At 46.1% G+C, this 286,154-nt stretch overlaps 7 protein-coding genes across 12 annotated transcripts; 4 read left to right on the top strand and 3 right to left on the bottom strand.

Moving 5' to 3' along the window:
• The first annotated feature begins 62,719 nt into the window (after positions 1-62,719).
• Positions 62,720-192,142, top strand: LOC134048226 (guanine nucleotide-binding protein G(o) subunit alpha). Of its 4 annotated transcripts, none has more exons than XM_062499869.1 (10): positions 62,720-63,034; positions 63,124-63,166; positions 111,882-112,023; positions 117,978-118,037; positions 151,783-151,789; positions 156,296-156,392; positions 178,613-178,741; positions 179,448-179,577; positions 187,727-187,880; positions 191,955-192,142. In XM_062499869.1, the coding sequence occupies exons 1-10, from the start codon at positions 62,917-62,919 to the stop codon at positions 192,140-192,142; spliced, it is 1,068 nt and encodes a 355-aa protein (XP_062355853.1). In that variant the 5' UTR covers positions 62,720-62,916. The 4 variants fall into 4 exon arrangements, with proteins under 4 accessions (XP_062355853.1, XP_062355850.1, XP_062355852.1 ...); XM_062499866.1 differs by lacking the exons at positions 117,978-118,037; positions 151,783-151,789 and adding exons at positions 116,800-116,809; positions 150,206-150,259; XM_062499868.1 differs by lacking the exons at positions 117,978-118,037; positions 151,783-151,789 and adding an exon at positions 145,848-145,876 and having other exon boundaries at positions 111,882-112,006; positions 156,244-156,392.
• Positions 192,143-193,628: 1,486 nt separating this feature from the next.
• Positions 193,629-204,682, top strand: LOC134048500 (uncharacterized). The gene is made up of 5 exons (XM_062500276.1): positions 193,629-193,689; positions 196,267-196,453; positions 196,981-197,058; positions 200,868-201,061; positions 202,789-204,682. Exons 1-5 carry the CDS (start codon positions 193,629-193,631, stop codon positions 202,974-202,976), a joined length of 708 nt encoding a protein of 235 aa, XP_062356260.1. The 3' UTR covers positions 202,977-204,682.
• Positions 204,683-205,918: 1,236 nt separating this feature from the next.
• Positions 205,919-236,140, bottom strand: AMFR (autocrine motility factor receptor). 3 transcript variants are annotated; one of them, XM_062500318.1, is made up of 14 exons: positions 236,029-236,140; positions 232,445-232,537; positions 230,476-230,640; positions 228,528-228,680; positions 225,216-225,256; positions 223,405-223,537; positions 222,714-222,847; positions 220,939-221,049; positions 217,893-218,077; positions 216,141-216,244; positions 214,066-214,200; positions 213,331-213,414; positions 208,779-208,963; positions 205,919-207,316 (listed from the first exon to the last, which is right to left on the bottom strand). In XM_062500318.1, exons 1-14 carry the CDS (start codon positions 236,029-236,031, stop codon positions 207,172-207,174), a joined length of 1,671 nt encoding a protein of 556 aa, XP_062356302.1. In that variant the 5' UTR covers positions 236,032-236,140; the 3' UTR covers positions 205,919-207,171. The 3 variants fall into 3 exon arrangements, with proteins under 3 accessions (XP_062356302.1, XP_062356300.1, XP_062356301.1); XM_062500316.1 differs by lacking the exon at positions 236,029-236,140 and adding an exon at positions 234,003-234,282 and having other exon boundaries at positions 216,141-216,317; positions 217,882-218,077; XM_062500317.1 differs by lacking the exon at positions 236,029-236,140 and adding an exon at positions 234,003-234,279.
• NUDT21 (nudix hydrolase 21) lies at positions 235,893-243,218 on the bottom strand. Its single transcript, XM_062500319.1, has 7 exons — positions 243,033-243,218; positions 240,667-240,867; positions 239,412-239,475; positions 238,656-238,745; positions 237,926-238,001; positions 237,449-237,563; positions 235,893-236,181 (listed from the first exon to the last, which is right to left on the bottom strand). Exons 1-7 carry the CDS (start codon positions 243,146-243,148, stop codon positions 236,160-236,162), a joined length of 684 nt encoding a protein of 227 aa, XP_062356303.1. The 5' UTR covers positions 243,149-243,218; the 3' UTR covers positions 235,893-236,159.
• Positions 243,219-243,394: 176 nt separating this feature from the next.
• On the top strand, positions 243,395-251,904 carry OGFOD1 (2-oxoglutarate and iron dependent oxygenase domain containing 1). The gene is made up of 13 exons (XM_062499728.1): positions 243,395-243,545; positions 243,637-243,782; positions 243,875-243,921; positions 244,376-244,476; positions 244,873-244,989; positions 245,786-245,877; positions 246,926-247,051; positions 247,393-247,506; positions 247,825-247,904; positions 248,021-248,310; positions 249,219-249,341; positions 250,175-250,233; positions 250,774-251,904. The coding sequence occupies exons 1-13, from the start codon at positions 243,395-243,397 to the stop codon at positions 250,933-250,935; spliced, it is 1,608 nt and encodes a 535-aa protein (XP_062355712.1). The 3' UTR covers positions 250,936-251,904.
• A 2,252-nt stretch (positions 251,905-254,156) lies between these two features.
• Positions 254,157-273,212, bottom strand: BBS2 (Bardet-Biedl syndrome 2). Its single transcript, XM_062499931.1, has 17 exons — positions 273,096-273,212; positions 271,515-271,742; positions 271,004-271,129; positions 270,677-270,739; positions 268,127-268,204; positions 265,897-266,001; positions 264,947-265,033; positions 263,548-263,683; positions 261,531-261,670; positions 260,637-260,781; positions 259,893-260,064; positions 258,732-258,861; positions 257,999-258,130; positions 257,411-257,548; positions 256,864-256,976; positions 256,001-256,149; positions 254,157-255,339 (listed from the first exon to the last, which is right to left on the bottom strand). Exons 1-17 carry the CDS (start codon positions 273,210-273,212, stop codon positions 255,233-255,235), a joined length of 2,166 nt encoding a protein of 721 aa, XP_062355915.1. The 3' UTR covers positions 254,157-255,232.
• An 8,535-nt stretch (positions 273,213-281,747) lies between these two features.
• Positions 281,748-282,876, top strand: LOC134048499 (metallothionein-1). Its single transcript, XM_062500275.1, has 3 exons — positions 281,748-281,778; positions 282,124-282,189; positions 282,782-282,876. The coding sequence occupies exons 1-3, from the start codon at positions 281,748-281,750 to the stop codon at positions 282,874-282,876; spliced, it is 192 nt and encodes a 63-aa protein (XP_062356259.1).
• The last annotated feature ends 3,278 nt before the right edge of the window (positions 282,877-286,154 follow it).

Raw genomic sequence — 286,154 nt, 5'->3', positions numbered from 1 at the left:
CCCTGCTTTCATTGGCCATTCTTCAATCCCTTTTCCCCCCACACTAATGTCTACTTCCACAAAGCCTCAGCTTGTCCTTGAAACTCCCTGCAGAAGCACTGCTGTCCTTTCCTACAGGCAAGGGTCCAAAGCACCACGCAGAGAGATTTCCCCCATTGAGATGAGCACCACACTGGGAGGTTTCCCATGGCCCACACAGCAAACAGACCACCCCACAGAGCCCTATCATTCCCATCTCCTCCCAGGTCACCCTGACCCCGAGGCTCATCCTTGCCTGCTCCTGTGTGCTGAAGAGAAACGCCTTTGCTGCAGTGGCTTTGGCAACGACTTTTATCCCGACGACTTTTCCAGGAGAGCTGGTGAATGAGATGTTTGTCTCCTGGTTCTTCACAGTTTATCCAGCCAGGTTTATTCTCAGGGAGTGGCTGGGGTTTGTGCCGCCCCAGCCCGGGAGCTAGCTCGAAGGGATCCAGTTCCCAGGGACAAAATAAATCCATTAATTGAACATGATCCCTGTGTAATGCAGCACCCTTGGACTCAACCCAGCACAGAATTTTCCTCCAGTTTGGGGCTTTATTGCAAATCTCTGACAAAGCCTGGATTTGTCAGATGATTAATTTTGACTCCAGTATCAAACGTAACCCAAACACAGAACCCACCCCAAACTGACCTACCAGGAGATCTCCAGGCCCTGCCACACCAGGCACATGTTGATTTAATGAGGGGGCCACAGTGGTTTTGCATGACCTGCTCACGCATTTTGTGGAGGGGGATAAATAAATGCAGGGCACTCACTGGCTGTCACCAGGTGACTGCTGTAAGACCTCAGGGTCAAGGCATCCTTCCAGACCTCCTGAAAGCCTCATGGAGCTTCTCTGTTAAACACTGGAAAATAGCAAAAGTACTGTCCCTTGTTCCTTTCTGCTGATAGGGACACATCCTGCTGTCCCTTTTGGCAGGCATGTTTCTGGGAGTGCTGATGGCCTTAGTTTGCCCTCAGTGGGTCTCATAGCTTTCAGAAAGGTCTCCCAGAACTTGCCTTGTGCTACAGACCAAACTTGAGCATATTCTGCCTTTGGTTTCATTTTTAAATCAAAACAAATCTTCAGAGGCCTTCAGACCCTGGAGTTGGGGATGGCAACTCACCACAATGCTCAGAAGCTCAACCGGCCATCAAGTCCAGAGAATTCCTACAGAGCTGTGTCCACCCACAGCCAGGACATCTCTGCATCCAGCACCCCTGCTGCCAGCAAGGAGGGAAATTTGGTTGGTTGTCACTGAGGAGCTCAAAACAAATGGATTTGTATAAAATGCACTCACTCCATTCACTGCCTCAGCAGCAGCCGGCCTGGGAGGGAATATGTTGTAATAACCTCATTTTTCAGCTTGGATTTAAACCAAACGGTCACCTGCACATAGAAATAATGGTTATAGGACAATCTGGTGCTCCTTAAAAAACTCCCAGCTCAAATCCAAGCCCAGGAGAGCCTGGTGTGCAGACGTGACCCAAGGGGCAGCCGGGCGTGCTGACGGCAGCCGTGCCGGAGGCTGACGGCTGAGCCCTGCAGCGATAAAACCCGACTTGCTGGCGGTTTCTTGGCTGGGCTTCTCTTGAGCAAGCAGTGTCTGAAGTGGGGTTTCTCACTGTGCTATTGTCCCTTGAAAGCCACCATCCAGCTTTAGACACTGCCACAGACACTGCCTCGCCGAGGCAGGCAGCCCTGGCATGCAGCCCGCAGAGGTCTCTGAGCCCTGCCAGCCCAGCCTTGCCTGCTGCCCGCTCCTGCACAAGGATGGGGTGAGGGACATCTTCTGCAGCAGCACTGAAATCTATCTGACATTCAAAACAACGTCTGGAATTCATTAGAGCAGCAATCCGCAGATTGGGCATCAGGCACTTCTGAGGGATCACACAAAGGCGCTTCACGGGGGTGTGAGCTCACGTCGGCGCGTTTTCTTCACGGCCCAAATTATTACAGGATCCAGATGTGCTCAAAGGCACATCTGCACTGTGCATAGGCCTGTAGGCTCCCCAGTTGTTTCCTAACCCTGCTGAGGCCATCCCTGACTGCTGTGCTGCCCAGCACACAAATCTTCCCCTCCATGAGCCCTGCAGAAAAGCAACAGGACCTGAGGACATGTTACCTCAGGGGTGAACACTTTTATAAGCAGAGATAATCCTCAAACCAGGCTTAAAGTTAAACCTGTGCTTGAATGTCTTGTGGCTATGTAGCAGCCCTGGGCTCATTGCAGATGGGCTGGTTTCCTGCCTGGCTGCACCCATTGCAGGGCTTAATTGAATTACAGCAATTAAGGGACATCAGTGTTGCTGCTTTCTATAGTTCCAAGCTCAGTCCTTCAGCTGGATAATGGCAACACCAGTTCCTCCCCAGAAAAACCCCACAGTCTGGTTTGCAGAAGCACCAGTGCTGCAGAAGCAGTCAATGCAGAATTCCTGCAAGCTGCTGAGCAACCCTGAAGTCGCCTTCAATAGAAAGGTGGGACAGCTTCCCCTCCATGCAGGGATCCACTTTTCCTGCCATTGTCAGCAGAATCCCCTGACCACTCCATCTGCTCACAGGCTAGAGTCCTTGTGCACCTAATGATGCTTGTGTAACGTGGGCCGAACGCATCCCGTCCTTGTCAACAGGTTAAGCCTTGAGAAATGTAGTGATGTTGGAAAAGAGCTGCTTGTGAACGCAGACCTGTTGGATTAGTCCAAACAAAACACATGTGATGGATTAAAAATAAAAATGCTATTAAATTCTTTCAGGATGTGAAATTTAACAAAAAGCCTGTTGTGCACAGGATGGAGGGGAAACGCCAGAGTCGGGACCAGGAACTCATTTAGCCAGGCAGTTCTGGAAGGACCACCTTGGATTTATTTTGCCCCACTATAACTGGATTTTACATGTAGGTTTTGTTCGTAGAATGATCTGTTAATGCCTCTGTCTTGTCTCCCCAGGTTCCTCCTGCCCCAGACTTCCTCAGCAGGCACTCCAGGGCAGGCTGGGCATGAAGGGCTATGCCAGAAAGCAGAGCTCTGCCTCCCTGCCCGGGAAGCCATGACCTTTCCCAGCAAGCAGAAACAAAACCCGACAAATTCCAGAAAGTTTCAAAATCACAACAGCAAAACCCCAGAGCATCGCCTGAGAGCGGAAAAGCCCTTTTCAGATCGACACTGGTAGATTTTCGTCTCTGATTCCCAAAAGCTTCAGTCCAAAAATCACTGTATTTTTCCTTTTTTTCTTCCCCAGGGGGAAATCTGTGACTCCACCAAAGCCACATGTGACACTAGGGTATTGTCAGCCATCACGGCTCGGAAAGCAGGATAAAGATAACCTATCTCTGCCCTGGCAGCACTTCTTGCTCCCCCGGACTGCTTTCTGCCCCTCTCGCTCTGTGCCCAGTTCACATAATCCCTGCTTCTTCTGCTGGCTGGCTGAGAGGAGCCTGCCAAGCTGGAAAAGGGCCCGGAGCCCTGGCCCACCGCAGCTAATGCAATATTTACTGCTGTGGAGCAGTGCTGGAAGCTGTGAGAATGGGCTGCTTTGTGCGGGCAGCTGTGGGAGGGTGGGGGTTCCCGGGGGTCCCCCCACCACCCTCCTGCTCAGGGCATCTGGGGTGAAACCAAAGCTTCCCAGGGCACAGTGGAGCTCAGACATGAGCTGGACATGGGCTGTAGGACGTGCACATGAGAATGTCAGTGTGTCCAAAGGCCTCTCCACAGGGCTCCAGGGCCATCTGGGGACATGAGGACAGTCTTGTGGTGTGGGCAGCTGGGTTATTCTCCTGCCAGGATGGCTGCTCAGATCCTTTCTTCTTGGAAAGATGGCAATAAAAAGTGGAAAGTGGCCTGAATTTTCAGGATCTTGATTTGCAGGAGTGAGAAACCATGGTGTGTGCCCTGCTGGGGGTTGCTGGTAGGGAGATGCCTCCACTGCATGCCAAGAGCCCTGTATGGGGACTCTTTTAGTTAATAAAGTGCTGCTTTTGTGCAGCCTCCTGCTTTTTCATCAGAAAGAAAAAAAGCATTTTCTAACAGCAGCAGGCAGAAACCTGCAAACTGCACTCTTCTTCTCCTGTCGCTGTCTTTTATTTACCAGTTTTACTGAGAAATTGTCCACAGGACCAAACTGGATCTGCTCCAGTGACTTTTGAGGGTCACTACCAAGGATACCTTTGGCCCCAAGGGCAAAAGCATTGCAGTTTCATCAAGGATTCAGTTGCCATGACTTTAAATTGGGGAAGGTGCTGGGCCGAGCTCCTGGGAAAACCCAGGCTGGGGGAGCTACAGTGCCTTGGGAAAACCTGCCTAGAATATGTGCTATCTTTCCAAACCTGGCATGGTGCCCTTCTGAAAATCTTGCTCCGGGATGGATTTGAGGTCAGCCAGGGAGGCAATTGCAACACAGGAAAGGCCATTCCCCCACAGTTTCTCTGGGGTGGGAAATGTGTGTGATACAGGGGGCTGGACCCCTGAAGTGAGCTGCTCATGTGAGAGCTTTGAAAGTGATGGGATCATCTGCATTCTCACTGTGGAATGGCTGTACGAGTCAGACAGCCTGTATTTAACCACTTCACCAGCTGGTTAGTGCTGAAGAGTTAAACTGAGCTAGGAAATATAGCTGGGTGGTAGGGGTTGCTCAGCCTCCATTTATGTTCCTCTGTAGTCAGTAGCTATTTTTCCTCCTACAACAGCCAGAGTAAGGCACCGGGCAGGGTAGTGGTCTGCAAGGTGATTACCAGTGTGTCAATAGCTTAATTCTACGTCTGTGTCCCAGGTTTGCAGCTGTGTTTGCCACCAGGGCAGGCTGGCTGCTCCAGCCTTTCTTCTTACTCCTGCTACAGGTGGAAGGGAATGACTTCTCCAGCACGAGTCCATTTGGTGCTAAAATCAGGAAATCAGTTTTCTATCGATTGGCATTTCTCTTAACGTATTCTCGCAAGTGCTCATTAAATTTTCATTCAATTATCCTGGGCCACGTTGTATTTCCCCCCCCCCCCCATCCTTTTCAGAAGGAATAGGCGATAATGGAGGCATCCATCCCTCGGAGGAAGAAGCCGTTCAAGCTAATTTAATCAAGGAAAGGCAAATCTTAATAAAGGAGGAGGGAAGAGCAGTCCTTGTACCAGGGTGGTTGATGGTATAATGACCTGTCTTCTGAAGAAGCAGCGTAGCCAAAGCTCTCCTGGTGCCATTAACCTTCGATATGTCAGAGCTGAAGGTACCAGTGAGAGGAAAACAACATCATTAAGCAGGACACTCTCATGCTGGAAGGGAAGGCACATTTATATTCTGACAGGGGATTATCTAGGCAGCAATAATAATAGCAGGAGTAATAACAATAATAATAAATCATTATCACTTGGCATTGCTGGCTGTAGTGGGACCCAGGGGTGTGAAATGGCTCTGGCAGAGTTAAAAGGGCGAGTGGTAGACAGGAGCATCACAGGAGAAGACACGTTTTCAAGGTGATCTGGGACAAGTCCTTGTCTGCTCCTGCCTCAGTTTACCCAGCTGCAAAGCCAGTCTGGATTTTCTTCTACTCTGCCCAGATGAGGTTTTCCCTGCAGGAACACCACATTTGGTGCAGAGCCCCCAGGGACAGCCCAGCTTTTGATTGGCCTGTTGCACGGGAACAAGAGGCATGGTGCCAAATCTAGACCTTGTCCAATCTTGAAGGTGAGCTTGTTCTTGGAGCCTTTTCATATTTTCACATAAAACCTCAGGAGAACATTTGTCCTAAGGCTTGTGACAACAGCTCATCCATCTGCAACGCTGATAAGCCCAGCCACTAGCCAAAATGCATTCCAGATTTGGCTTCAAATGGCACATGTTTGGCCTGCCTCTGAGGATCACACATTTCAGACAGACGCGTTGTTCCTCTGTGCAGCACCCTACCAGGGCAATGTCTGTGTGGCACCGCTGTGCACATCACTGCTCAGTGCGTGAGCGAGTGCTCAGTCTTGGGGAGATACACTCATTGCTATCGCTGCCTTGGGCAGGTCTGGCTCTTGGCAGAGATGGGGACCAGGGGAGAGCTGGGCTCTGGCTAATCTCCACAGCATGTCTGAGTGGTTACATGTGAGGGTGGGAGCCTCCCTGCATACGCCACCCTTTATCTGGGTTTCAAGGCAGCCTTTGATAAAGAACCACAAGGCAGACAGCAGCGGCAGCTGAAAGGGTTTGGGGATCAAGGTAACGAAGGAAGACCTGGCTCCAAATCAAAAGGACCTTGGTGGCTGTGCCAAAGGGTCAGCTCCTGCTTGAGGTTGGATGGGGATGATCCCTCCTCTTGAGAGCAGGGGAGTGGAAGGAGAGAGAGGAAGTGAGGCTGCAGTTTTGCTGTGCATCCTCCTTGCACGTATTTTGCTGCACTCGTTCCCTTTGCTCTGCCTCCTGCAAAAACCTAATTTATCCCCAGCAATGGTTTGTTCTGTCCAGCTGGGGCATGGAGAGAGGAATGCCATACATCCCATAGGCATGTGGTGCTGTCCCACAGCATGTCCAAACCCCTGCAGCTCACCCATCCTCTTTGCTATTGCTATTGCCCCAGGTGTGCTCTTGGCAAATGTGAGCCTTTAAAGGAGGGAAGAGATTCAGAAGGTCAGGATGTGTTCAAAGCAAATAAGTGTTTTAGCTGAAGTGCTGAGAGCTCTTTCCCTGAGTGCTTGTGGTAAGCTCCATTACTGCCAGGGCTCAGGACCTTCAGTGATGTGCAGGCAGGAGAACGGCCCTTAACGCCAGATTGGAGCTGTCTTTCCTAATGCAATTATTCCTCAATGATATTGAAATGGAGTACAATTAGGAAAGGAAGAGGGGGGAGAGAATGCAATGGCAGTCGGGATCTGTAATGCAGGGGCTGTGCTGGCACTGTGGGGACATGGGATGCAGCCCTTGGCCAGGGCCAGAGGATGTGGGGCATCTTCTCCACATGGAGCTGGATGAAGCCCTTACCTTAACAGTGAGGAGTAAAGAGGAGGGTTTGGGGTTCTTCTTTTCCCTTTCATCTTGAAAAATAATTAGGCTAAAAAATGTTTCGGAAGAGGCTTGCAAGCTTTAAATCAAGCTTCTGAAGAGCCTTATCAAAGCAGCAGCAACTCCATCTGCAGAGTTCCCCAGGGTTACAGAGATGTGCCATCATCCCTGGATAACCCTTCCTGGTCAGAGGGATCTGAGACCAGGATGCAAGGATCATCAAACCACAGAACAGTTTGGGTTGGAAGGTTATCTTGTTCTACCCCCCTGCCACAGACAAGGACATCTTCTATTAAAAGCATGGAGAATCCATCCATGGGTGGAGGGACCCAAAAATCCAAAAAAGAGGATTCCTAGGATTCCTATTCCTAGGATTGATTATGAAACCCCTGACGGTCTATATTGTCCCTATCTTGCACCCATGGAGATAAAATATTTTTTTAAAGTGATTATTAAATGCAGCCAATGTTGGGGGCTGAAGGATGGAGGAGAGTCTGTGGGGATTGGGGGGCTCGACATCTCTGAGTATGGATGTAGAGAGCATCCCCAGACCCCTCTCTGATCCTCAAGCCTTAGGACTGCCACTGGCAGGGGGGATCCATGGAGCTTCTAGACCATGGCTGGCTTTGCTTCTCCCATCCCTGGAGAGACACTCCCCCAACTCCCAGACAGACACCCCCCCAGACAGACAGCTCACCAGTTTCTGGGAAATCTTAGCCATGGAAAAAAAAAATTCCCAGTCCTGAGTGACTCATGGGGGAGATAATTGCCTACACTGCTTGTTTTTCTTCTTACTTCTGCCTGAAGAAACCATCATCTCCAGTGCCTGATACTGGGACACCACAACTTTCACCATTTCCCTTTGTTTTGTCTGAATTATTCACTTTGGGAGGATGGGGTGTGTGTAGGGGGGGTTGTCTCTCCTGCTGCCAGAGCCCCCTGGCAGCAGAACAGAGCTGGGGATGTGCCTGGTCCCCACTGGAGTCACCCCACTGTGTGGATGCTTTGGTGGCTGGAAAGGGCTGTGCTGGCAGACAAAATCTCTCCCTTCACCCCACCCAGTGATTTCATGAAACCTGGGGGAGCATGATCACCCCTGGGGCTGATTATGGATCCCACCGGGCCTATAACTTGTGCTGAAGTCAGGGCAAGAGCCACAAATACTGCCACATCCCTCCCCCAGGACGGTACCAGCTTTCTTTTTCTCCAGGATTGAGGCTGGAGAAAGAAAACCAAAGTTTTGCAGGCAGCCCCGAGCTCACACGCCCACCTTTCCTACCTCAGGGATCCCAATGGAGGGCCCAGCCTCAGCACCCTGGCCAGACAGGGACTGTGGTACCCCAGCACCCACCACAGCCACGGGTCCTCTGAACATCCCCCACACCGTTATAAAAGCTTTGCTGAATCAGATCTAAACCAGGCCTGGAAATTCCTTTGGCATGAGCTGAGCTGGGGATTTCAAACCACATATAGCTATTTCATTGCAATGCCTGTGCTTTTTTTAAAAATATATATATATGTATTTTGATTTGGGGAGAGTGGGGGCTCTGCTGCTTTCCCAGCCTGTGGGGTTTGTAGAGTTCCTATCCCAATGCTGCTCTGCATTCCAGGGCTGCCCCACTCCCATACTAAAAGCTTTTTCCTTCTGTCTGCTGGCTCATTAATACACCTCAATTAATGCTTACTGCCCTGGTGCCCAAAGATATTGGAATCCCAGTCCCTTCTCACCCTGCTCCATTGTGGGCACAGTCCTACTGAGTACCAGGGCTGTTACCCCTCTCTGGTGTAAAGAGGATTTTTGTGGAGATTTTTCCCTTTCTGGCTTGAAGAGTGGGGATTTCTTATGTGTCACTGGAACAACACTGCTGCAGAATAGAGATATATAACTTTTGTCTTGTCATTACCTCATGACTTACACATTTAAACACATATCTTGGCTAAGTGAGGGACATGGGGTTGGTCACCCCACAACCACCACCCTATTTCCCAGGGGGAGATCCTCCTAGTGCTGCCACAGGGGCATGAACCAGCTCTGAAACCACGAGAGACAGAAACTGGGCAGGCAGGAGAGTTTTTTCCAGGGTGGAATTAAGATGTAATCACTTCCACTACAGCCCCTGCCTACCATGGCTGGACAAGGTTCCTGTCCCACAGCCCTCTAGTCCCCTTCCCCTGCCCACCTCCATGGAAAACACCTTCCCAGGAGATGCTGGGAACTTTTAATAGAAAATCAGAAGTTTAAATTGGCGCAGCAGCAGCTGAGGCAGTGCTTGGGGCCTTGCTGTGCTGGCAGTGTATTTAAGAGAAAAGAAAAGAAAAAAAATGAAGAAAAGTAATAATAATAATAATAATAATAATAATAATAATAATAATAATAATAATGAACACACAAAGCAGAGTGAGGGAGAAGAAGGCTGTTCTAGCAATGCTTCTCACTTCTGTTTGGAGAGACTAAGGAAACATTACTCCCAGCCTCAGAGCAATGGGACATTTAAAGTTTAAATTGCATTGCTTTGCTGTTGGACTGGCAGAGAAAGTTTGGCTCTGGGGACTGGGCATGGCTTTATGGGAGGCATTGCTGCCTGAGCTGGTGGCCCAGAGAACACCCAGCAAGATCCAAAACCCAGGGGCTTCTCTTGGGATACTCTGCCACAGCTCCCCAGGGCAATGACTTAAAATATTTCCCTTCCTTCACAGGGAAAGGTCCAGTAAGTCCCCAGAAGCTCACATGGGCAGAACTTATCCCATTCCCTAATTTCTAGACTACCAGGCAGACTTCTGGTAGCAGAGGGCTCCTTTTGAGCAATTTCTCATTGCAACAACCACAAAAGAGAAGTGAGGAGGAGAAAAAATGGGCTGAACTGCTCCATTTGCTTTGCCAGCATGAGGGTTCCCTGGTTGGGGCAGGTTGGAGGCTGGAGAAGCAGCAGGGAGGAATGGGGCTGAGTATTGGGTGGGCTGGGCAGAGTGTCAAGCATCTGGAGGATGCTTCCATGGAGGGAAAAATCTTTCCTAAAGGGATTTTCTTTTGGAAAGGGTTCTATAATTACCTGGTTATAATTATTTCCTATGGTCCCTAGAAGCACTGACCCAGCTCAGCATTCCCCCACTATGGACCTGGACATCTCCACCTTAAATATTTAACATCCAGCTTGCTACCACTTTTCTGGTAGCAAATTCTTTCCCCAATCTCCCCTGCAATTTGTGGCAGGCAAACCTTGTTTGAGTTTGAGGATTTAGCACATTTCTGCTGCACTGTTTTTTGCAGGGAGGGCTTGGGGCTCTCTGGACTGCATTTTGTGTGGTCTGGCCACCCCCGAGCACAGCATCCCACACCCCACCTCACCAGGGGCACCCCAGCATCCATTCTGCACAGCCCCAGCAGCAGGAAGGACAGGACACTCACACTCAAGGACCATCCCTGCACCCTGTTCCCTCTGCTTGTGCCCCTGCACATCTGGGGCTGCCACTGAAGCTCAAGGTCGTTGGGCTTTTATGTTGTTCTTTCTTTTTCCATTTCATGTGGTTTGTGGGCATATAATGGAAGGTGGATTCTGGATGGGTTTGTTCTCTTGCCAGCCTGAATTATTAATCCAGTCGAGGCTTTTTTTCTTTTTTCTTTTTTTTCTTTTCTTTTTTTTTCCCCTTTTTTTCCCTGTGGATTTTATTTTAGGCAATGGCAAAGTCACTGGCTGGCAAGGCTGGCCCTTGCACCGGCCTCTGATTGCATCGCTCACCGAAGCAGAGCCGCACCCTGGCCCACGGCAGCAAGAAGCTGCCAGCCCTGGGAAGCATCCAGGGGCTAATCTGCCGGTGGTGGTGGCCCTGGCTCGGCACAGACGGCAGGGAGCAGCCCGGGAGTCCCCCGCACTTCTGTCCTGCCGTAATCTGTAGTGTTTTGCTGGAAGAGGGGGTTTAAGGGTGAATTAAAGCCTTCTCCTGCGAGGGGAGATGAGCACGCAGGGCTAGACAGCCATCCTCACCAAAAGGCACGGCGCTGGGCGATGAGGGGTTAAAAGCTCGGCCAAGGCGGAGCAGGGCCAGAGCTGATCCAGTTCCCCACAGCAGTTTCATCAGCAGCCTGAGCCATTCCCAGCTCCCTCAGGCAGGTGCCTATGGGGTAGCCGAGCCCAGGGTGTCCCCATCTCCCCAAGCCGAGATGCGCTCGCTCCCCACCAGTCCCGGTGCAAACAGTCCAAGTCCAAAGGGGCAGGGACGCCCCACCTTCGTGTCCCAGGGTGGAGGGGCAGCCCTAGACATAGTCCTCCTCGGCCAGCATCGTGGGGCCTCCCCAAGCCCCCAAAAGCCCTGGCCGGGAGGCGATGGGCGGCGGGAGGCCGGCAGGGAGGCGGAGATGCGGCTCTGCTCCCCGGGGAGCTGGCAGCCTGGGCACACGCTGCCCTGCCGTGGTTCTGGGAGGCCCTGGCCCACCCAGCCGCACCAGGAGCCTCCTCGGCTGAGCGGCCGCGGTTTGTTATGGCTGTATCTGCTTGTCCCCCTGCGCAGCCTGCGTGCCCCCTCCGCTTCCTCGTGGGGACCAGGGCGCTGGGACTACAGTGGGGACCCAACCCTTCGCACACACCAGAGAATCCACATCAGAGAGAATGGGTGGGAGCACCCCCGCACGCAGGAGCAATGCCAGGGAGCTGAGGATGCCCGGCTTTGCCAGGTCTCTGCTGGAGGGCTGCTTGTACTGCCGCTCCTCTTGAAGGATGCTTACTTTGACACTGTCGGAGGGGCGGCGGGCGCGTCCCGGTTTGCCCCTCTCTGTCCCCTCCTGCTGCCCCCTCCATGGGCAGGCATCGAGGCATCACGCAGCCGGCTTGGGTCTGGGAGCATTCATTTATACTGGCAAGACTGGGAGAGCGTAATTAAACAGAGCATGGCCAAACGGGCACGGCGGAGGGGCGGACGCTCCCTGCCATCGCGGGGCTGACATTGCTATTCCCATCGCACGGCGATGGGCGAGCAGCCTCCGCCTTCGGACGGAGAACGCGGCTTCCCGTGCGCACGGTGCTAACGAAGCCCCCGGGAGCCCAGGCAGCAAGAGAGCCTGCGGTGAAGAGACAAAAGCACTTGTTGGAAGGGGCAGCCAGGCGGGAGCAGCTCCGGCACCTCTCCGGCCATCACCGCACGGCAGCAGAGCGCTCGGCTCTGCACCGCCGCCGGCACTTTGCCTCTTAATTGGTGACCCCCGGCTGGAAGCAGCAATTAGAGCCCCTGCCCTGCCCTCCCCCGGGACACTCATTAACCACCTCTGGCTTTATCCCGCCGGGAGCTGCGGCGCGGGAGGCTGCTGATAGTGATAAGGTGCCGGCCATGTGCTGACCACTGCCCACCCTGGCTGGAGCGGGGTGACAATTTGTAGCTGCACTAATTGGCCCTGTCGCTACCAAGTTGTGTTGACTGGAGAGCGGGGAGGTCAGCAGATACAGCCATCGTCCTCCTTAGGGCAGAGGCTGCCCGTCCCCAGGGACTTCTGATGTGCCTCTACTGTCTTGCCCGAAGCAGGTTCTGTAGCAACTAAGCTACCAAGGTGATAGTTTCCGGCTCCGGAGAGGGGAAGGATTCAGCAGCCAGATGGGAAAAAAGTTCCTCTCACTGAGCATTTGAGGCCAGATACTCACAGTTTTGGTTATACTGGAGCCTATTTTATCCCTGTCCGGTTTAATGTAATTTTCCATAACTTCTAGCTAAGCAAAATCAGGACACAACCCACTAAATCACCTTCTGAACTTGCCATTTCACAAGACCTGAAAAAGGGGAAAATCTGTAAAAACTACAAGTGTGAACCCATCCCTGCACTCCAGGCTGGGCAGCACGAAACAACCTCATTTACTGCCTGTGGAAAGTTGAGGCTTTGCTGAAAAATAAAGGCATTGGTTTAGAAACCTGGGCCTCCAGGTGGGCCAGAAGGGTCCAGCCGTGAAATTACGGCACTGATGCAGCAGGCTGGGAAAGCCTGGTGAAACACAGCACTCGTCTTTCCCCTCCATCCAGACATCAGATGACTCCCCTCTCTGAGATGAGATACCCCGCTCTCCGCGGGAAGCCATTGGCTGTCAAGGACAGATCCTGGTGGCAAACAGCATCTTTGATCTCGCCGTGGCTGTTACTGACAAGGCTGCCCTGTGGGGTTGGCTGCGAACGTGGCGCAGCAGGCTCCCTGCTCCCAGCCTCAAATATCTGTCTGTTCCGCTCCGGCCACAAACCCTCCCCCGGACTAGAAAGAGGGAAAATTACATGCTACGATTTGCAGATTTGGCAGAGATAAATCCCCACGGAAGGCGCGGCTGGAGATGCCAAGGCTGATAGCGCCAGGCTGAGCGTGTCGTGGGAGCGCCCTGTCCCCCGCCGAGCCCACTGCGCTGACACCGGGGCTGTCCTGCTCCCGGGGAGAAGCTGGGAAACTCCCTCCTGCCCCCCCTTTGGGGGTGGCAAAGGGCCAGGCCGATCCCGTAAAACCCTGAGGGCGGCTCAGTCCACAGGCAAAATCATCCTGGGTTAAACGTGGGAGAAAAAGCAGAGTAGTTATGCAAAAAGGGTGGCCAGTCATGTAGTGAGAGAGCTTGGCCTCAACTGCTGGGAAGGGCAGCCAGGCTCAGCAGCATCTTGCAGGAGCAGAAGGGAGGGAAAGGACAGCCAGCTCTCAGCAGACCATCAGCAGGGAGCGATGGGGTGGGTACCAGCCCTTCCAGGACGATGCTGAGCGGGATGCTGGGCGGAAGGGCTGCTGGCTCTCGCAGGCTGTCAGCTGAAAGACGAGAGGAGCCCAGGAAGGGGGGAAAAAATCCTGACGTGTGCCATATTTCATAACATGAGATGTGAAACTTTAATGGGCTCTGCGATATCAAGAAGAACAGGAAGCCCAAACCTGTACGTGGTGCATGAAACCCAACAGCAACACGCGATACCATCACACGCTCCCTCGCCCGCGGCGTCTGCCGGCGGCCCCCGAGGCCAGTCCCCCCCGCCTGCACAGCACCAGCTCTCTGCTTAGCTCCAAGACGTGAGATACTGACCCGAAGAGCTGCGACAAAGCGGCAAACAGAGTCCTAAATAAAAAGTGATGATGCCCGAGGCCAGGCTCTGGCGGAGGGCGAGCTGGGAAAGCACCGCAGCACTCGGGGCTGGCAGGTGCGGCACCGTGAGTTGTGGCCAGGGCTGTATTTCTCCTTGGCAAAGTTGAGTAGTAAATCCTGGATAGAGGATCTCACGGAGGCACCAAAGGACAGTCACTGACAAAATTTATGGAACAAAGGCAGTAGAGACATGCCATAAATACAGGAGGTGTACAGGAGAGCTGGCCCCTGCACTTCCCAACGGGAGGCTTATCCCCTTGCCTGTCCTTTTCTCTCATTTTGGTTTGGCAATCAGTGTTCATTGTTGCTAAAATGCCTCACACTCTGACAGGAGCTGGTACCTGTCCCTGGCAGCACTGGGGATGGTTACAGGGGGTAACAACGGCCTTGACCCACACCAGCAGCATTAGGAATAAAAGAGACATGAGATTTGGGGTAGTGACACCTGCAAGCCCTCTCTCTGTCACCACCATCCATGGTTGGCCTCTCCTGGGGTTTACCCCCATTTGCATCCCACAGGTTTACTCATCATTGACCTCCACCAAAACCAAACTTTGTGGCTGTTCCCACACCCTAAGGCCAGAAAAGATGATTTCAGCTATGTCAGCACTTACCCTAGTGAATAAATCTGCAGCAGTCACAATCTCTTTGCCAAGTGACACCAGCAGTGTCCAGTCAGGCTGGGACAGAGGGTAACGTGAGAGCTGAATGTGCCAGCCCTTGATGGGTGGCACTGGGATGGCACTGGGATGCAGGCTGACACACAGGCTGCAAGCACACTAGGATCTCATTGCAGGTAGGGTAGGGGAAAATGAGCATCTGTACTTCTGAATACAACCAAGGAATTGGAGAACATTATCAGTGGGCTGCAGAAAGAACAGGAAAGGTCTCCTGGGAGGATTAACCTGACATTTGATCCCACTGCAGTGATTACACCCCAGGTATCTATGTGCTTGGGAAGAGAATTCAAAAATGGGTTCAAAGGGACGAGATGGAAAATCCTGTCAGAAATGTGAAGGAATAAAAGCAGCTGAGAAGGGAACTAAGCAACATTTATCCATTAATCAAAAATAACCATGAAGAAATAAAGTTCTTCTGTTGACTTCACTTTGGGACTTTGCCTGATTCAGGATTTATAGGCCACATATCTTTCTCATTGGGGAAGGACTTGCAGACCTGTGCCCTAATCCATTGCACGAGCCAGCTGTGGGTACCACACATCTGCTTTCCTGGGCACAGCTGATGCTTCTGCCTGGAAACCGCATCGGGAGCAGAATCTGAGCCTGGCATGAGAAGTGATCCCATCTACCGGTGACAGTCACCACATTATGATGGGGCAGCTACAGCCGTGACCTTGGGCCAACAGCCTGTTGATAGGAAATCGCAATTCCAAAAAGGAACATGCTCCTCTAGCCCAGAATTCTGATGACGACCGCAGAGCCTTAGTGAGCTCATCCCGGCAAAGACGTTTCAGTCCAAAGGTGGAGGTTAGTTTCCAAAGGTCTCCATGTTCGCAAGTCACAGTGAGGAAGAATAAAGCCACGAAAGAGATTCCAGGCGGGAATGCAGACCCAGCAGATAGGCTGAGAGAGGCACAGCGCTCCGGGGCTGGAATCCATCAGCGCTGGGAGAGCAACAGAGCTCAGGTTCCAAAAACCCTAATGTCCGGCAAGTGAGAAAACCGCGGACAGCCCCACGCATGCAGCACCTCCGGAGCACAGCCCTCGGGGCAAGGGGTGTAATTACACATTAATTACACCCCTCCAAAATTAATTAACCCACTCCGCCCCGTCGCTGCCTCGCCGCGACCCCTGGCGGCCGCGCGGGGAATGGCCCCGGGTCCGTGCCCGGCGGTTCCGAACCCGGTCCAGAGAGCCCCGGGCGGCTCCGAACCCGGTCCAGAGAGCCCCGGGCGGCTCCGAATCTCCGAACCCGGTCCAGAGAGCCCCGGGCGGCTCCGAACCCGGTCCAGAGAGCCCCGGGCCGCTCCGAATCTCCGAACCCGGTCCAGAGAGCCCCGAGCGCCTCCAGCGCTCCTGCTGGACTCTTAGGAAAGGTCTTCCACCACGTCCATCAGCATTTGACAGCTCTTTAATGTCTGGGCTACACCCTGCTGAGTTGTAAATAATTTTTTTCCAGCGCTGAATATTGTTTACTAACATGTTATTGGGGCCTTTTTTTCCAAAGAGGGATGTGTCTTGGACACGGATGGTGACAGCTTAGCCGGGGCTCTGGACCTCATTCAATGACTGATCAGACACTCTTTGTAATTCATTTACCATATTCAGAGTGAAACTTTGCACTTTAGAAACAAAACATTGTCTCCCCTTGGTCTCAATATTTTCTTCACCATTTCCGTATGTTCCATCCCGATTTCAACCCCTAATCAGAACAGGGGTTTGGATCTGGGTTTAATACATTCAGTGTTAGAGCTCAGCATCTGCTGGGATAGCCCCAGACAGCTCAGGAGAGGGAGACTCACCCCTGCTCTGCTGAGACCCCACCTGCAGTGCTGTGCCCAGCTCTGTGATCCCAGCATAAGAGCACATGGATTCTGCTGGAGTGAGTCCAGAGGAAGCCACAAAGATCCTCTGAGGGATGGAGCACCTCTTTTTCTAGACACAGGCTGAGAGGGCTGCAGATGTTCAGCCTGGAGGAGAGAAGACTCTGGGGAGAGCTCAGAACCTCTTCCAGTACCTAAAGGGGCTCCAGGAGAGCTGGAGAGGGACTTTTGACGGGACATGGAGTGACAGGACAAGGGAGAATGGCTTCAAACTGACACAGGGTAGGATTAGATTGGGTACTAGGAAGAAATTGTGAGGGTGGTGAGGCCCTGGCAATGGTTGCCCAGACAAGCTGTGGCTCTCCCATGCCTAGAAGTGTCCTAGGCCAGGATGGACAAGGCTCAGAGCAATTTGGTCTAGTGAAAGGTGTCCATGTCCATGGCAGGGGGGTGGACTGGATGATTTTTAGGGTCCCTTCCAACCCAAAACATTCTAGAGTTCTATGATTCTATGCCATGCTCCCTCAACCTCCTGGGATCCAGAGAAACCCCAAGGAGACAAGTTGTTTCTTTTGCCTGAAGCAGAGCCCAAATGCCCAAGCACACAAGCACTGGCTGTTGGGGCATCATCGGAGAAGTGGCAGCGCTGCAACGTGACTCTGGGAAATTATACAGTCAACAGAGCTGCTCTAATGAGAAAATGAACCAGACATCATATGGTGTTGATTTAGTGCTCAAGTATGAAAAATAGGGGAAAGGGAGGAAAATAATGCCAAACTAACCTCAACCCCCCAGGAGTTTATAAAGGCGCTTTGTGCAAACACGCTGCTTTTACCCCAAGGAGCAAACAGTGCTGCTCCCCACACCCGTTCTGGGCTGCAATTAATCTGGTTCTGGCAAATCAGACACAAAGTCCCCAGCTCTATTAAGAGCCACCTCTTGTGGCATCTTGAATGTCTGAGGAGCTCAACGCTGCTTTGTAAAAGTCTGGTGAGGATGGGGGGAATGAAAGTGTCGTTCAGCATGATGCCATTCAGCTCTTCCCCACAAGAGCTATAATGATGCTTTTGTCATCTGAGGCACCTGATCAGCTTCCAGAAGTATGGGTTGGCATCTCCCTCAGAAACTTCTGAAATCTTCATACATTTTTCTAAAAATTGTATGTTTGGGATCCAGTGAGAGCTGGTTTTGCTGGGGGATGCTGCAGACCATGACTACCTTTCACCTCCTGTGCTACAAAAACTAAACATCCCTTGTGAGGAGTCCCAGGGCTGGCGTCTAAATATAAAAATGAAGCCTACTTTAGTTTCTTTTAGAAAACTGAGTGCCACCTGTTAGCAAAGCAAGTGCACCCCACAGCCAGGCTCCAGGCTATTAAACTGAGTAGCTTTCCTGAGCAATACAACCCCCGATCTTCCCCATACCAGGTGGATCTGCCTTACCTGAGACTATGACTGTAAGGAGCTGCAGAAGGATCTGGGTTTTAATCAGACACCCAGTTTATATTTTATTTATTTTTGAAATTCACTCTATTAAAAATTTGATAAAATACAAGTCTCTCTTGAAATGGTCTGTGGCCAAGGGTGTCCTGCTGCCCGGTCAGCCAGCCTGGGGAAAAAACATGAGTTCAGCTAAGGCCATCTTGTAAATTGAAGCTGATTTAGAAATCTGAGCCATCTGCAGCATGTTGAGTTTAAATCACCCACACTGAGTCCCCTCAGTGAAGGCAGAGGCAGACCTGTGTTTGGGGAAGACATAATTAGAAGAGATCCCAGATCATTAACTTCATTACTGCAGCTGTGATTAATAGCAGCAGCAGTGTGGAGCATCACTAGGGAGGATGGATGCGGGATCCCAGCTCGCTGGTGATTTCCCAACTCCATGAGCTGCTCTCAGAGGCTGGTAAAGGAATTAAAATTAATTTCCAGCCACAGAGCCCCATGGCTTGGTCCCAGGGTTTTGAAGTCAGTGTTGGGGATATGGCAGCCTTGGGTCTGGAGCTGTTGTGGCTGTGGACGCTGCAAGTCTGTCCCACACCATCACCTGTGCCCTCCTGCTATCATAAAACGCCCTTGATTTGCCCCATGGATAGATATTATGATGCTTGACTAGAATAGAAGATGCTCCATCTAACATAAAATACTCCAGTAATCTGCTGGGGATTTTTTAGAATTCATTCCCTGGCTGTGCTGTGGTTCTCACACACCAACCCTTGGCTCCCGCTATTCCAGCCACTATCAGCTGCTCCCGCTCCCCCTCCCCAGCTCACGTAGCTGAGTCTACATCCAGAGGCGGTTTCTTCTTCACTAACTAAATTAACATGCCTGCAGCAAGTGCTGCTGAGCATCAGAAGAAGCCGGAGAGGCTGCTCCTGCAGCTGGAGGAGAGCGGTGGGGCCGGCGGGGCTCAGGCAGAGCCGGCTCCTCCTGCGAGATGCTGAAGGTGGCAGCATGTACCGGCAAAAGCGACCGGCCAGCAGCAAACCTCTTCTTCCTGCACAAAAACATCGCGACCTCAACATTCATCTTGCTACAGGACAGGAGAAAAAATTAATAAGCGTCTATTCCAGTTTATGAATCCAGAGAACCGCCACGTGTGTGCAGGTGTGTGTGGCTGTGGGGCAGAGTAGGGTTGGTGCAGCTCATGCACACACAAACCACGTGCAGAGCTTGTGTTGATGTTCATCTTCCTAGGAAATACTCTGGATATTCTTTGGATGTACTTGCTTGGAGTGTTTCATTCAGGTGACTTTCAGAGGCTTTGCTGTTCACCACACTGTGGTAGCTCCTGCTCAGCCCAGCTGTTCCCTCCCTTGCACAAGACTTGTGGGCAGAGATTTGGGGTGATGGGAGTCTCCCCAAAAGGGAGAACCAGGGAGAGCATCCTACATCCCAGTGGGCAGGTGGACAGCCACAGAGTCAATGCCACCAGGGAGCTGCTGCTGTCTGGGCTCTGTGGGTGGTAGGGCAACAGAGGGTGACAAGATGTCACCCATAAATCCAAGATGCCCATAAATCCATCTGCAAGGAAACCAGGCACACTGTGAAGTTATGGTTTTATTCCTCCTGCCAGGCCAATGGAAAATGTCCATCCTGCAAAATTTAGGGTGAATATGGCTTGGGCATGGAATTGACTTTTTTTCCCCTTACTGCATTAAGTTCAAACCCAGGAGATTTGCTCTGTCAGATGGGTAGTGTTTTATTTCAGAAAGGATTGTTTTCAGTTCTGAAATGTTTAAAGATGCTTAGAGTTTTAAAGGGGAAGAAAAGTAGAAGTGAAGGCACTTTCAAGAGTTGAAATTAAGAAAACAAAAAATAGTCTCTTCAGAACCTTATTTCTAAATGCTCCAGAGCTGACACGTTCACTTTTCATTCTGTCATTCCCAGAACAAAGTGCTCTTGTTGTTGACCAAATCCTCCAAGGTTCAGGAGCGGGAACGACTCAGAAACCCAATGGAAGTAGCAACAAAACTGTACAGATGCTCAGAATATGGAAAAAATCAAATGTGCCTCACAAAAACATGTGAGGGAGGCACCATTTCTGGTGTGACATGGCTGTGTAAATGCCCAAATCCCAGCTCTTCCAAGTGCTGCACCATCCTCAAAAATCCCAGCTGCACCAGCCCTGAGGCTCCTGGCATTCAGGAGATCTCCTGACCACCACATATACAGGGAGAATATTTGCAGAGATTGAGCCCCAAGAGATTAAACACCAGTCAACAGAAACTCACTCTAAAATCCAACTGCAGAGTGCAAGGATTCAGGAGAAGAAATCAAACCTGACCAGAAGCCATCTCTAACCACCCCATTTGCAGTTTCAAGGTGACTCCAAATGTCTGGACTTCAGGAGCTCATTAGAGATGTTTCACCTGGCTTTCTCCAGGAGCAGGGATGGGATGGGAAGCAAAGCCACCCCAGGCACAGCAAGTGCCATGGGCTGGGGGTTTGGTGCTTGGCACACAGGGCTGCAGCAGCAGGTCAGTGATTTTCCCTGAGGAGAGCCTCTTGCAATGCACAGTGCTGATTTCTTGTCACAGGCAAGGATGCTTCCACATCCCTGAGGATGCAAAACCACAACGGACCATGAGGATGAAAAATCTGGATTCTGTAAAACCAGGGCTCTGGGTAGGGAGAGCCATGGCCCAACAGGAGCTGATGGACAGAAAGGCTCTTAATTGCCAGAAGTTCCATTAGAGCTGATATTCACTGTCCATGTTGGATTAACACTTTCCACCCCTCTGGGGGCCAGCACAACCTGGGCAGTGGTTATGACAGGGGACAGTCCTGGCTGAGACTGGGCAAGCTGGGTCCCACCTACAGTCTGTGCTCACTTACCAAAAATAAGGAAGGCTTTACCATTTTGATTTGGTTATCCGTCTGATTGTAAGTTGGCTGGAAGGGAGTTTTCCTGGGAAGGCACTGCCCCTCCACTGAGATTTCCCAGGGCACTGCTGCTGCCAACACCCCTGCTACTTCACCAGGAGGACCAAAAGCAGATCTGAGGACACACTCATCCCAAATTCATCCATTTCATCTGTAAAAGGGACTGGCACTTCCCAGCCTGGCCCTCCATGAAGAAATGCTCCTTCCACCTGACCTCCCCATTGCAGTGTGGTGTGGTGGAACAAGATGAGCTTTAAGGTCCCTTCTGCCCCAAACCGTTTCAGGATTCTACCATTCCCTTGCTCCCAGGGCAGGTATAGGGCATTTATTTGATGTTACATACGCCTCAGTGATTGTGTGGCACACAATAATGGAGAAAGGGAGGAAGTTGCACTACAGAAACTGGAAGCAAAGCAGTGATTTCCTGAAGAGGGGTAGGACTCTGGCCGGAAGCAGAGGCATGGCCGAGGAAGGAACCTGGGGAGACCACAGCATCCCCTCAGCACCCAAAGGTTCATAACAAACAGGGAAAAGAAAGAAAGAAAAGCAATGCATCTGGTAATTTCCCTGACATTGGCTGAGGATGAAGCCATCCTCCTAATTAATTGCAATTGTTTTTGTACAAAGCAGGAGAGAGGGAGGGAGAGCTGCCTCTGCTCACTGAAGTGGGAAGCAAGAGCCTCTGGGTGGAAATTTGGTTGCTGAAGGAGCTGCAGCTGTGGCTCAGGTGCCACCATACCCTGGGGATGGAGCCTGAACCAGATGCAAGGGCTGGGAAGCACTGGGAAGGAGCTGGCACTTCTCACCTCACCGGATGCGCATGGCCAGGAGATGCCCAGCTCATTGTTCCCAGATCCGGCCAGGGCCACAGGATATCCTGGAGTAATTGCTGAACCCAGCATCTGCAGAGGTGCTGGGGAGGGGCATTGGGACAGTGAGGACCCGCCACCAGTGGGACTCTTGGTTTTATTTCATCTTTTCTCTGAGAAAAATCACATACAGAGGATGCTGGAGTTGTGAGGACATCATAGTAATTCAGAGTGAAGCAGGAAAACCGGTTTAATTTGATCTCATAGATTGGAAAGTTAAATCCCAGGGGGTTGTAGTGACCTGTAACCTTATGTGGGTGTCGGGTGAAGGGTTTGGCTGGAAAAACCGCAGCCAGCAAGCAGCAGGCGGGAGGGAGGGGAAGTTTCCCAAGGTCTGATAAGCCCTGGGGACGCGACGCTCCGGCTCTATCTGCCCGACTGGGTCTGGCTGGCGCCTGCTGTACCTCAGCAAGGCCACCCCTGCCACTGCCACCAGCTCTCAAGCCCCTGGAGAATTTTCTTCAGCCCCCCTGAGCACACGGCAGCACCAGAGCCCTCGGGCTGGAGATGGACCCGACCTCGCCACGTGTTCACCTTGGCTTCTCGCCACTCTCCCAGTATCGCGCTGCTAAAAATAATTCAGAGGCAGCAAAGAGAATGCAATGAGCACCCGAGCTTTCACAGCTTTGCTTCACAGTGCTTGGGCATTTTGTCAGATAGGGTTGAATGAGCTGACATGGCCACACTCCTGTCCCAGGGGGCCCTGGAAGATGGTGAGGGATCCGCCTCTCCTTGTCCACCCTGCAATCAGGGAGAGAAAACTCCTCGGAGGTGCCAGACCCAGACTGATTTCCCAGCAATGGGAGACTGTGCACAGTGATTGAGATGATGCTGCCACCAGCTCACCCAGCAGCCTTGGCCACATCCCTGCACCTCCACTGCCCGCACAAGCCAGGGAACCCTTGGCTCATCCTGGCAGGTGAGGATCCCTCCAAGTGCTGCCCCTACTACCTGGCTGGTTTCCTTTGGGGTTTTAAAAATGAATTTTTTTTATCAAGGTGTAGGAAGCAAGTGGGAGGGGGAGCACAGGAACCCCATGTTTGTGCCTTCATGCCAATATCCATACTCTAGGAGCACAGCTCATGCCTGCCCACACCCAGTGTGATCCCACCGGCTCTGGGAGGTGTCACAGCTCTGCTGAAACATGGGATAACATTCCTTGGGTTTTCCTCTGCCTCTAACAGTAGCTGATTGAAACGGCTGAGACATCCCAAGTACTCACAATGTCCAAATGTCCCAGTGAGCACCAGAAATATGAAATATGCTTTTTAATCATATCTGGGTAATTACTTGGCTGTTCATGTATTATATTTGCACCCCAAATATATGAACTGGGGGTTTACAGGAGAGCAGCAACAAGGATGGGTTTCTCCAAACCATAAACCAAGTAAAACCATTAGGAAAGAAGTTTTTTGGGGTACATGGAATTATAAAGTGTTCAATAGAAACTGGTATGAGAAAAGGGCAACTGGATTGGGTAAAATGTTTAATTTTGGATCCTGAATTGCTACTTTAAATTGCACTGGGTTACATTTGGTGAGGAAATGTCAGTACAGAAAAAGCGTAAAATCCTTCTGAGATAACCAGTGTGAAAGAGTCTGACTTGGGAGACAAATTTTAAGGGGTTTTTTTTCCCTCCTAAAAAAATGTGATGAACAAAACAGGAATCCATGGAGTGATTGACTTGACATGACTCTGCTTATTTCTGGATGAGAAAAAAAAAAAATAAAAATAGAAACTCCGTGATGCTGTGACTCAATAAGGCTGCCCGGTACCGGAGCAGCTCCTGTGCCACTTGGCACCAGCTCACCCAGCTCCATCCAGCCCCGAGCATCACCAGCAGCCATGGGACAGGCGAGCAGCTCCCCCTGGGATGCGCGTCCTGCCGCTTGTCCGGCTCAGCCCCTCCTGCAATGGGGCATCAGCCGCGGCTCCTGCCGGCGGTAACGGGGATAATTCCCGGCTTTTAAGGGATGAAGCGCGTTGGGCAGGGGAGCTGGGCCCGGCTGCTGGAGCTATTCCTCGTCAGCATCTGTCAAGGAAGATTAATGCCTAAGTAGGTTGTGGGCTAGCTTCCAGCAGCATTTTTAATAATCAGATGCTGTGCACTGTTCGAGCAACCCGTGGAAATGAAGTTGTCTCATTACCAAAAAGGAATAAATATGTTGATGTGAAGTAGCTCATTTGCTGGGGATGTTCAAGCTGGTGACAACCCCAATTCACTCCTGGGGGGCTGAAACTCCCCAAACCCCGTCCTGGGCTGCAGCATTGCCTGTGCTGGCCCAAGGGCATGAGGAGGGATGGGCAACTAGGACAGCTCCTGCAAAATATGTAAATAAGGCCCCAGGCTAGCACTTGCAAGGTCTTGGAGATTAAAAAAAGAACCCCAGGGAATCTGGCCCCAGGGAGGAGGTCTGGGGTTTGGGTCTGAGAGTCCACGTGCTTGGATCATGCCTCAGAGCATGGCTATGTCTGTGGTAGCACCACCATGGTCCTTGAGTGTCTCCTTGAGCCTCATCAGCAACGTCACCAATTGGCAGCACTTGGCACGTGGTGGAAAATGGCTCTTCTTCATCTGCTGGCACCCAACACCGCGCTGTTGTCTGATGCTGCCACAAAATCCTTGTTGCTCTGGAGTTTGCACTTCATTTTCCACTACCTGCAGAGAAAAGTAGCCAGTTTTGGAGGAAATTACTGATATTTTAACGTGCAGTTCACTCACAGATCATTAATTCTAATCCTATAGGGTGCTGTACTAGTGGCAGTGCCAGTCAGGGAGCCCACAGCAGGACCATGTGCATCTAGCCCTGGGGACAGAGGGGGCTTGGACATGTCCTGAGGCTTCATTGGGGCTGGAGACCCTGAGCAGCTGCCAAACCATACTCACCCTCCTGGAGTCTCACTTGGCACCAGCCCAGCATTTAATGGGAGCTTAACCATGCAGAGAGGCTGGGCAGGATATTAATAGAGGCAAAGCAGAACCATCACTTACAGGTCCCAAAATAGGCTGCCGAGACCTGGGGATGCCCAAATGGGGCTGCTCCTGCCAGGGAGCTCCCCAAAAGGATGGCAATAGAAGGTACCAGCATGTCTGGAGCTGTGATGTATTGGGAACACCCACGGGCATGGGGCAGCATTGGGCCCCATCCCTGTCCTGGGGCAGTGGCAGCCAACAAGCACCAGCCTTTCACTGCTGAAGTGAAAACACATTTCTCCTCCCTGGCATTACACAAAGGATCTGCGGCTGCCCCAGGCTGACCCGCATAAGAGGATTACCAGGCTATTAGTGGATTGGGACAGTGGGGAGGATGTTTGGAAAAATTTGCTCTCCTACCCCTCAGAAAGGAATGCTCACGGAGTTGTGGGTGATCCCAAGACTCCCTGTCTCTGTCCCCAACCCTCTCAGCCAAATGCCACCTGCAGAGATGAGGACAGATGCAGGGCAAATGGTCTGGCTGCAGCTGGCACTCAGAGCCCTCCATGGGCTCATAGAGATGAGTTGCTGGGGCTGGATTTTGCACTGGGCAAGCACAAGCCCTCACATGCCTGTCTTCTGGCCAGTGCTGGCTGCTACCATGGGACATTGCCAACTCACCAGGAGAGTTCCTTCCCCTGGAGCTGGAGAGATCCTAAAGACTTACATTTATTTAACCTGAAAACGTAGCGGGGTGGAAGTAAATCTGGGAGTGGTATCGACAGCAAAATCCCATTATTTGCCATGAAATATGCATGTGCCATAACTATGTGGGAAGGGCAGGGGTGGTGTCCCTGGAGCCTCTGCCACAGGCCCTGGGCAGACACCCTCTCCCCTGGGGCAGCACCAGCCCCATCTTGTGTGCCAGGATACAGAAGGAATCCCTCCTCGTGCTCCTGGGGAGCAGCCCCCCACCAACTCATCCTGTTGTGGTGCTTATCAGGCTGGCAGGAGCCAAGTGTGCCTAAATGCACTCTACAGTGTTTATAATTCAAGGCACATGTTGAAGCCACTCTGCTGCAGCACTTGCAATGTGCAATGCCCTTCACAATTCTTCCCCCATGCAAATCCCATCCAGACCCTTAAATCCCTGCATTGACTTAATATTTGGCATCACTTGGGGATGTTTTCACCCCAGTTCCACAGGGAAAATTCCAGATTAATTTATTTTGGCTCAGTGCTGTTCCTGCCACTGGTTCCCATTGCTTTCTGCCACTCTAAGGAGGCAAAACTGGAGCTGCAAAGCTGGAGAACATGGTGAAAATTTCTTGCTGGTGGTAAGCCCTTGAGAAGGGTAGGGATGCCCCCGAGCAGACCTTAATTATGGCTCCAGTTATTTCTCTGTTGTTGTTGGAGCTGGAGGGGGCTCCAAAGGAGTGACACCTTGGCTGTGAGACCACAGAAATGGGGTACCCACTAACGCAGCCATCTTCTGTCCCAACCTTGGGGTGCTGTGAGGTTTGAGAGGTGCTGCCTGGCCGTGTGTCTTGCTGGGCAATGTTGCTGTCTGTTCTGGTGGCATTTATCACCCCTTTTCTCACCAAGCTGTGCCCCAGCTCCAGGCTCAGATAGCTCTCCTTTCCTCTTCTCAGCCAAGAGGGATGGAGATGTACTGAGCACAATGAGACTCCGTGCTGTCAAAACATCCTTTGGGATGGGTCAATAAGTCCAAAGAGGGGATGTTTCACCCCAAAATCATCTCCATCATCTCAACACATCCTGAGAGCTGCTCCACATGCACATTCATGTGTTTAATCAGCACCCAGCTAATTACCTCCAGCAATAAGGAAACCCTGTGTTTGTAGTGAGTATCTGCTTTAAATGATGTTTTACACAACATAAAAGGATTATTTTATAATTAGCTGTCTTCTAAACCTTGGCCTATTGAAACTAGGATATTAAACCATACACCATTCTCTGCTTTTTAAATATCATCTGGAAGTTGATTAGTTTTGCATTACTAAAGAGGAACCCATTGAAATATTTAATCATCATGAGACCTTTCTCATAGAAATGTTAACATTTGATTTTTAAAATTTTTTTCCCCAGTAATTACTCTAGCTTTGCTTACACCAAAAAAAGATTGTTGAAGCAATTTCCCCACAACGAAAGGATCAAAATAGTGCTGTGCTTAACACCTGGAGCATCCTTCTGTGCTTGCTGCCTGGCACAGCTCCAGACAGGAGTCTGTGCTGCTGCTGCTGCTACTGCTGCAAGCCAAGAGACCACCCTCAGGACAGGGGGAGATTTTCCTTTCCCAAGGGGTTGATCCTGGCTCCCGGAGGAGAAGTTGGGAACAGAGCAGGTGAGATTAGGCAATATGGCCCAGTGGATGTACTAGGAGAGATTTTTAGGGCAGACAGAGCTGAACTGCAAACCTCGACAGACAGCCGGGATGCTCAGAGCCCTGGGGCAGGGACCCGGAGGGTTGGAGCATCAATCTTGGACACACAGAACAGCCTGGGGAGGTGGGGCACCCCTGCCCATATAAAGGGACAATGGGAGCTTCTGGTATGTTAAATACAAAAAGAGAAGCTTTGGAGTGGGGTGGTTTGTTGCCTTTAAACCCACACAGAATTGCACATGGGCATAAAGGGCTCATTACATGCCCAGGTAGAGCTGGGTGCCAAACTGCACCATTCCTATGGTGGGATGGGAGCAGGGGACAAAGGGCCAGACATCCTCACCCCTTAGATCTCAAATCTAAACCCTGAGCCAGGAGGGCCAGGAGCAGGATCTGTCCCACACCAGGTCTGACTCCAGTATGGGGAGCAGCTGCTTTCCCTCAGCTTGACTGGCCACATCCACACCAATGCTGGGAATAAACCAGCTGGATTTAGACACACTTTAAATTCATCTCCTGCTCCATGCCAGTCATTGGAAATGATACATTTGTTGTGAAATGAAGCCAAGAGAGTAGTACTGTGAGCTTTTTTTTTTTAAACACGCCTTAAATAACAAGAACATTTATTTTATAGGCGATAAAATTCTTACGCATTTTGGTCAAATAATGAGGATAATGTTTCTGGCTTAAGGAAAACACTCCTAACATCAGCAAAGGGGAAATGCACATTTCAATTTATAATTTCAAGTCACAAATTTGCATGCAAATGTATATTTAGAAATTTGAAAGAGCTAAATCATACATTTTTGGCAGGCTTTTACTCGCAAAAGAAATTTCCAGCATGGATATTGCTTTGTACTAAATTCCATTATGTTGCTTAGAAGAAAAATATAAAAGATATGGAAAAGGGAGCTCTGCAAAATGCAGCCGGGTGTTTTTCCTGAGACATGTCCTAATCCTGCAGATGCTCCAGTCAGACCAGGGAGTGTTCTCTGCCAGAAAAGTAGTCCCGAGCTGTCATTTATGGATTGACTTTTGCAGCCTGTGCAAGTCGCATTTGCCCCTTGATTTGAGGGCAATTTAATTTTACTTTCAGGCAGTTTAGGGGATAGAGTGGTGCTGGTGAATGTAGTGATTTTGTAGTGAAGTCCATCTCCTCTCCCTGCCCAGTGAGAGATGGGGTTTTGTGTGAATGCCACACTGAAAAGCCCTGAAATACTTTGTGTTTTGTAATATTCCCTTCTAAGCAGTATTGAGAAAATTTTCTGAATGTTTAACCTAAAAGACCCCAAAAACATTTTTCTTCATCAGAGCTTTATTTATTTTCCCCTTAGAAAGCATTGCCAGAGTGATCCAAACCCACAAAGTGTAAAACCTCAATTTTCAGCCAAAAGCCACCTTAAGCAGTAGTGACACATATTCGTACCCCACCACTGGGAGGAAAACTTTCCTCCAAGCAGTGGCTCACTTAAAACTGACTTCAAATATGCCTTTAAAATTATTTCCCTCCTTATTTAAGCACATAATTGTTTCTGTTTGTAGTAATCTCCTCTGAGATGTTCATGGCTGGTTTATTGAAGAACTTCTGTGCACAAGGAAAATCCTCCATTAGTTGTGGAGAGCTGCTCCATTCACCATCATAATTTTGCTGGTATTTCGACTTGACATCAGCACCCAGCACCACAGGACTGGGGAGGACACTGGCAGGAGTCTCCTCGCCCTCACAAATGACATTTATTTTTAAAAATGGAGGATTTGGGTTGCACAAGGAGGGCTGTGGGTCTGGAAACCCATCTCAGTGGGGTTTGTCCCTGAGCCCTTTCTGCCCCTGGCCATGCCATGGATATGCTGGCACTGTCCTCCTGCCTGGATTCTTCCTTGCTCTGGGGATGGAGAGATTTTGTGGCTTAGGGCACACCACGTGAAGGATCCCCCCAAAAGGAAAAATAACCAGGAATTAGAAGGAGGACTGTTGCTAGGGAACCAAACGTGATTGCTCAACTGCTTTTTTCCCTAAAGAAGTCAAAAAGAAATCCCTGAATTCCAGATCATGTGCAAAGATGCACTTGGCTGGTGCCTCTGTGCTGGCTCATTGGGGATGTCAGGATTTGGCAGAGCCACCCACCACATGGATATTGATGAAGGATGGAGAAGGTGATGGAGGATGGGAAGGATGATGATGGGGGATGGAGAAAGTAGCAATGAAGGATAGGAAGGACGATAGTGGAGAATGGAGAAAGAGACAGAGAATGGGAAGGATGATGATGAGGGGTAGAAAAGGCAGTGATGAAGAATGGAGAGGACCTAATCAGAGAGAGCAAAGTTGAGTGGGAAACAACCAAGGGCCATGGTTGGGGCCTCCCACTTGACCCAGAAGGAAGTTGGGTAAGCTTTAACACAGTCTCGAACCAGCGGACATTATTTATGAGGCTCCAGTGTTCCTGTGTCATTAGGCCTGGAAAAGGCATAAAATATAAATTATGGTGATGAGAATCAAAGGGCTGAGAACTCTCCTTGCTACCAGGGAGGGATGTGCTACATTCTCCTGACTGGTGACTGCCCAATTTTCACCCCAACGTCCTGGGATTGCTGCCAGGGCCAGGAGCATCCTGTGCCCCCACTGCAGCCACCCTGGCCCTGGGCTTTGTTGGACTGCCCAGCAGAGATCCCTCATCCAGGTTTCTCTTCCTCACACCCTTCCTCATGGAGCTCAAACATGAATCTTGGTGCATGGCACGTGTGATTTTGCCCTGAAATTACTCTTAACCCACATTGTCTTCCAGCTCAGGACACAACTGGCTTCTGTCACTAAACATAACTCTGAATTTTCCTATTTTTTTTTTTCTGGGAATATTTCAAATATTTTTCAGAGCAAAGATCCAGAGATGCTATTTTCATCTCCCCAGGGGACTGAGGAGTTAGCTTGTTTTCCACCCACCAAAACAGCCATGATATTACATGGATATTTCATTTTTTATAGGTTGCTTCTCACCAGGATCCACAAACAGCCAGGGAAAGGAAGCTCCCTGGCACTGCCCTGTGCCTGGGCTAATGCTTTTCAGACCTTATAAAGCAGCTGATGCACTGATTTTTTCCTTCTTCCCTTCAAAGGATTTGATTTTCTAAAACTTCCTATTTCTTTAGCACTGCCAGTTGCTGAGCTGATGGGCTCATCTTTCCAAGGGACACTGAAGGGAGTGTAAAACACACAGCCAGGATAACAGGATTGTTGCTGGCACTGCAAAATGCCACCTGGATCCTTCTGCGTGCAAAGTCAGACAAGGATTACAGTATTTCCCAGATTAAGCCATTTTAAAGAATTCAACAGTATAGGGGATGCTGGCAACAGCCACGGCTGAGATTCAGTTCCCCATCACCCAGCACTGTCACAAAGACAGAAATTTTGAGTGCTCTGCAAAGACATTTGTTCATGATCCCCATGAGGTTATTGATCTCAGAGAAGGCTTCAGCTCCAGGAAAAGGATGGAGGGCAGAGAAAGAGGATGGGCATGAAAGCGGGAAGCTGATCTGATTTTGGGACAAGAGCCCTGATCAAGCAGATCAGGGCTCCTCCCCCCAACCTTGCACTGTCAGGGATGTGAAGGATGCTCTGTGCTGCCAAGCCAGAGTGACAGTGCACAGAGCCCAGCTCCCAGGCTCCCAGACTCTGCATTAAGCAGGAGCAGATAATTCCCACCAGTTGCTGCGCATCCTTCAGCAAGCTTTAACAATTTAGGGGCCAAATTAAACCCTTAAAATTGAAGGACTTTAATAGGTTTTCAAACAAAAACCCCTCTGCCCTGGGACCTCTCAAGCTGAGTCAGGGGCTACACACAGCTACTGTCTTTTACATTTCTCTGGCATTCAGGGCTCAGCTCATTTGTCCACAGTAAAAGCCATTTTGTTGGAGAGGTGCCTTATCACAGCTGAGCCCCATCGGGTGGATGCTCAGAGGGGAATCTGACATCTGGCTAAGGCCCAAGGACTCTAAAGAAGATTTTAGTCTAAAACTCTACATAATCCTGTGATAACATAACCTGAACTTGTTCTCTGAGTCACCCTTTTGCTACCAAATCAACCCAAACTTCAGTAACGACCTTTGAGCCCCCTTGACCAGCTCAAAGCTGGAAAAACAAGGGAATGTTTGTACATACCCAGAGCTGCAATTTAATCCTGCCTGCCTGGGGGAAGAATGCAAGGGACTGGCTTTTCTCGGGAAAATATAAACCAGTTCCTTCTTCCTTTGGCATTCCTTTTCTAAAGTAGAAATTGGACAAGTTCAGCATCTGGGGACAACAGTGCTGGGAAGGATCTTGTGTCCAGATCCCAGACCTCATACAGTGGCATCCTTCAGGCCTTTCCACCCACCTTCAAACCACCATGGTCTTCCTCAGAATTAGACCTGAGCTTTCCCACATCTCAGCCTCTGCCCCAAAATTTGTGGTCCATGTATAGCTTTTGGCATAAGCAGGGTGGAGAACCCAGATTCCTCTGAGTTATGCCAACTCTTCCTCTCCTTCTCCTGTTACAGCCACTTTGCCTGATATTTCCAGTCCTTCTTTCAGCCCCAGTGCCCATGAGACCCTGCCTCCCTCCCTGTGCCAGGCACCTGCCTATTCCAGTGCTGGCTTAGCCCTGCCAGGGGATTAGGATTACACACACTGTCAGGCAAAAACATGCCTGGGAAGAAAGCACTTAGTGTTGTATTTTTTTTCCTAAGTAGGTAAATATCCCTGTTGAGTGAAATATGAATATCCATCTTCAGGGTCAGGATGGGATTTGGTGCTGTAAATCTCTCTTTGGGCCAGCTTGCTCCATGAGGTTTAACCTGGGGTGACCCAGGCTGGAGCATAACATCTCAGGTGGGCATGAGGCAGATGGACCCATCCATCCCACCCATCCATTCTGTCCATCCCAAAAAGCAAAAGGACTGAAGGGAAAGGAAAACTGTTCTGTGAAATCCAGCTGTTCAGCATCAACAACACACCAGGCCAGTAGCCATGCCAGGAATGGCCTGGGTTGTTGGAGGGTATTCATGGAAACTCGGAAGAGATGGCTCATGGGAGACCTTAAAGCAGATTCCAGTACCTAAAGGGGCTCCAAGAGAGCTGGAAAGGGACTGGACTGACAGGGCATGGACTGACAGGACAAAGGGGAATGGCTTCAAACTGACAGAGGGCAAGGTTAGATGGGATATTAGGATTAAATTCTTCCTTGTGAGGGTGGTGAGGCACTGGCACCGTTTGCCCAGAGAAGCTGTGGATTCCCCATCCCTGTGAGCATTCAGTTCCAGGCTGGATGGGGCTTTGAGCAACTGGTCTAGAAGGAAGGTCTGGCAGGTGTCCCTGTCCAAGGCAGGAGGTTGGAACCAGATGTTCTTTGCTCACTTCCAACCCAAACCATTCTGTCGTTCTATGATTAAATGATTCCTGTCAGGATGATTGCAAAGTCAGTAGCCAGTTCAAGTTTTGTTCACAGGGTATTTAAATGTGCTGATTTTTCAGCATCCCAATGGGAAAAAACAATAAAGCAGTTATGTAGAATAAATAATAGAGTAAAACAATAACAATTATGAATATACTGGCATTGGCCAAGAGCAGGGAACAGCAAGGCTCCATGGCCTCAGCAGGAGACCCCAGCACATCAACCCAACTTGTTTTGTGGGTCCAACTGTAACCTAGCATCAGGCATGAGTCTTCCTTAGAGCCAGCAAAAAGCAATAAACACCCAAATCCCAGCAGAGGTATGGAAAGGGAGGTATATTCTCATGTCATAAAAATACTCAGCAAATAATTGCTTTTCTTCGTTTGCTGACATTCAGTGATAGGAAGACAGAACAAAAATTCATTTCAGGGTGAGACGATGTGACACGGGGCTCTCAGATGTTCCACTAAAGTAAAATTAAAAAATCCCTGTAGGGATCCTGTAGGTGGAGCAAAACAATTCATTCCACACTCAGGACATTTTGTTTGGTTTTAATATTTAATTGAGGCAAGGTAATGTTGTGACCAAAGGTCAACTCAAAGCCAACATTTGCAGTGTTTCACTTGGAAAATGGTGAAACAAAAGGCTTTGACACTTAATAAAGTCTTGTTATGGGTTTTGCTGCCACTCTATGCTAAACCATCAGTGTGAGAACCCCCATGCCTGGACTGCCTCTTCCTGCTCTTTTGAATGTCAGGAGAGGCCAAGGCATCTCCCACTAGAGGTGCCAGCATTGCCTGGATCCATCTGGTACATTAGCTCTCATGTAAAAGCAGGTTTACACCATATTAAGCCCCCCAAATGCAGCTTTGTTCCCCAAAGCCCTTCAGATGCCTTGCTGGCATCTGAGCCCTTCAGCAACATCCACAGGGAGAGTTAACTCCAAACCACAGGGAAAAAATAATTGTAGCCCTTATTTTTGATGTAGTCACCAAAATATCTTCCTCAGTGATTTCTGTAGTTTAATTTGACAGGCTGATGATGTGAAGAACATTTCCACTCACACCATGCTGGCCATTCCCTGCCTCTTGCCCTGCATGCTGAATCAGAGGTGCCCCTTCCCAGTTCAGAGCAGAGCATGATGCTCCATGACACTTTTTTTTTGAACCTACTCTTATTTAGACCCAAAGATTTTCCCCTCAGCAGGTTTTTGTTCTGAACTAAGCTCTCAAGCTGAGTGTGCCCGGCGAGGGACCGAGTCGGGCCACAACCCTAGCAGTGTGTGAGGGCAATGTCCCTGGCTGGCCTGAGCCTTGTTGGGGTGCCCCAGTGCTCCATGCAGCACCCAGCCCTTCAGTGGTGTCCAGCTGCCTCCGCCGTGTCCGTCCTCCCACTGCCTGACACAGTCTCCTTTCCATCATATATCCAGTTGCCTAAAGTACCCACTCACCGGAAAAAGATGACATTTTAGAGGTAATTAATATCCAGGGAATATATATCTCTGCTTCCTATGCTTGTACATTTGTAATCTGAGTCTCTCCACTCACTTTTTCCCTCCTCTGCAATGCCCTCTGGGGAGAGCTGAGCTGTGGGGGGATGTCAGGGTGTCTTCCCCTTCCAAGCCCAGCCCTGTGGCTTAGACCCCATGCGCCCTCCTGGCTCCATCTTTGCTGGGAAAGGACTGACCTCAAAATCAGCTGAAGACCATGGGCAGCACTCTGGGGAGAGCTGCCTTTCACCTCCCTCTGCCTCAGTTTTCCCTGGGGATCTGTGCCCTTGCTTTAAATCTGAAAGGCATTGCAAGGGCTGGGCCAGGATTGGCTAAGAAACCCCAAAATGGTTGGGAGATTGTGTTTCCATTTAATGAGCCACACAGTTCTGCTTTGACAAAACATGGCTCTCCTTTCCTCCACAAGCAATGCTGGGGAGATGCTCAGGCACCACATCACTCACACACCTTTGAATCATGTGCATCTCCCACCACCCATTTCATTACTCCTCATCTGCTCTGAGCAGGGTGATGTTTAGGGCAGAGCGCTCATCCAACATCACCAGTGACACATGCTGTGCATAGCCTAGAATGATTTTTCCATCCTGAACTCAAAGAAACTCACCAGGAGGTAGTAGAGGCAGAGCCAGCACCATCTGCAAACACCTATTTCCTTGCCATATTCCTCAACCCCCTCTCCTATCCAGCTGTCAGACACTCAAGTTTGTGTTTGCAGCTGGTGGAAATCTGGACATGGAAACTACAGTCTAGGAGCAATGGTGTGCTGGGAGTCAGGCCAGCAAAGGCTGAGGTGGTCAAAACCCAAAACCTTGCCAGCATCCCCAGGTGGAGGGCAGGAAAAACACAGAAATTCTGCTGCTCATCTCCATTGAATATGAGAGTTACACTGTGGTCAGTTTTCACAAAACAAGTAAGGCCCATTCCAACAAAGCCAGCAATGGGCAATGAGGGCACTCAGCTGGTGCAGAGGGAAATGGTGTGGAGGTGCTTCAAAGCAGGAAGCAGAGCAGGAAGATGAGCTCCATTCTGCAGCTGAATGCATTGCCAAGCTGGGTCTGGTTATTGGACCTAGCGCTGGACTGGAGGAGATCCCAGGAAAGACAGCACTGCTGAGCAAAGCACCTGGACCTGGACATGGCTTCTCTGTCCCCACACACCCTGGCCAGCCCAGTGCTACGTGACACCAATGCTCCCATCACTCACCTGGTGGAAGTGCTGCCTCTGCACCGACAGGTAATTCAACACTAGCACAGCCCATCTACTCCCTATTACAACCTTGGAGAGCATCCTCAGCTGGCACCCTCCTTCCTTGCACACACTGGCAGTTGTTGGAGCTAGTACCACTCCATGCAGGCAGGTTTTCCACCAGGAATCAGCAATCCTGGGCATTAAGAGGATCAAGTTCCAAGACACAGAGCAAGGGGGAGATAAAGCCTGTGGCGCCAGGAGAAGCCTGGCTTTGGAAGGAAGGGTGGGGAAGCAGAAAGGTCTGCGTGTCACAATACCTGGATCCTCCTCCTTGTGGTTTGTTTTCTGGCTTTAGGATGTGATGCACCCATTGTAGTGAGACCGTGTGCTGCTCTTTGGCCATCCAGGACAGTAATAGGCTCAGCTCAGCTGACTCACAGTGCCTCAAAGTCAGATTTTGACTCCCAAGCGCTACGGTCCCTTGTAAAGTGTGCAGCCAGAAGGAAGCCCCAGGCAGCAAAAGGTACATCAGGCACCCTAGCACACCTCTGCATTTGGATGAGATGATTCACATTGCTTTCCTCCTGGGATGATAAAATAAGCCCAGAGTGACTCATCCCAGCTGTGGCTCCAGATTTCAGCTGTGGGCATGGAGGGACACGGTCCCTTGGACCAAATCCTGCTTCCCTCTATCCTGCACCATTCCAAGCCACCTTCTGTGAGAGCAGCTTGGCCACAACATCTTGCAGCAGAAACGAGGCAGGAGAAATCCCCTCCTCCCTGCTTGGGGCAGAGCAGAGCATTAACTGCTACATCTCTTGGACCACTCTGTCACTGGCAGCTCAGAGTCCAAGGGGTTGGGACAATGTATCTCCAAGAGGTGGATGAACCACCTGCACTGCGGGTGATGGAAACATCCAGGACAGGGTTTTTGCTGTCTGCTCCATACAGGATGAGTCTGGCAGCATCCGACCTGGAGATGCTGCTCTCCATTGGCCATGCAGGGAAAACTGCAATGCGATTTAATGAAATATTAAAACCCAAGCAGACCTTAGAAGATGGCAAAACAAAGGCGCCATAAAAACCCCATCAAGCAGCCTTATTTCTCCTTCTTGGTATTCCAGAGAGGCTGTCTCAGCCCCAGTCCAATATTATCCAGGGCCTGAGAACTCCAGGGATGTGTCAGGGCTTCTCTCCACAGCTCAAAGCATGCCCTCACTGCTCCACTGGAGCCCCGTGGGACACCCCTGCAACTCCCCAGCACACCCCAGGTGAAGAGCACATTGCACTGGCAACCTCCTCCCTCCAGGGCAGCAGCAAAGGCAGCACAGCATCCAGAACACCCCCAGGAGCAGACCCCTGTGCTCCACGGGGGCTCATCCTAAAGCAGATGCACGCATCCCTTCTGCCCTACAACCCCCACTATGCCACCAAAGTGGGGACCAGAGATCACCTGCAGTCCACTCTGCATCACTGGTGACTCCTCTGTGGAAGTAACACCGTGTGTTCCGTTTCCATGGAAACCAGTATAGCACACATGCCAGCGTGGCCGGGCAGCTCCCAACCCTGGGAGATGCTGCTGTCAATCTTTGTGGGTGTCTTTACCTCCCTCCCTGCCTCTGGCATCACTCCTTGTGGTATTTCCTGGCCACTGGTAGCAGTGAGGAGCAGCAGGGCAGGGAGAAACCCCTGTGCTCGGTACTGCAGAGGATCGTGGGGGCACACAGCTCGTGCCCTCAGCATACCTTGCTCTCTGCAGGCTATGGTTGCAGGTGGCACATGAAAATGTCCAGCTCCTGGCCTGGGGTGATGCAAGAGATGCATTCCTGGCAGAGGAATGAGATCCACACACAAGGATTTTCCTTATTGTGGCTTGCTGCCTCTGGGACTCAAATTTCTGGAAAATAATCACAGCCCTGCTATTCTTGCCCAATCCTTCTCTTCCCTATTGACATCTTAAGCAAAGCTCCCTGCTGCTTATCCCAGGCTGCTCTTTAACAGCACCACTGCAGAGTCTCACTGCCTGAGGAGGGATGTGTGCTCCAGCAGTTCAGGGGAGAGGCTGATCTTCCATCCTGCACTGCAGAAAGGATTGGATTCCTCCGTGGAGCCAGGCTGCTGGAGGAGCAAGGGTGTGTTCCCATGGTGCCAGGCTTGTGGCAGTGTGAAGGGCTCTTTTTATCACTGTCCAACTTCTTTCCTCCAGGATCTAGAAGCCCTGTAGTTCCCCAGTACCATTAAACCCTTTATGAAACAGAAATTCTGACAATTACGCAGTTCATCAAAATAATCTTCCCTATGTTTCAAGACACATTGCTCTGGCCACTCTCTTTCACATCTCCTCCACTATTCACAAACACCTCTGCAAATGCTGCATCTGTCCCCTTCCTTGGGCTACGACACCTTCCAGACAAAAACTACCACTGAAAAGAGAATTCTTGGCTTTCCTCCTTGCAAATTCTTGCTTTGCACAGTGATTCAAACCCCACTCACAGCTGTCAGGAGATGCTTATCCAGTTCCCACCAAGGGAGCAACAAGACAAGCACTCTACTGGTAAATACAGCCCCCAAAAGGGAGGAAAGATAACCACAGCCCACAGCCAACAGCCACAGGAGCTGCAGTGATCCTTGGCAGTGATCTGTGGCAGAGTTAGCATCCATATCAATGCTGATTAGGACTTTTAAACCCTCTTGCAAATCACAAAACCACAGAATGGTGGGGGTTGGAAGGAACCTTAAAGTTCATCTCATTCCAAGCCCCTTGATGTGGGCAGGAACAACTTCCCCTGGACCAGGTTGCCCAAAGTCACGTCCAACCTGGCCTTGAACACGTCCAGGGATGGGGCAGCCACAGCTTCTCTACATATCCTGTGGGTATTCCCTGGGTAAGAGTTATGCATACTTACGTGAATTCAGAAAAGGGCATGAAAAAGAAGGCCAGGATGCTTTCAAAAAGGAGATATTGTTTCCAGCTTGATTCAACTGTAGAGCTGATTTCATCTTCAATTTGAATCACAAGGTGATGGTAGGGTTTGCAGAGAAATATCACTCTTAGATTATGTTGAACACATTTACACCTGAGGCAAGGCAGGTAATTTTTATTTGGTTTGCCAATTTCTTGACTGGTGAAAGAATTTGGAGACACCTCTACTCCTGACACATAACATTTCATACCCTGGATGTTCCCACATCACATCCTGACTGATGGACAGTATCACCTGGAACCTGCTGAGGTCAGGAGGACTCACCCTATTGGGCATGGCTGCCCCACAAACCCCAACACCCCACTGGTTAAATCGGTGCCTATCCCTCAGCATGGGGCTAATGCTATTGACTTGAACAAAACCTGGACAAGTCCCCTTATTAAGCACACAGCCAAGTGCTGGTTTCTTCCAACAGCATCTTGAAAATTCCCTGTTTACATAGGCAAAAGTTGACTTTAAATTTTTTAAGGCAGCCTTGAACTTTGCAATCTCTTGAAATCTGGCCCTTCCGCATAGCTTCACTGCTGCCTTTGCTTTCTGGTTGCATATGATGCAGTAAGGATGCCACGTCCTTGTCCCCACAAACACTGAACCTTGTATTTATCGCCCGAAAATTGCTATGCAATGCAAATAACTCCATTTCCGGATGGATGGAGCACATTTTCAGTGCACAGGGCAGAGGATTAGGAACAGCCTTCAACGTTTACAACAGCTCTGCGCCAAGTGGGAATAAAAGTTTCGTACCAAATTAGAAACACGGCTCCCATTCCTGCCTGCAGATCTGTGGTCTGTGAATACAGCTAAAATGAATTTAAAAAAAAAAAAAAAAAAAAAAAAAAAAAAGCTTGGCAAGCACTCACTCCTGTTGAATGAATTTGCTTTGACCAACCTCATGAGGTTTCCACATTTGTAGCCTCGTCAAAATAATGCTCCGTGCATGGTCAGGGAGGCCAGGTCCTGGGGGGCAGCAGGGGAGCCCCTGCATAGCAGGAATGATGCAGCCCTTGGAGAAAAATTGGATGCTGTGATTTGCTGGTCTGTACAAATTGCCTAGGCATGCTCAGCTGGCTGTGGCACTGGGGACCATGCTGCACACCAGTGTTTTCTGGTGCTCCCTGCCTCTCCCTCATGAGTCCATCCATATCTGTCAGCTCTTCTGGTTTATACATGGGTGGCTGACTCAATTTCTGAAGCAGTGGGATGCTAATCTATAATCAATGCTCTGAAAACCCAATGCTCTGGGATCTTATCTTAATGCACTGATTGCAATATACTCCTGAGTGATTCCTCTATTTGAACAGCACTAGTCAAAACACTTCACATCTTGCATTTCATTGGGTAGATATCACTAATGAACTTACTTCTGCATTTTGCATAGTTCAAAAACTGTCAGCTGAAGGGTGAAGGGAATCAGAATGTCTACATTACAACTTGCAGAGAGAGAAAAGGGAAGAGCTCTGCCAAATAAATGATTAATTACTCAGCCTTCTCCCAGCCTAGGTGCTTGTGTTACCATTTGAAGAAGCCATCTCCACATGTGACTTCTCCAGCTTCAAGGTGAAAGCAGTCGGTGATGTCCTGCCAGAGCAGGCAATGTCTTGGGGCTGGCATTGTCCAGCAAGTTGTCCCCTCTTGCTGACACATCAGTGCCACTGGTTTTGAGGGAAGCAGCACCTGTCCTTAACCTTAAGTAAAAATCTTCCCTTCCATTAGATAACCTGAAAGCCAGAAACCCCAATATCACACTAAGTTAAAGAGACAGGGAAGAGAAACAAATAAGCATTATGTCTTTCTGCAGGGTAAATATATATATTATTGACACCAGCAAATTGCCAAAGTCTACTGATGGAATACGTGTGTTGTTGAGAGAGTAATTATCCCATTGAGTTTCCAGCTCTTGATGACGCAGAGGATAAACAGAAGTTTCCTGTTTGGAGCTTCATAAACACCCTGAGCAGATAAACACTCATAAGCGAGGGGTTTGGAATGGGGAGGGGATGGGCAGCAATCCTCTTTTATGAGAAATGAGATTGGAAAATGGTAATCTCCTAAAAGAGCATGGCTGGTGGGCTGATAAACAGAGCTCCTGGTTATTACAGTGATGAGCTCCATAGAAAAAGTGTAATCCCAGCCCAACTGTTCAGGAGATCGCTCTTCCCCCCTCTCCCAAATCATCACATTAGGCTGATAGGAGAAAATAAATGAGATTTCTTTGTGCCAGGTTGTATAACCCCACTGAACAGAAGCATCCAGCTTTGCACTTTTATCTGGGGACATCGGTGACTTCCTGCCCTGGATCAGGGAGCAGAGCCTCAATCTCCCTGCATGCAACTCATGTCCTCTGGTCCCTGCTTTCGCTGAGAGACTCTGCTGGCTCTGGCTCTGACTCCTCTACCAAGCAGCAGTGACCACAGCTCTTTCTTTTTCTGGGGTCCACTTCCAGTCAGGAGCAGAGGATGGGGCAGCTGTACACTCAGGGTTAGAGCACTGCTTCCTTCCTGCCCCCCACCAACAGCACTGCCACCAGACCAGTCTCACCATGAGGACCACCAGCCCTGCTTGCTGCACTGTGCAGAGGGAGATGCATCAGGGAAGCCCAAAACACAGCTCAGGGATGAAAATCTACAGGTTATGTGGTGTTTTTTCCATGGTTCCTTTCCTAGGACTGCAGAGGAAGGCTTTTCATCCTGGCGCATACAGAAACCCTCCCCTCACTGCCAAAAGTGCAGACTGGGGCCAAATTAAAGACAAAGGACAAAATGCCGTTTGATGTATTTTTGTTTTGTTTTAAAATGTTGGGGTTGGGGGGGTGGAGGGGGGAAGGCCACGTAAAAGCTGTCAGCATCATGACAGAGACAGGGTAATGACTACCCAGAAAGCCATAGGAGCATCACAGACCCACAGCACCAGCCACATCAAAGAAATCTAAACAGTCCCAAGTTACATCAGCCAAGCAGCAAATCAAAGCAAAGGGACAAGCTCCCGGTTCTGGGAACATACTTGCAGTTTTTCCTCCAGCTTTTATAAAGAAAGAGCCTTCTGCAGTTGGGAAGCTCACAGGGCTCGTGCTAATACAAGTGGAGTCAGAGGGATGGCAAGAGGAGGGCAGACACAGGCACTTCGGGGAACTAAGTTTTTAGGAAATAGTTTTAAACACAGAGAATAACAAACAGACCTCAAGCATTTGTGGCATTTTTTTTAAAATGTATTTTGCATGAAATGGAAAACTACAACAACAAGCAGTATATACAGTAACAATAAACAGTGCGAGGATACAACAGCAAGAGGATTATAATTTCAAATCGGTGTGCCCTGCATATGCAGTGCTTCCAGTGCTGGGGAGCAGAGCTGCCCTTATTTCTGCTGTCTGCAAGGCTGGGGATAAAAGATGTCAAACTACAGATAAAACTGAGTGTGCAAGGATAATGATAAGGTAAAAAGATGAAAATGAGGTTTCATACGGCTAAACCCATGATTCACATTCGTGCATCAGGATCTAAAAATAATTCTAAAAATCGTGTTTGAAAAAAAAAAATTGCTTTTTCTTTTTTCCCCCTGTACTCCACCTGAAGAACTCTCCACTTTGGAGTTGGCTGTGGGATGGATGTGGGTATTTAGGTTTCTCATTTATATCCAAGCAGAAGGAAAATGGGATGGTTTTGAGGTTCCCTGTGCCAGAATTGGGTCTGGCTGAGCTGGGGCTCCTGGCTGTAAGAGTGTGATGCAGGGCAATCATCTGCTTGGGGGGTAATCAAACACTCAAGAAAGTGGAAGGAGTGGGCAGGACTCACTCTGGACTTCAGAAAAGCTTTTGATGCCCCAGCAGATGAAAGCCTTGCTACAGGGGTAATAGAATAGGATTGGAAAAGAGCAATTCTTGGAAAGATAAAAAAGCTGAAAACAGGAGTGAGGATATCAAAGGCTGTTGAGATCTCACAGGCTTCTGCATGCCAGGAAAACATCTCTGCCGTGGGTCCTGTGGGCTGCAGGACTGTGCAGGCTCCTTTGGAAATCAGCAGGCACAGTAGCACTGAATTTGGCAGCATGGGTTTGTAACCATGGGAAAAACCTCAACAGGGCTCCAAACCCTGAAAAACAGTATCTGAGGGCTTCAGGGATGTTGTGCACCATATAAAAAGCTTCTGCATCCTTTTTTCTCCCCTATCCTGCTTTGCCTGGGAGTATCAATCCTGCTTCCACCACCTCTAGCAGAGTATGACAAGGGGCATCAGGAGATGTCCCTTGCAGGGAGCCAGGAACAGGGAGTGTCCCCCAGAGGACTGCAAAGCATTCTAAGAAAGATCAAGAAGTCTCAACCCACCAGTTTTATGTAACTCAAACGTTGTTTGGCTGGTTGGGGTAGGGGAGGGGGTTGGTATAGACAAAAAAGTAACTTATTCTCCATGCATTATATTGATTGAGAAAAGTAAAATTCCACATTTTCCGCCCTTGTTGATCTTTTCCACAAGCTTTGAGCCTGCCACAAGCCCAACGCAGCACCAGCACGAGCTGGGCCAGAGCCCGTGCACACAGCTGCCCCATGGCCAGTGCCGGGAAGAGCAGCCACAGCTCCCAAAATAAACCTTCCCCATCCTGCCCCTCCCTGAGGCTGGGAAGAGACCTTGATGGCTCTGGTTTGCTCTCTCCCATTCCTGCTCTTCCTCACTTTGAGCCATCTGAGGACACGGGAGGCGATGCTCCTGGATGCTCCATAAGAGCCGGTCAGGGCCGGGCTTGGAGCGCTGTGCCATGGGGTGAGGCTCAGCTGCTGTTCCTCTCCTGCTCCTTCAAAAAGCAAAAAACCTTTTAAAAAGCATCTAACATGAGGAACATTATACTTCAAGGATGCTTCATGCAAAAAAAAAAAAAAAAAGCCCTTGAAAGCTTTCTTAGTATAGGGGATTGTGTTGGAGGCTTTCACACAGATGCTGAAACCTTTCCTCCTGTTTTTGTGGGGATGTACTGCTTTGAGGACAGCTGGGGAGCCTGAGGTAGGTCTGTGTGTTTGCACCACCCTGCACACTGGGCTGTTGTATTATTGTTCTGTCAAATCTGACATGGGAATTGTGCCCTCTTCCACTGGAACATAGTGAGTTCTGGGGAAAACCCCCAGTTTTAACATATTCTGATTTGGGGGAATTTGGACCAAATCCTGGCTGTGCACAGTGCTGTATAAAAATGAAAGGAAGAAGGTGATTTTGCACCTTGCAACTGGGATACAAGATGGAAGCAGAATACAGACAGTAACTGCATGGGACCAAATCTCCTAATTTAAAACAAGAAATAGAGTTTTTGCTCCTGCTGGGATCTGGCAGACAGCAAGCCAGGGCTCAATTCCCCTCATATCCCCTCTTGTCACGCAGGAACTCACAGTTTCAGGGACTGAGAAAAGCCCAGAACAAGCAACAGTTCTTCCTTCACAGGGTGTACCAAAAACAATACCCAGGGCTTCCTTCCCGAGGGAGTTGGGATGCTTCACTAATTGAGAATTTCAAGGATCTTTGAAATCAGCAGCTGGAAGATGCTCTAGAAATACAGAACCATTTTATTTTTAGAATGGATGTACAATAAAATCTCTCCCCTTATTTTCTGAAAAGGGCTTGCAGTCTGGAAAGACCAGCTGGGCTACCTTAGTGAAACTGCACCGCAGCTGGAGGAGAGGAAGAGTTAGGTGAGCAAACACAGAAAAACAAACCCAAAGTGAGAAGAGAAAAGGTGGAATTATTATTTTTTTTTAACCAGAAGGCCATGAGTAAACTTGGATTAGTGGAGAGTTTTTTGCCAGGTGAGTGACAGCAGGAGGAGCTGACCCTCCCTGAGCATCCCTGCACTTCACAGCTCATGCACTGACATTGCTGCAGCAGGGACAGCCACGCTGAGCTATGGCCAAACAGTTTGCCAGCCCTGCCAGAGCCCCCAGAGCCCAGACGCTTGCTGTGAGCAGCTGAGTTAGGAGAGCTTTGCTGAAGTCAGCTCTTGAAATGAGGTAATGTGGTCAGAACAGGAATCTTATGGGGATAAAATGGGCCTCCAAGAGATGCAGCTCTGTCCTGGATGGAGGGGTTATCCCAAGCCTTGCTTGGATCCAGCCTTCATCCATCCTCCACAAGGCCATGTGCTTCCCTGGAAACTGCTACCTCCAAAAGCCTCTAGAAATGAATATTTGTCCAAATAATCCACTTCTGCTCCTCATTTGCACTGACCAATTGCATTCTCTTTCCAGAATATAATTCAGCTCTGGTTTATTCAAAGAGGGCTGAAAGGAAGCAACACAAAGAAGAAACATAAATGGGCTGAACAAATGAAGCACAAATGAGATCTGTTTGGCCTTGGGAAAAGGTACAATTCCTTGTGCAGATGGGACTGAATGACTGTCAGGACATATTTTAATGGGACTAAAATTATTTTCTGTAAATCTGAAGTTAAGCAAAGCTTAGGTGCCCAACAATGTACCAGACTGTGTTCTGCATAAAACCTCCAGCTGGACCAAGCCAGATTTCATCCATCATTCACTCAGCACATTTCAAGTAATTTCTGTTTATCTCTCCATTTTCATAAGACACAACAGCCTTTGAAGAACATTTTCTCCTGAACACCCATTTCTACATGATCATAGCCTAAAAACAGGGAGCTGTCAAGGTGACACACTTTGGTCAGGGCATCCTAGCAGGTTTATCCCAGATGTTTCTACAATTCAGTTTGTCATTTGACGATTAGTTTCAGAAGGCAGTGGTGGATTTTGAGTACCCATTGGATCTAAGAATTGAAGAGGAGAAGCAGGGAGGGAGCGCCTCTCCCCGCCTCTGTAGCCTTACTTCTCCTTGGAAATAATTGCTGTGTCAGGATGGGGAAGGGGGTGTGCTGAAAATGGGGGTGAAGTGACACCTGGGAGCATAATCCTTCATTCCCAGACAGGGGATCCCGCTCCCTCACCAGTGCTGGACCGGGGAGGAAGGAAGCGTGGCCAGACAATGAGCTCCGGGAAGCGGCAGCAGCCAAAAGCGAGGTCCTGAGTCAGCAAACCAAGGGCTGAAACCTGAGCTCGCCTCGTGTTGCTGCGGGGGAGGGTCCCCGTGGGAGATGTGCCCAGCATGACAGGGAAAAGGTCCTGCACATCACCGAGGGACCAGATCCCACCCTCAGCCGTAGGGGCATGTTGTTCGGAGACAGACGGGAAGAAAATGGCTTTTTAATACAGCCAGGGCTGAGCAAGTTGGTACAGTAATAAGTGTCTTCTTGGCTCTTATGTCATTGTTTTCCTCCTGTCCTGATTTTCCATCCATGAAGTCTTCAGTGGTTCACTGAGCTGCACAAACACCATCTACCCCCAGAACTTTGGGGAAGTTCCCTTTCTTTCATGTTCATTCAGTTGCCAGGGCGTGCAGGAGAGCCCTGTGCTGGGACACAGCACTGGGACCTGGTACTCTGCCAAACACAGCACACAGTGCAAATCCCACCCTGAGCCACGTGCTGATGTGGGGACCAACATCAACATAAATAAATAATAATTTACTACTAAACTATCACAGAATCATTCATTTTCCCTCTCTTCTTGTGCTGGCCAGAGCACCCCTGGGTGCTGCTGGAGCACCCATTGCAGGGATAGTAGGGGAGTTGGAGCGTGGGATGATAAGAGAAGATGGTGAGAAAGCCACTTCACATCACTCACGTGCTGCCATTGAGATTCAGTGCAGGGGCAGCCATCCTCTAACAGCTTGCTGGGACAGAAGAAAAGCCAAGCTCATGTGCTGCCAGCCAACACCCTCTTTCCTCTTTGGTAAGGCAGTTTACCAAAGCCATTTGCTATATTAATATGACAGCCCAGTCTCCCTCCAGTGCACCTTTTCTACTCCCCTGCCCCAAAAGGCACAGGCTGGGTCTAAATGAGCTCTGCCTTTGGGGAATTTCCCCTCCCAGCCCTGTCACTGCAGAGCCCTGCTCATCCAGGGGTGAAGTTTATGGGACAGAGCCTATCCTGCTAAGCCCATTTCAGTGTATACCACTGGGCCCCTGAATTGTTTAGCTCCAACAGGCAGAAACAGTCTTCTTATATTCTGTGAATTTTCCAATTAGATTCATGTAGCTAATTCCTCTGCCTTCCTGGACAGGACTTCCAGGAGGAAGGAAGTCTCATTCTCAGTGAGAGTAATCAAACACCTCCCTGGCAGAGGCATGGTGGCCATTCACATGCTGAAGCATCACACCAGCTCCACATCAGCAGAATTGCCTCCCCAGCTCCCTCCAGCCACCCATCCGTGTCCCACATTAAGGGCTTTGGCACAACAGGCCAGGCCCCCACAGAGGCACAACAGCCTTGGTGCCAACCCAGTGATGACCATGCCTGGCTGGGACAGTGTGAAGTTAATGCCAACCCAATGGAGAATTTCCTCACCACCTTCCAACATGAATCCCATCCCCAGCTCACCTCCAATAATGACAGATACAGGGTTGAAATGCAGCATTAATTACAGTGGTGAGCTACGAGGTCCTAAAGCAGCTTCTTCCTTACAGTGATCTAAAAGAGTCAGGGACAGGGGAGGCTGAAAGAAGACACTGCTAAGGAGAAGTGGATTCAGGAGGCCTGCAAGCAAAATACAGCTGCAGCTTAGAGGCTGCAAGAGAAAATGTAGGGCAATGAATTTATAGAGTCAAAGGAAACATTGATCAAAAGTACAGAGAAAGCAGCAGGGAGATGGAGAAATAACAGAAACTTTAACGCAGGATCCTACCTGCCAGTGCAATAAATATTAATGGAATAAGTTGGAGAAGGGGGAGGCCTCTTTGAGAAAGCAATAGCAAAAACACTGAGATTGATTTCCCATTAAACAATGTTTGACAAAGTAAAACAATTCAGGCCTGAGAAACAAAACTTAATTTTAGGAGGGTGATAAGCAGGATAAATGGATTTCCAAAGAACCAACAGTCAAAGCTTTTGAACTCACTTCAAGCCCACCAATGCTGGTTTGAATGCAACCAGCAGGGCACCAGGCTGTGCTCTTCAATCACTCTCTGTCCCAAGGATTTCTCCTGCCATTCCAGAACCAACAAAACATGGTTTTACCCCCAAGGCTTTGTAGGTCCATAAAACTTGGACCCATCTGCAGCAGTCACTTGCACTCCAGGATATAATGAGCCACTTCCACGCATTGATACTACCTCCACCTCCCTACCCACAGTGCCCACATGGGCCACTGGAAACTATTCCTGTTTACCACCATTTCCTCTGGCAGAGGAGGAACCTACAGATGCTGTTTCTTAGCTCAGCACATATCATACACATACTCTCAAGAAAATAATTGCCCCCATCATACAAGCCTGAGGACTGTCACTCTTCCATCTACCTTGGCCAGTTTTTGTCCAATTTAACAAGGAGATATGTACAATTTGGTCTGAAGGCACCACGGAACGTGGCACTGGATGTTTCTCTTTCAAAGAAGCTCATTGCCCATCAAAAATTGCCTCCTGATGATTCTCTGTGAAGCTGAGAGGGGAAACTGGGATGTTTCTGCCTAGCTGTGTGGTTGATGATGCATCCTGTGAGTGACTCCATGGGACTTTTACTGCCATCAGTAACACTGGAAGTGCTGGGTTCATGCAGTGCCCCAGGCCAAAGTTTTACTGCAACAAAGACTAGCTATTGCTTGGTATCTTCAGCTTCCCAAGATCTAGAGATCAACAGTGTTCCACTGCCAAGAGCAGACCCCTCCTCTCTGTACCCTTGGTGGTCCTTCAATGCACCAGAAAGCAAGTCTCCTTCATCACTGCACCGCCCACCCCATCCAAACCTTGCTGAGCAGGCTCTGCTGCACCACACACTGTGAAAGGAGCTCATCAAAGCAGCCTTTTAATTGCTAGACTAACAACCTGGACGTACAAAGATGCCAACGAAATTTGCATGACTAATTAAATAATTAAACACAGCCTGAAAACCAAGGAACACAATCATGCATCCAAAAAACAAAAGCACCTCTTAAGCATTGGAAGAAAGAAGGGATTTACTGTCCTGCACGTCCTGTCAACATGAGTTGCTGATGGATTTTGCCTCTTTGACTACAGACCAAGCAAAAGCAACATCACCCCCATTCTCTGATGAAGTCTTTGATCTCTGTCCAAAGAGTTGCTGAATCCTGGGCTCAAGCAAGTGGCTTCAATGGAAAAGCAGCACTGAATCTGGCCATGCTGCTAATGCAGGTGTAGCAGGGACTGAGTGCTGCAGGCAGCTCTGTGAAGACTCTGGGTAGCCCAGCCTTTCAGCATTGGAGAGGCTGCAAACCACGATGCTGGTCAGCATTGGAGCACTGGAAACCTGGTCAGGGAAAGGTCTCAGCTTACTTTCCTGGTAAGTTACATTTGTGTCCCAGCTCCAATGTGCCTCTCAAATTTAACCCCAGCCTTCAGCAAAACCAATCCAACTCCCTCCAGCCACACGTATCAGACCTAAAGGGTTAAACAGTGCTGCTTTCCAGCAAGGAGAATGCAAACTATCCCTTTCTTTTTCCAGCAAACTTACAAGCCCACTTACAATATGAATACAGAGGTGGTGAGAACTACATGGGCTAAAGGCGAATTTGAAAAGGTTGATTCTCTATTACAATTCAAGCCTTGATTTTGTAACCTTAGAGAGCAGATTCCCTGAGACTGTACTGGGCTGTGGCAGGATGCCTGAGTTGACAACACTGTGACCTGACAGAAGCCAGAACCTGACATACTTTAATTCTTCAAGAAAAAGCAACATCATCACAGGTTTGATGAAGGAGGGAGATGAGATGGGAAATCCAGCCCTAATAGAAAGGCCTGGGATGCTGCCAATATTTTACATTCTTCATGACACAGTTTGCTGCTGGCTCCATTGCCTGATGTGATTAGTCCAAGAAAAAATTGGCCACTGCCTTCCCAGCCCAGAGCTGTCCAGATGGTTCTTGCCTCACTCTCTGCCTACAGCCAGAATCCCTGCAGTCACCAGAAGCTCTGCAAGCCCCCAGAGACCCATCCAGGAAGTGCATTATTCCTTTCCCCTGCATTTGGTGATATTATCTGGAAAGGCAATGGCATGATTTCAGTCCAGATCTTATTGACACAGAGACCAAAGGGGGAAAAGGGAAAAAACATTCCTAGAGGAAATGAAAAGGTCTAACATGTAGTTTAGTTCCAGAATGGACCTGCTAAATGCTTGCACATCACAGCACAGCCTATCTGGCCACTTAAAGAGCAAAGAAATTCGTCCCCATCCCCACCTCCTCACAAACCTGGCACCAGGTTTGTAGAAACTTTTTTCTGAGTCAATGTGGTCCAACAAGTGCAAAACCTCTACACAACCAACCTTGCCTATGTTCCCACCTTGCTTATGTAAAGTGATTAGTGATAAACCCATAAAAATCTGGGGTGTGAACCAATATAGCTGGATGAGACCATCCCAGGGCTCTGCTGGAGCAGCTGTACTGTGCACACCAAAAGTACAGCAGCTCCTTACCACTGAAAGCTGAGAATCAACCCACAGAACCACACTGATTTCTCCCAAATCATCTTCCTTGAGCAGGTGGAGGAATGCCAAGTGCCAGCACTGAGCCCCCTGTACTGCTCTGGGGGCTGGAGTTTGTATGGCCAGGGTGAACCAAAGCAAGAATATATCCTCCAAATGGCAGCGCTGATATAAACAGGGATACTGTCTTGGCTTGCCTCTTTGCTAGCTGTGCAAATAATTTCTGGGCAGCAGAAGCGTAAGTAAATAGATGAGAAGCACATGAGAGGATATATTTCTCTAATTTACTCAAGTCACTGAGAAGCACCAGGGCAATTTTTAAAATCTGCTCGCCACTTGGGAGGTTAAATTCTGTCAGTTTCTAAAAAAAATATTATTTCTGGCTGTAATTACAAATCTGAGTAAGAGACTATCTAGAAAAGCAGATCCATTTAGCCTCCGTAGCGGAAGTGTACTGGGAACTCAGAGCATGTACTGGGGACTCAGAGGAACAGCATTACTGTACTATCCATAATTCAGACCTTCCCCAGATATCCAAGACCACAAGTCAAAAAATGCAAAAAAGCATCCAGAATCTGGCCCAGAGAAACAAGTTTCCTTCTTATGCATAGGACTGGCACAACAATAATTCTTGTTTGCTGAATACTTGTGAAAAACACTGCTCATTTTTCATGTCTCTGAGCAATTTCATAAAGTTGGCCTCAGAAGCCCATGTTGCAAAAGCAGGACCCTTTCAGGCAGAATTCCCTGATGCAGGCTCAAGCAATCCCCTGCCTTCAGCCTTTATTACATCCTTTTGTTGATTTGCAAAGCTGGTAAACACAGACCCATCTTCAGGCTCCTGCATAGCTTAACCATTTGTCACACCAGTGATGTCAGAGCTCGGATGGGCTAAGGGTACAGAGAAGAGTAGAGAAGAGTTACAGCCACAAAGGTGACAACTGTTATGTTAATTATTTGCCTTTGTTGCCATCAGTGCTTGTAAGCAAGGTCGGAGCAGGGAAGAAAATGCTGTGCCAGCATCTCCATTGGGTTTGTGGCTGGTCACTGGGACCCTCTAGCTTCCCACCACCTGGAGGAACTAGTGAAGGCTCTTGGAGCCATAAAAATTTGTGAGTTCAGAGCAGGGCCTGCATGTCTAGCAACAGGAGCTCCTTCTCAAATGAATTTTCCTTGTCAAACGAATCCCAGAGAATTTGCTTAGACCTATTCCACAGATTGGTTTTGGAAAAGAGAGAAAAATACTACACCACAATGAATGGTTCTTACACTGGAATAGCACTTTATTCCTAAAACACAGAGCTAAACACAGCCTGCACAGGCTTCTGAAGAAAACCTCCCTCAGCTGATTCACCAACTTATGTGCACACTTGCCTGTGTGAGAAAAAGCATTTTTCAGGCTGTCACACACTTGTGAGGGATTTCCAGCACTGGAAGTTACTCACCCTGGCTGAGAGATGGACTCCAGGACACAGTTATGCTCCTGCCACTTCATGGAATGATGTTTTTCCCAACACCTTGAAAAATTCTGTTCTGCCACCACATCACACAGTTCAGAAGCTGAGCTGGGCAGAGGCTTTTCCAGGGGTACAGGCACACGCTGGCCACATCCCCCTGCTGTCTGACTAAACAGAGAGGAATACCAGCACTCCTGTCATGGCCCTCTGGTGTTTCAACAAGCACGTAATGAATAGCTCACTGAATCTTGGAAAAAATGCTCTGGAGTCATCTTCACTGACTACAATCTTCTTCCATCTTGGTGGTCTCCTGACAACCAGGATTGCAGATCCAGCTGTGAAGGTGCTGCTACACTGCAGCCAGCCCTGTCCCCAGCACCTCTTCCCTCTGCCATGGGAGCAGCACCAGGCAGGAGGTTTGCAGAGAAACCAGGAGTTCCAAAGCGTAATCCCGAACAGATGGCAGCTGTAGCCGTGCAGCCTCAGAAGGGCACTTTTAAAAGTAAATAGCAACAAATGTTTTGGTGTGTAATGCGTTGAAATCTTGATCTCACACAGAGCTTATTTTCTTTTCTTTTCTCTCGCAGCAGTGGCAAATGGCTGAGGACAAATGCTGCTGAAAAGAATGGAGAAAGAAAAAACCTCAATCAATTAAATGTTTTAGAAACAATTGTGTTTCAAAATCAACAAGAAGAATTCATGAAAATCAATCCTAATTCAAGAGGGCTGTACTGATTTGTTCATCTTTCCCTTTTCCTGCCTAAGCAACCAAAGCAATAAAAATGATAGCTCCATCTCAGGCAAGGAAGCAATTGAAACTTCAAAAACGTTCAACATCAGCTGATGAAGCTTGATGCAGTCTCCATGGCCTGAAAGCTAAATATTCTGCAAGAGAAGCAATGTACCAGGCAGATGAGTGGGAGTTTCAGATAACTCCTACCCCTTCAGCTTGTTTCTCTCAATAAAGCCAAGCAAACCAAGGTAAGAATGTCCTGTCACAAGGGAAAAGCAAATCTTTTTGTATCAGCAAAGGCACTGCACAGACTGGAGCTGCCTCAGTTGCTTTTTGCCAGTAGGAAACAACTGCTCTGCTCTCACATGGTGCCTACCCAGGGCCACCACCACAGGGACATCAACAGGGAAAATCTCCTGGCAAGCAAACTAGGACTTTCAAAGCAGATCCTGATGCACCTTCCTGAAATGCCACAGCCATGGGAACATGGATAGCATTCCACAAACCTGCAGCTCTTCATCTCATCAAGTGGTCCCAGAAGAAACATCTCTTGGAAAACCTAAAGAGGAGGGCTTGGGAACATCCTGCTCCTTAGATCTGGCCCCAGAGCAGTATCACATAAAAAAAACAAAACATTTTTCAGGCTGTCACACTGGCATGGAGAGTGGCTGGGGGATCACTACCAAGTGTGTTGATATTGCTCCAAATAATGTCAGTTTTTCCAGAATCTCCCACTCAAACATAGGGTGGGGGAACACATCCCCCTGCCAGGATCTGCTCTGCTCTAAGTTGAAGTCACATAAGTGTAATTCTTGCAGCACCCAGCCTTATGCAAATAAACCGTGTCCAACCACCTTCAGAGAGCTTCCTGGCAGTGCAGAGAGCAAGCAAAGCCAGAGCAGGGCACCCATATCCACAGGCTCACGTCATCTCACCTTGGCACCACCAACAGCAGCTACTGAGTTTTGTCTTGAGACAAGTAAATGCAGACTCAAGTGTGGGTTTAAAGGTATTTGGAAGATAAAACTTCCTAGTTAGCAAGGACATGCTCCCAAAGGAGGGTTTCTCTTTAACAGACACTGACAGCACCCCGTGTCATTGCATGGCAAGATTTGAAATAGTTACTCACAGTGGAGACTGTTTATCTGTGACTCACAGACATCTTCTCAGCTACCCCCATGCTCTCTAAAAGGGAGCTGGAAGAAAAAAAAAACCTGGGAATAGCAATGTGGAAAGAAATGGGGAAAGGCAGTTAAGGGAGAAGGAGAAAAAATCTGGAGACAAAACATCACAGGAAGAAAAGAAGAAATGTTAAGCCTGGTCTCAAGAAGGCTCTCAGATACGTGAGATTTTTACAGGTTCTGATTTTCTTCAGATAAGGCTTTTTCACTTCTTTCTATAAAGTAATAATTTTGTTACACTTCCATCTTCCTCACACATTCACAAAAATTATTCAGACACCCTTCATAATTTTTTCTATGTGTCTAGTGGAACAAGATGGAGATTTTTGGAGGGAGACAGTATGGACCTACATGTCCTGCTGTGGTCATAACCCAAGAAACTTAGATACCACTTGATAACTCTGTATATACTTAATGATTCAGTGCCCTGTTCTTCTGTTCCCTGCAATGCTCCCTGTTAATGCAACTTGAGCAAACGCTTGAGGACTTGGGATGTATTTATTCATAACACTGTAACAGAAACTGTGAAAATTATTTTCAGGGAACAGCCACTTTCCAGATGGCATCCAGGATTTGGGGTCCTCTCCTCTTTGTGACCCTCCTGATAGTAATGCACAGCCTATTTTCCTTTTTGTCTTATGTTCCACAGGAAAACACACTGCAGTTTCACTGTGGCTAAGCAGAGGCCAGAACCTGAGAGTAAGGCATGGGGCTGAAGTTCTTACATGGAAAGAGAAAAACAGGCAGAGGTTTGTGCTTTTCCATCCCCTGCCTTGGACCAGCCCAGCAACACAAGCATGTGTTTGTGCTGCTGTTCAGTGCTGCCATCACCCAGCAACCAGGGAAGCCACTTGCTCATCAGAGAAGGCTCAGGACAGTGGCCAAGTACCCCAGGGCAAGGTGTTCTCCTGGGCTGCTCCTGGAACGGTGTGATGAAGGGGTGAATCATTGCAGCATGGTTTGGTCATTCCCAAAATCTTCTGGCTCATCTGGGCACACATGAATGGAGGGTGAGCCCAGCAACCCACTCACCCAGCAGCCCAGCCACACTGCAAGAAGATTTTTCTTTCCTCAGGTATATCCATTATATCTCTTCATTTAGCTGAGATTCACTGAGACTGATTTCCTGTAGACTTGGTTAAGAGATTAAAACTGTATTTATTCCCAAGCCAGACAGCCAGCATGACCCATTTGCTACAATGGATAGAGGAAATAAATTACCTACTACTTTTTGATGCCAAAACTGCCCAGGATATATCCTCTGTTCCTTGCTGGACTTTGGTTTGATTATTTTGTAATCACATGCTAAAGTAGACAGAGCTGATATGTGGGGGAGGCACATTTTATTTGCTTGATAACACTTGTGGTGCTGAGCTCCTGAACCATCCTCCTCCTGCCAGGAGTACAGGTGGCATTCCAAAATGTGCTTCTGGTGTTCAGCTCGTGCAGGTCAGGGCTGTCCTGGGACAGAAGAGATCTACGGCTGTCACACAAACCTCCAAACCCTCAACAACCACTGATTATCATTAGGAAGAAAAAATAATTGCTAAGACCCTTACTTTCTTTCTTAGCAAAACCACATTTTAATTCTACTTTGGCACTGCCTTTGAAGGCAGTGGACTCACACACAGCCAGAATTTTCTCTCTTCCAAACAACTTCCAGCTCTGCACACAGGGTAAATCCTACCACATTCATCTTCAGTACTTAAAAACCCCTCCTCATTGACCTATTTTATTCTTCATATCAAGCAAAGAAAAGGAAAGAGGGTAGAAAGAAATACCATCCTTATGTGTATGCTAATGAGTCATCTACCTTTTCCAAAGGTTTAAAAAAAATCAAGAAAATACTAATAACTTATATTTACATATCTGTTCATCCCAAAAAAAGAACACTAAACTATAGGACTACCTATGTCTCATGTCACCTCCTGCTGATAGGTGGAATAGGACAGGTGTTTAATAATTTAGTAAATTATTAAAGCAGCAGTAAAGGAGGTGAAGAAAAGAATACAACATTACACAAATTCGAGAAAGCAAGAGGCAGCCAGCTTAATACTCACACATGAACAATTGATGCAGGTTGCCAGAGATCCCCCCCCCAGCACCCAAACCTCCTGGACACAACTCTGTTAGGAGATCAGGGAACTCATGCAGTATATTTGAAAAACCCTTCTTCAGCCACAGAATAAGCATTTTCAGCCAGTTCTTGGATCTTCTGGTCCAGGCAACAATGAAATATATCTCAGACAAGCTGGACTACTACAGAAATTTAATTCCTCATGCTGTGACAATGCATTTTTCAACATTTTAGTCACTAATGTAGAACTCTCTTGAGCTGGCCAAATGCTCAGTTTCCAACATCACAGAAATCAAGGGGAGTTTCACTGCTGCCCGGTGAAGCCATGAGAAGAAGCCAACAGCAGCTCCCAGGGAAACACCATGCTCTCAGTAAGTTTCATGGCATTTTCTGCCACAGCCAAACTCAGTAGGTAAGGATGGCACACCGTGGCAGACTGATGAGCTGCCCAGCCTCCTTGATTCTCTCCAAGGCCAGTGGAGGCTGCACTAGGAGAGAGAGAAGCACTGCAGCCTCTCCTCCTGGACTCGTGCTCCTGACAGTCTGTCACCTGGGGACAACTTTAGCCAGAGGCAGTAATTTTCTGTATTTAATAACCTTTGATGGATCTTTTCTACAGGACTGTTTCCTTCTGCTTTTTGAACCTGGATCAGGTTTAGCATCCAGCCAATATTTTGATATTGAGTGCACTGATCCTCCAAATACAGTGTTTGCTTCAGGTACTGTTTCATTCTTGCCCGAGATGTCATTTTCCCCAACATGACCTTCTCAGAATACCACTGCGTGTTTAGCATGTGCAGAATTTGTTCTCCCACATCCCCTCCCAGTGAAAGCACGTCCTTGTCTTAGGGCATTGTGAGGGATGCTCATGAAGGTTAGCTTCAGCCAAGGACAGCCAGTCTGCAGGCTCTCCAAAATCAGAGGTGAGAGATGATCCCTGTTATTCACCCTCCAGAGGAGTGTCTCTTTTCCTCCACTGATTACAGCCTCTGTCAGCTAAAGCCAGCCTTTGTGAATCACGTAAGTACTTAGAATCAGGAAGCACTGCATTAACATTGGAACAACACTTGGTAGAGCCAATACTTCTTTTAATATTTTAACAGGCATTTCTGATAGAAAAACAATTATAATTCTGTAAAAAAAAAGAGAGAGGTTTTCACAGAGAAAAAGTTCAGGAGTTGTATGTTGTTAGTGGTATATTTGTACTTGGAGTTAGCTTCTGAGAGCTATGAAACTTACAAGTATACACTGATATTTTCAGGGACTGAATTAGCATTCCTCAATAAGATCACTCATCAGAACTACTTGTGTAAATGAGAGCTGCAAGGTTTTTGGATAGCTTTTATATAAAAACAGGAATGTTCCTGAAGTGCTGTAAATGGAACTGCTTTAATTGTCTATCCAAGTCTTGCATCTGATGACAGTAGCTGAATGAAATGAAACTTGTGTGCAATCAGTTGCATGTCTGAGCTTGAATGCTTAATGCAGAAGGTTAAGCTCAGTTTCACCAAGACCAAGCAATGACTGATTTTCCTACACAGAGTAATCAAGACTTTGCATCTAACCAGCATTCCCGGATTGTGGCTGGAATAATTTAATTACTACTAAATCATCACCCTTGATGTTGTGGAAATAGGAATAGTTAAGGGCTGATGGATCCTTGCTGTCATTAAGTTCCAAGCCAAGGTCAGCTACCCTGTCTCATTTTTGGCACCATTTCACCCTTGCCTGAAGGACAACATTGCATAGCTTCAGTTTTGTGGCTTTTCAAGGTTACTGGTGTACCTGCTGAATCACCCATGCTATCACATATTTCTTACTGTGGAAAGTGGATAAATGTTGGCTTCTTCCCTGCTTTTAGTCCTGTTCCATTGGGTTCTCCCATCACCATCAAAGGATGAATATCTGCCCTACCATACAGGCAGAAATTGGATTGGATGAAGGGGCAGAAAATAGCCCATCATGCTGTAAATCTGTCCTCAACAATAAAAATACCCATGAGGGAATCTCTACTGATTTCCTCTCAATGATCAGCAGCATAAGAGTTAATCATTTTGCTTCTAAGTTTTTTGTAGGCCTACAAGCCTTTTAACCACTATGTATCCCTGAACCAAGAGAAAATGGAAAACATTGACACTGCAAAGAGTCATTGCAGGAAAGAGAGAGGAGCTTACACCACATTAAGGGCTGCTGACAAGTTCTTTCTCATTTTGAGACACCCTGACTTGGGACTCTCTGCAGGTAATGTCCTGTTTCAGGCCACACAATAAATGTTTTTTCACAGTAAGTAGTAAAACATTTAATTTTGTATTTAAAAACACTTTGTTGTGCAGAAACTGATGTGGATTCTCAAGAAATCATTGGTTTGAACCACAGTACTGAGCAGTGCTTTCATTCAGCTGCTGTCTTCTGAGACTGGTAGACAGACCAGCCCCAGGACCTCCTCCAGCCCTGGTACATGCAATTCTCCTCAGCTTCTCCTGCAGATCTTCTCTCTGGCATTCGTTACTTTCCCCAGAACACATCCTGTTCTCCTCTCTGTGGCATGACAGACCTGAACAGAAAACTTTCCAAGGTTAGTTCCGACTACTTTGAAGACAAGCTGGTGTATCTCTCTGCCATGCAAATGTGTTAACCCCACAAGCCCTAGCCCAAAAACTTCACCTAGTTCCAAGACAGGAGCTGCCAGTGATTTCCACGTACTGTAGTTATCATTGTCCACCCAGACAAGCATGAAAAACTGACAACAAAAGTAGGTTTTTCAGCATTTCTCTACACTTATCAGGCTGTTCAACTTACCTCTTAACACCAATTATATAGCAGGTCATATTCTTATCAACAGGTCACTTTTTTTTTTTACTCTTGGTGTCTCATTCTTGTCTTACACCCAACTTCCCACACAATAAATCCACCCCAGACCATCTCTTCCTTTAATACTCATCTCTACTTCTCCAAATGGCTAGCCAAATTCTAAGGTGCTTCTTCATTTGATTTGCTGGAGTAGAACATATTTGTGGGGTATGGAGTGAGTAAGAGTGAAGTAAGGATATTTGCAATTTAACCTAGTATCTGTGCATTTCATTAATCCGTCCTCCATCAACCACTTAACCTTTATGGGTGTTCTTATTGCCTCTCATTGTATTGATTTCTGTCCATTTCTCCAATTTAGTGAGATCATGCAGTATTTTAAACCTGTCTTCCACTGCATAACTAGGTTTAGCTAGGGGGTAATTGACATCAATTTAAAGAATGAAAAATTAGGCTGAATATCCGGGGAAAACTTCCTAATGGTGAAATCTGCTAGAATGCATTGCTATCTCTCCATGGGATTGGTGGCTGTTCCATTAGCATGTACATTAAAACCACACTGAAGGAATATAAGATTATAGATTGGACAGAACAATCCTGAAGTAGGAGGGGAAAGACAAGCTGCAAAGCTCTGCAGCTTTCCTCCCACAGTCACATCATTTTGGGCTTGCCCCACTCCCTCCTCATGCCACCCACCAGTTCTCTGAGGATGGGCTGATCCCTCAATATGGGGATGGAACCAATGTGGTATTCCCTCCAATACTATTGCACCTCAGTTGTGGTGGTGGGAGTGTCGTGGTAGCTACGAGATTCTCAAGGCCCATGGAACAGTTTTCTCACCCCTCTTTACTACCATCCTGACAAGCTGTGGGAACAAATGTTTCAGTAAGATCTGCTGCAATAAGAAAAGGAGTAATGGTTTTACATTAGAAGAGGGTAGATTTAAATTAGATATAAGGAAGAATTGATTTTGAGGGGCGTGAAAGATTACAAGTTCCCAGAGAGGTGATGAATGCTCCATTCCTGGAAACATACATGGCAAGACTGGGGACGGCCCTCAGCAACGTGGTCCAGTTGAAGTTGTCCCTGCTCACTGCAGAGGGGTTGGACTAGATGGCTTTGAAAGGTCCCTTCCACCCCAAACTGTTCTGTGATTCTAGGAAGAAAGCCAGAGCACTCTACAAACCCTTGATCTGGCAGCAGAGCCCAGGATGGTGATGTGTGCAGGAGGGCTCATCTCTCCCCAGTCTGGAAGCGCCCAGGATAAGACAACACATGAGAGATCACAAAGCTGTCCTCTATCCTGCAACATCACTTTGGAACAGTCTTTTTCAATGGCATCCATCAGTTCCGTTACCATCCTTCATTTTTAAAAGAAATTACTATCTGATTAACTTTTCTAGTACCATGTTCGAAAACTGATTGCAGAAAGAAGGTGGGCTTTGCTGAGGCACAGATCAGATACAGGAGAATAAAGGCTCATGCTTAAAATACACTGCTGACTCTTAGGTTTGGAGGACAGCAGTCTGAGAGAAACAAGGAAGTTCTTTATGTACCTTGATGAAACAGTTTAATTGCAGGAATAGACAGAAAGAAAGTTCCTCCTCTCCACCTTTAATGGAGAGGTTCTCTCATTTACACGGAGAAAAAAAAAGAAGACTATTTTCATCTGAAGTTGTTACTACCAGCAACCACTTTTTATTAAGAGGACTTCTGTCAGCTCCTGAAAAAGGGAAACATCTTTTTCAGTAACAAAACCCAATATATTTATCTCAAAAGCCAAGTAGGCTGGAATGCATTTTGTTTGGTGGAGGAGGCAATCTTTTTTCTTTCAGGTTCTTGAAATTCATCTGCCATGAATAAGCAGAATTTTTTAAAAAAATGAAATTTCCCTCCAAGAAAATTTTGAAAGAAACATTTCCACCAGCTCTTCTCAGTAAGCAGCAGCAAAAAAAAAAAAAGGTTCAGAAATGGCTCAATTTCACAGCTGCTCCCCTGAATTTTTCTGAGAACTGAGAGAGCAAGGAGAAGATTTGCCAATTTCTGATTTTCCCTTAAGAAAGAAATTAGCAGATTATTGTGTAGCAATGGGGATGTTCATGGGACAAAAGGCTGACTGCAGACTCCACACTGGTCAAGAAGAAGAGAAATAATTTTCTCCATGGCAGGAGGCTCAGGCTACAAATTCGTCAGATAACGAGTAGCCAGAGGCTGATACAAAAGACTAATTCTTTTAGTAAAACCCTTGGAGAGTTTCCCAATATGAGTGTAAGGCTGGCAAGTTGCTGAAGGAGAAGGGAAGAAAATGCAGCCATCTCATGAGGACACTGCCTCTGGATTTCTTCATTGTGATTTTATATATGGCACTTTCCATAATTCCCTCTGGCTAGAACCATTGAAATGAAACTTATTGATTGAAATTCTGATCCTGTTGATTTTACACGCGATTTGTGTGAATATGAAAGGGCAGGAACTTCTCTGTAACCACACCCATCTCCATTTATTCCCTGATGAACACATGTTGTAGGCTTGCTCAGTCCCCTGAGCTTCCAGAAACACATTACCAAACTACAAATATACTGCACCTATTAGCTCACAAATATGTAGCAAATATTACTGGTCCTTGAATACACTGAGTTACCTTTTGCTTTCTTTTGTCTGCTTTTCTTTCATACCCCCTCTTTACCTTGTTAAACACATCCTGCTTTTCCTTTTTGTTTCAGAGGTGAGGGAAAATGGGAAGAACATGTTCCATGAGGAAGAAGGGATGAGAAACAGCACTGGGAGGAGATGATGGTTGCCTGGAAGGAAAGTGCCTGCAACTTCATGCTTAAAATACTCTAAGTGCTATTAGAAATTATATTTCTACCCCTGAGGAAATTGTCCTGGATATGGGATCTGGTGAACTCAGGACAGCAGGAAAGACAATCCCAGAGGAGGCAGTGATCAGAGGTCCCAAGTGGAAAACCAACACAGTGGGAGCACATGGTCATCCACACCCAACAGCACTAATGGCACCCCCCTGCCTTCCCCGAGCCCCTGTGGGGCAGCCCTGCATTTCCCTCCCACAGCACAGGGACGTTTCTGTCAAGCCTCCTGTAGCTGGCTGCTTTTTGGCAGAGAGGTGGAGTGGCTTTTAGAAGCAAAATCAGCAGCCTCAGTATCCACATCCACTTCTGAACAAACAAACCACCCTTTGCAGATTTCTTGTTTACTGAAATGGTGGGTGTCCTTTCCATGGACCAGGCAGCAATCCTTGATTAGCTTCATTTTAGTTTGATGCATATTTGCCTTGTTGTGCTCAATACTTCTTTCTTTCCTCTCTAGATCTTTTTATAGCTAGATTGTCACATATCAATCAATGTTATGGATTAAAGTTGAGCATATTGTGACTTGTCTCAGCCTGTAGGAAAACATTTTAAACAAAGTTCTATTTATTTTATTTTCCCTGTTGACACCTGTTTTCTTCTCTCTTTTCCAACCTTGTGAAATGGCAAAACCTGCCAGGAAAATTGTGTGACTCTAATTCACTAGAATTCTTAAATCATTGTTAGATGTCATGAAATGGTTGTGAAAAGAAGGCAGGTCATCTGGTGAGGTCTGTGACTGCACTGCGGCACAAAAAAACCCAAACCATCTGTTAATTACCCTGATGGAAAACATAATCCAACATGGTGGTGAAACATGATGCTTTGCATGGAGCATGTAAACGATTCGCGTTGCAAGCATCGATCAAAGTGCCTGAACTGTAAGGAGCTCCCAAAGGGCTCCCTGCAGGTCAGGTCACAAACACGGCATTGTGGGGTGGGGGCAGGAGCTGTGGGGACCCTCAGGGCACACGTGGGGAGCTCAGTGCCCACGGACACACACTGCTGTCCCATCCCCAAGCACTCAGCTCCGAACTGCTGGGCCAGACCACAGAGCCGTGGGATGTCCTGAGATGGAAGCGACCCACAAGGATCACGGAGCCCAAGTCCCCGAACAGGACAACCCCGAGAGTCACACCACGTTGCCTGAGAGCCTTGAGAAAATACTTCTTGAAATCTGCCAGGCTTGGTGCTGTCATCACTGCCGTGGGGAGCCTGTTCAGTGCTCAAACACGCTCTGGGTGAAGAACCTTTTCCTAATATCCAACCTAATTTCCCCCCGGCACAGCTCCAGCCCTTCCCTCGGGTCTCGTCACAGCAAGAAGAGATCGGTGCTGCCCCTCCACTGCCCCTCCTGTGGAAGCTGCAGCCCACGATGAGCTCTGTCCTCAATCTCTTGTCCAGGCTGAACGAGCCAAGTGCCCTCAGCCGCTCCCCGCACGGCGTCCCCTCCAGACCGTGCACCAAGGCAGATCCCAGTTCCGAGTCACGGCGAACGGCGGCACCAGCCCAAGCCGCGGCCTCTCCCGCCCGGCCGGGGCCGCGCCGAGCATGCGCGAGCCGCGCGCGTCACGGGCGAGGCCGGCGGGAGCGCGCAGCCCGGCGCGCCCCCGCGCTCCCTCCTCCCTCCCGCCCGCCCGCCGCCGCTCCCGCGCCTCCATTCGGCTCCGCCGCCGCCCGCCGAGGAGGGGACAGCGACAGCCGGGAGCACGGGAGAGGGACGGACTCTCCCCCCGCCGCCAACCCGCTTCCTCCTCCTTCTCCTCCACCTCCTCCCCCGCCTCCGCCTCCGCCTCCCGGCCGGGAAGAGCTCGCCGTGCCCGCTGCAGCCCCGCTGGATGCACTGAGCGCTCGGGCGCGGGGAGAGAGGGGCAGGAGGGAGCCGGGAGCCCCGCCGCGGAGGCGCTGCGCTACCCGGAGCTTTACGGCCATTTGCTTTAATTCTTTTATTGCCCCCCGGTCGCCCCTTCCTCTCTGCTCGCAGGAGCCAGTCGAGGCGGCGGGGGCTGCATCCCCCCTCCCCCCCTTTTTTTTTTAATTTTTTTTTTTTTTTTTTAATTTTCATCGCCGCCATGGGATGTACCCTGAGTGCTGAGGAAAGAGCCGCCCTGGAGCGGAGCAAGGCCATCGAGAAGAACCTGAAGGAGGACGGGATCAGCGCGGCCAAAGACGTGAAACTCCTCCTGCTCGGTGAGAACCCGCCGGTCGCCCCCCCCATCGCCCCCCTCCTCCTCCTCATTCTCCCCCGCTCTTATCCCACCTCATCTCTCTTCCAACAGGAGCCGGAGAGTCGGGAAAAAGCACCATCGTGAAGCAAATGAAGTAAGTCCCGCGGGGGGAGCGAGTGAGCGGCGGTGCGGGGCGGGAGAGCGGGGCGGGGGCTCGCGGAGGTGAGCGAGGGCCGCGGGCGCCATGTTTACCTGAGGGGACCGCGCAGGCACAGCGCGGCGGGGCCGCCGCCGCTCCCGGCGCTGTCCAGGGCCCGCTGGTGCTGAAGCGTCGCCCCGGGCGGCGGCGGAGGGAGGCCGGCAGCCCACCTTCCCCCTCCGCGCAGATGTCCCCGTGAAGCGAACCTCAGTCAGTTAAGCTTAATGTCGGGGTGTTATCTGACGGCTCTGCGGATTTAAACCAAGGCTACCTATCACTGAAAGCCCCTTTTATTGAGCTCGTACCTTCCTTTAATTAATGAACGACGAGCTTTGGCCACTCATCTCATTCAAACCTCACCTGCTCTGGGATCCGGGTGTCCCTATGGTACTCGCGCTGCTCCTCGCTGGGGCTTCCCACACCCTCTTCCTGTGTTTAATTAGATGTAACCGTGTAATAAACAGCAGTGAAAAGCCCCACCGCAAGGTCCTTTCCAAACATCCCCGTGGCTCGTGTAAATGCACCCCGTAGGAAAGCAGGTGCAAGGAAGGCTAATAAGGGTGGAGGTACACCCGTGATGCTACTGTTCTCCCCCCACCCATTTTCCTTTCAAATTAAAATACAATGAAATACCCCGTCCTCCCACCGCTACAAACATGACGGGCTGGCTGGAGGCGGGCGCCATCACGGAACGAGCCTGGGCGCTGGTTCAGGGTCTGGATTTCATCTGGGAGCGGTTGCCGCTTTGCGATGCTGGTGGTTGCAGAGGGATCCGTGGCTGGGAGGGGCCCCCCCGGGACCGGGGTTGCTTAGCGAGGGGAAGAGGCTCAGAGATGGGTGTGGATGGGACGCGGGGAGCGGGATGCGGGTCCCGGCGCGGGGACCCGGGGCTGCGCGGGCCGACGGGCGGGTCCCGGCGCGGCGTTCAGGCGGTTCGCGCTGGACAGCGCCCGGCGGGGGCTCGGCTGGCGGCGGGGCCCCCCGGCACCGCGCGGCTCCTCCCGGCGGCGGCCGCGCTGCGCTCGGTTGCCCCCGGAGGGGCTGGGGAGATGCCCCAAGGGCTCCGGAGTAACCAAAGGGGCCCGCGACCCTCGCAAGCTGCTGCCCTGAGCTCCCGTATCCGCCCCGGTTGTGCGTGTGAGTGGTGTATGTGTGTGTGAGTGTGTATATGAATGCGGGTGTGAGTGTGTGTGTGTGAATGTGGGTGTGCATGTGCGCGTGCATGTGCGTGCACCATGGGGGTAGATCTGGGCCTTCAGCCCAGCTCCCCTCCAGGCAGGGTGGTTTAGCGGGTGACCCGGATATTTCTGTGTCAACTCTGCGGCCGCTGTGCCCACCCCTCGGGGGTTCAATGAAACCATCATCCCTGCCTGAGGCAGTGCTTTTCCCAAGGCGCTGCGGGGCTGGGAGGTCTCACTGTGAGGAGACTCGCCTTCAGTGCTCAGTGGTGTCCGTGGCTTTCCCCATTTGACGTTTGCGTACCCTACTTCTGTAGAGGCTCCGATTATCCCCTTTCACTGTTCCAAAGGGGGGTTTCCCCCCTTTCACCCCCACAGTTTGATTTGGGTCTGTGGTGGGGTGGGTTTGGTTTGCTCGTTTGTGTGCAAAAGGTGGGTCAGAGACATGTCGCTGCAGATGACCAATAAATTATTTAATCTCTAGGAATTGCTTCTGCAGAAGCATGCTGGAATGGCGGGTGATGGGTTTTTTTTGAAGGGAGAGGCTGTAGGAGCTACAACAGCGGAGTGCACACATAGAGCCCATAGGCAGGAAAACAGGCAGTGATCACACTGGCTACACAATAAATGAACAATCACTCTCGTTTTCCAAAGAGCAGAGCTCTTGTTTTTTGAAGCAAATCACATCACGATAATAGCCTGTTTGCTGGACTGGACTGATATATTGAGGACTGAAATATACCCATTTGTGTGTGTGTATATATATATGAATTTCATTCAAAAGACTCAGAGTAAGTCATGCTAGGATTGCAGCTTTGTACCTGATATGAAAACGTCAAGGAAGCTGCTATGGTGGATGGGCTTATAGTGCTGGAAATTGGGAGGAATCCATGAGTGTGGAAACTCCAGTGAAGTGTGCGGAGGCTGGGGTGGGGACAGCAGTGTTGCTATGAGCACGGCAGCAGCATCTGGGGAGAGGCGTGCAGCCGCGGGCGCCGGGGAGAGCGATGTGCAGGGAACAACGTGGGGAAACTAACATTGCTGAAAATTAATTTAAATATAATGTAGGCATTAGCATTTCACCTGGTCAAGCTCCATTAGACAGGCTTGCTGAGAACCTAATGAATTCTTAATAAAGATTAAATCGCATGTTCATTAGATTTTGATGAAAGACTGCTATCCTTTTTTTAATACTGTATTATTGGTGTGCTTCTAGATAATAAATCTCATCCTCCTGAATGGCTAAAGCAGCTTCACACTTAGATATTGCCTTGTAAACAAGCACAGGAATCTATGGACAGATTGGAGAATGCTAAGACAAAGGAACAGAGAGCAGACATTGTTACGTAGGACTAGAAGAGGTTACACATTGCCCAGTTAATCCTTGAAATTCTAGGTACAGGAGAAGAAGTAGAAATTTTAGTAATTTGAGAGTGTAGCCAGGATGGAGATAAAGATTTGTAAATTTAATTCAGGATTTTTTTGTGTGAAATACTTGGAGATACATTTTAGCTGGTGAGTGGGGGGTTATAGTGCAAAAGAAGAGCTACTGGTGAATAACAGAGAGATGGAACTGGAGTCTGGAATGTACATCTCAAACAGTGGCAGCACAGGCTAGGAATGACACTTTTCTTAGCACCCATGGTTGTTTTGACACCGTTAAGCCTTGCGCTTTGATTACTCCACCTTGGCTGATTAATTTTGCTGTATTTTTTCACAACCAGTCCTGCAGTCCAGATGCTTTTACCCATGCCTCAAAATGAAGGGTCAGAGCCAAGCTAGTCAGAGGAACAGTCCTGAAAGGCATGGTTGTGCCATGCAAGCCAATGAGACTCCAGAGTGTGCCACAGCATTCAGAATCAGGCTGTGACCAGATTCTATTTTCACTCAGCTTAATCTAAAAAGCATCTGTAACCAAGCAAAGCTGGGGCTTTCCTTTAAAACCCAAGCTAGAAGATGAGAGTTACCAGATAAGAGAAATTCATCTTCCACTCACACCACCCCATCTCAGTAAATTCATGATGTAGGAGTGCAATGGATGTTAACATTTTTTAGATCATATATATAAGTAAATGTTAAGCACATGCAGAATTTGGAACTTATAATCTTCTTTCCTGGGATATCTGGATTGTAGCATGAAATCAAGACTGATGTTATTCTAGGATATTTTTGTGGGGACTTAAAACTCTGGTGAATGTGCTTGTTCATCAAAAGCCCCAGCAGAGCAGGACACCGAGCATGTCTCCATCTCTTAGTGCTTAGCAGGACACTTAAATCCCTGCAATGGTCCAGTGGTGAGCAGGGTTGGACTGCTCAGGTGGGGACACCATCCGCTGCCATCAGCACAAGCCTTCCAGGGAATTCAGTGTTTAATTGTGCTTGCACAGAGAGGATAAGTTAGCTGGCATGGCTTCAAAAACAAGGTCCTGCCACCTACTCAGCAGCCACCGTTCTGGATGGTGAGCCAGGGCAGTATTTCAGCTTCCCAAATGAGGGGTTAGTGATAGGTGTGGCATTCCAGAGGATACATGGCTTCACCTGCCCACAGGAAAAATCTTGGAGCTTGGGATTTGATTTTGGATTTTGCTTCTGTAGAAGCAGCAACTTTTGTCCCCTGCTGAGCTGGCTGCAGAGAGCTGGCTCCAGCTTCCTTTCATAAGATTCCCAAGCATCCAGCCCTGCATGTCCCCCAGAGCAGCTATGTGCCACTTCACCAGAAGTGCTGGTAGTAACTCAGTTGATAGGCTTCTCTTCTGTGCCAGTTTTCACAATTTTTTTTTTTGTGTTAAGTATGAGAAGGATGGAAATATACAATCAGGAGAAAAATACACTAGTGTACAGTGCTTATCTTGAAATATCTGCTCTCTTCTCCCCAACAGCCATCAGTCCCAACAGCCAACTGATATATTGTTCTGACCTTTTTCCAAAAGCCCCTCAAAACAGCCCCAGGTTCTACTTGCTCTCTGTATAACCAAATTGCTTATAATCTAATGAACTTCTTCAGTGAGAAGCAATCCCCACCCACTGGTTTTACAGCAATTTGATACCAAATGCCATTGAAATGAAATGATGTGCTGTGAACACCCACTTGAGTGCTCTTTGCTGCATGTCTGTGTCTCAAATCCATAGTGATTTCACACTTGCAGCCCCTTCCCCCAGGAATAATTCACCCCACAGGGGCTAACGGCACAGAGTTGCTTTGCCTCTGCAGCATCTTCTCAGGGACAGGGCTGCAAACTGCATCTTCATGGTCTGTCCCACTCCCCAGCACAGCTCTTCTGTCCTGTGGCACTGGGTGCAGAGCCCCACTCGGCTCTGCTTCCATCTGGGAACTGTTTGATTGTGGTGTGAGCTGGCAACCCAGAGGCACGAACCTCACTCGAGCACCAGATCAGGCTGAGCCATCCTCATCCTGACTTGTCTCCTGCTGTTTTCCAGGATTTCTGTGATTTAAAGCCCAAAGTAGGGCAGCGACAGGCTGCACCTGGGCAGTATTTAAACTGGGTTTCAACAAGCAGGGGAAAGAGCTGCAGCCCTCCCAGTAAAGTTGTGTCATTCTCCCAAGACCTGCCCCAGTGCCCTTTGCCCTGGGTGTGGATTTGGCACAGTGCATACGGTGGCACACAGACCCCAGGAAGGAGGAAATAGGCTCCACTAGGGCTGTTTGGCAGTGAAACCTGCAGTGAAACCAGTAGCAAACTGCCTGCTGGGGCAGCTCTGGGATGTTGGGTTGGCAGCTGGGCAGCAAGGCAGGGTCTCCTGCCAGGTGTCAGAGATCACCCCTGTGGAGGCTGCTGTAGGAGGGGCCTCTCCCCTCACTGCAACTTTTTTCCCCACCTTCCTAGATGCTGTCTTGCATCCCTGGATGCTGTGGGTGTCATGTTCCACACTGCAGTGGCACAGCAGAGCGAGATTGCCCCTGAACCAGGCAAGAAGAATAAGAACTGGGAATGGAGAAAAGTGAGGCTGTTCATTTTGGCTTGTAGTTGCAAAGCGTAACCATGTTTTCAGATTTATTTCCTTCCTCTTGGATTTTTAATTGTGCCAAAACATTAACAACCATAGTTCCTTCTTTTATGTTTAAGGTTCTTGTTATTAGACTGAGAGAGATTTCAGAGAAAAGCAGTAACAATATTAGGAGGCAAGATGGAATACATTTTGGGTATGTGTTTTTTCTTTTTCCTTGACAGTTCTTAATTTGTTTCTTGTTTTAGGGACTCATAAAAGTAAAAATATCTTTCAGTGACAACAGTGAACTGCACAGCTTCTCCTCTTCCAACCCAGTTTTAAAACCTTAAAAGAAATTTGCCTGTCATATTCTGACATGACACATCTAGTCCTGTTGGAAATGTTTTTAGCAATCTAATGAGATGAAAGCAGTTGTTTTAATGAGCTTAGAAGAAAGAGACAAATCTGCTGCACAAATGTAACCAGGAATCTGTTTTGTTTTATGGCTTGGCTAACCCAGAAGTTGTAAGAGACATTAGATTGACAAATGAATTAGATAACAAGTGAAAGAAGGTTGTGGTTTTTCTCTTCAGTCTGCCCTTTCCCATTTGCCTGGCATACAAATTCATACCTGGTGTGAGTTCTCCAGGGTGCTTACCTGGGGAATACAGGGAAGATAATTAAAATGGGTGAAGAGTGAAAAAGAGACAAATAATGGTCAAGGCACTGTTTGGCTCTTCTGTTTGGTCTGGTCAAGAGGAAGAGTGAGATGAAGAAGTGCTTCACTGATGGCCAAGGCAGGAACAGGTTGCTGGAGAGTAAGAGCCAGGCCGTCAGGAATGTCTCACACACTCATCATTGCTAGATTTCTTCAGTCCACTTTCAGAGTTACAGCCTACCTCTGCAAGTATCAAGCCCCCTTGGTTTCTCCTGGATCTGCAGGATACAAAATGACAAATGAGTGTTGAAGCCAGTGGCTATGCAGCCAGAAAGCATGATGCAAGTGCAGGCTCCAAGAGCTCAATTTTGTAAACTCCTGCTCAGGTAGTGAAGAAGGCAAAAAGCTTTTCTGACCAGGCAGCCACTGCACAGCACGCAGATAGACCCATCCTCTACACTCTGAAGTCCGTGGTTACACCCTGAGTGCAGCTGAGTGTGAAAGATGGGATTTGGTCCTTTATTTATTATGTTGCTTTAAAGAGGAGCTCCTGCAGGTAAGAATTGTCAAAACCTCAAATTCAAGTGGCCAGGGTGTTTAAGAGCCTAGTCACTTTTCCTGGTGCTATTGCAAATCTGATATTTGTGGGTTTGTGTAGAGCCTGAAATGACTTCTGTTGAGCCTGGACTGACATGACGACTGGATCAGCTCTGGTTGCAGGTGGTCTTATTCTAGAATAAGAATAGAATTATTATTCTGTTATTCTAGAATTCTAGAATTCTAGAATAGAATACCTTACTCTGTCCTAAGTATTCAAGAATTGAGAGCAAAATAAAAAACGTCCCAGATAATGGTGAGGAAACCAAATGCATCTGATTTCTTGGTTACTTTTGAAGCCTGATACCTTTTAGCAGTGGTGATATTGAAACCAGCAACCTCACTTTTTTCAAATCAATTTGAATGTTACTGACCCCAAATCCTCTCTCTGAGCTCACTGGACTTTGGGCCAAGTTCTTCCTACACTGAAGATGTTATCTGTTCAATCTGTAGGTTTTATGAGATGTGATGAATTTCAAATGTTTGCGTGACACTTGGCGGCATCCTGGATGTTGCTAAGTTTCACTCACAAAACCAAAACCAGGAAACAAAAAGATCTGGAAGGCATTGACGCATTAAACCTACAGCCATTTTTCTTGCCTTATTTTTTTTTTTTTATTCATAGAGGGAAATACTAATGATTTGTGCCACATATTTTCTAATGCTGAAGAAATGCTCTGCCTAATGTAAAAATCCCTCTAAACCATTAATTGAATCATTCTCATTTTATTTTTAAGACCATTCAGGAAAATGACAGATGTAAGGGAGGTTGGAGGATTACAGTTCTGATTATAAGATGCTCTTAGGAATCTGACTAAAATCAGAAAAGTCAAAAGGCTGAAAAATGTTACCAATGGTTTTCTAGTGCTAAGAAATAAAGAGAAAAAAGTATTTTAATCCAAAACTCAATCATTGTGTACTTACTGCGATATTAGAATAGAACTCTTGATGGAGGCATTTCTTAATTTACCAGTAAAAAGGTTTATTCTCCCCAGCTTTCATGTTAGTTGAGAAAGAACTGAGGAGTGCCCTTAGAAGGGAGCCCAGGAAACTGTAATAAACCGACATCATGCCTATTTTACAATTGCTAATCAATAAAGTTTTTGACATTGAAAGGGAAGGACTAGCAGAGCTGAAATTACTTTGTTTTTCTTTATTCTTGGGCATGTCTTGCTTTGCTTGGTCACCAAAAATATTTTCAGTTCATCAGCAAATCTTTTATCTGAGTATAAAATCTGTAAGCTTAAAACAAAGGAGCTGGAATACAGCTTGAGAGAGAGACAAGAGGGATGGGTAACACAGGGTCCTCCTGCAATATAAAGAGTTTAGGCCATGGCTGTTAATAGCCCTCCTCTCCCCATCAGGCCTATCTGTGGGGTCTTGTGTCCTCAGGAGCCAAAGACAATTTATCATCCACTCTATTTGTTATAGGATAACTTTTGCAGTCTTTCAGCAGAAATTATGCTGGTTCATGTGCAGGAATTGCTAATGGGAAATGGTTGGGACAAGCTGATCCTAGTAAGTGCTTGGCGGTGTGATCTTTGCCAAAGCCCAGAGCTCTTGATTGACTGTTTAGGATTGAGGTGCTCCAGGAAAATTTGGAGCAGGTTTCAGCAGAAGCAGGATCCAATGTTGCTAGGAAATACAGGGTTTGATAACAAGGAAAGGGATTTTCTTTTCTTTGGCATTTGTCAGGCTACTTAACGTAGAAATGGGGAGATCCATGTTTCCATTGAGAGGCCATGTCAGTTGAGTGATTCAGCGGCCCTTCACTTGTCCAAGAGAAAATATCCTCTTTAGAGAACTCATGACCCCAGTCCTACACCTTGGCAGGGAGGCTGGCAATGGACATTTCATCTCTGTGCATGTCCCTCCTCTGAAACAGCCCCTCAAGTGCTTAAAACAGCCTGAAAGGCAGAGCAGTGAGTCAGTGTGCTTTGAGATTCCAGTAACTTCAGACTTGTATTAAATGCTCTTGTCTACAAGAGCATAATCAACAGAAACTTGTACACACCATAACAGTCTGGTACAAGACTGGGAGTATTTTGCATCAGCTGGAAATCATTACAGAAGGGAATGAGATGAGAATGGGCCTCTGTTGAGGAAAATATGATTTAAATGATAAAAATGTATACTACCTCACAGCAGAATTTGGTGGTTTATCCTCACTCTCGTAGAGCTGATTGGAATAAGTAGTTCCAGTTTTAAAGCATTAAATAAAAGTGTATAGGAAAGGCTAAGTGCAAAAAAATGCATATTAAGCAGAATTATCTAGGTAACAAATGAGAAGTTATAGCAGTGGATTTCTAAAGCTGTGGTGTGTGCTATCTTGTAGCGACATAGAGATGTTTCCTTGCTGCCAGTACAGTGTTCCTTATTTATTACAGCTGGACCTTGCTATAATCTAGCTCCTGTCTTTACAGCAAAGGAAGGATAATATCTCATTTTGATATCTCTCAATGGAATAGTCCCATGTATATATTTCTGGAGGAATTTTGTGTGGAACTGGTGCAAACCAGCTCTGGATCTCTCCAAAATTCATGGTGAGATCTTAAAATCACTTCCAGGGTAGCACAATGTGGATCTGCATGCCCTAATTTCAGATTGCAATAGCTAAGGCTATGTGAATTTGTCATACTCTCCTGTGCTTCTAAATGGTTGGCATGGCAGGGCGCGTGTTCCTCCACAGCATGAAGGTTTCTGCTCAGCTTCATCCACAGGAGGGAAATACCATCCTCATAATGAGTTTTAAATGTAACACAACCAGCTTGGCTTCTTAAGTAGTGCAGAACTGAGTATTTGATTCAGCATATTTTGGGAATCTGTTTTTATTTACTCACAGCCTCTTTACATCTATAAGCAGTGTGAAAGGGTGTTACAGCAGGGGTGGTTAAAGGGTGGTTTAGCTTGTTGCAAATAAACCAGCTCTTTCCACTGGCCAAAGCAAGCTCTTACTACATGGCCCTTGGGAGAATAAGAAATCAGTCACTCATTGCCAGGCTGGTGCACTGATGCCCAGGTGATAGATTCTCCTTCTCAAGGATAGGTGGGGACCCCATCTCACCTCCTGTAAGTTCCAAAATGGGCAGGTTTTTATCATTGGAATGTCTGTACCCCCACCAGAGACACTGACATTTTGTCAGTAACACTGGCAGAAATCACTGGGATGAAGGAAAATTGTCGTGATGAACATACACCTCAGAAAGTCATCATAGTGTTCGTTAATCACCAGTCACTCTTTGGTGAATAATTATTTAGCCAAATTGGAAGAAATTTTCTACATGAATGAGAAGATGTTTACTTAATAAAGCAGAAAGCTCCTAGAAGCATGCCCTTGTTTTCCTCAATTTAGCAGTACAATAAATTTATATCCTCCTGCTTTTTACAGCTCAGGAAGAAAGCCACGGTGCTGTATCAACTTGTTGCTGTTGGTTTCTGTCCAGACAGTTCTTCAGCAGGAAACCTGATGCTGCTCAATGTGTGCATTTAAAATGTTTAAATGGTAGATACATGAGCTGATGGTCATGGTTTGTTATCTGCATCTCTCTGCGTGCTTTGAGCCCTTGTGAAACACTGGTAAGGAGGAGCAGGAGAGTGCGGTGCCAAATCCCAGCTCCAGGGTTGGCATTTCTCCAGCACTGACTGATGGCATCAGGGTCACATTAGAAAAGAGGAAGGTCCCCCAATACCTTCATCCTGGCAACAGCCTCATGTTTAATAAGAATTCCCCTGGAAGCACATTGCTGGAACCAGCCAGATCTTACCTCTGCAGAGAGGTGGGATGTGCAGGAAAGAGAAAAGCCAGTGTTGGCACTGGGGAATGCAGGTACTGATAGCAAATCAAAATTTTGGTATCTTCTGTGGTGATATTGATGTCTGTTCAGTGTCATTTATCGTAGCTAATTATTAAAAGCATTCAACAACAACAGACATGAAGAGGAAAGAAACACTAATAGAGCCCATAAATGGTAAAAAATTAGTGATTAATAATTTTAATATGGTTTAGTAAATAATTCAGAATCTAGCCTTTGTTTTTCTAAGTTTTTATTTATCTACTACTTCTGTTTGCTGATACTTTCAAGAAATCTCTTTAACACATATTTAGCTGAATAAATTATAAAGTTTTTTCTACATGGCAGAGCATGAAAATTGAATTATTATGCTGGTACATTTAGTTCTGATCAGTGAGATCAAATAGTACTAATTTCCCCATCTGTGATCAAAGAAATAGGTGAGGCCTTCTGGCATAAACCAATATACAGTATACAGGATGAAATTTTAATTTTGATTTTATTCACTGCTCCTTCATGGTCTTTGAAATAGGTTTTTGGAGTTTCCATTAAAAAAATTGGAAAAAAATTCTTATGAAGTATCCAGAACAATGTTACAAACTGAGCTGAAGTGGTGTGTTTAGATTTTAAAGTAACTGGATAAATACACTGAGGTTTTTAAAATAACCAAGATCATGACATTTTTAGTGGCTCCCTCACTAACTTGGATACACACTGGTGCAGCGCAGAGCCTGCCTGAAGCCCTCAGACACATCCTGCTCAGTCTGTTCTCCAGGAGAATCCTCCTCATTCAGCAGAACGTTTGTCTGGATCCTCCTGAAGACTCAGTCTCTGCTTAACTGCTGCCGGTTTTCAGCAGCCCCACAGCTGTGTGACAGCTGTACAGCTCAGCACTGCTGCAGTGGGGCCACAGGACTTACAGGGCTTCCCAATCAAAGCTACAACTCGTCTGTATGTGATTAAGTTGAGGAGGTAGCTCACGTTTCAGTCATGCTCAGACCCCAAACCGCAGAACAACTGAGTTTTCTAATAGTGTGCACATCAAAATCAACGGGCTTGAACAGAACTGGGTTAACACCTGAGCCTTGCTGAAGACCACATCATCTCTGCTTGTGATGATTGCCACCCAGTTTTAGTGTCACTCTATGTATCTAACCATTGTCCAAATACTATTCTTTTTCTTACACCTTTTGAAAAATAAAAGATCAGGGAAAAAAAATGATTCTTGTGTTGTGGGCTTTTTCATGCCACATGCATTTCCTTTTTGCCACAGGAGCTCTCAGGTACCAGCTTTCAGATTTTTTCAGTTACAGTTCTTTTCCAAGTTACTTGCATAAGGAGAAGGAAAAATCACTGGTTTTAGGAAGAGAAGGTTTAATTGTAGCATTTTATATGTATTTAATGACTTCAAGAAATGAGGTCATGTGAAATCATCTGGACCTAAATCTTCCTGTTCCCCCTGCTCTTGGTGCTCACAAAGCAGCATCTGAAATACCTAAATCTGAAACCCCTAAATCAAGGGGTGAATCACAATAAATTGGGCCCTCCAAGGTATTGGGGGAGGTCGAGTAAAGGGGGGCTGAAGGAGCCAAAGAAAGCTGAGGAAGACCTTGCTGCTCCTTTTCACCATCCAAAGAGGGCCAGAGATAAAGTGAAGCCAGACTCTTCTTAGAGATCCAAAGTGAAATGATGAGAGGCAACATAGAAGCATTTCATGGAAATTAAGATGGAATATATATAAGGAAAAAATGTTTCATGGGGAGGTTGATGCAAAAGTGGACCCAGGAAGGGGAAGAGTCATCATCCCTGAAGATTTTCAAAACTCAACAGGACAAGGACCTGTGCAACCTGGCCTACATGAGATGGTAGTTCTGCTCTGGGAAGGGACCTCTACCACAAGTTATTCAATGATTCTATAATAAGAAAACCCAATTTAGTCTCGTTACTCAGTGTTCCTAATGTCAGTGTTGACTAAAGGTCTACCTCTCTAATTCAAAACCAGAGGGACAGTGTTGCACAGCACTAGCAAAATTTTCCCTGCGAGTGCCTAAAAAGCCAGGCTTAGCTGGGACTGTTTGGTTGTTATTCTAATTCCCCTTCACACCATTTTGGTTTGTTTCTTTGCTTCTTAGTGTTTCTTCTTGGATTTATTCCATACAGCATTTTACTGGCAACCTTCTGAAGTCCTAAGCTGGGGTTTGACTAACATTTTATTTTGTTGGTGATGTCTGTCCCTGCCAGCTATGGTGGTATGTTGGCACTTGTATGGTGATGTATGGCAGTGCACTGATATGAGTTAAGTCAAAAAAATTTCCAAAAACTCAGAAATAAATGTCCATCAAATGCTCCCTTAAGGCAGCAATGTACTGAAGGTTGAGATGTGGGCTTGTGTTGAAGAATTCTGTCACTCCTGGCTAGTTTTGTGTGCTAGGGCTAAATTTTTGAGGGTAAATCAGTTGCTTTCAAGATTGAAAAGTATTTTCTAAGTTTTTCTGTAGCTTTAGGCATTTAAACGATGGGTGTTTTTTCCCAAACCAGCCTTATTTTCTATGAGTTCTTGTAAAAGAATGCAAGTCTCTCATGTGCTTTAAATTTTTGTGTTGTTTTAAATGAATTTCCTGTGATATGTAACACAGTGAAAAGGAAAGCGCAGCCATTTGTAGCTGTTTCACTGTATTTAGACTATCTTTTATGCTTTTAGAGGTCAAATCCATTTAATCTGGTTATGCTATTTCAATCACATTTACATTTTTAATGCAAAGCTCAGGTTTGCTTCACACTAGAATGATCGCTCTGGTTTTGTAACAGGCTTTAGTCGTCCCGGGCTTTGGAGACTTCTCTCTTCTATTTTGACTCAGCCTTAGACACAGTCTTTGTCATTTATAAGGTAACTTTCCCTCTTGAGGTGCCAAAATGCTACAGAATCCTGATTACAGGAGTGCTGAACAACATTTAAAAATTCCATGTTATTGGGAGCAAATTTTGAAGCCTGCATTAAAAGCCTGTCATTGATGTGGTTATGCTAACCTTGGTGCTCAAGGTGGTTTGGTCACTGCTGCCTTTTAAAAGGAGATACAGAATTGATCTTCACCCATCTCCCATTCAGTGAGCTATCCCAGTGCTCCCCTGGCCTCACAAGGGCTCAGCAGTTCACAACTTCATTAGGACACCTTTTGTGCATTTACTGTAAATAAAGATAGAAAGTCTTTCTTGTGAAAGATATTTGTCACATTTGTAGCTTCTCAAAAGCTCCAGAAGGAACCTGCCCTATCCCTTTCCTCTGTGAGTTTTGTGTTTCCTCTTTTCCTTAAAAGAAGGTTTCCCACTTCAACACCTTTTTTTTTTTTTTCCCGAAAGAAGATGCTATATGTTAAGGAACTTAGGAAAAACTACAAAAGCCCACCAGGCTGTTGAGTGTTCTTTAGAGCCCCACTTGCTTCTGAATTTGAACAATTCACAGCTCCCATTGCCTTTTGCGGTAGTAACTTTCTGGCTTCAACTGTGTTTCTGCATCATCCCCCAAGGAAATAGAAAATAAGACCCTAAATACTTGTTTTGTTTACTTGTTAGCATCACTTACAAACATGCAGGAGAGAAATGTCCAGCCTGGCAGAGGTTTGACACCACCAGGCAAGACAAGAACTTAATGTAGATAGTGAAAAAGAGGCAAAAAGGGACAGAGCTTGATCTTTTGAAGCAGGAGTCAAACCAGGAATCATGATCAAGTTCAGTTTCTGGATAACAAAATGAGGTTGTTCGCTAAGCAGTCATCCAGAAGACTGACAGCGGCTTGATACAACAATGCATGGACTGGACACTGAGATCTTAATGTGAACCTTGCTCAAAGCAAGTGCCAAGAGTAAGAGGATCAGAGCTGTCAGAGCTGTTAAGAAAGGCAAAAGCTGGCAGCAGAAATGGCAACCCCCCATTGTAGGATGTGACCATAAGAGATTGCCAGCAAGAGAGATTCTAGCAAGCTCTGTTTTCATGGTAAGGCTCAAAGACTAACTTCCTAAATGAGGCCGAAGAAGAAAGACTCAAAACTCTACAACCTAAAAGACATGGTGATACAATGTGCATTTTCCTTTTTAAAATACATCCTTCCATAACCAACATCAAAACACGGGGGAAGGGAGAGAAATTGTTTCAATTCAACTTCGGTTACAGGCAAGCTTTCTTTAATCTCTGATTTATTCTCTACTGGAAGACCTCCTTAATACATATTATGGTGAGTAGTGGTCCTTACTGTAAGTGGAGAGACACTGAACCATTTGCCTGAAGTTCCTGCAGTATATATCCAACAGCAGTGTGATGAGTGTAAAAATAAATGCAAACCTACATAGGTACAAAGGCAGATCTATATCCAATTGCAAACTCACACTTAATTATTAATGACTGAAGTGCTGTAGTTTTTCACTAAGCAGCAAAACATACCCTAAATATCTCTCAGGTTATGTCAGATTGACAGAGCATCAGTGCCAATGTCAACTTTTCAGTGATGGATCAAGTACTGTGTACAAGAGCAAGAAAGGTGAATATTCAAATGAGAATCTGAGTTTCCTCTGATAGCGAGCCAGGAATTTCACATTCAAGAATTCGTTGATGGAAGTTGCCCTTGTCATAGACAAAATGGTAAACAGCTTCAGAGTAATGAATTACAAGCAGAAATTATACTAGTGAGTGATGGAGTAGATCATGGAAAGGTCATTTTGTCCATCTCTGTTCTAATGCAGAATTCTATTAGATTACATATTCCTCAGTGTTCTGCATGGTTTACTTTTAAACAACTTAAGGACATGAGTATTTAAATTGTTATATGAATTGTATATGACTCAGCTGCAGATAGTTTTGCATTAAAGAACTTTCTCAGATGGCCTGATAATTTTGTCTGAAATTTTCTCTTGCTTCTCCTAATCACTTCTCCACACAGAAGTGCTTTGATCATATTCAGCTGGAGTAGTAAGTATGACTGGTTAATCTCTGTAAGGAACTGTATCTTTTCTAGCTTTCGTACCAAAGTTTGGAGGGAGGAGTTGGTGTGTTTTCCTGTACTGGAGATTTCCAGTGCAAGAGAGACTATCTTCAACCACAGACAGGAATTGTTCAGTCCCCACAATGAAAGGAGGTGGTCGGAGGAAGCAATACCAGTTCAAGGTGGGAGAATTCACAGGTTACATCTCAGATCCCTCATAGTGAATTTGTGTCTAATGATGCAGGCTCAAATCTGAAAGAAAGATTATGCTGATGGCAAACTCATTGAAAGTGGAGAGGTTGTGGGTAGGCTGTGGTTGGAATGCTGGCCTGCCAGGAGCTCAGGGCAATTTTTGGGAATGTGGAAGACAAATCTCAAAAGAACTCTTTCTAATGCTACTGCAAAGTCCTGTTTGGCTATGCTGACCCAGCAAAGCAGAGGCTATAAACCTAGACACAGCTTTCTGTCCTTTGCAGTGACAACTACACAGCTCTGCAGCCCTCCATGTCTTACATGTGTCTTCAAGAGGGCAGTGGAGTTAATAAAGAGACTGGCCTTTCTGAAAAGCAAACTTCAAGCTTCACAGAACAAGCACGGGTGTTATTTGGGCTCTTGGTGTTTTTCTAAAAGCAGAAGATGCCTAAGAACTCGTATCTGCAGCTGATGCTTGCCAGAAATACTTGTATGATCTATATGGTTTAGTGGAGAAAAGTGGGGAGAGAGGGGGGAAAGGCCTTGGAGGGGAAACAACTGAGGAGATACAAATGAAAATTCAATTAAACAGAAGAGAACAAAAATTCAAAGTAACACTGACGCCCTGCTCAAGGCTGCTGGTGTGTCTTGATTTCATCTCTAAACCTAGTGAATGAAGGTGACAGTGAAGAAAATAAATCGCCTCCCTGGAAGGACCTGAATTAGATGACCAGGAACATGAAAACATTCAAATACAGATATTCCTCTATGATATGCCAAGGGCTTTTAACAAATTCAACCAGAACAATAGATCTTGGCCTTGTAACCATTCCAAAGCTTGTCCAATGTATGAGGTTTTTTGGGGGGTTTTTTGTTTGTTGGTTTGGTTTGTTTTTTGGGGTTTCTTTTTTAGATTTTTTTAAAGGTCTCTGTTTATTTGCCAACTGAAAGATCTGAAATCTTAGGGAATATAACCCCCTGTTGCCTTCCATCCTTTGCAGCCATCAGAATGATGCTAATTGGACATATTAAATTCAGAATGGTGGCATTTTGCACTCATTTTACCTTCTGCCCTCAGTTATGCTGGTGTGGGATATAGAAAGTGATATATTGTGGTTGTTCTGGTTGCTACTGGTTATTCTGGTTTGTGGGAGAGGTGTCCAAATGCTCAGTGTCATAAGCTGTTTAGCAGAGAAGCGGAATGTTCTTTTCTCTTTTAGGATAAACTGTCATTCCTCCAGAATGTGATCGTCATAAATTTATTTCAGCTTTATTTTGCTCTTTGCCAGCTGTGTGAGGAGCATGTTCAACATAACCAGTCATTCCAATAGCTTAATTTCTCCCCTAAGTATTTTGCTTCTTTTGGGTTGTCACCACAATCCCATTTAAAAGCCTGCTAATAGTAATTGAAAGCCATTTAAAGCTTGCATGTAGTATCAGAGTTTGAGCTGTGTTTCATGTCTGTAAAACAGAAATAATAGTTAGCTATGACAGATACTAGGAAGCTAAACAACAGCCAAGGCTACCACGCTTTTGGAAACCCACATTGCTAAAAGAAACTCATGGATCCAAAATCCAGTGTAATTAACATGAATCTTCCCAAGGACTTCAGTGGGATTCTGATCAGCTTCTGAGTGCAAAGTGTGGTCAGCAGTGGCCAGATCGAGGTTAGGCACAAAATAACCAGGAACTCTGCCTTTGCAAAGAGGGTCCCTTGGACTTCAGCCTGTGTTTAAGATGAAAGTTATTGATCCTTCTACAGAAAGCAAAGGGTAATGCAAAGGGAAGTGAAAGTGTGCTGGCTGGGTTGGACTAAGCAATGTTTAAACCAAGTAGTCCTCTGTACTACTTACAAAAGGATACCAGCTTTGTTGGGAAGGAGGAGTCAGCTGATCCTATCTGTTCAATTCCTCGTTCTTAATTATTTTGGCTGATATCATCTATGTGCTAAATCAATCCCAATGAATGGCATTTGAAACATCCCAATCAAAGTCATTGCATTATCACATTCAGGCCAGGCTTTAAGTACAAGAGATTTGGCTTGTTCTTTATACTGCTTGGCCCCTCTCCCAAATATATGGCCATTATAAGAGAGGATTATCTGCACTGGAGGTTTTCTTCATTTCCATTAGGAAAAAAATTTCATTCAATGCAGCAAGGGCAGCCTGAGATGGCAGGAGGAGATTGGCTCCATGCTGACGCCTTTGTTATCTGCTGAGCAGAGCCTGACACCTCCTGACACTGCCGGGGCCTTGGTCAGGGGCTGTTATTTATTTCAGTGTGTGGAACACATTGTTTTCTGAAAGGGAGGAGAATCAGCCCTTTATGAACAGGAGTCACTGGGCAGCATAGTCACCAAGCTGCAGGAGCTGGGGTTTGTTGATATAGTTTATTTTTCAGCAAATGCCTTTGTTTGGCTTATCTTTTCTTCTGGGCTGCATCTCTTTGGTGGTGTTTAAGGTGGATCTAGACTCTTCCTGTCTTTCCCAACCCCTCTGCCTTTTCTAACACAAAAACACAGGGATAAGGGACAGAGGCACTCAAATTTTTCAAGCTTACAGATCTCCACAAGGCCCCTTCCCTGAGATTCACAAGTTCTTATCTAGATATACCATCTGTCCTGCCATGGGTTACCGTACTTCAAGAGGTTTCTCCAGTCTGTTTGCAGACCATGAATGACCCTACTGCATTGATGGGCACTGCTTGCTGGTTTTCAAGACTGTACTACACCCTTACAAAAAGGGCTGCTGCTTGCTGGTTGACACCAAAGCAGCTTGATATCTGCATCACACAACTCCTTGTAACAGCCCCTGTGATGTCTTTGCATTTGAGTGGAAACCAGCTGGTGTAGTGTCCTCATGTCTTCCTAGAGCCTAGACACTGCACACATATGGTGTGTTCCCCCCTCTGAGAGACACCATATGAACAAAGGACAACTACTGGAACCTTTTGGAGCAGTAACCAGTCTACACTGAATTCACTTCAAAGTCAAGAAAACCAGGTGTTTGATTTTGGCATTAAATGCTGAACCAGAAGCAGTGTAGGTGTGGAAACCCAGAGGAGGTTTTCTTAGAGGTGTCACAGAAGAATTAACCTAACTTTGTGTGACACATTCATCGTGCAGTCATCCCAACCTGGCCTGCAGGAGTGTTCTTCAGGGACTTGATCTTCCCAGAGAAGTCTTGGAAATATAAACCAAGAAGTGAATAAAGAGACATAAGTCTCAGACTCTGCTCTGGACCACTGGCTTGTAGGGCAGTTCCTCCAAAACACAAGCCCGTAAGGGAAGAACAGCTTTCTTTCTGCCAGATAAACAGACATCTTGTTTCCAAGAGTGGCTCTCTATGTGCAACCACCTGCCCCTTCCTCAAGCTGTCTCATGTCTTTGCTGCAAGGCTCCAGGTGCAGCCGGTCTGCAGATCAGCCCTCAGGACCAAATGTGCCCTGCAAGCTCACACCACACTTCAGCATAGGGTCTGGCACGTGCCTTGTCCATGCTCAAGACTAAATTCAGGTTGCTATCTTGCTAGGGTGGCTGCTAAGGTAGCTTCAGAGGGCCAGGTGCCACCAACCAGTTCACCAAGTGTTCTGAGGTCTTCAGCTAGGAATAAATTCTAGTATGAAGAGCAGAGTGCATAAGCACACAGATCACTTTTAATTATCTTTTTTATCCTAGAAACATGTCAACAGTAAAACTGAAGGGACAGTGGTAATGCTGAAGGAACAGCAGTAAAATGCCATTTGCTGCCCAAGATGGAAGTGTGACTTCAAACCCAAAATGAGAGAACTTGCAACTGTAGATTTGTGCTAAGATAACTGATTCAGAACTTGATGTCTCTGGGAACTTAGTAGATAAATATTTTGTGTCAGAGATAGCCAAACCAATTTCATCTGATATTGAACTTTCCATTTCCGGTTGATTTCTTACATTATGAATTTTTTAAGTAAATCTGTTTGTGGGTGCTGCAAAACAGGGGGAAACAGCTCTTATCACACCTGGATTTTCAATGCTTGCAGAGAACAAACTGATAGTGTCCTGGTCTGCTCCCACCTAGCTGAGGTGAGAGGGTTCTGGACTCAAGAGTCTGCTTCACACCTGCAGATGCCATCAGGCTGTGCAAGAGCCTATTCCAGAGTCCAGGAAAGCCGGATTGGGGTGCAGCAGCTCAGCAAATTCATGACGTAGCAAGGAAGATTTTATCCAACAGTGTTGTTTGATTCTTTGTTGATTTTGCTCTGCTCAAATTTGCTTTGCTGCCGTAATAGTAAACATGGTACATGTGAAGCTCAGGGCCATGAGCCTGTATAAAGGGATAAGATAATGGATGTTTCTTGAACCTTTTACTGTCTTTGTAGTTAGAACAGTTATTGGAAGGCACTAATCCCTTTCTGCTGATTATTGACTTTTGAATGAATCCTCATACACTCTCCAGCAGCAAAACTTATGGGTTTTCAGGCTCACTAAAGCTCAATAGAACCAAGACCTTGTCATTTATTTTCACTGTTACTATTATTTTTCTATTTCAAAGCAGAGTTTTCTGCTGTGAATTCCCTACTGTTTGATCACAAAAGCAGGCAAGGGAAATTGTTATTTTTCATCCTGAAGCTTTTGTCCTTTTTACTTTTATAATCCACGTGAGGCGACTTTGCTGGTCATTAGCCGAGTCAGTAAAGCGAGCTTTCTTTGTTGGGCGATAGCAGGGAAACATCAAGTGTCTGGTTCCATGGTAGCAATTTGCTCTTGAAATAAAGCAAGCGTTGATAAGTTGCTACCCTCAGCTATATTTGTCCTAGTAAATAAACATAATCAGGATTTGAGCACAAATACAAGTTGTTTTGCTCTGTTTAACTATTCTGAGATTGTGTTGGGCTAACAAAATTTCCTCTGCATCAAATAGACTTGTTCTATCGCACGCTCGTTTTGCTGATGATGTGTTTCTGCACACCTAGCCAAGGATGTATTTTTTAAAGCATTGATCAGCAGCACAAATATGCCTGGAATGCATCCCGTTAATGTAAAGCAAGCAGTACATGCTTTTGATGGGTTTGCTTTTTAGAGGCCAAGGTTTCTAGCAGTGGAATGATTTGTCTTTGCAGTGCTTGGGAATGGTGGATTTGCTTACAGGATGCTGTGGTGTGCCAGCACTGGTCACGCAGGGGACATCAGACCCTCAGTGCCCGCACTGCCAAGCCAGCTGAAGGGCAGCAATTGATATGTGCTGGCTTACACTGGCCAGAAAAAGCCCTTAGGATCTGTCATTGGGAGAAAGATTCAATTTTCCAGGATACTGATAAAAACGGTCATTAACCCTTGGCAATGGCCTGTTCAGCTTCAAAGTGAAATTGCTCACTTGAACCTCACAAAATCAGGATTGTGCTTCTTTCCTGACAGGCAGCAGGACCCAAAATAAAATAAAGCAGCAGGAGGAGACCAAGTGAAACACGACACTGACATTTGTTCCACTTGGAGCAGTGGAGCCACCGCTAATTTGGGCTGGAGGATTGGAGCACATGGCAAGAGATGGTTTGATGGTTTCAGTAAATAAACATACTGGGTCAGTCTGTAGCTGCAGGTGCCACACATTCTACAGTGAGGTGAATCACAGCAGAAAGAGGCCAATTCCACTCCTTTGCCATCACAAAATTTTCCATAGCCTCTTCTAGAAAATTCAAAGGGAATTACACAGCTTCCAGACCCAACCCCAACATTTCATGGGGCTTTCAGCTGCTTTGACATGCTGCAGGATTTGCAGTGTGCATTGTCTTCCTCAGACACTTGAACAAACAGATGTCTGTACTCCACAAGTTGGCTGCTCCGCCTGCTGCGCATCTGAGACCCAGAGAAAATGCTTTTCTTCACACCTCTGATTAGCAGTAATTAGATTAGGGAAGTTCACAGTGATAGAGGAAGGCTCTCCTCCATGGAGAACCACCCAGTGGAAGTCAGTAAGGGATCAGGACAGCTCCACTACAGTGATTTGCCAGAGTACAAGCAAGCTGTAACCTGAGCAAGATCCATCACACTAGGAACTCTACATCCAACACAGAGAGATGGTCCCTGCTGCATAGAGGTGCGCTCTCACTGATTCTCCCTGCTCCTTTTAAACCTCTCCATCAATCAAATCATGCCTTGAGCATGGGAAATGGTGAGTTCCAGCTTCAGTGAGTCCCTTCTCAAAAGTGAGCACCAGTTTTGTTCCTCAGGGATGCCTGTCCCCAAGAGATGGAACAAGGGAGGCTTTTTCTCCTCCACCACAACTTGTATAATTCATCTAGGAGCCCAGTTACTTTGAGGTCTCCACCAGATTTGCTAAAATTGTCCAAGAAACAGAAACATTACTGAAGGAGGAGCAGGAGGATTATGCAGAAGTACATGGATGGCCATGCAGCAGGTGATGCATGGAGAAAGAGCCAACTGAGATACACTTTGGGAGAGCAATCACCCAGGTTTCCTAAACCACTGGACAAATATGAAACCTAATTATTCCTAGGCAAGTAGACATACTAAAGCCACTCTGAAATCGTTCTTCACTGAAGCAATTTTTTTGACAAGGAAAACTAATTCTGGGCTTATTAACAAGTTTCAATAAATAGAATCACACTGATGAACAGACACTGCTAATTGCCTTCTGTAAGATAGCTGGGGAAGTGGAAAACAGGAGCTGAATCTCCAGGCACACAGCCCCCTTCCTAGCACCTCCCCCACCATCTCTCTGAAAAACAACAGAAAAGCTCATATCCCCCTTCTGGCAGGGATCAATTATGTACTGCTTTTACCAGAGTTTCAGTATATTATTCTGCAATTTAGGCCAAATTCATAAGCGAAGCTGAAGACGGTTAAGATGCATGTCAGAAGGAAATTGGTCAGAAAATGTCTGTCTGGTGGGTGTGAGTAGCGCGGCACAGCGTAACTCACAACGCTTTGGTACTCAGTGGGAAAGCAAAATTGGCTTAAGTGAGAATAACTTACACAGATTTGGGGCGGGGGTGGATGTAAAAGTACAAACTCTGGAAATGGCCTTTTTCTGAGAGGAGGAAAAAAGGAGAGGCCAGGAAGGGATCTGTTTGTGGTGAGAAGTGGGTACCAGCCACCAGGAACAAAGGGCCCTGTTTGCAGGATGTGCCCTGAGGAAAATGCAGATTTCTTCCAGTCTTCCAGAGCTTCCTCTTTCTCCTTGTGTCCTGGGAGCCACCCACCCTGCCAGCCCTGCACCCAAGCAGAGTGCAGAAGGATTCTTGGGGTTTATTGATTAAAATAAAGCCACCAGCAAAGCTGGAGGTGACTGGCAGCCCCCAGCACCATGCCATTTTGGTTCAGTTTCCTAAAAAAGGAAGGGTTCTGTTCAGTGCTGATAGCTTTGGGGTAAAGAAAAAAGAATTGCTGTAGTGACAGAAAAATGTGGAGCTTATATTTTACTTAGATGACTTATTAGGTCAGAGCTGGAACATGCTTTGATTTGTATTCCTGATGATTGTACACGGGCACTAATTGGCCAAAGAAGCAAGGGATATTTGTAGTTTAATGAGGAAAATATAGTGTAATGTGATGATTATTTTCTAATCAAAAAGCAGAGGAACAGAATGGGAAAGAAAACCTGTGTGTGAATACAGACTGTAATTTTAATTAATATTTGCTTGTGCTAATCAGTTTTTCTGTTCTGCAACCAGTTGTTAGTCCTAAATATGGCCTAATGTTATATAAACATAATAGAAATTAATGTTATATCATTTTATGCTTAATATTATAGAAATATTTCCTTTAATATGCTAAGCATTTTGCCTATGCATACTTTTTATCCACGTGCATGAGCTTATTTAAGTCAACAGGACTGGCAGTACTAGATGGATAGATGAAAATAACACCCATCCAGAGCATTTTTCTTAGTGAATCTCAAAGCACTTCTCAGGTCAGACCAGTATTGTTTCTTCATTTTACAGGTGGAGAAACGGGGGTAGAAAGAGGTTGAGGGACTGTCTTGTGCATCTGGCAGTGTGTTGGCCAAGCCAGAGGTCAAACCCAGAGAGTCTCCCATCCCCTCCTTCCTCCACATCCTAAGCACCTTCAGCAAGCTCAAGGTACATGCTCATGTCTTCCCACTCAGTGCCTCTGGAGAGGGGTTTTGTATCTCTCCACAAGTGGCCCTTTTGCCCCACAGAAAAGCAGAGCTGACTGCAAAGCTGAGCCTATGGAGGAGGGAGTAGGATGCCTACTGCTACTCTATTTTAACCAAAGAAGCAGTAAAAAGCCAGTGATCCCTGTAGCATTTGGAAGAACAGGTTGGTCCTTCTCTGTATTGGAAGGAGTGTTTGTGATGACCATTTATGTTCCCAGGGAATGTTCTTTGCTACCTTTGAATCTTGGTGGAAATTAATCTGATTCACTGAGCTTCCACGCTGCATAGTGCTGTGATATTCTGCTGGCCTGAGAGCCTCCTAGATGGTTACCTGCTGGATTTTGAGTAACAAAAAAATCCCAGTCCTTCTTTGAAACATAATCTAAGTAAATATTATTTGAAATGAAGAAGAAATAGGGTTGGTAGTCTTTAAAACATAAAGGATTATTCGTTTCAGTTTGACAGCCAAAATTTTGGAGCAGTCAGTGCACATAACTGGACTTCTAGTGCAGTAAATAATTGTGGATAGTAATAAATTTGAACTTGGTGATTTGTTTCTTAAAAAAAGATGATAAAGTTAAGCTTCTGTGACTCTGCTCTCATAATTTTAGTGTTGACTATGCTCAAAGTCACTGCAGGGCTCCCACTCCTCCTTGCAAGCATTATGATGCCTTCCAAATTTTCCTTAAAAGCCCCTGGAGGCACATGGATTTTAGAAACCTCAATTCTAGAGCTTGGGTTTTTCTTTAATAAAAATCTCATCCTCTGTAGCAGTAGAGAAGTTGACAGTAGACCCAAAAACCTTAAAAATCCAAATATAACTAGAAAGAATTTTGTGTGTTTGTCATGCTTTAATATAAGAGATTTGAGAAATGCAATTCTTATATGTTTTAGAGCAGCAATTTCATATGAATAATCTCTTTAAACACCTGAAAATCTGCAAAACTTCTCACAGTCAAGATTTTTTTTCTGACTTGTGTACATACCATAGCCAGTGACTATGGCAGTATGGTCGTTATGTGTCATCCTGCCCTGAAAGTATTTTGCCTTGCACTGGCATGCGTCATGGGGAGAAGGGCTCTGGTAATCCTGCTCAAGGCAAGAGATCTCTCTTTCTGACTCTTTGCCCTCTTGGTGTGGAAGTTGCAAAATTTAATTTTTGACCCTAAAAATGAGCAGCCCAGAGTCTGCACCCCCTCCAGGGGTGCTGGAGACTCCAGAGCTGCTGCATAAACGTGCACCAATTGCAGGCAGATATTTTTTGAAACTGCTCTTTCAAAATATGACTTCTTCCACGTAGCCCTTAAATTGCTTAAGTGGGAGTCATGCCTGCCAAAGAAACCCTGTTTTAAAATGAAAGAAGGGTAAGGGGCGAAGCTTCCATCCCCTTTGCTTGCATTTCAAAGAGGGCATTCCCTCTGAGAGACAGAGCCAGGGCTGGGGCTGCTTCCACTGACAGAACGGGGCCAAGGGCTCCCTGCGTTCTTTGCAACAACGTGGCATTTTCCGTATAAAACTGCAGAAGCGTTAATTATCCGGATTGGGCAATAGCAGGAGCTGTTTATTGAGGCTTGCTGCTTTCCCGCCGGAGCAGGCTCTGGATCCCCAGCGGAACCATTCATCAGCGCTTTGACAATGACAGTCTGCTGCAGGGCTTCCAGAGCACAACAAAGGTTTCCTCACAGCTCCGAGCGACCGGAGCTGGCTGCTGGTATAGTACGGATTTGACAAAGCCAAAAGGAAAGACAGTCACTTGCTAACACGTATTTCTCTTTCTGCACTGTATTTCTTTCCCTCTCCTTCTTGTAGCGCTTCACACAAGATAGAGGAGTGATGGTGTTTGTTTTTTACAAAGGGGAAACTGAGGCCCAGAAGGGAAAGCAACTTGTACAAGCTTTTTCAGCCAGTGATGGTCAGAACAAGGAGCAGGAGCACTAGCCAAGTCCTAATTCCTTGGCAGAGCCATGGATTCATCCAGCTGTACTGAAAGCCGCTGTATTTCCATGCACTTGCACTGTGCGGTACAGGCAGTCGAGCAAATGCAGGGGTTAACACAAATTTTTACATCCCTGTGTAAAGGGGTCTGTCAAGCCTCTACTTTCCTCCTCCTTCACTGTGTCATTTACTTTGGGCACAGGCTGTGCATGCCAGTACAGTGTACTTTGGGAACTATGCGTATTCTTACCAACCAGGCTCCAGTTTCACTTTGCACAGGCTTTTCTCCAAGTAATTTTTGCTGCTGTTGTTGCAAAACATTTTAATTAATCAGGAATTTTAATTAATTGTACCCTACTGAAAATGCCAAGACAAAAGCACAAATACAAGGAGACAGTTGCTCAGGTCAGAGCAGCCCATCTTTGGTTAGCTGTGTTTTCTCTGAGATCAGGCACTGTGATTACAGACACAGGCACAGGGAAAACACGGGATTCTGAACAGCATTTTAAAGTCTTAGAGAAATAGGGTGGTGTTTTAATCAAGTCAGAAAGCCTGTATTGAAGCACTGAGCTGGCATACTGCTAACTGGAAAGCTGCATCCCAAAAGGATTACAATGGCCTTTTTTCTAGTCCTCCAACTGCTTCAAACAATCATTTTCACCAAAGCACTTAAAATGCTCTGTGTTTTTATAAAGCTGAAAATCGGGTCGTTTCTTGACCGATTTCATGTGCAGTGAATGAATTAGCACAGCTGCTTATTACCACCTTTTGCTGATCCCCTTCCTGGGGACACGTACACCTTGCAACGTGACTGCTGACAGAGATCCCCTTCTTGTTCAACATGTCTAGAAAAGACAATAATCACATTCTGGTCTTGTTGCTTGTCATTTTGCTACAATGCCCAGTGAATTGTGGCACATTTTGTACTGAGGTAATTGGCGTTCATCTTTCCAGTGATACACAGGCCTGTACCAGCACTCAGTACACAAACTGATTCACCTTTCTGAGTCTAAATGTCTTTCTCTACCCTCTTAAAATGGTTTTACCCCTTTGTGCACAGTCTAGACAACCTCCAGCATACCATGAATAATAGATCCCAAAAATCTGTAAAAGCTTTATTTATTTAAACAACTAAATATTTAGAATTTGTTCATATCATTGGCGTATTTACCTTCCTTCTCCTGCAGTAAAAGGTCTCTAAAGGATTTCCACCTTGTAAACCTGCTCTGAGCAGTATTTACAGTTTCTTGTGTGTTTAAGGCCCACAAGTGAAGCAAGCAAGATTTCACCCTTGGTGACTGCAGCCTTACCCCTTTCTGGAGAACCAGTGGGATGAGTTGCATTTTTCATTGTAGAAGCTCCTCTTTAGAAAGGTAATGACAAAGCCATGAGTTGAAAAACCCTGAAAATGTGTCTTTGCTCACAAAACCATTTAATTCCCTCATTTTCTTTTAAACGCTGCAATGGGTCTCATGTGAACTGGTGCAGAGCATGGAGTTCTGGGTTCTGCTCATGTCTTTTCCACTGACACTTTGCTGCTTTCACCATTTCCCTTTAGCACATGCTGTGTCCTCCTGGAGAGCGAGTCCACCTGCACAGAGAGAGCCTGCACAGGGAGCTGTGCCCTCTGGAACATGGCAGCCTTTCCAGGCTGGTCTCAGGCCTAGGGATAAGCTATTTGGCATCTTAGCAATAAGCAGACGTGAGATCCCAGTGACTCACTGTAGAGCAGAGGGGACAGGTGAGAGGGGAGGAACCCCATCTCAGGGTTTTCTTCCTATACAATAATTTTGTTTTCTCCTGAGCTCTGCGCTTGCTCATGGACACAGCTGGCCAAGTCACCTGCATTCCTGGCTATGTCTGAGCAAGCTTTCAGATGGATTTTAACAGGAGCAGGACCACAACCATTTTCTTGCACTGAGATTATTCCTTCTCTGCTGTTACTGATGTAAATCCACACAGCTCCACAGATCTCAACAGTGCTGCTTTGGAGGGTGATGGCAAGGATGGCCACATGCTATAGCCTGGGGCTGATGGCTTACTCAAATTGATGAGCTCCTTGTGAAGATAGCTCTAAGTGACTCCACTCTCAATCCGTTTAGACCTACTACATGGACTGAGGAAATTGAGCCTGAGTAAAGTTACTTCTCATCCCCCAGGTTATGACTGGAAAGGTACACTTTGCCTGTGCACATTTCATTGTCATAAGTGGTACCTTAGTGTCAAAACCCCCTTGGCTCGATACTGCTCAGTTAATAATTTCTATCATCTGAAGAGAAGGCTGGGCACCTCAGGGTTTTACTGTGCTGACAGATTACTGTCCTGTTTCTGCAGACCACGCTTACTGCCTGGCACATTTAGCTGAGCCCATTCTTCCCAACACAGCCCAGGTGAGGAGAGGCAGCTCACTGGTTTCTCTGTGTGTTACACGGGCACAGGCAGCTGCTGAGGCTGAGCTCACTCAGCCTTCTCTTCCACTGTGTGCCATGGATCCAGGCAGAGAGGGAGCTGATTGTGTCAGCAATGGGATCCCTGGGAAAAGGTGTCTAACTGCAGGATTAGTCACAACAGAAATTGCTGTGCTAAACATTGAATGTCTCTTGGCCATGCAGATCTTTAACTTGGTGGTGGAGATGTAGGGGTGAGGCTGGTATTGTGATGAAGAGAAAGCAAGCAGGCAATTTACCCAAGACAATGGGTGCAGGGAACAACCCCTACCAGGTTCCTGCTCCCCTTTCCAAGCAGTACTTTGAATTACAATCGTATTTAACACGTTAGACAACAGAACACTTACCTTCCAAAGGGAGCACCAAGGGGAAATGCAAAGGATTTCCTTTGAAAAAGGAATGTCCTGGACACTAGGAGCTCAGTCCTGAAGAGCAGAGGAGACGAAAGGAGACAGCATGTTCTTGTTACAGGATCTGTTAGAGTTGCAGAGGAGGGAGACAAGGGGCTGGTTTGGGCTGGTGCAGACTGCAGAGGTTCATGCACTGGCTGCGGGAGATAAGGAGAAGCATAAGGAGAATTCAATTTCCCTGTGATCACCTCTTCTACCTGACAGCCGGGCAAGCTGGGTTAGAGAGCAGACTGCAAGGCTGTTGCTCAAACTATCCCCCAGTCATATACTTCTGGGGTGCCTGAGGCACAGAGCTCTTTTTCTAAGGGAAGTGTTTTACATGTCCTGGGAATCCATGCTACGTGAACGCAGTTCTTGCACTACACAAGGAAAAGATGGTAATTGATTTTCCTATGGTCACTTTTCCTCTTCATCTGTGGAATATCCACTAATTGTCTATTATTTTATTTTCTCAATTTTCATGGTTATTTGTCAACAAATTTTTTCTGTTATTTTGCCCTGTACTTGATTTTTTTTTCATCCTCTGAAACCATTTTCCTGTACATTTTGGGGTTTCTAATATGTTTCCTTCTAAACAGATTTTTTTTTTTTCTTTTCTTGCCCCCTTCCTGTTTTCTTTAGCCCCAGGTTTTTGCAGCTCTTACAGCTTTGTTATCCTCTCCCAGCCTTCCCGGGAGGGGGCCGGAGCATACATCCCACTTGCTTTCCAAATGTTGACAAGAGTGTTTTGGAGGATGAGTGACTGACAGACAAACACCAGCCCCAAATACTCTGAATGCTCTGTTACTAATAGCTTTATTCTTGTCAACACCGTAAGCAAAATAACCCTTGAAAGGGATAGGCCATATTTTTAGCCAACCTTAAACTCAGCTTCTAAAAAGTAATTTTGTACTCAGCTGCCTGTCTCACTCCTTGGCTCCGTGTTCGCCAATCAGATATTTAGAGGATGGCTTTTCACATTGGGTATGCATAATTAGACTCTTGAAAGATTGTTTTCTTCAGGCACCTGGCAGTGCCACAGAAGTGGGGCTCTGAGGCTGGCCCATAGCTTGTAGCTGAGTAGGAAGTAGAAGGCAGGAGATGCTCATCTGGGACTTTGCTGCATATTTGATCCCATGGCTTGGACCTGCACAAAGGAACCAAACAGGGTGAAGTTTGAACCCAATCAAAAAGAATTGCTAACAAAGTGTCAGGGTTTCTCCACCACCTGCAGCCACCACCAAATTCAAAGTTTGACTATTTCAGTACATCTTGAAGGAGTTAACACTTAAAACAGCTTAGGGAAGATAAATAAGGATGTTTCTGTGCTGGCCTTGGATATGCATGACCTTGCCTTCCTCCTCTCCTATTGGTTTTAGGACAAGCCAGATTAAGGAGTGATCTCTTTCAAACAGTCTTCAGTTTGTTAAGCTTGTAAACAACAGCAAGGGTGGAAACCATTGCAAGTTGGATAAAGCTTAGAAGTGCTGTCTGGGATTTCCTTGTGACATTCTGTAAGGAATGTGTGCTAGTTAACACGGCTAATTCATTTTGTGAGAGCTCTTTTCCTGATGCTCGGCTAATTCATTTTGTGAGAGCTCTTTTCCTGATGCTCGTGCATTTCTTTTTCCAGGCAGGTGCCTGAGGTCCCCTGTTGCTTGCCAAGGCCACCACAGCTTTCAAAAAACAGGACTCTGTGGGACATTACTGGGAGCAAGGAGGGGAACCTACCCCTGGAAGAAGGGACAGGGGCTTGGTCTCTGTAGTCTGAGCCTGGCTGTGAAGGGTCAGCATTGCTCCCACAGCCAAGCACCCTACACTACCTGCCCTTGGATCAGCTGAGCTCCAAGCAATGCTTTGACACCCAGCCAAGAGGAGAGCATTTCAGCTTGGCTCTAGTCTGTCTTTGCACAGCACTTGGTGTCAACACATCCCTCGCTGGAGCGGGGCAGGATCCGAGGCAGCACGCTCAGCGAGGGTTTTGTTCTCGCTACTCTTTTAGGCTGGAAAGAAGCCAGGGATCATCCGGGTAGGAGAGGCTGGTTTGTTGCTGATGAGTTCAGGATTTTCTTCCCCCCTGCTCTTTCACAAGAGATACAAACCAAAGAGACTTTTGCAGTGGCAGCATTAGAGGCTGCTGTGTTTGAAGGGCTCTCATTTATTTGTAAGGGATGACTTGTTTATTGCAAAACAGCTCAGAAGCAACCATTAGGGTAGAAATGGAAAGGTACACCTTTTTATTTTATGGATTATCTGCAAAGCTCTCAGTACAGGGGGGAGAAAGCAAAACCACTAATTTAGAAAAACAAAGAGTGATTCCAGAAGTCAGTGTTGCTCTACCTGAACTTGGTAGTGAAGAATGCCATCAAAAATTATCAAGCAGCCTATAAACAGCACCTTGTAAGTCATGGTGTTGAGCATAGAGTGAGTGTACAGTGGGTTTGTAAGTGCCCACATTGTTTTTATGTGCTTTCAAACAGTGGTATTCAGTGTTCCCATTCATGTTTGGTGTGGTAGTATAAGAAGAGCACAACTCAGAGAAGATACAGCTGAGAAATACTGGGGAAGAACTGCAAGGGCTTCTGTGGATAGCAGAAGAAACAGTGCTGCTGAAACAGCCCAGGAAAATCAATGAGGTAGAACTCAGTAAAAATTATAAAGGTGCTACATTTAAGAGGGGGAAACTACATTCTCCCAGTCTGCAACTGTACTTCACCCAAGTTAAGCCAAGTTTCTATGTGGGTACAGTCTGTACCAAGCAGGTGCCATGTGAAAATAGACTCAACACTTTGGAGCCAAGAGCCCAAATCTAGATGAATACAGCAAAGGAAGCCCATTGACTATGGGAACTGTACCATTCCCTCTCTGTGAAATTCCCTTTATCCACTGTTCTGCACAGGTGTGGAGCAGAGCAGACACCCTTTCCCAAGCATACTCTGCTTTAAGATGCCACAGCTGCACATCCACTCAGGAGGAGGATGGCAAACCATGTCCACTGCTTATAGACAGACTGCTGGGAAGGCTTTTCTCTCCAAACTAAGAGGCATCTTTTCTGCTAGCAGGGATTTTGCTGCTCTTTTGGCAGTTTCAGCTGGCTATGGAAAATCCAGCCCAGCTGCAGACTTTAAGACATTGTTTTAGGACAAGACCTGTCAGGAGGAATGAGGCATTTTGATGGCGAGTCGCTTATGCAGTGACTGTCACATGTGCACAGGAGAGGCTATGTTTGCCTTTGTGCCTGCTGTCCTTTCTATATATGAAAAAAAATAGAAGCCAGTGCAGTGTTTTCCTTTGGCCATTCAGCATTGAGTGTACCAATAATAGCACGGTCACATAGTCAGTGGTTAGGGGAAGGGACTGTGTCCTCTTCACAAGGGACATGGCCCTAGCACACCGGGGATGGTGTTGCTACATACATAATGAACAGAAAGTGATTGTCCTTAGCACTTTTCCCCAGTTCCCTTTGCTGTTAGCATAAAGCTTTGGTGCCCCTGGTACCTCTGTGTGGTATGGGAATGTAAATGTGAAAGGCAGATCAGAATTCATATTCAAAACTTCTTCTAGTTTAAGAGTAAAGGTCACAACAAGTTTCTTCAACCTTCAAGAGAGTGATGGGGTGAAGGACAGCCAGGTTCTCTCTTGTTTATTTCTAATTCAGCCCTAGCCCATGGTAGTCACTGTGTCTAGCTGGAATCCAGCTCTGCAGAATTAAGACTCCTTCCCACAAATCAAGGAGAGATTGAAGAAAAGCACTTGGAGGACAGAGTGAGATGCTAGATAGGTTCATGATGTGATGTAATTGATTGCATTGCAGGGAGTGCCTTGGGAAGCCTCATCACTCTCAAAATTTTTCAGTGAACAAACCCCACAGATGGCCACAAAAATACAAATTCTCCTGTCTCATGGGGCACCCATCCTGTTTGTAGCACATGCCCGAGACAGGACATGTTGCCCTGACCAATAAAGAAAAGGAAGTTATATTGGAGGATGGTACGGCAAACTTCTGTGCTAAAACTTAACTGACATCCATGCTGCAGACCTCCATCCAAATTCTTGGGGAAAGAACTGCCAGGTTGAGCAAATCTATGGAACCAAGTTTGTGTGCAGGTGTGAATGAGCATGAGACCTCAGAAGCCAAATGATGAAAGTTCACCCAGTCAGACACTTGTGCCACAGTTTCTTCAGTGAATTTTCACTCACCACAGGTTTTCTTAATTTCTCTGACCACTCTCAGGTTTTGTCCCTGTTTTCTGTATATCTCACATCTGTTTTCTCACTGTGTTTTTTTCTTGAGCATTTTTTTAAAGCCTGCTGCAAATCCAACAGCCCTCAAGTTCATGTTGAACTTCTGAACCTACCCTGTTAAAGTGGGTGCTTAATCAGGCAGGACAAGTCAAGCCAGCTCTAATTCTGATGATAGCAATTGTGCTTTTGGAAAATAATTGACAAACATTCTGAATTTAGACAAAGCTTGTCTAAGGGAGAGAGAACGTTTGTATTCTGCAACTCTGGTCTGCAGAGAGCCTGTGTTCAAGTAGGACATTTTAATAACATCCTTCATAGACAAGTGTTTTGCTTGGAACCCTTTTTTCCTCCCTCCACTCAGACAATTGTCAGAGAAGGGACTCACAGGGAACAAAATGGAATTACATCTATTCAGAAAATTAGAACAGCCTGCATTTCTTTCTTTCTGTGCTGAATTCATTACTAGCGGGGCTATAATCTGCATTTTTTTGCCTGAAGCACACTCCCACTCTTACCTCTTCACAGCAATGCTGCTATTCTCACAGATAAACAGGTCCTCCCTGAATGGATTATAGCTTTCAGCCAAAGGCAGGCTGATGACAAGGGAAAAACAAACAAATGCATTCCCAGGGCCTGATCCAACTCTTGGGTAAGAAACTAGAGACACTCACAGATTTCGGTAGAGTTTCTATGCAGCACTTAACAGCCCCTTTGCTGATGACTAATTGCACAGGGCCCAGGAAATGTGCGTAGTAAGGACTCAGCGCTAGGTACATTGTGTCTTTCCATCATCTGGCAGGTAGCTCAGGGGGATGGAGCCCCTGGTCCCCCCACAGCTGCACTGCCAACAGGATTCAATTGAACTCGGACACGCTGGCTTTCCATGTGACACGATTCCTTCTGCTGCCGCAGGTGCGCAAGGTTTCATGAAGCTGTGAGTGCCTGGGTGGACAAACTGATAAAAGGAAGGATCCAAATTGCCACAGGCAAGTCCTGAAGGGAGTGGGGTGGCAAGAGGCAGCACCAAGTGAGCCGAGATTGACATTAATATTCACGTTTCAAGAAAAGGAGACTGAGTAAAATAAGGAAATGAGAGGCAATTGAAAGAAAAATAAGCCACAAATATGTATATTGAGTTAGGAAGACACTAGGGAGGGGACGAGAGAGATCTGAATTGAATGATCAGGAAGCCTTATTGCTTTTGAGGTGGAAATAATCCTCTGAGATGACTCTGTTCCCCCAGCCCTGGTGGGGGGGCCTGTCTGCCTTCTGCTCTCGCACCAGCGGAGCTGTGTCACTCCTGTGCTGTTGGTACATCCTTCCACCCCGGCTGTTTAGCCAGACAGGTTCTTTCTATTTCTCCCACTCAATTCTTGTGTGCTGCTGCAGCCAGGGACCAGTGCTTTTAGTAGTAATAGGCTCACTATTGCTTTGAATTAGGAGGACTTTTATCAGCCCACTGTTCCTGTAATTTACCACGGTTTAGAGTGATAATGAGGATTTGGGTATGTAAAGAAACGCTAAAGTACACATGGAAATCAACACAAGGGAGTGCTACTCTGAGCCTTGGGCATTAGTGACTATGAATGGGTGAGTGAGTGCTTAGCACAGGAAACCAAAACAGGAGAGACAAAAGCCACACATAATCTTCCTGGGCTGGGAAATGCTGTTTATCTTATTTGTTTAAATGACTGGAGAACAGAAAGCTTTTCTTTCCTTTTGTTGCTCCGTATCTGTGTTACAGTTTAGCCTTAGCTGTGCACTGTTGCTTGCAAGACTTTGGCAAGGAATCCTTCCTGGGCTGGTCCTGTGTGGGACTGGGAGGTGGTCAGGGGAGTCTTGGAACCGTGGGCATGAGTCCATCGCCTCACCACAGAAACCAAAAGAATCGAAGGACTCCTTTCAGTCTTATTATGTCTGTAAAACCGCAACTGAAAAACAAGGGGAGGGGAAGTTCTTTAAGATTAATGTTATTTTTGGGTAAGAAATGTGAAATGCTTTCTTGCCAGGGATGGTTTGTAGCAACAAACGTAAACTGTGGTCACAAATACTCCTGCCAGTGGATATGCACCCTTTGAGTGGACAGTGGCATAATTGCATGTGCAAGTGGGGTTGGAAGCACACTGGTTTGCTACCAGATTCCTCAGCAGTGCAAATCGTTTGTAACATTCTTAGTACTCAGCTAGTGCTCCCATCTATAATTTCAGAAGCCTCATTCTAAACCGGGGGGGGGGGGGGGGGGGGGGGGTTGGGAGGTAGGAAACACATCAGGCCTGTTATTTCTGCTGGCAACACTGATACTAAAAATAACTGTGTGAATGACATTGTGCTTTTGAGTTTGTCAATAGATAAATTTTGACTGGACAGCAGGAATTATTTCTAAGGGGTGAAATGTGTTATGCTATGGATATTATTTCTAGAGAAGAGGTGAAAGCCTCATTGCTCAGGATCCTCTAAAGCAAGGATTTAGGAATGAAGAGGAGGGAACAATCTTGCGTCATGATATTCTGAGGGATTTGGGGGTCCCTGAGAGGTATCACTGAAGAACAGCAATAGAAGTTTCACTTCTCTCAGCCAGATGAAACAGCCTTAAGGCCAGCCTGTTTCCTGGAATTTTCTCAGGGGACCTTTGAACTTGTCTCAGGCTCTTGTTTGGGCATTAGTTGGAATAAAAGTGATTTCCAGCTCTCTAGTTCACATGTAGAAACACCTGCTACAATCCTTCCCAGAGTGGGGATGGACTCATTCACCCTGCCTACCTTCCCCAGCCCTGCCAGGGGGGCAGCAGCATTCAGCGTGAGTTATTGCATTTAACATTGTCAATTGATTGGTTAATGAGCCTCTTGTTTGCCGAAGGTTACTCAGCACTATTGCCTCTGCTTATAGATTAGGTGCTGCTTTTTATCATGCATTTCCCCATATTCTTTAAGTTGTTAATCTGCTATATGTGATATTTGTGATCCACAATCACCCTGCTTAAAGGGGACGCTGTCAGGGTCAGCGCTTCCTTACAAATATTCCCCAAGTTTAGATCATTGTTGTGTTTGTTTTCTGGTTTTTTTTCCTGCCCATATCTCCCAAAGGGCTGAGGTCCTCCCAGCTCACCACCCCAGGCCAACAGAAGTAAGGCTGGGAGCAGTTCCTTTTCACGGGACTACAGGTGAGAGGAGGAGAGCCCGGCCAGAGAGGGAAGGGAAGGTTGGTGCTGTTAGGAATACTTGCAAGCTTTGAGAAACAAATGAGTTGTCCAAGTTTTCGTAGATGGGTTTTGGAAAAACAGAAGTCTACACCATCAAAATGGCTCATCATCCAAATACCAGCAGTGCACGCACTATGTGGGTGGGAAGAGAAAGTCAAAGAAGTCTATGCTCATTAAACCTCAGCTTCTCTGTATCTAATCAAACCTCTCAAGAAGGCAGTAATCTTTCACACTGGGGACAGTAAAATAATACTAGAGATAAGCTTAAACTCTGATGATCAGATGTGGAATAAATTTATTACGATGCAGATTTACCGTATCTAGCTGGATGTTTTATGAGACGGTTCAAACAGTCACTTTGAACTTCCTTGAATCTTCTCAGGGACTCCTGGGAGAGACTTAAAGGCAAATTTGCAAATTAAATCAGTGAGGAATTTTTCAATTGAAGATGAGGACATGTGGGATGACAAAGACTGATGAAAGCAGTAGGAGGAGTATACTCAAGTTCTGAGGTGTTTGCAGCAGCGGTCGCTTCCCAGCGTAATGGGCAAACACATTTACACATCTGTTTAAATGTGGCTCTGTTCTCAGTTATGGTGTCCCCAACAAAGCCAGTGGTGGCTGAAGCAGAATTATTTGGTACACCCAGGGGCAGCTGCTAGCACCATGGCATCTGCTGCCTCTGCAGGGTCTGGTGGCCACCAGGCAGTGCAGCCACAGGGGCAGAGGTGCCGGGTGTGCTCTCCAGAGGCTGTCCCCAGAGGATCACGCTCTCCACTGGTTATCCCCAGAGGGTCATGCTCTCCTGTGACTGTCCCCAGAGGGTCATGCTCTCCAGTGTCTGTTCCCAGAGAGGGTCACTTCCCAGCAGACTCCACCTTGGTTCTTGGTAGTGCAGTGCTCCTGAGGCTTCCATTAACAAAGAACGGGCCTGGGAAGGAGAACTTAAGTGCCGGCCTGGCTCTAAGCCAGTCTTTCAGATGGAAGAGTGTCTGGCCAGGGTACCCCAGATAGTTGATTCTTGATCACTCTGCTGGCAGGAGCTGCTGTGCCAAAAGCTGATATGAAACTCTAGGAAAGTACAGGGTCCCATGCCTTACCCAGCGAGGGTGTGAGGAGTGTGCCTGGGGCACAAGGGCGCTCTACAGATCCCATCAGGATGGCTGAGTTACCCAGGGATGCAGGGGGGCTGGTCTGCTTTGTGCCACTGGCCAGCCCTTGATCTGCTGATTTTATAGGAATTCTCCTGGTTAGAGCCCTGTCCTTCTCTCCTGCTGCCACCGGGAGGTCACAGGACAGCACTTGGATCTGGTTACAAAGTGCCAGCTCACTCTGCAGAGCAAGGACAAGCAATTATTTGTGGTCTTTTGTCAGTGGGTGCATTCATTTTGGCATATGTTTGTATTCTTCCTCTACTGGCAGCACCCCACCTCCCAGTTCCACCCAGTGCCCCTGCAGCCTGACATGAAGGCTCTGACTGGCTGTCCCAGCTCAGAGAGGCAGGAGATGGAGAGACACACAGAGGTACACCAGAGCAGGTGTCCTCTGTGCCAGGAAAGGCCATGAGACACTGAGGATGCCCAAGGTCTTCAAATCATCTTTCAAACAGTATTGTGTTGGAATAGGTTGGAAAAACTGGAAAAATCTGTTCCTTCATCTTCCCCATGATAACTTCAGGTGGGAGACTCAGAGCTGAGGTGAGGCCTTCCCCCAGTACAGGTAAGGTATGTCTGGAGGAGTGTGCTGAGTTAGACCAACAGAGGTCTTGTCCTCCCCACCAGTATTTTCTAAACATCAGCTGAATCTGAGAATCACTAAAGGGTTATTTGAAGCCTTGTGGCAAGTGTCAGGGAAAAGCTGTAAAAGCTGTGCATTTATCTTCATTTCAGATAACCTGTTCTCTGAGTACAAGTGTAGAAGTTATGATTCAAATATATCCAAATGCATGTAATTAACCACAAGTGCAACACACCTCCTTCCTGCTGTGAAATCTTATTAGCAGTGTGGGCAGAATCCTAAAATACTGTTATCTGCCAGGTTTCAGCTCAAAGTCTTCAGCTTGGAAAGCCTCAGTGAGCAGACCTGAGCAGGCAGGCTGAGAAGCTCAGAACTATCACCTGGCATTACTGAGCACAGGGGCCCAAATGAAGCTCTCACCACCTCTGTTTGTGGAGTTGCCTACTGCTGCTCAATCAGAGCCATGCTTCAGCTGCAGGCAGACTTCCACAGGGCTCCAGTAAAATCAGAAAGCAGGAACTTTGCAGCCCCATTGAAAGAAATAGCATGGTTAGACAGGCAAGGTTTGGTTTTCTGCTGCCTGCAGCAGCAGGAGTGACAAAGGCCACAGTGCTGTTCCTCCACCCAGGACTTGTATCTCAGCTACACCAGACATCCTCATTTTGACTGCAAAATTTTCCATTGATGGAGGATCCATTGCAGTCTTCAGGGATTTTTCCCAGCAGCCAGATACTCTCTCTTGGCCTGCGCTCTGTGGGGTGTGGCGTGATGCTTGATTACATCCTCTGACATAAAGGCAGCACATTGCAGAGCTGGGAACACCATGACTCAAAAATCTCTGAGCTGAGATTAGTGGAGGCTAATGTCAGCTTGGCAGCACACCCAGGGGCTTGTGGCAAGCACGCTGCTCAGAGATGGAGCCCCTGAGCTGTAATCGTGCCAGAGAAGATGGACAGGATACAAGGAATGGCATAATAGCTCTTTCTAGAATTGATTCCTTCTCAACTTAACATGTTGAAACATCAAAAGTACTGAAAAACCCCCATCTGCCACCAGATCTAATCAAACACATCAATTATTGCTTCAGAAAGACAGTTGCTGCTAGATTTGATATCCCAAAAAAGCAAAGCTGCTTTAAAGCATCTTTTTATTTTAGCTGAGTGTTTTCATGACAGCACACAATTCCTAATGAGCACTAATACAACTAGGACACACAGAAAAATATGTCAACTGTGCAAAGATCAGCTCTAGACACAGAAGAGGAACTCTGAATCCCAGTGAATTTCAGTGGAATGGGAGGCTTTGGAAGCCAGGTTTGTTGCATTAGGGCAAGGAACCAGGTACATTCTACCAAAGCCTTGTTTTAATACACTGAGAGAGTCATACACTCATTCTTAATGTCTGGGTAAAATATACAAGGTTGATCTTCTCATGGGTTTTGGCTGTGGAACTGGATTGTGAGGATGAAATGCATGGGGCAGTGAAGAGACTGTGCATGCCTCTTGTTTCCTCTGTTGTCCCCAGAACATTTGGCTATGGAGAGCAATGTCTGAAAAGGTTTTGAAAGGCAAAGTCACCTTGCAGCTATCAAAACACTTCAGATGAGGCAGATGGGAAACCAAAAATATTATTTAGGTTTGGGCAGTAAAACTGACATTGAACCCATTTGCCTTGTTTTTCAGGCTTTGATGATAGTTAATGACAGCTTACAGAAGTTGTAAGTGATCTAAAAAAGCCATAAAAAGCTGCTTTGTGTCCTTGTTCAGGGGATGAATTTAACAAAACCATTATGGGGCTTTAAAACACTATTTTGACTTTCTAGAACCAGCTGTGGGATGATCCAGCTGCAGTTGGATCCCCCTTGCATCTAAGAGAACATTTAAGAGGATTAATCCCAATAATTTTAATTCAACAAAATGACCTTATGTAACATTACCAAGGAATTAATGAGAATTCTCTCATGTGGGTCATCACCAGCCCGGTGGATTTTTTTCCCCTGAGGGATCTCATTGGTCTCAGGCAGAGTGTGGACAAAGTAGATTGACTATGTAGCACATTGCATGGGATGAGATGATAAGTCACTCGGAGCAGGAACACTTTTTCCTTCACTGAATTATTATTTGGGAATGCACAACAAAGAATGCAGCTGTCAGCCTCCTCTGGTGCTATTTGAAACCCTTTTGGCTCCAAGGCTTTTTCCACAGAAAAATGCAATCTCATCTAATGCAAATGCTGCTGCAGGAATCTGTGTAGTCCAGCTGTCTTTTTTTAATCGAAAAAAGTCCTGATCTAATTGTTTTTGACTGTGTTTCTTTGCTGTTCTTACTGAGCCGAGCAGGATGCATATTAAAACTAATTAGTTGCATGTAGGGTATTCAATATTTGATCTCAATATTAGAGGCCCCAGGAGAGGGTGCATTATCAAAGTTAACCAACTGCAAATTTTAGTAAAACCAAATTATACCAGTGGCCTGACATTGCATAAACCCCAAGTCTGCACCACTCCCAGCTTTGTGTAGGACATAGAGGTCAGGGCCAGCCTCTGCCTGAACCCTGCTTCCATCTTCTGCTTCCCATCTGGCCAGATCTGCCTCTCAGGAGCAGAGGAAAGTGATTTGGGGCAGAAAAAAAGAAGGTCTATGTGTGGCTTCTGTGTTAGCGAGTATGATTGTTTTTTCTTCCCTTGACTACACCCCTATACTTCCATTCCCTGTCTGTGCTGTAGGGAAGGGTGTGAGGTTTGGACTGGGGTCTGAGCTGGGCACTGAATCCCTACAGTTGCATGCTGGGACTCACATCCCGAGCCTGTGTACATCAGTGTACCTTCCCAGCTAGCTCATAGCCTGGCCCTCGCCAGAACCAGCAGCTCCCAAGAAAGGAGGAGCTAATTTGTGGTCATTAACACTTGGGAGCAGGATAATGCATCCAGAACCAGAACTCTGGGGACCAGTGGCCAGCAATCTCTGCAGGAAAAAACTTGTTAGGTTGCCTCAGGTGGGTTAAAACACTGGTGTGGTTGACTGTGCACAATTAGGCTTGGTGTGGACAGTGCTTATTGTCACAGGTAAGCCATGGGACAAGAGGACATAGCCTCAAATTGAACCTGAAGAGGTTTAGATTGGATATTCAGAGGAATTGAAGGGGTTGTCAAGCACTGGAACAGGCTGCCAAGGGAAGTGGCAGTCACCATCCCTAGATGGATTTAAAAGATGTGTAGATGTAGATGTGACACTTAGGGACCTGGTTTATTGTGGAGTTGGCAGTGCTAGGGTAAGGGTTGGATTTGATGATCTTTGAGGTGTTTTCCAACCTATACAATTCTATGATTTTCCTGGCTTTGTAGTGTTAAATTTCAAAGGATGACTACATCCCTGTTCTGTTGGGTGGATTACTAGCACAGTAGCTGGGTTTGCTCTGCCTGCCCAGCCTTGCTTTCTTTTGAAGTATAAGAACTGGTGTCTTTTATTCATCACCACTAATTAATTACTTTCAGGACGCAGTTGACTGTTTGCACTCTTGAAATTGTTTTGTACACACACTTAAAAACAAAGAATTTCACTCCACTGCTTCCTGTTGAAAATGTAAGTGCTGAAAAAATCCTCACACTGCAGAGATGGGAAGGTCATTGATGCTTCCCAAATGTGGGGTGCAAAAGCCAACCCAACACCCCAGTCGAATGAAGGACACAGTGTGAACCTCAGCATGCAGTCCAGGAAATCATCCCTCATCTCAGTTACAGCATTCAACAGAAGCAGGGATCACTCCTCAAGACAGCCCAAAGCCAAAATTAGGCACTGATGTAGAACTCAATTAAAAAATAATAATAATAATTAAAAGAAGACTAAGAGCTACTTCCAAACAGCCACAGGGCTGCAGGGACACAGCACCATGTTGGGAGTGCTGTACATGTTTCTAGTTTAGGGCAATATTAAACTGGAAATGAAGAGTACTCTGCAAATATTTTATACACCTGAAAACAATCTGAAATCAAAGGTTTTAGGGAAGATGCAGACATATCTGACTCTTGTATGTCTGGAAGCTAATCATTGTTGGCTCAACAGTCGCTTGTCTACAGACAAAGATAAGACAGTAGCAATGTTGATTCTGAGCAGACATAAGAGTTTCTTGTAACATCATCTTCAAGATTTTTGGCCAGCAGTTAAGGTGCAGAAGCACATGGCTGGCTTTAAAGAGACTCCATGAAGGCATCATTGGGACTTACAGGCATTAGGCACAAACTGAAGTGTCTTAGAGGAGCAAGAATGCTTCTTCCTTATACAGGTCTGTGAAACTTCTGCAATTGATTTGAGTAAGCTTGGCCATTTCCAGGGCTGTAGATTTTGGCAGCATTTCAATCGCCTGATGGATTTGCTTATTTTTTAACGTGAACCATCTGCTTAGCTAGAATAATATCTTTGCGTGCAAGAAATACTTTGGTGGTAAGAATTCAGTTTTGAGTGACCCAAAGGTATTTCCTCCAGAAAGGAGATTTGCCCCAGCTAGGTGTCTATCACAGGGCTTCATCAGTATTTCTTGGACCAGTGTTAAAAGTCCAAGTTGAAAAAAATCATGCTTTTTAAAATGAGCTCCATTTGCAGTTTATAGATGGCCTTGACTAAGGAAGTTGTTTTTCTTAAAATAATAAAGGACATGTAGACAAACAGTCATCTTAATTTTCATCTCGGAGCATTTCTTGTGGGAATAGGATGTACAACATGGCATTCTAACGCAGCTGGGGGGAAGAATGAGAGTTTAGAGAGATTTGCACCCTGTCACGGAGGTCTGAACTGTGCCTTTGCAGCCTTTGAACACAAGGTCATGGGCATCTGCGCTGATTTAGTTTAACATAATCCAGGAGTTTTTAATCGCATTTCAAGCTATTAAACGAGTGAGAAGAGAATCACTGGAATTTAGCTTCATAACTCCCCTGTAAACAAAGTTTTAACCTCATATCAAGATAAAAATAAATTTTAAGTAGCTGATTAGCAGGAGATTTTCCATCAGAATTTGATCATCTTCCTCTCTATATATTAAAGTCAGATTTTTGTGCTTTCCCCTTTTGCAAACAAAGATTGCAGGGTTTTCTTCAGAATTAGATTTTTTCTTTTGACTCAAGCTCTGCCCAGCCCCACCAGAATAACCTGCCTGATTCTGAGCAGGAGACAGGAAAGATTATTTTTGAAAGAAAAAAGGAGGAAGAAAGGAGGGGATAAAAATCAGAAAAGTTTGCTGAGCAAAAATAGATTTTTCTGGTGTGTGTTTGTTCCAAGATTCCCCATATAAAATCCACCTTGGATCAGTCTATACCATACCCCTGAATGTGCTAATGGGACTCAACAGCCTGAGCAAAAATGTGTCTGTGGACGAATTCTCTATTGTCCCTGTAATGCCTCCTCTTTTCTGCCATGACCCAAGTCATCTCCTCCCTTTTACACAGCATTTTACACCCACCAGCATCATCTCACACATCTTGCATTGTCCCACAGTGTCATGTGGACTTGGAACACTGTGCAGACCTGAGCTTTCCTGAGGTGGAAGGAGATGCTGCTGAGGAGCTCAGAGCCACCCAGGCTGGAGGGAACCTGCAGGTGCCACGCAGGGTGGTGCCACTGCCAGCCCAAACCAGCTCGGTGCCCCAGAGCCCTGAGAGCTGAAACTCATTGCCAAGGCACAGGGCTCTGGAAAGGCTGTGCAATGACCTTTAAATTCTTTAACTTGTCCAGGTGAAGGTGAGGACTAGGTCTGCTTTTACAGGAACTGGACCGTTCATTTGCTTGTGATACACTTTGAGTGTAATAATCTCCTGGTGATTTCTTGCCTGGTTTTATTCAAGCAAATCACTGTAATTGTAGGGATGTGCATTGATATGGGAAAACTTCATTCAGCTGGAAACATGTTGCTGATTGAAAGTAAATTATCTTAGGTAAAACAGAAACAGTATGGGTTTTATTTTCTCTGGCAGGCAATTGGAAGTTTATAAGTATGTCTTTCACAGTGATGCAGACAGTTTGAAGCCACACAAAGGTCCCTGAATTTTGCAGGAGATATTTCAGAGGCATTGGCTGGAGGTTTTGGACCGATGACAAAGGGCAGGAGACAAATCAGGGCCGTGTCAGTTAGGGCATGAGAACCTGCATGAGAAGCTGTGAAAGGGATGAAGGATGCTGAGCATTGGAAGCAAGAGGGGGTGTCCACAAATCTCCACATGCCAATCCTTCCTTCTGGCACAGAAAGGACAAGTTTAGTAAGACTAAATGCCTTCAGGTTAGCCGTGTTTAAGGAAATTCTTGGTGCATACTTATAGGCGCCATCTCAGAAATACAAACACTTCTCTTTGAGTGCTCTTGGAGGGCAGGTGAGGCACCAGAAGACAGGGAAAAAATGTAAACATGGTGCCTCTCTCTAAATATAGAGGGAGAAAAGAGGAGTAAGAATTATAGACCAGTCAACTTCTAGAAGCTTTCAAGAGAATTGAACTATCAATCATATAATTTGCAACCACCTAGGAGATAAAAAGGGAGATGAGTGACATGCAGCATGGATTATACAAAAATGAGGCATGTTAAACTAGTCTCATTTGATTTCTCAGCCAAAGTAAGAGAGCAGTAGTTGCTCAAAAAATATCTAGATTTTTGGGAAGGGCTTGTCAGAGTCCCTCTGGATTTTTAAAAAGTGACCTGGGAAAATAGTGCAGATAAACCTACAGGTCTTACGCAAAAATGGGTGAGTAGCATAACTCATTCCCAAAGTATACAGTTATCAGTGTCTTATGGTCAGAGCAGGCGACTCTGATAGGGGGTCTGCATCAATTTCATTCTAAATTTTAATCAGTGAAAAATTGATGGAATGCATCATTACTTATCCCTGGCAGTGATATGAAGCTAGGAGAGGTGCTTCAACACATGAGAGAATAAACTTTACAACTTCAAGTTATCTTGGCAGACTGGACATGTGAGGACTGGGTCTAGTCTGGGCACTGTGCCTCAAAAAAGAGGAGGAGAACCTGTTTGGAGAAGGTGTAGGGAAGTGTCAGTGTGTTGACTAAACATGGCTCAGGTTGGAAGGGCTGGAAGGAAAGCACCAGAATAGCTTGGCTGGAACTGATGCATGGGAATTATGATGGATGATGAAGTTTTCAGGATGATGGACAAGTATTTCCCTCAGGAGTGACCTGGGCAAACTGGCTCCTTGGTGGGATCAGCCCCAGCTGAGCTCCAGCCCTACTGCCCTGGAGCTGTGGTGGGCTTTGTTCAGAGCTGCTCTTCCCCAGGGGCCGTGCATGTCAGCAGGGACAGGCGGCAAAATCATCTCTGGCTTTGCCTTCCTAATGCATTCGTTGTGGAGTGAAAGGCTGAAGGCATGTAAGTGCTTTGTTGAACAGAAGCCAAAGCAAGCTGCTGCACAGAATGCACCCCCTGTTTCCAAGTATTTAATTTATTTTGTAATTAAGCAATAATTGCTGAGGCACTGGGCACTTCTTCAGCATTAACGACTTGCTGGGGGATGGCAGAGGATCTGATCTGCGGTGGAACCATTTTCTCCAGCAAATACCTGCCTGTTATTGCCATTCTGAAATGAGCACAACACAACATGCCAACATATGGGTTTTGCTGTTAGCAGCTGAGGGATGGGGAGCAGGCATTAATGGGTACCTTAGGCAATCAGGTTGCTTCCGTTGTCTCTCACCATTCCCTTCAGATCACGGTGTTTTATTAGTCACTTGGTGAATGAAATGGCTTTTTAATTGCTCAGAATCACTTTTTTAAATTACAGTACTTTCTCCCCCCCCTCCACAGCCCCTGGGGATCCTCTTAAATCCCTTTTCTTCCTTTGCCCTGGAGAGAACCAGTTCTAGTGTGGCAAAGAGGAACCTGCCTGCAGCAGTTTCCTTTGTAATTTGGACACTGTGAAAAATATATGCCTCTTAGAAAACAGAGAATTCACATTTTTGTTGCTGAAAATCCTCTGCTCCCATAATTTGCAGGTTGATTAAGGAGTAGCCCACCGTGCCTAAACATGTAAAGATTTTACAGTCTTGGCATGCTGGTCACTTCTGTTACTTCCTACACCTGTATTTTTTTAATGGTCACAGTTCACTACAGCACACAAACCCCACTGCTTCTCATGTCCTGTGGCACCAGGAGCTGGCTCAATCTATGTCCCATAGCAAGATACCTCCCAGGAGTAGTGTTGGAGCTTTAAATGTGCTCTAGACAGTAAAACACAACAGCAGGCGAGAAGAAAGGTATATCCCAAGCAGGTGAGTGGTAGCATGAACATTTCCAAAGGACTATGGAAAAAGCTGCTACAGGGCTGGAGCCATCAGATCACCAAGGCAAGCAAATGGAGAAACATTTGTGAAAAGCATATAGGACAATAAACCAGTTCACAGTGTCCTGGCAGGCTTTGGAAGAGGAGTCGGGGGGATTTGCTCACTGAAATATTAGGTAACATGCTCATTGCATGATTGATTAATCCTTAGGTACTTCCTACAGCAAAACTTCCATACTGGCACCCACAGCACTGCTTTCAGTCACCATGGCTGCCTTCTACAGAGATTTCACACAGGAACAATCAGGATGTTTTTTTCTCTACTCTTTCTCTGCTCCCTTTAAAGGTACCAGTTTTCCTTCTGTGTTTGAATGATGGCAGCATTGTTTCCCAGCTGCAGTGTGTTCACTGAGGGATCCCAGAGCCACTCTCCATCCCTTAATTCTGCCCCTTCAGGACAAGGAGCCCTGTTACTTGATAGGGAACTTACCGGCTTGAGTATTTAGAAGTGAAAATGTCAGACACCAACTTCATGGCACAAAGCTAAAAATGGTTTAAACTCTGAGGAAGACCAGAAACCAAAGTTCACCTTTTCCCCCATACAGCTGTTCAGCCCTTTTTTTGCTTTCTGAATTCTTGAGTTGATGCCTGTGAGTAAAACACAGAAACAAATCCAGCCCAGGCTGTGAGCATCACTCCCATCTCCACCAGCCTGACCAACAGCTAGTCCAAACAAATTTCAGCATCATCCTCTTGAGGCCATTACAATTCCCCTTGTAACTCCCCCTTTTCTTTTTCCCCCTCTTCTATTTCCTTCTCTTAGTTGCCCAAAACCCAGCATTTAATCTTGCTTGCCCCAAAATCCAACTGCATGCAAGCCAACTATCCAGAAAGAATCAGTTATTCCTGGTGATGCTTTCATGAACTGCCTCCCATGGGACCCCTGCTCTGCTGTGCTGCTTGCTGTTGTGCTCAGAGCTGGGAGGAAGTGGTGCTGTACAGTCCCTCTTGAATTCAAACAGAATTGATGCAGATCCTTTTGCCTTATGCCACCCATAACTCTTGGGATTGACTGCTCCTTTTGGCCAAGAACACCTTTCCCAGAAGTTCAGCAACTTGTCTGAATAACAATAAATGATCCATGAGATCCAGCACTGATACACAGCTCTGCTGCCCTGCCTCCTTCCCCATCATTCAAATGCTACTGTTACAAACCTCACCACAATCACTGGATTCACAGAATATAAAAGCTACAAAGTGCAAGAACTGCTGTTGACCATAATTCCATCAAAATCAGAATAAGGTATCAAAATATTTTTTGGCAAATTGGCAAGTCTGGATTTAGTAAGTCAGAAAGGGTTTCATCCACCCCTGTTCTCATCAGCTTAGGTGAGGGCAATCATCATCCCCCTGTTCTGTTTCCAGCACACCAGCACCATTTGCCTTTGCTGGAGGGTACCCAAGCAGGGGGCTCTGCCTAGTTCCTCAGATCAATAGCTTAAACATTTCCTGGTCACTAATTGATTTGAATTATTGTCTGTTTGAGGCTGTCTTTGCTTGTTGACATGTTTTTCTAGGAGTCAGGGGTTGTTGATCAGTTCCTCCGAGAAGTTCAGTGTTCAGTGTTGAGTAAGCAAAGTCTGTGGTGGGGACAAGCAGAGAATCAGTCACTTGTATTAGAAAACCTTTCTGTGAGCTTCACATCAGGGGAAGGAGATCTCTGTCTTGGTCAGCATGTTTCTACCAGCCTTGTTCTTCGTGTAGTCATCTGTTAATAACACTGGGCTGGCATCCAGCCCTGTTCTCCATCCCAGCACTGTATCTATTGCAAGCTCACAGTGTGAGATAGTGCTCCCTCTCTCCCAGGGGATGCCAGCGCTTGTCGGGACCTTTGATGGCATGTATCTGATTTAGAAAAAAACTGCAATCAAAAATCCTGTTACAGAAAGGGTGCTAGGTTTTGTCAGAGACCAGATCTGTTACTGAAGGACCCTTTGTTGTCCAGTGACATCTGAGGATGAGCAAACTAGGATTTCATTTTAGAAAAGCAGATCATCCTCTCTTCCGACATTTAAGACATAACCTATATCTTCACTGGGAAGAATTATTGTCAGACACAATTAGTTCTGCAAATCCTAGTTGTTTTTGGAGACACACCCAGACTTAGTTCTAGAGCTGCTTAGAGATTAATAAATTGCAGGGGTCAGTCTTCTGACCTGAGCAAGGGATGGCAATAACTTGCTCCATCAAATAGTTCTTCTGCAGAATTTAATAGAGAGCAATGCACTGAGCATCCAGCGAGCAGAGCTGGTAGAACTGTGGGTCATATTTCCATCTTGCTTGGGGAAGGGATAACATGCCTTGAGGTAAAAAAATATCTCTGCCCTTATTCTAAAGGAGAGAGAAGGAGGGGGGAGGAAGTGTGGAGGGTAAGTACTGTAAGTGCTTCATAACCAAGACACTTCCCCCCTCTGTGCCTGAGTCCCCGTGTAGTGTACAGGGGTATTTTGACTCTGGTTCCTATTGTAAGGTACCCCAGGAGTTACTAGTACTTAAAGGACTAAACAAGAACTAGAGAGTTTCTGTCACTTGTTTCAGTGGTTCACATTTGATCGGATGGTCATTTGTCGACATATTTCCATGGGCCTCAACTGGGAAGGTAATGTAGGACCTGGAAACCTTCCCCCTGTGACTGCTGAACATGCAAACACGAGATGCTCCAGGCTTCAGCGTTTGCAGTTCATTTGGGAAGGAGGTACCATATGCACCAACTGTGCACAAAACCTTCTTGATAGAGAGCAAAAGGGATGCTAATTCCAGCACTGGGCTCAGACACACTACTGGTGAACAACCAGAAAGGTTTAAAAAGAAATGCTGACTAAATTAAGCAAATCAAGGCAGCAGATGTGCTCTTCAGAAGAGCACAGCTGTCTTTTAAATGTCTCTTCCACTGAAATTACATTCTCAAGATTTTTTTCTCCTTTGCATTTTCTTTAGGATCATCCATGAGGATGGCTTCTCTGGAGAAGATGTGAAGCAGTACAAGCCAGTGGTCTACAGCAACACTATACAGTCACTGGCAGCTATTGTCCGTGCCATGGATACCTTGGGCATTGAGTACGGTGATAAGGAGCGACGGGTAAGTTAAAATCACCTTCTTGGGTACAGACAGCTGAGCACCAGAGACTCCAGACCATGAACAGGAGACATTTGCACAATCTCAATACCTTGGAGAGATAGGGAAGATTTACATCACTGTTGTATGTGTCTTGCACATGCATTTTGTACATCAGAAACACAATTGCTTGTGATGTACCATTTGTACAATTAGGCTGGGAAGTGTAGACCTGGGGACCACTGTGTCACAAAAGCCACAATCTTTCATGACCTGGCACTACTCAGGCCAGATAAGAAAAATAATCTGTTGTCTAGAGACAGCTTAGACAGATTTACTGTTATGTTTGAGAAAACATGTAAGAACATGTGTCCTGTGTCCTGTGAATGTGCTGGACACACAGGCTGCTTGGACTGATGAATCATATCTTGCTGCCATTCAAAGCCCTTCTACCAGCCTGCTAATGTAGGAAAGCTTTTAGGATTAACGTGATTGTGGCTTGACTGGCTTCTACTCGCACATTTCCCATTTAAGTGTACCCAAACAGCAATTTCAGTTGCAAACAAGGGGATGAATTACTTCAGTGAGGTCGGTATGGACAGGCTCTTAGGCAGCAGCATTGGCATCTGTCTTATCAGAACAGCTATGTGATGCTTGGCAGCCTTCTTGTACCACACACCTAGGCCAGCCTGTCCTTTTACAGTTGCTTGTCTGTGATTACTTTCATCAGTTCCCTATTTTTAAACAGTGGCTCCTCTGTGAGGTGCCCCTGCCAGCCTCTGCCTTACCTTATTGCTTTTCTGGCTCAGACCAAACCCACACAGAGGAACTCAGAACCCTAGAGTGAAGTCAAAACCAACCTTTTTTCATGCTGCAATCCCAGAGAAAGCAAAACTACTTGATTTCACTGGAAATGAAATAATTTCAAATTAAAAACCTGGTAAAGGCAAAGTCCTATATACCAGTGAATTTGTCATTACTATTTTTAGGTAGGTATCAAATGACAGATGTGCAACATACTCCAAACTCCTTATCTGAGGGTTGATAATAAAAGCATTCACTAGAAGGGGTGCCAAAATCTTGCTGTGGTGTTACTGTATGAGGGGGTACCTTATTTCTCCCAGTCACAAAAAGATACTTGGATTTCTTTGCATCTAGGGGTTTTCCCGCAGGAACTCTAAATCCTGGAGACATTTCCATCCCAAACGTGGAGATGATACCATAATGGAGTTCTTGTGAGCTTGCCGAGAACTGATGCTGATGGCTTTCAAACTGAATGCATTAATCTGTTGATTACTCAGTGACTCAGCTCTCAGCAAGGCAACGTATCTCACTCAGCTAAAACCTATGCCTAGGAAAACAGAAACAAGTCATTCTCCATGTCTGATAAACAGTCTGTGGTAGACAGCTTTAAAATGTAATTTTTTTTTTTTTTTAATGCCTAAAATCCTAATTTGAGGAGGGAAAACTCATCACTGCTTTAGTGCCAGGCCTGGCACAGTGCAGAGTGTGGAGGAGGAGAGATGTTACCAGGACTGCCAGGAACGAGAGGTGGAGTACTGGGCTGAACAAAATGTTGTGTCCGTTCATATTCCCCTGGAAAAGATGCCAAGTGTTTCTAGGGTTGTACAATACCTCAGACTGGAGAGGAGCTCAGGATGTGTCAAGCCTAGCCCCTGCTCAGGTAAAGTCTGAGGTCAAACCAGGTTGTTCAAAACTCTACCCAGTTTGGTCTGAAATTATTGAAGGATGGAGACTGCACACCTTCTTTGGGCAACCTGCTCCTCTGCTCTTACAGTCCTCATGATGAAAAAGTTTCTCCTTATGTCTAGCGTGAACCACTGTTGTTTCAATTTATGCTTTATTGCAGTAGGGATCTTGTGTTACTCTTTGCGAAGTGACAAGTAAGTTAGATTAAGTTCTCCCCTGCCTAGTTTCCCCTAAGATGTAGTTCTGGAGGAATTACTCCTGCCTTACAATGGTGTCATGCTGACTGCCTGAGACAAGCCTGCCACAAACCACTATAAACTAAACCACTGTCTAGGGGGGCTGATTCAGTGTATCTGTTCCCTTCACAGATGGCAGAAGTATTTCTTCATCCAGCAGCAGACAAAGGGGAAGGAAACCAAGCCTCTCAGGCTGTGATCTTCCACTTGCTCCTTTCTCTTAGCACAGAAAGTGGCTGGTATTAGTATGAAATAGTATTTATTTTAATCTTACAAAGAAGCACATGGCTTCTGCTGCCCTGCTTTTGTTATTAATGCACAGCTGCTGTAAAGAGAGGCCATTAACAGGCGATTTGTTGAGTATTATGGTACGTGGTTCATCCCTTTTCAGGCAAAGCTTTTCTATTTTAAAAGTCATTCCTCAGCCAAGGGTTTCCAATGCAAATCTTCTAGTGGGGGATTTTTCCCCTACTCATCACTTAAGCCCCCAATAGAAGGGAGCTCAGGAAGGGGAGCCAGGGCTGTGGCTGCTCCAGCCTGATTCAGCAGCAGGGAAGGAGAGGACTTGGACCTGGGACAGGTTTTCCTCATCACTTGGCTATTACTGCTTCCCCCATCCCGTTTTCTGGGAGATGTATCTGCACCTGTATCCCTTCCAAATGGCACTCTGACCATGTTTAAAGCAAAAAAACCCCTCCCCTGCTTAATAAATGCATGTTGTTATTGAAAGAAAATAACCAAATCCTCTCACTGTTCTTATTTTTCTCCTGCCCCTAATTGTACCTCCAGTATTTAGTCTAATAGAGGTGAAAAGACTGGGGGAAGACTAAACCCCCTTGCTTTTGGCAGCCAAAGCGAGATCAGTGTAGGAAATAGGATTGAACAAGACAGAATAAATCACAACAAGCATATGCCCCAGGTCTCACTGACCCTCTCTGCTGATAAGGACTTGTCCCCACGTTGAGAACAAACCAGTCTGCATGCTGGATTTCACTTTTATGTGTGCTCCTTGTCCAGGGCAGCAGGTTTCCTTGCATCTTTGCCCAGCACACGAAAGGCTCATGGACTATGGGCAGCACCCAGGTCCTTGTTTCATGTCCTTCAGCACGGGAGGCAGGAGCACATCCTGCCAGCTCACAGCACATTATCACTGCACACAGCATGGAAGGCCAGGCTGAAACTCCAGAAAAGCTGGTCAAGTGCAAAGTCACAAATCCTTCCCGTGTTACAAGAGGGTGGGCGGAAGAGGAGCAGTCTGTGAGGAGACAGGAGTCAGCTGCAGAAGTGGCATCTGTGGGTGTTGCTCATCTCCAGGGCCACCACTGCCCTGGGTCTGGATCCCTGACAAGCCAGGGGGTTACACACAGGAAGAGAGGCAGAGGCTTAGTCTCACCTGCCTACTCAGGACTCTCCAGCTGGTCTGTAGGGCACTACTCAGTCCTTACCTTGATAATCAGATTAACAGGCAGGAGTCAGGCTGTAACATGTAGCCTGTGGATTAAATGGTCCCCTAAAGTGCAAATGTATTAATAAAACAAGCTCCTCACTGATTCCATTTCAGTGTACTCAGGCAGAGCAAATGGAAAATGGATGTTTGAAACCAGGAATCTAGAAGTCAGTCCAAGTGTTTGGAAAGGATCAAGCAGGAAGGGCAGGGTAAGGATGGATTTTCATATCTCTGTTTGAAAATCTGGTTCCGAAGTCTGGCTTCAGAAACCCCAGACAGAAGAAACATAAAGTCTCTTCATCTGTGGGCCAATGCTGACCCCAGAACCCACTTGGAAATGCAGACTTGCAATCCTGCTTAGGTGAAATGCCAGAGCTGCAGCCAGGCTGAGGGACCTGGGGGGTATTTTCAGGTTGGATTGGTCCCAGGCTGCAATGGGCATCCTGCCCTGTGCAGGCTGGTATGAAAACAACTGTAGAGCATGCTCATATTTTCATAAACCAGACAGAAACAGGCTGAATTGTTCAGAAAGTATTCAACAGAGAATGCAAGTATCAGTTGCATGGCTCAGATCTAAGTGTCTGAAGCAAGTGGTCACAGGTTTAGCACTTGGGGTCCAGAGGTGGCAGGCAGTAACCTTCACATTGAACTTTTTCCCAGTGTGAATCTGGACATGTCTCTGCTTCAGCTGTGAAGGGGAAAACTAAAGAACTGCTAAAGTATTAAAATATTTTGATTGGGATTTCTTTTTTCTTTTGGACTTTGTAGCAAAATGTGTTTGTGGTGACCTTCTCCTGTGTACACTCTTCAACATCCAGAATGTGAGCCAAAGAAAGGTGTGCTGGGTCATTCTAAAATACTAGCTAGTAGCCTTAAAAATCCCCTTCTGTAGGGTAATTGAACAGCCCACCCGGGGTGACAGGCAAACAAAGAGGTCCATGTCAAATCTGTTCTGAACAGAGAGGTGCCTGTAGAAATCTGGTGCCTCCAGCCCCTTCCCCTCTGCACATGCCAAAAAGGGATTTTAGGAGCTGCCCTCTTCCTCTTGTTCTTGCTTGGCAGTGGCAGGAGCAAAGTCACAGGTGCTGTCATCTGCTGCCTTCCAGGCACTGGAGGGGAGCAATGTGGGGGAGGATCTCTCTTTCATAAGATCTGCTCCTGTGTAACTGGCTTTTTGTACTTGCCAGCTCAAGATATTGTGCTACTTCATTTGAGTCAGGTATCTGTTTAGACCAACTGGCTCCTACTGCATGTCCCCAGCCCAAGCTCTCTCAGAAATGCAAAAAGGCTGCTAATAACTTCGGGGAGGGCAGGTGAGGTTAATCAGGCTGTGCTGGTAGGAAGCCTCCATTAGCTACCTGGATCTAGGGGATGGACACATCCCTGGGCTTGTGCTGCTTGACTGAGGATGCAGCCAGTCCTTGCTGATCTGCTATGGTGATGGAAACTTAGGGCTGCTTTGTGGAAGACCAGGATGGAGTGGAAGAAAAGGGAAAATGGAATAAAGAGGTGGCACTAGACATGCCATTTACCTGGTGTCAGCATTTGTCGAGCTGCAGACAATGTCCACTTGCAGTAGTCACAGCTCACATATAATCATATTTGCTGTATTCTATCAGACCCAGTACAAATACCCAAGTAACAGTTCAGGACAAATATTTCATCCTGCCCTTTGTAAAGGTCTGTCACTTTTCCATTAAGGCTGAAGCCATCTTTCTCACACACCTCCCTCTTGGTCCTTCCACAAGGCACATTTCAGTTGCCATTATTCATGTTTCTGAGGGGTGGGGAACATTTAAAGGGCAGGGCATTTCTTGACAGGTGGGAAACATAAAACAGAGAGGAAAGCACTTGTTATTGTCACAGGCTGCCTTGTTGCCAGGGAGATGGTTGGCTCATTCAAGAAACGCTTGTGGTTGCCAGCCAAGATGGCCAATCTTTGCTGCAAAATGAGGGTGTGAGAGAAAGAGGGAGACAGCAAAGAACAAGGGAAAGCCCAGAGTAAGCTTTGCCTGCATGGTCACAGGGCATGGCCCACATGCCTCACAGCATCATCCCTGGAGTCTCACTAACCAAAGCAGTATCTATATTCTACTGATATATTTTCCTCCTTTGAGAACCCCTCGAGCCCCTGAAAATACAAGATCTTTCCTAATAAATGATGAGCAGTAAATTATCAGCAGAGCACAAAGGCAGTTTATAATAGCACTTTGTGCCAGCTGAAAGAATTTGGAGTGGTCTACTTCCATGCCTTTGCTCTACCTCTTAGGGAGAGTCAAACTCTGTCATAACCAGAAGGTATCCCAGCCAAGTCAGCTGAGACCTGTGGCTGGACCTGGGAGACCTAGCTTTGCAGCAGCAGCAGTACAGCCTGGCTCTGTGCTCCTGCAGAGCTGAAGTCATGATCATCAAGTCTATGACATACGGTGATCTTCACATGACAATAAAAGCCCCCCAGAAACAGTGCCTGCTTTGCTGTACTCATGCTGCTAATACACATAATGTTCAGAAATGAGAAAAAGCTGCTGGAGTCATGGCTATAAACACATCATGGCCAGAAAATGTAGTAGTAGTAGTAGAAACAGCTGGATGCTGTAGGCAAGCAACTGAACCACATGGCCAGTGCTGCACCAGAGGCTGCACTAGTAACCTTTCTTTCAGCAGAAGACTGTCAATCACTCACAAGAGCTCTAAAAATCAAAACTTCCCCAGGGTGGCCCAGTGTACCAGTTTTAGTTAAAATTCCAATAGAATGAAAAAGACTGCTTGAAATGGATCCAAAAGGAGGCAGGGGAGAGTGGGCAGCAGGCACATAGCACATTGGAGACACGTGTCGTGTGGAAGGTGGCTTGCTGGAAGGTGCCACCTTGATGTGCCAGTTTGATGTTCTCCACATTGGTCCTGTTTCAGGATGATATCCATGGTTTTGGCATGGCAACCCTCACTCTAAAGTAAACACTGGGTCTGCTTTTCGGGTTCTCCTGGACACTGATGGTGAATGGACAGCAGTCAAGGGACAGGGTGCAATAGAAGTTCAACTGGTTTTCCAGTCCCTCTATGCAGTCAGAAATCTATTTTTAAAAAACTCATTTCTGGGGAGAAAATGTATTGTAAAGCACTTCAGTGTCATTTCTCAGGGAGCCAGATGAGAATAAAAGGTGTGGTCACACCTTAAAATGCCACCAGATCTGTTTCTTTGGTGAACACTTGGCATCAGCCAGGCACTGTAGGTTGATGATACTTGCTGTCCATGCTGCCTTCCTAATTCTGACGTGAGTCTTATAGCTAAATGTCCTACAAAAGCACTGACCACAGCAGATTTCATGAATTAAAACTAGCCTTTTTTTTTTTTTTTAAGAAAAGCAGAAGATAAAGAGAGATGTCTCAGGGGATCATTGATAAGAGAGAGACCACAGTCACCTCTTTCCAACTCCTAGCTCCAGGCTGAGTCTAATCACATCTTTCACCACCTAAAGGAGGCTTTAAAGAAGATGGTGCCAGAGTATTGCCAGAGAGACACAGTGAGGGGACAAGGCAGCAATCACTGGTGCCAGGAGAGGGAATTAAAGTCAGAGATGAGCTTGGGCTCACAGTGCTTTCCTTTTCTCCATGGTATCAGGAGAGACCATAGCAGTCTGCACGTGAAGGACTACCCATCCCTTTGGGTATTAGATGAGTGGAGCGATAAGAGAGGTCTTTGTGTATGGGAGGATCAGTGAAAATAGAAAATACCCAAAAGGTAATTTTTAAATTATGGATATTGCCTTCCTCTTCAGCCAACCACCAGCAGAAAAGCATCTGTGATGAGTTCTCCTGGCATTGTCTGCTCCCTGGGTGGTGGAAGGCACAGCTTCTTCAGGTGCAAATCCATCTTCAGAGATGTTAGTTTTTCATGGTGCTTTTGCCATCAACTGCCATTTCAGGATTGATTTCTGAGGAATTAACAACCCTCCAAAGCATCCTTGAAAAGGATCCTCACCTCCCCTAAAACTGTCCAACACCCCAGTTCACCTGTGAAATTGCAGACCCCATGCCATAGGGAGGTTAGGCTTTCCTCCTCCTTGTGTGCAAGTTCTTTCTTTTCACGGAGAGAGGGATGTATTTTTCCTCCATGACCTGTATGTGTTTGATACTGATTTTTTGGATGATGCAGGGAATATTTTTAGTTTGAAAAGAAAAAAACCCCACCCATTCCTGTTCCTTGGAAGAAAGGCTGCCTGCCTTCCCCTGTATTTGTTATACCTGAGGTTTGTTATTCAAATGCAGCTGCAGTTAGGGCTGCCAGAGCCATGGTGTAACAGGGAAAAGGCACAGAGGGGAAGGTGAAGCAGACATGGAACTGTAACGCTTGCAGTGAATTAATGAGAGGTGGAGTGCTGCTTTCCATTCCCACAAATGTTCAAAAATATTTGGCAGATGGAGCAGAACCCTGAGAAAGGGAAAACCTTGGTGAAAAGGGGCATTCTGGTAGCTCCTGGGTCCAGGGTCAGGAGAGAGCTGGCTGCACACCCTATTCACTCCTTGGTGAATGGCACAGTCAGGCCAGGGCAGATTCCATCTTATCAGAAGGGGCTCAGCACAGACACTCCCCACAGAGCAGGTGGCAGTGGCCTTGCCTTGGGTGGCATCTGGTGTTGGTGAGCACAGGCAGATATTGTCTGTCCTTCACTAGAGCATTTCTCTCCATAAAGGGATTGAAGGGTTTGTTAGCCAGGACAAAAAATACATCTAGGTATTTGATGTACTCACAACAGAGACACTGAAGTTAAACACTGGCATGGCAGAAGCTTCAAAGATGCCTGTACATCATCTGTACAGATGCTTCTGACAGCGTGGGTGATCAGGCACTTGCTGAAGTCTTTCCAGAAAGACACCACCATGTCTGAGACTGAAGTTCAGGTTGCATCTGGCTGCAGCCTGCAGGATGCTGCCTTCAGGTATGACTGCAAGTCAGCTCTCTGAGCAGCAATTGCAGATAACTAACTACTCAGCACATTTCACATACATGTCAGTTATTAAGTAGATTTATTCCCATCTCTTCTGGGAAATGTTGGGAAGCACTGCTGAGTCATGCTGCTTATTCACCAGTTTTAGGAATGCCATTAAAAATACTTATTTTCCACATGCCTTCTATGATGTTCCTATTATTTGAATGTTTCCAGATGTAAAATGAAAACATTTGTATAGGGTATTCCTGGCCTTAAACAGATCTCTGATGCATAGCTCAGAAAAAAGCATAAAACAAATGATCTATCCCTTGGCTCTGTTGTATGGTATTTATTCAGGAATAGGGGTAAGGGGTAGTCTTTGCTCCAAAATGGCAGAAGCACAGGCAGGGTGGGCTTGACACAGCTTGGGATGGAGGAAGGAGAGTGTGAGCAGCTGCTTTGCTGTGCCCAGACACATGGGAGAGGAGGGACACAGAACATGTTCCTTGCTTACAGCAGATGCTCATAAACTCAGGACACAATATTCTGCCATGGTCTGCTCTGGCCACAGACCCCAAAACAATGTCCCCCAAGGGACACAGTGTCAGGTGTCCACGCAGGAGCACCAGGTCCAAGGGCACACAGAACCTGGGAGCTCAGCCATTGTGAGAGTAGGTTTCACTGAAGTCTTCAGCAGGGAGGTGTGTCAAAGCCTCGCTGACAGCCTGCTCCCTTCACACCCTGAAATGAACCCAGACAAGGGAACACACTGGAGCAGAGGAGCCACTTCACGGCCTGTGGCTGTGAAGTCCCATCCTTCCGAAAGGGGAACTTTGCTGAGCTGATGAGGCAAGGACACAAAACTCCCAGCTGATTGCTGTCCTTAAGGAAGCTAAAATGTGCCAATGCTGTGCCCAAACCTCACACCACCCAAGGAGAACCCTGCCCCTCCATAGTGACTAGCTGTTTCTAATACACTGGATCATCCAGCTGGGGAGAGAGTGTGATGGCTGCCTTCCCTCTCAGAGAGGCACAGTGGGACCGTGCCACCTCAAACGTGTCCCTTGCACTTCATCCATCATGGGGATGGCAGAATGTCTGCCATGCATTAAGACTTTATTACCCAAATACAGGTTTTACTGAGGCTATTAATCAGTATTGTGTACCTTGGTAATAACTGATTAAAGATACCACAAGGGAACTCATTTAACAGCTACAATTACTGCTCTGACCTCAGCCTCACCCACTGAGTCGGATGTGAGGGTGTCTGGCCGTGCAGCAGGGACCAGCCTCACCCAGGGATGCAGGAGCTCAAAGACACCATTCATCCAGGTCAGAATTGCTGTGGCAGGTGACTGGGCAGGAGTTCTTGGTGTTTTATTAAAAGGAAGGAAAGAATCAAGCTCCTCCGCATGAAGGTTGGAAGCAACAAAGCCTAAAGATCTGCTGTGAAACTGCCATTTTGTACCTTGGCAATATTTAGCATTGTGGTCAAAGACAGAGAGAAAATGTGGAGGAAAAAAGTGCAGGATACATGAATTATCCTGTGTCTGGTTTAGGGCTTTTGATAGGTAGTCACTGGGGGCCCCAGGACAACTCATCCTTCCCCAGCAGAGACTCACATCTGCATCACGTCACCCCAGAATTGCTCCAAGCAGCACAGCACATCCCTTCTGAGTGTCAAAACCTACTCAGGAGCCAAAGAAAATCTTACCCACAGGCTTTGAACACATTTTCTCCGTTTTGCTGTGCTATTCCCATTCCAGGGCTGTAGGAGTTTCTGGTTTGCAACACATTGTATCTGTGTTGACAGTGAGACTGTTGCTAGATACTTTTCCCTTACTAAGAAATAATTCCCCTAAGTTGGCTACGTATAATTAAGTCCTCATTTGCCTACAGATTGGTTTAAGGCTAGATTAACTCCATTGATTAGAGGGGAATTACTCTTGATTTACACTGAGATTGTGGGAATGGAAACTCAAGTGACACACAGAAGCAATCCTGCAGTAAATGCTCAGGGTAGCTACATGTTTGTCACCCACCATTCTGTATTTGGGACCTCCCTGGGCAGATGTTTGTTCCTGTACATGAAGGGGGGTACTAAGTCAATCTTAGGTGCTGAATACACCTTACAGATGCTCAGTTTGATATTTAGGTTGTATGGTCATGTGTTGAATACAAACAGTTACTCCTCAGTTAGTCTGACAGTAAAACTGGAGCAAGACTGTCCTCCAGAGAAATTGCTTCTGGTTTGATGAGGTTTTACCAGTAGGGACAGGAGGGGACTGTACTGTACAAAAGAAAGGAGCATCCAGCAGCCAGAGAGGATACAAACAGAATTACATCTCCAAAATAACCCTTTACATTTTTTGGAAGGAAAAAGGGCCCCATCCTGCTCCCTTCTAACTGCCAGCATCTGCTGTGGTCCAGAGGAGAAACCTCATTGCCCAGTCCTCCTCAGGAAGGGCACAGCAGGATACAGCCATGCTCATTCCCTTTGGATCACAGCTCAGCCCTGCTCCCACCTGTGTCTCTGTCCATGCCATCAAAGTCAAGCAAAAGGAGGCAATGGCAGAGAAATAGGGTTTTCTGAGTTCAGTAAACTGTTTGGCTTGCCAATTTTACTATGTTTGTATTTAAGATTGTGAGAGCTTTTAGTGCTGGTAGATGATATTACAGGCAATAAAAGTTTTTGGTTTTTTTTTTTTCTGAGAAGAAAGAGGTGCCAGTAGCCACCAAACCAGTGAGTTTGAGTTATTCTGTAAAGTTACAAATTCATTTCTTCCAAGTGAGGAGCAGGTCTCACCTCTCTTTCTCCCTTCCACATGTCATCACACTTGTGGAATTTTTTTCTTTTCTGCAGGGCAGGTTTTCAACACAGCCTATCTGGAGGTGCGATGTGACACTGTGGATGCCAAAGACAGGGGAATTTTAGGCTAGTTTTTCCTCACTACCTCACCAGCACCTTAGTCAAAGGTCTTACAGCCATTTTTCTTCCAGCTTTTATTCTTAATTGCTGTTATTGGTCCTATATAAGCTTTAGAAAGCTTTTCTCTTGCTAACTTCCTGTGCCATGCGCATGTTGCTAACTGGTGATATCTGTGCTGTCCTCATTTGAGTTCCTTGGTTTTAAATAGGCTTTTGCCTTACTCCAGCTGCCCTCAATGCACATTGCAGGCAGTTCCCACCAAGATGGACATCTTTTCCTAGCAAGTTCAAGTTCTGCATCTCATTGCTGCTGTGGCTTTAGATTCTTCCCATGCTCACTTCCACTTGTGAGACTCTTCACCCAGGAAATGGCACAAGGTTAAATCTGCTGTCGGCAGTTGGGGTGTGCATGCTGCTGCTGCAGCCTTCTTTATTAAATTTGCTCCAGAGGCAAAAGTCATACCGAGGCTGAAAAGACCATATTCAGCATTACAGTGGATTGTGAGCCAAGTTCAGGCAGGTCTTGTGACCAGTGAGTTGACAAAAATCCTTGTTTCCTCAACTTTCTCTTCAAGAATAGAACCTCAGGGAAGGCTCTAGGATGATTTGTTGCAGCATGTAAGGCTCTGCAGGGCTGAGCTTTCGGATAAGGTGATCTCTATGTTGTTGCAGACCAAGAGTTGAGCATCTTCTATTTCTTGTTGGTGATGCAAGCAAAAAATTTACACCTTTAAAATAATCCCAACCCTAAAGCCCTGCACCACATACCAGGAGGAGGAAGCCTGTCCTCCAGCATGAGGATTCTGAGCAATTTCAGCATCAAGGCTCCCTGGGCCATGAGGTTTCAGAAACCAAGAGGCACCAGACCCAAACCACAGTCGTGCTTATTTCAGTCATGGGTTGTATGCACAGACTTTAAATCAGCTTAAAAGCCACCTCTTGGGGTAACACCCCCTTTCTGGCTCTCCTCTTCCCATTCCTGAAGGAGCTGGAGGGTGCAAGGCCTGGCCCAACTCATGCAGTGTCTGGGCTCAGTGTCCCCCAGCTGCCTTTAACCACAAGCCAGCCACACCACCACAGGACACTCTGACTGTCCTTCCCCAGGCACTGCTGCACCACACGGCCAAGGAGCCAGCCATGCCCACCACACTTAAATTACCAGCAGGCATGATCAACTGGTGCATTTGTAAATAAAGAAAGATGATCAGGAGAGAGCTGCTAATAGTAATCCACACAGGCAGCAGTAGCTCTGAGCTGCCTTTTCACCACTAATCATCTGTCTCCTAAAATCCTGGGCAGGCAAGACCGCACTTCTGGGCTCACACTGCTTGCCAGCATGCATTTTCAGCTTCGTATCTCCAGGCCAATCCAAGAGCACAAAGGATGAAGAGAATGAACAGGCTATTGCATTGTGTCCCTTTCTCCTTTGCCTTCAACTTTGCAAAGAAGGAGTGGACAGCTAATAAATAGTAAAGGCAGATGGGGAGGGGAAGCCTATCAGTCCACACTATCATTATCTGACTTCCTTGAAATGCTACAAGAGATTGCCAGAAATTAGTTCCAGTGCTCAAGAGTCGTCAGTGGCCCTTCAGGAAGAGAACTGAGCTCAGGACCCAGCTCCACCACAAAGGACCAGCTTTCTGCAAGCTAAATTCCAGATGTAAGCAGATGTTCTGCCCAGCAGCCCTTGCAAACTCTATTATACACGTCAGGCAGCACCAGCATACCGTGCAGTTCTAAGCCCTTTTCCTTAAGAAGCTGGAGGGTATCGCCTGGGATTGGAAAGAATGAGTCCAGCAAGTTCCTTGAGCCAGAAAAATCAGATTTCACTTCATACTGATTATGCAGCTCCTAGTTCAGACCATGAGTTACTGATCAGTTTGCTACACTCAAACCGCAAAGGAGGTTTAGTAGTGCCAGGGCAGTTTCCAGTTCATCCCTAATCTCCCCCACCAGCACTGAACTGCATTCTTCTCTTAGCTGTTCAGGAAAGGAGTGATCATCTATGGGCTAAAGGGTAGGGCTTCATTAGGTGAGCAGAGGCAGCTCTGACTTCACTCTGATCTTCCTCTGTGAACCAGACAGCTCCTTTCCTTTGGGGCAGGAGCTGGGGTAAGAATCACTGCTTCCTCTCAAGGCAAGTGGCAGGATTCAGGTGAGCTTAGCTCAAGTACCCTCTGCAAATGGCAGCCTGAGCCCAGGCATGCCACAGGGAGACACCAACTTCATTTCTGTTTCCTCTCAGTTGTCCTGGAAAGGGAGGCTGCTAATGAAAAGTGCCCATTAATGCCTGTGATAAAATTGGTAGCCCTGTGAGATTAAATTCTTACAGAGCCACAGGGACTTGAGGGTTGCCATAGTTCTGGGCTTGAACCAGACATCACAACGTTGTGTGAAACAATTTGCTGAACTGCCAGCATCTTCGTGCAGACACAGAAACTTACAGCTGTAAATCCACGGCAGCTGAAGCAGTGACCAGCACCTAAATCTAAATGGGCATATGCTAGGAGCAGTCAGAAGTAAACGGGCTTGATGTGTGGAAGGAAAGGAGATCCAGTTTCATGTGCAGGACCACCAGCAAAGATCCTTAGATGGTTGTTTGCAGCTCTTACAGGAAAGAAAGGGGCAGTATATTCTAGCTGAATGCTAAATAGCATAGCAAGTAGTGGAGTGATAAACGTAGCATCTCTGTAACTGCAAAAGGTTGTTCTAAAGGTCAGATCTGCATGTACTCTCCTAGCTCTGTGAACAGCTATTCCTTTCATCCACAAGTTGAGCCTTTGGCTGGGACAGGCTGAAATAAACAGGGCTAAAGCTGTCCCATCCATTATCACTGAGAATGGCTTGGCTCCAGGATCAGGCTCTGCCTCTGCAGATACAACACACAACATGGCAGGGAGCAACCCAACAGGGCAGATGGCTCACGTGGACCATCCTCACTGCCAAGCCTTCATCCCCAGGCTTCAAAATGCTGCAGTGCCCCTCTGTGGGGGCACTCTCTCTCTTGTATGCTCACTCTCTCTCTCAATGTGCTCACTGCCAGAGCACCCTGAGCACAGATCTGCTGTTCAGCACCCCTTTGGAAGCACAGGCAGAAGCCACAAGCTTTTCATTCATACACACTGCCCAAGGTTCTCTATCTGGAGTTGGGCTTCTTTTTCCACCCTCTAAGGTGAAATGTCAGGAAAGAAACATTGGCAGGCCTGCCTGTATGTTTTTTCTCTCATACCAAGTCAAAACCAAGGCACCCCACAGTCCTGGCAGCACACACATACAGATTGACAGCCACTCTGCTCAGAATAGCCAGGCAAGGCTAGGAGTAATCCAACCGTGTTTTTCCCATGCTTTTATGGGTGTCCTTCTGTTGTGGTGGCAGTAAGGCACTTTATTGGCAACTAAGAAACAAGACTAAAACCAAATCAGTTTATTAAATGGCAAACGGAGTTGGTGTGTCTCACAGAAATGATGCCGGGAGACCAAGATGGCAGCGCAGGGAATCCCTGGGTGTTCATTCAGGAATAGAGATCCTGTAGCAAATATACAGTGCAAGAGGGGAAGGGGACAGTTCCTTTGGGTCTGCACATTACCATCATCTCCGAAGCAGCCATCCTGTCTTCTTTACACATCAGTCCAGGGATGCTGGAGCCAGCTAGCCCTGAGACACCTGTCTAGCAAAGCCATTTCTATCTTAATGTGTAGATGGAGGGAGGCAGATATTTACAGGCTGTGCTAAACCTCAGCAGCCTACACAGTGAGGTTCTGCTGCCACCACCATATCCAAGTGCTCCAGAGAGAAAGTCCTCAAAAATAGACCCATACCCATTATGAATAGAGCATTAAATCCTGGAACCCTCTGTATCAACAACCCTCTATATCTGCTAGGCTGATATAGGTGCAGTAGGTTGAGAAATGATTCCTCAGTGAAAGCATCTCATCTTCAAGCACAAGCTTTAAAAATATTGTCAACAATCCCTTAGTCTCTACCCAGATAAAACATAAGTTGAAATACTTCATTTGTGCATGTGGAACCAGAGAAACTAATCTTTGCTGTCCTGGGAATCAGCTATCCAAGGCTTGAGCCAGGGAGTCCATAAAGTGCTCTGGTTTCTGGTGAAAGAGCTGATTCTATGGTACTCTTTTGCATTGCATGTTTCAAGATGCAACTTTTTGTTGGTCTATCTTGCTGTCCTATTTATAACAAGCTTACATAGAATAAAAAGTGTATAATTCACAGTGCTTTCTAATTAGATGTTGTAACTACAATCCTATTTCATGCCACTCTAATTTGTTCCATCACAGTATTTTCAAGTTTTGTATTAACTATATCATGCAGGGCAAATTCTTCAAGGGTTTGAAGACAGCAATTATGCACCACTTTGATTTGTACATAAAGCTGATGTGAGTCCACATGGCAACATCCCATCATGACGTCTGAAATACCAGGATTAAAAGACACTGTTGAAGCTCTAGTCCAAAGCATGGCAACTCAGAGCAAGCTTGCCAGGCTAGAGGAGATTTTGCAATCCCAGTTACTTCTGACCTTTCTGAAGAGACTGAATTTTGAAGAGTCCATATTTGGTACATCTCCAGACCAATCTATATCTAAGTTTGTGGCTGACATTTAAATCTCTAAAAATGGAAATGGGCCTTTGCCACTTGAGCTTCAAGATTATTCATAGTAGAGAGAAAGATCTTGGAAGTAACTGGACTAATGTAGTTAAGCAAACATGATGGGATTAGCACAGGGTAGGATTAGACATTCCCCTTTAACACACTGGCATCTGGAATAGCAGAAGAGGTGTGGGCTGATTCTCTATGTATTATGAGTGAATGTTTGTGCAGATCTGATAACCACTTTGGATCATTAGGAAACTCCTTAGTAGGTGTGAACACCAAAGACTTGTTAAATGCAGTGGCAAAATTAGCCATAGAAAGATTTTCCATGTATGTTTTAACCTTGGACCTCTGGTTTGTCTTTGCAAGTATTTATTTTAAAAAAAAAAAAGAACCAATCACTTTTTCCTGGTATTCATCAAGTGAAAAGACACAGTAAGACCATAGAGTCCTTGTGATATTTTCAGATTCTCAGCTGTTTAGCTTAAGAGTTCCAACTTCAGAAAAACAACCATCTCTAAAAGTACTCTCTATCTGCCTTTGCCTCCACCTCTTTCTCAAAGACTGAAACCTTTGAAATGCTGCAGATGTGTGTTAACACAGCAAAATTGGTCTTGTCAAACTTCTGCGTTAAAGAGCAGCAGCTCCAGGTTAGGGCTTTCCTTAGATGAGCTATTGGAAGAAAACAGCAGGAATATGCCAAAGGAGACTCTCTCCCTTTTCTCCCTCTTCCTCCAGCCCTCCCTGCCCCAGCCATGCCAGGCACAAGCATCCCGATGCACAGGGCCAATCCTCAGCCTGAGCACATCCAGCTCCCTTGGAGTCAATCTGGCCCCAGGGCTTGTTTTGGTATTTTACAACAGAACAAATAGAGCAACATTTCATAACGTTCTAATGAGGCACATTGAGGAATGCCCAGGAGACAGAGACAATATCAGTGTTCCTTGGCACACAGAGAAAATCAAAGGCATTTGTTTGTTATCTGAAATGTCGATCTGTGTTCATTTCAGTGGTGGGCAGACATTTTTATAGTGTAGGTTCCTGGAAGTACTCAGATGTCACTGTCAGTGCGTTCTAAGAGCAGTATTTATTTTCAGATGTAGCTATAAAAGCTGAGACTGAAGTACGGAAATATTTAGAGCCATTACAGGATTATTAGATTTTGAGTAGTGGTTTGCACTCTGTATGGCCCCAAAAAACCTAACATTTGTGGACCTGGTCTTCTTTCATTGAATAGGAATTTTATCACTGACTTGAGAAAGCCTAGTGAGAGAGGAGTCTTTGCTCAAGGAATTGGTTAGAGCCACCCAGCAGAGATCAAACTGCAAAGACAACAACTACATCTGTCCAGGGCATTGAGGAAACACCATCTCTCCTGTAAGAGTGAACATTTGGGAGCAACTGATTTGGATCTCTGCTTGATATGTCAGGGTTTAAATCAGTGCCATTAAGAGGCATAACTACTGCACATGCCACTGTGTTACAGTACAGCCCAGCTCACAGGCATGGGATCTACCAGTGGCCCAGTATGTCCCAGTATGTCTCAGTATCAGCCCCTTCCTGGGAGCTGGCACATCTGACAGCTAAGGACAGCTCTCCCAGCATTATCATCACCTTCCTGCCTGTCTTCTGTGTCATGACAGTCGCTAAAGTTTCATCTACAATCCTAACAGTGCCTTTAGAGGATCAGAGAATCACAGACAGTCAGCTGGAAGGGGCCCATAAAGCTCATCACATCCAGCATCTTGCTCCTCACAGGACCACCTAAAATTAAGTTATATGACTAGGAATATGCTGTTCATTCTGACAAGCTTGGTACTTTTTTCAAAGTTTGGACTCTTATTAAACATTTCCCACTTCTCTAGCCTTGGTAATCAGAGACATACCTCAAAGGCAAAATACTGATGACAGAGGATTGTCTCTCCCTTTTCCACCTTTTCCTCTTTGGAATCTATCTCAGGCTCATGCTGGGATAGGAGCTGGGACGGGCACTGAACACATTTGCCAGGAGGAGATGACAGCAGGTGACCTGAGCTGTGTCACTTCAGCTTTAGGCTCAGAAGGCTCTTGAGATCTGCCCCTCAAGAAAGCATCAGAGACAGCCTGGGGTCCATCTCCTCACCCTCCCTGGCAGAGAGGTATTTGCCAGTCTGGGGTAGCTGCTGTTACAGGTGAAATGGGAGCACTTGCTGCCATCTGAGTCTCAAAGGGATGGCCATATCCAGGTCGGCTGATCAGAGAGAGGGAAGATGCAAAGCCCAAGGGAGGCTGAGCTGAGCTGAGCTGACCTATTATTCAGAACAACAAAAAACATCATCTTTAAACCCTTGGACAGCAAATGCTGCTGTATTATTAAGAAGCTTGGCAATTAGAAGGTATTACTCCATTAAAGGAAGTACATCTCCTGCAAAAAATGTTCCTGAGCAAGTAAATGAGCAAGTAATGTTCCTGAGCAGCCCATTCTGCTAAGGTTGACCTTGACAGAGATTTTGCCCTTCTCATTTGGATCTGGGAAGCAAGTATGTTGATAAACTCACTGCTGAGAAACATAATGTCATCCTGTACATTCTATTCACTCTGGAAGCCTGATTAAGCATAAGAGAACAAGGATGTTTCTTCTTTTTAATAACATTTTTTCTGATTGTCATTATTTAAGAAAAAACAGAGATGAAATGGCACCCTTCTCCCTCCCCCACCAAAGCCAAAATGATCTCAGTTAGGTCAGATAGGTTCATTGTGGTTTCTCCAATTAAAAAGCTATCATCCATCAGGATTGTAATTATCCATCCATCAGTTCTCTATCAGCCAAAAAGCTTGTAAAAATGAACACTCTTCTGTTATTTTTGAGGACACGCAGGCTGTTCCACGAGATCAGCTCATGCCCACTATTTCAGAATGCCTCTGCAAGAGATTGAAAAAAAAAAGGAAAAAAGTGGTTAAAAAAAGCAATTCAGACATTAACAATGTCATGGCAACAGCAAATTAGAGCCTTAAAAGCAGAGCTCAGCCTGAGAAGGTTTAGGGAGTCACTGCACTGCAGGACTGAATGAAATATTCAGCACATAAAAGAGGTCCCCAAATGTTTTTTGTATTTGGGATAATGACACCAAGCTGACTGCTATTTATGTATAGTTTTGCCTAACCATTGAGTTTTTTTGCCGCAAGAGATTTTAAAATAGTATATTTGTCAGGTAATTATGAGTCTGTTTTGATTCTTGGGGAACTTTGGCATTTGGAAATGTAATCATAAACATCAGCTTTTCCTCAAGCAGAAAGTTACTGTTGTAGGAAAAATTAAGAGGAGGAAGACTGAGCATCTGAGGAAAAGTTACCCAGCAAGAGATTTTGCTTGTTGAGTAAGATGATTTAACATGAGGTGACAGCCTGACCCGTAACCAATAGTGAGGTATGCAATCTTGCTTTCTGTGTTTTTACCTAATGCTATGCATATGTGCAAGGAGACAATAAACCTCCTTTGCTATTTATTTTCCCTCAACACCCTATGGCTTCCCTTCTAGGTTTTTTTCCCCATGAGGTCAATCATGTCAAGTTGTCCAAGTATCTGGTGACCATTCCCACCCCCCACAACCTTTGCTTTCCTGATCCTTACTCCAAGCTTCACGCTAGTGCTTACTTTCTTGATTGTATTAGCTACCCATGTCCAATACCAATAACAGGATGAGATCAGGGGAAAACACTTGCATTGAGAAAAATATGCTTTTCTTTTAATTTGGGCTTATGCCAGGCTGGCAGGGAAAGAAAAGGTCCAGCAGAGTATGCTCTGTACACTGAAGAAAACTCAGAAGTGAGTCAGTACTCAATATTTATTTGTCCTGGGTTTGTATCCTTCTTTCTACCTTTCATCCTCCACATCTCTCAATTTTTAACACTCTGTTTTGCCTTTGCTGTACTACTTTGGGAACTTGAAATGAGGTTGGAAGCACCTCAGGGATTTCTGTCCCTGTAAGTGGTCTCTCACAGAACACACCATTTTGGTGGTCTACAGAGTCATTGCTGATGTTTCCAAACTCATCTTCCTGGTAGTGGGTGGGAAAATTTCTGAATATCTGAGGCTGTTGCAATATTTACCCATTCAGTTGCCACATCCCGAGATTCTCTCACCTTCAAAGATGCTAGGTGTCTTTTAGTTAAGTCTCTACATTCTATTAGCCCTCTAAACTCTTGCAAGTTACTTCTCCAAACTCTTTCAAGTTATTTCTCACAGTGCTGGATTCTTAAGGTTTTGATCCTGACCTTAAAGTTACATTTCATATAGTGCTTACACAGGCATCCCAAGTCATAGGGGTCAGGTCAGTTTGAAGCTGTGAACTTTCCCAGTGTTTCAGTCCAAGTTCTGCATCCCAGTGACTCAGTACCAACAAGTAACAAGCCTCACACCCTTCATACACAGGCATTGGAAGAGAGCAGCTGACTAGATTTTAAAAGTTACAAGCTTTTATGTTTCACCAGCTGGGAACTTCCAATACCTGAATCCAAATCCACGCTCTTCTATATCACTGGAAGGGCTGGGAAGCACTTAGGGTTTGGGTCAGTCAGTTCCAGAGCTGCCAGTGAGCAAGAGTGGAAGCTTTTATGGTTTGTGCAACTAAGATTAAGTGAGTAAAGAGGGCTTTCATTATCTGAAGTTAGGCTGCAGCAGGTTGAAATCTGCTGTTTCTGCACACTCCCAGTGGCACTTACCATTGGCACACTGGGCACCACCATGGGGTTGTCTGGTGGACAGGTTTTGTGGCTGGATCTGACCAGTGGGTTGCTGAACAGCCTTAGGGTGGCAAATCAGCTTCACATTTCAAGAAGGTGAGCAGGGAAACAGCAAAACAGGATCTGAATAGTATAACTGAGAGCAAAAACAAGCTACAAGGAGGTAAAAAAGGTGTTTAGAAGTCAAAGTCAGAGGAGTTCCCAAGGGTCAAACTTCCAACTTTATGGTACAGTTTGTTGTTTTCCACTTCTTTAGGAACTTTTAAAAAAGCAATACAAGGGCTTTGATTTCATACTTGGGTTTCCCTCTCCTCTGTGGCTGAGCTCCTGACCACTCTCAGTTGCAGGAACCCTAAAACCAGAAGTTCCTCCTACACTGCTGCAAAGAACACCCAAGCAGTTGAGCCAGAGCCCAGAAAAGTCTTTATTGTGAAGGTGATTTAGCTTATTTCTCTCCCAAAGAAAAGTGTCTAAAACTTAGATTCTTAGTCTCAAAGCCATAGCTTGGGTCCTTCTGTGCTCAGAGGACACAAAGCTGCCTCCGGACAAATAGGTGGCTGGAGAGGAGCAGTCAGGTTCCAGACAGAATTGACCAGGGGCAAATAACTTGGGTAACCTTTAAGAAATGGGCAGTTTTTCCTCTCCAGATTTAGAGAGGTGACTGTTTTAGAGCACCTATTAAATGCAGTTAGAAGCTAAAAGGGTTAGAAGAGAAGGATGAGAGTAAAGGGAAAGAGAAGACATCAGCTGTATCTTGCCAACTTTTAACTTGGTTGCCTATCAACAGCTTCATCTTGAAGAGAATAACTTTGCTGTTCAGAGCTTTAGAGCCCCTCTGTACTCTGCTAATCTGCTGTTATTACTTGTCAGAACTCCCATAAAACAGAGTATGGATTTTCTAGCAGAAGCCCTAATTGCTACATTTGAACATGATGTATCCTCTCCAGTGCACAGAGCCCTTGATTTTGGTAGACAACAGAGAGGTGCTTTCCTAGCATCTGGTCAGCCCTTCAGAATCCTGCACTCTTCAGAGCAAGAGCCCCTTTGGTACAGCAGTCTCTCCATTTATGTGGCTCTGCTAAACCATCATTAGCAGATGAGAAGTACTGGCAGTGTAACCACCTGACAAAATGCCCACAGACTGGGCTGAGTCTCTAGGCTGAGACTTGCTGTAGCTCTTACTGGTTGTGAGCACAGGGTCTGCTCCCCAGCCCACCTGACTCTGATGTGCAGTCACCCACAGACACGATTCCTGGATCCCACACCTCTCTGTCCAACTTGCTGCTGCTGGAAACATCTGTCAGTTTGTTAACTGACAGCTTGTTCCTTTCCCACTGCTTTTTCTTCAGTGAGCCTGCGGGGTTCTGGAAGGTGGGTTCAGTGCTTCTGTCTTCATGCGAGGTCTGAGCCTGGCTGCGTGTGCCCCGTGGAAATGCAGGAGTGCTCCCCTGTGTATGCGCTGCCCACTAGCTCAGGGGGGCTTATCCCTGCCAGGCTCCCCAGGAATGCATGGGGAATTAATGCAACTTAGGCCATCACAGCAGTATGTTCCCCTGACATTTTCTTGGAAAAGCATGGTTGTTGTGTGAACCGCATGGGGGAAGAGCTGGCTCTGGGTAAAGACACATCCCTGGTGCTGCCCAGAGTGCAGTCATACACATATGACTCTGGAAAGTAATTTGCTGTTGAGAGCACCCTTTCCCTCCAGCGCTTCTTTGTCACTACTTGCAAACCACCTACCTCTCCATGTGTATCTCAGAGCTACACAACCTCTTTTTCTTTTCCTCCCACAATGCCTGGTATCAGCAGTGACTAGGGAACCTGAGCAGCACAAGAGCTCTCCTGGCCCTACAGCATGGTTGTCACCCTTTGAGGATGCTGTGAACTGTCAAACCACTACAGAGCCCCTTCTCTTTGCCCATCTCACACTTAAAATGTAGCAGATGGACCGTGTTTTCTTCCCAGTAACATGTAGTTAACATCATAGATGCAATGCTGAAGGATGAAGCCAGGGATTGCTTCCTATCCCCACAGCAAAACCACACAGTGCTATCTGGGGGTGCTCACCAACAGAGTGACAGCACTTTTGCTACTTAAAAGCTGTCAGCAAAACCTGCCCAATTGATCAGCTAGCACAGAATTCCTGGTATTTTTACAGCAGTAGGAGCCATTCATAAGGAATTACCTACGGATTTCTGTGTCTGTAGATGGATGTGTTCACAACTCTGTAAGCCTTTAGCCTTGACACAGTGGTTGGTTGTAGTGTGGAAATGACCACCAAGGCCAGCAGTGGCAAGCGGCCCTTGGCAGCTGGAGGTAGCCAATCACTTGGTCTTCTGTTACTGTTCAAGGATAAACTTCCCTTCATCTTGCTGTCTGACATAAACACGCTCTGAATGATGGACAGGAAATTGATATTTTTGGACATTTTAATCATCAAAACAAATCAGAGCCATTTTTCTCCTGCACATCCAAGTGATTGAATTTTAAAACAACTCCCCTTCCCCGAGATGGAAGGAGCTGAGCTAATGCCAGCACATGTACTCTATCCAATTTTATTTATTTCCCTGGAAGTAATTTTCTGTCTAAAAATGCAGATTTTTCAAAATCTACCACTTTCAGGGAAGGTGGTTCTGCTGGAATTTTTGACAGTGAAAACCTGAGCAGAACAGTTTGAATATCTTAATTTTTGCTACATAGCAATACCAATGCTTAGCTGATAAATGGAAGTGAGAGGAAAATTAAAATTTAAGGAAAAAACACGAGGGGATGTTTTGCCATTACTCTAGTGCAAACATTTGATACTGCTGAAGTGAGAGAACCTAATACTATCTAAACAGGGCATGGGGAGAAACACCTGCCAAAATCTCTTGGCACATTTGTTTTGCAAAAACCAGTGTAAGTTCTTGTCATGGCACTGAGGAGAAATGCCAGCATCCAGCTGGCTCTGATGGACATAGGATTGGCAAAGCCATATAACACATCTCATGTCAAAAAAGAAGAAAAAAAAAGAAGCCTGAATTAGTGTGAACATCATCTCTCCCTCCTCACCTAAGCTGATGAGAGTGATGAATGATCACCTTCCTTGCAAGTGTTGACTGCAGTTCCTTAAAGAGGCTGGTGGCACCCACGTAGGCAGTGTGAGAACAGCCCCTGCTCCCCTCCTCTGCAGGGGAGAGTCCTGGATGCAGCATGTGCTTGGCACTGCCTGTTCCTCCCAGGAAAGCAGATCCTTCATCTGGCACCTGAGCCTCTCGGAGCAGACTGCAGCCGTGCTACCCACCCAGCATCTGTCTCCTACCCCTGCGGATGGGCACACTCCAACCTCCATCTCACACATCCCTGGAGCCTTCACTTGATGGAAGAAGGTATCACACAGACCCAGCAGGAGTGAGCTCATGGGCTCTCATTCTTTTCTCCTGTATTTTAATGTGAGCAGAAGCAATTTCACCAAAGCCACTGAAGGTACAAACTGGGAGAGAGAGGAAACAGGATCACTCCATCTATATCTTTTTCAGGGCTGGATGTAGTCATCTTGAATTTGGGAGATAGTGAACTAGGGGACAAGGTGGAAAGTGTCAGTGAAGAGACAAGAACCATGCTTGAGAGAAAATCAAGATTAATTAAACAAGGGCTGAAAGCAGGCATTTACTGTACTTCTGGAAATGCTTCCAAGCTTGAAAGCATCTAAAGTATAGGAAAAACTGAATGTTGCTGTCATGGTCCCAGGAGTGAAAGGTACAGTTCTTAAAGTATGTGAACGTCAGAGAAATGCAGGCATCTGTTATGGCTATGAAGCCTGTATTTTATTTTTAATTGAAAGGATGTTTTGAATTTTTCTCACTAGCTGTTTCACTTATTCTCCAACCTAGTTAGGAATCAGCTCCTATTAAAGAATGGACCTTGAGAATAACTCAACGGGAAAACACTAATAAATCTCTGAAATTAGTCTCTCCACTGGAAACTTGGGACACAACGCAGCACACAGGAACTTCAGTGCAGGGGAGATACACCAGGTGGGGCACAAGGCATCTCTGCCATGGGCACATTACTCCCCTCTCCCTGCCTAGGTACTTGGAAGATACCCTGAGTGTGTCTTCCAGGAGGGAAAACCTGGCATTTCTCTTCTGCATGAAATGCTGCCTGGTCCATGGGGCCCTCTGGGAGCAGCGTGCCTGTGCTGAGACGTCAGTAACTTTCCACGTCAGCTCTGTGAGCACAATTCCTGTGCATAACTGTCTGAGCATCTTTAGTCTCTGAAGATCTCTGTGATTTCTGCTGCTTCCTTTGACGATATAAATAATATGCTCTATTCTTAGCTCCACAGCAGTATATTCAAATCTTTATCTAAATTCTGCAGAATTTTCCATTTCAGATGTTTGGGCTTCCAGAGGCAGACTGCTGCTTATCCCATGCATGTCATTATTCCTTTGACATGATCTGAAAATTCAATTATCAGAGCAATTACTGATTTTACTGAAATTTACAAGGAAAACATTAAAGTTTGAGTAAGTGAGAATTCCCACCGGACTTATCAGCAGAAAGACCAAAATTAAATTGTCTTTTTAATAGCTTCATCCTGTTGTAATGCTTGAGAAGTATCTGACTGTGAAAGCCCATTGCCAGAAAACAAAATTCTGAACCCTAAGCATCTCAGCAGAACTTTCAGCAGAACTCTGAAAGACACCTTTCACTCATCATAAAAACAAGTAGGTGCTGTTCAAGCATCAGAGTGGGGCCAGGCCAATGGTGTCAGAGGTGCCTTTCCAGCAGCAGCCCTGGGAGTGAGCACTTCGTATGAATTATCCATGCAGCTGAACCCAAGTAAAAACAAGATGGGGTCCTAACCTTTGCTGTTAGAAAGGGCTGAACAGCATCATGTGGAGGAGCAAAGCAACAAGAAAACAACCACTTCTTATCTGGAGCTGGATCAACAGCAAAATGATACAGCACTGTTATCCCATGGTAGCCCAAGATCAGTCTTAGATGCCTTGCACCAGTACCAGGAGAACAATGCCCAGGATGGGCATCTCCAAAATGCTAGTGGGTGTTCCTCTTTGTGAGACACATGCTCCCAAAGGACACTTCTGCAGGATATAAAGGCTTTTATTCCTTACGGCTACATGTGATATACACCCAGCTTGTTATGGGCAGATAAACATGTACTCTCCAAAAGATTGGACTGACATCTTAAAATATAACACTTGCAACTTGCAGGTGTAAAAAAGCAAATTAATTTTAAACATTTGCTTGAGGAACAGATTAATCAGTAAAAAGTAAATGACAGAGATGTAGATATCTACAGCTGAATAATCAATTAAATGACTGAAATCAGCTTAGAAACTCTGAGGTCTGCCAGCTGCTGGTTTGCAAACTTAGGAAGATGCAGTACCTGAACAAGGTCTCTGTTAGGACCTTGTGCCTTCTCCAAGTCCTTGCAGTACCCAAAACTACTTCTTAACAGGGCTGAAGGTGAGGATTTGGGTGGGTTTGTGTACTGATGACACAAAACTGTTCAGAGAAAGTAGGGAATTTACTAAAGAGGGTGGAAATGTTTGAATTCACCAAGAGACATTGACATCAAGGGTACACATGTCCTTCTGCAACCGTGAAGCTTTTCCCATCTGCACTGTGGCACTTGGTGTCAGAGTACAGGGGCTCTCACTCCCCCAATTTTCCCCACCTCCACGATATGTCTCCATCTTCCAGCATGACAATAAGGAGTAAGGAAAAGCACAGAAATGCCTTTTAACCTTCAGTCTCCATCAAATCAGAATTTCCTGATGATGCATAATGAATAAGCACTTAGTGTGTTCCTTGTGAGGAGGGGTTAATGAGTGAAATGAATTGTGTCATGCCAAGGTCTGATTCCTTTGGAAAGCTCTTCTCCCCTTCCAGAGCCTCTGGATTTATCTTTCTTAAATAAACACACTTCAGAAATTTTTGGAGTGTAAATAAGTCAGGGCAGCAGCAAGAAAGCAATTGCCAGTGAATAATTTGTAGAGCTGCTTGCAGCTGGCCCATCTTTCTGGGGCCAGACCTGCTGGTTGGCAATGTCCTGCTTATACCTTGATGATCTCAGTACATAAGCTCCCTCATTTAAAGAGGTTTCCATGATCCCCACTCATTCTTTTCCTCCACCCTCCCTCCATTTTTGAGCTGTAATTGCCAAGACACTGTTGACTGCAAGTACTTCAAACAATAACCTTCTGAATGATTTAGCAATGCAGCTCCTTCAATAACAGGTTCCTCTTGGATGAAATACATTCATATTTATGTAGGACAGAGGTTTTAGAATGCTATTAAATTTACATGGTGAGCTGACAGAACAGCTATCTTCATCTGATCCGAAGAATGGGAAAAACAGCCTCTTCACAGTGGCAGGGAGATATTTACTAACACAGAAAATTCCCACCAGTGTTCATTAGCCCAGCTGGGGGATGAGGACCATTCACATTAAAATGGAAAAGCTTGTGAGGTTAGCTCCATCAGGCTAGCCTGGAGCAGTGGGATGGGAAGTTTGGTGGGGTAGGTCATGCATGGGTGTTACTCACTTGTTTGGCAAGGCCCTAATGCTGGAGCAGGCTTTGTACAGCTTCTCATAGAAATGAAGAAGAGAAAGAAAACTTGCTGGAGTGCAGTGAAAGCAGGTGAGATACTACATCACACAAACTCTGGTTTGGTCTTGGATGGGCAGGTGGAGGTAGCATGGCCAAAGAAGACAGCACTCCCGTGGAGTAAGCTTTGTCCAGGGCTCAGATGTCAGACACAGAAAGGCACCAGTGCCTAACACTACAGCTCAGAAGAGTGTTCCCTGCAAAACACCATTCCTTAGGAGTTTGTTATCCCTAATTCAGCAACATGCAGAGCTCAGAGGTGACTGTTGAAGGCAAGACTCACCACACCCATGACAATAAATAAAAACTGGATTGACAAAATATTCCCTGCTGTAGACCATGATCCTTTCAGCTAAACCTCTAGAGAAAGGCCACAAGCTCATGTCTTGGGCCCTCAGCAAGCATTAACTACAGATGCAGACAGACCATGTCTATCCTAGCCAGTGAGGAGAAATTTTCCTGGAGCTAAAGAATGAGCCAAAACACGAGTGACGAGGGCCTGTCTGCAGTGGGAAGATCATGGGCTGTGATGGGAGCATGGGCCCATAGGTGGCATATCCCCAACTTCACATCCCATGTTGAGTCTGGGAGCAGAGCTGCTGGAAAGCTCCTGTGCCACCTTCACATCACAGCAGGGCAAGGCCATCAAAGCCCCAGCACCTCGGTGCTGCAGCTGAGTGATGTACAGGGTAGGCATGAGTCAGGGTTCAGCATGAGCAGTCAAAGGTCCATCAGGAGTGGTTTTGCTGACCCCTCTGTGATATGGCACCAGCACCATTGCTGACACTGACCAGCCCCATGTGCATTTGCTGTATCTGAGTTTGGGGAGCACTGTGCTGCTCACCAGCTCGGCCCCATGGCACTGTTCCCTGTCTCACGAGTGCTGTCTGCACGACTTCACCAGCCTGGGATGGTTTGCAATGGCAGTGCTAAGGCTGCTGCTCCTCCAGTGACTCTGGCCAAGCCAGGATCAGTGCACCCATGGACAGATTGCTCAGGCAGTCTTTCCAGTGAGGGAGGAGAGCATCAGAAGAGGGATGCCAGGCTGCTGAGAATACTGCATCCTTCTCTACCTCAGAGCTGGCCTGTTTCTGCCTTCAGTGTGAGGAGCCCTGTGTTGGCAGGAGAGATGTGACCCCGAGCAGCTGAGCGCCCATGACCTTTGAAGGGCCTGTGGCAGTTTTTACTAGAGCAGAGAGGCATTTACAGAGACACCGTGGCCAACCTCCAAAGCATGCAGATTACTTTTTGTCTCCTTAAATATTCTTTGCAGTGTCCATCAGCTCTTGAAATGCCAAAAGCACTGGAACAGCTCCAGCTGAAACAGATAACTTGGTGCTACTCATTTAGCAAAGCAGCATTTTCACCTCCCATCCTAAACTGTTGTGTGTGGTAAGCAGGCTGTTCAGTAACCTCTGCATTTAACCTCAGCAGAGGTTAATGCCCCCCAGTCATTGTCACAGTGGTGTCTCCGTGGTACATAAGCATTTGGAAGGAAGTAGTATGGAAATGTATGATGCCTTTATAAAACTCACTGGGCTGTAGGTGGCAAATAACTTCAGCAATTCCCAAATGGCCTCAAAACATAGCGGCTGCAGAGGCAAATTAGTCATTTTATGCTCTAAATACTTAATGTCAGTGCTAAAAATGAAGAGATGGAAGAATGTTGTGGAGAAGCAGATCAGGATGCAACCAAAAAGAAACCCCATCCTCATCTGGTGTAACTGGACGTGGAGCAGCAGCAGAACCAACGCAGCGGTGCCGCTGACAGGCACTGCCCATCCAGTTCTGTGAGCATCACTGGCTGAGCAGTGCTATGGGAGAACTACCCATACACTGTTTCAAATATTGACGCTGAAAACTAACAGTCTCCTCCCATTTTTACAGAGAAAGTATTGGAGTTGCAGAGTTTGAGACAGAGGCCAAAAAGATGACTTCAAAGGTGCTGTCCACTGACAGGCCGAGGGACATGAAAGGCACAGCATGAGGCTTTTCTCCTTGTGTGGGAAATAAGGAGGGGAGAGATAGGAAGCTGGCATTGTGGAACAGAATTTAAGAAAAAATAAAGGACTAACAAGTACAGGCTGTGGTGTGCCTTGAGAGGGATCAATGCAGCAGCTTTCCAACGCGGGCTAACTGAGGCAGCAGTAATGAGGACCAGGAGCAGCAGAGCCCACAGCTCTCACCCCAGGACAGGCAGAACAGGAGCTGCTCAGAGCCGACTGGTCCAGCTGGTGGGTATTGTATCCACAGGCTTTGAGCTGGGAATGGAGCCTGGTACTTGGGCTCTTTTCCTCATTTGATTAGCTCCTTTTCCTTTGGCAGCTGAAAAGACACTTGGCAGAACCAGTGCTTCACATCTTGTTGAGTTGAATAGGAGGGAGCAGGGTTTTGGCAGGGACAAAAGAACATACCACTGCTCCACCAATGGCCTCATTACTGAGTGCTGTGGCTCACAAGGAGCAGCAAGGAGCAGAGGAGACCTTGCTTCTGGTAGGCAGTCATGGGTTGGAAATGCATTTCCAGCTTGACCTATTACTCTAAAGATATCAGCTCATAGGCAAGTTGAAAGCTTGACAGTTTTTATCTGTGGAGATGTAAGTGTGTATTGTCTATCCCTGGCTGAGGGTCTAGAAGCCAGCCTGAGTGTCTGCTGAGCCCAAGTCAGTGAGTTAAGCCACCTGAAGCAGAAGGGTGGCACAAAAAATGAAGGGGCAACAGGTTTTAGGAGGGGGTTGGAGTGCCCTGACTGCTCAACAGATACTTATCACCTGGTCATGTTAGGACCAAGGGTAACAGGTGTATTTTCCCCTGTTCAGTCCTCTTGAAAAACCAAAACATGAGACATTTGCCAGCAAATACTCCAAAGAAGTATTACACAGCCACCCAGCTGGATGTATTTTAGGTCTAACTTACTCTATAAATTTACTATAGTATAAATCAATACTATTTATTCATTCAGACATAATGACAAGACTGTCCATGCAAATGCCAATAACGACCTGAGCAGATGCATTTTTAAAGATATCTAGGTAAGAATTTTTAACAAGCCAATAATAATGTATCCTGCAAAGTCTATTTTCTCTATCATTATATCCAAGCGATGGGATTTTCAGGAACATTTATTGTTCCCTGTTGCTAAGCTCAGTGTGAATCAGGTTATACCAAGTACCTTGGAAAATCTCAGCTCCTGTATTCATATTTTGATCTATTTTGGCAGCCAGTTGTACAGAGAGTACCACACAATTTATGTCATGGTTAAGTGGGGGTGAGTGCTTTGAAAGTGGTCCAAGAGTATTTGCAGGTGAAAATCAATGTGATCTGTGGGAATCATTTCATGTAGAAGTGAAGTTCAGCCATGTAGGGATGAAAGTTATAGCATTGGAAAATGATCCAGGAACACAGCAAAGGAGTTTAGGATAGAAAAGTAATAAGTGCACAATACTCTCCGTGGGTACTTGCAAGATGGATGAAATGGGAACAAGAAGGTAAAATGGCTGTGGTGGCTTTGATACAAACATCCAAGTCCCCATCCAAGTCTCCCCATTCTTAAACCAAGTCTCATCCCTACTGGTCCATCCTCGATCCCCAGGAGCTTCCTGCTGCTGGGGTTTCCCCCCACTGAATGCCCTCTGGGAAGAGGGGGAACAGAATGACTGGTCACACTGGTTGTCCCCCTCTTTTCCAGCAGCCTGTGCCTCCTGACCCTGTATTGCATGTACTGACTGCTTTCCAGGAGTCAAGGAGTGTGACACACCAGCACTGCCCATCGGGAGTGCTGGTGACAGCAGACAGGCCAGCTCTATTTCCCTGCAGGCAGGCTTCCCATGGCAGCCCTCCAGCTCTGGGCAGAGCTATAGGAACCAAATTCCAGCCTTGCTTCTCCAGGGCAATTTCAGAGGAATTCCCTGAAGTTAAGCTAAATTTAAAACCATTTCAAGGAGGAGGAGTGAGAAGCAAACCTCATCATCTCAAAACTTGCTCCGACAGAGGCTCTGCTCCGCATACCAAGATGAATAATAAATAGCAGTCATCCATCCATCCATGTGGATGGATTGGCTCTGCCCACAGCAGAGGATGTGAAGAAAAAGGTGTGAGGTGAGCATTTCCCATCAGTTCTCCCTCTGGGAACCTCTCGTTCACATGGTATTGATTGAGAGAAGGTACAAAGAAAAAACATTAGTCAAGTAAAATGTTTTAACATCAGGCAGGACATCAGTGGCTGAGTTGTTCATCATCCCAAAGAGTCTCTGAGGAAAGGAGAGGGAGAGCTTCAGCCCTCCCTCCTGCTGACTCCAGCCCAGGGCAGAGACCAGCACCAACACACCCTAATGTCCTTAATCTCTCCTGGCCACCCCAGGGAAATGCCCAGGCCCCCTCCTGCTCCTTTTGCTGTGTTGGGAGCCCACTTCAGTCATGGTGGAGCTCCGTGCAGGTTGTGCTGCTGAGGAGCTGAGACCCAGCTCGGAGGAGCTCCTGACACAATGCCTGTCGTGTTCCCGGGGCATCCGTGCCACCTCCTGAGACACAGAGAAGCTCTGGCAGCCCACTTGGAATCTTGATGCTCAGCTTTTAGGCATTCCCATGAGACATGAGGAAGAGGAACAACAGGAGCAGTGCATCTGCAGGCAGGCATCTTGGCATGGGGAGCCTCTCCCCTCCCTGTCTCATATCAATCCCATAAGTAATCCCAGGAGCATTTAACTGCAGCAGCCACTTACCTAAGGGCAGCTTGCACATTAGATGCACCATGGTAGAGCCCCAGACTTGCCTGCCTGTCTGCCCTCATCAAGTGAGGGTGGTGTCAGACAGGGGCCATGGGTGTCATGGGGGGACCTGGGGGGCAGAGGAGTCTGTGTTTTCCCCATGCCTGATGCTCCAAGTCTGCTATCTAGGCAGCTGGCTCAAAAAGCCACGAGAGCAAAGCCATCCTTGCAGCCATAGTGAAAGAACTGACTACAGCTTGGACTGCACACAGATATTAAAACACTGCACAGCTCTGGAAACCTTAGAAAATGGGTGAAAACATGTTTCTTTCCTAGAAGAGCTGGAGGGGATGCTCTGGTGCTCTGGCACCTCCCGCCTGCCTCACTGCCCTGGGCTGTGGAGGGAGGAGGCAGTTCTGGCAGTGGGAATCTCGGGTGGCCAAAATCAATAGTGAGCTGCAGCCCTGGCTGGGGAGCTCCTGGGACCGGGGAAGTCTCTGCCTTGGACAATAGATTATTTTTAACTAGCTCCAATCTTCAAACACTGTAGCTTAAAAAAGGGGGAAAAGAAAAGAATAGCTGATTTGTGCAAGCTCCCCTGCTCCCATTAAGTCTGTGGAAGTGGTGCTCTGCATTTCAATGGGGGCAGGACTGAGCTTCTCATGAGATGAATTGCACCCTGTCCCTTTGCATGCTCTGTGCAGCTACTCCTGGCTCGTTTAGCTTCGCTCTTTCCTGGCCCCCCTATGAACATCCCTCCCTCTCTGAAATGCTCCCCAGCAGATTTTTTTGTTGTTGTTGTCATTTAGCTATTCATTTTCCATAGGCTGCCTTCATTCCCGTGGCCTTTTGCAGCTAGGAGACAAGATGTTGCCTTGGAAACAAAGCCCCTTAGATGTTTGGAGTCTCTGGGATTGCTCTGTCTGCTCCCGAGTACTTTTAGGTTATTTTTATTAACCACACAAAGATGCAGCAGGCTTGTAGCCAAGGCAGAAAGTAGCCCTGGGAGGTGGAGGGAAGACAAGAGTCTTACTGGCATCGTTCACTCCGCTGGGGATTTTTTTTGCGATGCACCATGGGCTGAAGGCCTGCAAGAGAAATGGCATCTCCAGAGAGTACTGCACAGGCAGGGCTGTTCCTGAGGCTGGGATGGCTGCAGGCAGACAGAGCCACAGTAGTGCTGGGGAGAGAGGCTTGCCAGGAGAGAAAAAGCTAAAGTAACCAGGAAGGGAAAATATAGAGGAGTTAGGAATAGCAGAATTTGGATTTGTTGGGGTTTCTCACTTTCCCACTAACTGGCGGTGCCATGGAGGGACCCAGTGTGCACTCTGCTGCTGAGGTGGACATGGTGACTACAGGCCTGGACTGCTTATTTTAGGAGAAATCAGATTTCTAGACCCATTAGGCAGCTGTGAAAATCTCTACTCCAGGCTTTTATTGGCAGTTCTGCTCTGTGCTGCTGGGTGAGTCCAGGGTAGCACAAACAGACCCCGAGCCTGAGCACTGCTCTCAGCTGCATGGCTGGAGAATGCTGGTTACTTCTGCCCCAAATCTGTCTGTGGGAGAAGTCTGGCCCTTTCTGCAAAGGGGCTCTGGGAGGCAGTCAGGCTGTAGTGTTATCCCATCCCATTATCCACTGGCATCACTGCATGACACTGCCAAATCTCAATCCCTCCACAGAGGACATTTTGGAGGAGGCTTTTTTTTTTTTTTTGCAAATATGTAAAAAAAAGAAACAAAACAAAAGCAGTTTAAAAGAAGCTCCCTAATCCCCGGATGGTACTTGCAATATGTCCAATCCAGCCAAAATATTCCAGAAAAGAGTGAATATATATAATTTTCCAATAAATATTCAGTACAGTATTAAGCTCATGCCTTGCTATTCATGTCAGCACAGTCCTCTGCTCTGTACAGCCACGAGGGAGGGCTTCCCACTGCAGCAGCTGCAGCACTTGCTGACCCAGGGAGGGTGGCACAAAGAGAGAGGGAGCACAGAGGGGAAGGAAGGAATGCGCTGAAATGAGGTGAACATGAGAGACAGAGGGTGAGCACTAGCAGTGCCACACTCCCAGAGATGAGCACCAGCAGGTCACAGTGATGGAGAGCCTCGACCATGGTGCTGAGATGGTGCAGCCATTTCCATGCTTGACTACAAGCAGGGACTGGTGCCATCCCCACATCATGTGGGGCTTGAGGTAATGGCAGCAAAGGGTTTCAGCGGGGTATTCACCCTCTATCCTCTCTTTGTATCACACAGGCTTACACACAAGGGAGCAATTCCATTGTTTGGTGGATTTTCCACCATAGCTGAGCTTCACAGATGCCCAGGCTAGCAAGATGCTCCCAGATTTTCTTATCCCTTCTGGTGCATCCTCACCAGAGCAAGGAAGTCTGCCTCACCCTCACAAGTGTCATAAAGGCTGGGTGCTTTTTTCCCACTGTTGCTGATTTTCCCTGTCATTACTACAGGATGCCATGGTTACAGAGATGTAGGACTAATCCAGTGACAGCAGTTTATGGGCTTTTTTGGTTTTGATATTCTTTGATGCTATATTTGTGCCAGAAGAATAAATAATAAATATACACAACAGCATCAAAGATTTCTTCCAGCCCCCCAGCCTATTTCTGCCTACCCTTGTTAAGCTGTTAGAAAGGTAGTTCTCTGCCAGCCACTTACCATATGAACTATCCATTCATCTAATGATGCACCTGAGGTCCCATTTATCCATTTTCTCTGAAAAGAGGTGTTAATAAAGTTCTTCCTAATATCTCTGAGAACATCTTCCCCTGGAATAGCAATGCTCACACTCAACCCAACAGGTTCCTTCCCCTCTCTCTTCTTTCCCTTTCCCTCTTCATCTTATCCTACACTCCCCCTGTCAAAGGGTTGGGGAATTTTCTTGATGCTCTTGTAAGGAAAATATAGGGCATTTTTTCTCTGCAGCAACCTGAAACAATGTGTGAGCAAATCTGTTAGTGTGTGACGTGCCTCAGCTCTGGTAAGGAGGAACTTGCTGGAGGTTAGTCTCTGTAATCCCTGCTGATCAAAGGAAGAGCTCCTCCAAGCTTGTTACAAGCACCCAAGTCTTGATTTTGCTGGAAATATAGCAGCACAGGGGAGATTGAACTAAAAATTTGTCTTTCATCTGCTCTAAACTCTGGGGCTCCTTTTAAGCAGCTATAGACTCCTCAACCAGTCACTGTTCAACCTCAGTCCCATGAGATGCAGCTTCCACTCACAGCTGAACCTCAGTCAAATGCTCCTCTGCTCCTATCTCTGGTCCTCCCTGCAGAGAAGGATCACCTGGAAATTAAGAGGGAGAGAAGCTAAACAAAGATTGTAGTAGTAAGAAGTCATAGGCAAAATTTTGCTAACCAGTCCCTCAGTGAATTACATCTTGTTTCAGTCTATCCCCTTCACAAAGTTAGTATCATAGAATCCTAGAACTGTGTAGGTTAGAAGAGACCTTGAAGATCATCTTATTCCAACCTCTCTGCCATGGGCAGGGACACCTCCCACTAGATCATGTTGCCTAAAGCCCCAACCAACCTGCCTGGAACACTTTCAGTGATGGGGCATCCACAGCTTCTCTGGGCAATCTGTGCTGGTGCCTCATCACCCTCACAGAGAATAATTTCTCCCTAATTTCTAATCTAAACCTGCCATGTGTCAGTGTGCAGTCCTTCCCCCTTGTCTGGGGTCGCCCTACATCTCCATCACTCCTTGTGTTGCAGCCAGAGACCAAAATGCAGGAAGTTACCAGCAGAGCCAAAGACAGGAAGACTTGCTTTACTCAGGACCTCACTTGGGTATTTGCTTTGAGAACTGCTGCAAACCCCTTCGTTGCAAGGAAAACTCAGCACTGATCATCTTGTAAGGCATAAGGTGAAAGAGCACAGGACCAAAAACCAGAAAATTTGATGTGGTGACAGTTGAAATTAAAACAGAAAATAAACTGTGAATGAAGGACTCCTGATGAGAAACTTCTTGTACTTATTAATAGACCTGGACATAAATGCTTGATGAAATGACTAAAAAATAGTCTGAAATAAACCAAAAACATTTGCAAAATCTGGTAAAAATCTACAAATCCGGTTAAAATCTACAACTCCGGTCAAAATCTACATGTAGTCATGGAAAAAAGGAAATCATGTGAGAATTTTTCACAAAGATTTTGCATTCCTGAAAGGAATGTCCTGAAAGGACAAAGTAATTTGTTTTCATTTTTTCCAACGTTTCATTCAAACCCAAAATTTTTGTCTGAAATTTGACATACTTCTGAAAAATAATACTGAGAACCTGAATAACTCAAAATATTTTGAAAGGACTTAAGGCAAGTGCTTTGGCTGGAGATGAAATTAAATTTTTCAGAGGATTTTGGGTTCACAGGAGAATCCATGTTTCATCTAAACTGATTTTTTACACCACCTTATTTTTTCAGTTGTGTTACCAAGTTGAAGAATCGCTATTCTTTGGCTGCTGTGATGCCTAATGTCACATCAGCAATGCAATAAATAATTTTGAGACCCCCATCACATCAGGCACAAAGCTCGAGTATGCACAGTAAACCCACTGACTATTCTGTCAGTGGAGGACAGTACAAAATCTCTACCCAGATATCCCAGTTATGGGTTACAGAAGAAATTGTGAGTTTTGAGAAAAAAAAGAGGCAGCAGGGAGATGAAATTTAACAGGGTTGGGGCGAAGGGAGGGATTTTCCCTCTCCCCTGTTTTCCTTTAGGTATATCTTCAACAGAGATCACCAGGTAAAAAGGGACCATAAAATGAAACAGGGCTCTTTCTGGTTGAAACACCATCTCTTTCTTCAGGAACAGATGAATGTAACCCACAGGCTTAGTCCTTCATCACATAGGCACTGATAAATCTGTGAGATTAATTGTAGAGTGGAGATCAGCACCCACCGTTCAGCATCAAGCTCTGAGCATTAAACTAATTACTAGGTTCCAGCACTGCATGACTTCCCAGCAGGAAGGCACTGCCCTATAAACCATCATACACAAGTGGCATTTAGCCAGAAATGTTAAAAAAATCTTTCTCCTGGGAATGCAGCCATGATAGGAGCCAATTCCTCTTTCTGTTACAAAGACAAAGCCTATTTTCCCCCTTTGTGGTGGGAAAGCTTGGAGTGAAACTGTCCCCTTTGGCCTGCCACCCTTAACACAGTCGCCCAGAGGGATGTTGGTGTGGAAAATCTTAAAGACATTTGAAGAGTGGAAGATGTACAGGCTAAACCCATCAGGAATTCCCAAACCCGGAGTGAGTTCCTGGAGAATCACCACCACTCTCACTCTGTTCATCCTCAGCCATCCGTGTTGCAATGAATGGAAAAAAGCCATTTATTTTACAAATGCCAGGAGCCAGTGCAGATTCCCCACCTGTGTTCTCACTGTGGCATCTCAGGCATTTCCCTGCCGTTTACTGCAGCACAAATACTCCAGTGCTGTTACATTTTATGGACTTCTACCCAGCACAGGATATTAGGGAGAGGAGAAGGGCAGTAAGCTGCAAGGATTTTGCTCTCTCATCTTTACATGTTTCCAGCCTGCTCCTCAGCACTGCAGCAGAGCACTTCCCTGCGGAGCATGAAGCCATGCGGCTAATGTCCCCCATCTGTGACTCTCTGTCTCATCCCCTCCCTGGTGGGCAGTGCTGTCTGTGCCTGCATGGCCTGAAAGCCCTCTGTGAGGGATGATGTTTGGGCTGTCAGGTCCTGTACCCAGCCCCTTTGCTCAGTGCTTGTAGGGCAGAGGACCCATTAGAGCATCCTGTTCTTGGAACGATGCTGGTAGAGCGCTGCAGTGGCTCTTGGTCTCTTGGGGATGCCCTCTTCTTGAAATAGAGGGGCTTGGGATTGACAGAGTTCTGTTTTCTCTCCTGCCTTTGCAGATAGTGGGTCAGGACCTATTTTGAGACCATTTAACACATGCTTTCTGGCTTTCCCATCCTTGCTTGGAAAAATCAGGTCAGCTACCCACCACATTTGTCTTGCCCAGCTCTGGAGCTTCTCTGAGCTCCTCAAGAAGAGGGAAGGACCCTGCATTTCCTTGAAAAAAAAAAAAAAAACCAAATTCAGGAAATTACTTGTCTTTGCAGGTTGAGTTCTGTGTTGCTGGGTCATGGGCTTTCCCCCCAGGAGTGAATGAACCACTATTTTCTACAGGATGTGGAGATATAGGAATTCTTACTATGATGGTGGCCAGCTGGCAGCCCAAGAGCTTAGTCTATGCATTATCCAGTCTCTGGATTGCCAGATAGTCATCAGTCCAAGCAAACCAGGAATCTTACTTTATATGTGTGTGACAGGAGAGGAAAAGAGGGTTATACCTGAGGGCTGGCAAATTTTATATGATCAACTGCAGCATCATTCGGAATGGGAATGAAGGTAATACTGAACACAGAGCAGTTGGCCTGCTGTAAGAAACATAATAATCTGTAATATCAGTCCTGCTCAATGTCTCCCCAAACAGGAAGGAGCAGGCAAAAAAAAAAAAAAAAGCCAGCAATAACAAGGTTTCAGGCTAGAGATCCTAGACCATTTCCCAGACACACAGAACTGTTTGGCCAAGACGGTCAGAGGTGATGGTGCCATCTTGGCTCCAGAAGGATAAGAAAACCAGGGCTGTGCTAATTGCCAGCCGGACAGCACAAGCTCGTGAGAAGATCTGGATGTCACCGTGGCTGTCAGGTTATGCTTTCTGTCCAGAGGAGTCTGTCTGCTCCCAGACAGACAGAAGCCCTTCAGCATTGTATCCAAGTCAGCCAGCCTTTTTGTGAGAGTTTTACACCAGGGTAGATGGCTACTGTGACTCTGTGGAAAGCCAGCCCTCTCTAATGTAACTTTTTAGGCTTAGGTTTTTGTGTGATGCAAACTGCTAGAGAGCACTACGCTGAGCTTTTGTGTCAACCCCTTTCCCAGACCACTGGGATCTGTATCCAGAGTTTTTCATTTCCACCTCCAGCTAACAAGAATGCAGGGGGAAGTCTGGGATGCCCACCTCAAGGTAATCTCCAAAAGGGTAGGTATTAATAAGCCACTGGATAGATTTTTACCTGCTCAGAGCCTTCCAGGATCTCTCAGCAAGCCAAATGCCAAGCTGAGGTGGGAGGCCTCAATTAAATATTCTGAGGGTAGATGGAAGGGTGCAGGAGGAAAGTTGTCTCTCCCACGATGCACAGCAGCTGCTTAATGCCAGATAGGCTTCCACAGATTGAGAGGTCATCTCTGAAACACAGATGTGTGAGAAAGAGAGGGAGAGTGAGGGGGAGAGTCATACATGTAGCTATTTATTCAGTGTCTACAAAAACTGCTATGGACTTGAAACTGGGCCCTGGATGTCTCTGGAAAAGGCATATTCACCAGCCATGTTTTGTTTCCAGGATTTATTCTTGATGAAATGCTGTGAAAATCACTGGCTTTTGCTGCAATGTAACCACACTTTGGCTGGGAAGTCAGGTTCATATTTCTGAGACATCCTGTAAGGAGAAGGGGGAGGTTTTCAGTTTATGAGACACATTCTGCCATGACATTACAGCACATCATTTCTCACTGGAGTAGCAGAGGCACATACTGCTGTGCCCTGAGGTCAGGATCTGGAACCCCACAAGGGTTCCCTTCCGAGGATGTCCTTTTTGGATGCTGGATGATCTTAAGACATTAGCTTGGTTATTCCCAGGTTCATGACTCATGATGGCCTCTACTATTTTCACGAGATTGCTTGCTGATGACTGGTACTGTGCTGATTTGCTTCATACCACCAGCCACATTGCAGTGCTTATCTTTTCCTCCACTGCATGGATTTTCTGAAATGTTCTGAGAAGCAGCTCCTGGTACAACCAGTCACCAGAGGGAAGAGCCCCAGGGTTTACCTTGGAGATAGACTAACTGACAAGTATCATTAATTAGAGTAAATAACAGCAAAAAAAAATATATATTTACTGGGATTTAATTTACCAAAAGGAAAGGACAGTACAGTGTGGTACACCAGTTCATATCTCTGGTGGCTGTAACAAAGCACAGTTATGTAGGGTTTAGCAGATTTGTATCACAGAGCTTCACACAAGGTTTTGCCTCTCCCTTAAATTTCCCCTTCCAGAAAACTATTCATTTTGGAAAAAAAGAAAAAAAAAAAAAACACAAAACAACAATAACAAACAAAAAACCCAGTCTTCTAGTCAGTGTCCAGGCAACTTCAAAGGATCACAGCCAGGATTTGCCCTGGGATAGTCAAAGATGGGGACCTGGGTCCTACTCCAGTGTAACTCTACAGCAGCCAGGGCAGCAGTAGCTTTGCTGATATCTTCGTGGGCACCAGTCATGGGTGGGGAACAAGTAATTAGGGGTGGTCTGTATCAGTGTGATGGAAAATAACTTGCTTGCAGAGACAAACACAACTGCCAGTAGTGTCAGACTGCAGGGAGGGGCCCCTCTCCCTTCCAGCCAGGTAACACATTAATTGGGCTGGGTGGCTGTTGCAAGTGAAGTCACAAGTTTGTAAGCTGAGCACAGGCTGTGAGCTTGGTGACAGTGACATATGTGAGACAACTAAATAACTGCAGTTATGTCCATGTTAGGGAGAGAACAGAGTCTCTTTTGAATTGTATTTATACTGAAAGTGTGGTGCACAGGTCCACAACCGGGGTTAGGAATGACACATGCCAACTTCCCACTGTGTTTACAAGCTTCTTATTCACATCTCTGTGGATTTCAGACCCTGCCCTGGGCTTACAGACCCTCTCCATTTCCCGACCAGAGTGGAGGTTTGTTCTTTAGCAAAGAGTTATTTGTTCTCTTAGCCTGATGTCTAAAGTCTGGATGTATAATTTCACCTTACTACGGTCTCTTAAACTCAGCTGTCTCCCCAGGCCATGCCCAGCCAGATTTAATTCTCCTGTAGGAGATTCATCCTGTAGGTGGATGGAATCAGCTTTCAGAAATTACACCAAGTGACAAATCCCACTCTCCATAATGAACAGCCCAAAGGCATTCAGCTCAGGTGTTAGGGTTTCACCTGCTATGGAAATCCAAGCCACTGGGGAGTGGCAGCAGGACTTGTGTGAATGCTGCAGAGATAGGCTAGGATGCTCGTGATGGGTAAGAACCAGGGTGATCGTGATGGGTAAGAACCAGGGTGAAGGAGACCAGCCTGACCTCTTATCCTCCTCCCAGATGTTGTGTTCCAAGGAGATGGGAGACAGAGCAGCTAGGAAAGGCAGAGACAGCAGTGGTGGGATGAGCCCTGCACCATTTTGTAGCTCCTTCCAGCAATCCCAGGGGCCAAGCACTGCCTATTTTTAGCTCCAGAGGTAGCTGAAATACCACCATGATGTTCATTAACGACAACCCTGTCGGATGGGAACTGCAAGGCAAGGGAGTGGGGGGGCTGCTTGGCCTGTTTTGTTTTGCTTTATTTAATTGCTGGTTGCAGTACAGAGGCAGAGCGTGGTAGGAGGCTCAGCTCCTCTCACCTCGGGAAAAGCAGGAGCAGCAGACCCAGGGGAGGCAGGCAGGAAAAAGTCAATCAGGCAGTATTTAAAAATCTACCTGCTGGGCCCAGGGGGAGCTGGAGATTTTAATGTCATTCCCAGCTTGAGACACAGCCTGGAGAGTGAGAAAAGAAAGGGGTATCTTCTCTTGGATCCTTAATTGCTCATTAAATCATCTGACAAATGCCTGAACTCCTGGATGGCCCCATGCTCCTTGACAGAGGGACTTCAGCCTTGGCAGGGGAGTATTTTTGAGTATTTTTGAAAGTACTCATTTCACCTGATTTTTCTCTATCTGTAAAACTAAGAGTTCAGTAGTTCACTCTGCAAAATAAAACTAAGTCTGGAATATTTTTTATTACTGCTCAGCAGGAGCAATAAACTTTCCTTCGAGTTCTTCCCCTGTTTCAGCCTCCTGACTCTCAGTCTGCCCTGCAGGCAGTTGTCCATGCTGTGGGAGGACAGCCTCTCCTGTTCCCAAAAGAGACTTCCAGTGACTGCAGAGGAGCGCATACCAAAATAATCCCCTGCTCTACGTGCTCAGCCCCACTTCTGGCCCAACAGATTCATAGATAACCACAGCCAGAAATGTCTGTGTATGGTCATTCCCATTCTGCCTTGTCATTGCTGTTCATCTCTGCCTTCTGCTCAAAACCCCCTGTGTTGGGTCTTACAGGGAACTGCCCCAAGTCTCACTAGCTGAAAAGGTGATGCAGCTATTTTCCAGCACACAAAATACGATGACTGTGCCATTCCCTCTGATGTTTTGCAAAAAGCAGCCTGCAGTTAAATCCACAAAACTCAGAAGAAGCCCAGACCATGCCCATGACAGCTGGAGAGCTTCAAATGTGCTTTGCCATTGCAGACAGATGAACAGATCTGTGACTTATACCTATAACCCCCTGCAGCAGTCAAGATAACATAGAAAGACATCCTTCTACCTGACTGGAAGCATGGATGCTTTTCCTGCATCACCCATGCACAAATAATGAGGCCAAGGCAGACCACAGCCATTAGCAGGTTTTATGTCATTTAGAGTCTGTGAAAAGAGCAGAATTGCAGCTCCAGCAGGGCGGGAAAACCATACAGATGATTTATGAATATTCACTCCGCTCACAAAGCACTCCTGGGCAGAAAACAAGCTTTTGAAATTAACTGAACTCTTCAAGGTTCTTCCTTTGTCTTGGCTTTGAGGTGTGAGTCACCAATACTTTTTCTCCAAAATGAGCAGAGTGTGTACAGCAGGCTGGGAGGATTCCTGGGCACTAAAATATGAAGTTAAGTGCTCTGTGAGAAAGATTTTATGTTCATAAAGCCTTCAATGCATAGAGTCCACCCCATTAAGTTTTATGGGATACAGTACTGAGGCATACAGTACTGATACTTCTTCAGCCCATAAAAGCTGGATGTTCAGGGCAGCTGAGGCTCTTTCATTGAGCACTGAAATCTTCAGCAGTTTCAGTCTCCAGTGCTTTTGGTTTGGTGCCCTGTAATTTTTCCACAGTTTCAGTGTTCAACAAAGAGGCTACAGAGTTTTGATCCTGACCATGCAGACCCTGTCATCCACTTGTCATTCCCATCCATACAATAAGGTTATTGTGGTGCTCCTCAATGATGGCACTTCTAATTGTACCCAGCAAAGCATGGGCAGAGCCTGCACTCCCCTCTTGAGATTTGTGTTTCTGGCTTAGATCGAACACCCTGGAAGGCAAAGATTTCCACATGCATTTGGCCAAGAATGGTGTTCGGTCTAGAGACAAGAACAAGAGACAAGGTAGTAAAACAAGAAGGTTGCCTGCACAAGATTGCTGCACACACACAAGGAACAAGAGCTCCTCTTTTCCAATTAATTATAGCAATAATAATTGGGTTTGTTTCAGCTAGTAGAAATATGAGACATTTTCAAAGCAATGAAAGAAAAATTCTGGAGATTAGTCAACATCCCAAGGGTTTAAGGAGTCTGTGGGTGCTGTGGGACATTTAGTTTTTGCAAAGCAAGCAGAGGGGGTCATGAATTTGAGTGTCCTGCTTCACAAATAAGTGAAGTATCAGCTACTGTGGACTATTACAGGAGGGCTGAACTCAGCTATTCTAAGGCTGTCTAGACGTTCCCATCCTAAATCTGAGATGTCTTCTGGACCCAAGCTGTCAGAGCACTATCCTCTAGAAAAAGTTGCTGTCCCAGTGAATCTCATTTTTCTCACCAAAAAACTCTGTCTGAAAATGGCCAGCTGGCCCTGCCCTCACTGCCACGCTCCATGACCATGGAAGATTCCTCTCCCTCTGAGTCACAGAGCACCACAGCCAGCCAAGGTGGTCTGCATTAACATGAATTAGCCCTCGTAGCAGGGGCTCATAGCAAAGAACAAGAATTCAGGAAAAGCAATAAACCAGCATCTGGAAAAAATTGTTTCTGGAGTCTTTCTGCTGTTCTTTCTGATACAAAGCCCCCACTTCAGCAAGGTTCCACACTCGGTTAAAGGAGACGTTGTTGCTAACCATTTTAAATATCCTTGTACATGTATGAATTTCTTTCTGCTTCTATGAAATTCCACACACATGCAGTGCAGACTGCTTTGCCTGTTGAACAGAAATACTTGTTGACACAAGGTGGGTTGCACAAACAATCTTTTTCCTTGTGATTTCCTTCCTCCACCCTCTTTTTGCCCTTTCTGCTGGATCACAAAATGTGGATGCTAAAGGCCCATCCTGAGAAACAGCCTCTTTACTCCTGATGGTTTGGTGAACTGTTTCTGAAATGTCTGGCTCCAAATTCTGCCTTGAGCATCTATGTGACCTCTTGTTTCTTTCCTCTGCAGGCTGATGCCAAGATGGTCTGTGATGTTGTAAGTCGGATGGAGGACACAGAGCCCTTCTCTCCAGAGCTGCTGTCAGCTATGATGAGGCTCTGGGCAGACTCTGGGATCCAAGAATGCTTCAACCGGTCCCGGGAATATCAACTCAACGATTCAGCCCAATAGTGAGTGTCCCTGTCCATAGTCTTTCATGTTAAGAAGCTGCATTTGGATTTGTTAAAGTTTTACCTGAAGTGAATGACCTCATAGCAGTGGAACTGAACTTGTCTCTGCTTACAGTCTGGGATGTGTATTGTGTCACAGGCCACTGCAAAGCACAACGGGTCAGGCATGATATTCATGTCCCCTCTTGGCCAGTCTGAGGTCACGTCTGTGACCCCAAGGCCAGGTTCCCAAACTGCTCCCAAATGTCTCAAGGTAGGTTTTTACGAACGTGGATCTAGCAAATAGATGTAGACCAACCTGTGGGCACAGCAGACTGCTCCTTTGTCTTTCTGGCTGAGAATAGAAGGGTGTGATCACCTGCTTTGTACAGCAGTACAGCTCTTGGGTTTGCTTTTCTTTCCTCTGTTTGCTTTTCTTTCCCACTGTCTTTTCTGTAGTTGTGCAGTGTCTTGATAGGTCAGCTGGGTTACAACCAAAGGTAAGGGACATCTTTACTTTTCCAGGGGCATTGAATTACTCCTGTAATACAGTCAGTGGCTCCTCTACCATCAGAGACCACATCCAGATGTCATTCAGCAGGGATTGTCTGAATCCAAGTCATTGGTTCATACATTCATGAGGACAAGACATCCACCCATGCTGTGGCTGCTGTGGTTCTGAAGACACATTCAGTGTCTCCACAGTTTCAGTTCAGACCCATTTGTAGTGATAATTGGTCCAATTTGTTTGTTGCCACCTAGGCCAGGAGACTAAAGGTTTTCATCCCATAATTTCAATCACAGCATCTGTTGCAGTCAGGCAAAATGCTTTTGGCCCTGGACTGTGTCTTGGGCAAGAGCCAGCCAAAGGTGGTTGAGTATAAACATAAGGAACAGGCAGGCAGAGAGTGTTCATTTCTCCAAGTGTACCCTTGGACCTTTTGGTAGTCAGGCAACTAGAGGCTTCCCAATGGTGTCAGGCAATGCTACATCCATGCTTTTGGCTATCACAACATCCCATATCAACAAGTTCACCAGCTGTTTCATGCACTTCTGGAGTTGTTATTGCATGTTTGGATTGTTTGGCATCTCTGCTTGGGATGTTCCTGGATATCTATCAAAACACAGCCCAGGCACTGGCGTGGCTGCTGGTTTTGTTCTGTGTGGTGGGCCTGGTGCTCCCAGCTGCACCAGCTGCTCTCATCTAAGCTGGCAGGGCAGCTGGGGAGCACAGTTCTTGAGGTGCTGCAGCAGAAGGCAAGTGATGACACATCATTTGGCATTGATGGAAAACTGAATGGGAAACCTGCAGATGTGTGGTTGGTGACACAGCACTCTACCCAACCATGATCACACCTCAGAGATAATCCTGGCATTTTGCTGCCTTTTAATCAGTACTAGGTGGATGATGGTTTAATCTATATTTCATTGCCTGTAACAGCAAAATAAGCTTTCTCTTGCCAACAGCTTTTTTTTTTCTTTCTACAAAATAAGGGTATGATGGTATAAACATACCTTTAGAGATATAAATTATCTAAAATGCCAGTCCTAATTGCATTACAACCTTGTGGAAAAATCTTCAATTGTTTTATAGCCAATTACCTTGAGGAAAGTATTTTGATTTTCCTTCCATGCAAGATAGCAGTTGAAAATAATAAGCAGAGCCCTCCCAGTATGACCAGCTGCTGTGCAATTCATCAGCAAGAGCTCTGAAACCACAAGCAGTTTCCAGACATCAACTGAAGAGGTTCTGTGCTGTAGTATTCACAGCAATTTCAATCTAAGGGTTGCAGCCCAGCCAAATGAATTCCGGTCTTTCTGATAAAATCTCTTGCATCCAGATGAGGATGGATCACCCTCCTTGCCAGGGGAGCACTGTGCTTCCTCACTCCTCAGCTGCACTATGAGCTGTGCTGTGTCTGGACACCTTTTTCTTCTGGCTAGGTTGGATGGGAAAGCTGGAGATAACAAAGTCCTTCTCATTTACAACCCTGCTGGTGTTTAGGAGCCTCTGGTGGTTCCACCACTGGGAGCAGAGATGTTGTCACATGGCAGGGCACCATAACACGTCCTGCTGCACCTCTAGCCCTGGTGCCAACACAGGAGATGGTGGTGCAAGTGAGAGCTCAGTTGGCACTTATTCACACCCAGTCGACTCCCAGTGAAAAGAAGAAGATATTTTATTTAATTCTTCAATGCTTTGGGGTCGTATACTTTTGCACTGAGTGGAAGATTTGAGAGTTTTATATTTTTTTTCCCCACCCTGGGAAAAGGCTTGTCTTTATTGACACTGATACTCAATTTAAAATGGTAACAGCTACACAATGTGTTTTCGTTAGTGCTGAGAAAAATTAATTCCAGAGAAGACCTGAATTCTAAGTTCCCCAAAGTCTGAAAAAGAATGACAGGCAGTGAGCTACACTAGCATCTTGTTTCAGGCTTCTCTTGGTGTTAAGATGTAGGGACTGGCATTTTGCTGGCAGGAGGGAAGTTTCCTGCAGGAGTTGGAGATTGTGCTCCATGGCTGCTCAGCACTTGTCACAAAGCCTGAAGGCACCAAGTGACCAGGTTGTGTTGTGGCCAGCACAGGTGAAACCTTCAGGAGTGCTCCTGGCACTTCCCTTCACCCAGAAACCACCCACCAAATGCCCTGAATGCTTTTCAGAACCTCCCCCCTGCTGCTTGGCTATTTCTAAGGAACCACCACCTGGGCTTCTCTGAGTCAGTGCTGCTGTTGTCCTTAATTGCTCTTCCAGTGCTTTACCTTGAGCTTTTTTTAAATGGCTGGAACAGCAGGCCTTCTGTTGCAGCCCCTGGGAGACCAAGTCACAGGCTAATCAACAGCCTGCAAGGGTCGGCAGCATGGCTTTTACCAGTCTGTCATCAATTTCACTGCAAATAAGTTTAATCTTTTGTGTTAGACTCAACAAGAAATGAGTAGTAGCTCCCTTCTGGAGCCAGATGGGTCAGAGCACATTGCTTTCTAGCCTCTGATACATGCAGACAGCATGAATTTCCTGCAAAGCTTTGTTTCTTTTGGGCTCTAAAGTCAGCTGGTCCTTAGCAAGGATTTCGTAGCTGCTGCAAAGGAGCAGCAGAAAACAGCTCTTTGCAAGGAAAAAACATGATCGAGGAAGAGGGAAGGTTCTGTAAAGTACCCCCTATGTCTTGGACTGCAAAAAGCAAAACCATGAGGAAGGCAGGACAAGGGAAGAGAATAAGATGTAGCAATTGGTTTCGTCTTTTTTTATTACTGCATTTTTTCACAGTTCCCTAAGGCAAATTTACGGGTGGGTTGCGTTCTACATTCCTAATATCTTGATTATGTTTTTATTCCGACTTAGTCTCCTCTTCCTTTCTTGTCTCTATGCCTAGAAGCTAAATCTACCTCTGATCATCAAAGAGACTGGGCAATGCTGATGTCTTTTTCTTCTCCAGCCAGTTTCTGTCTGTGGAAGCACATCTGTGACCCACATTTTGCTTTCAAAATCAGCAAAATAGAGGTTTCCAGCTGGTTTCCTTAATCTCTTACTTTTGTTCAGATTTTAAAATTGTCTTGTGTTTCCTAGCCTCGAGTTCCTAACTAGGCTGGTCAGTGGAGTGCAGCACATAGGGCAAGTCTGATCTTAACCACCCAGGGATGGGGACCTGCTTTGAACATCTTCCAGACTTCAGGGGGGAAATGGAGCAGACAGAGCATCCACACGAGCACTGATTTTCCGTGTGCATCTCCAAACAGGAACAGGCCCTGCAAGATGTGTAGGCAGAGACAGTTTGCAAGTACACAGACACAAAAAAGCTAGAACCTATCTCAAGTTCTTCTCCTGCTTCCAAGTACTTTGAAAGATCATTTGATAATGCCAGGGCTGTGAAATTGCTGTGAAAATGTAAAATATTTTAGGCCTGCATTCAACCCATCCATCTTCGCACATATCAGAGGTGTCAGGGCTAGGAAGCTTGCTGCCTTTGGCTCCCTCCATCAGGAGCCAAGGGAGAGAGAGATGCCTCTGAAGAGGGATGCAGACCTCACTGCTCAGTGGAGAGAGATGCAATTGTGTTTGCTGCTCTACCGCAGCTAACCACAGCACTGACATCTCAAGTCTGTGCCAAATACCAAGCCCAAACTGGACAACATTTTGGCTATTCCATCTTCAAGAACTGGTCTGCCAGTGTCTTACAGAAAAACGGCACCAGAATCAGAATAAAATACTGCAGTGCCTTCCTTCTCACCCCATCTTGTGTGGGACTGTTTTCTGATCTATTTTCCTTGCAAAAGAATTGTCTTTGCACTTTGCTATCACCTTCCCTACCAATACTTAACTGCATCCCACGTGCCAACACACTTTCCATCAAAAAAGCAGTTAAGAAAATAGAGCCAGATGTTGTGATGTGGTGAATGGCTTCCAGATTGAGCCCTGACAAGGCAGCATTGGAACAGACTGCCCAGAGAGGCTGTAAAATCTCCATCCTGGGAAGTGCTCAACACTGAGCCACCTGAGCTTTCAAACTGAATTTAACTTTGAAGCTGGTCCTGCTTTGGACAAGGGCATGGGCCAGATGAACTCCAGAGGTCCAGCCTACACTGGCATTCTTGAATTTGATTTTTGTCCCTTTGCACTTTCTCTGATAATACTGGGTTCAGAAGAGAGAAAGGGTCATTGAGGTCTGCTTGCAGTTTCCTGTGTCTAGTCATGCAGGACCATGCATCTCTGTGATAATGTCCACATCCCACAAGTCCCATGGTCTAAACATTTACCTTGCTGGCTTCACCAGCAAGGTAAACATTTAAACCATGGGACTTGTGGGACTTGGTCATTATGCGTGACTGTCAGGACATGATCCATTTTAATGAGCTGCAATTGTCTCTGGCACGCTCAGACTGAAGAAAGAAAAATTATAGGTCAAGGTTTTGCATTAATATTCCCATCAGGTGTGTAGATTCCATTTTCTCATCACAGCTTTTGCATTAGAATATGGTTTTCTGCACACCCATCTTACTCGTGCCTGTCACTTGTGCTCCCTTGCATTTAATTGGAGGCAGTAGCAGCATAAATGGAACAATCCAATTAATTGGGATGACTTGCATTGCACTGTTTATTGAACAATCCACCTTTGTGTCTTGGAGCCCAATAAAGCAGAAAGGAAAAATACATCACAAGTGTAGAGGTAGGTACATTTGTCTGAATTTATGGTTTAATTTACCGCAGTAAATAAATATGCCCCCCAGCTCTGAATAATCAAGTTCACCCCCTATGACAAGGAAAGCAACACAGTCCATAAAGGCCAGAGCTTGTTGACTGGAATCACCAACCTTGCTCCATTCCCACAACTGAGATGCAAATCTATTTCCAGGGAGGAGCAGCTCTGCAATGTCTGCTGGTGCTGGCTCTGGAGTGGGGCTGTTTCTTGTCAGTGCAAGGTGAGGGAGACACAGGCAATCTGAGCCTCAGCCAGTTATAGTCTAGCTGGGATTGGGCTTGGTAGAGGTCTTAGGTTTCATTATTATCCTTATAAATTAAAGAATTGCTGTTGTTATATGACTTCACCTAGGCCTGAGAGTGAGGTGGAAGAAGAGGACAATAGGAAAGATATTGGTTTTAACATTGTTTTTTAAATTAGCTGGATGTCATCCAGCATCTCCCCCTCAGTCTTCATCCACCTGGAACACACAATTTCACCAAAATTGGGTACAAGCTCTCCAGGGGCTGCCTTTGTTGGCCAAAAGCAGAGTGGATACCACATCAGATTATCTTGGCAGTGGGTGATAAGTGGTGTTCACCTTCATATCCCACCAAACACTGACAGGACAGCATGAGGATTGAGCTTCTTTGGCAGAAAACTCACAGGCAGAAGTCTGCAGGACTCTGCATAACATACCCTCATCATAATACATTGGATCTCACTATGATGCCCATCCCACTCGGCCCCTCTCAGACCCCAGGGCAGAGGCAGACCTCCACCAGACCCACTCTCTTTTAGGCTACAGCTCTGAAGAGACACAGGAGATACAGACTGCCCTGTGAGGAGAAGTAGAGAAGCTACAGAGGTAGTTCATTCCTTGAGGACAAAGGCATAGCAGTACTTACCACCTCACTGCCATTTTTCATTGTGTTGCATCGTAACTGTGTTGTCTTTGGCCTGGGATTAGTAAAATCTTGACATCTTGACTAAGTAAATTGGTATTTAATGAGACACAATTAAATGGGTTCATCAAATCAGGGCTGTCCCCATTTTGGCAAAGCTTACACCCAAAAGGATAGGAGCTGAGGTAGTTCACACTGCCTGGAGGAGGAGACACTGCAAGAACTTGGAAACTCTCTCTTCTCTTTTCACATTTTGCTGAGTGGTGAGGAGCAGCCAGCACCATCTATAAACACAGCACAGGGCATCCCCCCAAGGAAACCTGCTGAACCGTAGTCCTGAACCCCGGATAATCTGTTCTCATCTCCCACTGACAGACCCAACAGGAATTTCTTCCTGCCTTGTGAAGGGCTGTGGGTGACAGATTCAGCGCAGAAAGATTTGACTTTTTTTGGCTGAGTATTTGTGTATTTTTAGGCTGAAATGTCCTTATGAAACCAGCTGGAGCTGGCAGGCTGCCACCAAGGGTTGGGGTTGTTTTTTTTTTTTTTTTTTTGTTCCCTTTGGTTTGTTTTTTCACTGCTGCCCCTATTGCTGGCTGTAGCTTCCTTCTCCCACCAGCTCTGCCCTTCCACTGGCAACACTCACACCCTGCAGTGAGCCCCTCACTGTGTCTCCCACCTTTCACCCCAATCTCCTCATCACACCAGGGTGTGGCAGTGCTGGGATGCAGCTTCACAGCCAGGGAGTCCAGACCCTCCTGGGAACTCGCAGCCCCTGCTCCTCGTCCCCTGCAAAGCCAAGGAATCCAAGCTGCCCTCGCCATTTCTGCACCCTGAGGTGTGATGTACTGTGTACCCCCAGCTCCACCATCACACCCTGCCCTGCAAGACAAACAGCATCACTCACACAGGCTGAGGGCAGGAGATGGGGCACCTCCTGAGGGATGCAGCAGAGAGGCTCTCAGAGTAACTCGTGCTCCTAGGAGCTCCTTGGGGAATTGGATAGCTCTAGCAAGACATGTCCCCCCATGTGTGTGATTCCTGCTTTATGCCATCTAGTCAGCACCCAGCTCTGTGCACCGGGGCTCTGAGCCCTGTCCCCCAGCCATACATGTGGCCACGTGGGGACCATCCGGCTGCTCTCAGCCTCCTGATTCTGCAGTGTGTCTGCAGGAAAATCTGTCAGCAGACCACCATGCTGAGGCTCTTCACACGGCTGGCATCAGGTCTGGCACCATCTGTGATGCTGGGAGGTGAGCGTGGCGGTTCCATGTGGTTTCCTGATCTATTTGCTCTCCGTTTGAAATCTTTAAATGGCAAAGAGTGGCAGGAACGCAGGGATTTCTTTGTAGCCAGGCTCCACGATGGAGCAAGCTGTCTTCTACACAGGTCAGCAGGCACCAGTGGTGGCAGTGTGATGGGGAGATGCTGCACAGCCGCCTGTGCCCCCCTTCCCCAAATCCTATCCCGGAAATCATCCCAGCTTGTAAGGAAAAGTTGAGAAAGGACTTTGCTGCAGTCCAGGGAGCTTATAGCAGCACATTGGGAACTCTGGGGTGAACCAGCCTTGGGGTGAACAGCCTAGGAGGAGCCACTCCAGCCTAGGACAAGCCCTGCCAAGCAGGACTGATCAGTTCTGTGTGCTCAGGATGCAGTTATCTTCTTTTCCTCTCCTTTACAGTTCCTGATTTCTCCATGGATCATCCCATTCCCCATCCTGTGCCCTGCTCAGGGCTCTGGCACCACTGTACCAGAGTGGTACAATTCATCAGGCCCCATGGTGCAGGAAAGCTCCAAAAGCTTTTGAGTGACTGCTAGAGGTGTGCAGCTGCTGCCACTCATTCCCCTACCCCTTCCTCGGGACCAGACAGTGCACACACACTCATCCTTCCCACTAGAAGAATGCAGCATCCCCATGCTCAGGTTAGGAATTTTATCCAAAATCCAACTTTAAGGTTAGGAGTTAAATTCAAAACCAATCACAAGCTTAGCTAAAACTCCTTGTTTTTCAGAATATATTAAGAGAACCATTGGAAAATTGCTTTTATCTGCTACTTCCTAAACCCTCTGGCTTGCAATTTAAAGCATTTTGTCTGTGAACAAGAGAGCTGGAAAGCCCTTTTTTATTTCCTTAAGCAAATAGCCCATCTAATATCCAGCCTTGAGGGGCTTGAGAGAACAAAAATGAAGGGAGAAAAAAAAAAAAGGATGTAGCAAACGTTGTGACACACCGTAAAATTACAAGATCACAGGACTCAGCAATGATGGGTTTGAAGCCAGGTCTCTGCCCATGAAGGGAGGGTAGCACAGCCTCTGTTAGGAAAGCAGAGCTCCCCAGGCCCCTGGGAGCCCGTGGTGCCTGTCGGGCAGCAGGCTGAAGCTCCTTGTCACGTTCCCTGGTGGGGACAATAACACACTGCTGTGTGTGAGCTGCTGACGTCCACGGGCAGCAGCAGAGCGGTGGGGCTGGGCAGGCAGAACATGGCTGGGGGGGCTGGGGGACCCCCACGGCAACAGAGTCCCAGCACCTGGCCAAGAGAGTTCTGTGGGCTGGGATTGGCTCTGTGGAGCTCAAGGCACTGATTCTTTCACAGACTAATTGATATAATAGCTCTAATTAGCAAACAGCCCTTTGTGTCTTGCTTATCCCCGCGTGTGCTGAGCCAACATTCAACACCCAGCCATCGAACTGCATTTTAGGTGGGAAGAGGGGAAATATGGGGTCCTTTCTCCAAGTCTCAGCAGCATGGACACACGTTTGGACATGGCCAGTGCTGTGTGTGGTATGTAAAGGAGTGTCTTGGGAGAAACCTGGCACCAGGGGCATTCAGGCACAGGCTGTGCAGGCAACAAGGGGGCTGTGCTTTTCCTTGGGATTTCAGTACAGCCCTGTGGAGACTGGCACTCCAGGGCTGGGTCAGTGCCAGGATGGCCTTCCTGCCTCCTCCTTCTCTTGGAAACCTGATAAGGGGTTTGTTTGTACCTGTTTTCCCCCAGAGCACTCACAGATGAGACTGTCATTGATTTGGGCAGCAGAAGTGAAGGCAGACAAATGTGATGCTGCCACAGCACTGCTCCCGTGCCACTCTACCATATGAGCTGGGCATGAGCCAGCACAGGGGGCCTAATACACTGCCGACAGATTTTTGACCTTTTCCTATATTTTTTTCTTTTTGCCCCGCCACACACTAATTGGGACTAGCTAGTGCTAGGTTCGTATCAGTCCATTCATCCACATCTTTTACACTATTACAGTAAAAATAACAGAGACTGCATATGAACTATTGTTTCATCTTCCCCTTGTGTGTTCCTTGCCTCCAGACCATTGACATATCACACAGATCCAAACTCTAAACTCCAGTATTGTCAGTCCACCCAGAATACCCTGTAACCCCCAACCTGCCTCTTCCCCTGCCCAGCTCAGGCTCTCAGGGTATTCCTGCAGGGACTGTCCGGGACAGGCACACACTCTCTGCTTTGTAGGCTCAGGCTCTGGGCAGGTTTTCTCAGTTTGTTCATGACAGCAGAAGGAGGCTGGAGAACAGCAAGAGTGAACACCCGTCCTTGTGCTAAAATCCTCATGCTACGACCTTCCCCACCTCCAATACATTTAATGCATTTGAATGCTTGAGTGCCTGGAGAAGGGACCTACTACTCAAAGGTCCCTGGGCACCCTGACACTCTCTGGAGACTGAATTTATTGGGAAAAAAAGAGGAGAAATAGTTCTGAGCCTAGATTTTAGGCAGCACCTACTCCATGTTGTTGGAAGAGGAAGGAGGAGATACAGGGGAGAGGGAAGCCAGGGACAAACTGCACCATGGAGCCACGCCAAGGAAGTATCAGCTCAGGTTTTGGTGGTTAGTCCAAGTCTTTCGCTGGGGATTTGCAATGCACTTTGTGTTCTTGTAAGCCCTTCCTTGCTGGGCTACACTCTCACCCCAGTGCTGAGCAGCAGGTTTGCTGGGACCACCAGCACTGAAAAGAAATTTATTGTTCTAAAACTACAAGCCTGGTCCATGAAACACCGTGTGAGCAGTCACTGTAGCTCCGAGGCTTTTACAGCACTTTTGGTGGTATAAATCAGAATTTCCCAATCCCTCAGTATTGCTGTTGGTATGTAGGGTTTGGCAATAGCATAAGAACCATTTCCAAATCCTCCTTCAGGAAAACACCAGCCAGTACATCCTACTGAGCATCATTAATATCAGTTTAGACATTTATAGTTAAAGAGATCCATGGTCTTGTGGTCCCTAACATTAAAAATACTGCACCATTATGCTAAGCAGTGATGCCAAATCTGCCATGGGCAGGAAAAGAAAAGAGACAGAGGTGGCTGATGCTAGTTAGCAGTTGCTGAGAGCTGGGAATTGATAATGAAGTCTAGGCAAAAACTGTTGCTCAAATTAAACTGATGTTAAAGCAGCAACTTCAGATGAAGAAATCCCAAGAGGACCTTCTTGTTGAACAAAAATACATAAACAAAGAAATTACACAAATGCAGAAGTTACAAACAAATTCAGGAAAAAAGGCTGCATATTTCTCCCCAGGAGCTCAACTACCTATACCCTGCCCAGGGGATCACACCTGGGGATGGAAGAGTCTTTTCCCCCACACATGATAAAGAGCTGAATCTCCTGATTCACAGTCTCAATCCAATGCCATCTGCACTCAGGGCTGGCAGTGCAGGGTGTAGGATTAGCACCCTCTCTGAAGTCCCAGCAAAGATAATTGCAGCGTGGGACTCCCTGGCTTGTCAGGGCACCCCGTGGGGAGCAAGCAGCTTTGCTGCATGGAAGAGAAGACCTCCTATATGAACAGATAACTCACATCAACAGGGAAAGCCTGAAGAAAAATTGGACAAAATCCAGCCTCTTTCTTTACACATGCTACCCTGCCTCCCCTGCCACGTGTTCCCATAACAACAGTGCCACATTACACACCCCTGTGGCTTTGGCTGCAGTCCCCCAGGTGCTCCCTTCGTACCACAGAGTGACACGTCACGCTGCTCCCAGCCTGTGCAGCCAGGCCTGGGCACCTGGGACATGCCTGCTCCTTTTCCCTGCAATGCTGCTTCTTCTTTTTCCTTACTTATGCCTTAAAAGTCATCAGTCCAGTCTTGAGTCCTAGGGACAAGTGGGTCATGCAGTGAGCATGTGGAGAAGACCCCACAGGAAAAATATTGATGGGGATGCAGAGGCAAGGGATAAACAACAGTGCAGATATGACCCAGATCCATCCTGCAGCCTTACCCTGTATGGAACCTAAGGAGACATTCCTGGGATTCAGGAGGTTATTTCTGTTTTCACTTTGCAGTGGGAGCCAAAAAACCTCTGTATTTTGAGAAGCTTCAAACATTGATTTGATACAGCTGATCCTTCCATCAGCTGGTGCAGTGCCACCAGATAAATAAATCTTGCATGCATCTGTAATTACTGCTTAGCTTGTGTTTAAGTGCTGTGTCATTGATCTGCAGAACTCATCAAAATCCATAAGGGAATGCATGAAATTATATTGGATGGAGCAGAAAGGTACATGACAACATCCATTTTCAGCCTTGTTTGTTCACCAAAAAAAAAAAGAAGAAAGCATTTCTTCATCTCCATTCAAATTCTTGGGTTAACTTGTGATTTAATCATCAATTGTAACACCATGTATCAAATGTAACACCATTTTATCATCTGCTCAGGGAATATTTTTCTTTCTTATAGTAGGCCTTAATAAAATACCTTTGGTTTTTACCAGCCTTGCAGTACCTGCCCCTAAGTGGGCAAAATCTCTATTAAAAGCATGGAAGAATATTGCTTGAGGGTTATAAAACTCAATAAGGAAAGGTCTGGTGGTCAAAGCTTCTGACTGCATTTTAGGGAACCCAAAGTGACTTCCAAGTGCCACCACAGACTTCCCATCATGTCCTCAGGCAAATCATTTATCCCCTTAAGACTTCTATTCGTCCTAAAGCAAGAGTGATTAATAGCATTTCCCTGCTCCAGTGGGAGCCTGGGAGGACACATCAATCCTGCTCAGCGAGAGCTGAGGTGCTGCAGCAGCAGGGAGCAGAGGCAAGGCTTTGCTAACCAGCCATGTGCTCAAGGTGCTCTCCTCCCCTCCTACAGCCAAGACGAAGCACACCAAAGGCATTAATTGGGAGTAAAGCCCACAATGTCTGGAAAAACTCCTGATGTTTTCCAGAACTAATATTTCTCTGGCCCAACTCCATCCTCCCACTGGAAGTGAAGTGCTCCTGGGTCAATTCAAACTTCTCCCACAATCAGGGAGGAACTCCAGCTCTGCCTGCCTGGCTTACTGCAGCACCTTGGCCCACAGCTTGCTCCCAAGAGATGTGGTCAGTGACAGGTCCATGGGCAGGCAGCAGAGGCTGCTTCTGGCAGGGGTATGTCCCCAGGGCACAGAGGAAAGTCTGCACAAGCTCAAGTGCAGACAGCTGTCCCCAGCCCTCTTGGAGGGACATGCCTCTGAGGTGGTGTCCTCAGCTCATCTCCCAAAAAGTTACACCAGCTTTGTGGCTGGGCTGTCCCATACAGCCCAAATCAGTTTTGTCATGCAAATCTCCCTGATGCATCTCGAGCTGAGCCCAAGGATCAGCCCACTCCTGCAGAGACCTGGGAGCAACCCAAAGCACTGTCTGGAGGACTGCAGAAGCCTAACCCCAGGAGTGGGTGTGTGGTGACAGAAGACTGTGGTAATAGACCTCTGAGGTTGCTCCTGCCAATAGAACAGGGAGGAAGGAAAAGTGGGGGGGTCAGCTGGTGACAACCTTTCCTGGTGAGAAAAACTGAGCTATTTTGATATACTATAAACAGTCTTCTCCTGACAATGATTCAGTTGAACATTTTCTAAAGGGATGAGAAACTCCATGAATTTTCCCTTACGTGTCTCTGCTTCTGGATCGGGCCTGGACTGAAACCAAAATGCTGCAATACCACAAGCAAAGCTGTTCTCGAAGGAGCCTCAGCCTGACAGCTGCTGAGAAAGACCAGAAAGTCCATTTGTGTAGCACAGATTTTACACGCCCAAGAGATCCACCTATGTCTGGGATAACTGAGATATTTTTAGCGTGCAGCCAAGGGTAAAATTTCCAGGTTTTGCTTTTGCTACCTATGAGTCACATCTGTCCATGGCAGAGCACTGGCTAATTTTGGTACCCATGGTTTTTGGCAGGGATGCCTAAATGACATTTCAAAGCAGAAATCCCCATAGCTTGCTAATAGATCAGGAAAATGGACAGATGAGAAGATCCAGAGGTACAATTCCCACTCCATCACCAGCAATGCATCTTCCTCAGCAGGGTGAGTAGATAAATGAGGCTCCTGATTGAAGTCAGCTCCCGACAGACCTACCCCACTCCTTGTAATTGCACCATCATCCAGCCATGGGCATCCTCCAGCTACTTGGTATGAGAACACAGATGCCACTAAGTGAAGCTTTCCTTTGCAGCCTTGGATCTAAATCCATCACCAGTGCTATCACTGCTGCAGACAGACGCTGAGCACTACAAAACACTGAAGCTATATCTAATTCTTTTCTTCAGGCTTAGAAATGGAGATGTTTATGCTACTTCACCAACAAGTGTGTTAATAGATGTCCCAGGCCTTTGTGCACACCCTGATGAATATCTCTGGCCAGCGGCTGATCCAAAGGTTGAAGTCTGTGGGACTGATTTCATCTGTGGTCCCAGCTGTCTGCTTTCCAGGGCTGGAGTAATTCTGAGTAATTAACTCATTTGGCCTTGGGGCCAAACTGAATTGTCTGCTGTGCAGTGCAAGGAGCACTGGGGCAAGCGATTCTTCGTGCCTGTGCTGGTGTGCTCACTGGAGGCTGTGCACGCAGCAAACTGGGTTAGTTGATGTCTCTCCCCTGTTTGGACTCAGCAGATGCTTGTGAATGCACCAGGGGCCCCGCTGCAGCACGGGGCCTGCATTCTCTGAGCAAAACTCCTTCCCAGAACAAGCCCTTCATTATCCCAAACTCCCCGGGGCTTATTTTTAGCCCCTCCTTTTCTTTCCTTTCTTCTTTTTACAGTATAGAAAACCATCAGCTCCACTGTCAGCCAGCTTATAACAGCAGTCGTGGAGCAAAGAAAAAAAGCTTCAAACCCACTGACTGTTGCATAAAGGTTTAGGCACAGATCCTGCTCACTTCCAGGGTTCCAAGTCCCACCATTCCTCATCCCTTTTCCAGCTCAGCTACTGTCCTTCAGAGCTGGGTGTCAGAAGGAAGCAGAGCCTTACGTAAAGCCGGAGCAAGGCTGGAGCTTTGAGCTTTCCTCTGCTTCAGCCCAAGTTCGACCAGTGCCTGTGTCTGCCCTGCTGTGCAGAGGACACCTGCGTGCAGGGCCACCAGGAGAGAAGCCCTTGCACAGCCTGAGCCATGCGTCATCCCGGGCTTACGCAGAGCACTGGACAGACACAGCCAGCCCCTGTCAAAATCCTTTGCTTATAATACAAAGGCAAGGGTGCCTTGTGGTCAGCAGCTTTCTGCTAAACAACAATTTAAATCACAGACTTTATATAAAACAGTGGCATTGCCCAGATGAGGACACTGCTAAAAGGCATTGCAGCGCTGCTGGTGGACTGTGGCCAGCAAATCTGCCCTGTGTAGCAGCCCCAGGGGCCTGGTGTTACACTGCCTGGTTCTCCAAATAGCATCAGATTGAGTGACTATAAAACAGATGGTGACTTGATGGTAGAACAAGACAGCTATGGCTCCCTCCTTTCTCCATCTCAGAAAGGATTTGGGAGATGAGGAAAACCCCTTCCTATGTGACGAAAGGCTCTGAAGTGCTTCTGTGCAGTAATGTCTTGGTAGCAGAGTAAAGATGCTGCGCAGCGGATGTTGCAGAGGTCTCAGAGATGTCTACAGAGAAACAAGTGGAGGATAGGGAGGAGAGAGAGGACAGCTGTTCCCATTCAAAAATAAACAAAGTTAAACTGACATGGCAGTTTAAAAACCAGGAAAAGGCAGTTTGTTCACAGACAGGGTAGCTGAGCTTGGAAATTCCTTGCTGCAGATGTGGTTGTTGATGCAAAAAGTGCCTAGATAAATTTCTGGAAGAAAAATCACTGAGGGGTAATAAATATAAAGATATCACACTTCTCTTTGAAACTGTTATCCATATGAAGTACTGGAGGCTGGGAAAGCTGAACACTGCATGCTTGCCCTGTATTCGTACTTTTCTCTTAACATCTGCTCTTGGACACTAGCTAAGCTAAGTGAGTCATTGATCTAACCCAGACACTTTGTTTTCTCTTTTATAAGCACTCTGATATGTCAAAAAATATCTTTTTCATCCCCTCTTACATCCCATCCAATTTTCAAGCTTCACTGCAAAAAGATAAGCCCACATCTCCTTTCCCAGGTCCCCTCGAAAATCCTTTCTGGCTAAGTTGTCCATGCTTGCTTTCCTTCCAAAACCTACCTCAGCCCCAGCCAGAGCTCTCTGATCACAAACTCAAACCATAACATAGTGGTCTTTTATTCTAGCAGTAATGAGCAGAGACATGGCCAGACCTGTGAGCAAAGCCAGCCAGCACTTGCACCTGGAGATATCTCATGTCCTCAAGTACCTTTGTTATACAGCTGCTATTTAGTGACTCCTCTCATCCACACGTGGTGCTAAAAATTATTCTGGATCCAGTTATGCCTTGGAAAACTGCAAATCTAACTAGGACAGCTGAACTCCAACCTGCTTTTATTCATTCCCCCTGCCTATCATTAGTATTAATATCAACTTGTCAAGTTGATCTTGATGTACAAGCCCTGTACAACCTTGCTTCAGTGCAGGGCCAAAAAAATAAAAAATTTATCACAACTCAGCATCTTTTTCATCAAGATTTGGTACCTTCTTTTAATAGCAGGGACCATCCTCCTCACTCCCCAGAGAAGAGTAATGAAAATTCATGGCACCCAGCAAGGTTCTTTCAGGAAAGTAACCCCAGTAATCCCTGAGCCTAGTGACCATCACTCCAGCTGTTAGCAACCTGCAAGAAGCAGGGACCAGAGGTGATATCTCACTGGTTGGATTAAGTTAGGGGAAGGAAGTTGGGGAGTTTTCATGCTGGTATCTCATCTGGTTGGACGCGAGATGAGATTTATCATTAGGAGCAGCAGCAAGATAGCAGGGCTTGCCATGTAATTCATGTGATTGCCATGGAGGCAGGACTAGCTGATGGAGGAAAACAGTCAGAAACACTAAACTCATTACCCAAAATCCAGGAGCAAATTCCCAGGACCTTCCTTCCCTAGGCTGGACTGAGAAAACACCAGACAATGTTCTTGTCCTCAGCTGAGTTCCTCATTCCCTAAGGTCTTTTCTCTGCCCACCACAACCCATATGGAAATGCCTCAGGAACAGTGTGTACCACCCTCTGGCTTTTGTTAGGAGGAGAGGAGGGCTCTGCACAGTCTCTGCCCTTAGACAGGATTGATTCCTGAAGGGACACGAAGCCACTGCTTAGCAACATTTCAAGCCTTTCATAACTAATGATTATTTAAGACATCTGTGACATCACCTCTGTGTGTGCTGGATTGGTGATAGATTCTGAGAGCGGGCTGTGCTTTATTTTCCCCTTTCCTTCAAATATTACAGCAGATCTGAGTGGACATAGTGTCTACAGAAAAAACACTGTGGTGCTATGAGCTCTGGGTACTTGCCCAGCACCAGCTGCCCTGGGCAGCCAAACCAAACTGTATCACACCTTGCAGCAGTGCCCACATGGTTTTGCTCTCTGGTAGGAGATACTACAAGAGTTTACTCTGCTGGTGTAGAGCCATTACTGACACTCCCTAAACCCAGTGCTTATTCTCTTAACCCTTATTCTGTAGTCACTAAATATTAAATGCTTTTAATGCTAAATATACACTGAGTTTTGTGTTCATCATTGTAAGAAAGGAAGAAGATAAGGTGGAAGATAAGATCAGATTCAGGCAGCCTTCCATCCCTGAGCAAGGAAGGAGTGCTCAGGTAGAGCCATCTTTACATAATCACTTAGATTTAGATGAGATGGAGTCTGCTCATGTCAACCTTGATTAAAAACTCAGCATTTGCCAGGACACAGTGTTGGAGCTGCCCCTTGAGTGCCTCAGTACACAGAGTCCAAAATAACCCAGCAGTGACTCAGCTGCCTGTGTTGACAAATGGGGATCTGCTTCCTCATCAAATACAGTGCAAGCCAACAAATCGAGGCTGGGGTATCCCACGCACATGTGGCCTTTCCTTCACAGAGGAGGCATGGCCAGAACTCAGGACAGGCAGGATGGAGGAGCCACTGGGAAAATGCTGCTATCTCCAGGCTTGCTGTCTTGAAGCTCCAACTCCCACTCCCTGCAGACCTGCCCCAGATCAAGACCCAGCTTTGGCTGCTGCTCATTGAGCACTGAGGATGTGAGCATGGCATCAGCATGGTGTGAGCACCTTGGGTGTGCACAGCGAAAGCTCAGTGATGCAAAAAGACTGCCAAGGTGTCACCCTCAAAGCAAGAAAAACCCAAAAGACGTTAAACCATCTTAGTGCCATTAAGCTCAATAGATGTGAATGTCTGTCTGTGTAAGCTTTGCCGCAGGTATCCAGCCTTGACCACAGCCTGCAACCTCAGCTGCACTTCTTCATCCAAGAAAGCAGCCAGTGGAGCTTTTGGCATAGGCAGCACAGTCCTGGGAGAAGGTTCTCGTGGTAGCTGAGAGCCTGAGGGGAGGTCCCTGTGCATGCACTGCACGTAGGCTGCTGCCACCGAGCTGTTCCCATGGGACACCTGGACTAAAGTTCCTTTTTTCCATGCAGTGTCTCTGGCTTCAACAGTGCTGCTACCAGATACTTTTGGAAACAGCAAAGGAAGGGGCAATACTACTGTGTATAGCTATTCACTATCAACTAGCCTGTATAGAGCTCCTGCCTTTCTTAGCCTCTGTTCAATGATCTCCTCTCCCTGTATTTGTGAATTGCCATTCCTCCGCATTTTGCTTTTAGCAGAATAAAATAGTTTGGCTTCACCTCCCTGAGCATGGTAAACTGAGTGACTCAGAAACCTGCAATCTGCTTCAAAACAAAGCATTTAAAATAAAAGATATAAGCAGTAATGGAGCTACTTGGCTCAGGAGCAGAAATGCTAGAGGGTTACTCAAGTACTCACAGACCTTCTAACCTTCCTTCAGCTTTTTTTTAACCCCTGCAAACCCGGGACAAGGCAGGCTGCAACTACGAGATGATGTGTCATTTCAGATATGCTTCCACTCCAGTGTGCAAACCCTGGAGCTGGGAAATGGAAGAGCTCTGATGCCAGCACCAATGACGTGGAAGGGGGAACTGAGCTCTCACTCCATGGCCTCCAAAGTGCTCTTATTTCTGCTGGTTAAACAGATGCCACTTCTGAGGGGATTATGTGTCATAGAGCCTGTTGGCTGTGACAACTAATTATCTCTCACAACAGTTTGGCCTTGAGATTTTCAGCTCAAGGGGCATACCATCAGTGCTGCCATCCAGCACCATGTGTAGCAATTTGTCCCCACTTGGGTTTCACTGTTCCCAAAGAAGTGGCACCCTCAAAGTACACCATCCTTCCCCAGCACAGGCTCACACCAGCAGGTCCTTCCAAGCAGCATGGGCAGGGAGCACCAGCACTCCAGTGAAACCTCAGAGATGCTTCCAGGAGAAACCCAGGAGAACAAGCAACAGTTAAAATCAGCTTAGCATCCAAGCAGCAGCCTGGCTGATCCTCCTATTCCCACAGCTGGGTGTTAGTGTGGCAGCCATGCCATGGCACACTCCTCCAGCTGAGCTTCACAGGCTGCACACACTGACAGGGTCCAGCTCAGCTGCAGCCAAGTGCAGGGGAAAACAAATCTGCCACAGCCCCAGTCTCTTTCTAGGGGAGAGCAGCCAAAAATTTAAACGGTTTTGGAATGCAGCCTCAAAACCAGCACTGAAAATGTTTTATAACTTCATATAAATTGACGGATGACCCCCATCGAGACTCCCAGGAACAGATGAAAAGCAGACCCAGGCAGCTGAAAGAATTCAAGTCATTGAGAAACACAGAGTGCTGGAAAAGACTAGAGATGAGGAAAGAGATGAAGAGGGGAGTTAACAGAAAAGGCAAAGGGTGTATTGGCAAGCAGGTATTGGAGCTGGGGTGCCCAGCAGCCTGGCTGGAGGCATTGGTGTTGGAGTAACATCAAGGCTCTAGACTTGCAGAGCTCAGCTCACCTGCAGCCAGAAAAGGTTCAGTACTGGGGGTACTGAGTATTTTTCTGCCAAACACCTGTTAAGCACTGGGAAGCAGGGGGTAGAAGGTCCCCAGGCAAGGTTCCTATGGAGATATCCCAGCTGGGATCACTAACTGGATGTGTCAGGTAAGAGTTGCTAGATGGGATGGACCCTGCTTGGCTCTCCCCTCTCTGTCACTATCATCCTGCCCTCCTGAGAGGTTGGCAGGCTGCACCAACTTCCCCAAACCCTTGATTCCCCAGAGAACTTGGGTGGAGCCAGACACGAGGCTGCATCACAAGGGAAAGGAGGCAAGGCTTTCCAAGCCTCAGAGCCAGGTTGAATGCAAGACCAAATCAAATCTGGAGCTGCCTTGCTGTCAGGCAGCCAAGGGGAATGCTGTGTGGAAGAGCCATGGACTGGGCACGCTGTAGCGTGAGTGAGAATGTCCTGAAATCCCAGCACACAACCCAGGGTTTAGATTATTTGCTGCCATTCACCAGCAAATCATTGTATCCATCACTGTGCTGCTGACGACCTGAGTCCTTTGGCCAGTTTGCAGTAGATTTATTCTTTTGCTGCACTCCCAGCATAAAAGGAGTATCTCAAAAGCAAGAATAATTAATGGGGAATGTTAAATTGAAGAGAGTTGGGTCATCAGAAAATGCAGAAAATGAAGATGGAGAAAGTGATAGAGGACTTCAGGGTGTTGCCAAGAACTGCAAAGAGGAAATCCCCCCTTACACCTCAACTTCTTCATATCATCTTGAAGTACTGTGTTCCTGAGGATGGAGGAGAGCCTGAGTCTCTGAATACCAGCACTGCACAACTACCTCAGTCTGCAGGGCCCTGTGAAGAGATGCAGCTGTCTCTTAAATAACAGGAGCTGGCACCAGTTGTGAATAGATGAGTGATCGTGGCTTCAGCCGTCATAGCCAAGGATCTGATTTCAAATGAAGCCCCATTCATCCATCCAGTGCCCAGCATAGGGTTATTAAAGGAGCATCTGTCACAAAACCACAATGCCTTTAAATGCTTGAAAAAGGGCACAACAAAAATAAGCCCGCTTAGCTTATATACTTTTCTCTGGGTAATGTGTTTCTGGAATTGCTTAGCAAAAATAAATTATAAATATGATGGGTAAGGAAATTACGTGATACGAGCAGGGTGACGTTTGTATTTGACCTTAGGGTAGAGTTTGACTGTCTGTTAGTTGTTCCAGGCTTGTGGGGTAGGCATGAGAGACAGTGGCAGGGAGTTTTGTTGGGTAGCAGAGTGCACAGCCCCAGCTCACCAGGTGTCCTGCTCCAGAGCCCTGGTTCAGTGCACTCCCTCCAGGACACAAATGGAAAGCCATTCCTACTTTGGATGCAGCAGGGATATCTTCTCCAGCAGCAGGTCAGGGCCAAGTTCAGGCCAAATGGGATGTGCTATAGCAAGGCAAATGAGGGAGGATGGTTTGGTTACCCATCAGGACTAAATTAATGTTCTGTGTTTTTTTAAAAAAATGCATTTAGCTAAACTGAAAGCCAAGCATAGCATAGATATCATGGCTGTCTTGAGTGAATGGTTGCAGCTCATACCATCTCACACTCACCAGCAAACTCTTACCTGAAACAACAAGTCTTTTCCTTCTCGGCAACTGTGCAGCTTCTCTTACTACTTTTTATTCTCTGCCTGTTGCATTGGGCAAAACTGCCATCTTCTGGCACCTGAATAGGTACCCTCCTGTCCTGCCACCAGCAGGCCTCCTCCTGCCCCACTGCCTCTCTGTCATCCAGAGTGTCATCCAGGCACAGGGATAAAAGGAAAAGGTCACTGTTTGTGCACAGACATGCTCTATTATACCCACAATATATTGAAAGCATCTCAGATCATTAGATTTATGCTTCTGAGGCTAGAGGTGGGCATTTATGCCTGTAAGGCACATCAAACCCCTTTTAGGAGAACCTGGAGTGTCTGCATGCAGTCTTAATAGTGGTGAGAAAGACCGTGCTGTGTGATGTAGGTCTGTGTTTATAATTCATATTAAATGGTAATCCATATTCCTCTTTTCTTTATAAATTGTTTTTTAAAATTGTCTTGAATGTGGATGGAAAAGTGGATTGTGGTCATATGTGCAAAGATGTTGGGTTCCTCTACACAAGCATTTCATGCCAAAAGACAGGTTTCCTTCCCCAGGTTTCAGCCTAGGGAGGTATTGTCTGTGTTCATAGATTTTAAGCCTAAAGCACAATAAAGTAACATATTTTAAACTGTCCAGCATTTCAGAAAGCTAAATCTCCTCTCTGTTCCCCCAAATTCCCAGTTTGTACTCCCAGATTATCACTATTTAAGTGGGGTCCTGGATTCTTTCCAAGAGCTGCATCTCCTGCTGCCCCAGCCCTTTGCTGGATTTTGAACTGAAGCAGTGACTCACCTGTGCAGATTCATCTCCCTTCATTTGAGCTGACTGAAAGCAAGGCATGTCATGTCCCTCCCTCCCTTCCCAGCACAGAGAGAGGCATGTCCAAAGGGACTTGACCTGTATGGTCTGGGAGCAAGACCTGTATATTCCAACCTCTTATCTGAATAAAACCTTGCAGAAAAAGGTGTGTGTACAGGATCCAGCACAATGGACTGATTTGGACCCTTATTCCTCAGGGAATAAAAATAGCAAGTTAATATTAAAGCTGTATTTTCACAGATTGCAAGCAGGACTCACAACACACCATGCTTAATTTCCTGCTTTCAGTTCCCTATCAGATTTTATGCTTAGCTTACTGAGGTTTGTTTTTCCCCAGAATAGGACTTTTATTTTTCTTTAGCTACAATACATTCAGCCATGAAAAATGAGATTGAAAAAGATTAATAGGAAGCTGAAGGATTCATCTGAGACTGACAAAGATTAATGTGTGTCTTATTCTAACTGTTCTCTTTTTCTTTTCCCTTCTCTTAGCTACCTAGACAGCTTAGATCGAATTGGAGCTGCAGACTACCAGCCCACGGAGCAGGATATCCTCCGAACCAGGGTCAAAACAACTGGCATCGTAGAAACCCATTTCACATTCAAAAACCTCCACTTCAGGTTAGTCTGAAACTGTACAATAAATTTTCAGAACAACTATTTATCACAGGGTTTCCCCATAGTTCCTAAAGGAGAAGTTGTTAAATTGCTGGTTAATGCATGGACAGCTCCCACTGAAGAAGATGCAGCATTTTAGAGGGTCAACAGTACGAAAAATTTGGCAATCCTGTCTTGAAAGTCACTGCCTGTAAGATAGAAGCTCATGGCAGCTTCTTCTAACCCAAACAACACCTCTTTGTTGGAATGTATAATACAAGATTGACCCCCAAATCTGATCAAGCCTCATAAATGTAAAAATATTTGGCCAGATCTTTTCTCTGAAGTGGGTCAGTCGCGTACTTAACACAGTGCATTGACCCTCATGATGCCATCCAGTAGAGAGAAGAGGGCACAAAGACAGAAAGCCACACACAAACAGTATTTAGAACATATAAAAGTCAAGAGTGTGTGGTCTCCACCTCCACAGACCCTTGGGGACCCAGCACGCTGCTAAGGCTCTCCCACAAATCCCCACATCCCTGCCTGTAACTGCTCCTCCTGGTCCTCCTCGGCCGCAGTCTCTGGAGGAGAAGACCAAGCTAGCAGTGAAAGACCCACTGCTTTTTGTTTGGAGCCTCCCAGGGCCCGTGTGTTCAGAGAGTGCCCAGAATGCTGAAGTTCCCTGGTAACCAGGGAGGAGTGGTGATGGTCCTCCCCTGTGCCACAGGCTCTTCGATGTCGGGGGCCAGCGGTCGGAACGCAAGAAGTGGATCCACTGCTTTGAGGACGTCACAGCCATCATCTTCTGTGTCGCGCTGAGTGGCTACGACCAGGTGCTCCATGAAGACGAAACCACGGTGAGTCTAACAGGGCCTTGGAGGCCCCAACACCTCTTTATGGGATACTGCATAGCCAGCAACTCCTCAGAGATCGCCGAATGCTCCCTGGGGTGCTACAGTAATGTGCTTTTGTCCGTCGCTCCCCCTTGACTCTCAAATCCTGGGGAGATCTCTCCTCCTTCACAATCCTTGATGTGAAGTCTGCGTGCCCAGGTAATGCTTCCTTACACTGGTAAAGGCATAGTGGTTTGCTTCTCCTTTCTAGCCAACCTGTGTTTTCAAAATGCATTACAGGACCCTACAACCAGCAAGAGGATACAGCTGGGTGGGCTTTAAAACAGGGAAGCAGTCAGGCCATGGTGCAGAGGTGCAGGACAGCAGTGTATGCTCAGTGCTCAGCCCAGGAATATAACCTATTTCTTCAGACTACTGAAATTTGTTTTCCTTAGTGAGAATGGAACTGTTTAAGTCCTCAGGTAATTTGCTCTAGGAGAGATTTTATGACTTCCCACTGTGACATTAGGCTCAAAACACCATCTGTAAATAAAGCTGGTGAGGACCTGTGTGTTCCCTGGTATTAGAGTGCAATTAATACAAGTGAACTGAATACACAAAAAAGGATGCAGTAAGACTCATTACTGTATTCTGACCATTCATTCCGTATGATGGGGATGCATGTTTTTGGAATTAATGACAACTGCTGTGGGCACCCAGTTACATTTGTCTAATGAAAAGGAATTGGAAGCTATACTCAGACTCAGTAATGATTTCATTGGTGCCCAATCTGCAGCAGCAGCATGGAGTGCTTGCTCCTGCCAGCTCTCTCTCTCTGAGGCTTTTTATTCTCCTGCTGGAAAAGATGTCAGGCTTGCAGGAAGCTGTGGATAAGGATGGAATCGAGGGAAAGATTGCTGTTAAGTGAACCTTTTCTAGTCCCAAAAAGACTAGGAGGACTGTGGTTTCTAGCCTCTAAGCCAGGTTTATGAGCTCTAGCAAACTGATGAAATCACCTAGTTGTTTGAATCATACTGGTGCCAGAATTCTGGGTGATATTAACATTACCAGTCACAGGACTGATAACAGCATGAGGCTCTTTCAAGGAGAAGTTCAGGCTGGAAATTAGGAAAAAGTTCTTCACCCAGAGTGTGAGCAGGCACTGGAACAAGATCACCAGGGAAGTGGTCACAGCACCAAGCCTGACAGAGTTCAAGAAGCATTTTGACAATGCTCTCAGGCACATGGTATGACTCTTGGGGTTGCTCTGTGCAGGACCAGGAGCTGGATTGGATGGTCCTTGTGATTCTGTGATCATGACTGTGTCTCCTTCCAGTCCGACTGAGACATTCTACATCCTGTCATGTCCACTTACTTATAATCCCCAGTTGTCTCCTCCCTCTGACCCTGGCCCTGATACGTTCAAGGATGCTCAGCCCTGTAGGGTTTACTAGGAAGGAACCAAAATCTCCTGATGTGATTTGAAAAATCCAGCCATTGGCTCAACACTATAGAGCTCTGCAGCTGGGCAGCAAAATCAGCCAGGAGACACAGAAGAACACAGAGGGAGAGGGCAGGTCCAGGGGACAGGGAGCAAAGCTGTGATAGGAGTAGAGTGAGGTACTCTGTAGGTATAACTTGGATTGTGATACCCAAATTATGAAGCCAAAGGCAGCTTTTAGGTCACCTTTACAGGTCACCTTTGGGTGCCCATCTGCACAAGCCAGAGCCTGTGATGCAAAGCCATGGAGCACAAAATGGAATGGCCTGAATGTCAATGCCATTTTTTAAATGTCAGCCCTATCTCTGCTCCTCTGAACTGGAGGTTAGAGCATCTCTCCTGGGGAGAGCCCTGCCAGTGATTGTCCCTCACCCAGCACCACCCCAGAGCCAGCTCAGCCTCCCCCCTGAAGTGCCACGCTGCAGAAACTGGGATTTATGCATCTCCAACTTTCCCTTTGCAGCAGGAGAGCAGCCTGGTACAGCTCTGGCACAGCACTGACATTTGCTTGCTATTTCAGTCCCTGCTCACAACACATTTAGGGGGATGCTGAGCAACAGGAGGGCAGAGGCAGCTGCTGCTCATTTGCACATTCGGCGTAAACAGGGAAAGAATTCGGCATCGCCACCACCACGCCAGCAGGACGCCCCTGCCTAACCCAAATAAACAGCCCTGAGCAAGGGCACCAATGCACTCAGGAAAAAACAGTGGTGCTGGATCTTGCCTGCCCTATTGTATCCCTATCACAAATGGCAGGTGGAAAACATGGCACCCACAAACCCATCCCAGGTGAACCCCCCAAGCATTTGCCCCCCTCCTTGTTAATGTGGTGCCTCTCCAAACACCCAGCAGTAAAACAGCATCTCCTCAGTCAGCTGATTTGCTGTCTGCATCGGTCACATCTGCCGGCTTTAATGACGTCAATCAGCTTTGATTGCTTCTCCCTTGGAAAACACAAAGAGGAGGCAGCTGAGAAAGTGAGATGGATGCTGCTCCTCCAGCTTCATTTTTTAGAGACACTTACTACAGTCCAGGCACTTGCAGCTGTGTTGAGCCACTGAAGGTTTGGGGGCTGCACAGATGTCTCCATAAGTATGAAAGGAACTCGCAGAGAGCTTTCATTGCTGGCATGGAGCCATGGGAGGGAAAGAGCCCAACTGTTTATCAGGGTCCAAAAAAACCCTTCCAAAGCTGGGTGCATGTAGAGAATGGCTTTTCCTCCTGGGCTTAGCACCCTTTGGTCAACGAGCCCAGGGTTTCACAGGTGCTTTTTGCAATTCTCTGCAGTTCAGGAGCACTCAGCATCATGTGGGCCAGGGACAGGCTCACCTTGGTAAGCTCCAGGTGAGACAAGTGTAGGATCAGCTTGTCTCACTGAAAAAAGCTCACAAGCAGGTTTATTGTGAATCTTTTCCAAAGAGCTGGTTAAACAAGGCTGGGTGAAACACTCTCTGACCTGTCCCTGCCCTTAAAATTCAAACAAAGCTCTATGCTTGCAAAGTTGTTTTGTGGGTTATTGTGTTCTTTGTTTTAAAAGACTAAGCACCCATCCTCCTGCAGCAGCTAAAACAAGATGGTTGTGTTTCAAGCTGTCCCTGCTCCTTAAAGGCAGGCAGTCTTTTATAAGGGATGTATTTTCTCTCTAATTTCTCTGTCACAAAAAGCCACACAGCAGGAGTCCAGGCAAGCAAGTACTTCCCTATGTCCAGATCAGACAGACATAAAGAAAATAAAGAAAACTTTCTGCATCTGTGGTTTTTAGGCCCATACACCCATAAAGATCACACTTTTCACAGAAACTCCCAGTACTGCTGAATCCAACTTCTTCCATTGCTTCCAACACGTTATGCTGCTGTTGGCAGATCTAAACTGTGTCCCTGTGTGCCCGACTCCCAGGGCAGAGGAACAAGGCATGAGAGAGATACAAGCAATGCCTTCATCAGTTCCACTGCTGCCAGCCACAACCCAAGCCAGAGCTCATGTGGCAAAATGGTACCCTCTGCCCAGCCCATCCCACTCACAGGGCACTGCCCTCAAGGTACCACACCTGCCTGTGCTTTTACCAAGTCCTTCACAAGGAGCTGCCAGGCTCTCTGCCATATTTGTACACTGTGGAAACATCCTGCTTTAACTGGCAGAACACCTCCCTGGATTATGTCTTTGCATAACAAGGCTGTTTTGTCTCATTTGTGACTTATCTTTTTGCTTCATAAATTGAGGTTACAGAAGGAAAAGCCTCAGCTCTGTAATCTGGGAAGAGAGGGGCAGTCATATCATGCATTAAAACTAGAGAAGATGATTCACAAAGGTAGATTTCCATTGTTCTTTCTGAATAGAATTCCTTAAGGATTTTTTTTAAAAACAGCAATGGAACGGGACCTGCCATGGGAACTAAGACTATCCTCTGTTTTTTACCTTGCAAATTCAAAGGAGTCATGGCAAGAGAGAGAGATGTTGATGCTGCACATTGCTGCCTCTGAAGCTAAGATATTTAGGTCAACCATATCTAGCCAAGACGTGCAAGTATTGTTTGTGTCCCCGTTGCTGAGGATGGGATGGGTGGAAGGCTCTGTGCTGGTAACCCTTGGTGTGCATCAGTGTTGGCCTGTTGGTTTGTATTATACAGCATGACCTGATTAGTGTGCTCTCTCTGCTGTCATTGGACAAGGAAAATGCAATTGCAGTGCTCGGAAATTGCCTTAGGAGAGACAAAGCAAGCCAAAGTGGCTTGGACATCTTAGGAAATATAAGCAGGAGGGGAAATATGGAGTTGTTGTGCTTAGGATAACCATCAATGTCCTTATAGTTCGCGTGACAGTTAGCACTTAATCACCAAGGAAAACAGAAAATATTGAATCAGCTGAGTGTTGCAGAAAACACCAGGTCTCCTCCCATACTCTGGTAAAAAAAAAAACAAAAACAAAAAAAAAAAACCCGTGTTTTTTATGAGTGTGTTTCTGCCTGGACAGAGTCTTGACTGCAGCATCCTTTCTCCCTCATGCTGAGAAAAAAGCTGTTTGCACTTCACATCAGTGACAAGAACACAGCTGTGCAATGACATTTGAACTCAGCTATGAGCAATTCTGTCTCTTGTCCTGTGCAGGAAAAGTTAACTGGACTTTGAATATTCATGGGTGAATGGCTACTCCTCTGTAATGTGGTTGCTGGTGCTACTTTTCTTGTTGGGGTATGAAATATTTGCTGGTGTAAGGATTTAAAATACTCATTTTGAAATAGGAAGTGACATTAAGAAATTAATGTCTGAAGAGCTCTTCCCTTAATGATAGACCCAACATAAAGTGAGAAAAAGCAGCATGATGGTCCAAAAGCAGGTGAAAAGTATGAGAAGCATAACTTTTAGTGCCTCCTAGCAGAATAGGCATATTTCCCCCATCAAAGCAGAAAGGGGCCCCAGGCAAGTTCTAAGGGACTAAATGGGTTTTCCACTGTGGATTTACTGGGGGGAGGGGGATTATTTGGGGGAATTTAACTTCTCACTCCTCCTTTAGCAGCAGTCTGTCCTTTTACATATGGTACCCAGACACTGCTTCCTCATCCTTGCCTCTGCACCTGGGTCTGCCTGAGCTGTTGGAGGGCTCCTACAAACATCTACTGAAATAGTAACAGTTGGGAAGAGAAAGGGAGACAGTGAGGATTCCCGATGCTAGCCAGCACCAGGGCAGCTTGTGTCCATGCATGGACTTCCAGAAGCCCTCCTGGGATGCAACAGCATTTCCCATATGGCATCCAGGTATGACAACTGAAGCATCCATGCCTGCTCACCAGAATATTGCTCTGCACTTTTGCCATACACAGAAAGAAATTTATGGCTTTTGAATAATGTCATCTTCTGGCTTTGGAATAATATCATTTTCTCTTTAATGATGGGAAAGAAAAAGGTGTATTTTAAGACCAAAAAATTTCCCACATAAATAAGGATGAGAGGGCAGACTAGTTAATTATGTTTACTTGTCTGACTGGCAAAGCTGGAGGAAAAATCAACACGTAGAGATCAGAAAAGCCAGGTCAGCCAGCCTTAGGAAGCTTTGAACCTTGTTTCTAGAATCTGAAAGGAATAGAGGTGATTTAGTATAACCTTCATGTTGTAGTGGGATGTATTGGTTTGTGCTGTGTGTATATGATTCTGTGATTCTGTATCCCGATTACCACTGAACACTAAGAGTCACTATTTCTTGGGAAAACAGTCTCATCTGCTAACATGCAGATTGATCAAACTGGATAAGAGAAGTAGGAGGACTTCTGTAGGATCCTTACATAGTCTTACAATGTAGAAAATTTGGCTTCACCTAACCTTGAAGGCCAGCTCAAATGTCCTCAGCTTCTGTTTCTTAAACAAACCCAATGTCACCCATGCTGCTCCCCATGCCACAAAGAGCAGTTTTACCCCTCTGCTCTCCACCAGGGCTGTGCAGTGTAGCAGCTGTGGCACAAGGCTGCTCAGGTGGCTGGTGGCTGCTGTGGATGAGCTGTGGGTTTAGCCCACAAGCAGCATTCATGTGTTTAGTTAGTCACGCTTTTAGTTTAAATCAGAAAGGATGACAAAAATGTCATCTAAAATGTTCTGTGAGGGACCCTGCTTAAAAAAATGGTCAATTGTATTTGCTTTCTGTTCCCCTGACCACCCTCCACTTCATTCTTTCCTCCCAAAGGCTTTGGGTATCCAAGGATCTCCTGCACAAAACCTTTGTACGCCGGCTTTCTATGTGGTTACAATTTTGGCACCACAAGTAGCAAAGAGGAGCGTTGCTCCAGGGGTTCCCACACCAGCCAGTACCAAATGGGTTAGCAAAAAACAGCCCACAGGCACAGGATGATCCAGATAAGCAACGTGTTGCAACTGAGAGCCAATGAGCAAATGCATTTTTATGTTTGTACGTGATCGCGTTGTCACTGTGTGTCGATACAAACGGTGGGGAAATGCACGGGCATTGAACACACAGCAAATCACACGTGTCCTGTTTCACTCTGGGCTGGATCAGGTGTTTCTTTCATCCATGGAGCTTCTTCTCTCTATATAAAACATTCAGTAGATGCTAAAGCTTGTCAATGAAAAGCAATGTGTTAATCGCTGAAGTGCTGGGCTCAGCTTTATGCCAGCACAGGTGTGAAATGGAGTGGGAGAGGGGTGAAGGCCCCTGGCTGACTCATGTACCACTCCACATTCCCAAATCCAGGGCTGGGGGCAACAGAACATGCTGCACCCACCCCAAAAAACCCTCCAGCAACCAGCCCGTGCAGCCCAGTTCTCTCCAGTGTGTCTGTGGTGGTGGCTGTAACCGGTTTCTTACGCACTCTGGTGGGTTTGGGGAGTGCTGTCCTAAGGAGATCCCGCTGGGAAAAGCCGAGGAGCCGGTCTGGTCTGTACCATGCTTTGCCTTTGATAACCCCCTGACTCTTGGGTGTGCTTCATCCTCACCGCGCCTGCTCTCTGCGCTACGCGGCTCCCGGCTGAGAGACGGCCACGCGACCGGCGTGCGCACTCCGGCGTCGGCCTCGGCGCCAAACGTCGCCAGCCTCGGCACCTCCACAGCTTTTCCTCGGCCGTCTGACCTTATCTAGCCAAACAAAGGCCAAAAAATGAGCATTTGAGAGACCAACCAAATTTGGCAGGTATGAAGCTTCTCTTGAACTGAGAAAAAAACAAAAGAAAAGAAAAACCGAATTGAGAGTTGAAAGCAGCGGGGAACATGACACTTGGTTGACTTTGCCGTGAGCTCTTTCCACCACCATAAACCCATGTGGCGGACTTTGCAACTCTCTAACTGGTCTGGTTTTTTCATTCCTCTTATCTCTCTCTTTTTCTGTGTCCTTTTTTTGCATGACCTATAACCAAACAGCTGACTTCTCACTGTGTGTACATTTGGATGTATGGCTCTTCTGCTAATCTTCTTCTAGAGGCATGAGCTAACACCAGTGGTAGCCTGACTTCTAGTCTGGTTGTTCTTAGATGTTCTTTGTTATGTTTTTCCTTTTTATACTATTTTCTCTTCCTTTTTCACTTTTTTCCCTCTCTGCAAGACACTTTCTGTTGAGCCATCTTCCATGAGAACTAAAACAAAAAAGTTTAAAAATTAAAAGCTCAACAACAGACAACACTAAGCAAAATAACAAAACCAGGCAAAGGTCACGGCAAGGTCATTTCCAAAATTATGTCACCTTGATGTCTGCTTCCAACTCTAGATTAATTCAAGGATCTACCAGTCCTTGGTTAATGTATCCAACCAGTTGTGTGCCGCACACATTCGAGAAAGTGGAAAAACATTTTAGAAAAATTATTGAAAACATTTTAGAAAATCTGCATGAGCTACACCAACACGTAAATCTGATCAAAGGGCAAAAATAATTCTCCATCCATGCATGGTGCATGATGATTTCTGTGAGCTGGGATCCTGTAAATTAATGTTATGCAAAATCAGAACAGCTCTGTATTGTTAAATGCCCTTAAGTTACTAATTGTATGTCAACTGTAATAGGGATTGCATCTGTGTATGTATATGTTCAGCTGTATGTATACATAAATTTATTATGTATATTGTAGATTTTCTTTTTTGTTGCCTTCCTCCTTGATTTAGTTGTTTTAGATTTCCCTACATGTTGATCATCCCTGAGTTGCTGGCTTTGGCCTAATGTGATCTTTCCTGTCTATTGCAGAACCGCATGCACGAATCTCTGAAGCTTTTTGACAGCATCTGCAACAACAAATGGTTCACAGATACATCTATCATCCTGTTTCTAAACAAGAAGGACATATTTGAGGAGAAAATTAAGAAATCTCCACTGAGTATCTGCTTTCCTGAGTACACAGGTAATGAGAAATGTGGCTATACAGGAGTGCTTAGCAAAGAGACCACAGAGCTCTTCCCAGCCAGGCTGATGCTGTAGTGTATCACAGGCAATGAGGCTAAAGATGCAGAGCTAGAGCTCCCATTTGCTTCACTACAGGTTTTATTTCAGTATGTGCCAAAGGATCACCCCCACCATGATCCACTTAAAGCAGGAGGTTGACTTGACCCAAGTTCTTTGCTGGCAAAGGGCCACCACCACTGATTTGGGTGTCTGCTCTGCACCTCACCAGTGTTTGATGCCAAGCCAGCATCTGCAGGTGTGAGGCTGTAGTGCACTCCCAAACCCATGTGCACTGGCTCCCTGTGTCACACAGGATCATGAACCTTCTTGCAGGTCTCTCAGAAAGAGCAGTGGGTGTAACCATTATAAATGGGTCTCAAGGAGACCAACACACAGGGTTTGTTAGGCTGTCCTCAGGCTGAGTACAGCTTTGTTCTTTCATACCCAACCATGCTCACTTATGGCCACAACAAAAATCCGTCTGCAGTTCCTGGCCGCTTTCTCTACTTCCAGGCACTCTGGGGGCTGTAGAATCATCATGATCCTGGAAACATTCATGTCCAGGCTGGATGGGGCTCTCAGCAGCCTGACCTGGTTGAAGGTGTCCCTGCTCACTGCGGGGAGGTTAGATTAGATGACCTTTAAAGATCCTTTCCAACCCAGACCATTCTATGATTCCAAGATAGCCCTCCATGGGGGTAGCATGCACACAGCAGGTCTCACTGCTTCAGCTCAAGCAAGACATTTTCATTACACCAGTTGAAGAGTCCCCAGTTTTGCTCTGAGGTTTGCTGACATCAAGTGTCCAGACATGAAAAGATCAGTTAATTTCCAGTTAAGTGCAGGTAAAAAAAAAAGGTGTTTCATATTCTGATCTTCCCACACTTCTTAACCCATAGTGCAGGCAGAGGAGAGCCACAGTGAGCCATGCTCTGAGCTTTGCTGAGGAGAAGGAGGCCTTGATGACCCATGGAGTTGAGAGCAGGAGCAGTGTGGAAGGATGGGCAGTGTGCAAGAAGCCCCCACTCCTGCTGCCTGCCTGGCATCTGACCTGCTAATGATGGGAGTACATCACCCATGCAAAGGCTGCAGCTGCACCCCGCTGCTTCCCTCTGCATCTCGCCAGCTTCCACAAACCCTCATTACCATTCTGAGATGGCACAAAAATAAACTTTTGTCATCGTGAATTATTTAAACTCACCGGAGACTTCCAAATGAATCAAGCTGACAGACAGAGAAGCCAATCTCTTTGTCAGGAAACACAGTTGTGAACCAGGAGCACCAGGAGTGTCACAGTTCTGGGCAGGCCAACAAATTATTAACCAGAGCTTCTTATCTCTGAGCACTTGATTTTTCACTGTGAATAGACAAAAGTGATCCCTCGTTGCTGCTTTGAGCTGAATGGTCTGTGGCCATGGAGCTGAATAACTCCAGCTGAAGTCAGAACATCTGCAGGCTTCCTCTCCGGGGAAGATTTTGGTGTTTGTCACTGCCAGCACATTTCAGCCATCTAGTCATCTGCTTGGTCCAGACAGAACCAACATATTCCTGACACATTTGTCTGACAAAATCTAATCATGGAAATTTCAGTCTTTACAGCTGAGCTCACAATAATGCCTACCCCAAATTTTCCTGGTTGCAAATTAGATTGCTGTGTTTGGATGGCGTGTAGAGCAGCTCATCACCATCTTCTTTATAGCAGTGCTTCTGTATACTGGATGGTTTCTGTCATGTCCTATTCCTTCCCTTTTCTCAGTGAAGCAAACCTTCACCTGTCACTCCTTCCTGATCACATTTTGTTCACCTGGTTTTGTAGATCTTCACTCTTGTCTCCCAGAAACCTCAATCTGAAATAACATTCTTACTGAACCCCTGATGTCAGAGAGACTAGAACAAGAAGGAATGTCATTTTACATATCCCTTCCCAAGCTATCCCAGCCCAAGAGGGAAGTTCAGTGGGGGAAGCAGACATTCATACACATGGAGCTAAGTTCTTGGCTGATTAAACAGTGGAAAACAAAGCTTCTGTCTGGAGCAGTTCAGCTGTGAGTGAACGAAACCAAACTTCCCCAAGTCTCAGGGGACCCCAAAGGTTCTCTAAATTCCTTCAAGATGCTTTCCTGGAACCTGGGAGTTCTCACAATGCCAGAGACCCTCAAAAGATCTCCTGTCTCTCTTGTGCCATCAGAGAGGCAGGAAGTCTGACTGCTGAAAGTCCTTTTACTGATCCTACAGGGATCTGAGGTAAGGAGTTCTCTCACCCCCAGGTGTTCAGCAATGCTGTTACAAGTTAGCTGTGCCGGCATCCAGCCCAGGCTTTCGACCCAAGCACACACCTCAGCCTGCTCACCCCTGCTTTGCTGGCCACAGCCCACAGGATGAAATCCTCGTGGCCTCATGAAAAAGCAACATTATTAGAATGCTGCCCTGGAGTTAAAAAGAATTATTTGATAAAAGCCTATAAACTGAAAAAGCAGACTTTCAACATCACAAGTAGGTTCCACAAAGTGCTTTTAATGAAATTAAATTTCTGATGTCCATTAGTTCTGCTGACAGGGAATTATTAGAAGACTGCATCCACAAATTTGCCTGCTGTTTGCTAGACCACTGTTTCCATCCCCTTAATTCATGCATGCTTTTAACTAATCCACAATATTTAGTGAAGCAGCAGCAGAATCCATGGCTTGATTTAAACCAAGCTGGCATTAGTGATTCTCTCTGCTCTCCTAGACAGAATCAAGCATCTAAATCCTTATGTCTTTGAACAACCAACTTCCTGTTCATAAAATACCCTCCTGGTTGTGCTCATTGTGTGGAACTGATTCTTTACACAGCTCTTCATGGAAGAATCTGCTCCCAGAAAAAACTTTGCTTCTCTTACTTCACACTTTTTCTCAAGTCCCATGGCCTTCATGAACTTGTGTCTTCAACTAGCAATGTATGTGTGTGCAAGTGGGATTTCCTAGAGCAGCTGCCTTCCACCACAGCACATCTTCAGCCCCAGTAAGCTTCTCTCTAGTAAATAGCATTTCCCATCAGTAAAGCATCATGGAGAGAAAGGGACCCAAACCCAGTAGCAGTGTTACTGTTGTGGAGCCTTTTGGGGGTCAGGAAGGGCCTGGCAGTGCTGGGAGCTGCACTCCAGACCAGCCAGAGCTTTCATCAGCCTTGAGGAGGTGCCCAAGTGGAGCCATGTGTGAGCAGGGTCAGAGCTGGCCAGAGGAGAAAGGATCTCCTCATTTGCATGACTCCTTCTAAGCTTTTTTTAACACAAAATTTGAGGAATAATGAGGTTTGGAACAGACATCTCTATATATCAAAACAAGAAACTGCTCACAGTGTGATTTTAGTGGTGGCTGTAGCAGAGAGTACTGCAATCCTAATTCCTAAAAAGAAAGGGACATTCTGTATCAGTCTTTTGTTGGGTTTTCAGGTTGTTGGGGGGTTTTTTGGTTTTTTTATGGTTTGTTTTTTTTTTTTTTTCCTGAGAAAAGCCCATTTTTCTCTGTAACAAAGGCTGGATCTTTTCATGTCCCTTTCTCTGAATGATTTAGGGAAAGGAGGGCACAGATACCAATACTGTCCTCAATTCATGTTAACTCTTCCATCAAAAACTGAAGCTTTAATAAAAAAAAATCTAAAAAGGGAAAAAAGCTAAGCCTTTTCCCTAGGTCAAACACTTACTGCATTTCTGGCAGGTTTCTTCCCTTTTTGTCACCATGATGTGGAATTTCTTCCATCACAGCCTGTTTAACACTCAGCTCCCCCATCCATTTCATCTCCATAGACTATAAACAGCAACTCAGAGTAAAAATATAGCTGAGCTGACAGTCAGGGAGCGTGTCCTGCCTGGCAGCAATCCTGGCTGGTAACAGTGCCCATCCCTGAGATGGAGAGAGGGCACCTGGACTGCAGCAGCCTCACGCAAGCTCCCCACATCCCCACAACGAGGTGTTTGCAGGCACCCTGTGGATTCCAAGTCATGGGGCTGCTTTAACCCCCTCTTTGCCCTTTGCTGTCTGCTCTCCTGCAGGTCCCAACGCTTTCACGGAGGCGGTGGCGTACATCCAGACTCAGTACGAGAGCAAGAACAAGTCTGCCAATAAGGAGATCTACACTCACATCACCTGTGCCACCGACACCAACAACATCCAGTTCGTCTTCGACGCTGTCACGGATGTCATCATCGCCAACAACCTGCGGGGGTGTGGACTCTACTGAAGCACCCTCCTCCCTCCTCTCCTGGTACCCGCCCGGAGCATCCTCCGGTGCTGCGGACAGGTCCTCCCTTTCCTTGTTTTTTCCTCCTCAGAAGATGACAAGGAAGAAATACATAATTCCCTCCTCCTGTCCCAGAAAACTCTGCAGCAAGTTCTGCTTTCCCCAGACCTGTTTTATTTTATTTTATTTTGGCTCATTCTTGGTTCATTCCCTTGCTGCCCCATTCTACTCCTCCGTTCCAATTCACAGTGTTGTGCAGGGAGCTAACGCGTTTCCCACAAAGTGCATTTCAACTGCCAAAAGACAAAAATACTTCAGTTTTAAAGAGAGAAAAAAATCAAAGCCTTAAAATACTGGTCAGAAACAGTGTAGTTTGGAACCAAAACTCTTCTTTTTTGCTTGAAAATTAAGGGATATTGTTCATTCTCCTGGTTATTTGCTTCTTTTTTAAACACTATTCCTTTGGGAAGTGCTAAATACAACCCGATCATTTTGAGGGTACCCTACAGCTCCAGTTCTGACCCCAGAGCTGGAGGGTTTGGTGTTGAATGCAGCCACCATAGCTTGGATTTGTACATTCTCCTTTTTTCCAGCTATTTGAACAAGTAGAACAGCCATATCGAGTTCTGCTGGTGTCTGAATAACAGGGACACAGTAACAAAGCCTACTAAGCCTCCTCTAAAAGCATTCTCTACTGGTAGCAGTTTTACCTCAAGTTTTTCAAAATTAATGATAAAGTGTATCTAGTGGTTGCTGTAACTGATTTCTGAGGCACTTCCATGGAGGCCATGGAGGCACTGGGCTGTAATCCCTGGATTGTAGGCAGTGAAGATGCCCCAGGAATGGTGTCCTGATGGAGACTCCACACTCACTGGCATCCTGACAAGGAATCCAGCCTGGGGACCTTTCCCACAGCACCTCCCAGCCCTAGTGATTCAGCAGATCCTGCACACATGCAGCATCACTTTCCAAACTTCAGCCTTGAAATGCTGGGGTGCATGAAAAATATTTAGCCCTGGCTTCTTGTGGCAGAGTCTGACCTTGAAGTGTCTGAGATGGGGAAAGGTGCTTTGGGAAACCTCCCTGTGCTTGGGTGGCAGCAAAATGTGCAAGAACCTTGTGGCCCTTCATTGCCCCTTGGGCATCTAAACCCCTTGAGAAACCCAGCCTTGTGCTCTGAGCCTCCTTGGCTGGGCACAAGCCAGTGGCTTTCCTGTCACCTCCTGCCTGAGCATCCCAGAGAAACAGCTCCAGGGCTGGTGTCTCCAGTTAGGGCATCTCTTTACCAGTGTCTCTACTGAGATGGATGGTTAACACTGGCAAAGGAGAGCTCAGGGAGCTGGTTTGAGTCAAGAGATGGAGTAGGAAGAGAAGTGCAAGGAAAGGAAGAAGGAAGGGCAGGGAGAGGAGAGGGAAGGGCAAGGGTAGCACCCAGCACAGCAAAACTGGGGGCTCAGAGAGCACAAATGGAGGTAGGTTGAGGTACATGTGGCCACCACCAAGAACTCTTGGTGCTTCTGAGTTGAAGGCAGAAGAGAATATGAGAGGTGGGGGTGTCACCTCTGTGGACATGGAGGGACTCTTAGAAGCCCACCCAAAAATCTTATTTGTTGTCTGGGTGAGGCAACCACCTCAGAGGTCCCACTCAGGGCCCACCTCACCTGGGGACAGGTGGGCAGTGTTAATCCCTGCCTCTTCTCTGCCTCTCTTAAAAGTCCATTATCTTGAAAAACATGAATCTTTGCAGCCTGGCCAGAAGTTCAACTGTCCTGTCTTGGGAGCCTGATCTAGGAGTGGCTTTCAGGTCTCAGGAGGTCTCTGCGGGGCTGTGGTTGAGATGGACAATATCCCTTCTCACTGTGCCTATTTAGAAGATAAGGTGTGAGAGCACCCCAGAGTAGCACAGCCCAAAGGGGAGGGGCCAGGTGAGCGTCAGGGTGCAGGAGGCAGTGACAGAACACATGAGGTGGCACAGGAGGGAGAAGACAGTGGGAGAGGCTTAGGGAACATTTTGGGAGAGAAGCTGCAGAAGGGAGACAAGGCAGATTGAGACAGCAGGGAGGATGGGAAGAGAAGGGCAGCTGGGAGCCAGAGGAGAGTCCCCATCAGGGGTTGTGCTCTGCCAGGACAGTATTTGTGGGACATTTGTGACAAATCCCCAGCCAGGGATGAGCACCTGAAGCAAGCAGGATTGGCCTGCAGAGGAAAACGAGGTCTTTGTCACCCATCCAAGCAGCTACAGTCCAGCATGGATGGTAACTGTCAGTAACCCCTAGAGAGCATTAAATTATGCATTTACTGTTGTACAGCAAGGACCTGTTGCTGCTCTGCTGGGCACTAACAGCAATAACACAGCTCCCTGCCTCCCCTGCTCTGGCACAACCTTTCTCTTCACCAGCTCAGCCTTAAAATGCCTCGAGTGACATTGGCTCCTGCAAAGAGCTGGCCAGCAGAACCAGGAGCTCCTCATGCCACAGCCCACCCACACATCTGTCTGAGCCCCTGCAGTAGTACCCAGCATCCACGTGGATGTCGTGTCAAACCCAGGGCAGAAAAACCACACATTGGTTACATTTGGTACTTAACCTGTGTAACCACTGGACCCAGAGTACTGATGGCTGGTGCTGGCAGGGATGCAGGTCTTTTATTAAGCTCTGCAAGAAGACTTTGATCAGAAGCACTGGAGTTTTGGAGATTTTCCTCTTCCCACCCCTTTCTGTGGATGATGTTTTATCCAAGGAAATAAGTAACAGAAGCTGTTCCCAGGGAAGGCAGCACCACACCAAGGCTTTGTGAGCTCCCATAAAGCATAAGGAATATTAGCACACAGGAATATTTTTGGTAAAGAAAATTTAAATTAACTCAACTCCAAACTGTCAAATGCAGTCAAGTGGCCAGTGCTGGCTCAGTGGGCTTTACCACTCTTCAGGCTGGATTCAGGTAACCCATTCCCAGCTTTGCCAGCTGGGGGGGTCCAAGCCCACTCTGCAGCTCCAGCAGGTCCCTGGCACATTGGTGACCATCAACAGCTGGTGCCCCATGGGGAGAAAAGGCAGAGGAAATGTTGCCACACAGAGCCTCTTCTTTCACTTTCTTTGACATATTGTGTGTCTAAAGCTTCATCTCAGCTGCTGCTGCTGACATTCCCTCCCTCACACAAGTGTCATGAGGATTCACTGACAAATGTTGGAAACAGCCTTTGGAAGATGAAATGCTTCCAGTGTTAAACACTACTATTTCTCCTGCTTGATGGTCATGTATAGATTTGTGTCTCCAGAACTCTTATTACTCACTGCTGGCTTCTGCATCCTCTGAAGCCCTTCCTGACAGATGTGCCTTCCAAAAGCAATCTTTTGCCCCGTGCTTTTTCTAAACACCAGCAATTCTTGCAGCGGTTGACTAAAAAGTACCTTGAAATACATCACCTGCTTTCAAAAACCTTTTCTTAACAGCCTCTTATGCTTTGCAATAGCCACACTCTGAATCCAGACCCTTGGAGATCCAGAGCTGTGTTTCATTTGCAGTCTCCACATAGCAAGGATATTGCAACTGGTACTGCTTCATCAGAAATCCTACCAGGGCATGGAGGATAGATTTTAAAAGCACAATATTGAAACAGCTATGTATACACCCTGCTGCCCTTCAAAGGTAATGTGAAAATTTGTAGGGAAAAAAAAAAAGCCTTTTTTGGGATGCAGAAGGTTTTTAACGACCCAGGTCACTGTTCCATCAACAGAGGCATCCGAAGGGATGTCAGCATTGAAAGTAGCGTTAGCAACTCTTGATGAGCTTCAGACAGCAGCAGAAAGAAACAAGGAAGCTCCCTGTCGGCTTGCTTCCTAGTCAATGAGAGGGTCAGTTGTGGAGCCATGAGACCACAAAAATGCAAATAGCTTCTTTATTTAAACAACGATTTCAATGAAATAGAGAAACCCCTACAAGCAAAGTCTTGCAGCGCTGCCGGACTGATTTGCAGAGCTCCTGGGAGGATGCAGTAGCTGGGCTGGTTGGGAGCACGAGCAATACCACGTACTGGGGAAGCACATACTAAAATACAGCTCCAGACTGCCAAAGGCAGTTTTTAATCTTGCATACTGAAGTGGCACACAGTCTGGTTTTCACAGGGGCCGGAGGAGCCCGGCAGGACAGCGGGAGCGCTCGCGCGGCCATCTGGCCCTGCCGAGTGCGGAGCATCCCTGCTGCCCTGCGCTCCCGCCGCGCCTGCATGGCCACATTCCTGCTGCCTGCCCAGAAACGCTTCAACTACATCTCCCTCAGGACTTCTGTACCGGAATTAGCTCCTTGCCTTCAGTCAGCTTTCCTGGATGGCCGGCCAGCCTGTCCCTCCATGGAGGGGAGAGCAGCCTCAGGAGGAGCCTGCCGTGTCTCCTCTATTGATGTGATTTTGTTTTACAGGACACTAAGAGTATTAATGAGGGCAGTCTTTAATGTATGTTAAAACATATCTGGTGGGTTTCATCTATCATGGCATGAGCCCAGTGCTTGTCTGCAAGGGAACAGATGTTGTTCTCAGTCCAGGAGTGCAATCTCCAAGAGGTCAGGATGTGATACAGAAGATGTCCTTTTGCAAGAAGGTCCCCATGTGCCCAGCCTCACTGTGCAGCTCAACATCACTTCTGGGGGATTTGCAGTCAGTGCTGGGAAAGGGACCAACCTTGCACTGTTAGTTTGTGTGACATGTCCCAAGCTTTTTGTGGTCAAAAAGTCTGGCACCAGGGAGAGCTGATGAGTTCCTAGGAAGAAGGATGATCATCTGTCAAGTCAGTTAGAGAAGCTTAGTCCCAGTGTGCTTGGGTGTTTTCATGTTTTGTCTTCAGGCTTACCACCAAAAACTCCACAACCATTTCCAAGGAGACTAAAGCACTTATTAGTGATCTGACACTGGACAAGTCAAGGTTAGTAGAAATGGTGTTACTGAGCATCACCCTGAGCACCCAGACCCATCACTCACTCACATCCCCAGTGCACACATGAGAAAGCAGAGGCATGATCCAAGTGGCACAAAATTGCAGATCATGGTGTTGCCTCTACCACCCTGCAGGAAAGAGCAGGCAAACACACCCCAAGGCTCCTGAGACCTGAGGGTACCATGTCATTTCTGAGCTCCAGCTCTGACACAAGATAATTGATGCTGACAGATATAGGTACATGACCTATATAGTTATAGTGAGAATGTGGCTATGGGAAGGGACTTTGCACAGGACCACTCATGCCCCAACCAGCAGCCTGTGTGCAAACACAAGACAGTACAACCCTTAAACACTGATGCCTTAGTGAGAGGAGGACCAAAGCCTCCAGCTGGCACCCTGCAGGCAGAGGGAAAGGGAGCTGGATTCAACAAAGAGCTCCCATCTCCCCAAGAGGGCAGCTCTGTTCATGGACACTGAGTGCAGTAGGCACAGGGAGGAGAGACCAGGAGAAGAAGGAGAGGGCCAGGGAGCTGGCTGGTTGCTCACAACCCCAGGCCCTCTTCCACCCCATGTCTTGGAAATTCAGACCCAGTCCTGACTGTAGTGCAGGCAAACAGCTCCAGAGCTAAAGCTGCTGCTCCAGGTGGGGAGAAGAGATCGTGGCAGGTAAAACACCATTTTCAGCAGTGCCTGAGTCTCACCAGCTTTTCCAGTGCTGGACCAACCTGGTGGTGCTGGGCAAGCAGATAGGGTGGCTTAAGCACCAGCCATGGCCCTGCTAATTAGCCCAGTCCCTAATTTATGGTCCTCAGCCCTATTCCCCCACCTCCTTTTTCCCACTTCAGCTCAACAAGGGAAGAGTGGCCATCACCCTGCCTCTGGGCTCCCTGCTCCCCATCACATTTCCCAAAGGATCACCGGAGGCCATCACCATTTTCCTTGTCTGGTTTCCCACTGAATCATTTCTCCTGCATGTTTGATGGCCCAAACTGTATTAACTGTAATTTTGTACGGAGAGTGACTGTCCATTGGTTTAATAGAGCGTTAGTTATTGTAATAATTTATTGGCTGTTGGTAATGTATTTATTAGTTACAAAATGTTAATAAAGTGCCAGCTCTTTTCTAGTGTGAGAGTGGTTTTATTGTGTCTCCCTTGAGCTCGTCCAGCTTCTCAAACTTATTATTTAACCTTATGGCTGCTCCACAAGCAGTTGCACAACACACAGCACCAGCTGTCTGCTAGAGCCTCATCCACCTGGAAATAAGGAATTTAAAAAGGATATAACCAAAAGATACTTCATTTTATGTAAGTATTTGGCAGGAATTTTTCTTCCTTTGCTCACCAGAGGCAGCAGCAGAGCAGAGCATCCTTGCTGCCCAACTGTTTCTTCCACCACGTCAGTTACAAATCCTTCACAAGTCACAAGCTTTGCTTTTCCACTGTCTCTTTGTGTGAGCACAGAGTCAGAAGACCCATTGCTGGTTCAATTCAGTAAATGTTGTGTTCTTCTTGCAGCACAAAACATGGAGCACCCCTCCCTCCCTTTTAAACAATGCTTGAGCCAGTTTGTTCTTTTATGTTTAAGGATATTCCATTATTTGGGGCATAATATAGAAGTAAGGAACTTGAAGAAACCAAGAGAAAATTTTCTATAAATCTCATCAAAGGAAAATGAACCACTGCTCCTATTGACTTCACCAGCTTCCAGTGATGTGGCTTCAGCTGGACCCATCCTCAGACAGGAATTCCCATGTGGCCTATCCTATGAGTCAGACAGAACTACAGGCCAGCCTTGTGAAAAGCAAATGGCTGAGAGGGAAAGGATTTTGCTTTGTGTATTGATACTGGGGATTTTTAAAACTTCCTCCAGGACACCATCCTGCTCAGATTCTGCCTGGGTATTCAGAACCCTGAAGTCATCAGGGTTATTTTACCTGAATGGGAATTCTTATTTCCCTGGACAGAAGCTCTATTTCAGCTGCTTTTCCACCAACACCATCACTTCTTCATTTAAATATAATACATATATGGACAGCACCAGAGATGCACAAGGAAAAGCCCATCCTAACACTCTCCATGAAAATCTCAAGGCCCAGCAATTTCACAACAGCCACAAGTCAAGAAGAGCCACATCCTTTTGTGGCAGTTTCTGGTTTCCCTATGAATAAGGCTTTTTTTTTTATTTCAAGATAAGGATCAAATTGAAGTCCCAAGGCTTTGGAAAGCGCCTGCTTGGCATCCCCAGCTACTCTTTGTCAAGGAACCGACAGTGCAATCGGGAAGCCTTTCAAGATGAAATCAGACAGCTGCTAAATTTTGCATGCAGAAGCTACCATTGAAGTGGAGCTAATAAAATGACTCACTAATAAAACATTCATGGAAAACTGCAAAATGTGCAATTGGGTCATCATTTCATTAGCAAACACACGTGTTCTCGTGAACCTTCAGTGAGTCTGGATCCCCCTTTGCTGCACCTCCAAAAAAAAGGAGCTGTGGGGGAACACTGTGGGGACATGTGTGCTGCAGGAGGGTTCTCCTCCCACTGCAGAGCCTCCCGTGTACACATCTTTCCAGGAGATTTCCACAAGGATTTTGTGAGCAGCTGTGTTCCCAGCCACGCTTGAGGCAGTCGAGCCAGAATTAGGGGGCTCATCCCCAGCAGGGATTACAGGAAGGGGCAACAGCTTCAGGCTTCACCAAGCCCTGGGTTTGCTCCAGAAGCTTTACAAGTTCAGTAGAAACGAGGTGGATACAAACAATCAAAGGGACACAGGGACTTCCTGAAATGTCCCCTAGAGCTGTCAGTGGGCGAGCAGGGAATGGCTTTCTGGTGATTCTAAGAGCAAGTTAATGATGGAGAAACTGCTTGGGAGCTCTTGGAGGGCCAGATCTGTCCTGTCCATTGGCACCTTCACAGTAACAGTGAGTGCATGCACCTGCATGGGAACACCTGCTCTGTGGGGCCCTGTGGCAGCCACTGGGGCACAGGACAACCTCACCTCACCTCCTCCTGTTCTGCTGTCTGCTCTCCACTTCTAAGAAACTTTGGTATCATGGGGGGAAAATACTGTTTATGGGTTTTGTTCTCATGTAAATCGGAAAAAAAAAACCAAAAAAACACCCAACAAAACTACATCTTTTATAAATTTACCTTTATGCTCCTACCAAAGCTTTTCCAAGCTTAAAGTCTCCCTGGAGCAAGCCCAGAACTCTCAGGAGAGCTGGGAAATGGGCTGACAGAGGCACCTGTACTGCTTACCACCATGACAGGACCTGCCCCAACCTCTGGGCAATACCTTGGCACTGGTTTCACTACAATGACACCACTCAGTGCCAAGTACCCTTCCAGGCAGATCCATAGGACCACCCTGGGATGGCCAAAGTCCCCTCCATCCCAGTCCCCATGCCCAGTGTGTCTGAGCTGCTGGCTGATGCTTTATTTGGGCTCTCCAAAGGATGCTTCTGGGACACCCAGTCCCTGAAGAGAGACAGGGCCCTTCCCCTACTCCTTTGGTGAGGCAGGGGAGCAGCAAATGACTTTTTCCCTGCTCTTCCTTGAAGTTTCAAGTATCTGCCCTGCCAGAGTGGCCCCACAGGGATGTGGGAGAGGATCAGCTGCAGCCTCACACCTGCCCTGGCCTCCAGCCCAAGAAGAGCACAATACCCCATTTCCTCCACCTTTGTAACCAGCTTAAATTTACCACTGTCTTATTATAGAGATTTTTTTTTTTTTGCTTTCTAACCGTTTCAGTTCACAAAGATGTTCTCCTCTCTTCTAACTCTGTCTTTGCCTTCCTCTCTCCCCTCTCCTCCCTCTGTGCTCCCCTTTGCAGAACCGCATGCACGAATCTCTCATGCTCTTCGACTCCATCTGTAACAACAAATTCTTCATTGATACCTCCATCATTCTCTTCCTCAACAAGAAAGACCTATTTGCTGAGAAGATCAAGAAGTCACCTCTGACCATCTGCTTCCCTGAGTACACAGGTAGGTGCTGGAGCTGACACGGCACAGCTGCTGTGACGCCTACCCTGCGCCACCAGGGACAGGGGGACAGGGGGGACAGTGGGGACAGTGGGGACAAGGCACCTTTGGGGGATCCAGAAGCACTGCAAAAGCACCTCATGACCTGTGATGCAGCTCCAGCACTCCTCTCTTGGGCTGGGGCTGTGTCCTGGGTGGCACAGTTCTTGTGGCAAAGGTGCCTGAGCAGCTGGTGGGACAGAGAGGGGGTCAAGATGAATGGAGAGGAGCTGAAATGAGCCTGGGCACAGGGGGCTGTGGAAAGAAGAAGACTTGGCAGGAGCTGACTGGCCATCACTGGAGCCATCCTGTTTACTGGTGGCTCCTTGGAAGCTTCTGCAAGAGAAGCTAAGATCTGTGGTCCTCCAGGCTGCATCCTCCTGGGAGTGCCTTCACACTGGGTGTGGCTGGGGAGGAAAGAGCCCCTTCACAGCAGGATTCTGTGGAACCACAAGAGAATCATCCATTTTGTAGTGAAACCAACATGGCCTGACGAAAAGGATAAATAACCAAGAAAATGGGCAAGAATAGATACTTTGGAATTCTCTAAGGGAAAGAAAAAAGCCAGTTTAAATTCAGATTCCAGCATCCCCTACAGATACTGAGATGTCTTTCAACTGTTCCACCTAGAGCACATCCATCCTGGATGCCAAACCATGGGGACAAGGGAGTCCCCCAGTAAGGGGCACCCATTCCCCTGTGGCACAAGTGCACCAGCATTTCCACCACAGGCATTCAGGCTTCTCCATCCTGAAGGCACCAGCGCTTGTCTCACAGCCCCCTGGTAGAACAAACCAGACTGTCCCACATGTATGGCACAGCCAGGCTGCCCTGTGGATGGGGACAGGCTGGTGGCACCGGCCCAGCTTCCCTCTCCTTCATCCACCCACGGCATCTGAACGAAGGGAACCAGCGAGCTGGGAATGGAAAAGAAATCTCCAGATAATAGCAGCTCTTGCAAAGGCGATTTCAGGGGCGTAACTCAGCTTTGTGGCTTCCCACGAGGGCCAGCACAGCTTCTCTCGCTGCCATAAGCAGCTTAATGCAATAATGCACATTTTTCGGCTCAAACATCTGGCGCCTCTCCAGCCCACCTTCCCAAAGAAACCTCCCCGTCACGGAGCCAGCAGGCAGCACGTGTGTCCCCACAGGGCTCCTGGGCCACCACCACTCCAGTGCTGGGGTGAGATCCCACCCAGCCCAGGGGGGGCACAGAGGGGCTCAGCCCCACCAAGGGGGTACAGCCAGGGTCCGTGGGGGATTTCGGGGTGGCCACCAACTCTCCTGGCCATCCCTCCCCTTGCCTGGCCCGGGCAGACCTTTCCTCCCCAGGTGTTCCCCAGGGACACCCCCGAGCACCCAGCGGGCACAGCTGGGGGATCCTGCCCTTCCCAGGGGGAAAGGGAGATGGTGGAGCAGCGACACCTGGGAAGGAGGAGCCCTCAACAGGGCTCAGGTGTGATGAGTTTTGGGGGAAAACAGAGCAGGGGGGAGCAAAAGGGTAACGGGAGTGGAAAGGAGGGAGATGGGAGGAAAATGGACCTTGCTAAAGGGTGAAGGGGAGGTGGGAGAGGTGGAAATAAATCGTTTTGCCTGTTTCTGTTCCGATGAAAACACTTGGCAAGCAGCACGGGGCCGGGTGTGGGCAGGAGGGTGGTGGCCCTCAGCCCTGACCCCCGCTCTGCCCGCAGGTCCCAACACCTACGAGGATGCAGCTGCCTACATCCAAGCACAATTCGAGAGCAAAAACCGCTCCCCCAACAAGGAGATTTACTGCCACATGACGTGCGCCACAGACACGAACAACATCCAGGTGGTTTTTGACGCCGTCACCGACATCATCATTGCCAACAACCTGCGGGGCTGCGGCTTGTACTGAACCCCCCGGCGCCAGGAGAGAAAAGAAACATAAAAATAACAACAAAAAAAAGAAAAAAAAAAAAACCCCAAAGCAACCACACACAGACACACAGACACACACGCGCGCGGGGGGGAAAAAAAAAGAAAAGAAACAAACAGATTGAAGGAGAGAAAAAAATGTCATCATAATCATGTGAGTTGGTAAATAAAAAGGCATAAGGAAAAATTATATATATACGTATATATATATATAAAAATCCACACCCACGTTTTTAGGTTTTTTTTTGAACCCCCTTCTCCCATCAGGCTCCTCCCTCCAGTCCCCAGTGTCCCCACCTGGGGCACCCCGGGGCCAGGGGGGCTCTGCCCAGCCCAGCATCCCAACAACTCCCCTGGTACCAGGCAGGGAGAGGGGGAAAGGGCAGCGCCCGGCCTCACTCTGGGCAGGGGCTTCTCCTCCCGGCAGCCGTTTGACCATGGGCTGCTATTTTTTAATTATGATTATAACTCCTTATTGTGGGTTGTCTTTTTAAAATTATTATTAAGATTTTTTTTTTTTCCAGCATGGGCAAGGCCAGGCTGCCCCTGCCTGTCCCCAGCCTTGCTGCCGCCCTCAGAAACAAAAAGATTTTTCTTTTTTTTTTCCTTTTCTTTTCTTTTTGTTTTTTTAAAGAAAGAGGGAAAAATTTAAAAATTGCCCCCAGCCATATGTCACAGCTAAAAAGGGAAACATCTTCTCCCATTTCCCACCCTGACTGTTTGGGGGAAATCTGCAGTGGGGGCATCCTCCTCCTTCTCTCTTCCCAGGGTTTCAGGGAGGTTTAGGTCAGATTTTTTGAATTCTCACACCAATTCAGGCCAAAACCCTCACCAGCTGGTGCCGGCGGGTTTTTCCCATTTCTTCCCTCCTGGTTTAGCATCTCCCTGCTCCTGGTCACTGCTCACTCTCCAGGTCCATATCCAAAAGCACAGCTCAGCCCCCCCAGCCAGAGTCCCCCCTCATCCCTCCTTCAGGGCCGACCAGGGACACCAGGGAGGGCTATACAAATATATATATATATATATATTACTTTATTTTTTGTTTAGAGTATTTTTTTGTTTTGTTTTTATTATTTTAAACTCTTTCCAGTGAATGCTTTTTTGTGCTGCTTTTCTCTCCCCCTCTCCTGCCCCAGTCCTCTCTCCCTTTTAGTGAATGGTGTTTTCTCTCTCATGTGGGGATGTTTGTGCTGCAAAATAAGAAAAAAGGGAAAAAAAAAGCAAAAAAAATCTTAAAAAAACAAACTTAAAAAAAAGAAAGAATGAAAATAATTTAAAAATTTTAAAAAACACACACAAAACCACAAAAAATAATTTAAAAAATAATAAACAAAAATCGAATGTAGTGTTTACATTGAAGCCACTGTTTTCATGACCAATCCCTCATCATTTCTACTTTGATTAGTAACCAGACGTCTTCACAGTTTCACTTTTACAAGTTACCTTTGCTGAAGAAGAGCAGTCACACCTGTTCAAAAGAAAATGAATAAATAAAGAGGAAACTTAAAAAAAGATATTATATATATATATATATAAAAAGCGCCAGGTCTTTCTAAGCCTTTCTATTACCAATCAGTGAGGTTTCTGTGATATATTACACACTGCCAATCTCTTTCTCTGACTAATGGAAAAATTCATGTGTAGCTCAATAAAGAGAATGTTTGTCTGTACCCCGGGCTCTCCCTCCCGTGCCTCCGCCTCCTTCTTTCCCCCCTGTGCCTGCCTGCCTCCTTCCAAGAGAGGAAGAAGAAATGCCAAAAATCACATTTTGGGGGGATTTGCTGCTGGCAGCAGAGGGACAAGGGAACTGTGGATTGGTGCAACTATAGAATGGGTGTAAATCTTACGAAGCTCTCTGGTGCTACAGAACATCATTGTGAGCAAAGATCCTCCCAAAAAGACCACCCCAGGCAAGAAAGTATTTTTATTTCTTTAGGGAATGCAAAGCTAATCACTAGGGTGAGTCCTTCATTTATGGCAACATCACAAGTCCCACAATTTTCAAGTTTTTACCCCTAACATATAGAGGAAGGTTTTCCCAGAAAGTTGAGGTTTTCTCCCTGCTGCTCAAGCAATTCAGGGTTTGTTTGGATTTTCGGGTTTTTTTCCACAGTTTGGGTTTTTCCTGCACTCTCCTTCATCCCAGGTGCCCAGCTCCTATGCATGCCAGCACCGTGACCACAGGTGGGACACTTGGAGAGCCACAGACCCCTGGGCACAGCCTGGCACAGCCTGGCACGGGGCTGGGCACCACACCCAACATCCCCTCCCTTGCCACGGGAACGCTTCCAAACCCCACGGGACCACCCGGGGATGGAGCCATAGGCAAGGTGACCCAGGCATCCAGGGCCCCCCCATGCCACCCCTGGCATGTCCCCTGCCCAGCCCCAGGGAGGGAGGGGTGCTTGGCAGAGTCCTGCCCGCAGCAGCAGCAGCAGCTCCTGACCAACACGGCCTTTCCAAGGTCCCTGCTGTTTACAGCCACCAGAAGCTATCTTGGCACTGGGAAAGTCCACCAGGCCTCTCCTCAGATGACCTCCCTTTCCAGGGAGGCAGAGCCAGCCAAGAGGCCACCACTGGTCCTGTGCTCCTCTGCACAAACCAGCCTTTCACGGCTCAAGTAGGTCATTCTGCAGCGGTGCTGTGGGTAAAGGTGCCATCCAGTGGCTGGCCAGGGTCCACTCCTCAGGGAGCTGCTGGGAGAAGTCAGGAGGAAAAAACAGCCTAAGTCTCCAAAACATCCCCACCATGAGAAAACATGAGAAATCACACCACAGAAATTTACAAAGCATTTCCAACACTGATCAAGATTTTATTTTTGTTTGGTTGGGGGTTTTTAACAGTAAACAAAACAGCTGTGTCGAAAGCAAAACCAAAGATCTCAAAAAATTTTTTCTGAGGTTTACTAATAGCATTGCAAGGTAAGGCTTCCCAAAGAGTTTTATTGAAATAATTTTCACCTAAACATCGATGCAATTCCTCTCATTAAATTCACCTCCACCTAAAAAACAACGGTAAAAAAATTACCAACAATTCTAGATAATACTGGGCTCCTTCTAAAGGACGGTGAAACTAGAACTCACTCTTCAGAATTTTAAAAATTAAGTCACTGCCATGTAAAATTCAACTATGTAAGCTAGCGGCAGCAGCACCAAGGGGATCGCAAAAGTTCTTAAGAAAATCCAGGTTAGCAGGTTGGGCTGCAGCCAGCACAGGTCCAGCTGCCCCATTCCTCCAGTCTCTCTGAATAAACTCAGGGTGGGACTGTGGGGTTAAAAACGAAATAAAAATCAAGATACTGGAGCGATCTCCATGCCGTCCTGTCCATGTTGCGCTGGAGTCCAGGACAAACAGGTTTTACTTTTGACTCCCTCAGCTCAGGGCAACACTGTAACCTTACCTGGGGTACCTCTTCTTCGATGGAAACCCCTTCTCTGTCCCTCACTTGTTCCTGGACATAAAAGACAAAGGAAAAGTGTAGCCCTGGGGATGGACAGAGCCAAGCCTCTGCCAGGGCAGAAGAGCCCAGCAACAGTGGGAAGTATTTTATGTGGGAATCGGTGTGAATTGGCGCTTTGCTGCACAATTCATTAATTCAGGTTTTTCTGTGTTGTGTAGCCAGACAACTTCATCCAGTGTAAGAACCTCCCAGCAATGCTCCCCCAGCCCTTCAAGCTGCCCTACACGTCACCCTTGGCTGCTGAAGGAACAGGGACTAAGGAGGCTGCTCGCCTAACACCGGGCTTGCTGCAAGCTTCTAAGCTTCCTTCCCTGGGAGCAGCTGCCTCTATCTGGAGCAGAACATGCCCGTGCACTCCGTGACCTGCACCCATAGCTACCTCAGAACACACTTCCCCAGCCTCTGCTGTGCAGTCAGCCCCATAGCTCATGCCAGCTGCAGAAATCATGCCCGTGGTTTAGAAATTGCCGTTTGTTGTGGAGAGGATCAATGTCACATAGAAAATATTACAAAAAAGGTTAATTTGTCAGCTGTCCAAACATTATTAGACCACATGCTTTATACAGCAGAGAGGCAGCCAGCTCACTCGGCAGCACAGCCAGCTGAACTCTGAAGAGACACTTTCCCGCTGGTATAGAAAGCGCAGGGGTTTTTTTGTATTTAATTTATTTATTCAACGTTGCTCACGAGGAGGAGGAAGGAGGGGCAGCGAGCGCTAGGAGTTTTGCTGCATCTGAAGTCTCCGTTCGGCAGCGGCAGCGAGGGTCCTGCGGCGCAGGGTGACGGCGTCGGCCGCCGCTCCCTCGGGAAAAGGCTTCTCTGTGCTCAGCTCCTCATCGGAGGTTTTGTTTAAGTAACGCCTGAGGATAAAAAGGAAAAGATGAGTGAGCACAGCCCACCTTCTTCTGGCTCTGGAAAATGCATCCCTGCAGTCGGGGAGGGCTGGAAGGCAAACTAGCAGGAAAATGCCTCAATAGAAGTGCACACAGGTTATATGTGCTCCTAAGAAAAGCCCATGTCACCTACAACAGGCTCTGCAGAGCTGGCAGAAGCTCTTAGGTTTTGTGGAGGATCTTTGTGCCTGTGGGAGGGAGCCAGCTCTAAAGGTCAAGGCTGTCCTCTCATCTCAGAGCCATTCTCAGCAGGTGAGTTACTGACTCCCTCTGCCCCTGTTACTTCACTCCTCAGCCTCTGGCACTGTCCACCACAACAAGGCACTCCCTGATGGCAGCAGGTAAGCCCGTGACAGAAGGGGCACTAGGGCCTGCACAGTGTAAGGCAAGGTCAGAGGGCAAGGAAGTTGCTGCCAGAGTTAACGTCCCAGTGAATTTTTTACACTTTAATGGCAAAAGACAGTAGTTTGAAATTCAACAGCTCTTCAAACCAGTAAACCAGAAAGTTAAAACACTCTGTCTCCCTAAAAGACATCTTTTCAAACATCAAGGAAAAATTTAAGACCAAGAGCAAGTCTGTTTATAGACTTGTAAAAGGTGTCACATTCCCAGGTATTTATAAGGCATTTCAGTGTGGAAAAGAGCAGCAGTAGCTCTTTTGACAACACCAAAGGACCCAGAACTCAGTGGGGCTGTTGTAGACCCTCTCAGCAGTGTCCCTGTGATACAAAGGAAGGAAAAACACTTGTTAAAAACACTACAAAGTTTCTTCTACATCACCGAAGTGCTTTTCCTCCTCTGCTTAATCAGCAACTGGATGCTAGTAAAATCCACCAACGTATGTGGAATACCAGTAAAAAGGCAAATTCTACCTACAACAGCCATTACTGGTTGGGCTAAAAGAAACAGTTCAAGTTGGCCCCTCTCTCTTCAGCAGTCCTGACTGACTGGTGCTGAGCTCCTCTGGTGAGGTCTAATAAGGGTCACCTGTCCGTTCTGCACTGCTCTGGACTCTGTATCTGGAAAAAGTGGTGCCTGACAGGAATTTCAGTTGTAACAACACAGGCAGTGAGGGCTGACACCTTGTGCCAAGAGCCAAACTAAAGATTGCTAAAGGACTCGGCCCAAGTAACCTGTACTCAGTACATTCTTAGGCTAAAGACACTGAAGCTGGAAAAATGAGTCTTTGATTTCAAAGAGCTTTGGATGAAGCGCACAGGAAGCTGTGTGCATGTTGGGACACATGGTTCTGTTTCAGAGTTGGCTTTAGCAGTGTCAAATAGCATCCTAAGCCTGCTGTGGCAGATGTATTCATTCCTCTTACTGCTTTTCACATCAACCCAGGCTCTCAGTGGTCCAAATCCATTTGAAACCCATTCTGGGGGACTCCACCTGAGTGGCCAGGCTGGAGTTTCAGGCAGGAACGTACTTTCGAGCTTGTTGCAACAAGTCCTCCTTCCGCTGAACCAACATACGCTGCCTTTCATCGGCTGACTTGGAAAAGCGACTTCCCCTGGCCTCAAAATCTTCTGCTTCATTAGGTTCTGCTTCCATTTCATTGAATTCCACCATTTCTTCCAGTCTGGAGTTCAGTTCAAGTGGCACTCTCTCAGTCTAAGAGAAAAGGAAATAAGGCATACGTCTTTGCAAAATTTGGGCTTCTTTGCATCAAAACAAGCTACAAAGAATTGTCATTTTCTGAGGCACAGGTAGAAACCAGAGTCCCACCTGCTATACCCAATTCCCTTGGGTTCCTTTGAAAAGCCCAGCCAAAAAACAGAACAAAGCTATTTCAAACCATGCTCAAAGATCCTGTATCCTGTAACGCTGTACCTCTTATGCAAAGTTTGAATGTAATGTCAAAGACAAACATTAATTACTCATAATTAGTGCTCTCTGAAAATGGGGCATTTGAAAGTCAGATTCTGCAGCTGACTTGATAAGTGATGCAACAGTAAAGAGTTGAAAAAGCAGAAATCCACATACTAAGGAAAGAATAAAGTATTTGCAAAGATTATTTGTGCTCAAGAAGGGAATTTATGAGGCTTCGGTTCACTGGGTTCTGCAGCACCCAAATTATCCTGGTTTAGACTGCTGGAGCAAGGCTGGCAACTGTCCTGAGCACGGTGTGCCAAGAGAGAAGCTGGCAGCCCCCACATGGCAGCCCTCCCCCCTGACAGCCTGCTGATAACACTAACCCATAAACTGAGCTGATGGATCATGGCACCGGGCTCAGCAGCAGAGGTGAAACAGCACATCCTGATCACACCCTGCCACACAGGATCAGATCAGCCCACGGCGCACAGCCACGGCGAGAGCCAAGAGCGGTGGTGTCAAGAAACAAATCACCTCAGTGAAAGGCTGAAAGGTGCAGACATAATTTGGTATCCCAGAGGATGACTCAAGCCAGTGGGATGCTCCAAGGAAGTATTGGCCAAGACAGCTCCCACTGCCTGGTTTGGGGCCTTTGGCAGAGCTGTGATGGCCAATTCCATGGGATCGCTGCTCCAGCCCCAACAACCCAGACATGGCAGCATCACAGTACAGCACACAGGTTTAGGCAGCTGATGTGCAAAACAAGTTGAGTCATCCCAAAGCCCTAGAGACAGGCCAGTAATGCCATCTCCCCGACACAACGCCTTCAGAGAGCAAACACCAAGACAAATCAAGACAAATGTCACTTCCCATTAGGCAGGTGAGCCAAGCAGGAATCCCAGAGCCTAAGTCAGCACAGCACAGACACTGCAACCTCAGACACAAATATGGGTGTTCAGCCTCTCTCAGCAAAAACACCACTGCTGCAGTTTACCAAAGGGCACCAGTACGCACACGAATGCACTGGGATAACACAGGGGCACCACTGGACTGCCTCAAAGCACTGCCACATCCCTGAGCAGGGAGGGAGAGCCCCACAGAATGATCCAATGGATTGTACTTGGGGCCAAGATGACCTTGGCAGACCCAGTGGAACAGGTACAGAGCAACTCAGCTGCTGTTTCCAATTACGACACAGGTGAGCAGGGAAAAGGGAAGCTCTGCTGGGGGAAGCAGTGAGGAGGCCACTTATTGCAGTCAATGCTCAGACAAGATCACTCATTTTTGCCCCTGGGCTACTTGTAACAGAAGATGCAAGTTGGTTCACCTAAGGTTTGGGGGTTTTTCATAAGGTTACAAAGATTCAAAAATCAATACCTAGAGCCCAATCCTCTATCTGAGCACAGGAACAATTACCAAGGAGGCTTTTGAGACAAAACTATCAACAGCTAATTGCAGTAAAGGTTATGACAAGCCTCAGTAATGCAGCAGAACACAGGTGCAGAAGCCTGTATACTACAGAGACTATTCCTCTTCCAGGCTCCAAGAGAAAAAGTTTCATGAAAGCCATGGGATGCCTCCAAAGTGTCTCTAAATAGACATCTAGTACTTAAACAAGGGAAGGCATATGGCACAGGAATGGAGAGGAGGCAGAGCATTATGCACATCATTGGAAGCATCAGCATTCCAATGCACAGCTGGAGAGAAGCACATCCACTCACTAAGAGTGTCTCACTAAGAGTACAGTCCAAGACTGATAGAGGCTGTCAATATTTAGAGCATTATCTCACCAAATTTTAACATGATTTATACCGTGATGGTGCTCAGAGATGCCTCTCAACTACCATTACATTATATCAGCACTTACTCCCCAAAACCACAAGCTACAATTGGGGAAATAAAAAAACACCAGTCATTATTTATATCTTAAGACCTTTGAACTCTAAGCAGAATGAAGTCATAATATGACACAAGACACTAGGAAAACCAACACTACTCATGAAGAAGGGTTATTTTATTTGAGCATCTTAGCTGCCCTAAGAAGTGTTGTCCCCAACAAGCAGAACTGATGGGTTGTTGATCTCCACTTGCTGCTGGAGATCTACAATGACTCCCAGTGGTATGCTGATTGAAAAAAAAAAAAAGGTAGAATGCTTGTAAAACTTACTCTAAGGCTGCAGCACAAAGGAACTGGAGTTTCCATGGTCTCTCTCAGAGACTGTCATAAGGTGTCAAGGTCTATCTATCCACAACATGGAAATTCAAGTCACACTCAGAGGACATGATGGCAGCTTCTTACGTCCCTTCCCACTTGCTTTTAAAAAGCTTCTCAAAACTCCAGTGAACCCTGAAGTAGCTTGTTTGCTGCTTGCCCTTTTCTCAGACAAGCCTTTGACTTACTACAGCAACAGATTCTTCTGGCAAGCAGAAAGAGATACACCAGGTATTTGGCTAGAAATTAAAATCAAAATCAAGGGGACACCAAAGTGACAGGAGTTTCCTAGAGCCAAAGGCTCCCAAGACTCCTCTCCACAACAGAAATACTCTCAACAGCAAGGAGTTAAGTAAGACTCCTTGGTAGAATTCTGAGTTCTGTAAGAAGAGTGAGCAGCTTGTCCAAAGGCAGCCTAAACTAACATTAAATGCACAAAGCATTTCTGAGGCAGGAAGAGGACAGCAGCCCCTTGCAGCTTCCAAAACACTACCCAGCAGCAGGTTTCTCTCTAGGCATGGCAGTCTCAGTCTCCCACTTCAGCTCTTGCCTACAATTCCCCTTTGGCACAGTACATCTCCATCCAGGAAAACCCTCAGAGAGGCCACCATCAGCAGCCTGACTAAACTGCAGGATATTCACAACTGTTCCACTGTCTCCAGGTCATCTCTGTTGTATCCTACATGATAAGAACAGGTTCTCCATCCAAACCATTTGCTCCAGCCAGAACATCCATCTTAGCAGAGCTCAGCAGTACTGCAAAGCAAAAAGGCATCTCTATTACAGAGCAGGTGCTCAGTGCTGTGATATATGGACATGACTCCCAGGTTTTCCAGGTTCTGTAAGAAGAAAGGACAGATATATAGGCAGTGCCAGGCAGGAGGGGAAAAAAGATGAACAGCAACACAATCATTTAAAGTGGGATTTGAAGCCAGAATAAAGCTAAGGATAACTAGTTAAATACATCTGTACCAAGAGAGATCTCTCTCATTAAAGAGCAGGGCAAATGCCTCCAAAATCTTCAGAGAAACTCAAAAATCCAGACCAAGATTTTCATTCCTGCAGTTCTGTAGCTGCTATCCTAGGCTCTCACCAAATACCTGTACCATCACTACCACCACTTCCTCAGCCTCAAGTGCATAATCAAACCCAATCAAAGGGTCTTTGGTCTTGCAGCCTGCTAACAAGAGAACTGCCACAGTTGAATTCCAGTTAGTAACAGGCTGTCTATTCAAGTCACTAAAGGCTGCAGAGAAAGTCACACACCTCACAAATTCACTCAGCCAGCAGAAAGGGAGATTTATAAAACAGAAACCCTCAGGATGTCACTATTACAGCATGGGAAAACAAAAGTGAAATGAGATCTTACTTTACTCACAGAGCAATTTTTTTTTCCTGCCACACTCCATCTAGCACATGCTGCTTAGTAAAGATCTTAGCAAAGAATAGCAAAATCCATTATTGTGCTTTGTATATAGAAGGGCTGTTACCTCTTGGTCCAGTTCATATCTCGCTCCATCCCCACCAAAGCTCCCCATGTCCTAAAGTGCTTCCTCCAGAACACAAAAGAATTCTTAGAAAAGAAGTACTCCTGCTTTTAATGGAAGTGTTTGGAGATGTACAGAATGGGAATGAGAAGAGAAAGGGAAGAGCAATGCACCCTGTTCTTCATATTCCATAGACAGTCATGGACAGACCAAACATGAAAAGAGACATGATGATCTTCTGTTGTTTGTACAATTTGAGAGCACTTTTCCTCGAGGAAGAAAAAGAAAAGCACACAGATAATCCTCTACAGGGGCACTATATTAATATCTGATTTATCTGCCTGACTGTGCTAGCTCTGATGTGAAATGCAAGGAAAGGCTGCCACCAATCTGACTTGGTACAGAACCAAAGACACAGTCCATGCAGCTTCTAATTGTGCTTTTTGCCCATTTTTATGCCAATTTACCTGTGTGACAGTTCCAGTATCCTCCTGATCAGTACTGTGCCTTTCCACAGAGTTGTTCAATGCAGGTCTAATGCTATCTGCACGCTGAAACACAAACATCATGGGTTTAATACAGTGTGGGAAACAGCAAAAAAAACCCGAGTTCTTTGAACACATTCAAACTCTGCCCACTGCAATGTCAGGCGTTGTGTTCAATTTAGAAACAGATAAGTAAGCAATAAACAGAATGCTCTGTGTTGAGGGAGAATTCTCTCTGCTTCCCCACACGCAGACTCCAGATAACAGTGCTATCTGATGTGCACAGAACCAGAATTCAATATACTTATGAACAGAAACATTGTCCCCAGACTGCTTTACTGAAATCTGCTGGCACTAATTAAGAACAAGGCATCATTTTGCTGACTTTCTCTGCAAAAAAAAAATCTTCCTAAGTGGTACAATTCAATTATCTGTCAGCAGAGAAATCAACTGGAAATTGTTCTAAAAGCTCTGCACAAGAGAGACTGGGAAGAGCTGCTTTAACTGAGCAAATATTTGTCTCTTGTCTAGCTAGGACATTTTCAATATATTTTTGATACATAACTGAATACACTGCATTTACAGAGATTTAAACAAAGGGAAAAACAAATCCAAAATTCACCAGTGCTTCAACTTGCCTCATTCCCCTCACTCATTATTAAGAGGCTCAGTGCTGTGATAAGAAAGTAATTTTAGATGCACAGTCTTATGACTCACCTGTGTGGGGAAAGGCACCTGGATGCGCCCTTCTAGGATGTTGTCAGTGGTGATCTCTACAGAACGAGTTAGCTGCAGATCCTGCAGAACTAAATGATAAGGAACCTGAGGGAACATCTCCTGAATCTGATGGGCCTGGAGAAAGCAAGACAGTCAATATCAGCAGTAAATAGAAGTTAGTTGATAAGTATGTCAACAGAAAGAGATTAAAAATATTACCAGCTCAAAGATGCTGCTTATGATACGCAAACCCACAGAGAGAAAGAAAAGAGAAAGAAAACCCATGCTGGCTTTGACTTACAGGGCAATATGCTGCCTCTACTGAAGTCAACACCAAAACTGCAGCTCCTAGGGAGACACCACATGGCCCTGAACAGTGCCTGTAGATGCACAAAGGTTTCAAAAGCTTCCCAACCCTCTTCTTATGACAGTTTTTTAAATAAAGATCTATACACAACTCACAGGTGACTGAAAGTTAGATCAACACTGGGAAGAAAAAAAACAATTTCGCTTTTTGCCATATTGGTTCCAAAATGGTACTAATAAGGACAAGTGGAGCAAGTTTTAATAACCCACTCCCTCCAGCCACCCACCCTACAAACCAGTTTAACGGGGTCTGAAAATTCAAGTAAATTAAACTGAGTTGTCAGGGAACTGTTATTATTGAATTTCAAATTAGCTACATAATGTCCAAATTAAGTAAGTAAAGGTAAGAGGGAAAACAAATCATATGCTTTTAGAGTCAAACAACTAGATTTCATTTAATATTTAAATGTCTATTTTCACTAATGCCCAAAGTCATGGGGGGCAGAGGGGAATGAGAACAGCAATAAGAAAAGAAAGATGGAAGGAGTTCTGAGAACAAAGCAAAAACTACACACCAACTGACAGCAAGTTCTGACACAAGCAACTACTGCAAACCTAACCCTTCATTGTACTAACTTGTGACCAAACCAACTGATTTAGCAGTTCAGCCTCTGGCTTTCCCCTCAAAATACTTCCTTAGGTTTCATTCAGTAACACAAGGGAGAACATCACTTATTTTCTATTAAAAATACTTTAATTTGCTAAACTTTAGCCAGTTTCCCATTAGATATTTTAATATAAGTTGCTGTTATAGTTTTCATAGTACACAATCCTAAAACACCATTTCTCATCCTTAAAAAAAGCCCATTTGTGCCACTGTGTCCAGTAAAAGAAAAATTAAACTGACCTCAGATGCAGAGTTCCTGCATATTTAACTAACAAATCATCTGCCAGCATCTTACTGGTCCCTCCCTACCTCAAATACCCTAAATATAGTGGCCTTACCCTGCTGATGTTTAAATAGAAGTATAGTCTTTTCTGTGGGAAAGACCTAATATCCAGAAAATTCCATCATTTTCATGAACCACCTCACTGAACATTTATTACCGTGGTATAGAACACAGCTTGAAGAACTCAAAGGAAACAGCACTTCTCTAAAAATGTAGTGTTTCATGAGGCCACATCCTTTTCTTTTTGTACTACATTAGAGTTTTTATGGATGAATTAAACAAATATAGAATTTCATCCTCTACACTTCTATCATCATGAATCAGCAAAAGCTAAGGGTGCTAGAGAGCCCACCTCACACTGATGAGACACTGAAATTGTTATCTTGAAGCTTAGTGCTATTAAAAAATTAAAAACAAACCAAAACCTATAGAATGGTTTGATCAGTTACTATTTGACCAACAGCTAAATTCTCTAATTACAGACTCACACCCTTTGGTGCTGAAAGTTGTCATAGAAGTACTGAAAAAAAGCTGAAGAATTTGCACTAAACAAGCTGAGAAAAAGTCTACTTATCTACCCAGGAAGCACATGTCATCCTTCTACTTATTCACTTACCTCCAGACCTGCTCTTTTATGTTGGCACATTTGAACCCAAATATAGCCCTAACTTCATTGAAGTAAAGCTTCTCTCAGTCATAAAAACAGCTTTCATCTAGTGTCTAACCACTATTTCCCCTTCCTTCCGCTTTATGTTCTCCATTTCCATGTAACCCTTTTCCCTACACAACACAAACAGGAAGGCTGAGGTGCAGTCTTACCATAACATTGAGCTGGGAGTTGCTGGCTTGTGCAATTCCAAGGATGTTGGTGGTATGCATAACTTCCACAGAAAAACTGGGCAGCCAGCTGGCAATTCGGGAGCCTGGGAGTAAGAAATCACCAAGATAGTCAAGAAAGAGCACGAGAATCTCAGCAGGCCATGTACTTCTACATGTGTTTAACATAAGTCTCCATATTCTACAAGGTAAGTGCAGGAGTTCTGCAGGGCAGTCTATCCCTAAGGTCTCCCAGACATGGAGATGGATGGAGTGAATCACTAACTGCCCATATTCTTTTGAAACACACTATCATAGTGGTTTAACAATCTGGGGGCTGGAAAATTATCAAGGAAATAGCACATCCTTGGTTTTGTTGTTTTTTGGGGTTTTTTTAATGTTCCTATTAAAGTGAAAATTAAAATAATCCAGAGTCAAATCCAGTTCTGGAATATATGAATAAATCCAGCAATTTTACAAAAACAGGACAGCTTCTAAGCAATCTGAATCCAGGCCCAAAATAGGTCATCACTGAGAAACACTACTTCAAAGGGACACACAGTAACTGAACAAAGTGACTGCTGCAATTGTGTGCTTCAGAGTAGGGCACATGGGTGGCTCCCTCCTCCTTCTGTTCTGCCACTTAAATAAACACAGGCTATGCTACTTTTCCTTCTATCTCCATGGTAATTCTGCAGGTCTCCAAGTCACTGGAGAGCACTGGGGAGGACAACCATAAAAAATACAGTGTTATTCTAAATAAAATGTTCTTTGGAGACCTAAAGCACCCAGAAGTGAAGCCATGCAGAAGCTATCAGCCAGTCTCTACATACCCAGAAACTGTCTGACCCTTCACTGCCCATTATTCTCCCCCCACAGCCTCCAAAGATTTCAAAACAAGCCCAGATGAAGAAGAGGTTACTGTGCAAGTTTGCAGTCTGCCTCATGGGAGCTCCACAAGGGCAGAGCCCAAAGCTGAATATTTGCAGTACTGAAATCATCTGGGAAACACCAAAGACTGCCATCAAAATCTGGGAAAATGTGGAAGATCAGCACACACCAATACCAAAACTCTAAAAAAATCTGGAAGACAAATGACATAAATTGCCTTTTTCAGAACAAGTTGTCTCCACACACAGAACTTGTCATGGCCTGGAATCACATCTGCTTTGAGAGTACTTGTAACACACTACTAAAAAACCCCAAACATTTTAAACTGTTGTGGCTACATGATTCCTTCTGAGACTAATCTTCTGCACCTAACCAGCATTGCAAGTGTCTTATAAACTGAGTGGCAAATGGACTTCTGACAACCACACATTAACTAGGGGATAGGGGAAAGACTGACTTTTAGACTGCCCTGTCACAGAGGGCTTTTTTTTTTTCCCTCTTTGACTGTTATTGATTAACCACCACATGGTAACAAAAAAAGACTCAGGAATTTCCCATTCTGCTTGTCAACATGGCACACAGTGAATAAATGGCAGGAATAGAAGCTGCTGACCACAACAAATCCAGAAAAAGGGAGCACTTGTAAACCCAAAATCTTTCAAGAAATCTCCACAGTTCTGGGAAAACTCGGAGACACAGCTGAGCTCTTGAAAAAAACCATCAGAAACACAGAAGCATTTGACAAACACAAGCAGAGAATAGTTTGAGTTTCAGCTGAAGCACAGAAAGAATTCCCTTCTACAGAAGGCTGCTCCTTTTGTTTATTTAGGCATCAGCAGCGGATGTCAAACATGCTCAGCTCACCATCAAAGTGGAAGAAGTGATTGTGCTGGTTCAGGCGTGGTCTGCCTTCTGCTGCTGCCACGGGGACCAGGTTCTCATTCTCCCTTTGGTGATCCTCCCTCACCTGATGGCTGTCAGTGATATTAAGAGACATTCTGCAGGTGGGGCAAGATGTGTCTTGCTCCAGCCAGGACCGCAGGCATGAGCTGACAGGAAAACAGTAACACTGTGGTGAGCTTGCAGTGTTTTTTCCAAGAGATCACTATCACCAGTACATCAAGCAGCTGTAGCATATTCTGTACACAACATCAACACATGGACTGCTCAGAGATGCCCTGAATGAGCTCCTGATGACTCTGGCATAGGTTTCCTATTTCTTTCAGCTGAAAATACTCAAGTGTTCACTTTTTATAAACATGCATGCAGATTTATCACAAGCTTAAAACACCCTCCAAGCTCGCTGTCCTTCTAGCTCAGAACAAGCAAGCTTTGCCTGGAAGGGAAAAGAAACAAGTTCTTTTCTCTCACCATTCACAAGTGAAAAAGGCAAAAACCAACTGGACACATAGTTAATGTATCCTGACACATTTTCACAGCAGTTCTGCCTGTGATGAGGCAAGGGCACTTCCAGAGTTTTCAAATAGTTTTTCAAAATACCAGTACCCAAACCACAAAAGTCAGTACCGCTCCTGGAACTCTCTAAACAGATTTATTAATACTAACAATCCTGTGCCATTACAATCCTTCCTTAATTCTGAATTTTTCTGTCCTGCAGAAAGTGAGAAGTGTTTGAAATGCAGGTTGAAACACTTGAAGCAGTGCATGCTTTTTGATTCATGCTAATATGACCCAATTGCAGTATTTGTTCAAGTTAAACCTAATTTTCAGGGTGCAAGAACTGAATTTCACATGACTGAACACTTCTCAATATTATAATATATACTTCGCATTTGCAGGATGGGTTTTTTCCCAGAAGTTCTCAAAACACTTTAGAAAGGTAAAGACATAAAAAAAGAACAAACAAACTTGTTCCCAAAAATGTGTATTTGTAAACAACATGAAGGCACAGATCACAAGTTTGGGTTGACAGAGCAAGGGAAAAGCTCTAATTGCAGAACTACAGTGAAGTCAAGGATACAAGCATTCTGTCCAGTTCCTGAAACTTTGCCAAAGTGCTTTCCATCATACTGTAATGGAGGGATACACAGTGATGGGGTTCCCAAAACAACCAAAGCACTACAGTAAAAATCTGCCACCTTCCACCACCTTGGTCACCAGCACAACCAGCATGCTGGCACTGGCAGTGCTGTCCAACATCACTTCCCCAACCACAGGAAAATCACCCTGCCCACAGCAAACTCAAACCTCTGCTAGAGCTGTACTCCAAATGTCACTTGGGAAACACCCTGAGTTTCCCAAGCTACCACCATGCTGCTGGCTCCTCAACAGTTCAACAGCCAAGATGCTGGAATGGACACAACCCTGTGTCAGCTGCATGCATCAGCACCAGACCCAAAAAGCCAGCTGTGGTCACACCCATTGTGTGTCACACAGGCAGAAGGGCTTGGTCACCCACAGCACCTCAGCAGGAGGGCAAACCGCAGGTCAAGGCTGGCAACCTTTCAGAGCAACAACTCTTGAAATTACCTGCTTCCTAGAAGGTAAAGGAGAGGGTTTCAACATGCCTAAAAGATTCAGATGCCTACTACCATTAAATTTCCTTTACATTTGGGCATATGGTTGATCTCAGCAACATGAATCTTCCCTGCCACCTTCTCTTCCCCTCCAAATAATTGGTGGGGAAAAAAATCCCACATAATTGAGAATGGACAGAGTGTTCAGCCTGTTGACAAAATCACCGGGCTTTTGTGAGGAGAGAAACCACTCTCAGGTTGTAAATAGGGTTATTAGTTACATCTGGCTTTATATGCAAGCCACCCACTGTAACATGTTCCCTCCCTAAAAGCACCAAGGAATGGAACTTGCTTCAGAACTGTAATTGCTTCAGAAAAAAATACAAAAGGATCCTTTTAAATACAGATAAAATGTCTTTCTGAAGAGAAGACCCTGGGCTTCTCAAGTGCTCAGCAGGTGATTAAATATTAACATGATTCAGTAGCACTGGAAAAGGAGTTTCTGCTACGGAGGAACATTATCTCATTAGAGACTTCTTGGAACACAGATAAATATTTATGGCAAGGTTTGTCATAAATAACAACAAATTAGTGCACAGATTACAACCCCTGGTTTGACAGTTACCAGAAAAGCAAAAAGCTATTTACAGAAAGTAATACCACAGGGACAATTTAACTGACCTGCATATTCATCACATGGCCCTCCAAAAATGCCTGCTTCAATGCCTGTTTCTCATTTCATATTTAAGCACAGGCATGTAGGCACTGCTTCAAGAGATCCAAGGAAAGTCACATCCAGCTCAGCACGCTATGTTCACATGCATCTACTGCTATTCACTACTGAATGAGTGTAAGAAGCAGTGTATAGAGAGGTTCTTTGGCCCTAAGTCTCCCAGTTCTAACTACCAGCTGCTTATGGACCATTTCTGCTGAACTGGTTCACCTTTTTTGCAGCCCTGATGGACTCATTGCCCCTTGAAACCACAGATTCAGTCCTGGAGGACTCACCATGTGAGGATGCACTATATAAAAATACTTCTTTTCTCCTAAAAGCTGGTATCTGGAAAGTATATAAGGATCCAGCTCCAATTTTTCTTCTTCATCTGAAAATCAACACAACCTCCACACAACAAATCTACCGACCTGTGTTTGAGAACCTCAGCACTAGTTACCCACTAACTGACAAGGTGCACACTCTTAGTTTGGGGGATAAGAAGCACACCAGGTAGAACAACTCAAACATGCAAATGACTGGAGTGAAAAAGACTTGTACTTCATTAACAGAAGCAGACCAAGAGGACCCAGACAGCTCAAGACCCACCCAACAGCTCTGCTGGTAGTTTGTTACTTGTCATCCCACTGTAAATTTCAGCCATGCCCATCCATCCCTCCCCTTCTCAGCTGGGTGCACCCTCTCCAGTCTGGACACCTACTTGTGGAAGAGGTGGCCACAAGGGAGTTTGCGTGCTGATTGCATGGAGTCCCAGCAAATGGCACAGTCATCATTGTTCACTGCTAGCTCCTCTGGTGTTGCAACTGCAAACCTATGTAGAAGAAACAGGAAGAGACAGAAGGAATGACTACACAAGCTTAGCATGGCCTTGTCTCTAGAGAATCCAGCACTAGAAAACCTTACCCTCCATGTCAACTTTCCATTAAGAGATCTATGCCAATAGATTTGTCTTTTTTTTTTTTATTTGTTATTTTTCAGGCTGCACTGCAAAGGAACACACCCAGTGATGTGTTTTGCAGGCACTTTTTTTGCACATCTCCTCATACATCCTAAGTGCAAAAAGCTTGGACTTAGTACCTTCCAAGGGACAATTATATGATCATTTTGTTGAGACCCTTAAATTATAATCTGTATAGATTTGGTTTATGTCATTTTTCTAAATGAGTTTTAATAGCTGTATCCATTAAGCTGTCTCTTTGGGATCATAAGCATTTTTGGTGACTAATTTTGGCTTCAGATTTTGCCATTTCCGTTTGTCTTGACTTTTCTCCCTTTTTTTTTAGCTACAGTGCCATGTAAGCAGGTACTACACAGTATCCATATACATGACAATATAGAAATGAGTGGTGTAACAACACTCCACAGCACTGCTGGTGTGGAATATACCTGAAGAACAAGCACATGAAGGCAGCTGCCAACAGCAGCTTCAGAAGGAAGTTAGAACGTGGTTCTTCCAGCTCAATCAGAATGACCAAAACACATCAAGTGGTTCAGACAAGTCTGTGACACACACAACTCAAAACAGCTTTGTGAGCAGCTCAAAGGGGTTCAATGGCTGCATCTTACTGGAAAGAAGCAATGTATTGTGGATGAACTTTATTATGCAGTTCTTAATGTGATATCACAGCTATTAAATGACTTCTCAAAAAAAAAAAAAAAAAAGCCTTAGGAATTTCTAGACAAGCCAGCCTTCTCCACCTGGACTACAGCAGCAGGAATCAGAATTAATCAAATGCACAGAGGCCCAAAATTGAAACAGTACAGTGAGTAAAACTCACTGTAGCTCTTACAATTTTTAAGAGCATAGCTAAATTTTGAAAACATTGGGTCAGAAATGCAATAGTATCTGGTATAATATTAGGTTTCAGCAAGCCTCCCAATTTCTCCATATTACCTCACTATAAGGGAATGGACTAAAATACTGCCAAAGTGGTCTCAGCTCCTCTTTAGGTACCGAGTCTTAGAGCTGGCTTCAGGTTTAGTAGATACACAGATAAAGGCTAGGCAGGATTTAATGAATATTTTTATTTCATTTCAGTGAATAAGTTAATGGTATGGCCTAATGAAATTAAGAGCATTTATTTCTATCACAGCCAAAGCCAGTATTTGGCAGCTAAAACAGGCAGAGCCATTCAGAGATTCTGTCACCCCACTAAGGTAGTATGCAAAAAAACGCAGAAGAAATACTGGACAGGGGAGTTCACTTTTTGCCACTTTATACGTTACCAGTAATACTGCCATTATACAGGTCAATCCTACGTATCTGTTAAAAACAGAAAGAGTCTTCCCACTAACAAATAAAATGGGTGACAACACACTCCAAGTGTGGAGACTTAAGGGTCAGGTTTGCAACACTGCATCTGTCCACCTTACACTATGCTACTGTGTATCAAAGGACTATAAAAGAAGCACAACTAGTTCAGGATCCTCTCTACTAGATCTACATCAAGATTTGGGAGCAAGTAAGGGGCTCACCTGGCTTCCATGTTTCCAACCACACGCAGGTAGTTTTTGTGCCGCCGAATTCGCCGCTGCACCTCGTGGAACAGGTAGCGCAGCTGCATGAAAATCACCAGGCTTGCCATCGACAACCAGATATTGCCAAACAACTTGGGGACAAAAACAGAGCAGTGATTACAAACAAGCACAATGAGAAACAAGAAGCTGCATCGGCTCTTAAGAGACAAAGAAATCGAGTAACCAGCCCTGAAGAATTTCTCTTTTGGGTTGAGTCCCTTCAAACCAAGCACGTGTGTCCAAAAGTACCACCACTCATTAGCTCTTCACATACCACTTGGGCACACAGCACTTACAATGAGGGTAAACTGAATTCAGTCCTGTCCAGATTAGCATCCCCTGCTGCCAGTGAAAATAATTCAGACTGATATTACTCAATAAAAAAGCTAATTAAACACCTACTAAACAGATAATTACACACAGTTGTTGATACTCCTTAACGAAGTTATTTGTGATGACTTCAACTACACAGGAGGAAAGAATGCCAGAATGCCCCCTCTATATTTTTGTCTCTATTTTAAGTAACTTCTCTGTATTGTCTGGTTTCTAAAATAAGCAAAGTAAAAAAAATATATAAAATATGTACACCCAATACCCTTTATTTTAAAGACAGTCTATTTGTTCAGTATTATGTTTAGTTATATCATACCAGCATATGAATATGATGCATCAAGTCCAGGGAAAGCAAGGTTAGCTCCATGACAAAATCTGTGTAATAGACATAAGTGCCTTTGCCCTCCCATGTTCCTTCATGGTTGAGATCCCACAGATGAACTACATATCTGCAAGAGTGAGGAAATTAAAATAATTATAATTTTTTTTGTTACACAGTATCTCTGTAATTCAAACTATTTTGTCCATTTTTCAAAAAACTTCTAGATATGGATTTTTTGCCCTTCTGAGGCTCTGTGCCCACAGTCTGTGCTCACTCAAGGGGGATTTCTTTTAATGTTACTGGTTTCAAACAGCAACATTTTGAAAAAGCAAAAAGCAGTCAATGCTTAGCCCACATTGGCACTGCAGACACTGCCAGCTAGAAAAGATGCAGCTTTTGCTAAAAACTACTTCATGTACTGAAAGTCAATCTCAGGATTATAGTAACTACAGAAGCACATTTTTCAGCACGAGAGGTGTTTCTTAGGTGAGTCATTACAGCTCAGTGTCAGACCTGAAATGCTGACAGTGACCTGCACTAAAGAGGCTCCTGTGTTACACACCATGTCTTACACATGCACACATGGGTGTGTTACAGGTACACATGCATGGGACTTTTTTTAAAGCAAACCTTCAAGAGACCAAGGCCTTAAGCCCTGTAGAATGACATTAAGTAGCATCTATCAACTCTCATCCAGCAGCACCCATCCACTTTAATCCATGCCTCAAGCTATCACCACCCACTAAAGCTATCCATACATTTCAACCCCCATCTGTATAAAGCACTCCTAAAATGCATTTCTATCTGCAAAAATCATTCTTAAAATGCTTCTACATGTATTTAATCCTTTGTACTATCCAACATATCTGCCAATTGTTTACTAGATGGCTTTAAAATAAATGTTCCTGTAACTACTTGAAGACCAGTACAATTTTTTGTTCAAATAAAGGCTTCAGCATAAGACACACACATTACTCAAATAAAGCAAGAAAAAAAAAAGTCAATTGCAAAACTTGCACTTAAAAACCAGCACAAGCTAAAGCTAACCACCTTTGCTCATCTCACAGAATCCTGCAACGGTTTGGGTTTGAAGGAATCTTGAAGATCATCCCTTTGGCTTCCTCATGCAATCAGGCCATGACCACTTCCAGGATGGTGAAGCCACAGCTTCTCTAGGCAACCACTCATTGTGCCAGTGACTCACCAATCCCACAGGGAAGACCTTTTTCCTAGTATCTAATCTAACCCTGTCTTCTATCAGTTTTAAGCCATTCTCTCACACCATGCCTTTGTCCAAAGTCCCCCTCCAGCTCTCTTGGTGCCCCTTTAGGTACTGGAAGGTGATCTAAGGTTTCACCAGAGCCTTCTCTTGTCCAGGCTGAACAACCCCAGCCCTCTCAGCCTGTCTCCACAGCAGGTGCTCCACACCTCTGAAAACCTCTAAGGACTCTTCTAGATTCACTCCAGCAGGTCCATCCTTCTCATGTTGGGGGCCCCAGAGCTGGATGCAGCACCCCAGGTGGAGTCTCAGCAGAACAGAGCAGAGGGGCAGAATCCCCTCCCTTGACCTGCTGCCCACACTGTGGGGATGCAGACCAGGATGTGGTTGAGTCTTCTGTGCAAGTACACATTACTGGGCCATGTCAAGCATCTCATCCAACACCCCCAAGTCTCTCCTCAGGGCTGCTCTCAATCTCCAAACATGCATTTGTAATTCAACGATGTAATTACATACACCTCTTACATCAACATGTGATATGCACTACCCTCCTAAACACCCACCCTGTAAAACATAAGCTACTTACCGTAAAATCACATGAGCAGTTCTGACTGTCACCAGCAGAGACTGCAAAAGAGGAACAAAAACCACCATATATGTGAACAACATTCTGGCAGGAACAATGGCTCAGATGCAGGAGCTCAAGGGCTAAAACACAAAAATGCATTTATTGCATCTCAGCAAGTTCCTGTGAACCAATGACCACTATAGGTGACTGTGTGCACAATATACCTGAGACAACCATGAAGCTTATAAATGAATATGGAAGTAATTGTTCCCAAAGACACGATGCTTTTAAAGCAGCCAACAGTGTTACTGCTGTTAAGTGTCACTTTTTCCCAACTACACAGGACGTATTGCCTTTTTCAATTCTTATCACCAGCAAGTGCTGAGACCACAATTCCACCAACTATCTCTTCTCATCCCACTTAAAAAAAACAAAAAAAAAACTTGAAGAACTGAATAATAACAGAAATTTCAGTAAAATAATTTCAAATAATTCCCCCCCCCCCCCATTTGCTGAGATGTAAATGTTGCTAAAATAACTTCTCTCTTTAATCATACTTACGTTTCTAGGCTAAGTACAGAGAAAAATACTGAGTAGATCAGAAAGTATAAGATGAGAAGTGTAAAAACAAGCCACCAAAAAGGTAACTGCACTTCCACAGGCTCTTGTCATCTAAGAGATGGTGGCCCCATCACCTCCCTGTAATCCATCATGCACAGAGTGCTCCATCTCTTTATTCTATCCTCACAGTAAAAAACACCAGACATGCTTCCCCCAGAGACTGCCCACACCACCCTGTAGTTAGCAGGGGCCAAGTGACACTGAGATGCAGGGGATTTACAATGAGCAACTTGAAACCACTTCTGTGAAACTGGTCTGATGGCATGCCTTCAGCATAAGTACTACAAACAGGACTGAAAAACTATCAAAACCACTAATTTCCTTCCCAAAGTAGCAATAAGCTGGTTGGTTTGAATATTTTTTTTCCAACTGTCAAAAGCATTCTTAAAGTACTTCTATGCATATTTAACCCTTTGCAATACCCAACATATCTTCCAACTGTTTACAGGCTGGCTTTAAAAAATAACATGCAAAGACAGACTGGACACTGCTTGTTATACTATAAATCTTGAACACCATATATTAAGGCAAAAAAGATTAACGTTTACTCAAAAATACAGACAAGTCCCTACTCAACTTTCTCTGGGCATTTGCACATTTCACATCCACCCTCTGCAGAAAAAAAAAAATGCTCACAAGCAACAGAGAACAAGGGAAGTTACCTAAAATACAACAAAAACATTGCCTTATTGAAAACCCTGAGCTAAATCAATGTTTGCAGAAGAAGGATTAATAGCTTAATGTAACTTAATGTAATTCATTCACACTAATGGAATACACTTGGCAGGGTCCCTCTCAAGGAGCATCACACAAGCCATCACCAGAAAAACATTTCAGTCTGAAAGATTTATTGTTTTTTACTAAGAGTTTGAAGTCTGCTATGAGGTGTCACTGCCAGTACCCATACAGAAAGAAACCTAAATATTTTATTCTGTTCACATGAGTGCTGGGTATTAAAACCAAGGAAATTATTCATTGTTGCCCAATCCATACAGGGAATATTTAAAATGCTCAAAAATGGCAAGACATTATACAATATCCTACGAGAAAAAAAATAAACTAACTAGAACTCTCTTGCTTAGAAGAAAGGCAACAAAGGAACAGGCAAAAGGATGATGAAATCACAAATTCTATGAAAAAGCTTAAACAGGGAATGATTCTTTGCTTATTTTCATCATAACTGTATTTGATAATAGCTAAGGACATTACTCCCGGCCCATGGCAGGGTGGTTGGAACTAGGTGATCTTTAAGATCCTTTCCAACCCAAATAATTCTGTGATTATCAAACACAAGAACAACTCAAAGAGCTCTTTCATGTACACAAAGCCAAATAAACGTGGAATTTGTTGCCTTTGGATATTACAGAGGCTAACATACAAACAAGTACAATGAATGATCAGACAACTTTCCAGTGACATCTGGGACTATCAAACCCAGTGGGTTTGTACAGCCCTCAGCTCAGGAATGCTCTCAAAAAACAGTGGCTGCAAGCAAAGCTAGGAGACCTTTTCTTCTGCATTCCCCACAAAGTTCCTCGCTGCCACCAGTAGCACAGCAGGGGATCCAGGGCTTGGCTGGACACCCCACACTTCCACTGACTGAGCCACTCCTTCCTTAATCAGCACACAGAACAGCTCCCACTAAAATGAACAACTGGGCTCCATTCTGCAACCCCAAACACTCACACTACCACATAGCACAGCGCTGAGGAGGCAACACAGGCACCACAACATCCCCTGACTAACCTACCCGAGAAGGTGCAATGCTGATAATCCTTCTGGCAAGCCAAGATAAGAGACATGACACCAACAAGACCCCACCTTTTAGAGACACCACTAAATCTTCCAATAGCCCTCCACTGTTTAGTTACAAATCTGGTCTTGCATAATCTCATCTTCATGGAAAAATAAAGTGATGTATTGAATAACTGAACTGTGGTGTGATAAGCATCATACTCTCCCCTACTATCAGTTGTTTTCCTTCCTGCTCCCTAACTCCAATAATGAATTCAAGATGGGAGAAGAAAAATAAATTGTACATGTGATTTGTAAACAGAACTAATGATGTGCTAACACAACATACTTGGATTGGATTCTCTCCTTTGTTTAAGATTATCACTTCCTCAGGCAGAGTGCAACAACCCATCACAACATCAAAAACGTACTGATGCTCACTCCACGAACATACTTATGTTTAGTCCACAGTGCAAAGAAATGCTCATCTCAGGTGAGATACAACTCATTACACAAACATAAGCAAATCCCATGAGTATGCCTTAAGGAAAGGATGTCTCACTCCTTTTGGAAAGAAATTAAATAGAAAATACAACCTCAAAGAAAGATGCTGAAGTGCACACTACACTTTGATGCACACTCTCTCCATCTCTCAAGCACTGTTTCACCAACCCTTCTTGCAATGCTCATGAAGCACAATCTTTACTTTTTCTAAGCTGTCATTTGATTTTGGCATCATCTTATGGGTCGATCCTCTCATTCTCTTCTTCAGACTAAGATGTTTTTCAGGGTTAAAGGTTAAAGAGAGAAAGCATGCCAATCTGGCAACTACTGGAGAACATGGGAGGATTTGTTCATGTCTTCAAAGTTTCTTTCTTAGGGGAATTAAAAGGAAATCCACTGTATACCAGGATACCCCCAAGTCAGGGGTCAAAGACAAAGCAGAAACCACAACACATATGAAGAAAGTCTCACCTCTGCTGCCATGAAAGCCAATGTGTGCATGCCATGGGTGTAGCCAACAACTCCACAGACAACTGCTAATCCACAGCAGGACAGGAGCATGGCTATGAGCAGGGCCAGCACTCTGATGTGGCTGCTCATGGGTGTGGTAGGAGAAAAGGAAAGCTGAAACACAAACACATAAATACATGACAGGTTTAAATGAGTACTTCATCCGCCCTGCCTTCCACTGTCACCTCACCAAACAAGACCTCATTCAGGAAAATCTTTTGCTTTCTAGAATAAAACCAATTTCACAGTGCAATGTAGTAATAAATTATAAAGAATAAAGCTAAACCCACACACTATCCCAAAGCCTCACTCATGTTACTGTCATTTACAGTAACATTCACCTTTTTTTAATTTACAATTATTATAATTATTTCAGCTGTTTAAATCACCTGTGCAAGAAAACCAGGAACACAGCAGTTTCTGCACCAAATCCACAGCATCTGCTTAGGATTAATATGTATTTTACAAAGACACCTAACATAACACACAGTCTTCAAGCAATGTTTTGCCAATTTTTCACCAAACAACTGATCTGAATTTGTCCAGCTTGGTCTTCCAGCTGTCATTTGTCCAGTAGTTCTTCCACTGTCATTTTCTTCTGGAAGAAAGAGAGTCTACCCAAGAAAAAATTTAAGCTGCAGCTAGAGACTGCTGGACAGATTTTGCTGAAAAACAGTCATCTCATTCAATAGCATGCACAGTGTCCTAAATCTCTATAAACTATCTTAACAGAGGGCTACACCTCATCTGCTTAAAACAAAGGCAACCCAAGGGGATGTTGGTCCATCCTTTTTTTCTAAGCCAGGATGAAAAAGAACAGGACAAGGAAAGAAGGAGTTGCCCAAAGTTTCACTCTGATCTAATCAACAAAGTCGATTCCCATGTTTTGTTTTCAAATTAATTCTTTCTTATTTCTTTGTATCTGGTTCAGCTCCACATGCCCCATCTTCACAAAGCAAATCATACAAGTATCATTTGTCCAAGCAAAAAATTACTATGCATGCTTTGAATGCAAAAGGAATATAACAATTTCTTCACGTGACCTTTGCTCTTTCACAGCTTTCTGAACAACACTAAAAATACCAGATGACTGCCTTGTTCACTGCTGTCTCAATTTTCCTAACCCTAGCCAATTCAGTTTCAAATTTAAGTGCTTAGCTACCTGTGAATTAACAGGCCTTACTGGACATTATTGAAAAAAAAAAGCCCAGACCTGCAAAGCCCAGATCTACCAAAAATAAATGTATGGATTTAATTCAGGTCAAACTACTATGCCAGGAGAGAGAAGCCTAGGAAAATGCAGGCCCATTATATTTTAAAGGCCAAGATTCATTGTTAAAATAACAGTTTCTTCTTTCTTGCCTAGCCTTCAATTTCTGTATCTCCACATAATTTATTCCTGGTGGAATTAACAGAAAGTGGAATGTAGCTTAGAGAGAAAATTACACAGTATATTGTAAACACACTGAAAGTCAAAATTCTTACACACTCACTTAGTGTATCTAAGTGAGTGTGAAACCTGAGCACAGAATCTGCAGAAACAGGCTCCACAGGCCAATCCTAAAGCACACCAGTCTAAGGGACGTTCTATTGTTAAGATGTCTTTACTAAGGAGAGCTATGAAGCCATCTCATACAGTTATGTAATAGTAATTACAGGGCACATATAAGGAGCAATTTATTAAAGAAAATAAGTGTCTTCAGCTCCATTTGTCTCATGGGAAAACTGAAGGAGTAAGATTGACATTGTACTTTAAAGCAAGTATTTGAAGCTAATGGGAAGTGCACGTGCTCAGTACCGCAGGGTGTGGAAAAGGTCTAAATGATCTGTTTGTACCTTATCTGAGCCAGTGCCTGAACCAGAAACAGAATTTGCATGTCCCAAAAGACAGCCCTTAATCAAAACTTACATATTCAAAGCGATCTTTGCAGAGCTGAACCATCAGATGGAGAAACACAAGTCCAGAGAACCAGAGGCACCACATCACTACTTCTTCCACTGTCTGAACATTCAGCACACCAAAAATGAAGATAAACTTGTAGAAAATGAAATTCCAGAATTTATCCTTGAGATGCTGTAATGGAAAAGACTTGGTTACTGTAGTGAAAGCACTGACAATTCACAAATTGGAGAGAAGGAAGGGAAAAGAGAAAAGGAAAGGAAAAAAAATCATGGAAGTAAAAATGCAACAATACATTAGCTAAAGTCTTCTGCATACAAATCTTGAGTAGTTAAGTTTCTTACTCAAGTAAAAATACTAGCAGACTTTACTGTCTATCTAGTTTCTTGTTTCAGCATAACTGTGCTACACAGCACACAATGCAGTTTCCTGATATATTCCTAAAACAATGCTCAGCACAAAGCAAGTCTGGTCTCAATTTGATTCTTCATGCCCAAGCAACTCAGCTACCAGGCTGCAAACACAGTCACCTCTGCTTGAAGAGCTGCCACTGTTAGTTATTCAAGATGCCCAAATTGCCTAGCACCTTGCTTCCAAAAACCTGCCAAAAAATACGGATGATTAAGACAAGATGATGAAGTCTGTTCTTAAGAATCACAATGCCTACAGCAGAGAACAAGATGGATGAGCAATGAAAATAAAACCATTCCCATACACATGAAGTATGTAAGAAATAGTATGATGTTCTCAAGCAGCAGAGAGCAAGCCAGCTTGGAAGGGATAAAAAAATTCATGAAACAAAGTGTTTTGTTAAAGTACACGATGAAGTCACCAGGAGTTTAGTTAAGACAGGCCCTAAATTCCTTAATGATGCTGCTGTTTTGGGCTCAGCAGTACTAATAATCAGCTTTCATTTACATGACAGCTGAGGCAAACTCCCAAACTGTCCAAACACAAGTGGATACACACTGCTACTGCTATTCACTTCAGTGTTTAAGAGGGTAGAGAACATCCTGAAAACCACCACCAGTTAAAATTCCAGATCCTTATAGTCTGGACTGGAAAGAAAATCTGGCCCAGTACAGTTTGATAGTCCTTCGGTTTTAACATACCACTTAGAGCCTCTACAAGGTATGAATTACAAATACAAAAGGCTTTGAGAGATCCACAGTTATTAATGAGGCTTTGTGCGCCTCAGTTCTGCCTGTCAAAAATCATCATGGCCTGATTCCTCCTAAAGAACTCTTTTTACAGACGTTTTTAATATGTGAACACGCTCCAAACCACTGCTACTGCATTTACACAAGCAACTTATGCATCTGTCTTACATTGAAAAAAAATATAGAGATACCATTCAACATCCTGCTGCTGCTTTCACCTTCTGCAGGATCATGTTTTTAAAAACTCTGGGCTTTCATGGTTCCCTTTGTTGAATTTTTACAAACATTCTCACATTGCCAAGAGCAGGGCTAAACAGGCTCAGTTTTCAGTCCTGCTCACCTTCTTTCTCTGGGGATTTTCTTGCCTACTCCCTCTTAAATCTGCAGGCTGATAAACCATCCACTCAGTGTATGAGGATGAAAAGCACTTCTCCAGCAGTCAAGGTACAAAAGAAAAGGGAACTCAAGACTGCCAGCACTGACAACTACAAAACGCAGTGGAGAAATGCTGCCAGATGCAGGCAGGATAGAGAAAAACACATTACAAATATTTTGAAGTGAGGTGGGCTTGTAAGAAATTTGACAGAGTGCATTAAAGAAACAGGATTTTCAAGCTGACTGCGGGCTTATAAAATGCATTACAATACTTACAAATATTCCTTAGAAATAAACTGGAAACTTGTGGCTGTAGATATACTAGCTAACCAAATGGTAAGACATACACTGTAAAATTTATTTTTTTTGTTCAGTTTCAGCAATTCCATTTAGAAAGTCACACCATTTGTCATGTTTCACTGTTTCCTTGTTTGCTGCCTCACCTGCCTTTCGCTGACACGAAGAGGACCAAACACCATACACTGGATTAGCTTTGCAACCAGCATCAGAAAACAGCAGGCAGTGTTCACTAGTACCTGGAAAGAATTAAAGCAGTCAGTGACAAATACTTTCGCCCTATTTAGCTTGGGAGAGAAGGGGAATGAATGAGCCTAAGAAAGCCCGCAATTGTTCACAGAACACCATCAGTCACCTCTTTTTTTTTTCTTTTTTTGTGAAATTTAAGTCTGGCCTCTTCTAAGACGCTGAAGTAGCTGCTAAGTCACTTAGCTTTGCTTTTTTTCTAGAAATACTAACACAGTCAGTTTGATAGAGCAATAAAGTCAACAAAGTGCTCCTCTTCACAGTAAGTTACTTCATACAGATTAGCAAATTTCATAAAAGAACATGGGGACAAAAATTAGAGATCACCAAGATGCTCATTTTGTTTAACATATGGCAGATGAGAAAACTCCAGTTTGAATCTGTTGTTACAGTAAGAGGATTCAGAGGTTGCCTCAAAACATGCTGAATAGCACACACCCCTTCAGTAACAACACTGCTTGAGGCTTTATTAGGAAACTTCTTTACAGCAAAGTAGCAAGAAGCAGAACACATGGGCCTGGGAAAACTGCTATCTCACATTTGGCAAAGGCACCTGTAATTAACTTTTGACCTAAGCAGGACACTAAAAATGCTAAAAGGTGGATAATGAAGAAGTCTCTCCCTATCATTTCCAAAGCATGTACAATAAATTTTTCCAGGGTTCTTAAGGCCCCGAGGACCAGGTTTCAACAGGAGGAACGTGTTTGGTGTACTGAAAATCAGCACCACAGTCAAGCAAGTAAGTATGTTGTGAAGCAGATGTCCAACTACTGCCACCTTCGAGTGACAGACACATGAAAAGTTCAACAGCAACAACTCAGCAAGGCTTCCAATATCCCCTTGTAGAGCCTTTATTTCAACTACAAATCAGTGTGCCAAAATTCATAAACCATTATGAGATGTGGGTTTAAAAAGATAATTATTTTCCTTTTTTTGTTCCTTAAATTGTGATTACGTTTCCTTTTACCTACATTTTCAGCGCTGTTTAAAAAATAAACAAATAAATGCAGGCAAGGCTTGGGCTCTAATACCTGACAGCCCCTTACTCAGATTTCTAGCAGAGCAGGTCGGGCAGTACTTGGCAAAGCTTAAGCCCCCGGGACCGCGGCAAACGCTCCCAACAGCTTCTCCCAAACCCCCCCAGCCAGGACAAGCGGGGCCGCTCGGGAAGAGAAGCACGAGCTGCAGGCTGAACTCTCGGGGCGCTCGGCTCCAAGGCTGCCCCACCGCCCCGGCCAGGCAGGAAGGGAAGCGGCGGCGGAGGCGGCGCGGGGCGGGCAGGGGAAACCCAGCCGAGCCCCCTCTTTATTCCGCGAGCAGTTTTCAAACAACAATAACGAAACAGCCCCCGGACCCGCCCGCCTCTCCCCGGCCGCGGGGAGGTGCCGGCAGAGGCCGATCCCGATGCCAGCCCCGCAGGCCGCGGGCCCGCAGGCCCCGCCGCCGCCCCAGGCTCACCCAGACGCAGAGACTGTCGGAGAGCAGGTAGTAGGCGACGTCCAGGGCCCGTGGGCCGGAGCAGCGCTGAGGCTCGGCCGGCTCGCTGCCCGCCGCCCCGCCGGGCGTCTGGCTGAGGGCGCGGTAGGCGCTGAGGCCGGCGCCCAGCAGCGCCAGGGCGCTGAGCGCCGTGTAGGTGCGGAGGCTGGGCCAGGGGAAGCGCTCCAGGAACAGCAGCGGCATCGCGGAGCCCTCGCCACCGCCCGGGCCGGCGCGCTTCCCCGGCTAAACGACCGCCCCGCCGCCCCTCCCCGGGGCCGGACGAACCGCCCGCGCTTGGCAAAGGAAAGAGACCGGGCCCGAACCCCCCCCGCGCCCCGGCTCCGGGCGCCGCGTCCGCCCGTCACCCCGCGCGCTGAGTCACGGCCGGGGCGGCGCTTCCACCGGCCCGGCCCTGCCCCGCACCCCCCCGCGCCCGGGACAGCGGCCGCCCCGCCGGAGCCGTGCGGGGGGCATTGGAGCGGCCTGCGGGAGCCCCCAAACCTACAGGCAGGGTGGCAGAGGAGAGCGCGTAGAGACTGCTGGAGCGCCCTTCCACAGGCGGCCTGGAACAAGAATTAGTCTCACGAACTACCGTGTGGAAAGTAAGGTGAGAGGTGCTCTAAAGTGTCAGGGCTCGAAAGCTGCACTCTGTTCCTTGTTCTTGCAGCACCAAGTCTTCTAAACTTCCACCTGCCCTTCCTTACTTTCACGGACAAAAAGGATTCTCTTTTCCACTTCTCTGCTAGCTTCATTTCCCCCAGCTGGCAGCTAAGAAACCATACATTCTACTCACCATCTGTCTGGGCCTTCTATCCATAGGACCAAAGTGAACAGCCCTTGCACTACCTTTCCCAGCATTTTGCAGTACATTCGCCATACTGCACAGCTTCAATTTGACCAAAGCACCAAGCTGTCAGGATTGTTCTGTACATTGCTTACCAGTGCAGATGGCAGCACAGCCAAGCACTTTGGCAAGATTCAGTTCTCTTGGCAGCAGACAAGTCTCCTGTCTTCATAAAAGAGGACAGTGCACAAGCAACAGTACATCTTCTGATCAGAGGCAGAACTTGGAAACAAATCTTTTAAAGACTCATTGAGCAAAATTATGGAAGACTAAAAGCACTGGAAAGTGTCATATCCAACTGGACTTTAAATTTAGCCAAGCATGTAAAAACCCCAGAATTAGAAAAATTGGAATTTACTGCCTACAAGAGACTGAAATGTTGAGAAAAAGCAAAAGTGAGGGTATCCCTTGCAGGATGAGACAGCACAGGACAGCATAGCATGGAACCACTTGCATGTGGTATTGGCTAAGTGTTTCAGCATGACCCTAATTCTGTCCCATAGCTAAGGAAAAATATACAAAATTAACTTCACTTTCCCTATTTTAAATGTATCTTAGACCAATCCAACAGAATCTTTGGGGCTGTTACTGTCTTAAGGGGACACTGAAGGAACAGATGCATGCTGCATGTCCTCCAAGCCCTGTACAAACAGATCAGTTCTGGTAAAAAAAGGTAAAGGCTACACTTGTCTTTTAAGTACTCGTTCTCCCTCAGAAAAGGAGTTTGGTCTCCAAGTTAATTAAGACTCAAAACGATATTGAACCCACTTATGCTATTTCATTTCTCCCTGATCCTAGGAATATTTCCTGCTCAGGGATCAGGGATAGAGATCGCAGTATCTGAAAGGGCCCTAAATGGCTTAGCTCCTCCTCTTCATTCCAAGATCATCTGTATCCCTGAGGAAAAGTATTAAAGTTTAAAATATGCACCTAAAAGTAAGAGACAATAAGGAAAAAGAAAACAATTATAAACAGAAAAAAAAAATAAAAAAAACCCAAAAACCAAACCAAACCCAAGACAAACAGAATCTTAGCCATATTGTTTAATGTTGTACAAAACAAAAAAAATCAGTGAGTATCACAATGAAAAGGGATTTAAACACTGGTAGCCCATTGCCATCTCTCTAGCTAAACAGTTGAGATTCACTTCTCTGTTCATACCATAGAATGTTTAGTGGCCTTCAGGAACAGAATGACAAAAAAATCCTTGTGTCACACGTATTCGTTTCTCTACAGTTCAAAGCTGTGCTCACAGAGACTGCTTCTACTGGAGTCTTCAGGTATATAGGAATTCAGTTGTAAATAAAGTTGAACCTAAATTAAAAGAATTATACCATGTGAGGAATTTTCATTCTTTTTTTTAAGGGCGTTTTTGAATGAATAAGGAAATGTTTTGTTTCTGCTTTGGGTAAGCCTCCACCTGAGGGGACAGAAGTGCATTTTTTAACAAGACAGCTTTACAGTACAGCAGGAAGCATCATTTTTAACAGCCAATCCTACACTAGCATTGCATAACTGTCTCTTATGGTTGAAGAACTAAATATTAACATTTAATATCCTAAAATAGGTTCATAAATACATACATCACAATGAGAGTTACATTCCTCCATCAGCAACTCTTTCAAAACATTTGTGCTGCCATGCCAACCTTACATGCTCCAAGGGCAACACACAGATATACTGAAGAGAGAATTTTTCCCAACTAAGTTTCACAAATAACTGTGGAAGCAAGCATCCATCTCATCTTCCAAATGCCCAGACTTTGGACGTGTCTGTTGTACCACTGCCCACCCAACCTGTACAACAGACAGCATTTTGCTAGTACTCAAGAGGAAGTACTTGCTGTCTTTAGAGGAGGGGAAGCCAAATCTGGGCTAGAGAGAAAAATAGCAGGAAACAAGAATGTTATGGGCAACACCAATGCTAACATTCTGCTAACATACTTTTTTCATCATAGTAGGTAGGTGACAGAGGAAGACAGAGGAAGAGCTTCTTCCTGAGGAAGAGCTGGCAGGTTGTGGGCCTCCTGGCATGATGAACATTCTCTTAAATAAGAGACCAGTGAGACTAGTGAGCTCTGGAGACAAGCCACAAGCCATTTCCAGGTAAGAAAGTCAAAGCATGTATATATTGCAAGAGAAAGGAAAAAATACAGCTGTCCCCACAGGTATTTGTCTCACAAAGATGCTACATTCCATTAACTCTACTAGGAAGTGTAAAAAACCCACCACATTAAACTAGCACAAAGCTGTGATAATATGCACATCTTAATCAGTGCTTCAAACTCACATCCTGGCTTTAACTCTCCAGCTGTCCCCAATAGCTACAAGAAGCTGTTCCTCAGTCTGTGCACAGCCTCATCCTCATTGTCTTCTGTGTCTTCCTTAGTTAAAACTGCTAGGTAGGACTCTGGTGCCAGCCAGTTGTGATCAGTGCCTCAAAAGTGTCCATCACAGCTCATCTGAAGCAGAATCTTTGGGATAGATGCCACCTTTTCAAGTTGGTTTCTGTAGCACCTTGCCTTGCTCTGGTGTCCCACAGCAAATGTGTTCCCAAGAACCACTACAAAAATACAACATACCTGCTCAAAAGTTGAGGAAGGCTGGAAATAATGGGTCCATATCCTGGTGCATTGTCATAGAGCTCAAACAATGGTGCAGCAACCAGCTTGTAATTTTTGGGGACTGCAAACAAAGCTAAAAACAAATACAAGTTGATGAATCAGAAAAACCAGCACACATTCAGCCACGGTATTGTCTTGCATAGACCTCAAAACAAGTTCTCTACATGGAACACTGAAGCAGGTTTATTCTTTTTCTAGTTAAATGTGGGATTCACATGTTGTACACAGACTGATGCAGGAGCAGGAATGAAAATTTACTAAGAACTCATGTTCAAAGGATCATCTACCTTCAAAACAAATACCAGCATTTGCCTTTGTTAGTGATCAACCACAGACAACTGCAAGCATACAATCACAACCTGGTTTTCCTTGTGTGAAATGCAAGCATTTAAACATTGCTACAGATGCAACATTTTGATGTAAACAAACACTTACCTTTTTCTTGAAGCTGAACCAAAAAAAGCTTTTTGTGTTCTTTTGGCTTTGTAATATGAGCTGGGATATATGGATACTAGAAGAAAAATGGTAAAAAACAGTTATACAGAGCTTTGAAAATATTGTGTAATCTAAAGTGCTACTTTATAAATTATCAAGCCCTGCACAAGCTTTCAATATTGCTCTTTCATGGCATCAAATAAAGAAAACCAGTTTCATGAGAAAGTACTTAAAAAAGGAATGCTGTTGCTGTCACAACTGTTGACAGGCTCTGAAGCCTGGCACCAATCTCACAAGCAGTTAAAACAACCCAATAAAACAAATGCATAAAAGCAAACTAAGTAAGGATTTTCAATATTAAAGCATTTAGAAATAGGGTAGTGAGACTAATTTATTCACAGGACATCTGTTCCATAAGCAGCAGTGCAAGTCTCCATTGTGGCTACAAAAGGAATTTAAATGGTGCATCTGTCTCAGCACAGAACTGGAAGCTACTACATCCAGTGGTTTCTCATCCATCAGGACAAATGCAAGAAGGGAGACGGGAGTTTCCATTAAAAATAAGACTGTAGTTTCTCTTCAGCCACAGAAAGGAGATGAAATAACAAAACCCAGAAAAACTAATTGCTCATGCAGCAGGTACTCAAGAAGCCCATCTGGAAGGTTAAAGGCTTTTAGAAGTACAAACAGAACTTGACCAAAAAAGATGGAAGCCCATGGGAGTACTCACCTGTGGAGGTTCGAAGTTTGGTCTCCACCAATTGCCAATGCAGTCATCAATCACCCAGTCTTGCTGAACACCATCCTGACGACCCAGTATCTATCAAAAATCCAGTACTAATCAGACCTCAAACTACCTCAAGGAAGTTGTTTTAGTAAACACATACTGGAAGCACAAAGACTTGCTGTAATATGTGCCTGATGTAGTTCATAACTGCTCTGAGACAGCTTTCAATAGAATTGTAGAGTATTTTTGTATTAAGTGAGATTTTTTAGTAAAAGCCTCACCTGGTAGGACAAGGACACTCTACAAAGCTTTTCAAAATCTATGCTGTACTCAGTTGGACTGAGTCCTATCAGAGCAATGAGAAGAATTAAATACATCATTACATTATCTAGCAGAATTAATTTAGCTATTTGGAGAAAATGGAGCATTGGGAGGACCATCTCAAAGGCAAGTCCCCATCAGTTGTCCTCCACAACATATGTTATTGCTCATCTCTACACTCACTTGCCTGAAGCCAGTCAGAAAGCAAAGCTGCAAATGAACACAGGACTTGAGCAGCAGGTAGGAGTCAGCCACACTCATGATGCAGATAAATGAAAACTTGACTGCCTTATTTGTTAACTACCTGAGAACATCACAAAAGCAACAAAATAACAACAGTGGTAAGAAGACTACTCTAATACTTTAGCTTATTCTGGTAATTCTAAAATAATACAGCAATGCAATTCTGCTTTAGCAACATAATGAAAGAAAACAGACCTCTGTCATTAAGCGTTTGAGCCCTTCTACCTCATCTTCTCCTGGATTCAGTTCACCACCAGGTCTGTTAAAATAATCAATGATGAAAACTACAGTTATTTTATTGTATTTACCAATCTGCACAGTATGAGAAGTTCCACCAAAGTTTTCCAGTATGCTTCCAGATAGGGAGTTACAAATTCACTTATGGCTCTTAAGTCAAAAGTTCCAGATCTAGCTTGGCTGAATTTGAAGACAGCAGCAATTTTCATCAAAACTGAAACTAAAATGGCTATTTATGTACCCTAAAAAATAACCATTGCATAAAATACCATCAGTTCAGCAGGATAAAGCACAACAATACACATGAAAATAACTGGGACCTTTATAGGGTAAAGTTTTAACAATAATAATCAGAAGCTGAAGGGCTGTAAATACTGCCTGTATTTGTTCTTATCACAAAGCCAGCACTCACTGAAGCACACAGAAAGTAGCAAATAAAACTCATGTAGGAAAATGATGCAGGATTACTCATTTTCATCATTATAGCATTTTGCAAATCATTCACAGTCTTGCCTAGTTTGTCTGCAACAACCCTTCAAATAAAAAAACTAATCTCGATGTAAAATTATACTTAACACACACACAAAACAATATAAAATGTTAGAACAGAAGAACACAAGCATAGCAACATGAGACAAGTCAAGGCCATCTAGTTTAAAAAAGAAAATCACGTCCATCACTACAGTCATATTCAAACAGTAAAACTTCACTCTGGCTGTGATATCTGTGAGATGAACTGAAGCAGTTTTCTCAAATTTAGATCCTATCTTTCTCACTATCCCAGGTCAGCCATTAGTTTGTAAACAGGTATCATTCTGCATTTACAAGGGGTTAGTCCTTGACCTCCACTTGCCCATTTTTATAGGCTTAGTGTAAGCTACAGAAGCATAACAGCTTTCAGCATAACAGCAATGCATTCACAGCACACCAACTGCAGACAATGAGTTTTAAACAAGATTTTACTGTAGTGATGCACTGTAACTAAGATTTCCAGTCAATTCCAAACTAAATCATCCCCCTCACCAGCACAGTCAAACACACTTTAGATTAAAACCCCACTGTTCAAAAAATACTTTCCAGACTAAGTCTTCACGAGCAATGAATGCCATTCAAAACACTGAGCAGTTTGCCACAGTTTAAGTAACTTCAAGCCCATATGTTTCGTGGTCTGTGACAATAAACTGAAGTTACACTTAAGAAACAAGACACTTACAGCTTGAAAAAGGTTGTACCCAGCTGCAGTAACAACACGTGGGGCAGCCTGTGCTCATGGACAATCAGAACTCCTTCCACTGTCCGCCTCATGCCAATCTTGTCAAACTCTTCTCTCATGCGCTGAAACCGAGCTGCCACGGAACTGTCCTTCTCATACAGAGGCTCCTTTGTGCCAAAGGTGTAATTTGTCAGAGGATACCTATAAGGGGAAAAAATGTTACAGCATAACAAGAAATCTAACTTTAAATCACCATGACACAGCACCTAGCCTGCCAGAGGCAGACCCCTCACTGTTTGATGGGTAAGTCATAGCGCAGGGCTAAAATCCTTGTTGGTGGCTTATGAGGCCCCTGTCCCATGGAGATCTGCACTATGGAACACACAAGCACAGACACTTCTGTTGAGCTGCACTCTAGCCTGGTGAAGGCTCAAAAGAAGGAAAAGAAGCACAGAACCAACTGTCATTCAACAGCCACCCTCTTTGATTTCCACGCTGCAGGGAAAAGGCAGCTGAAGCTCTGAAAGGAGCTGGAAAAGAGACTGGAGAAAAAGCTCTGCTGGGAAGGAAGGAAGCTGCACAGGACTGCAGGTTTTTTTTCTGCAGATGTTATGAGAGCCTGAAAACTGAACTGTTAGAAGTGGTTTTGTTTTGAAGTGGGAGGGAAATCAGACATGTGGATCACAGAAGAGGAGTAATGCTGAGTTTCTGAGTACAGGGTTGGGAGCCTGGGGTAAGAGTGTGAGCAGATCCCTCTGTTGAGCTGGCACTGGGAGCTTGCATGCTTGTGACAGTACAGTGGAAACTCAGTGATTTTTCCAGGTAAGAGGAACTGAAAACAGAACAGAAAGGAAAGGTTAGGCAAGAAATGGGTCAGTCCAAGACAGCACAGAGAGCAACAGGGGAGTGTTACTATACAATTAAATCCATATAACAGAGAGGTCTGATGGCAGGAGACCTGGAGGAAAGAAAGAATCATCCAGCTAAGTCAAAAGGGAAAAGAAAATAGTTCTGGGCAAAGCAGTGATGAGTTACTACCATGGTTTTACTGGCTTGTGGCACACAGCAACTAAATTAACAGAATTAATAAATGACTGATCTTATGTTTTCCTTGAGATGCTTCTTGGTATGGATTCTTTCCCCAAACATGTCAAACTTTAGTAACATATACTCTTCCCTCCTCAAATTCAAGCCCCCCTCCTCCTCCAATTTTCCTCATGTTTTACAGTGGTTAAAATAGCAAGCCAGTTGCCATTGTTAGAGCCTTTTCTCATGTAGACAAGTGAGCAGTTTCCAAACCACAGATTAATTTACTAACAAGCCCCCCTACTTTCACTTGTAGTTTAAAACCATCTACATTTCTTTTTCCATTTGTTTCCATTTTTAGATACACAAATGGCTTTAATAATAAGCTATTACACTAACCCATACTATATTAAAGTAGATGTATTAGTCTGTACATCAAAACCCTCAGCTGTGACTTTAAAAAAATGCTGCTGCTAGCTCAGCTTCATGACAAGTATTTGCTTCAGAAATCCAATAGAAATATTTCAATTCCTGAAGTTCATCTTTGAACTTTCACATGACTCTGTGAATAAACTCAGTTATGTCAAAAAAAAAAAAAACAGAAAAGTGTCAGTGATTAATAGCTAAAATTGAGAATTGACTGTTGCAGCTAATACTTGCTGGTTTTTACAACTTGACAGATGCACATAGCAAAGAACACATCCCAAATCCACTACTTTACTGGAAGAAGCAAAAACATATGACTTCTCATAAAAAAATACATTAATGCTTATTAGTAAGCAGTTTGTATCCATGACGTTTTCCTGTAGCAGCAAACACTCTGAATTTTAACTCCAACACCTGTACCAGACGATCCACAAACACCAGGCATATCCAGCCACATCATACTGACTGCCCAGGGCCAGCCCAAATCCCAGCCAGGCCAAGAAAAAACCCTCTCTCTCTGCTGCCGTTCTGGCTGCCTATGAGAGCGCAAAATGGTCTGTGATGCTCAACGCACCTAAACCTTTCCTGTGTTACTTGGGGTTCACACCTCCCGAGCCAGACGCTGTTTCTAAGCACTAACGCGTTTACACCAAATACTCCACACTCCCCCGAAGGCCGGCAAGCCCTCGGTCCCCTCAGCGCGGTTCAGCAGCCCCTGTGAGGGGGGACCCCTATGGGCACTCGGGCTCTGCGGCCGCTGTGCCCTCAGCCCTTCGAAGGGCCGGGACCCTCCGGACCTCGCACGGCGGGCACTGGGGGAAGAGCCCGCCGCGCACGCCGAGGGAGGGGGCACGAGCTCGCCAGAGGGGCAGGACAGGAGGGGCAGAGCGGGGCAGGCCCGAGGCGGCGCTCACAGGTTGATGGTCCTTTCCAGCGTGAGCGGCTTCGTCTGCTGGATGTACTTGTTCCCGAACTGGTTCACCCCGCGGGGCCAGCCGGTCTGCGAGCGGTTGGGCGGCACCACGGACATGGCGAGAAGCGGCGGGAACAGGCGGCGGGAGCGGTCGATCACTTCTGGGCGGCGGGAGCGGCGTCCGCCATTAACGTCCGCCCAACCCTCAGCGCCGCGCGCCGCCTGCCGGGACCCACCGCGCTCCGCCCCCGCCTCTCTCGCTCATTGGCCAGCGGCTTCCCGTCCCGCTGCCGCGCGATCCGATTGGCCACCAGGGGCGAGGCGCGGGGATCGCAGGGAGTTGTAGTCCGGCCGGACAGTACCATGGCCACCAAGCGTCGCGGAGTGGCAGCGCCGGCGGCGGCCAAGCGCGGGAGGCGCGGGGCGCGCGCAGAGCTCTGCGCGGCCCTCGGGGACGCGGCGCTGCGGGAGCGCGCGGGGGCGGCCTGGGCCCGCGGGGAGCGGCTCCGGCACGGTACGGCCCGGCCGGGCCCGCGGGGAGCGGCTCCGGCACGGTACAGCGTGTCCTGGCTCCCCGCCCCTTACCGACGGCCTTTCCTTTGCAGAAGCGGTGGTGCTGGAGCCGGTACCGTTCCGGCACGGTGTCATTCCCGGTTTTCTGGCGGGCCCAGCTTTCGCAGAGGCGCTGCGGGATGAACTGCTGGGCCTCGACTTCCGCGGGAGGCACAACGATCTCCTCTCGCTGCGGCAGGTGGGCCCAGGGCCGAGCTGAGCCGAGCCGAGCTGGGCCGAGCCGAGCCACACTAACCCCCGTCCCTTCTTCTCTTCCATGGGCCGCCGCAGTCCGAGGAGCTGGGGGCAAGCCCGGAGCCCTGCATCGCCGCCCTGAGGTAAAGCGTGGGCTCGGGGCTTTGCCCGCTCTTCCTTGGTGGCTCCACAGGGGAGGCGATTGCGGGTGGGCCCGCGGCGTGGCCGCCTTCTGCCCCCGTACTGAGGTCAAAAACCGGCCCTGGAGCGCTGAATCTGCTCTGTGCTTGTCATGGGCATTGAAGTCTATTAAGCTTTCATCCGTACTTAGCTCCCCTAAATCTGGCACCTCTGGAACACTTCCCGGTTCACCTTCCGACTGGTTGCATTGCTGCTGGTTATTGCCAGCAGTGCTGTGAGTACTGGGCTGTTCCTGGCCAGCACCTGTGTGGTTCTACAGGAACACACTGTCACTCACAGCAACAGCATCTGTAACTGTTTAAATAGTTGGCTGGGAGATAATAAATTAGTTTAGTCTATGATAGATGGTATGTTTTATAACACAGGAAGACATTTACTCTGTGCTTATCTTCTCAGGCATGCTCTGTGTGAAGAATTCCAAGTGTGGCTTTCTGCTGTGACTCAGATAGTGCTGGAGTCAACTATTGACATATCCTGTGCTAAATATGAATATACTGGTCAGTCTATAAGTGATCTTTTCTCTAAAGCTTCTATGCATGTGTAGGGAACAAAATCTGTATAGAATACCTAATTTCATTCTAGTTCTAGAGGGTCTCAGAGGCTGTCAGCAGCAAAACAGTGTCTGAAAATGAAGTACAAAATATGAAAAAAATGTTGCTGGTTTATAACTGCCTGTACCTTCAGAGTGGCTCAATCTGTCAATTGCAGTGCAGTTCCACAGAACTGAAAGTCCCACTCAGGCTGGTGATGCTGATGAGTGAAAATGCAGTTCTTGGAAAGAGCATGTCTTTTCTTGTCATGTCCTTGTGGGGACAAAGCTGGGAAGCAGTTGTTAGAATGAATCATGCATGTACTGGAAAGATGGTACAGCAGCAAAACGTGTGTAATTGCAGATGTCTTGCTATGCCACGATGATGAACTGGAAGGTCGGAGAATCGCTTTCATCCTCTACCTCGTCCCACCCTGGGAGAAAAGTGACGGGGGAACATTGGATCTGTACAGCACAGACGGTAAAAGCTCCAAGCTCAGCCTCAGGTGGATGAAAAAGATGAAGCTTATGTGCCCCTTGCAGCAGCTCACCTCAAACAGTAGAAGACAGATAGAGTTTCTCCTTTGTTCAGAGAAGCTGATGTATAAGTAAAATATGCCCCTTAGGGATGGGCTGTAGCAGACTTTGTGGACAGTGCTAACAGGCAACAGCAGACAAACTTTTGGAAGGGTCAAGAGTAGAGGCAAGATGGAAGCAATGCCAGTAAATGTGCTTGGAACTCCAGACTGATGACAGTGACTTCCCAGCAGCATGACCACAGAATGGTTTGGGCTGGAAGGGATCTTAAAGCTCATCTTGTTCCAGACCACCTGCTGTAGGCAGGTCACTGTCTACTAGACCAGGTTGCTGCAAACCCCACTGAGCATTTGTAGGGTGGGGCATATACAGTTTCTCTGGACAAACTGCTTCAGTGCCTTGCTGCTCATAGTAAGGAATTCTTTTCTAATAGCTAAAGTCACCCTTTGTTTGAAGCCATTCTTCCTTGTTCTGTTATTCCATGCCCTTGTCTGTCCCAAGTCCTTCTACAGCACTCTTACTAGCTCCTTTTGGCACTAGAAGAGGCTTTAGGTTGCCCCAGAACCTTCTCTTTTCCAAGCTGAACAGCCCCAACTCTCTCTTCCTGTCTCCATGCAGAGGTGCACTTATTCTCCACCAAGCCCTTGTTCTGATACCCAGGTGTCCCTCCAGTCACAGAGTCATGAAGTCAGAGAGAAGTCCTAGTTTGTGTCTTAACCAGGGTATGTTTTCTTCTTCAGAACACTTTCAGCCGCAGCAAATCACCAAGTCATTAATGCCTTCATGGAACACGCTGGTTTTCTTTGAAGTGTCTCCAGTCTCTTTCCACCAGGCAAGGAACTGTCTCTTGTTAATTTCTTAGTCCTCATTGTTGTGGTTATTCATTCTGTATGTTATTACAGTCCCGATGGGGAGGAAGAAGTGGGTAGAGTGGGTACTCATGCTAAGTGTTGTGTGCTAAAGAGAGGGCTTCAAGGACTTTGAGGACAAGAACCAACAAAGCCAACTTTAAACCATCAGTCTACCTGCATCATCCTGGGAAAGAAAAATTTCCATTTCTATTTTGTGTTACTATCCTGGCAAGCCACTGCTGTGAATTTGGCTCTCACTTGTTTCTGTTTGTTGGCTTGTTTTAAACTAGCTTACATTTTTGATGTGGTGGTCATGACTTTGCACCAGAATAGCTCCTCAAGCCATCCATCATCTTCCCAACAGTGCAAGGGCACTGTGCAGATCTGGATGTACCCCCTCAGTGACACAGACATGGTGCAGTGCCCTGCAGCAGAAATGCTGATACCGTTAAGGAGTGCTCTGTGACACTTGTCAGTAAAATGCCTGGGAGCAAGATTAATAATTTGGGGATCTGTGTGACACAAACAGCTGACTGAATCTGACACTACTGTGCACCCGAGAGTACCAGGGACTGTATCAAACAGGGCCAGAGAACAGAAGGCTGGAGAGGAAGATGATCAGTGATACAGATTGGGCATGTCCTTACTTAGGCTACTTAGGGAGTTATTTTTGTGTCATTTATGTCTTTCAGTTGTTATTTAACAGCAGCATCTACTTGGTCACTGCTCTAATTGTTTTCAGGTTGTGATTTAATTTTGTCTTAAAAACCCATGACTCAATGCTCTCAGAGGGAGAGAGAATAGATTCTCTGTGAGCTTAGAGTAAAAGACTGAAATTCTGGAAACCTGCAACAGACTTCAGGACAATAGGCCTCTCTCTGATAATCTATCCTGGTCTAGCCCTGTATGACATTTCTGTGTGTGCAGTGAGCTCTTTGAAACCAAGTCCATCTGCTGTCACGATTTTGCATGGTGCCTGTTACAGCTGGTCCCTGTCCAAGCAGTGACGTGCTGCTGATGTTGTTGCAGGTGTCAGAAGTTCTGTCGCAGAAGTGCCGCCTGTCAGTGAGCGGTTGGTTCCACGGCCCGTCTGTGGCCAGACCTGCACGGCAGATTGAAGCCCCCTTGGCCAGAAGCCCACACATCCCCTGTGATGTGAGTAAGAAGCCTATGTCTGTATATCTGCATTTCTGTCTCTGTCCTGTTCTTGTAATACCTGTTAGGGAATGCATCAATGCACTGGGGATGCTTTAATCTTTATCCCATTCTCCTTTTCGTTTCCTGTCCATATTTGTATCCAGTTTCTTATGCATCTTTGTATGTTTTGCATACCTACAGCAGTTCAGCGAATGTGATGAATACATGTGGTGCAATGAAATAAGGCAATGGAGTGTGTTTGTGTGTGGGAATCCAGCCCTGCGGCCAGCTTGGTAGGAGGGATTGGGGAATCTTCTTCACTTTTGAAAATACAGTGTTCTAATCCGTTTCCCTTGAAGCATGAAATATTGTATGAGTGGATCAATCTAGTTTATTTGGACGTGAACTCCCAAGCCCAAATCCAGGAGGAATTTGAGGAGCGATCAGAAATTCTCCTGAAAGACTTTCTTAAGGTGAGCCCAGTGGTTCAATCTGAAGTGATCTGCCAGAACTGCTCAGAGGGGCTGGCAGATACCACATGGCATGAAGGATGAGAAAGGGCTTGCTTGCACATCTGTTAAAACAAAACACATAAGTTTCACACCTAAAGGGGAATGGACCAGGTGAACTCCAGGGGCCCTTCCCAGCCTCAACCACTCTGATTCTGTGGAATGATCCCCTCTGACTGCCTGTACACTGCTGCATGGGGACTCAACAAAAATAACATATTTGCCTTCAACCTTCTTTTCCTGAGAGCTAAATGTTAACATTTATGCATCTCTTTCTCCTAGAAGGAGAAATACCAACTACTATGTGAAGCATTGGAGAACAAACAGATCCAGTGGAGCAGTCGGGGGCCAGCCAATAAAAGGTGGGAATGACAGTGCGCTGCACTTGCTGATCAGGCTGAGCAGGAGTTGCCATGAGGCTGCACTGACATGGTCCTTGTTGGCTCTCCCACAAGGAGATACATCTGCTGTCTTTCAGGCTATATGAGGCAGCAGAGGAAGACAGCCTCCCAGACACCCTGAAGAAATTCCTGCAGCTGCTGCGCTCTGAGGCCTTATTTTTACTGCTTTCCAACTTCACTGGCCTAAAACTGCACTTCCTAGCTCCCTCTGATGAGGATGAAGATGCTGGGGAAGGACAAGCAGCCACTGGGCACAGCAGTCCCAAACCTGAGCAGGAAGAGACTGAACAACCAGCTAATGGCAATCCCCATCAGCCACACCAGCCTGAGAACACCTCTGAAGCACAGGACGGCGAGACACAGAGCAGTGAGTAGAGCAGGAGCAGTGTGAAAGGATTCAAACAAAATCCACAGTGATTTTCATGGAACTAGTGTTTCACCTTGTACTGTAACCAGCACAAGGCACTAGCACAAACATGGGACTTCTGAAGTATGTTAAATTGATCATCTGAAATCAGTCAGCATTGCAGAAGAATTTGGAGTAAATCTAAACCAATGACTTTTGAAGATACCATTTTGAACAGACCTAAGTCTTAAGGGTGGGACTTCTGGGGGGGGGGGGGGTGCTGTTAATCTTTTGTTTCACTGTCAATAGTTACATGTAGTTAGTTCTACATCCTCATACCCCCGCCTCACTAAAGCATATTCTTGTATGAGATAATAAATCCAAAAGAAGATGAGCAAGTCAGAAGTAAAATAATTTTTTTAATTAGAAAGTTGATACCTAAAACTAGGGTTCAACCTTTCAGAAAACACTTGTCAGCCTAAACAACCACTTAGTTATCAGCAGTGACAACTATCAAAGATTAGTTTTGGATTTTGATTGGTGATGTTTATTTAAAATGACTCCGAAGTTTAAGGGTAGAATTTTTGATAGTGCTCATCCTGCACTAGGTCAGGCAAGTTAGTGGACACTGGAATAAAAGGTAATAAAAAGACAAGTCCTACTGAAAAAATCGCACCAGAACACTTACCAGGCACAAAGGCTACTGTATGGAGCAAATCTTGGTCCCACTCCTACACACTGTTCAAACTTAAAGAGTACCTAACTTAGAGTCATCTCTAGGAAAGATATTGACATGTGATCTGTGGCTTTACCCTATTTTCATTGGGGACAGCAGACAATTTCACAGTGGTGCAAGACCAGTGAACTCCTCACATGCTTTGAGTTGATGTGGCTTCATGGCTCTCCCTGGGTGTTTGTGCCTTTCCTAGGCTCAGGCACCCCTGTGTGTGTGGGGGAGCTGCGACGCTGGACCCATGGACACTACACTCTTGTCCACGACTCTCAAGCCACAGAATTTGCTCTTGACCTGCTCTTCTTCTGTGGCTGTGAAGGTAAGTGGATGAGAGAGAGATGTCAGACTCTCCTTTTACAAGGTTTGCATAAAGGAATGACTTCTGAGTTCTCAGCAGTGCCAAAATGCAGCCAAAACAGCTAAAAATTTCCATGCTTTTTCCTACGTAGGAGGTGGCTGTAGACTTTGTCCTAGTCCTCACTTCAGCATAAACCCTGGTTTCAGTAGTCCTCATGCAATAGTTTGGGATTGTGGCCTTGGAATCATCTCTGGCCTTTCCCCATTGCGCCAGGAGGTGGCGCTTGGACAGGGGAAAGGCTGAGCCTGTCAGACCTTTCCTCTCCTAAGCAATGGATCTAAGGACGCTGGTCGTGTGGCCACAGTACCACCAGAGTGCTTCACCCCTGTCCTCATCGGAATTATCACCACACCTCCAATTGACAAAGCCCAGGGTTTTCAGAAGTTACTTTAGCCAAGTCTGGGCATTTTGGGTTGATTGCTAGTTAGAGAGTGGTAAAAAAAAAAATCTAAACACAAGCATTTTAAACCAGATGAGGCCAGAATGTACAGCTGAAACCATCTGGCACATGTGAGTATACTGAAATTCTGTGGCATATCTGCAAGGGCAGAACTTTTCTACAGATGAGTAGCAGTGCACCACACAACTTTAAATAGCCCATCTACCGTGCGTAGTACATTTGCTTCAAGTTGTTTCTGAACAGAAGAAAACAAATAGACTGGTAAATACTTACCCTGTATCCAGTAACTCTGGGGAGTGGGGTGAAAAAATGGCATCTCCAGGAAGGTTGCATGGAGCCTGGACAGCACAGCGGCACAGGGGTTTCTAAGAATCTTTTTTTTCTCTATTTTAAGACTGGGATCCTGAATATGGTGGCTTTACTTCCTACATTGCTAAAGGTGAAGATGAAGAGGTAAGAACCTCAGTTGCTAGCTGCAAATCAGATAAAACTGTTTAGGGTGGAGAGACATAATTACACTTTGTCATAATGCCAACATAATGCTGAGGGTGCTCAGTAGCACACTGGAGCCTCCTTGCCTCAGTCACTGCTCGTGGGAGAAGCTCTGGCCTCAGTTTCAAGAGGCTGCTTTTCAGCTGAAGCATGAGACCTGGGCCCTGAGAGTGCCTCCTAGCACCTGCACCCAGGGCCGTTTGGGAAGCCTGCCTTGAAGGGACACAAAGCTGTAGCAGGGATAACACTTTCCCAGGGAAATGCTGTTCACTAGGGTCACATTCAGCATCAGTGCCAGTGCTGAGCAGTCATACTAGTAAGGAGCCCTTAATGTATAACAGTGCTTCAGGTAAAGGGTATTAAAACTAAAATAGTGTCACAGTTCATTTTCTAACACCAGACCTTTGTTCTAACTTCTGAAACTGCTTTGTTTTTTTCTTAGGAATTTTATCAAAACTATTTTTATGATACTGATTTCATTCCTTATATTTGTGTCTCTAGCTGTTGACAGTGAATCCAGAGGACAACTGCTTGGCCTTAGTTTATAGAGACAAGGAAACTATGAAGTTTGTGAAATACATCAACCATCGAAGCTTGGCACGCCTGAGCAAGCATCCAAACAGAACAGGATTTTGGGATTTTTCATTTGTTTATTATGAGTGATGGTGCATTGTGACCACTGTCACAGACAACAGTGGTAGGTGGTGGGCAGGTTCCTACCCAGGTGTTCAGCTCTGACCTAAACACAGACAAACTTTGCTCTTTCAACTCCATCACACTGCATAATGTGGGGGCAGGTTGTTTTTTTTAACTGCAAAAATGGAAATTCTAACATGCTCTCAACTGCTTTTAGTGCTCTGTGGGTGAGACTGTCACACAACTGTCAGCTTTCCAGCTGTTCTCTCAGGGGAGCAGCACAGTGGCATCTCTGACCCATCAGGCTGAGAATTACTGTACATTGCCCAAGGTGCTGACCAATTTTATTAAAAAAATTAAAAGGAAGTGGGTCAGTTAAATATTTCATACACTGGTCAGGCAAGTTCTGTTAAAAAATGCCCAGGACCTTTTCTGGGGCTTAACTGTATTCCCAAGACAAAAATAAAGGTGCCTCCATGGGAAATATGAGGTTTTTCCAGCTGCACAACTCTGTGGAGTTGAGAAGGAAGACAGTGAGGCTGTAAAGGCACTGGGAATGACTTGGCACCATAACAAGGAGCAGGACTTTATTATGCTAAATGCTGTGCAGACATACAGATGCAGCCCTTTTTCCAAAGAATTTACAAGCTGAACAGCCAAGAAACCTGCTCCTGCACACTCTCCTTGGGTGGATAGCAGACAGCTCTGAGCTCTAGCCTCAGAACAGGGGTCAGGGACTGGAAGCAAGAATGAGGCAACTTAACCTTTTACTGGCTTGGTGTCCACAGGTAGTAGGGAGATCACCCAACAACATGGCCTTGTGTCCTTTCAGTTATGTCCTGAGCTCTGCTGAGTTTTAACATGGCTTCCGTCACTGGAGATCAGCTCAGATGATTTGAGACAACAGCCAGCCACATCCTGTGGTAACCACTACAAGAAAGGCAGTGAATGGCCTTAGTGCAACCCTTTCTTGCACATTTTGAATACTGAGCACCTGGTCCACATTCACTGCAAGCAGGACTTCACTTCTGAAGTCCAGCACACCAAGAGGTGCAGCAGAGCTGTACCAATGCTTCAGGAAACAACCAGAGTGCAGAACACCCTGGTGGAGGCTCGGCCCTGGCCTGCACCTGCTTGCCTGAAACTTTTTGGCACCGAGAGATAGGTGTTCTTCCAGCTCACACAAGGCAGACAGGGCAGGCCACAAGCTTACAGTAAGCTGGGGAGTGTGCATGTTTCATTGCTCCTGTCTCTCCTGGGTGGGGAGAGGGTAGCTTTGGACTAAAGTCCGCTCCTTCTTTTGGTCCAGGCCGGTTGTTGGAGGCACCACAGTGGTGTAAGAACACAGCTGGCGGCACAGGAGCAATAAATTCAAAGCAAGGCTCACTGTTGACAAGAGTACTCTGCATCCTTTCCCGAGCAGGTACGATGTCCTATGGGCATGCCTGCATGGAGATACAGGAGCAACAGCCTTCAGCTTCGATCCAAATACACAAAGTTCTAAAAAGGAACCCCTGCCGATGCTCCCAAAATGAAAGGTATCTCATCCCCCACAGGTGCCAGAGCAAGGGGCCAACACTGCTGTTAGAGAGTGCTGTGCAGGACTCTCTAGTTCCAGTGTCAGTTCCATCCCAGATGATGATGAGCAATTGCTCATTTCTAGCTACTCCCTTGTGCTGGGCAGAAAGGATGGCTGGGAGGTGGTTGTCCCAAGGTGTGGTTGCAAGATCTTGTTCATACTCCACTCACTTCCCAAAGCCAGCATCTCTGTGCACTGCCAAAACTAACTTCCTCAGTTTTAATCTTCCGTTGCCACTTACAAAGATAAGGGGATGAAGCTAAAAACAAATCCTGAAGTGAGGACGGAACTCTGAATCATGGCTCCTGAGGTACTTTTCTGCCTACTGGGGCAGCAATTCTTTTTCTGAGGTCTCCCCTAGAACAAGTAATGGCGGTTTCAAAGAAAAAAAAATATTTGGGTAGTTTGGAACAAAAGTGACTGACACCACAGCTATTCAGAGCACAGTCTGCTAGGCAAAGTTGAGAGTACATTCATTAACAAAACAAAGTTACTTCTTTGACTGCATTGTGAGCTTAAGAATGTGCTTGGTAGATCTTGGAACATCCTTCCAGGAGACTAGGAAGAAGTCAGGTGCTTTAGAGCTTGCTGCTTTTTAATATAAATATTACACTAGAGGGCATACCAGCCTCTGCTTGAGCAAGCCCCTATCTACCTGATCACACAAGGAACCACCCTTCTTCCTCTTGTGACTCAGATGAATTAATTTAAAATTTGCAGTTAGCTTTCAAAGGTTTAAAAATGAACATGTCTCTCTCTCCCACCCTTCTTGTTAGGTTCTAAAGCCACAGGAAGCCTCAGGCATGACTGGTGCTGCAGGTACAGAGGATAGACTTCACTCACTAAAATTTCAAATTACGTGAGCTACTAAAGGAAGAGGGGCCTTCATTTATGCAGCACCGGTAATGGGAGCTTTCTCCAGATGCTCTTGCTGGATACCAATCTGTATTCACAATTAGGTGCAGTTGTTTGCAAAGTATGTGCATTTTTCATTTGGCAAAGGTAAAAGTTGGTTTTGTAGGAAAATTAATTACAGACTTCTTGTCAGGAATTTAGGGGAAATCAGCCTTACCAAAGGTCTAGAGCAAGTGAAAGACTGACCTCACTGCCAGGAGCAAAACAGACCTGGGATTGTCAGTACCTGGTGCATAGTCCTGAAAATCAGACTGATGGGAAAGCTGCTTTCTGATCAGAGCTGCTCTCTTGCTCTTGTATCATGGAGTACATAAATGCAAGCAAGCATTGGGATTTTGAACATAAAGAGATGAAACAGTGGGAACAGATACAGCAAGTGGCACGAAGCCCAGCATTTATGCCAGAAGACTGTTCCATAATCAAGTCTCTGAGCTCACTTGCTTAGAACAGCATGGGTGGCTCACCATCCTTCTACCAAGCAGCTGGATTTGACTAACAACCAGTTTCTTCAAAGGATTCAAATGAGTTCCTGCTGCAGATTCTAACTGACACAGGTCTGTGCTTTCAGCAGCATAGTTCTCCATATGGAAGGGGCCAATGCAGTGGCAAGAGGCAGTTTTGGGGATGAAAGATGTTCCAAGCATTACATTCCCCATTCAGCTGGTCACACCATGCTCACCAGTGGCTCTGTAACAAAGGCTGGGTTTTAATTCAGTAGTGGCTCATAGGAGAGAGCAGTTAGAGGACATGACTCCTCCTGACAGCCCCAAGAAGCCACCCAAGAACTTTGAGATGGGCCAACTCCTCCCTGCCCACATTGCAAACACCACTGTATGGTGGCAAGGGTGATGCTGATGCAGGAGCACTGGGGTCCAACCTCCATCCTGCGCAGGTCATTTTTAGCTTCCAAAAGAAATTTGCTTTGGCAAAGGTTCTAAACTTTAGATCTGAGATAGAGCCTTCCTGTAATACTTTAATCCAATTCTAAGAGATCACACAATTAAACAGGTTTGAGCCAGGAACCAAGTAATTTTCCAATACCTTCTTCTATTGATCCCATGAAGTACTACCAGCTCTTCATGATTATGTGCCAAGCTTGGGTATGTAGTTTGTTTTTGTTGCTCTTGAAATGCACCCTTGCCCACCTCAATATCTGCAGTTTTTCCAGCAGTAGCACAGAACCAGTAGCTGGAAGCAAAACTTTCTGCAATCCAGGTGTGGGGAGAGTGCTGGATATGAAACAGACCACTTCCTACCTGCACAGATCGCGGAACTGGATACCTGCCAAAGATCTTCTGGCTAAAGAGCCAGCAAGATGTTATCCTTTGGTGGTTTCCATGCACTGCTGTGCAGTTTACCTAGAGAGCCACACATCTCTGCAGTGAAACTCAGGACTCTACAGCACAGGAAGTTCAAGTGTAAAGGAACTGTGCAGCAGAAACAAGAGAAGTTGTTTGGGTGGGGTTTTTTCAACAAATAAACTTCACAGTACATCTCCCGAACTAAATCAGAACAAAATAAGTCAAGCCAGTCTATGTTTTAATGGAAAAGACCAATGCCTTAACTACAAAATATATTTAAATACATAAATAAGATACTGTAATAAAAAATAACTGTTTGAACTCCTGTACTGCATAAATACCACATCTGCACTTAAACTCTGATGCTGTCTTCATGGAGCTTTGGTCTGTGTAATATTTCTCACCTGACAACTTAACTACAGCACTACCATCACCCTACAGTGGAGTAGGGGTCTGAATTAACTGCTTGTCATGCATTATCTGCCCAGTGCATGGAATCACTGCCTCTGCACAGCTACTGTTCCTCTCCCTAAGAAGAAGCTGTTCCCACACGCATTATCCTGAACAGTGTGTTGAAGTTGTTGCTTTTTATTGCATCCCGACAAGCACTGATCACTTGTGTTTTAGGTCTGCCAACTGCAAAGAGAAAAAAAAAAGAAGTAAAAAAAACCCAGTTACAAAGTAAGAAACTGGTAAAAACATTCATTTGATCCAGTGTGAAAATTTAGGAGTTTCTTTCAAATCATTTTTAAACACATGATGAAACACCACCTTTTTTCGAGTACATAAAAAAAAAATCCTTTCTTTAAAGAAGAATCCCCGGTAGGACTGCTTTATAAGTGTTTGTTGGAAGGGGAATGCTATAAACATACAAAAAAGAACCTCCTTTCCTGAAGCCCTACAGGACTAATATTGCAGATAAACAGTCCTGCTTAAGTTAGTAGCTGCCTTTTTGTTTTTAAGCAGAATTATAAACTTAGAACTGATGTAATTCTAAAAATATTTTAAAAGTAGTATGTTCAACAGAACTACCAATTTCTGCCTCATTCAGAAATCTGGCAACTATTGATCAAATTGATCTTTCTAGAATTGTGATCCCAGATTATACTGGACACTCACAGTTGACTGTCACATGTAATTGGCTATGACTAAGGAATGAAAGATTATTTCTACTAACTGAGTTTCAGGCTAAGAAGCCTGAAGTCACTTAACTAACCCAGGTGACCTCTGGGAGATATCTTATGCACCTCACTGGGGGTCTGAGACTCCCCTTTGCTTTCAAAAAAACAAAACTTACCACGTAACCGCCCAGCCCTTTGGATTGCCTGATTCACAGCTTTCAGATTATTCAACAACTCTGTGTGATTGTTGCAACGAATTTTGTATTGATTTATTAAATCTCTGTTCAGGTCATACAGCTCACTGTACCGTGTCTTCATGTTTTTCCTGGGGAACAATCAATCCAGTTATTTGCATCTCTGAGGATAAGAAAGTCATTCCTGGTTTGTCAATACAAAGGTGTAGCAATATATGGTTGTGTTGGCCACCACAGTCACCTGCATGTCTTCCAGTTACAAGACAACAGACTTGTCTAGACACGTTGATTATACTCATTATTTTACAAAAAAAACTGAACAGTCTGTTTTTGCAGTTACTTTATCCAACAAGACAAAGTGGAGACAACACTTTGCCCAGTGAAAAGTACCACTGTCCTGTAGTAGCTTGGACCTCTTTACTGCTGCTCTTCAGAGTAAAGCTCAGCATTATCAGGAAACACCAAATCAGAGTGAAAACCTGACACCTAAAATTTCTTTCTTGGTGTTCTCAAAAGTACACACACCACAGATACATTAGAGGGAAGAAGGCAGGAAAAGCTATCTAACATCTCTCACCATCTTGAAGTAAATTCACTTCCCCTGCTACACACAAAGCCCATAACCTTGCCCTCTTGCCTTCCCCTAACTGGTTTCTCACCTAAAAAACCTGACAAGGTTTAAGGAGAGCTCACGGTGAGACCATCAAAGGTACAATTCTACATCAAAAATCATAACTAGACAACTCTTGTATCAAACCAATGTTTTTCTGTGCTCTTTTCTGCCTGAAAAGTGAAGTTTGGTCATTCTAAACCCCAAACACACAAACCAGGAAGCAACTGCTTACAAGTCTCCCAGGAGCCGGGCGTCTTCTGCCTGAACCAGCATGCTGCGGATGAGATTGGAGTGTTCAGCCATGTCAGCAGTGAGTCTCTGATTCACTGTGTGGTGCTCATCCACCTATTCAAGGCAAACAAGTCATGAACAAGGGTCCTTGGCACCCTGGGCACACAAGGGTTCAGGCTAAACCTCAGCCCATGCAACAGGAAATAACATCCCAACCTAACTAACCAGCATTCCTGACACTCTTCTCCTTCCCCTCACTCCCCATTGCAGGAGAAGTAACTTGGCCTTCAGAGGGGGTGAGCATGATGACCCAAACCCAGAGCTCAGTCTCCCAGACAACTTATTTACTTTACCCTAAACAACCAACTGATGGGACCAAGAGCCTGTTTACAGAACAAAAATGGACAGTTGAGTGTGTCCCACAGAATATACAGCAAGCCACTGTGGGCTGATTTCCACAACAAAGATGCAGTTTAGAAATCCTCTCATAAAAAAAAACCCCAGTGACTGCTTATCTGCCTACTTAGAAATGTCTGAAGTCTCCTCACCTTCACCAATACTTTCCGCAGCTCCTCAAAATACGCAGGAAAATCTGCTTCCACCTGCAAATCTTCAATGGCCAGGAAAGAAGCCATTGACTGGATAATGTCACCAGCTAGATCAATATCATCTGTGTTGATGGAAATCTGTCAGAAAGGAAAGCAAGCCTAGGCTCAAAGCAAGTCCTTTTATCAAGAGGGCATGGGCAAGCTCTACAGCTTTCAATAGACAAGATGACACTGATTTCAAAGGGGCTTTTATTCAGGTTTGGGATAGAGAGGCATCTGTGCACACAGGACCAGTGCATAAGTTACAGGCAGCTTTGTGCCTCATATTATGGCTCCTGGAAACCATTCTGTGAGGAAATAATTTCTCTCCTTCCTACAGAGTCACAGGGTAAGCAGTTTACTTCACTAACAGGCTCTGGAATTTTAGCCACTGACAGTAAACAGACACAGAAGTTTCCAAATTGCTGGGTATTTTCTCTGCCTCTTTAGTCATCCTTCACTTTTACTGCCTCCTACTGGCAGTGCGGGTATACTGTTTTACTGGAGTATCATTAAAGGGTTGTTCCCCTTGTCTAGGGAGCTACTCACCTCTCCACCAGGCTTGATTCTGATGCAGAGCTGACCTGCATTACGAAGGGAAGTGAAGCAAACCTCAAAGGGAGCGCTCTGAAACTCTGCATCCTCTGGCAGCAAGAAGCTCTGATTCAGCCACATAACGATCTTGCAAAAATAAAATTAAGAGCACTGGCCATCCCTTGTGTTGAAAGCCTCAGGAACCACACAATGTCCCTGCACATGATGTGCACCAGAACACTCTGTTCAGGGTACCCCAGAAATTTCATTTACTATATTTCATCCCATAACCCCATGTCATGAACTTGCTAGAATAAGGACAGTTGAATCCTTGCACCAAAGCTGACTATTCCTAAAATAATCAAATCCAACAATCAGAGACTGCTACAAAACTGAGTCACTACCTGTGCACTGTGCTGCCTTTTTCCTGTTCTCTGCTCATTTACAAAATTCAACACTCACTCCAGGTCTCCTGCCATCAGCAGGCACACATCAAACAAGATAATATCTGAAACACCTTCTGATCTCAGGCCTTCAGTTCCTGCAGGAATTCCTGATATTTGGAATGCCTCAACTAAGTCATCTTTTAAAGACAGAAAAAAGCAGGGCTGACTTGAAATACACAGACTCCAAAGGCCAGTAGCGCAGTTCACTGCATAATTTTTCCTTTGATATTGGAAATCTCAAGCTGATTGCAAACCCTCTACCTATACAAGACTTGAAAGCAGTAAGAAGAGCAGAAACTCACCCTTTGTGGCCTCTCATTCATGGTACAGTTAACAAAGCTCAGGGGCTCTGTGGCCAAGTCTGGGCTGCTCAGGGCATACATGGAAAAGCGGGGAAGCTGTCTTGTCAACTCAAATACATGGAACTGTGTGCTGGAAGCAACCCAATGGAAAAACAGTTAGTAACACAGCAGGGATCCACCTACTGCAATGGTAGGTCTCTGATTCTCTTTTAGCTAGGGACTGACATGCATAGTTTCCAGTTACATAATCAGCTGCTTACTGCTTCCCCGGAAGAAACATAAACTTGGAAATTCCAGGCTTAACACGAGGTTGTATGATTCCTCCCTATTGCTGTAATTTTCAATAATCCTCCCACCGAGGTATACTCTCTAGGCTAATACATTTACCATTTTACTATATGATTGGATATTTTCTTTACAAGTTCAGTAAGTCTTATTAAAAGCAATAATAAAGGCAAATAGAGAAAACAGAAAGGGAATCCAGTCCTCCACAGTCTCTGCAGTGGGTGCTGAGCTGCTCTCAAAATATTCCTCCCTGTTCAGGGAAAGAATGCTGCCTCCTCAGGCACCAACAGCTCTGGCACATGTGAGCAGGAAGAAAGCTGTTTTCAAGGGTATATGAAGAAATATTTTATTTTCTACAGAGAGATGTTTCTATTGGAGACTGGAAAAATGTTGTCTTGAAATCAAGCATGTGTTACTTCCTATTTGCCCTAAAGCCAAATGGGTTCAGGGTTACTTTACAGCTTGAGAGACAAAGCTGTGTCTCCAGGCTTGCTCAAGTACTCCATCCAGAGCAGCCACTATCCAGGCCCCAGCCCCTTGGGGATGACAGGAGTTTCTTCATCTCTTGATTCCCTCCACATACCCACAGTAAGACATCCCCTGGACAAACATGTATTCCTTCCCTAAAGGCAGAACCAGAACACAATAGATCACAGTGATTCCAGATAATTTAGGCTTTGTCTGGAAAAGAACTCAATGCCACAGGTGCATCAATGTTTTAAGAAGGCATCCTAGCTCTCTTTTCAGTAAGACAAAGAAATGAGGCATCCAGGAATTAATGGTGGACTTCCCATGGGACAAGCATGAAACCACATTATTGCTGTTTCCTGGTCCCACAGTTCTGGAGATCAGCAGAGATCACACCACAAAACTCACCTGTTTCGGTAACCCACAAAGGCTTTGATATGCAAATCCACAGGGACATCTTTGGGTGGAGTAAGGGGAACACGAATGCAGCCTGAGAGGTTCTGGAGACTGGGATGGACCACATGGCTCTCTCCTTCAAATATGCCCTCAGCAAAGATCAGCACAGCACGGATGATTGTGTCTTAGCAACAGGAAGAAAAAAGCAGTTCCCAAATTAAAAGCTGTCCTCTGGCAACAAACCGCCACTGTTCTCAGAATTAAGCATGTTCAACTCCTTACTTCCCTCCTCTGAATTGTTAAAATATCCCAGGTGACCAGGATTACCACATCTGGACTTGAATGCAACCTAGCATGCCTGGTGCAAGGTAAATTTGCTGTCTTGGGGTAGTTTCAGTTTTGCATGTAAAGCCAGCCGAGATCCAGCTGCATTCATGCAACACCCTCACAAATGCAGCTGTGGGTTGGTGTTTACAGTCAACACAAAGTGCTGCAGGGATCATCAAGGCTGGTTTCATCCAAGTTAAATGTTAATTGCCTCAGAAAATAACACATAATAAGAAACAAATTCTATCAAACTCTCTCCCCTAAGACCCATCCAAGGAACACAGTTTGATTCAAAACTCTGTGAAAGAAACCACAAAAGGGACATTACAGACAATAAAGGGGAGACATTCAAATTACCAGCTAAATATAACCAAAAATTTGCATGATTTTACATGAAGTAAGTATCAATGGTTGCAGATTACCACTCACCATTTGTGGTGGAAATACACAGCTCCACATGGGCAGACTGGCTGTCAGAGCCCAGATTAACTGAGAGGGCTGTCTGGAGTTGAGTGTTTGCTGGAATCACACCTCTCTGCCCATCAGCTTCCTTCAGCTGAGTGTTTGATTCAGCCTGTTACGAAACACACACCCATCAATATCATAATTTCAAGATTTTCATTCAAAAATCCTAGAAAACGTATGCACAAGTTGGTTCTCTTTTCTTTCAGAAGAAGGTCACATCCCAGACACTTCCAACTAGCTATGAATAGTGGTTGGATTAGGCATGGAGCTGTGGACACTTGGGCTACAATGTGTTTGAGTGCTTTACCATGGATGGACCTCAGCTCTGTATGAAAACCCTTACTAAAAAAAAACTTATTTTGATTTTAAACACAATTTTACAGAATTCCAAGCTTTGCTGTACAAGTAAAGAGTTTGCTCTTTCCTCAGACTATTTTTTTAAATGTACACCATCAAGCCACAAGCGTGATTCAAGCTGGCAGTGCTCCCAGCCCTCACCCAGTAACCTGATCCTCTCACACAATCCCCATAAGCCCAAGATGGCTTATGCACTGAAAACTATAATTTGCAGTCATAAGCCAAAGCACAAGGCTGAAGGGAATCCAGCTCTAAACACAACTGCTCTGGCAAGAAGAAGAAGCAAAGAAAAGTATTATTAAAATACAAAAAACAAGTTCTGAACTTGCACAAGGAGCAAGCCAATTGCAGAGGCAGGAGCCCCCAGCAGGCAATCTCACTGCATCCTGACAAGCTACAGCTCTGACTTGTCTGGACTGCCCCACAACTGCTTCCCAGATTACTTTGGATTTATACCAACAGGAAGGTGTGTTTTGGCCCTACACATCATTTAAACAGTACCTTTGCATTTTCCTCATAATTTTTCAATTCCAGCAACAGATTTTGTTTCTTCTGACTAAGTTCTCGGATAAGATCCTGCTCAGCACTTGTATCCATTAGGTTCCCTTTCATTTCCTCACTTCCTGGCAGATAGCCTCGAACTGTACGAAAATAAAACATAGCCCATTTCAGCAAAGACCTCAACAGCCTGCCCAGAACTTCAGTTTCTGTGGCATGACTCCCTTGTACCACCTCTGCAGTTCTGGTCTTCATCTAGTACCATTAAGCTGAAAGCCTGAGAACTGATAATTGATTTAGACCCACAGAGGCTCTCACCTTCTTGGTGACTGGGGAAAGAGAACAGCACATTAAAAAAAAAAAACCAAACAAAAAAAACCCCACATGTCTTTAAGCTGCACTTACCTGACTACACAAGTGCAGCACCCAGACCTTTTTGCAAGAGGATTCCCACTGCAATCATTCTTTCAGGTGCTTAGGCAAGTTTACAATTATGCAAAATTAATAAAATGTGTACCTGGATTTCTAGAGCTGGTCAGAGGAGTTGCTGTCTGGAAGTGACTGTAAGTCACTGTTAATCAGCCGGTAAATGAGATTTACTCACATCAGTTTTTCCCCAAATCAAGGGATACTTCACTTCAAGGGGTAAGACTTGTTCCCCAGTAGCCCAGTGGAGCACAGAGTTATGTAAATACCTCTGTCTGTGGAGACAGAGGACCTGAACAGGTGATGATACAACTTCCATTTTGCTCTAAGGCTGTGTGCCCTGATTGCAGCTCTGACAATGAAAGCCAGGGACAAAAATCTTTTACCTGGGAAGAACATGCTGCCTGACTGCGAACGACTGCTGCCCTGTAAAAAGCTGCAAGAAACTTGAAATCATTCAGCTTGCACACTGTCCTCCGATGAAAGGACACACTTTATTATTTCTGAGTGAATCATTCATTTAAAATGAGAGCAAGACCAAAACTACTGCAACACAGGAGAACACCTCATGTGAAAGGATGCTGGTCCCAAACAGAGCTCTAATAACATTGTCTATATAACCCCAGCCACACTAATTACTAAGGCCTAAAGGGATCCCCATCACACCAAGGCTTGTTTACAGTGGACCCATCAAAAAAGGATGATCATGTTCAGTGATACCAACCTACATAACTCTGCTAGGACAAAGCTCTCCAGAACTGCTTACAACGCTCCCCTTCAGTAAGCTTGGGAAAAAGGTTTATAAGCCCAAGTGCAGCAAATCCCCACAGCCTGTGATTAAGACAGACAGCAAAACACTCTACTATTTAACAAGGACAGGCTTTTGTTTCAAATGGGTTGTGCCAGACCTGCTTGTCTCAGGCCACTGACGCCAAGGAGTCGGATAATCACACCAGTGTCTTTCCTGAAGCCATCCCTGTAAATTCATACTGAGCTTATTTAAATCATCCATGATCATATTTATGTCCACTCACAATAATGAGGTCTGACTTCTTGAATGCATGGTGGGATAAATCCACCACTTCTCCAGTCTCAGGATAGCATTTTCCAGGAAACGAAGTGCTGTTAACATCTAAAATTTCTAATATAAAAACTCTTCATGCGCAGAAGAAAACCAAAACACACACACCCTTAGTTCTTAGTTCACCTTTACCTACTGTAAAGTGGCCAAAGAATTAAAACATAGAAAAAAAAGATTTCCTATACATTCACCTATTATAATGTAGCCTGAAGAACCAGTGTCTGCACTGAATATCATTATCTTTGCATTAGGATGGGGTTTCTTCCATTAGACAAATGAATTTTGATGGTTTCTTGGATCATAATGAAACACACGCTGATTCTCACAGAGAAGGCAATATTCAAAATCCTGTTTGCAGATAGCGTAACTCAAAATTCCCTTAACTGCACATAAAGCAAAGGTAATTTGGCACATAAAACTGTTGGAACCAAAACGATGTTTAGCTAACCTGAGATGATGTGATGTGCCTGATACTGCTGTGTATTACATTAATATCCTGGACAATGCTTTTACCTTCACCATCAATTGAGCAGCAGATTAACTGGGTGCTCCCATCCATTCTGTAATCCCCCTCCACCAGTCCTGCAATCGAGGAAGCGAAGTTGTCCTTAAAGATCACCTCCCCAGTCCGGTCACTGCGTGCATCAATCTGGAACAAGAAGTTCCAAGTTTCAGCATGAAGAGAAAAGCCAACTCCAAAACATGTGTCATGCCATACCCTGAGCTGTTAACTGAATGCATGCTCTGCGCACAGAACTGCAGGTGAAGTTGAAGCTCTGCTCATCCAAACACCACACATGAAAAAAGTACTATCAAGAAATGACCTCTAGGCAGACTCCAGAAGGAGCTAGAAGGAACTTCTCTTCAGAGAAGAGTTACAAAACTATTAAAGGAAGGAAATAAAAGCGACTGCAAGTCTGTACTGGAAAGGTTATGCACATCTGATGCAGCAATGATGGGACTAAACCAGAAATAACTTTAATGCAGTATTTACAACCTCTTGTCTCAGCTGCAGCCCTTGTGTGGTGAATTTTTATACATAAATACCACAACCTTCAATTATCTTTCGTTCGATAAGGAGGGTGACGTGGGCTCAGTTCCATGCACTGTGTATTTTCAAAAGCACAGCTCACAGCATTACTCTTTCTAGGAGCTATGAACTGTTTCAGACCAACAAATTGGGTAGAGACTATCAGTGGAAAAAAACAGGAGCAAAGCAAGGAGAAGATCTCTCTTCAGCAGTGTTAACAGTAATCCAATGTAAGTTACAACACATCTGGGCTCCAGCCTGCCAGCTTGATATGAAGTTATTAAAGCGCCACAGGCTAATGAGAGTAATAAGAGGTGTGAAGAAAAAAAGCACAGCTTTACAGAAAAACCTGGCAAGCTGCATCCAGGAGAGATGTGGCAGTTAAAACAGTCATTTCTGGGAAAGGGGAATACCAAGGAACAGGCTTAAAAGACTAAAACTGAGCTGTATAGAATGCCTCTGCATAAAACGAAATAATGCCTGATTTATCCTTCTACAGTCAAGACTGATGCTCCTCTCCTATTACATAACTCTTTGTCTTCCCTGCAGTTTGGGAACACTGAGAACATGCTGCAGAGGATTATTAGAGTGTCCTCAAGAACACACCTGAATAGACACTCAAAAACTCTAGGATGTGGTATATGATCTCTGCTGCCAGGGAAACAACTTGCCACACCTTAGAAATTGACTCTGAACTAAGCAAGGGAAGCAGCTTTTCTCTGATCTTGCACTTGGCACAGGACTCACCAGGCAAACTAGGTTTACTGCAATATATCTGCTGTGCTCAGGTTTCTAAGTCTTTTTCATTTTTTGGTTGTTTTTCTTCAGATAACACAGCCCCCATTATCTACAGCTCCTCATTTCCCCCCTATCTAAACTCACCTTGCCATTAGACCAGCCAGTGATCAACTCACACACTCCATCAGAGTTCAGGTCAAATGCATGTATGCTCACTGCTTGATTTTTTGACTGAGGGCAGAAAAGAGAGAGCAAATTAAGCTTCGGTATGTTCTCTGAACTTCATATGCTTGCCACTTGCAAAACACTGGACTCTTAAAGACTACAGAGAGTACAGAAAGAAACACAATTATACCTCTTAACAGGAAGCATGAATATTACTATTTCTAAGGTCACAGACACCTGTGACATTTTAGCCCTTGTGCTATCAATCTAGGACACTGCTTTCAAAGGACCTGATCGTTCCTTTAAAAACATTTCCATCCTAGTAGATGATTAGAACTCACAAAAGCAAAGGGCAAAAAAACAAATCCTCTAGGAAAAAAGTATCAGGGCCTCAACAATGTCACAAAATTAGACTACTGAGGATAACCATGAGCCTCATCCTGCTTCCTCTTGAGGAATCTTCTTATTACTATTAAATACACTATACTGTTTTATATTAAGAATATTACAATCAGGAAAGGATCTAGCCAAATCGATTTGCTGGAGCAGGAAGTTGCTATTGATGAGAAAAATTAAGCTTTAACATAGACAATGCAAGATTTCAGTTTGTGAAAAACAGTTTATTGATTCAACCAGAGGATTTTCTAACACAAACTTGAAGGTCTCTTGTTAAGCTGAAGAATCCCTAAGTGTATGGTTGTATCCCTGCTGTTTAAACTACCACCAACAGCCCACAAGTACTGCACAAACCGACCTCTTATTTTACATTAACTTATAAAAACAGGTAGATTTTGTAGGAACAAAATTACATTAAGTTCTCTGCTCAGCAAAGTTCACCCAAGGGTAACATCAGAATGACCTGAAATTAGATACCAAGTCTCCTGGCAGCCTTCAAGCTTCCAGTGATGATACTCCAACAGTGGACTAACCTTAATCCTCCAGTAGCGTGCTGACTTGCTGTAAACTCCCACGGTGCCATTGGCAAGAGCGTAGGCAAAGCGACTGCCATTCATGGGGCTAAGTGCTGTGACAGTCTGGTGGGGACAGGAGGGACAGAGAGGACACAGCAGTGAGAACTTGTGGGAACAGGCTATAGATCTATATCATATGAATCCTATATTCTTTAAATAGTAAGTAAGTCTGTTGTAGGAAGCACTGAATACTGAAGTAACTACTTCTAAGAATCAGTCTGAAATCACTGAAGGCCTTGTAGGATTTCCTCACACAAGCTGCATTGCCAGTGTTATGACACGTTTCAGCAAGGATTGCAGAACTGCCCTCAAATTGTGGACTTCAACCAACTATTTCCTACCACAGGCAGCAAAACAATTGCTCATAGGATTCCTGCGGTCATCAGTGCTAACACACTATCACTGAGAAACTACACACAATATTCCTTAAGCTTAAGGAGCTGATGATGACAGAGGTTCAACTTTGGGTTAGGAAAGCCCCAGAGATACTATTGGTAGAAAATCTTTGGCCAGTACTAGTAAGATAAAAATTAAAAACTCCCACAGCTGGACTTCTTCGGAACACAACTGGAACACCAGGCTAGGTGTCCTACCTGAACAAGCTCTGGGGAAAGACTTAACAGTCATAACTTGGCCTGTTTCCTCACTCCTTTTAAGACTCATTCCTTACTGAGCTAAGGTTGTCAGGGCTTCAAAATCAGGTTTTTCCACACACTGATACTAGAGATTTTAATGTCAGGAGGAACAGTTGCAATCATCTGTCTGGTCTTCTGTACAACACAGCACAACAGACTTCCTTAAATTAAATTCTTCCCCAATTTCTTATGTAAACTCATCTGACTGTGCTCTTTGGATGTTTTACCACAAAACTTTCTTTCCAAACCATTTAACTTTTCCTCTCACAATCTTCTGCAGAGTCTTTCCTAAATACCAAACTAAATTGTGAGCACGCAGTAAGGACAGAAAACCACAGCAACATTCAGAAATTCAAAGGTAACAATAAACCCAAATTTATTGTCCATTTATAAGAATCACAACAGTCTACAGCTTCAGCTTCACCAAAGTGATTAAACACAGAAAATTAAAACTATCCAAGACTTCCAAACTAAAAATAATGTACAAAGACACTGTTCCCAGAATTTATCTTCCTAAAAGGAAAGGTTTAGGTTCAGCTATGTCCTTTTATATTAGAACAGTAGAATTTGTAACAGGCCTCCTATGACTGCAGGTGTGAATTCAAAACAATTCTACTGAGGATCTGGAAATAACACACTTGAGAGTGACAGACCTTTAGCATCCCTTTAACTAGAACTATCCAATGACCAGACTAGCTATTGCACAGAAAGCAGGACATATTACAGGCCCAGTTCTAATTGTAGTGTTAGCAACAACCTCCTTTTCCAGAACAGTGCCTGGCTTTGTCTTTTATAGCTCTTCATAAGTGGTTTATTAGCTAAGCCTTTCAGTCCCATCTTGGGCAGCAGGGAAGCCTCAGATCTTTAAGGACAAAGGTCTGTGACCTTCCTCTACCTTGGGTCCAGAAGGGCCATGAGAAGACTGAAAACACTTCTAAATGCAGTGATAAGGATATTTTACTCCCTTCCTAAAAAACAAAACCAGTGGGCATCTTCTCTCAGTTCTTAAGCTAAACAGCAACTCCTACACCTTTTATTTATCCCTCTGTAAACCTATCTGCCCCATTCCTTATTTTAGTCACCATAGCTCTTTTTACCAATTGCAATATGATCTTCCAGTTTTGCCTGGGCATCCCCCTTCTACCCTGCCATGCACTGTCTGGGTATACACACAGGGTCAAATTACATCATCATAATTGCATCAAGAACATTTGAGGAAAACTGTAGAAGACATCCATTTACTCAGAGGACACTAAGAACTTCAATCACAAACCAGCAACCTTAATTACCCTTGCGCAGAGTCCTGACTGTCAGCCAAGAATAGTCACATTTCTCAGTGGGATGAAAGGTTTGTAAATAAAGAAAGCAAAAAGCCCCCTGCATAATGAAAGACATTAAATTCAAACTTTTGCAGTTCAAGCAGAACAGATACTGTGCCAAATAGTTTAGTAACTACATAACTACACAATAAATCTGAACCAGAGAAGCTTTATAGTACACAATACTTTCAGCTCTGTCAGCATGATAATAAACATTAGCCAGTAAAAATTTACCTCTGTCTCTGACATTTCTGCCACAATCTCATCTTCTTTAAACACACGGATGTCAAAATCTTCAGAGCCAACAAGAAGCTGAAAAAAAATAGTGTTCCTTAAAAATAATTATTCAAGCTAAGGCAGCAAGCACCAGGATCCTGAGGAAAAATTAATATTTCAAGTCCAGCAATTAAGAGGTTTCAACAGATCTCTGAAATGTTGCCAGTGTTGCACTGAAGATCCCTCACTTAAAAAAAATACAACCATACAAACACACATAAAAAATAAGACAAACCCAAATGAATCCAAGTATCAGCCATCTCTGCTCCTCCAACCTAAGTGGTGGCTGCCTCTACTCCGAAGTAGGAGTAAAACTGGCTTTATCTTCATGTAAACGATTATACCAATAGGCATTGAATTGGGTCTTCTGCATCCTCACTCCTTATTATTTCCTACATTTTAGTTCTTTTCCTGTTTCCTAGTTCACCAGGTTAGAAGGCATTAACTGGAAAGGAGCCCAGGGGAAATGTTCATACTGAAAATGGTGATAATTGGGAGGTTCTCTTTTGCAAATTAAGAAACCAAGGAACAGATATGCTCAGTGCCTTGTCCATAAAGTCATCCATCAGACCAATGACAAACAGAATTACAAATCAAAGTCTAAAACCTGGTAGTTTTCCCCACTGGAACCCATGAGCCTTTCATCTTTACTTGGCAAAAGAAATACAAATCCATAACAAAGTTGGATTCTTAAAAAGATTAAAGGCTTTTTTTCTTCCCAAGTAAAGATGTTTCAGATTATGTCAACCTAAAGCCACCAAGCTAAATCTACTGAAATATTTGCAGCAATTACCACATTTAAGAAGCACAGATTTCTTGACAAAGTTGCAACCAGCAAAAGACAACCAGATAAAAGCACACAATCCTGAAACAATTACTGGTGATGCTGTATTTTCCAGAGGTGCCTAGATTTTTTTTTTTTTAGCTTGATTCACCACATCCACATCAGTGACTTTCATTCCACTGGACAGAAATTTGAAAGAGCAAGTTAAAGTTCTGCCCCACAGGTCTTTTGCAATATGGCAGAAAGTAACCTTCATCAATCTAAAAATCCTGAGGAAGGTAGTGACAAGTTAGTTCTGTTAGCTACTAAAAGTATATTTATGCAGCTTTAAAATCAGTCAATTTTAAATGTAAACATGTTTTTACTGGGGCAGAAAGAACAGAAATGAAGCTAGCACAGTCATTTACCAGGTAAGACACAAAGTGATAATTTACGAAGCTGCTTCTGTGCATTTTCTCAGAACTTCAAGTTTTAAACCGGAGGCAGTTTCACAAAAGCCACATATAAAAGTAAATAAATAGGTTAAAACTCTTTAAAATCACCTAGATAATTAAGATCAAAAAGAAGCCTGAAAACATCTCAGTAAATGCACGTTTGGGTAACTGGCCCAACAAGTTAGTCAGATATTGTATGCAGCTCTACTCAGCTCAAAGTAGCACCAGATTACACCAACTGCTGAGAATGAACTTCTATCAAGCAGAAAAATACAGCAAAACCCACTTAAAAGCACAAGTGCAAACCATTTGCAATTAGTGCCATAGATCAGTTTCCTGGTTTCTGAATTCTTTACACTGTCTCTGCTTTCTATAACACCTCTTAGCACATTAAAAAAATGCAGAGGAGTTGTGCAGAAATTGATTTGAAAATTTGAAACCATTTCACTTCCTAAAGAACACAATCAAGCAAGGTGTGCATCAGTTTAGTTCTTATAAAACACATGAAAACTGTTGAGGCTCTTTCCACATCACTATTACATAACCCAATTGGTATTTCAAATTAGGATTTTTCAGGAAGTAAACAAAGAAGCTCAAATAATTATGTTTAAAGTCTTAAGACAGATGACAAAAGTAAGTATTTTTAGCATCATTTTATAATGATTTAACTTCATATTGATTTGCATCTGACATATACTAGGAAGCCATTACTCTTCTTGAAGATTCATATCTAGAAGCACAATTGTTAATTTTGGATGAAGAAACACTTCCAAAAGAGAATGCCATAAAAATTCACAATTTCACCCATCTCTTGCAGCTTGCATGATCAGAATGGCAGCTGTTTCCTATTGTTTGTCTCATATCATTATCAGCAAAATGTGTGTTACAAGTTACTGTCATTTTAAATCAGCAAAGCAAAGAGTATTTCATTTCCCCATGTCGCTTTAAGGAAACAGAAGGGCTGGATGTGAAGACAGATTTCTCCATTTTACCAACTGTAAGTGAAGCTTTTCAAAAGAACAGCTTTTTGAAAGTTCACTTTTACATATAAGCCTGCAAGTTGTTTCTCTGAAATTTAAGAATTCATAACCACATTCAAGAAATACCACTGAAATAGATGCCTTGCAACTGATGATGAAAAGCATCTCATTGTATTGCTCCTGGCACAAAGAAAAATGAGAAACTAACTGGTGATATAAGTCAGTTGTATTTGATAATCTAAGTTCTTTTATTATCATTTCACTGCAAGACCACAAGAGCAGCTGAATCCATGTGTAAATGGTCACAAACCTCAGTTTTCCCATCATCATCGAAGTCACACAGTGCTAACGAACGAACATTGTCTCCAGTAACCTGCAAAGAGGACAGTACTCAGTGATGGTCAAAGCTCTCAGAAGCTGCATTATTTTTATTATCTCAACTGCAACAGAACAGCTGACACAACCAGTGCTCAAGCAACATCTGAGTGCACTGAATACATGGCCAAAACACAGTTTAAGGCCTGAGATAAATTAAGAACAATCAGCAACTAAACTGTTATCATATTTTAAAAAATCAAGATTTAGTGTCATTGAAAGAATATTCTACTAACTTCAAAACTATTATGCATGTCCTTACCGTCCAAAAACGGTCATTTCCTTCATAATCAAAGCCCTGCAGGGCACAGTTTCCACCAATAATAGCGAGTGGAGGTGAAATATCTCCCAGCTTTCCAAGAACTATTGCATTGGCTCCATCTGAAACCTACAGAGAAGCATTACAGGAAAAAGAAACAGCAGGCAGTAATACATCAGAGCACACAAGGGAAGAAGAGAGCTTCCAACACTATCACTGTCCATTTAGCTGAGCTCTGAATGCCTATTTTTTTTTTTGTAATTTGGTCTTGCTAGGGGATGTGACATATGAATGCAATGTATGTCTGTATGTGTGAGAGTAAATTTTCCCATATTAATTTTGAAATACTGCAGATATTCCAGAGACAAAACATTCCGAATATAGCAGCAGGAATAATGCATAGCACAGACACACAATTAATTGACAAAGTAATGGAAAAACTGTAATCTTTACAATTCCAAGAAACAGAAAACGATGGCGGTACTAAAAAAAGCAGACAGCTAAACGAACTTGCCTCTCTGTAAAACAAATCCGAGTTGTTATATACATCATAAGCCAATAAATTAGTCTGTGTTCCAACCAGAAGACAATCATAACCCAGCTGAGGGTTCAGCACTCCCGAAGTCAGACAAGTGATCCCTTGATTAATGTTCAGAAGAGAAATGTCTGAATCTTGGTTACTTTGCACCATTCGATTTGTGTTTGTTCTCTGCCCTCGGGCATGAGGATTGTGAATAAAAACCTGTAGAAACAAAGATACAAATATTAACACAACACATGTATCTGTTTGCATACAAACAGTAAAGACTATTGTTTAGATAATAACTGTGATGGGAAGAAGATATTCCCTCAACCTAAATGAGGACAAAAGACTGTGGGTTTTACTGACCATAGCATTTCTCACAGTTATTCTTTAAACTATACTAGAAAAAGGGAAATGGCAGGAAAAACAGTGCTATGGCCAGTGGAGTTGCAACATCATTGTTTTGTTTGTTTCTGAAAATGACAAGTCTTCACAGTAAGGCAAAAATAGGAAACCAAAGGGAACAACAACAAACTAAACAAATTAGCTCCAACTGGCAGCAATATTTGCAAAATACCCGAAACATTTAGGACAATTTCCCTGACACATATCTGTAACCTCCATCTGTAGGTGAACGTGGTTAATTTAAATAGGATGAATGATAAACATGGTTTTACTCTCACTGACCAATACTCAAGACACTGTAATTGCCTGGAGCCAAGTCAGAGGATCACAGCCTCAACAGCTTGATTTTTGGCTGTGCAGTCTGTCCCTCAGGCAAGCCCTTGTTCTATGCTGTGCCTAAAGGTGCCGAAATAAAATCAAATAATGCTGGGAAACATCACAGATGAACCCTGTTTGTATTTCCAACCTAAGTGCCTCTGTGAGTTTATGCTTCAACCTATGCTTTATTAGTCAGGTTGTACTTAATCCTGTTTTGTTTATGTTTCTAACTCAAACAGAGCACACAGGATGCTCTCTGCTCCCGTCAGGCTGTTTGCGCATCACCCACAGAAGCCTCGGCCCCGTTATCAGCACAGAGCTTCGTTTGTAACAGTGCCAAGGCTCACTGCTGTGAAAACTGCATGGTAAAACCCATGGCTTCAAAAAATCCCGCTGTCTGCTAGAAAACCTGAGTTTCCTTGGCGACTTGGGTTTGTGAAGTGGATCAGGCTGGAAGAGCCACAGAAGTCACCTAGTTCAAGCTCCTGCTCCAACAGGGTCCCCCAGAGCGTGTTACTCCAGATTGTGTCTAGACAGCTTTTGAATATCCCCAGGGCTGGAGACTCCGCAGCCTCTCTGGGCACTTCTGCTACCGCTCAACTTCGTCACCTGCTATTAATGTTTGCAAGCTCCCTGCGGCAGCAGAGCGAGGCTTCCAGCATCGCGTCCCCGTGCCCGCACGCAGCTCCAGCGCCTGGGCCGGGCCTGGCCCTGCGGAGGGGCACGGGCCCACAGCTCCGGGCTCGGCTCAGCCCTGGCGCAGGGGAGCCGGCGGGGGTTAGCGCAGCTTCGACCCTTCCACCGGGCCAGGCCGCGCCGCAGCCGCCGAGGATGCTCCTGCCCCGTTACCTTGCCCGCCTGCGTGGCGGCCGCCAGGCAGGGGTGCGTCCCGTCGTACCGGCCCAGCGCCACCATGCGGGGCAGGATCTTGTGCTTGAGCTTCAGCGTGAACACGGGCACCAACATGGTGGGCGAGGGGCCGCGGGGCAGGACGGGGCGAGGGAAGCCGGGCCTGGCCGGGCCGCGGGGCCGCCGCTGAACCACCGGCACCGGCACCGCGCGCGCACGCGCAGGCGACGCGTCAGCGGGAGGGGCGCGGCCCGAGGAGCGGCCGCGGGGGGGCGCTGTGGGGCCGGGGGGGCGGTGTGAAGGGGGGACGGGGGGCAATGGGGGAGACGGGGTGGGACCGGGGGGGGACATCTGGGGGAGATGGGGTAGGACTGAGGGGACATCTGGGGGAGATGGGGTAGGACTGGGGGGTGCAGTTGCAAAGGTCAGGGCAGCTAGAGGTGAACTGAAGTGTAGGACTGGAGGAGGTGGGTGGCACTCACAGAGATACAGGGGTGTGCAACTGGAGAGACTAGGGTGCGTCTGGGAGAGCTGGAGTGTGGGATTAGGGGGCCAGGAGGGCAAATGCAGAGGTTAGAAGAGCTGAGGGGCAGTTTGGGATGCAGGGGGCAGTTGGGGAGGTGGGGGCAGTTGGAGGTGTGGAACTAGGGTAGGCGTTTGTAGAGGTCAGGAGAACTGGGGGAGCAACTGGAGGTACTGGGGGGCAACCGGGGACAGGAGGATAGAGGCAATTGCCCCCCTTGGGAGCTACAGCGGCCTCCAACACCCGCATTGCCATCTCAGTCCCAAATTCTCTGCACGATCAGCACCCAGCTGGGGCCAAGGGCTGTCTTCTCTCTGTCCCCAGTGCCCTCACCTCACCCTTTGCTGCCTGCCGGCTGCCACACACATCCTTACTCACACCTTGCCAGGAGTATCTCCAACTGAGAGATCTCCAAGCCAGTCAAACCCAGCCCAGAGTTATGTTCTGTGAAGCCAAAAGCACAGACTCAGAACATCATTACTGCTGTTTTGTGGAATTAGGCGCTGCATCCAACAGAATCCATCCGCTGGGGCACTGAGAGGAGGTTGGACATGAGGGTAACAGAGGGCAAACCCTCACAGGGCCCCAGTGTAAATATTGATGCGGGTCCCTGTCCTGTGTGGATTTTGGTATACAGACCATCATGGGTCTCCCTGCAGTGCCCACTCCCTGCCTGGACACAGGCTGGGTAGGGAAACCCTGGCTCAAGGTCATGACTTTAGAAATTCTTAAATTATTTTAGGTTTAAGAAATATTTTAACATGATAAACCTCTTGGGTGCCGTGCCCTCTGACAGTGCCTGAATCCATCACCTGCACTGGGACATTATCATTCCCATTGCAGCAAGAAGCAGGTTTGGAAGAGGATGCATTGGATAAACATCTCTTCCTTCCTTCCCTGAAAAGGCCGGTAGTTTGAGGCACAGATTCATTTATTTCTAGGAGAGCTGGCAGACACATCCCAGCTGGCATTTCCTTGTGCATTGGCCAAGCCCTGGCCAGCAGCAGCATCCCTGCCCCGCATGCAGAGGAGGGCTCTAAAAAGCAGCACTCGAGCAGGGATCATGTGATTCTGAATGTGACAACCTCCTTCTTCTCTTTTTGTAATTGTTTTTACCAAGGTTCTCTGGCACCTCTATCAAATGTGCCATTGTACTTGTGGAAAACGAGGCAGCAATCGCATGCAGCATGTTGAGGAGGGTGTTTTTTCCCCTCTGTGTCTCTGTTTGAGGTGAGCGTGGGTGTCAGGGCCAGCCTGGCAGTGGGTCCCCCCTCCCTCATGCTGGTTTGGATACCAGAGCACAAAGGCAAAGTGCTGGCATGAGCTCAGGCACGCAATGGGATGTTGCTCTAGGCCAGCAAACATTGCTGTCTTTGCAGGGAATATCGCAGAATTTTAGAATGGTTTGGCTTGGAAAGGACATTAAAGATCATCCAGTTCCAAACTCCATGCCATGGGTAGGGACAAAATCCCCAGCTCCCCTCCCAGCAGTTCTGAGCATTGCTCTGAACAGGTTCTTCAAACCCAGCCAAGCAAAACTGGGGGGAAAACTGAGCTTAGAGACCTTTTAAAGCTGGTAAAATTGTAAATAGATGGAAATTTCAGCTTCTTGCTAAATATGTATGTTTTGAGCTGTAAATATTATTTTGAATCACTAATTATGGTATTGGGTTTGGCACGTCCACAACACAATTAAATTACAGCTGCCACTTTGAATCAGCTGACTCTGAAACTCTTAATATTGAAATAATGGCTTTTAGCACTCATTTCCCTTTGTTTTAAAGGCCTATCATCTATAAAATTAAATGTATTTATTTTATAAATAAAATAATAAAACATAATGAAATTTATTTACATCCAAAGGTACAGCATCCAGTCCTGAGTCCTGAGCAGTGCTCAGGACAGGGGTCCTTCCCTTTTGCCACTTTTACAAGCAGAGAAATCTGATAAAATCCTCACTAACCCCTTGGGTTTCAGTGCTGCACAAATCGGAGCTGCTTTGCAGCCAAGATTAGTGTGATTGTAGTTGTGTGATTATTCATCTTCTTCACTAGAACATGGATCTTAAAATCCAGCAGGAGATCATCACCATCCTCCTTCCTGGCTACTCTGCGCGGACTTGGCAAAGCAATGCCTTGTGACCAGTGTTTGCTCTTTTCTAGTTCCTACTAACATAATTGATATAATATGATCACTTCATATAACATTGTTTAATCCACTATGATTTAATATAATACATAATATATAATAAAATATCATATAATAAATTAGAGATAGATACAGATTATATAATCAAACATCCTTGGCACAGGTTGCTAGCTTTCTAGGCAAGTTGCATGGAGAAGCTGGCCCTGACAGCACAACAGGTATGAGGATTGTTACATACCCAGAAGCTGTTTCTTGGAAAATACTTCAAATGTAACCAAAAATTCACTATGCCTTTGTCTGCCTGGAAGAGGAATGCTGAGGAGCACTAAGATACTGAGTTTGGGAAAATGTTGGCAAAAATAACCATCCTCATCCTTCGAGGAGAGGGATAATATGGCTGGAGGGAGTGGGGAGGAATGAGCAATTGCATCTGCACACTTAAGTACTCCTTAAAATGAAAAATGAGCCTGTCTGCAGGGACTTTTGCCATCCCAGGTTTGCTGCCCCATCTGGAGCAGCATTTCTCTCCCCCATCCCATGCCCGTTCCTGGGATGGGAGACACTTTTGGATGGGGATGTAAAGAGCTGTTGTGTCCAATCCTGCCTCTACAGCTACGCTGCTCTTGGGGGAGGTGGGATCCAGCACAGCAGCTGAGTGAATCATTCTCAGGATAGACAACAAGGATCTCTGGATTCAGGAGCAAGGCTATAAAGACATGAAGGAAAATATCACATCCTTTTATTTCACACCTTTATACTGAGGGGGCTGATGTTTTCTTTGCAAGCTCAGGCAAGTGTGTACTTGACATCCCAGGGAATTACTCATCCCCTCTACTCTTGTCTTCTAATTAGCAACAAAGGGGAATATAATAATTAAATATGCCCAAGGTAACGATACTTGGAAACTCTGGGTCACGTTTCAGCCAGGGGAGGCGGCAAGTAGTTGGAGCAGGTGAGTTTGAAGTCTGTGGGAACCTGAAAGACACAAAAGGGAAGGAAAGATGTAAAGAAAAAAACAAAACTAAAGAAAAATAAGAAAATCCAAACTGTACAGTGGGAAAGAATTAGATTGGTGAATTAAAATTATGCCTGGAGTTAAGGTGATGCTTAAAGCCTGTCATGCAGTTGCCAGCAATGTTGGGCAAAGTGGGGAACACCTGGCAAATCCCTTTCCCAGAAGAATAGGCAGGGATGCTGGGCAGCCCCTGACCCACTGATTTTCTGCTCTCACAGGTGGGGGACAAGGTAAATTCAAGCATTTTTATTTCCCAGACAAAGCTAGGTTGGTCCTCAACCCCTTCCTTCCCTTGGGGGCTGCAATTCAACCCTCGTTAGACCTCGAAGTAATTTCCATTAACATTTATGAGAATTTCATGATCAAAAGAAAAATCAGCCCTTTCATCTTCCAGACATGCCCCAACACACATCACCTGGCCCCAAAAGCCTGTCCTGCCAGGCAGGAGCTCCCACCTTGTGCTGGGGTCTCTCAGGATGCACACTCCAAAACTGGCAGGAACTTTGCAAAGTCAGGTCACCCCCCTGGACCCAGTTGATGACATCAACTCGGCATTTCTTCTTTTCCCTTCTCCCTAAAAATCAGTAATGAGCAAATCTCCACCCTCTCCACACTGCTTTTTCAAGGGGAAGGTAATATTGATAGCTCCGTTCCAGATAAGAAATAAAGAGTAAGGGCCAAGCCCTTGCCTGGAGCTATAGGATGAGCCGGCAGCTGAGCCCGACTCATAATCCCGGCTTTGGGAGTCCCAGCCCCAGCGCAGCCGGCTGGGTCACAAGGCGGTTCCCAAAGAGCCCACATCAAAGAGTGCTGCCGGCTTGTGAAAGCGTCCCAGGATTGCATGCCGTGCAATTCCTGCTTAATGGAAATCTGCCTGTCCCCTTCCCACTGCCAGCGGGCCCTCGCTGAAGGTGCTATCCTATGGTTACAGACGTGATGTGGGCCAGTCCCCAACGAAGGTATTTCCCCAGGAAAATGGGACATGCCATGTCTTTGCTGATGGCTGATATTGGAGAAGCACTAGTTGGGATGTATTTTCCTAAAGCTGCAATCAAGGTGCAGGCAGGGAAGCAGGCGTCTTCCCAGGAAGATGCAAGGTGGAAGACAATGATCTTAGCTAATGTCTGCCACTGAGAGCAGAACAAGTCTTTGCTCACAATTTTCTGGGAAAAAGAAAGAAGTCTCCACAGCCTGAGGTCACCGCACTGATCCGGTTTCACTCCCAAATGTTTCCAAGGCTTTGCCTATGCACATGGGGAGTGGTTGGGAATGGCTTCCCAGGGCAGACAAGGGGTGATTCACCCTCTTCCTCCTCTGCCAAAGGGCTGGCAAGCACTAGCAAAATAAAACTACGTCAGCACCTATTTCCCGTGTTTCAAACACTTGTTTATCATCAGCAAACAATAACCTGAGATTCAGATCAAAGCCAAGCCTGCTTTCTAAGCAGCAATCACTCCTAGGGCTTCCTGTTGGCTTTCAGCACTTGCATGTGCTGGGTGTTTGCTGGGTGCTAAAATATTTTTTGTTTCTCTATTTCGGTTTAAAAGAACGGTCCCAGTGGGCTGCAGTCCCATGTACCTCTGGCAGCTGATTCCTGGCCAGCCGTGGCTCTCCTGCCCAGAGACCAACACAAAGAAGGAAGCTGGAGCAGGCAGAGCTGAGCTGCCCTTGCTCTGCTGCAGCGTCAGGGCCACCCCTGGGTACCCTGCATCAGCATCCTGCTTGGCAAGCAATAGGCAATGGTGAGGGGCATGGTACCTCCAGGGACTGTCTCCAGGGCCTTGGTGCTGTGCTCACATGGGGTTCACAGCTCCCTGCATCCCTGCCCACAGTCTGTACCAGCCAAGCCAGGGTGCTTTGCCAGCAGAGCCCCCTGGCTGCCTGGGATGTTGTATCTGGGTGAAGGAGGGGTCACCAAACCCATCATTGCTCCAGAGGGGATGATGAGCCCAGAGCAAGCACTTTGTGGAACACGTGCCATGAGAGGGGGACTTGTAAGAGTCTGCAGGGTCCCCAGAAGGAGATGTGCTGAGTGGCTACACTGTGGGCAGCTGGAGGCTGATGCTGGTCCATTATGCACTTCTGTGTGCCCACAGGTGACTGGAGCCACGTGTCCTTCAGCAGAGAGCCAGGACCTGTGCCAGCTCACCTCCACGGAAGCTGGCTGCTGTGCCTCCCTCCTAGCCTGCCTGGCACCAGCCTTGAGTCACTGCCAGTCACCGGCACCAGCCCTGACACTGTCCTGTGGCTTTCAGCAAACAGCTGTAAACACCCCAGGTGTCACAGGAACAGGTGTCTCTTCTACACTGTCCTGAAAGCTGTCAGCTTCCTTCTCTCCTTTGTAGGGAGCCCTCTCCCTGGCATGCCCATGGTGATGCTCAGCCATCACCATTCCCCCGGTAAACATCATCTCCAGCTCTGCCTGGAGCATTAGAGCACCAAGCTGACTCACCTGTGTTAATCCACCCAACAATCTTCAGGTAATTGCCATGGACGTGCCTGGGGACAGAGCCAGGATTCCCACGTAGGGGACATGAGAGCCAAGGGGTACAGCTCTGGTATGGCAAGGGCTGGTTAATAAATCCTGTGCAGGGATCCTGCCTGTTTTACTTGGCTCTGGAGAGCAGCATCAGGCTCATTCAAATGACGGAGAGCACCCAGGAAAATGGAGGGCAGGGGCCAGAAGGCAAACTGAGGCTAGCAAGACCTTGTCACGGGGGGGTATTTAAACAGCAGGAAGATGTCCCCAGCTCATCACTGTCACCCCAATCACAGGTTGTTTCTGTAGGTGGCCTGATTGGTGTGTGTCTGCCTGACAACCCACTATTCCAGCCCAATCCCAAATTAATTATAGAATGTATCCCAGATCAGTTACAGAATAGACCAAGAGCAATGTAAGATCTACCAGACTCCTGACTCCCAGACCTACATCACCTGGAAGACGCTTTTTTCCTTTGTGCAGTAAGAGAGGAAAGAATGTAAAAAGGGTTGGGATATGACTTAGAACAGATGCTGGAGTGTTTTTCCTGTACACTGTCCTTTCATGGCAGAAATTGCTCTCTTCCCTTTGTGTGGGCTTCACCTTCCTTACCCTAGGCTAGAGGAGAGGAACCACTTTGGAGAAGCCACCTGTCCCTGTATCCCTGGGCAATCACCAGCCGGGGAGAGGGCCAGTTATGCCTGGGTGTCCAAGGGTGCCAGGCAGTGGGGGAAGACACATCAGATGCAACAGTGATATTGTTGTTCCCCATTAATCCATCACAACATGGCAGGAAGCATTTCCTTCAGCATATTACTGCACTACAGGAGTGCTTGGCTGATTATTTCATCCAAGGAGCAGAGCAAATGCAAGATCTCAAAGAAATGTTGCCCCTCTGTCATGACACCAATACAGATAGGGGGCCATAGCCAGGGTGGCAGGTGACCATTTGCATGTGTGTTTCCCATGTTTGTGTTTCCCTGCTCTCACAGGAGCAATAATACTCTTGGTATGCACCTGGTCCCTGGCACTGTCCCCTGCCATCATGCCTCAGTGCATCAGCAGCAGTGTGACATTCATATGACCGCAGGGTTGGCATGTCAGGGCACTCACTGACAGGCTGCTCCAGGGTAGAAGAGTTGAGGAAGGGGCCCATTGGCTCTGCCTTTCTTAGGCTTTTCCATACTGATTTCCCACACTGGCCTGGAGAGGCTGGAGGAGACGCTGAGTTGGGGTGCTGGCAATGTTCCTCATCAGGTCACCCAACAAGCTCCCAACAAGCCCAGACAGCTGAGTGGTAAAAATACTCCCTGGGCCGCTGTTTCGGCTGGATTATCATCAACAAACTGCTTCAGCCAGGTACCTCAGGCAAAAACCCAGCTGGGATAAAACCTCAAAGCAAGGGAGTCTCAGAGGAGGGGGCAGCTGGGATGGGGTATCACTGACACCAAGGAGCACACAGAAGCACAGGAATGAGGAGGAAGGATGCTCCATGGCTGACTATGCCTCCCGCACATAAAGTTGACTGCCCCCACACCAAAAATCTCAGCAAGCATCTTTTTTTTTTTTTTTCCTTCTTGTGCCTTCCACCCCAAACCCTCACTGCTTTTTTGAGTGGGTGGGTAAAACCCGCTGGAGGAGTTGACCAGGGTGATGGCAGCTTGCCTGCCACCCTCCTCCCCTGCACACTGAGGTAATGGCACACGGAAATTAATTCAGAAGAGTGGGATGGAGCACCACAGCCAGGAAGGAGACAGGGCCCCAAGGTGCCATGCACGGCGCCAAGAGGACGTGGGTGCCACTGTCCTGGGGCACTGGGAGGGCATGGCAGGCTCTGGCCAGGCCAGTCCAGCTTGTTGCTGCTCCCACTTGTGGGGAGGATGTCAGAACGAGAGGACAGGGTCTCAAGCAGGGAGTGAATCCCTGTCACCTCATGGTGCCAGCTCCCCATCACCCCACTGTGCCATCTCTGAGAGGAGGGCACTGAGATTTCACAGCAGTGGCGGCACTTCCAGGATTAATGTATCCCCAGTCAGATTTTGGCATCAATCAATCAATCAATCAATCAGTCAATGGCTGGACTGTGGGGGCTCCCTGGGTGCACACCTTCAGCCCCCATCCCCATCAAGCACAGCCACACTCCCGAGACAGGTGTCATCTGTGTGACGAGATCCGGCCGTTCTCTTCACCCCTTCCAACATCCCCACCAGAGAGGGGTGGTCACCCGACAGCCCTCCCTACTGCCGCAGCACCCCAGGGAGGGGGCGCGGAGGGATGCTGGAGCCCCAGGTCACGCTGCGCCTCCCGGGGAGTGAATCAGCAGCGCCCGGGGCAGGAGCCGAGCGGAGCCGTGCGCAGGCTGCAGGGGCGGAGGTTTTGCACTCGCTCTCTCCTGGCCAGCGATAAATAGGAGGCGGCTGCGAGTGCTGCCAAAGCTTCTTTCCGTCGCTCAACGCGTCCGACAGCAGGCACCCAGCCCAGCCCGACATGGACTCTCAGGACTGCCCTTGTGCCACAGGTAAGGCAGCGTTTCCTTCCATCCCGGGGAGCAGCGCGAGCCCCAGCATCCCTGCGAGAACGACGACACTCCCGCCCGCCGGCCTCCTCCGCCATCCCCATGTTCTCTCTGGCACGGGCTGGGCCAGCAGCTGAAGTCCTCTCCCAGCACTGCGGTGTCACACTGGGAGCATCTCACTGCAGAGCGGCTGGGAATGCCGTGACCTCCCCTCTGAGGGAGGCTGAAGCATCAGTGGACGCTCGGAGAGGACGCAGTGCTGTTCCCCGCGGATCTCTGTGTTGTTGGTATCCCCTCCCATCACCTCTTCTCAACCTTTTTTTCTCCATCCTTTTCTCCATGTTTTAGGTGGCACCTGCACTTGCGGGGACAACTGCAAATGCAAAAACTGCAAATGCACATCGTGCAAAAAAGGTAAGAGCCTCCTGAGCTCCCCTGAGCCCCTCGAGGGGGAGGGGACAGAAGCATTTGGGGGGTTTTCACTACTCATCCGTGTATGCACCGAATCAAATCAGTCTTAGCATTGCCAGAGGCAAGTTTATTCCTCACGTATGGTTTCCCCCCTTCCAAAGGAGTACAATGTGAATCCCACACCCTCTCTACGCAATACAAGTCACTCAATACGACCTAAACCTGAGCATTCCCCTCAATAGCACCTCAGGCTCAGCACAAAGGGATGCTGGGGAGGAAACTGGCACTGGGATTTCTTCTGGGTGCTCCTGATTATGTCACCCACAGCAGAGCCGTGTGCCATGAGGGTTTGCAAAGAGAGGGACTGGGGGAATCCTGAGGAACACCTGGGAGTTCCACACTTTCCCCCCTGTCTCTCCAGTGTCAGCCCTGGCTGCACAAGGCCCCTGGAAGACACTGCCAAGAATGGGGATGCTGCTACAAGGGAGCAACCTGAATACATGGGAGGTCTCCAAAACAGTGGGACCTACCGAACCCCAGCTTGAGACTTCCCGAGAATGTCTTTAATTTTTTCTTGTTTTTATCTCTTCCACAGGCTGCTGCTCCTGCTGCCCAGCTGGATGTGCCAAGTGTGCACAAGGCTGCGTCTGCAAGGGGCCACCCTCTGCCAAGTGCAGCTGCTGCAAATAGGGGACCCCTGGCTGCACATCTGGGGGGGGGCAAAGAAGAATAACCTTATTGTGTATGTTGGTTGTCTTTTTTTATATATGTGTTCAGATTTCTTTAGTGTTTGTCACTTTGACATGTAATAAGCTAGCTAAATAAAGTGATATGTATATAAAGGTCCATAAGGAGCTTGGCACTTCTGTTGGGTGAGGCAGTTTCCCTGGGGAGCGGGAGGACAGTGTGTGTGGGAGGTCATGGCAAAGAGCCTGTGTCTTATTTTTGCTCCTGTCTTCTAATCTTGGCTCTGCTCTCCCGACCAGTAGTTCTGACTCTTGTTTTAACACTTTCCCTACACAACAAGGGATTTCCCCCCCCTCCCATTCTCTTGTTACCCACGGGCAAATCCCATGCTGTCTCCTCCACCAGAGATCCTTGGGGCTAATGAGCAGCTCATTATTACAAGTTTTCATTGTAATAACCACCCAGCCCTGCCCATTTCCAGGGGGAATGTTTCCACAGCAGGTGGGGTGGCAGAGAAACAGGTTTAATTTTCCTCCTGGCAGTTTAGTCGCACTGGCTGGAAGAACCACATTACTTACCCCCCTGCCACCTCTGCCAGCCTGGCTGGGTGCTCCTGGGGAGCCTCAGGTAACCTGGCTCCCCACCATGGGGTGCAGCACACAAAATGGGCCGTGATCCCCACAATAGAGAGTGCGCTGCCTGCAATAGGGTTCAGTGCCTGTGATGGGACATGATGCCCAAACCGGAGTGTGATGCTCACTCTGGTTTGCAATGCCCATACCAGGATCCCAGTGATGGGATGTGATGGGATGCAATGCCTGTGATGGGGTGGAATGCCCACGATGAGGTGGGATGCCTATGCCAGGGTGCAAAGCCCACAATCGGATGTGATGCCTGTAATGCCCATGTCAGGGTGTGATGCTCACTCTGGCCAAGCACAGCCATGCTGCTGCCAGAACGCTGCACCAGGTGCCACGTGCCACTCTGCTGCTTCCCAGGAATATGACGGGTTCTGCCTGTCCCTGCACTCCTCAAGTACAGCCACTTATGTCACCTTTCCTGACCCACCCAGTCACCACTGCCAGGACTCAGCCAGGGATTTGGCACAGCTTACAGCACCCCTGCCCACAAGCTGCTCATGGTGCCAGTCCCTAGGGAATACCCCTTTGTCCCCAGAGGGCTCCTCCTTCAGGGTATCCTGTGAGATGTCACCATCACCCCACACTTCTGACGGGTGCAAAGGCCACCCCTATGTCAGCTGAATTTAGGCAGGGCAGGTATGTGGCAGGCATGGAGCAATCACACTAAACTCCTGCAAAGAGCAGGGTTATCTTTATTCCTTCCAACCCAGAGAGACGTAAGTGCCAATCATACCAAACATCACTGGTGAACTCAAAAGAGTGAAGGAGAGTTTGCTTGTGAGGTTTATCACAAAACATCTGGTTTAACCAGCAAAGCTCACAGAATCACTCTGGCTTTGCTGTCCCCTGTGGGTTTGCACTGGTCCCGCCCCATGGCTCTGTGCAGTGCCCATCCTTGTGCCCCATGGCAGTATGAGGGAGAGCTGTCAGATGCTGTCCCCAGCCTTCAGGGGAAATGTCGGGGGGTGGGGGGAAGACAGAGGTTCCAGCATCCCAACTCTGAGCCCTGAGACCTGGGCAGCTGCATCTGTGCTGCTCATTTTTTGACTGTTATAGAATCAGAGTTGGACCTGGCACTTCTCTACATGGGAACAGACTTGGGTTTAACTACTCTGTACCCTGGGAAATTGGAATACCAGCAGTAATACAGGAGACCCCTCCAAGCTCTCCTCTCCCCATTGATTTCTGGCATGGCCTTTCAGCAAGCCTGTGGCTCAGGGGATACTCATTCATTCCTCCCTGTTCTGCTTTCAGGATGACCTCAGCACTTAGTGGAAATGCTCAGATTGGGAAATCATGTATTTTCCAGGCTCTTTTCCCATCACATCTTCACATACAGTTCTGTGGGGATGCTGTACTGCCTTTTCCCGCTCATAGTGACACGGGCCCAGGACCATGTGTCCCAGGATTCAGCACTGCCCTTCTACGTAGGATATGCAGGATTCCTAGCAATCTGGGAATTCCCCTGCTTTCCCTGCAGATTTAGCCCTGCACAGTCATCCTTTTCTTTTGGTAAGGCCCCATGCAGGGGTGCACGATCCCATTTTGGTGGTTGGGGCTCTCTTTTCCTCGACCGCAGGTGCAGCAGAACCCGGGGGTGGCCTGGGGGTGCAGCACATTCCCTAAGCACTGCGCTGGGGGTGTCTAGGAGGGAAGTTATTTTGCAACCCGTGTTTATGTTCAGTGACACCACACGTGCTCAGTTATTCCACCTCTCCTCCTTCCCGCTCAGCCAGTGGCGTGTGCAATGCCTGCTGGCTTCGCCTCACTGCTGCTGGCAAACACTTCCAGGAAAAAAACAACTCTGTTCTTTTGCAAACAAGCACAAGCATTCCCTGGCACAGCCACCCTGGGTCACTGAACCTCCCCTAGTCCTAGAGCCTGCTGGCCCAGGCTCCTGTCTACAGCACCAGCTCTGAACCTCAGCTTGCCCCATCTGTAACGCCACCAAGAGCAGGGGGTGCAGGCATGGGGACAGCCTGGCCCTGGCCCAGACACTTTTTCCATGCTGGATGTTGAACTAACCACAGGCATGTGCGAGGTGGTGGAAGCCAGTTGGCACATAAACCCTGTGACAGAGTGGAAAACTCACAGGGATGAGAAAGTGATTCCCAGCAGCTCCCAGCTGGCAATGCCAAGCTACCACACTGCATCCCCATGTTCACCTGAGGGAACTGCATGGAAGTCTGTCAAGGGAGGTTTAGATTGGGTAATAGGAAAATGTTCTTTACCCAGAAGGTAGTCGAGCCCTGGAACAGACTCCCCAGGGAAGTGATCACTACACCTGACAGTGCTTAGGAAGGTTTTTTTTGGACAACACATTCAGGCACATGGTGTACTTTATGGAGTTGTCCTGTGCAGGTTTAGGAGATGGACTCAGTGATCCTTGTGAGTCTCTTCCAGCTCGGGGTGTTCTATGATTCACCCCTCCTGGGAGGCCATCTGAGCACTCCAGCCCCACGGGGGCTGCCCAGGGCTATCCCACTCTCAAGTGTGGCGCTGAAACAGTCAGTCTCATCCTCAGGAACAACCCCGTGCACCCCACAGCCACCCCGAGGTGGAGGGCACCGCTGCACCGCAGCGCTGGACACACGGGGCAACGTCCCGGGCTGTCCCAAGTGTGCAGGACCGGGTGGCAGT

This window comes from Cinclus cinclus, chromosome 11, assembly GCF_963662255.1.
Source record: "Cinclus cinclus chromosome 11, bCinCin1.1, whole genome shotgun sequence".
In the NCBI taxonomy this organism is placed as follows: Eukaryota; Metazoa; Chordata; class Aves; order Passeriformes; family Cinclidae; genus Cinclus; species Cinclus cinclus.
This window is presented reverse-complemented; position numbering and strand designations above follow the sequence as displayed.

Coding starts and splice junctions, on each gene's coding strand:
- LOC134048226 (XM_062499869.1), top strand. CDS start 62,917: ATGGGATGTACCCTGAGTGCTGAGGAAAGAGCCGCCCTGGAGCGGAGC. Junction 156,393..178,612: donor CTCAACGATTCAGCCCAATA/GTGAGTGTCCCT, acceptor CCCTTCTCTTAG/CTACCTAGACAGCTTAGATC. Junction 179,578..187,726: donor TCCATGAAGACGAAACCACG/GTGAGTCTAACA, acceptor TGTCTATTGCAG/AACCGCATGCACGAATCTCT.
- NUDT21 (XM_062500319.1), bottom strand. CDS start 243,148: ATGTCCGTGGTGCCGCCCAACCGCTCGCAGACCGGCTGGCCCCGCGGG. Junction 240,868..243,032: donor CTGGAAAGGACCATCAACCT/GTGAGCGCCGCC, acceptor TTCCCCTTATAG/GTATCCTCTGACAAATTACA. Junction 238,746..239,411: donor TCAAACGCTTAATGACAGAG/GTCTGTTTTCTT, acceptor GATTTTTGATAG/ATACTGGGTCGTCAGGATGG.
- LOC134048500 (XM_062500276.1), top strand. CDS start 193,629: ATGTGGCCACCACCAAGAACTCTTGGTGCTTCTGAGTTGAAGGCAGAA. Junction 193,690..196,266: donor GGCAGAAGAGAATATGAGAG/GTGGGGGTGTCA, acceptor TGGTTTTCACAG/GGGCCGGAGGAGCCCGGCAG. Junction 197,059..200,867: donor CTGACACTGGACAAGTCAAG/GTTAGTAGAAAT, acceptor CTGTCTTTGCCT/TCCTCTCTCCCCTCTCCTCC.
- AMFR (XM_062500316.1), bottom strand. CDS start 234,224: ATGCCGCTGCTGTTCCTGGAGCGCTTCCCCTGGCCCAGCCTCCGCACC. Junction 221,050..222,713: donor GTTGGAAACATGGAAGCCAG/GTGAGCCCCTTA, acceptor TCTTCTACATAG/GTTTGCAGTTGCAACACCAG. Junction 208,964..213,330: donor ATACTGGAACTGTCACACAG/GTAAATTGGCAT, acceptor CTTTTCTCTTAG/ACTGAGAGAGTGCCACTTGA.
- OGFOD1 (XM_062499728.1), top strand. CDS start 243,395: ATGGCCACCAAGCGTCGCGGAGTGGCAGCGCCGGCGGCGGCCAAGCGC. Junction 244,990..245,785: donor GGATCTGTACAGCACAGACG/GTAAAAGCTCCA, acceptor TTTCTTCTTCAG/AACACTTTCAGCCGCAGCAA. Junction 245,878..246,925: donor CTCCAGTCTCTTTCCACCAG/GCAAGGAACTGT, acceptor ATGTTGTTGCAG/GTGTCAGAAGTTCTGTCGCA.
- LOC134048499 (XM_062500275.1), top strand. CDS start 281,748: ATGGACTCTCAGGACTGCCCTTGTGCCACAG. Junction 281,779..282,123: donor GGACTGCCCTTGTGCCACAG/GTAAGGCAGCGT, acceptor TCCATGTTTTAG/GTGGCACCTGCACTTGCGGG. Junction 282,190..282,781: donor ATGCACATCGTGCAAAAAAG/GTAAGAGCCTCC, acceptor TCTCTTCCACAG/GCTGCTGCTCCTGCTGCCCA.
- BBS2 (XM_062499931.1), bottom strand. CDS start 273,212: ATGTTGGTGCCCGTGTTCACGCTGAAGCTCAAGCACAAGATCCTGCCC. Junction 271,130..271,514: donor CGGATTTGTTTTACAGAGAG/GCAAGTTCGTTT, acceptor GCTTCTCTGTAG/GTTTCAGATGGAGCCAATGC. Junction 258,862..259,892: donor TTTGTGGGTTACCGAAACAG/GTGAGTTTTGTG, acceptor GGTTGCTTCCAG/CACACAGTTCCATGTATTTG.